Source organism: Balaenoptera ricei, chromosome 10 (assembly GCF_028023285.1).
Source record: "Balaenoptera ricei isolate mBalRic1 chromosome 10, mBalRic1.hap2, whole genome shotgun sequence".
NCBI classification, from domain to species: Eukaryota; Metazoa; Chordata; class Mammalia; order Artiodactyla; family Balaenopteridae; genus Balaenoptera; species Balaenoptera ricei.
Window position 1 is genome coordinate 18,290,149 of NC_082648.1, and position 248,633 is coordinate 18,538,781.

The 248,633-nt window shown below is 38.5% G+C and overlaps 1 protein-coding gene across 2 annotated transcripts; it reads right to left on the minus strand.

The window, feature by feature from the left end:
* Positions 1-8,885: 8,885 nt before the first annotated feature.
* Positions 8,886-157,405, minus strand: ST8SIA1 (ST8 alpha-N-acetyl-neuraminide alpha-2,8-sialyltransferase 1). 2 transcript variants are annotated; one of them, XM_059934531.1, is made up of 5 exons: positions 157,095-157,405; positions 104,623-104,767; positions 69,380-69,489; positions 63,283-63,375; positions 8,886-9,761 (listed from the first exon to the last, which is right to left on the minus strand). In XM_059934531.1, the coding sequence occupies exons 1-5, from the start codon at positions 157,328-157,330 to the stop codon at positions 9,275-9,277; spliced, it is 1,071 nt and encodes a 356-aa protein (XP_059790514.1). In that variant the 5' UTR covers positions 157,331-157,405; the 3' UTR covers positions 8,886-9,274. The 2 variants fall into 2 exon arrangements, with proteins under 2 accessions (XP_059790514.1, XP_059790515.1); XM_059934532.1 differs by lacking the exon at positions 8,886-9,761 and adding an exon at positions 31,198-31,381.
* Positions 157,406-248,633: the final 91,228 nt, after the last annotated feature.

The following is a 248,633-nucleotide window of genomic DNA, read 5'->3' on the forward strand; positions in this document are numbered from 1 at the left end:
TGACTCTTGTGGAGGAAAGAAATAATTTTCTATCCATATAAAAGAAGTAAAGGATTTGTTTTCCTGTACTTTCAAAATCCTAGAAACTAGTTAGTATGTCTCAGAATTACACATGTCAAGCATAAACAGATATGGCCCCAGTTTCATCCCATGGTTTCCTGATCACTCACAATAAACTTCACAAGATTCAATTCAATCATCCTACATCTTTAGTCCTTCATACCATCAAGAATCTAACTATGTCCAAATAATAAGTTTTCAAGCAAAAATATAGACTGTGACTCGTAATTACACTTTTTAGGTTTAGGAATTCTTGAGTAATTAATGCCTTTGGATTCTTAATATCTGTTTTTGAATGCTTAAACCAAAATAAAGTAGAACAGCAGGACTCAGTAATATCTAGATTTTTTTACTTAATGATAGTTGGTGAAAACAAGTGAGATCTGTTTTCCTCATGTGATCTGAGAATAGACTAGAGCAACCCACATTTATGCTGGAGCTCTGCCCTTTTCCCCCAAATGATTCAGCTAAACCTCATGAAGATTTAACATTAGGTAATAGAATGTCCTTTCCTAAAATAGCTTTAGTCCAAAAAAGCTGTTATATGAGAATGAAGTCAGAGAATTAATAAGGAGATCTGCACAAAGCACCTTGACCAATTTCTGAGGAGAAATGTATGGTAAAGGATGGACCAAGGTGACTTTTTCTGGTATCTCTCCCTCTTGAGAAAGTGGCAGAATGGGGCCACGAGAGTTCAAGGTAAATGGGAGTTTGAAGCAATTATCTAAATAATTCAGACAAGAAGGCACACTTAGGCTTGTCAAAGTCACTGAACCTAAATATTTTGAATCCTGTTAGAAATTTATTAAAGTATCTCTAGGGCACGCATACCGATAATGACTCATTGTGTGAAGGAAAAATGTTATCCCTAGAAAAAGTAGGCTCATGTACATATACCGTGTTAAATAAATGTTCAATATTCTTTCTACTTTACTTTGCCCAGTAGATAGTGCCTTTCACCTGCATAAAAAGTACAAATAATGTCCTTATATCCTATTCATAGCATTTATAATTCTGTATTTCTAAAATAATTTTCTAAGTAGCATGAGTTTTCACCCAGAAGAAAAAATCAGTGTAGCTGATATGAATACAAAATAAAGGAAGAAAAGAAAAGGAAATAGAATTACCCACATGCTTCTGGGAAATAAAAAGACTTCACAAGCTATAAAAAAAATCATTTTATTCACAGGGTACATTTCCAAAATTTCTCCAAGTAAGGGAGGTAGAGAAATTGAGACTTACTGAACCTTCCCAGTACCAGCCATAATTACAATGAACACAGCAAAGAAAAAGACATGTTTTTACAGCAAACCTCCTCCTATGACATTGCATTTAAATTCTGTGGAAAGAACAACTCAGTAGAACCAACAGAGATACTGTTTTTCTCAAGTCATACTATAAAAAGTACCAATTAAAGTTTTTTCTTACCTGCTACATATTCTATGAAACTAAAAAGAGAAGAAATGAAGAGCACAGATTTTCCCCACACCTACTGCCAGTGGAGTTTGGTTTTATTAGGAAGAAGTAATTCCAGGTACACTTCAAAAGTGATTTCAATTTTATGGTCTAATCTAACATCTTTTCCAGAATTACTGCATCTATGGACTTTTAGACTACTGTACATGGAAGAACATTTGAATTTTTCTATTTTTTTCTTAGCCCCAGTCTCTGCAAATTTGCTCTTGAAAAACAGCTTGCATACATGTGGAATACTATATAATGTGCAACCATTGAGTTAAAGAGAAACTTTCTTTTTCAAAGCTTTTCAGACTAACTATGTTGTATGGTTAACTGGAGTTCTAATCATGTTCCAGACTTTTAAAAATTTAGGCAAGTTTTCAATGGAGCTCTCCTTGTCTGTTCTCGCCCCCTTCCTTCTAGTGTCTCTGACTTTGATGTACCCCAGTGGCCATCAATCATCACAAATTGTGAATCCTATATATTATGAAAGAGTTGTCTCTAGCAACCTACCAACAAGAAAGCCCAAAGGATTGGTGCTAAAGAATGAATGAGAAACAGAAAAAAAAATTGTTTCCTTGATTCCACGAATGCTACAATTTGCTGGAAAAACAAACATTTTTAGTCTATGTGTCCTCCTGTGGCTATCACCTAAGGCGTTCCCTATGAGAAGGTTCTACTACTTCAACAAAGGATATTTACATACTATTATCAGACGTCTCCAAGGCCTATATACTATTGTGCATTTATATAAAATAGTCACATTCACTACACTTATAAGAGTTCTTGCTGATGATAAAGATACAACTTGGAACAAACATGGTTACACCTCTAGAGTGATGGGGTACATGAAGGAAATACACAAGGAAGTGGGAGCCAAGCCAGAAAAAGTTAAGGCACCCTCTGCCACCCCCCACAAGGTCAGCCATCTTTTTCTTTTCAATGGGCATAACTAATGCAAGGGGTGTGTGTGTGTGTGTTTACACTAGAACACAGGGGAGAAATTACATCTATGTCTGCCTAAATAATCATGAATATAAAAGCCTTTTACTGAGGTAAAATTTTGGGAGCAGTGGACTAAAGCTAACTCTGCAGAGCATAGGGTGATCATGTTTCAAAGGGTCAAGTTCAAGGTAACACTTCCTACTATCACTGCTGCATCATGATAAAAGATCTAAATAATCTTATTTTGGGAGTACGCATCAAAGTGGAGATGGAAGAGGGGTGTGAGAATGGGAGTGTTTACATATTCAGGCTCAGACACCAAGGAAAGCCCAACTTGGAGAGGGCAGAAAGGGGGGTAGCATTTAGACCGTGAGGGTCCAAGTAGGTAAATAAGTGCCACTTCTGCTTTTCTCCCTAAGCATCTCACAGTCTCACGCTGCTTTCTCTACTGTCTTTCCATCATTAGCCATAACAACTGCATGACAATGTATTTCCTTTAAAATGTTTTGAAAAGGTTCTTGAGGCTGACACAAGGACAGCAGCCTCTGTGCTCTCTCTTTGCTGCACACTAAGATCCTTCCCAGTGGTCCCTCTCCATTAAAGCCCTGATTTTTATCTGTATCTTTTTCATTTTGGTTAAACCTCTTTTTTAAGATTACAATTCTCCATTTCTCTTACTAGGTAGAGAAAAACAGACATACCTATCTCCTGACTTTCTCTGCCCTGGATAAAAATCACATCTCTTAGATGTTTATTGGTATCATGTGAAACATAAGCTTTTAAAATGACAAATAACTGGAGAAAATCTAATTACATAGAAGCAGAAAGAGACATGATCAATATATTTAGATACTATTCTATAAAACTCCCAGAAAGCTTCGCATCATTGATTCTATCCCACAGCTTCAATAGGAAAGCAAGTCAGAAAGAATTTTAGCACAATGTAGAGATCAATACAAACACAGGAGGTAGGTAAATTAGTGACCATAACCAAAATATAATTCCTCTTTTGTGCTTTAAAAAGTTATAGTTATGGGCTTTGGCTATCATACAAATGCTCACAGGTATTGTAAGTCAATTTATAGTAAGTTATTTACTCCTTATTAGTTAGAGATGGAAGAAATCAGAAATGCTGGCACCAGAAAATCAGAAGAAGGAGACAGAAGCGTATATTTTTTTTTATTGCAATGACAAGCAGAATTTTTGTGTTATGTTTGAATGAATTTTCCATTTATGTATTTATTTCAATCTCTCACCCCTAGGATGTAGGTAAAAACTTCAGAGAAGCCTAGGCTGGGGGTAAAGCCAGTAGTATCCATTTTCTTATGCTAGGAAGAAAAAAGGTTATAGCAATTGCAGACTCACACAAATCTCCTTTCACTTACAAAATAGGAATTTTATGGTGCTCAACCTAAACACTGCGGCTTCATATTTAGGATTTTATAAACAGACAGTCTAGGCTTCAGGATGCCTTTGGATGAGTCTCCAGGGTTTTCAAAGAGGCTATAGAACTTTCTCTAGGCTACTAGAGAACTAGTAGAATATGTGCTATCTTCCCAGCTTCAAGAACTCAGAAAATGCATCAGAGTAGAGAAAAAAAGCTCTGTTTTTAATAAACACTGGCAAGGCCATAATCAGGTCAAGATGACCAGAAATCTGTCACAAGACACCCAAATTTAGAGAGCACAAGTTTAAGCATCTCAGCAAATTTCCACACCAACTCTCTAGTCACAAGGCTACTAGCTTGACCCCGGAGCCAGGCCAGCTTCCTTGATAGTGGACAGAGATAGAGAGTGCTGGAAAGCCAAGGCCAAGGGCAGAGACTTCTCTGACCCTTTGTATCCGGAGAGCACAGGGATTGCATTTTTCCTCCTTTCGACTTGCCTCTTCCTTGTCCCAGCACTCAATTCACGGAAGTTGCCAAAATTGCTACTTGTATTTAGTTGTTGTTACTGCTCACTTTGTAAGAGGCTTGACCTGTGTTGCAGGTGCCTCGGAGTTGTCTGCACGCTTCCATCCCTGCTGTGTGCCCACTAAAATCAGATCATCTCAGAGGAGACCTCTACACTGGGAAGATGAAGAAATAAAAAGCACAGTATTGTTCTCAAGACATTCCTCCACATGCTCATCCTCAAGTTCCCACAACCGTCCTTATAGCTCTTGATCTTTGAAACTCTACAGGCAGAGAGCAGTTATTACCTGGTTCTGGTGGGAAAGTTTTTATACAACACAGTAAGCATTTCCTGAAGTTTTCAGGGGACTGTGACATTTTTTTCCTCTTAGGCCCCTCCTAACAAGGATTTATCAGTTAAAAATTTCACAAAGTCAGTATTTTTAAACATAGAAATGAAAACTCTAGGTGGCTGATTTTCAAAACAGAGAAATAGGAGGTGGTATATAATAAAATCACAACCTACCGTAGTTGCCGACAAGAAGAAATGTTATTGATATCATTTCTATTTGAAATTATCTGTAACATTCCTGTAAATCTTTTGACTAATCTCAGAATATTTTTGGAAAATTCAGAGTCCTAGGATTTTCCCAGTTATTTTCCAGGTAGATTTTTAAGCCATGTTGCCCATTGCTTCAGGTACAAGTTATATTTAACCTAAACAAGGTTTTTACCCCAGAAAAGGGCATAAAACATCACAAAGCTAAACACAGAGTACTGTTTGAACATGTCACTTTGGATCATTGGATCATTTTGGATCATTTGCCCTTGTTAAAATAGCTAAAAGTGAATTATACAGAAACAAAATCCAGGAAACACTCCTTAACTTCCTGTGTTACTTACAGTTTAGATGCACAATGTTGTATAAACTTGGTCAAATACTCTATATAAAGCATATGTGTCCAGTGTCCTCTTCCATATAGAAATCTTTCATATAAAAAATTACTTTTCTTTGTTATGGAGTGACTTAATCCTTTAGGCATCTTCATTTGACCAAAGTCTAATTAAAATCAAACAGAGGTTATCCTTACTCATGATCCTTAACATCAGTGCAATTCTCCAGTTGGAGCTAATAAAAATAAAAATTCACATCAGGTACTCATTTTCAGTCTCTTCAACCCCTCTTTTATCCCCATGGACATTTAGTGACATTTTTGTCACTAAAAAGCAATTTAAAAATTACACTGATGTCAGAGGGTGACATCTTCTCTTGGCAGATACATCAAAAATGATGAAATACTTTTGTATTAAATGTGTCTGCCATAACTTGAATCTCTTCTGAGCTGCATCTTAAGGGTCAGTAATATTAAAATGTAATCAACCAAATTTGACAAAGAGGTCCAATTCTGAAGGTCTCAATTTCAAATAAACAAAATAAAATAATGGGAGTTTAGAATTCAACTTCTTGATGTGGCACATATATACAATGGAATATTACTCAGCCATCAAAAGGGACGAAATTGAGTTATTTGTAGTGAGGTGGATGGAGTTAGAGTCTGTCATACAGAGTGAAGTAAGTCAGAGAGAGAAAAACAAATACAGTATGCTAATGCATATATATGGAATCTAAAAAAATGGTACTAATGAACCTAGTGGCAGGGCAGGAATAAAGACGCAGACATAGAGAACAGACCTGAGGACACGAAGGTGGGGGGTGGGAGGGGAAGCTGGGACGAAGTGAGAGAGTAGCATTGACATATATACACTACCAAATGTAAAATGGATAGCTAGTGGGAAGCAGCTGCATAGCACAGGGAGATCAGCTCGGTGCTTTGTGATGACCCAGAGGGGTGGGATAGGGAGGATGGGAGGGAGACGCAAGAGGGAGGAGATATGGGGATATATGTATACGTATAGCTGATTCATTTTGTACAGCAGAAACTAACACAACATTGTAAAGCAATTATACTCCAATAAAGATGAAAAAAATAAAAAAGAATTCAACTTCTTAAGAGTAATAGAGTATGCCAGAGTACTCTGAAAGATAATTCTAGAAAGATCCTCACTTAGGAAAACACATATTTCAATAAGGATGGATATATATAACTTTATGCTACACACACGTACACACACACAGACACTCAAAACTCCTAGGTTTAGACACATCTATCTAACCACAGAAAAGGGAATATGTATGGCATACTTAAGAATTACCACTATAAAATAATGCCAAACTGTAACCTACTCTAAGAAAACATTCTCATTAAATTGCAGTCCTACTTTGAATGATGAGAGCATGTATGTGTATCCTTAACTGAAGACAATATGGAACAATCAAAATATCACTTTGGTCTAATCCAGGGTTTCTCAACCTTGGCACTACTGGCATTTTCAAGTGGGGAATTCTTTGTTGGGGGGGCAGGGGACGCTGCTTTGTGCATTGTAGGATGTTTAGCAGGATCCTGGGCCTCTATCCACTAGATGCTGGCAGCACCCTCCAAATCATGACAATCAAAAATGTCTCCAGACATTGCCAAGTGTCACCAGATGGGGGAGGGGAATCACCCCGTTAAGAAGCCCTGATCTAATTACACTTTATCGATTTGGGCCATTTCTGTTTTGCCTTTCAGAAACCCCAAATGTATAGACTAACCACTGTACAAATCTATTGCATAAACCTAGCCCAGGAATCATAAGATGTAAAATTTCCAGAAGGCATCTCCAGTGGAACTGTGACACATGGGTGCTATGGAGCTCATTAGTTACATCTGAATAATTTTAATAATTAAAGCACTAATCTGAGTGATACATATTTTATTAACTTTTATGTATGTTTTTTGTTAGGCCTTTTATATTTTGATGAAACATATAGCTAAAAATATATTCCTTTTTAAGGTAGTTATTAAGTAATAACAATAGCTCAAAAGAGGAAATATATTCAGGGTTGTACACACAGCGAATATTTAATGCAACTCCCTCATAGTACATTCTCATTACATTTTTGCTGCCAAATAGGATCAAAAGAGCAAATGAGATCTGCAGAGAATCAATACTCTCAAATTCTTAACTTTCTAAATATCAACAGAATCTGTGTTATGTCAACCAGCCGTATTTTAACTGTTGATCTCTATAATAACCTCAATATTCAATCATATTTAGAAATTGGCTATTCCAATGATGTAGAATTTTTCCAAGGGCTTTTTTATCTTGGTATCTCTTAAATTAACCCACCAAAAACTGGCACCTGTTTAACTGTTTTAGTCTATATTGTATACTAAGTCTCTACCATTAAAAATGAAGCAGAACTTTTGGGTACAGTTTACCTACATTTTGGTGACACTTAAAAATAAAGTTAGAGATTTCTACTGTCTCCTTTTAGATTAAGGCATCCCAAAGCACAAAGACCATGTGAGGTTTCTTTTACCTTTCTCTTATATGTAAACACATCTGACTGCTTGTAATCTGTCAACAGAGTTTGTGTGCAGTTGTGTCGAAGCTGAGGTAACAAGCCTTCTAAGCAGTCCTACCTGTTACTAAGGGAATAAACAGCTACTAATTCACATCCCTTTACTGGTGTGAACCATGCCTTGATGACCATGCTTAACACAGGACTTACTCATGAGATGTTGGGAAGAGTCACATTGACTAAACCAATTCTGCTCATTTGGAGTGATTTGGGGGTAAGGCTTGCATCTCATACTGGTTTGAGCATTACAGCAGCATGCAGTAAGCTGGCTTTTCTCATATCAAGGTGTAGTAGGTAGTACATAATGCATTTGTAGCTCTCCAACACCAGTTACAGATTTTTGCCATCCCAGGTCATGTGGGTTCAGCTTTCATAATCACACAGGAATGAGCTTTGTTTAACAGTGTGTGTGTGAGAGACTATGTAAGAGGGTACACAAATATATGCATTCTTTTATGTGTGCATGCATATTCTTTATCTTGGAGGGAACATACCATGGTAGATAGAAAAGGATATGCCTTCCAATCTATCTTCCAGAGACTAAGCTTTACGTCATTGTGCTTTATTTCATCTCCAAACATTAAATTATGAAGACAATTCTGCCAATTTGCAAATAAATAATGCACTCACATTTGCAGTTTTTTGCACTAAAATAATAATAATGCAAACAGGTTACATAATGCACACCTAAAATTGAGTTTATGCCCTAAATTCTGAGGAAGGAAAGTGGCTCTTCATCCTGACAATGAATCAACCCAGACTAAATTCAACAATGCTTCACATTGTCTAAGTAGACCTGACAAAAGGGGAGGAGGTCATTCTTATTTAACATTTTTTAAATGGAAGGGAAGGGAACTCTAGTTAACATAGACTTGGTTCAACAAATCACAATAATCAGCTGTAGCATTTTGGATCCATATTATTCAGTAAGGGATTTTTAAAATCTACCCCATCACCTACTCACTGCCTTTAAATAAGGCAAAAATAAATAATAATTTTTTAAAAACCTATAGAGTTCTAATGTTAGTCCTAATAAGATAGTTTTTTTTTTTTAAATTAAGCCAGTTCATGTTGATAATCACTAACACTTTTACCCTGGCATTTCATTTACTATACCTTGATTAATTCCTCAGCTTCAACAACTAGAGTTTTGTCTTGTTTGTGAACTGTACCATCGCTATTTGAACCATGAAAATGTGGTTTACCAACATCATTTCATCAGCATGTTACTAGTTGCACATCCACCATGTGCTATAAAAGATTTCATAGGACATTTCACTTCTTTTTTTGTCCTTCCAGCCAGCAGTAAAAGTAGAGTTCTCCTTGAGTTTTTGTTGTCGTTTTTTCCAAGTGGCCCACGCAAATCCATGAAACGACCTGACCATTCCCTTTTGGAATCACGTAGAAAACCTAACAAAAATACCCTGGCTCAGTCCTTTCTTTTTCCACAGTCCCTAGGAAGTGGGTGGGAGTGAGGTGTCCTCACATGGGTCTAACTGCATTCTCAGTGCACCAATTTTATGAAGATACCAGAGTTGGAGAAATTCCTCCGGCATGGCATGGAAGCCAGAAAAGGGCAGGACATTGTCATAGTAGTGGTGGCTGATGGGTTGTTCATGCATATTCACAGAGAAGGGCCAGAAGCCGTAGATGGCCACCTCTTCACAGAGGCCCAGGGCCGCGCTCACCAGAAACAGTCCTGTGGACAGGCGCTTGGCATGAATTCCCCTACTTTTCCAGAACTTCCCAATGCTACGCAGAAAGTTGGGGTTGGCAAAGAGCACTGTTTGATTGGCACCAACATCTGACAGTGTGTAATAAACCCGGAGGGATGGCTCTGTTCCCGTCTTCATAGAAAAGGCAGGCATGTAGATGTAACTGTGGTTATACACTTTCATGTGGTCCACAAACGTCTTTCTGGACCACAGCAGGTTCTGAAACCTATCAAAAAGAAGAAGCTCAATTAAACCTGGAGAAAAGAAACTCATCAATACCCACTCTACCATTCTTCTGATGGCCCTGATAGCTCATATCATCTCAGCAAAAAACAAGAAAAACACTTCTCTTGTATTTAAAATCCACCTTTGAACTTACCAGTTATCTCTCATCAAGTAGCCTGACTTTTCCCCACCGCAACATCTTAAACTCCAGTTAAGATTCTTTAATGAGATGCCCTCTGAACTAAAATGCATTGTACATTTTGTTCTCTTTTAGAATTTACTTGCCTGGAATGTAAAAATGATTTAATACTCATGAATTCACAAAGATTGTTGGTTGTTGGATAGGCTTTTGATAAAAGCTACTTGTGTGGTAGACATAAGCACAGGACTGGTTTTCTCATCTGCAAATCAAAGGAATCACTTCTAAGATACTTCTTACCATTGAAATTCTATAAGTATGCAGCTTAATCAGTGAATGCTATATTATAATATTACATGGAAAAAGAAAGACTTGTCTCTATTATAAAATGCCACTAAGAGTTGCCCATATTGCTTGCTCCAAAGAACTCCACTTTCCTATGTTCTTTCAGTTTGGATTACATAGAAAGAGGATCTCTGATTCAAATGTATTCAGCTAAAATTAATGGTACACATCCTATGCATCAGGCATTGGGGAAGTAAAATTTTAATGACCCGATTTTTAATCTCAGGAAATTCCAGTGCAATTGTGAAACAAAAATATAAGTGAGCACAATATAATGTTCTAAGTGCGACCGTTGATATTTGTCTAAATTACTATGGAATACAGATGAAAAAATAATTCTGCCTTGGGAGAGAGAGAGTGGGTTCCAAGAAAGCTACAGAGAGGGGATGACATTTAAATACATCTCCTTAGGGGAACAACAGGAAGAACAACCACTAAACTATAAAGGACACTTTGGTCATAGGCAAGGGTGCAGTGTCCTGAAGCAATGATGAGGATTCTGTGTCCCTGGAACGAGCGAGACAGGGATTGTGGAGGCAGTGATGGGAGATGAGGTGTGTTGCCAAAACCCTTGCATCTCTAATTTGTTTGGGCTGCACTCTGTGATGACTGAGAACCTTCACAGCAGTGAGTACTTAGAGCACTTACTATCTGGATTACAAATATTTCATCATTTGTTTAGTTGTCAATCATCTGTGTCAAAAAAAGTGACTCTGGTGATCTGGGGAAGGAAGAGGCTGGTGGCCTGGAGACCAGTTAAGAGGTTGCTGATGTAGGTCAAGTGAAAAAAGACAAAAAGACAGTGAGTGCCTTGTAACTTCTTGTTCTTTCACAAACGGAAGTCACCTATCTTGGGTTACGTGCAGGTGAAGAAGCAGCATTTGAGAATGGAATTGAGCCACTACCAGCAGAGGGAAGTCTGGCCTGACAGGTTGGCAGGGCTCATCAGAAATATGTGAAACTGAAATTCTGAATACACAAATCCACAGGATTTTATGTCGCAATCAATGTTATGAACTCTGCCTGCCAAGAAAGATGTGCTTCTAAAGCCCAAAGGAAGGGAAATTGCTCAAGTTTTCTTCATGTCCTTGATTCAGCAGCCTGTCTTAGCAATTTTCCCTGGGCTCTGACAGAGAAGTGACAACAGGGTTTTTAGGTGCAATAACTTTACCCTAAAAGAAGGCATGGAAGACACTGATCCATACTCTGGAGCTGGGCCAGCCTCTCCAACACAAACTCCTGCTTCCCAACTTCAATAGGCTCTGCTTAATAATTCTTTTATTCTCTCCATTGCCCGCCCATATTTGCTGCTCGCTAACACTTTCCTAATCGTGTAGATACACCCTGCAGATAACTTCCTACTTCATTTGAACTATGGTTCTCAAACTTTAGTTAGAATAACCTGTATCACAGATTCCTAGATTCTGATGAGAGTGATACAGGGAGTTGAATTTTTACCCAGCATTCCCTGCTGATTCTGATGCAGGTGTCCGGGGGCTATACTTATTTAGAAGATAGACACCATCAATGTAAGCTATCTAACTCTCTGCATCTTTCCCTCACCATCTCTTTCTTTACATCTTCTAATTTTTCAATTGTGATTAATAAAATGTTAAAATGTTCAGCTTCAGGTTGCCAGTCAAGATGCAAACTGAATAGAATCAGGGAAGGTAAGGGCCCAGCTCTCCCTCCTAGAGCAAATCTCTAGAAATAAGAGAAAAGATGTTTTTTTAAAAAAAAAATCTACATTTATCCTAAAAAAAGAAAAGAAGGAAAACCTTCAGTCAATCCCCACATCTGGAATACTTCTGAAAACAGAAAGCTTATAGAAGGAAAGCAAAACATAAACTAATTTACCAAGCATTGCTCTAAAAGGTAGTTGTGCCCTATTCCTTAAGGCAGGAGATACTGGAGAAGGTGGGTGTCTTGGAACAATCAACAAGGTTATTGTTCAGATTATAGGGCAGCAGGAACATGCAGGTGGGTTGAACTCTAAAATCCTGCACTGGCCAATTATCGCTGTGTATAGTGGAGAGGGAGTGTCAGCCTCTAGGGAGGAACAGTGGCTGTGTGCCCAGATGATACCTGGCCCAACCCACAGGAAACTGGGGATTCTTTTCAACTCATACAGTATTGGCAGCCAGGCCAATGGAGGGCCAAGAGAGAGACCTGTAGATTATGACACTTGGGAGTCACCCAAGAGAAAGCCAGCTTGCTACCTTCTCTTCAACTGAGAGTGAAGCTCACCTGTCAACAGGTCCAGTCTCTGCACAGAGCTTCCAGTCTCCAAACAAGAACAGATAGTCAAGATCAGAAGACATTGAAGGAAAGCCTCCAACACAAAAGTCAGAGAACAGAATGGAAGAACGAAAGAACTCGGAAAAAACCAAGATCATTAAAGAGGCAGAAGAAAACTCTTAAAAGTCTATAATTAGTTTGTTTAGAAATATTAATTATTAATTAATATTTGCACCCATGAACTAAGACTTAGATGCTATAAAATGAAAAAAAATAATTTAGGTAATAAGAAAGAGCTGTTAGTAATTAGAACATATAACAACAGATGGATTCAGGTAAAGGAAATCTCCAGGAAGACAGTTTACACAGCAGGCTGAGAAAGCCATCAATCAGATTCTATGAGAGAAAAAGATAGTTTCTAAAAGGATGTCTATACATAGAGAATCCTAAAGATGCTACCAGAAAACTACTAGAGCTAATCAATGAATTTGGTAAAGTAGCAGGATATAAAATTAATGCACAGAAATCTCTTGCATTCCTACACACTAATGATGAAAATCTGAAACAGAAATTAAGGAAACACTCCCATTTACCACTGCAACAAAAAGAATAAAATACCTAGGAATAAACCTACCCAAGGAGACAAAAGACCTGTATGCAGAAAACTATAAGACACTGATGAAAGAAATTAAAGATGATACCAACAGATGGAGAGATATACCATGTTCTTGGATTGGAAGAATCAACATTGTGAAAATGACTCTAATACCCAAAGCAATCTACAGATTCAATGCAATCCCTATCAAACTACCACTGGCATTTTTCACAGAACTAGAACAAAAAATTTCACAATTTGTATGGAAACACAAAAGACCCTGAACAGCCAAAGCAATCTTGAGAAAGAAAAATGGAGCTGTAGGAATCAGGCTTCTGGACTTCAGACTATACTACAAAGCTACAGTAATCAAGACAGTATGGTACTGGCACAAAAACAGAAATGTAGATCAATGGAACAGGATAGAAAGCCCAGAGATAAACCCAGGCACATATGGTCACCTTATTTTGATAAAGGAGGCAAGAACATACAATGGAGAAAAGACAGCCTCTTCAATAAGTGGTGCTGGGAAAACTGGACAGCTACATGTAAAAGAATGAAATTAGAACACTCCCTGACACCATACAAAAAAAGAAACTCAAAATGGATTAAAGACCTAAATGTAAGGCTAGACACTATAAAACTCTTAGAGGAAAACATAGGCAGAGCACTCTATGACATAAATCACAGCAAGATCCTTTTTGACCCACCTCCTAGAGAAATGGAAATAAAAACAAAAATAAACAAATGGGACCTAATGAAACTTAAAAGCTTTTGCACAGCAAAGGAAACCATGAACAATATGAAAAGACAACCCTCAGAATGGGAGAAAATATTTGCAATTGAAGCAACTGACAAAGGATTAATCTCCAAAATTTACAAACAGCTCATGCAGCTCAATATTAAAAATACAAACAACCCAATCCCCAAATGGGCAGAAGACCTAAATAGACATTTCTCCAAAGAAGATATACAGATTGCGAGCAAACACATGAAAGGATGCTCAACATCACTAATCATTAGAGAAATGCAAATAAAAACTACAATGAGGTATCACCTCACACCAGTCAGAACGGCCATCATCAAAAAATCTACAAACAATAAATGCTGGAGAGGGTGTGGAGAAAAGGGAACCCTCTTGCACTGTTGGTGGGAATGTAAATTGATACAGCCACTATGGAGAACAGTATGGGGGTTCCTTTAAAAACTAAAAATAGAACTACCAAATGACCCAGCAATCCCACTACTGGTCGTATACCCTGAGAAAACCATAACTGAAAAAGAGTCATGTACCACAATGTTCAGTGCAGCTCTATTTACAATAGCCAGGACATGGAAGCAACCTAAGTGTCCATCGACAGATGAATGGATAAAGAAGATGTGGCACATGTATACAATGGAATATTACTCAGCCATAAAAAGAAATTGAGTTATTTGTAGTGAGGTGGATGGATCTAGAGTCTGTCATACATAGTGAAGTAAGTCAGAAAGAGAAAAACAAATACCACATGCTAACAAAAAAATAAATGAATAAATAAAAGGATGTCTCAATAACAAAAAAGTGACCCTGACAGACTAGCATGTTGGCAGTAATGAAAGAAGATTTGCAGCTCTAAACTCTAATGGGAGTCTGGAGATGAATTAGTGACTGTTGCATGGAAAGTCTTTATTTACTCTGGGGAAAAATTAAAAGTTGAACTGAATATTAAATACTTGTAATAGACTTTTTGTCTCAGATGTGAACAGTACTTAGATAGACACTAAGGTAAGCACTGACTATTGATTTGATTGTGATATATCTGTATTGAGAGATCAAGAAAGTGTAAGTGTGTATGGGGGAGTGGTGCTGTGAGGAGCACTTTAAGAGAGAAAAATCTTAATTTTTCCATAAGAAATCTATAGATAAATGGAAAAAAAATTTTAATTGCAATTAAGCATGCTGCTTTAAAATGTAACTAGAGAAAAATCAGCTAGAGAAGTTGAAGGCCTTGGAACATTTCTTGGGGGAGTGTATGACAGGAGATTGCTGCTTTCTATTTGAAAGCAGTTGTATTATTTGATCTTGAAAACTATGTATTATACACATAATATTCTGGTAAAATAGATATTAAATTTTTTAAATCATAAAAATAGAAAATAAAGAATATATATGTATAACTGAATCACTTTGCTGTACAGCAAAAATTAACAAAACATTGTAAATCAACTATACTTCAATAAAATAAATTAAAAATATAAACTAATGTATATTGATCCAATGAACAATACCACCCAAAAGTGTAACAGTCAAGAAACTTTATGCACCTAACAAGATAGTTTCAAAATATATTTAGCAAAACGGATTAAAATTCAGATGGATAGGTATTCACAAACCCACAATCATAATTAAGTCTTTAATTTTAAAATGTCTATTGTTTTAAAACATGATTGAAAGTTTCTAAAATGACCACATGTTATGTCACAAAAGAAAATATATAGTATGATATATATACATAAATATATTAAAACAATTATTATCATAAAGTCCAGATCATCAACCACATAAAAATATACATACTGCACTGGAAAACATATTTCAAGTATGTTTACAAGGGGAAATCAATATTTACAGATGATATAATTACCTATCTGAATATATAAGAGAACCAACTGAAAAATTATTTATTAAAACCAATAAAGTCTAGATCAACTTCTAAAAATCCATAGTTAAACTAGGAGAGAACTTCCTCAGCTTGATAAAAATATCTATAAAAAACCTACACCTAACATAATACTTTATGGTGAGAAACTTGAAGCTCTCCCACTAACACTGGGAACAAGTCAAGGATGTCTCCAAGTCAAGGATCTCACCACTACTTTCAACATTATACTGGAAGTCATTGTTAATACAATTAGATATGAAAAGGAAGTGAAAGGTATACAGATTGAGAAGGAATAAATAAAACTGTCTTTTCAGATGACACGTAGAAAATCTGAAAGAATTGAAAATGCTCCTGGAACTAATAAGGTTGCAGGATACAGGGTTAATATACAAAAGTCAGTTGCTTTCGTATATATCAGTAATAACAAGTGGAATTTGAAATTAAAAACACAATACAATTTATACTAGCAACCCCCAAAATGAAATACTTAGGCATAAATCTAACAAAATATGTACAAGATCTATGTGAGGAAAACTACAAAACTCTAATGAACTAAATAAAAATCGAGGAACTAAATAAATGGAGAGACATCACATGTTTACAAATAAGAAGACTCAATATTCTCAAGATGTCAGTTCTTCCCAACTTGATTTATAGATTCAGTACAACCCCAAAATCCCAGCAAGTTCTTTTGTGGATATCAACAAATTGATTCTAAAATTTATATGGAGAGGCAAAAGACTGAGTAGCCAATACAATATTGAAGGAGAAGAATGAAGTTGGAGGACTGACACTACCCAACTTCAACACTTACTATAAAGGTACAGAAATCAAGACAGTATGGAATTGGTAAAAGAATAAATAGATCAATGTAACAGAATGGGGAGCCCAGAAATAGACCCACATAAATACAGTGGGTCTTTGACGAAGGAGCAAAGTGATCTTTGGCAAAGGAGCAAAGGCAATACAGTGGAACAAAGACAGTCATTTTAACAAATGGTGCTGGAGCAAGTGGACATCCACATGCCAAAAAATGAATCTAGACACAGACTTTACACCCTTCACAAAAATTAACTCAAAATGGAACATAAACCTAAATGTAAAATGCAAAACTATAAAACTCCTAGAAGACAATGCAAGAGAAAATCTAGACGACCTTGAGTATGGCGATAACTTTTTAGATAAAACACCAAAGGCACAATCCATGAAAGAAATAATTGATAAGCTGGACTTCATTAAAATTAAGAACTTCTGCTCTGTGAAAAACAATGTCAGGAGAATGAGAAGACAAGCCACAGCCTGGGAGAAAATATATGCAAAAGATGCAGCTGATAAAGAGCTGTTATCTAAAATATACAAAGAACTGCTAAAACTCAACAATAAGAAAACAAACAACTCAATTAAAAAATGGGCCAAAGACTCTGACATCTCACCAGATGGCAAATAAGCATATGAAAAGATGTTCCACATCATACATTATCAGCGATATTCAAATGAAAGCAACGATGAGATACCACTACCCATCTATGAGGATGGCCAAAATCCAGAACACTGACAACACCAAATACTTGTGAGGATGTGAAGTAACAGGGATTCTCATTCACTGCTGTTGGGAATACAAAATGGTACAGACACTTTGGAAGACAGTTTGGTGGTTTCTTACAAAATTAAGCATACTCTTACCACACCATCCAGCAATCATGCTCCTTCAACTCAAAGATGTTGAAAACTTATGTCCACATAAAAACTTGTACACGTGTACGTATAGCAGCTTTATTCATAATTGTCAAAACTTGGAAGCAACCAAGATGTCCTTCAGTAGGTGAATGGATAAAGAAACTGTATTATTTCAATCCAACAGAATATGATCAACACTAAAATGAAATGAGCTATGAAGCCAGTAAAAGACAGGGAGAACACTTAAAGGCAGATTATTAAGTGAAATAAGCCAATCTGAAAAGGCTACACACTGTATGATTGCAACTATATGACATTTTGGAAAAGGCAAAGCTACAGATATAGTATAACTTAAAAATCAGTGGTTGCCAAGGGTTGGAGGGGGAGAGAGGGATGAATAGGTAGAGCACAGAGAATTTTTAGGGCACTGAAAATATTCTGTATGAAACTGTAATGATGGATACATGTCACTATACATTTGTCCAAACCCATAGAATGTACAATATCAAGACTGAACCGCAATGCAAACTATGGACTTTGGGTGATTATAATGTGTTAATGTAGGTTCATCAATGGTAACAAAAGTACCTCTAGTGGGAGATGTTGATAATGGGGGAGGCTAGGCATGTGTGGGGTTGGGGACATATGGGAAATCTTTGTACTTTCCTCTCAATTTTGCTGCAAACCTAAAACTGCTCTGAAAAAATAAAGTCTTTTAAAAATCCATGGTTTCCCTACACAAGAGCAAGCACATATTAAAAAAAAATAGTATCAAAGGTTTTATTTGTAATAAAATAGCAACATGTCCTCAAACACCTTGAAAGAAACCTAAAAATAAATATATAACATTTTTATGGAGACAATAATGAATACTGAAAGATGTCTCCCCAAATAAATTTATAGGTTCAATGCAATCTCAACCAAAATTCCAATATTATTTTAAAATAAAATTTTATATGATGAATCTAAAATTCACATGAAAGGTAAATCAAGTATACATACTCAAGGCAATTTTAGATAAAAGAAGAATACAGGAAGGACTTAACTTACCAAATATCAAAATGATTATAAAACTATAGTAATAAAAACACAACAGAATCCATGAAAAAGCAGACAATCTATAGAGTCTAAAAATGGAACTAGGCATATTTAGGGATTTCCTACATGATGAAAGTGACATTTCAAACCAATTCATAAAAACTGACTTCCATAAGTTGTACTGGGACAACTGGCAAGCCAAATAATAGAAAGTAAGATAAATTCCTCCCTCATAGTGTTCAGAAAATTAAGTTCCAGATGGAATAAAAATATATTCTAAAATTAGAAGAAAATATAAGAAAATGCTTTTAAGACCTTGGGATACAAACGGCCTTGTTAAATAAGGCACTAAAAGCAAAATCCATAAAGGAAAAGATGGATAAACATGACTGCTTCAAAATTAAATATTTCTATAAGATAAAGGTTATGTAATTAATAAGACAAGCAACAGATTGAGAGAAAATGTTTACAACATGCATAACAAAGGATTAACCACATGCTAACACATATTTATGGAATCTAAAAAAAAAAAATTGTTCTGAAGAACATAGAGGCAGGACAAGAATAAAGACGCAGACGTAGAGAATGGACTTGAGAACACGGGGAGGGGGAAGCGTAAGCTGGGACGAAGTGAGAGAGTGGCATGGACATATATACACTACCAAATGCAAAATAGATAGCTAGTGGGAAGCAGCCACATAGCACAAGGAGATCAGCTCGGTGCTTTGTGACCACCTAGAGGGGTGGGATAGGGAGGGTGGGAGGGAGACGCAAGAGGGAGGAGATATGGGGATATATGTATATGTATAGCTGATTCATTTTGTTATACAGCAGAAACTAACACACCATTGTAAAGCAATTATACTCCAATAAAGATGTTAAAAAAAAAGCAAAAAAAAAAAAAACCCAAAGGATTAGTATCCAGGATACAAAAAATAAAAATCAATAATATACAAATAACACAATAGACAAATGGACAATGAGCTGTCGAGTCTGAGATGAGGAAAGTCAAAGGGTCAACATACATATTAACATATGCACAACCTCACTAGCATTCAAATTATACATTTATATCAATTTTTAAAAATTGTAACAATTAAAACTACAGTGAAATAACAGTTTTCTATATATCCAATCGGTAAAAGGAACATGATAATAACAAGTATTAGAAAGAGTATGAAAAAGGGGTACTTTATGCTTCAAATGGAAGTATGAATTGTTACAGTTTGAAAGGTGATTTGGCATCTTCAACATGTACACCTACTGACCCAGCACTTCCGTTTCTCTGATGGTGCTTCTGATATTTATAGAACCTCCCTCATTTCTCTTTTAAGTCTTGGCTCAAATGAAAGCACATCAAATAAATCTTTCCTGACCACCCCCATCTCTCTCACATTTGTTGCATTTGTTCATTATACCTATCACTACATGACATTTTACTACATATATATAGTAAACAAAGTTATATATATCTTTGTTTATTGTTTGTATCCTCTTGAATGTATATAAAGAGGACTTTATTTTGTTTACCCCTAAATCTAGAGCACTAAGAAGGGTGCCTGGAACATGGAACCAAGTTAATATTCATGAATGTTTGCTGAAGTATGCAGAAAATCAGAAACAACCTAAGTGTCCATCACTCAGGGAATGGCAAAACAGTGGTATGTCCATTCTATGAATACAAGGCAATTCTTTAATAACACAACTCTATTTGTAAGGAAGCAGAAATATTTCCAAGACAAAATGTTACATGAAAAAGATGAAGCTGCAGAATTACTACAGCAATTTGTATAGTGGATTATCATACAGGATAAAGATATATATTTTCACATATGTATATAAATGCATGGGAAAACATTGGAAGGATATACAATAAACTCAAAACAATGGTTACCTCTGGGGAGAGCAGTGGGTATAGGGCAGTAAAAGAGGGTCCAGCCTTATCTGGAATGCTTCTGTTCTTTAGAAGCTGAATATATTTATGTGTTACTTGTGTTATTAGATATTTCCTTTTGAAAGGTCAGGAAGCTTAATATTCATATAAATGTAAAGTAAGACAATTGTGAGTTTTTAGACTACTCTTTTCAACACACCAATAAATTAGGCCTAGTGTGTTATTTTATTCTTTTTAAGTTTTTAATATTATTATAATGTTATCTGTACCATATAAACCACATTTACAAAAAGAGTCACAAGTTTTCAAGTTAATTTATCTTTTAAGCATATTTCATTTTAAAAGTTCACTTCTTTTACACAGAATATTTGTTCTAATTTTCTTCTCTATAACTTTTATTTGAACACTTTTCTTATTAGTTACTTCCTGTTCAAATGTTTCAGCAATTTTCCAGTAGGTTAACTCATTTCCTCCTGTTATTTACTTGCTTTTTTAATATTTTGGACTATCTGCCATGTTCATGGTTGCTGTCATTTTTCTGTCTCTTTGTGCAGCTGTTTGTTTACCCAGCTGTTGCTTCCTTTTCCTCTGTCAATGAACATTGATTTTTGCGTTGATTTACAATACTTTCCTCCTCTGGACCTTCTCATCCTACGGGGGTGCCTCTTCCACAAGAAAATATTTTACCAGATTGCAAACAACACTTCATACCAAGCTATTGTCTTCATACATAGTACATATTAAAACATGCCTTAAGAATGCAAACTTTAAAACATATTTGCAAGGTGAAGCTTCCAAACCTAAACTGGGGATGTGGCTAAGAGGAGAGAGATTTAGGACAGGCCTTTCAGAGATGGATATATCTGAACTGAATTTTGAAGACTGAGCAGAAGTTGGCTGTGTACATGGAACTGAGGAGAATGAGCATTCCTGCCTGAGAGAGAGGCGTGGGCAAAAGCACAGAGGGGAGAGAGGGGGACTTCTGGAAAATGCAAATAATTTAATATGGTAGAGCTTTAGCACCTTGGGAGTAGCTAGCGATGAGGTTAGCTTGGTGCACAGGGCAGTATAAAAGATTGACCTACTGCCAATCAAGGTTGAGATTTTACTCATAAGGAAAAATGGAGAGCATTTTTCCTCGGTGAGGGAGATGACGAGGGTGTCCCCCCAGAGGCTGTAGGAGAGGAGAGAGAAGCTGACTTTGGTGACTGGGAGGGGCAGGGCTTAACGTCACTAGAAAGCAGTGGTGAGGTCTAGGCACAGCGTCCGTGCTGATTTAGTATGAATGCTGCACCAGTTGTTAGATCTGTGTCCCTCCTAGGTGTGAGGGTGTTTTCAGTTCCGGTGGTTCCTCTCACCATGATACACAACACAAGAGAAGGTGGTTTGAGGGGAAAGATTATTACTCAATTTTGGACCTTCTGAGCTCTGGACGTAAGATCACCCAGAAGAGCAATGGGCCAACATATAAAACGCTGACAAATTACAGCACTTAAATGGTGGGCAAAGGGGATAGAATTCTAGCAAAAGGTAGAAGGGCAGCGAGGTGAGGGGACACCAGGAGAGTGCTCAATAACAGAAGAGAAAAGAGTTTCAGAAGTTTGTCAACAGTGCTAGATGCTGAGAAGAGATCTAGTGAAACAAAGATAGAAAATGCTACCTGGAGATTCAGTAACACACCTGTTTTCAGTGGCATCAGCTATTTTAGTAGAAATCAATCTAGATCATGGGTTGAAAACTCAAGTGTGTCCAGGAGCTAAGCTGATTAGGAAAATATATGCAGGGGCCAAGGACAGAACAAGTGGGAGTGGATCTAGAAATGGAATGTACGTGTCCCATCTAAAGGATTTCAAATTGAAAAGAAAAAGAAAAAGAATGGCTAAGTAAAACACTCAGGCAGACGAGGTCTGGCCCAATGGCAACAAGTCAACCCTCAAAACTTAATCAAAATTCCAAATGACAATGAGACCATGAAACCACAAAATCCCTTTGAAGCAGATGAAAAAACAAATGTAGTAGATTTGGTCTCTTGTTTATGAAATTAGTGATAGTCTCAGATGAGAAATTGGGAGACCTATAATCAAATTACAGAAATAATCAACAAATTCTATTATAATGTTCTTGCTTAACACATGTTATCTTACTTAAGCCTTGTAGTAACTCTATGAAGAGGGCATTATCTCTTTTCTGCTGTGGAGGAAATTGAGGAACAGAGCAGTTAAGTATTCTAGAGAAGCTTCATAGCTGGAATGCATATAGTAGACTCCAGATTCCAACTCAGCTCAATCTGACTGGTGATTCAATGCTCTTTATATCACACTGTGTAGCTTTTCCTTAAGGGGAAGATGTATGCCTCCTGCCCTGTATGAATTCATTCACCTGTGATCTGGGATACACTCCTTCTCACCTTCTCAAAGATCCGGTCCATGTTACCCTCTTTATTGCCTTTATCTTCATCCATTCCCTTCCACTGGCCCATTTCCCCCATGTGAGCTCTTGGCCAAGTCTCCCTCACTGAAAACAAACTAACAACAAACAAAAATTTTCTCAAAAGTACATCTTTCTCTAGCTGCTTCCTGATCTCTTCCTTTCCATCCATAGCTGATTTCTTCTTATCTCAAGTCACCCATACTCTCTGGGAGATTTCATTCACTTTCATTTCCCAAACTAGGACCCAAACTGGTAATGGGTAGAAAACACTATTTTAACAACTGATGCCAGAGTCCTTTTTGGAAACAGAATTCCCTTTGTTTAAGTGTAGAGGGTGCTTTGGGTGTTGAAGGTGAAATTCTAAGAGTATGTCCTGGTAGTAGAAAGGGAAATAAGTGATAACTAACCTCTCCTGCATACGTAATTAATGGGAATTTGGGGGCGGGGAGAGCCAAAGGGTGAGATGAAGGGAGAAAGAAAAGAAATGAGGAGTAACAACATCCCAGGAGACTAGAGAGTAGCTGTAACACACCAAGTGAGACCTTCCCAGTGACAGGGTGGTCAAATACTTTTAAGCACAGAAATGTCAGATGTTCCATCTTTATATTCTTTGCTTGATAGTTTTTCAGTGTCTCCGCTCTCTTACCTCAAACCTTCTATAAATTTTGCTACATAATGCATAATGCCTTTGGGAACAGTATTCTGGAAAAGTTAAGGAAAGAAAGCTTTAATCCATGTCTACATTGATGTGGAGCAGGAAGAGACCAGTCACAGGAGATGAGATGAGGAGACAAGTAAACTGAAGGTAATTGAAGGAAACAGGTAATTGGAATAAACAATGATCATGTAAATTTAAGCTTATGGAAATTCCCAAAATATTGGGGAGAGCACTGAACTCTCTGGCTGATACAGGATAGGAGTTGCAGGTCAGTCTGAAACAAATCTCAAGGGATAGGTTGACCTCTACTCACATCTAAATTCATGTTGATGATTTCCTGATCTCTGGCTCCAGCCCAGTTCTCAAATATTCCAAAATTATGTGGCAGAATAGCAAATGGTTAAGAGCGTAAACTCTGAAGCCCTAACACCTACATTTGAATCTCCTCTCTAACTAACATTGTGAGCATGGTTAAGTTTCTTCAGCTGTATGCACTTCAGTTTCTTCATCTGTAAAACAGAAATATTAGTTGTATCTAGCTTATAGGGATGCTTTATTACATGAATTAATACTTGCAAAGTATTTAGAACCGTATCTGTCCCATTGTCAACACTCAATAAATATTAGCATTTATTATTACAACCAATAGACTGCTGGTCATTTCCACTTTGATTCATTTACACACTCAACAATTATTTATTGAGTACCTGTTATGTGCCAGGCATTGTTCTATGCAATATAGGATAGAGCAGTGAACAACATAAAGTCTCTGCTCCCTAGGAGCCTTCATTAGAGTGATGAGAAGAGATACCCAATAAACAAAAATGAACACGATGTGGGGAGTTCCATGAAGAAAATAAAGTAGGATGATAGGAAAGAGAGGGTGGGGTGTTGCTATTTTATTTAGAGTGACATTTTAGCAGAGGTCTAAAGAAAATGAGGCAGCAAGTCCTGTGGAGATCTGCAGGAAGCATCTCAAACTCAGCATCTTCCCTCCATTATCTTTTGCAACAACCATATTCCTTAACTGAACAAATGGTACAACCATCCACCAGTGACTGAACCCAGCCTTAAAACATGTATTCTTCCCCTTCTCACAGCTTCTGTACCCAACTGGTCACTAAGTTTCCTTTTTATAACATCTTTTGAGTGTACTTTCTTGTCTCTCTCTATTACTTACAGGTTGAGCCACATGAAACGGACATTCTACAGATCAAAAACAGTTGAACAGAGGGGCATGTGCTCACCAAACCCATCTTGTTTTCCTCCAGAGCATGCAAAAGGACTACTTACCAGAATTCCTTGTGGCTGGGCAAAGCCATGTGATGCGTTCTGGACAGAACTGCTGTATGACACTTCAGCCTGGACCCTAAAATCTCTCTCCCCAATATCCGCCTGCCCTAGTCCTTCCTCTGTCAGTAACACAGAATAAAGCAGACACAGTCAAGGATTCTATGGCCCCAGGGGAATGGTGGAACCACTGGATAGAAGTTTAGGTTCATAAATGACAGCATGGAGCAGAACCTTTCCTCTTCCTCAGGTGCCCTCAAATTATATGTGAGTGAGAAAGGATACGTTATTGTATTAAGCCATGAAGATTTGCAGTAGGTTTTTATAGCAATTAGCCCACCCTAACTAATGCATATCCTCAATGCCACAGTTTTATTTCAGATCACCATCAATCTTCCTCCGTATCATAGCAACAACATCCAAATTCATCTCTCAGTCTCCAACACATCCTTCTCAAGGCTCCCCAAGTCATTGTCCCAAACCCCAACTTGACCAAGTCAATCCCCCGTCAAGGAGGAGCTCTTCAATGGTTTGCCCTCAACTTGTCCAGGCAATTCTGGATAATCCCTGCCTACCTCTGCAGCCTCTCTTTTTTGCTATCGCTCATCAGCACTCTCTGCCTTTGCCCGGCCTGGCCCAATTACCTGCTGTTCCTCAAATGGGCCATGCCCAGTCACGCCTCCAAGCCATTGTACATGTTATACCTTCTGTCTGAAGTGAACACCCCCATTGCCCTGTTAATTCTTAGTAATCTTTCAGGAATCAACTCATGGCATCTGCTAGAGAGTTTTCCATGACCCCAAGCCTGGATTAGGTAGCTAACTTTGTGCCTTTTAGTACTTTAGTTTTATCAAGGTACTTACTACCTTGTCATGTAATTTTCTCTTTATGGCTCCTTTACTGATTTCTTCAAAAAAGGCTAATTCCTTTATCTTTGTATTCCCTAAGCCAAATACTGTGCCTGACACAGTGTAGGCACTCATTGTGTATAAATGCATACAGGAATGAGTGAATTTTTAAGCATTTTTGCATCTTTGTCACAAAATGCATTTAATTCATTCCAAAATATGCTACAGGACAAAACACAAAATTTTTCCCAGGAAAATTTTTTTTTCCCAGGAATACTAAGAAAATACAAGAGATACTTTTGATTGCCTTCACATTTGTCAAGCAACATTGTCTTTCACTGGTTTTTACGCAAACCATTCCTTCCCCCTCCCCCACCCCGCCCCCGTCTTAAACCGGAAAATGGGTAATTAGAGACTGAATAGCACTCTTAAATACAAATCTCTCATTAGAAGCTAGTTCATTTTCTTGTAAACAGAATATGATCATTTTTGACAAACATCAAACCCTCTAAGAATCATATAATCATTTTTCAATCTCACGAAGCATTTAGAAAAATTTCATTGTTTTCCGAGACAAATAAAACTGTGCTTGTTTTTCTGACCATAGGTGTTCTTCTTTTGTGGTTTATCCCTTTTGTAGTTCTCAGAATAGCAATTATATTTATTTCTTTAAAATTCCATATGAAATTAAAGCCACAGTAAACTTTAAAAACAGATATAGAGGGCTTCCCTGGTGGCGCAGTGGTTGAGAATCTGCCTGCCAATGCAGGGGACACGGGTTCGAGCCCTGGTCTGGGAAGATCCCACATGCCACGGAGCAACTGGGCCCGTGAGCCACAATTACTGAGCCTGCGCATCTGGAGCCTGTGCTCTGCAACAAGAGAGGCCGCGATGGTGAGAGGCCCGCGCACCGTGATGAAGAGTGGTCCCCACTTGCCGCAACTAGAGAAAGCCCTCGCACAGAAACGAAGACTCAACACAGTCATAAATAAATAAATAAATAAATAAAAAGAAAATGAATTTCTAAAAAAAAAAAAAAAAATAAGTATGTCCCATGCAGTATTTGAGACATACTTATAAAAAAAAAAATATATATATATATAGATAGATTTATTTTAAGACGTATAAAATTAGGTGAGGTATATTCTAATCTGTGGAATGTCACCTTTTAGGTAAAAAAAATATGGCAATGTTGGCACAAAGCAATAATCTTATATTTTAAAAAACAGATCCCATTTTAGAAGTCAATAGATATTGCCATATTTGTATCTCACAAAAAATTTTAATATAGATGGTTGTCTCAAATGTGGCTTCCAATGGTAGAGAGGGTACTTGGAGAAGACTGAACATTCAGCCTCTTCCACAGGCAAACTACGCAACCTTAAGCAAGTTACTTCATCTCTTTATGCCTCAATTTTTCTCCTCTGGAAAAAATGGAGATAACAAGAGCACCTAGTTATATGGTTGCTGTGAGATCTAGGTGAGTTCATACGTGTGATGCACTTTGAATAGTGCCCGGCACATAAGAATTCTTATAATTTTTGCTTTATCATCATCATCACCACCATCATCGCCATGATCGCCATCACCATCATCATCATAATCACCATTATCATCATCATCACTATCAACACCATCATCATCATCACCATCATCATCGTTCTTCCTCTCCTCTCTGCAAGAACAAGCAATGAGAACCCGATTCTTACAGAACTCTAGAGAAGTAAACATTACTGCCAGGAAACAAGTTATAAATGAACAGAAAAGCCATTTCCTAGGCAGGATATGGCTAGCACGTGTTTATCCAGGCATTGCTAGAATACTGAAATGAGTATAACTGTACATTTGTCATTTTTCTTTATTTTGTGAAAAAAAAATTAAATATGTGACTGATATTCCAAACTATCAGTGAACACTTAGAAATAACAAGGAAAGAATAAGTATAAGGGGCAGTGAAAATGGTCAATTTCATGTAGTTTGCCAGAGATTTATTGAGAGCAGAAAGGGAATATCAATGAATCGTTTCTATAATCAAAAAGAAAAAAGCTAAATATAATCAAAGTTTTATAAGAGAATGACATCTCTCCAAAATACTGTAAAATTATTTTATCACAAAGAATTTATCTGTGCCCTCCATAATGTAATTTAAAACAATTAATGGAATCATTTGCATTTGCATGACCATTTTTAATGTACTGCACATTTATTCTAGGTATCACATTTATTTAATGATATATTCCATTATTCAATTATTATTCAGTTTAAAATTTTGCCAATAAAATCATTATCATACATCTAAATTATATGTTTTAATGTTATTAGAGTCTCTATTTCTTTGATTACTTCATAATTGAAAAGCTAGAAAATAACTTGCATTTCTCTTCTGTGGCATAAACTCAACTCAAACTGAAAATCTGGGAAGGGTGTGAAGGAAGGGATCCTTTTCCCGTAGGTTCTGGGAAGGGGGTGGTGAGAGGGATGATCAGTTGCACTTAAGAGCCAGGAAAGAGCTGAGGGCAAGGGCACTTGCTATCACTGTGCAGCCCACTGACTGATCTGAGGAAATGGAAGAATAAATGTTCCACCTGCCTTTGGCTGGATGACTAGGCAGGTTGAATGCTTGATATTGCCTCAAAAATATGACTAATTTGGGGAGACTTCTTGATGAGAATTTTTAAAAATGAAATCATTATTAACTAATCATTTACAAATCCCAAAAGCCACTAGAGAGTGTATTTGATAATCATGGGAAAGCAAATGGAAATATCTCACTAGATGTGCCACCTGTAACTTGCAAAGGCTACTTTTGCAGGCTGCCACAAGACATGTCAGGGTGTCCATGACTCATCTGCAAAGAACACCCATTGCATTTGGTGTGGTCATTACATAGAGAGGTCATTATCTCAAAAATGTAATCAACTATCAGATTTGACTTTCACTGAACCTTTCTAATCCATTTTTGGGTACGATCATTTCAGCATGCTACTTGGCAAACTTGCTCTGCTTCTGAAGATCAAGACAGAATGCTAGATTGTATATAATTGCAACATGGTAGGTCTTAAATTGTAAATGAAAAGGTCTGCTTGAGAATTAAGCTCTATATAAACTCTACAAAATGATTCCTGAGAAGCTTGGAATTTACAACTAACCAACCTCAAAAGCATATACTTAAGGAACAGAAGAATCAACTCCAAGGCCTTATTTACAACTCACATGGTGGGACATGGATCATTCAAATACCGCAATGAGTAAACCGGACAGACTTATTTTTAAATAGCATTGAATTATGGTTTCCTCTTTACAAAACCAATACATAGTCATTGTATAATTGTAGAGAAATTAAGAAATGAAGATAAGCACAAAGAAGTGTGTTTGGCATATAGTAAATGTTCAGTAAATATACGCTGAATGATAGAGAGAAGGAAAAATAAAATAATAATCACACAATTCCACCAGAGTTGACCTCTATTAACATACTGATTTCCACCTTTCAACACACACATACACACACATCCCTAAGAGCAGGATTGAAATTTACACACAGCTCAGAAGTCTCCCTTTTTTTTCCCTCTACACTTGCCTTCATCTTGTTCTGGTGTTCCCATTCTTACTAATGGCCGGAGAAAACCTTCCATTTGTCAGTTTAAAGTCATTCAGTGTCTTTTGAAGTAAAACAGTCTTTGGACTAAATGTTTCATCCATTTAAAATGCAAAACTCCTTCAGAGCTGTTTTTCCTCTTTCAGGAGGTCTCTCCTCCTACTCTCCCCTCTGGATCCTCATAAAATTGGTGGATCCTTTGGCCATCTCTTTGGTTTATCTTGTCTGGTCCTTGGGGTCTAGCTCTGGTGTCTCTGAGATGTGGTCAGTATCTCTGGTTTTTTTGGACACCAAGCTGGCCACTAGTACTCAAGTCTGTGGTCCCCTCTGCTGTCCCGGTAATCCATGGTTGTTGCCCTTCCCCAACCTTGGGCCTCTTCTTCTCTATTGGTACTCTTTTCTTTTTTTTTTTTTGGCTGGGTCACACGGCATGCGGGATCTTAGTTCCCCAACCAGGGATCGAACCCATGCCCCCCTGCAGTGGAAGCGTGGAGTCCTAACCACTGGACTGCCAGGGAATTCCCCCTCCATCGGTGCTTTTAATGTTTTTGTATCTTCCTACTGGAAATATGGAAATGTCGTGATTCTGAAAATATCACATGCAGGCTATGGAGAACTGGAGACATCATCTCAAGCCCACCCCTGGGCACTCTCTTTTAGCCATTTTTTATTTACCTCCCAGCAACAAGATGGACTCCACTTGGGCTCCCAGTCTCCTTGGAGAGACACATAGTCCTTTGAGACACACACCCTGCTCATCCACACTATTAATACCCTAACTCTCTAATTTATACCATCACCTGGAATAAAGAAGAGGAGGTGTGAGGACAGACGGGGAAGAAAGGAAAAAGAGAGAGAAAACAGAAGAATAGGAAACAAAGGGCCACGAGGAAGAGGAGGTAAATAAAAAATACTGCCAAAAACAAATGGAAAGATAAAATCAGGGGATCAAAAACTTGTGTGGTACAGAGTTAGAGAAACAAATAGAGAAAAGGAACAAAAATCACTTCACTTCTTTCCCTGTCACTGACTCCATTCTCCATCTGCCACAGTGAACCAAGTTGCAGAGGGAAATAGCAAAGTGAAGAAAGTAACTAAGAAGAGGAGGTGAGGTGTGTCTCACTTGCTCTGTTCAACTTCAAGGACTAATTATACACCCATTTCCTCTCACCTCCAATTCTTTCAAATCATGAACTGCAAACAGCCCCAGACAAACCTTGGTAGGCTGCAAAACAGTTGATTCTGTGGCTAGATAAAAACAGAGGCTAAGAGTTAATTATATTACAGTTGTTGAAAACAGAACATCTATTTTCATTTCATGTTGTGATTCAAGTGTTAGTGGATTACATCAGTTTTTAAAGTAAACCGTCTTCCCCACTTACACTTATATTAGATGTGCGGGCAAATAGCGACTCCTTCCACTTCTATCTGTCCTCAGTCACTGCCTGTCTGCACTAGAAAGTATTTGGATAACAAATTTTATATGTTATATATACCCAGCAGCCATTCTCCTATCTCTCTAGAACATGGTTAATACCAACCTTCTTCTCCCACTGTTCAAAAATGGAAAAGAAAGTTTAAAAAAACCAGAACAGCACATATATTGGAATCTTTTTTTTTAATAATAATTCTTTTTTATAAATTTATTTATTTATTTTTGGCTGTGTTGGGTCCTCGTTTCTGTGCAAGGGCTTTCTCTAGTTGCGGCGAGCGGGGGCCACTCTTCATCGCGGTGCGCGGGCCTCTCACTATCGCGGCCTCTTCCGTTGCGGAGCACAGGCTCCAGACGCGCAGGCTCAGTAGCTGTGGCTCACGGGCCCAGTTGCTCCACGGCATGTGGGATCTTCCCAGACCAGGGCTCGAACCCGTGTTCCCTAGCATTGGCAGGCAGATTCTCAACCACTGCACCACCAGGGAAGCCCTGGAATCTTCTTAGTACCATGCTCTATAATCACAGTGTGTTAGGATAACAGACCAAATAAATTTATAGGAAGGCTGAATTTGGGAAAAAAGTTCATTGATTTATTATATCTTTTATTGGATTAATTTATTTTTAACATGAGAGTCTGTCTTCCAGCATCATCCTGTAGGGGTTTCCTGTAACTAGGTGGGGCAGTTAAGTTGCTCCTTAGAATCTCTGAGAAAAGCCTTCTGCTAGGTCATATGCTAAGTTGGAAAAGCATGGTCCAGACAGATGTTCAGCAAAAGAAGGTGCCTCTCAAGAAGGAACTGTAGGAAAAAAGAAAACAAAACTTTTTGCTCTTCTTGAGTAGTTTTATTTCAGGAATTGATTTACATGAGAAAATCCTTAATTTTCCAAAAAGAAAATCTCTAATACTTAAGGAAGAGAGAAATGATACCGAAGAGTTTATGTTTTTGTCACAGTAGGTAAAAATTATTCATTCAAAATACCAAAGGAATTTTAATTAAAAGTAGAGCACTGTGTGTGAAAGAAAAGTAAGTAATATTATTGCTAGTTAACTAGGAAAAGACTATATACATACTGTCTTTCTGGGTTTTATTTTTCTTTGCAAGCAATTATTACAGCTCATTGATTTATTTAAGACTGAGAAATAAAATTAGCTTCTTTATATATTAATAGTAAATAAGTCTATATAGTAGTGATGGTTCATTTTATGTGTCAACCTGATTGGGTCACGGGGTGCCCAGATGTCTGGTTAAATATTATTTCTGGGTGTGTCCGAGAGGGTGCTTCCAAAGGAGATAAGGATTTGAATCCATCTGAATAAAGCAGGTAGCTTTCACCATCATCCAAGCCATTGAGGGCACGAATAGAACAAAAAGTCAGAGGATGGGAGAATTCATTCTCTCTGCCTGATTACTTTAGCTGGACATTGGTCTTCTGCTTTTGGATTGGGACTTAACACCATTGGTTTTGAGGCCTTTGGACAGGACTAGAACCTAACTATGTATTCTTGGTTCTCAGTCCTTCAAACTTGCACTGGAACTAAACCACCAGTTTTCCAGTCTCCAAGCTTGCAGACAGCAGAGGATGGGACTTCTCAGCCTCCACAGTTGCATGAATCAATTCCCTTTAATAAGTCTCTTCATCTATCTATCTATCATCTATCTATCTATCTATCTATCTATCTATCTATCTATCTATCTATCTATCATCTATCTATCTATCTATCCTATTGGTTCTGTTTCTCTGTAGAATCTTAACTAATACAATAGTCATATACTTTAACATAAATAACGCTAAGACAAAGACATGCACACGTACCTAAATTTATATCTAAATGGCTAAACTGTGCTACCCACACTATTGTATCAGCAGCCAGAACTCACGGCTGCTCTGAAAAAGCCAAGTTTTGAGGGAAATTAACAAGCCCTTTCTTATTTCTTTAAATCCTAGAAGAGCAAAACAAATAGTCTGTTCATTCATGTCACTCATTCCAGCATTTATTTAACAAATGTTTGTTGACTTGTTGTGATGGGGAATGAGGATTATAAAATTAATTTATGGTCATTATAGAAAAGGTAAAAGGTATACTTAAGAAAAAGAAATCCCTCATAGACTCATGCAAGTGCTGAATGCATTGGCATATTTCTCCAGAGTGCTTTGTCCCCTATATATTTTTCACAAGTTGAGATCTTACATATATCTTCTATGCCATGTTTTTTAAAAAAATGTTAAAGCAAAAGTATTTCCAAAATCACTTAAAGCCACTGAATGGGGACTTCCCTGGTGGCTCAGTGGTTAAGAATCCGCCTGCCAACGCAGGGGACACGGGTTCGAGCCCTGGTCCAGGAAGATCTCACATGCCGCAGAGCAACTAAGCCCGCGCTCTAGAGCCTGCGAGCCACAACTACTGAGCCTGAGTGCCACAACTACTGAAGCCCGTGCGCCTAGAACCCGTGCTCCGCAACAAGAGAAGCCACCGCAATGAGAAACCCGTGCACTGCAACGAAGAGTAGCCCCTGCTCACCACAACTAGAGAAAGCCCGCACGCAGCAACGAAGACCCAACGCAGCCAAAAATAAATAAATAAAATAAATAAATTTATTTTTAAAAAGCTACTGAATGCATTTCTTACATTTTGGATGTTTAGGGCGTGGCAATTATATCAATGTCCTCACATAGTATCCATTCCAACCTCTTTCTGTGCCTTCTGATCAGAAGCTAGGATACTAAAAACTGCATTTCCCAGACTTCTTTACAGCTAGGGTTCCAGCTGCGATGTAGGTTCAGCCAGTGAAATTCACCTGTGTGTCTTGAATTCTGAACTGGGTTGAATGAATTTTTTTTGAAATTTTTGTTATAAAACATTTAATATTAACCTACAATACAATGTAAACTTTTATGAAAAAAATTTAAAGTACACTAGATTTCTTCAGTAAATGATCACATAACTATCCAGGTGCGGTACAAGTTGGGGCATTGCATCCTTTGTGGATGGATTTCCTGTGTCTGCATCCCTCACAGGTCTTAAAAAATAAACTGCTGTTAAGTGGAGCTCCTTGTTCGAGCACCAGATAACACTCCTCTGATTTTGCATTCTGGGGGTGATCACTCCTTCCCACACTCATTTTCTGTGACTTTTTCCTTGGCCTTGGCACCATTAGCAATTTTCATAATGACTGTTCAGTTGAAGATTCTAGGTTCTTTTTAGCTTGTTTAGTTTTTGTTTTTGTTTTTGTTTTTCTTTTAAGAGACAAATATTCTCCACTGGTCATCTCTTATGCAAACATCATAGTGGAGGCAAGCAAGGAGGAAGAAGTATTTGCTGCAGGAAATTCTGCAGAAGTGGAAGAAAAGACTGGAAGGGCCCCCACTGAGGCTGCAGAAACTCAACTGACTCCAATTGGGTGTCTTTGCTTGATCATTTCCTGTGGAAATGCAGCCAAATCTATAACTTCAGTCTTCAGAGTGTAGAATGAAACCGGAAACAAGTGTTTTTGTTTTAAAGTCAGATTCTGACTCAAGTAGCATGAGTCTGGAGCTAGCAGCTGATGTGTAGTTTCTCATTGTGGCTCCCTGCTCTGCCCTCTACTGATCACAGTAAGTTCTGCAGTGCGGCCTTTGGAGTCGTTCTCCGTTTCTTCAATGTTTCATCAGCCTCCCAACGATTTTAAAATCCATTTAAATCAATCCCTTTATGCTTAAACTACCTAGTATGGATTACATTCTCTACAATAAATCTTCAACAATAGTGTTTGTAATTGTTCAAGATAATACTTAATTCTTTGATACCCCCCCTTTTTTTTTTCTTTCTACTTTATGCTATACAGATTTCAAGATTACCACTGTAAGATTGACTTCCAGAAGTGTTATTCCTAATTCAAAAGGTAGGAACATTTTTAAGGTTCTTGATACATGTCAATTCTTTGGTTTTTCTAGAAGAAAAGATTGCACTAATTTAGTCCCCCATTATTCTCCCATGAGAATGTACATAGTCATTGTTATCTTTTCTCTTTATTTTTGCTACTTCGATGGCTAAAAATAGCTTGCTATTTTAATGTAATTGTATTTAATTATTAATATTGTTGAATACTTACTCATTTCATGAGCCATCTGCATTTACTTCTTTGTGACTTTTCCACCTTTATATCCAATTATCTCCTGGGCTGTAATATTTTTCACATCTATTTACATACTATCTTTATATATGAAAGAGATTTATCATTTTTCTTTTCATAGCTGATGTAATTTTCCCCTAAATTATTGTCGGATTTTCAACTTTATTCATGTTTTGGGCAAGAAGAAATTAAAAATTTTTGGAGTCAAATAATCATCCTCCTGTGATTTCTACCAGCACAAAGTATTCTATCCTCAGAACAAATAGGTATTCACATCAATGTTATTTTTTGTGTGGTTTGTTTCTTATGTTTTGTGTTCATTCTTATACTGGGTTGAATAGTGTTCCTCCCAAAATCCTTGTCCACCCAGAAACTCAGAATGCAACCTTATTTGGAAATAGGGTCTTTGTGATGCAATTAGTTACTCTGAAATTAGGTCATAGCAGATTAGGATGGGCCCTAATCCAATGACTGATATCCTTGTAAGAAGAGAAAACAGACATGACCACACAGAAACACACAGGGAGAATGCCATGTGATGATGAAGGAAGAGATTGGAATGACGAGTCTACCAGCCAAAGATTGCTGGCGCCACCAGAGGCTAGGAAGAGGCATGGAAGGATCCTCCCCTAGAGACATAAAGAGAGCATGACCTTGCCAATACCTGGATTTCAGATTGCCAGCCTCCAGAGCTGTGAGACGGTAAACCTCTGTTGGTTTAGGCCACCCAGTTTATGGTCATTTGTTACTGCAGCCCAAAGAAACTAATACGAGGAGTATACAGTTGGTTTTGGTATATGGTCTCAGATAAAATGTTTATTTTTTTCTCAAATTGCGAATAATTGGTCCAGCTGAAGCCAGCTCCTAAAGGCATGTGAGAGTCAATTGCACTTCTCAATTCCACACTGACATCACACTGGTAGCTTGAAATTGGACACAGTAGCCATTCTTACACCATGAAAGTTGGCAAACTCTACAAATCAGGCTGTTCTTCCACACCCCTACAGGTGGCTTTAAAACACTGACCAGCATACCACTGTTCAGTCCCTACATTTTTAACAGCTTTTGGATTTTACTATTAGTATCTTATACTGCAAATTTCCTTGAGTATTTGGCACTTAGCTCTGGTATGTGTGTGTGTATATATATATATATATATATATATATATATATATATATACACACACACACACACACAGAACATATTATATAATCACGTAATTCAAGAAAGATATTTGAGAAATATATTTTCTGAGCCCTTGTATTTTATATGAATAGACAACTTGGTTGGAGAAGGAATTCTGCTGTTCAAATCTCTGTACCTACTGTGACACTGCTTCTGAAATTCAGTGATATGGAGAAGTCTGAAGCCACACTGATTCTTACTCCTTTGTAAGTAAACCATGTTTCTCTGACTCGGTGCTTGTATAATTTTTCTCTTTATTCTTGAAATGTAAAAATGTTGTCAGAATATGTCAGTGGGGGTCTTTTCCCATTAATGTGACCTTGGAATGTGACAAGTGCCTTTAATCCATGGACCAGGTCCTGTTTCAGAAAAGATTTTTTAACATTTTTTTTCTGATTGGGTCTAATGATTACTTATTTTTTGTTCTCTCTTGATTCTTCTTCAGAAAACCTGTAACTTACATGGCTCTCCTGTCTTTTTCCTCCATCTTGTTTCTTTTTTAAAATTTCTTTTAATTTTTAAATTTTTTTATTGAAGTATATATATATTATTTTCAGATCCCTTTCCATTAAGTTTATTACAAGATATTGAATATAGTTCCCTGTACTATACAGTAGGACCTTGTTGTTTATCTATTTTATACATAGTAGTTTGTATCTGCTAATCCCAAACTCCTGATTTTTCCCTTCCCCCCTCCATTTCCCCTTTGGTAACCATAAGTTTGTTTTCTATGTCTGTGAGTCTGTTTCTGTTTTATAAATAAGTTCATTTGTATCATTTTTTAGATTCCACATATGTGTTATCATATAATTGTCTTTGTCTGACTTACTTCACTTAGTATGATAATCTCTAGGTCCAACCATGTTGCTGCAAATGACATTATTTCACTCTTTTTTATGGCTGAGTAGTATTCCACTGTATATTTGTACCACATCTTCTTTATCCATTCACCTGTCAATGGACATTTAGGTTGTGTCCATGTCTTGGCTATTGTAAATAGTGCTGCTATAAACATTGGGTTGTCCTCAGTCTTATTACTTGTCACATACATCTCTTTTTTTCCCCTCTACATTCAAGTTTAAATATTACAGACTTTACTGTCTGCACTCTAACTCTGCTCTTTGCTGCATCCAATGTGAAATGTATTGCTTTCTTTGCAATTCCACCTGCTCTTAGCCATCTCCATTTTCATCTGTACTTTCAGCTCATTCTCTGTTCTCCTAAATACCCCCTTGTACCCAGTGGGTCAATTCCTATTAAGTACATCAAGCTAAGCCTTTGAAAGTTTTTTTCTTATTTCCTCTGGAAAAATTTTTTTCTGTTTTTTTTCTTCTGAGCCTTTAAGTCACTTTTCTTTGTGCTGCAGAATATTTGGGGGGATCTACACCAAATATTTTAAAATTATTTTCCATAAACAGTAAACACACATGCACGTACGCATGCACACAACCACTAACCTGATCCAGAACAATATTTGGCTGCAGAATGGGTGCATGATGTCCTCTTACCCTCTTACTGGTCATTTAGGTGTTTGTACATTGTCTTTTTTGGATCTATTCCTAGAGAGAACGCTGGAGTGCTGAACCCTGGGCCTGGTTTCCACTGTCTTGTAAACATTCATCTCTTGTTTCTACTGGACTGAGGGAGGATGTTCTACTCCAACTGGCCAGTTGACTGACTGCTAGGAAGTCATATGCAAGCTTTAGTTCTCCTTCAGTCAATGACAGAAGTAAAAATTGTACTTCTAGCTGCACTATTCTTAAGGCTCTTCCTCTCTTCTTCATCTTCCCTCTGTAAACATTTTCCTGAAGCGTTTACACATCTCAGCCTGCAAAGTGCTACTGTCTCTACCCATGGCAGCAAATGTATTGTGAAGTATGGTTTCCAAGTGGACGAAAAAGAGAACTGACAGGGAGAAGGAAGGGCATGACAATATCAGTCTAAAAAGAGTTCACATGGTTTTGGAATTTTTCTGTTTCTTGGCTAGTGGATAGAATGGAGTTGAGTCATAGTGTTTTCCCATCTTCTTCCCAGATTTCTGTGCTCTTCTGGTTCAGTAGGCTTAGTTTAGGATTATGACTCTCAACTCAACGTTCTCCTCGCTACAGTTAGTGGAAATTCCATAAAGATGTTAGCATTTGATTTCCTCTTATCCTTATTTTTCAGTTATCTTGTAGATTTTTCGGTTCATTTATTTATTTATGGTGATTTAATTTAAAATTTGGAATAAAGTATTTCACCAGAATGGCACATATTAACCCAGTTACTTGCTGAAGATTCACTCTCTGTGTGTCAAACACTCTGTTTATAAAAAGATGAAAGAGACAGTGCCCAACCTTTGGAGAGCTAAGCCTTGTAAGGGACAATGAGGAGAAGGACCATCTAGGCAGAGGGCGCTCCATGAGTGCAGTGGTACTGGTGAGCGCAGCCTTTGGAGAGTGATGAATGATGCTGGAGTTTGAGGCAAATGGGAGAGGTGGTGAGGGATGGATGATGAGCTGAGACTTCCTTGAGAAAGTGATGGGGAGCCAGTCAAGAATTTTCGTTTTGGATTTCAGAAGATGTATCTGTACTGTAGGGGAAAACAGATTGAAGGAAGATCTTAGGACACTATTTGAGCTCTGACAAGGGATGTTATCCTTTGAACAAGGGCAATGGCATGAGAAATAATGAGACGGTACAAAGTTAATGAATAATGTGAAAGTAATATTGTCAGGGCTTTGCAGGTAGATGATGAAGCCAGGAGGTGCAAGGAAGACTTAAAGGTTAGTCACCTCAGTGACTGGCTGGATGGGGCTAATAACTGTAATAGGGATACAGGGACAAGGAAGATGTGACGGAAAGATCATTACTTCACCTTGGGGATATACTAAATGTGAGATACCTATAGGACTTCTCAATGGAGGCAAGGTTTTGAACTGAACAACTGGAAAAATAGAGTTTCCATTTTTTTCAGATGGAGAAGATGGCAGCCAGTAGACACATAGCTGTCTGAAGCCAAGAAGAGAATCACGGTCTGGGACGGATCTACACTAGTGGTGGTTATGGCTGACGGTGAAGGCTGTGGATGTTTTCCCCAAGAGAAGGCAAATCCAGTGAGGAAAAAAAAAGAGAGAGAGCTAAGAGGTAACACTGGGAAGCACCAACATCAAGGGGGGAGGGTAGATGAAAGAAAAGCCAGCAAAGGAAGCTAACAAGAAACAGGAAGAAGAGATGTGTTGGGACTCAAGGGAGCAAAGAATTTCAAGGGTGGGGAGAGGGATAAATTAGGAGTTTGGGATTAACATATACACACTACTATATATAAAATAGATAACCAACAAGGACCTACTGTGTAGCACAAGGAGCTATACCCAACATTTTGTAATAACCTATAAGGGAAAAGAATCTGAAATATATATATATATATATATACACATATATTTATATATTCATATATAACTGAGTCACTGTGCTGTACACCTGAAAGTAACACATTGCAACACTGTAAATCAATTATACTTCAATTCTTTAAAAAAAAGAAAAAAATTTCAAGGAAGCAGAAAAACAAATGTTCAAACAAATAATAACTGAAAGCGCTTGTACAATAACACAAGTGCTTCTAATCAGAAAACTTTTCCATCTAATGAGAATTTGTATTAGGAAGCCTCTGCCTTCTGGGTTTCTTAGCTATATCAGACACAGGTTATTATCTAGCAAAGATTTGAGAAATGTAGCCTTTTTGTTTCACAGAATTTGTGGCAGTGATGAGCTGAGAGGTAACCCAAGAAGGATACAACTTTCCAAGAGCCTCTGGTCTTAGAAGACAGCAGTAGAGTTTGAATCCTGCCCTCTATGGGGCTTTGTGATACAGAAAAGTACAGTCTGTTTCCCATTAGTTCTCCGAACGCCATCATTAATCTTGTGGGCAGCAGGGTCAGCTCTAAGAATAACTAGCCATATACATGGTGTGACATAAACAATACTAAAGATTCCTTTCCAATCAATCACTGAAAATACCTCTCCAGTCCCTACCCCTAAGACAGCCAAGGTGTCTGCAATTTCTCTAGTTAGAGAATTATTCTAATTTGCTAAAACACTTAGATTCCTCTGGTGGTTCCATAAAAACACTGAGAGGAGTAAAACATTAACTCATTATCAGCCATTAATATGTCAACAGAGAAACCTGTTCATCAAATGACTTGTTACTGTCTTAGGAAAAAAAGAGTTGTGACAGGGCATTGAGAAGATTTGAGTCATAGGGCCCTGCCTCTAGGACAGGGCTCTTGTAAAGAAGGAATACCATGTCACTGGGAATGGGAGACAGGATGTTGAAATGAGGGAAAGGGACAATGTAAAGCAGAGTTTCTCAGACTTCTTTTAACGCAAATTTCTCTTTAATAAATATTAAGATCTCTTATGTCACTGTCCCTCCCGAACCCAAATTTCTCTTTAATAAATGTTAAGATCTCTTATCTTGTCGCTGTTCCTCCAGATTCTGATGTACTTCCCACGGTGGCTGTGACCTCCCCTAAGAATCACAAATCTGTAAATCCCAAACAACCAAAAGAAAATGTTGCTGAACATGATTTCCTGTAATTTGTGAAAACTATAAGAAAATTTCTTAGAATTTTCAAATATAAATATTTCAATATATAATTATATTATAATATTGCATATGTTTTTCCAAAGACCCATGTCCTGCCGGAGATCCTAATTTAACGTACCATCTGCGCTACCACCACTACCCCTGTCACTAACACGTGCACTCCAAGACAGGCAAGAGGCAAGCAATTGGTCAAATTAACTAATATTGGCCATATTTCCTCCCTGAGCTGAAAAGCATCATAGAAAATAATTGTTATAGGCTGAAGCAAAAATTTAAACCAGAAAAGCCAGCCCATGTGGTAAGAAAATGCCTGAAAAGAGAATAAGGAAACAAGAATTTGGGATGGCCAAATACAGACTAATTCTTCTATTTTATGCTAATATTTACAACAGGCTTTATTGCTTAGATTGGGTTGTTGTGGTTTTACAAATGCCAAATTACTAGAAGACAAGAATAAGAATTTCTCATCTGTGTGTTGACTGTTTTAAATGTGTTGGAAAAAACTGCCAGTTGGATTGAGCTACTGCTATGGAAAGGGACTGCTGCTAGGGTGATGCCGTACCATAAAGAGACAGGAAACCCACAGGATGTAGACAGGAAATCCACAGGATGCCAATAGGAAGCAGAAAGGCTCCCTTCCTCTTCCACCAGTCTCTGTCTAATGCCCCCTATTGGAAAGCCTCACAGGGAACCAGGTGGCAAAGGAAAAATGTGATTTGTAGAGTCCTGGTTCCAACATCACAAAACACTGTAAAGGAAAGTATGTTTGTAGCTGAGAGACAACAACCTACTAAATGGCACAAGTGGTAAGAGCGGAAGCATAAAAATTTGTTGGAAGACTATTGCAGTAATTCAGGAGAGAGATGATGATAGCTTGGACCAGGGTAGTGGCTGTGGAGAAGGTGAGAAATGGTTATAATGTATAATGTTTGAGCGAAGGTTCATCAGAATTGGCAGTGGATTTAATCAAATATGAGGTATGAAAGAAAAAGATAAGCCAAGGTGGACTCCAAGGTTTTTGAACTGAACAACTGGAAAAACAGAGTTTCCATTTTTTCACATGAAGATGGCAGAACCCATGGGTTTTAAAGGGGAAAAAAATAGGAGTTCTGTACAGATTATTTTAAGTTTGAAATTCATATTTGATATCCTAATAGATTAGCCAAGCTGAGAGTTGGGTATATGAGCATGGACATAAAGAATTATGTCCTGGCTGCAGTACAAATTTAGGAGTCATCAGAGTATACATAGTATTTAAAGCCATGAGACTGCAAGAAATCCTGTAGGGAATGAACAAATAGAGAAAAAGAAAAGATAGAGGGTAGATTCCTGGACCACTCCAACGCTCATGGGTTTAGGAGTTGAGACGCCAGGAAAAGCTACTAAGAAGTAGTGGCTTCTGAAACAGCAAGAGAATCAAGAGTGTGAATTTGGAAGCTAATGGAGAAATGCATTAAGAGGGAGAAGGATCAAATGTGTCACATGGTACTAATAGGTCAACTAAGATAAGAACTGACAATTAACAATGTGGAGTTAAAGAAATAACCCAAGAAAATTTCCCAAAGTGGGAGGACATGCGCTTGCAGATTAAAAAGGTCCACTGAGTTCTAACATGATAAATGAAAGTAGGCCAATAATAAGGAACATCATTGTGAAATTTCAAAATACTGGGGGTGCAGGAAGAGAAGGAGGTAAAGATAAGACCAGTTTGGAATGCTGGGAGAAACAGAAATCCAGGTCACATACAAAGATCAGGAATCAGAATGACATCACTTTTCTCAAAAGCAACTTTGGAATCTAGAAAACACTGGAGAAATGTCTTCAAAATGCTAAAAGAAAAGGATTTCCAAACAAGAAGTAAACTCCTACCAAAAATATCAATCAAGTTTGAGGGTAGAATAAAGATAATTTCAGACACACAAGATCTCAAAACTTTTAATTCCCTTGTATCTTTTCTTGGGAAGCTATTGGAGGATGTGCACCAGTAAAATGAAAAAAAAAAAAATCCAAGAAAGAAGATGATACAGGTTATGTGAATTCAGAGATCAATACAGGTGAAAGGGGAAGGGAATCTCTAGGATGATGGTGAGGGAAGATTCCAGGACACCAGTCTTGCACCTAGTAGGTATTAGAACGCGTGAGAAGATTCCGAGACTCATTCTTTAAAAAGCTGAAATTGACTGTTTATACAGCTGAGTGTCGTTTAAACAACTGGTTAAGATTTGGGAAGTTGTATTACAAACAGGTACATTAAAAAAAAAAAGAAGGAATAAGACATGAATTAACTCCAGGCAGGAGGGATTGGGGTTGTGGAGTGAGAGCAGGGATGTTTCCTTGTCCTCACTTCTATTTTCTCTGGAAAGTGGAAAGCAAGGTTATCACCTCAGAGAAGAGGGATGAGAAGGCGATGCTGGAAGTTTGAGAGAGGAGAAGAGAATAAATGGACTTGAAAAATGCTGTGCAACTGTCTACCAGTTCTTAGTGGCACATGAGAGAGCTGGTTTCTTTGGACTGATAAACTCAGCTAATGGAAGGTGAGAGCAGCCAGAAAGAACAGAAACTACTCCAATAGGAGAAAAAAAGACACCAAGCAGAGAGGGTGGCTCACAAGCCTGAGTGGTCATGAAGAAGAGCAGAGGTCAACTCCAGCGGAGAATTGGCAGGAGTGGTCTAGAGCAGGCGGCGCCCAGTGTAAGGGTATTCCCAAAACGCACACTGCAGAAGTGGCTTGAAATAGAAGGTGACGATGCCGCCTCATTTGAAGGAAAGCAATTTGAAGAACTGAAAGAAGGTGTCACAGTTAAAATATCACATGGTAATTTGGCTGTGAGAATTGATCGTAAAAAGGTGGAAGATAATAGAAGCAGAGAACGCGGTAAAGGGTAATCACAATTTATCCTGAAAATGAGTAATCAATTACCTTTTACCCAGATGGGAAATATTATACTAAGGGGTGAGTTTAAAGCTACTACCACAAGCAAGTATTTAGTGATGGGATGCTTCTCTTTTAAACAGCTCCAAAAAAACAACTGGAAATAGGAGCGATGGTAAATTCAACTTTAATAAAAAGCTTTTCTGTATTAACTTGCAGTGGCCTGGGTCTTTTTCCTGCTGACTCTTCGTGTTTCAGTAGAATATTGTGGCTTCCTCTGTTTTTTGGTTTTGTTTTGTTTTTGTTTCTCTCTTCCATTTCCTCCTGCTGTCAGAATCTTGGTAATATAGTATTACAAAGTCATAAATCACTTTTTTTGTCTCCGCAGGAGTTTCACCCAATTGTCTCTTCATCAAAAATTCTCCCTTTCCCTTTTAAATGGTAAACTCATTATTGGCCTCTTGGAGTTTTCTCTTCTCTTCTCTCCCAGAGATAACAACTAAATATAAGCTGTGATAGCAACTATAAACCCCTAGTTGATAGTTCTCCAACTACTTCCCAGGAAAAGAAAAGAGAGTCTAAAGTCCTAGGTTCAAGCCAATTCTGACACAATATCTGATTGAAGCAAATGACTTAACTTGTCACAAAGACTGTCACAGAAAAATCAGGATAATACTAATACCTGCATTACTAGCCTCTCCATGTGTCGTTCCTGTGTACATAATGGTTACACAATGCTTAGTGTTTCTTTCTTTTATGTGTCACACTGCCTCCAAACATTCACTCATTTTTTCTACCTAATTATTTTTATTTCTGGGTAATTGGCAGGTATTATTTATTTAAAAGAAATTATATTCCATCAGATCTAAGATGCTATCATACAATTTATCAATAATACAGAAAAAAAGAATACTGCCAATGAAACTATGACTCAATGATTTTACAGTAGTGCTATGGACAGTCCTGCACTAGCCTCTTCTTGCTTTGACATTTCTTTCATCCATTCCAAGGAACTGATCAATTTTTCCTACTTTCACATGCACTGTTTGACTTTTGATATGGAGACGATCATTCTGCACACATTTCAGAAACTATTTATAATACTGCTTCATCTACTTGTGGGTATTTTCTTCCTTCATATTCATTTTGCTGCCTTACAAGAAAATATAGAGTTGCTTCCATCATTTCTCTGATATAATTTGTTTATAAATCAAATTGGCACCCCATTGCTGTTTCCGTGCCTTTCTTTATACACAATAGATATTCCATCATTATGGTTATATTTTAAATGTCAATCAAATTTAACATGTGCAGTACCCACAATGCACAAACCCTGCTCAGGCAGTGTCAACTATGCCTCAGCTTCTAACTGGTCACCAGAGGCTGTAAAAGGCAGCTCAGTCTCATAAATGCTATAATATGAAACTATTCCCTTGATCAAAAGAATATGTTATTTTTATCTTGTAAGCATCTCTTCCTTCTGCCTTTCCCATCATTAGTACTTGCAATTGTATTTATCAAATATGTTATCTGACCCACCAATTTATATTCTTCCCATGCCAATAATTTACATCCTGATCCTGATCATTAAGATGCCTGTCCTCCTGGGTTGTTGTTGTGTGGGCAGGTGTGTGTCATATAGAGATCTAGATATGAGAGCATATCCAGATATGCATTTAAGTTAAAATGCATATCACGATTTATACATCCAATCAAACAGTAGAGCTCTTATTTTTTTAAAAAAAGTTCTAGTAAACAAATTAAAGCAATTTAGTAATAGAAACTTAATAGAGACATGTTCTTATTGTTTTTTTTACATCTTTATTGGAGTATAATTGCTTTACAATGGTGTGTTAGTTTCTGCTTTATAACAAAGTGAATCAGTTATACATATACATATGTTCCCATATCTCTTCCCTCTTGCGTCTCTCTCCCTCCCACCCTCCCTATCCCACCCCTCTAGATGGTCACAAAGCCCCAAGCTGATCTCCTTGTGCTATGTGGCTGCTTCCCACTAGCTATCTATTTTACGTTTGGTAGTGTATATGTGTCCATGCCACTCTCTCACTTTGTCACAGTTTACCCTTCCCCCTCCCCCTATCCTCAAGTCCATTCTCTAGTAGGTCCGTGTCTTTATTACTGTCTTGTCCCTAGGTTCTTCAGGACCTTTTTTTTTTTTTTCCTAGGTTCCACATATATGTGTTAGCATACGGTATTTGTTTTTCTCTTTCTGACTTACTTCACTCTGTATGACAGACTCTAGGTCCATCCACCTCACTACAAATAACTCAATTTCGCTTCTTTTTATGGCTGAGTAATATTCCATTGTATATATGTACCACATCTTCTTTATCCATTCATCTGTTGATGGACACATGGGTTGCTTTCATGTCCTGGCTATTATAAATACAGCTGCAATGAACAATTTACTACATGACTCATTTTGAATTATGGTTTTCTCAGGGTATATGCCCAATAGTGGGATTGCTGGGTCGTATGGTAGTTCTATTTTTAGTTTTTTAAGGAACTGCCATACTGTTCTCCATAGTGGCTGTATCAATTTACATTCCCACCAACAGAGCAAGAGGGTTCCCTTTTCTCCACACCCTCTCCAGCATTTATTGTTTGTAGATTTTTTGATGATGGCCGTTCTGACCGGTGTGAGGTGATATCTCATTGTAGTTTTGATCTGCATTTCTCTAATGATTAATGACGTTGAGCATTCTTTCATGTGTTTGTTGGCAATCTGTATATCTTCTTTGGAGAAATGTCTATTTAGGTCTTCTGCCCATTTTGGGATTGGGTTGTTTGTTTTTTTGATATTGAGCTGCATGAGCTGCTTGTAAATTTTGGAGATTAATCCTTTGTCAGTTGCTTCATTTGTAAACATTTTCTCCCATTCTGAGGGTTGTCTATTTCTCTAGGAGGTGGGTCAAAAGGATCTTGCTGTGATTTATGTCATAGAGTGTTCTGCCTATGTTTTCCTCTAAGAGTTTGACAGTGTCTGGCCTTACATTTAGGTCTTTAAACCACTTTGAGTTTATTTTTGTGTATGGTGTTAGGGAGTGTTCTAATTTCATACTTTTACATGTACCTGTCCAGTTTTCCCAGCACCACATATTGAAGAGGCTGTCTTTTCTTCACTGTATATTCTTGCCTCCTTTATCAAAGATAAGGTGACCATATGTGCGTGGGTTTATCTCTGGGCTTTCTATCCTGTTCCATTGATCTATATTTCTGTTTTTGTGCCAGTACCATACTGTCTTGATGATTGTAGCTTTGTAGTATAATCTGAAGTCAGGGAGCCTGATTCCTCCAGCTCCATTTTTCTTTCTCAAGATTGCTTTGGCTGCTCAGGGTCTTTTGTGTTTCCATACAAATTGTGAAATTTTTTGTTCTAGTTCTGTGAAAAATGCCAGTGGTAGTTTGATAGGGATTGCATTGAATCTGTAGATTGCTTTGGATAGTATAGTCATTTTCACAATGTTGATTCTTCCAATCCAAGAACATGGTATATCTCTCCATCTATTTGTATCATCTTTAAGTTCTTTCATCAGTGTCTTATAGTTTTCTGCATACAGGTCTTTTGTCTCCTTCGGTAGGTTTATTCCTAGATATTTTATTCTTTTTGTTGCAGTGGTAAATGGGAGTGTTTTCTTAATTTCACTTTCAGATTTTTCATCATTAGTGTATAGGAATGCTAGAGATTTCTGTGCATTAATTTTGTATCCTGCTACTTTACCAAATTCATTGATTAGCTCTAGTAGTTTTATGGTAGCATCTTCAGGATTCTCTATGTATAGTATCATGTCATCTGCAAACAGTGACAGCTTTACTTCTTCCTTTCCGATTTGGATTCCTTTTATTTCTTTTTCTTCTCTGATTGCTGTGGCTAAAACTTCCAAAACTATGTTGAATTATAGTGGTGAGAGTGGGCAACCTTGTCTTGTTCCTGATCTTAGTGGAAAGGGTTTCAGTTCTTCACCATTGAGGACGATGTTAGCTGTGGGTTTGTCATATATGGCCTTTATTATGTTGACATAGGTTCCCTCTATGCCTACTTCCTGCAGGGTTTTTATCATAAATGGGTGTTGAATTTTGTTGAAAGCTTTCTCTGCATCTATTGAGATGATCATATGGTTTTTCTCCTTCAGTTTGTTAATATGGTGTATCATATTGATTGATTTGCGTATATTGAAGAATCCTTGCATTCCGGGGATAAACCCCACTTGATCATGGTGTATGATCCTTTTAATGTGCTGTTGGATTCTGTTTGCTAGTATTCTGTTGAGAATTTTTGCATCTATGTTCATCAGTGATATTGGCCTGTAGTTTTCTTTCTTTGTGACATCTGTGTCTGGTTTTGGTATCAGGGTGATGGTGGCCTCGTAGAATGAGTTTAGGAGTGTTCCTCCCTCTGCTATATTTTGGAAGAGTTTGAGAAGGATAGGTGTTAGCTCTTCTCTAAATGTTTGATAGAATTCGCCTGTGAAGCCTTCTGGTCCTGGGCTTTTGTTTGTTGGAAGATTTTTAATCACAGTTTTAATTTCAGTGCTTGTGATTGGTCTGTTCATATTTTCTATTTCTTCCTGGTTCAGTCTCGGAAGGTTGTGCATTTCTAAGAATTTGTCCATTTCTTCCAGGTTGTCCATTTTATTGGCATAGAGTTGCTTGCAGTAATCTCTCATGATCCTTTGTATTTGTGCAGTGCCAGTTTTTACTTCTCGTTTTTCATTTCTAATTCTATTGATTTGAGTCTTCCCCCTGTTTTTCTTGATGAGTCTGGCTAATGGTTTATCAACTTTGTTTATTTTCTCAAAGAACCAGCTTTTAGTTTTATTGATCTTTGCTATAATTTCCTTCATTTCTCTTTGATTTATTTCTGATCTGATCTTTATGATTTCTTTCCTTCTGCTAACTTTGGGGTTATTTTGTTCTTCTTTTTCTAATTGCTTTAGGTGTAAGGTGTACAGATTTTTTCCTGTAATTGATATCTAGTCTCATAGCATTGTGGTTGGAAAAGATACTTGATATGATTTCAATTTTCTTAAATTTACCAAGGCTTGATTTGTGACCCGAGATGTGATCTATCCTGGAGAATGTTCCATGAGCACGTGAGAAGAATGTGTATTCTGTTGTTTTTGGATGGAATGTCCTATAAATATCAATTAAGTCCATCTTGTTTAATGTATCATTTAAAGATTGTGTTTCCTTATTTATTTTCATTTTGGATGATCTGTCCATTGGTGAAAGTGGGGTGTTAAAGTCCCCTACTATGATTGTGTTACTGTTGATCTCTCCTTTTATGGCTGTTAGTATTTGCCTTATGTATTGAGGTGCTCCTATGTTGGATGCATTAATATTTTCAATTGTTATATCTTCTTCTTGGATCAATCCCTTGATCATTATGTAGTGTCCTTCTTTGTCTCTTGTAATAGTCTTTATTTTGAAGTCTATTTTGTCTTTTATGAGAATTGCTACTCCAGTTTTCTTTTGATTTCCATTTGCATGGGATAAAAAGAACTGAGGACAGTCTCAGAGACCTCTGGGATAACATGAAATGCACCAACATTCAAATTATATGGGTCCCAGAAGAAGAGAAAAAGAAAGGGACTGAGAAAATATTTGAAGAGATTATGGTTGAAAACTTACCCAATATGGGAAAGGAAATAGTTAATCAAGTCCAGGAAGCACAGAGAGTCCCATACAGGATAAATCCAAGGAGAAACACACCAAGACACATATTAATCAAACTATCAAAAATTAGATACAAAGAAAAAATATTAAAAGCAGCAAGGGAAAAACAACAAATAACACAGAAGCGAATCCCCATAAGGTTAACAGCTGATCTTTCAGCAGAAACTCTGCAAGCTAGAAGGGAGTGGCAAGACATATTTAAAGTGATGAAGGAGAAAAACCTAAAACCGAGACTACTCTACCCAGCACGGATCTCATTCAGATTTGATGGAGAAATTAAAACCTTTACAGACAAGCAAAAGCTAAGAGAATTCAGCACCACAAAACCAGCTTTACAGCAAATGCTAAAGGAATTTCTCTAGGCAGGAAACACAAGAGAAGGAAAAGACCTACAATAACAAACCCAAAACAATTAAGAGAATGGGAATAGGAACATACATATTGATAATTACCTTAAACATAAATGGATTAAATGCTCCAACCAAAAGACATAGACTAGCTGAATGGATACAAAAACAGGACCCATATATAAGCTGTCTACAAGAGACCCACTTCAGACCTAGGGACACATACAGACTAAAAGTGAGGGAATGGAAAAAGAGACATGTTCTTATAATTCAACGTGTTGAAAGTCAATATAAATCCTGTGTAAAAATTCTTAACCTGGTACTCCTTCTGGGTCAACCGCTTAATGTTTTATCCCTGGAGTGCAACCTATTCTCAATGGAGCTGCATGAAAGTATCATGAGAAATTAGGCTATTCCAATATTTATTTACTAATTATGTACTAATTATTCTTTTAAAGTAACATTTGATCTGACCTGCTACTTCATGCTGAGGATTAGAACTTCAGAGAGGGAAAGAGAAAGGGAAGAAACAAATGGACATTGATGTGATAACTACTCCATGTCAGGAGGTGGGTCCTTGTTGCCAGGCTCACTTCCACTGCTCCCAGGACAATGTTCCTGAAAAGATGCACAGAATGTTCTGACTTTCTGAATTCAGTACATAAAATGTGGGTTCCAAGCCAATCTTACTTAGATCTGGAAAGGCAGGAACACACACACACAAAATCAGGGCTTCATTCTATTGTCTGCTCTTCTAATTCATAGGGCTACTGTATCATCAAAAGGAGTTAATATTAGGAGAAAATGTAAAATAACAAGGCTTGCTTTTAATGATTTTTTTCCTATTATAAAACTTTGCAGCCAATTTGGAAAATGTTGATTTATTTCCTTAGGGATTTTCTATGCATATAGTTTTACATAGTTGAGGCATATGCATTTATATACTTATTTTTTCACTTACTATGTGGGCATTTTACCATTTGTTAAAATTATTCATGAATACTATTCCATAATATCATTGCATAATATTCCATCAATATGGACACTAGTTACAAAACCACTGATATATTTTTGTATGTCTAAAGAGTGCAAATGTTTTCAAATTATTTACAACGTGATATGTGTGCTTGTACACACTAGGGTTTTTTTCCCTTTATTTTTAGGATAGATTTGTAGGAAAATTATAAAAGGTCTATTTTAAGTAATTTTTATTTATCAACTTTTCAAAGAATCAACTTTAGCTTTTTAGATCCCCTCTGCTGTACTTTTGTTTTCAGGTTATTCTTTTCTGGGTTTCTGTTGTTGTTGCTGTTCCTTCTTTCAATTCTTTGGAGATCCTGGGACTTGAAGTTGATGCTGTGATGGAGTAAGTCTTGAGGGTCTTCAGGGAAAGACTAATGTTATTTTGAATGGGCAAGGGATATGAATTGTTGTGACCCAAGGCAGATTATATTTTCCAAAGATGACCACAATAACATCTATCATACATATTCTTTTAACAATGTGACTTTGACACTTCTCCTAACAACAGGCAGATCTGTGCTAGGACTCTTTCCTCTCGAAGCTGGGTGGGTCTTTGTGATTGCCTCAACCTATAGAATGTGATGGAACTGACCTATATGTCATTTCCATTGTGAGGTTATACAAATGTCACGACTTCTGCCATGTTCTCTTTGGACACTAGCTTTGGTGGAAGCCAGCTACCATACAAACAATCCAACTGTACTGAGGCTGGCATGCTGTGAGGGAGCCCAAACAAGCTCACAAGGAGAGACCACATGGAGATCCCTGAGACTAGATGGAGAAAGAGAGATGCCCAGCCAACCCCAGCTGCTCCAATCCTTCACCATTTCAACTCCAGTCACTGGATGAGAGATCATAAGCCAGATCTTCTGAGCCTGGTCCTTCCTGAATTCCTGACCCACAGAAACTGTGAAAGACACTAAAATGACTGTTGTTGCTTAAGGCATGGCGAATGATTTGCTATTGAGCAATAAATAACTGAAACAAGAGCTTTAAAACACTTCAATCTCTCCCTCCCAATTTAAGTGATGTTATTTTCCAGTACAGTCATCCCTTGGTATCTGCAGGGAATTGGTTCCAGGACCCAGTCCCTGGATACTCACATCCCTTAAAGCAGGCTCTCCGTATCTGTGGCTTCTACAAATCATACGTAAAGATAATGTATAATTATTATTTCATATGGGTGACATTCGTTTAGATTTGTTTATATGTTTACCAATTTCTTTGTTCCTGAAATACATTCTTTAGAATTTCTTTCTGTGAAGGTCTGCTGATGGTAAATAACCTGTCTGTTTATACAGAAAATGTTTTTCTTACTTGAAAGACAATTTGTACACACTCCTATGTGAATAGTTTCTTCTCTCAGCATTTTGAAGATATTTTCCCACTGATTTCTTTTTTTTTTTTCTAATTTTTATTGGAGTATAGTTGATTTACAATGTTGTGTTAGCTTCAGGCATACAGCAAAGTCAATCAGTTATACATATACATATATCCACTCTTTTTTTTTTTTTTTTAGATTATTTTCCCATATAGGCCATTACAGAGTATTGAGTAGAGTTCCCTGTGCTATACAGCAGGTTCTTACTAGTTACATGTTTTATATATAGTAGTATGTATATGTCAATCCCAATCTCCCAATTTATCCTCCCCCCCAATCCCCTGCTAACCATAAGTTTTAACATCTGTGACTCTACTTCTGTTTTGTAAATAAATTCATTTGTACCCTTTTTTCTTAGATTACACATATAAGTGATATCATATGATATTTGTCTTTCTGTGTCTGACTTACTTCACTATGACAATCTCTAGGTCCATCCATGTTACTGCAAATGGCATTATTTTGTTCTTTTTTATGGCTGAGTAATATTCCATTGTATATATGTACCACATCTTCTTTATCCATTCCTCTGTTGATGGACATTTAGGTTGCTTCCACGTCCTGGCTATTGTAAATAGTGCTGCAATGAACACTGGGGTGCATGTATCTTTTTGAATTATGGTTTTCTCCAGGTATATGCCCAGGTGTGGGATTGCTGGGTCATATGGTGGTTCTATTTTTAGTTTTTTAAGGACCTTCCATACTGTTCTCTATGGTGGCTGCACCAATTGACATTCCCACCAAAAGTGTAGGAGGGTACTCTTTTCTCCACACCCTCTCCAACATTTATTGTTTGTAGATTTTTTGATGATCGCCATTCTGACTGGTGTGAGGCGATACCTAGTTGTAGTTTTGATTTGCATTTCTCTAATAATTAGTGAAGTTGAGCATCTTTTCATGTGCTATTTGGCAATCTGTATATCTTCTTTGGAGAAATGTCTGTTTAGGTCTTCTGCCCATTTTGGGATTGGGTTGTTTGTTTTTTTGATATTGAGCTGAATGAGCTGTTTGTATATTTTGGAGATTAATCCCTTGTCAGTTGCTTCATTTGCAAATATTTTCTCCCATTCTGAGGGCTGTCTTTTCGTTTTGTTTATGGTTTCCTTTGCTGTGCAAAAGCTTTTAAGTTTAATTAGATTCCATTTGTTTTTTCCCATGATTTCTGACTTCCATTTTTACTGTTGGAAGAAGTCTGCTTTTAGTGTAATGATCATTCTTTTGCAGGTAATGTCTTTTTTCTCCAGCTGCTTTTAAAAGCTTCTTATTATCTTTAGTTCAATTTTACTAAAATGGTCTAGGTTTGCATTTTTTAAAAATTTAATTCATGTTTGATACTTTGTTTTTTGTATTTATGGATTACATTAGTCTTTAACTCTGAAGAAGTCTCAACTTTTACCTCTATTTTATAATTCCACAATTCCATTTAAAGAAAGACTGGACTGGTAGTCATTCTTATTCCAGTCTCCAAGTTTCTTTGTCTTGTCTTCATATTTTCTACATCTTTGTATCTAAAAAATTATTTGCTCTATTTTCCAGTTCACTGATTCTCTCTTCAGTTATGTCTAATCTGATGTCTGTCCATTTCAACAATTATATTTTCATTTCTAAATTTCTTATTTGGGGGACTTCCCTGGTGGTCCAGTGGTTAAGAATCTGCCTTCCAATACAGGGGAGGCAGGTTCAATCCCTGGTCGGGGAACTAAGATCCCACATGCCATGGGGCAACTAAGCCCACATGCTCTAGAGCCCTCACGCCACAACTAGAGAGTCCCCATGCCACAAAGAAAGATTCCGCATGCTGCAACTAAGACCCAATGCAGCCAAATAAATAAATAAATAAATATTTTTTAAAAAATAAAATAAAATTCCTATTTGGTTCTTTTTTTAAAGCTATCTAGGTAATTTTGATATTTTCTTGCTGACTTTTGATTCATATTTATTTTTTCTATAAGAATTTCATACTTAGTAATATATTGATTCTGACAATTTCAGTAAATTCTCAGGCATGTCTATCCACAATTTTTGTTTACTTTTTATCTCTGAGGACTTTCAATATTGTGAATTTCAGTGTTTCCTTATGAGCTTATATCTGTTTGAAAGTGGTATTCTGAGAGCTTTCCTCTAGAAGAAATTTGTGTTTGCTTCTATTAGAAGCCATAGACTGCTAATATGACTTGGGACCACATTGTCCTTTATCAAGGCTTAATATGGGGCATACATTAACATGGTAAATACAGGGCTTGGTCTCCTGTTCTCAGCTTTGGTATCAGAATTTTATAGTTCACAACGCTTGGTCTGGTTTTAGGTTCATGATTTCCTGTTTTGTGTTTTGGGGTTTTTTGTTTGTTTGGGGGAGAAGTATGCAGATACTCTTGGAGATTCCCTAAATTTGATGAGCCCAATAATGCGTTAAAAATATGTTTTAACCAAGAACAAAATGTATTCCAACAGGACAGTCCTCCTGAGTAGCTATTCTGGGTATTAATCAGAATAGCTTCTACTGGCCACAGCTACATTATTTCATTTCCATCTCTCAACAGTCATCAAGGTAAATAATTTTATTCTCAACTCACGGGGGAGGCGGGGGTAGGTTAAGTAACTAACTTTACATAGCTAGCAAGTATGAAGCACTTACTAGTAGTGGCACTAGAATTTGAACACAAAGTCTGTTTAAAGCCAAAACTTGGATAACTATTTCATCCAGACACAAACTCCATACAGATCTACACCCTTTTAGAGGCATCTCTTCTCTGTCTTCTCCTTGCTCTCTCTAGTTCCAGTTTTAGCATCTGCCTTTTAATTCCCTTATATCACAGCAGATGTTAGACAGAATGGCTATCAGTGACTGCCAAACCTTGGTGCAAACACCACTGATAAACTGCTCTAAGTTTGGAGAGAAAAGAAAAAAGAAGTCAGCGGGCAGAAGAGATGGAGATGTTTAGGAACACAGTCTGAGGCATGAGTCATGTAGAATGTTAAAAAGAAGTTGTTATAAACCCTCTTTGGATCCAAGTCATTCTCCTCAAAGCTCAAATTATTTTTTAAAAAGTACATCAATAAAATAAGCAATTGTTCTCCCAGATAATACCTCTACACTCCCAAGTGCCTTTAGTAAAATTAGAGGTGATAAACATTGGATAGTCTCTTTCACTTGTACGAAAAGAGATTACCCAGTTTCTACCTGATATTAGAAACCTCAAAATAAATATTTGGGTCTTATATCAAGTCCTTCCAGTCAACTAAAAGCTACACACTTACAAATTTTAAAAGGTTAACTCCACCATGATTTGTACTCTATTTGTTCTGATAGCTTTTTTGTTCCTTAATTTATGTCAACTTTTTTAAAAAAGAGGAACCAAGTTTTCCCTGCTAAGCATTTCATTAATACTGCTTTGAAATATCCGTTACTAAAAAATTTATCTCCTTAGTTTAAGAGCATAGAAACATTTTAACTGACACCAAAAAATTCATTAAATTTCCTTTTTAAAGACAGTTTAAACCAGAAATTCAGGTTGAAGGATATTTAAAATATATTTATTCACTTATTCACTCACTCCCTAAACATTTACTGTGCATGTCTTGTATGCCAAAAAACATGCTGGGGTCTCAAGAGCACAGATAAAAGATTCTTGACCCCAAGCTGTTCACACTGATACTACTGCCTCTAATATGCCCACATGGAAGCACACACTCAGAACACTGATGCTTTTTTTTGTGGCTGCAAATAATAATCACTGCCCAAGCTGGAGCCTCAAAGCTCAAAAGTAATATCATAACAGGACAATCAATTAAGTTCCAGTTTTTATTTTTTAACCGTCATTTGCCCAAATATGTACTGAACTCCTGATATGGGCAAAATGGCTAATTGAGTTTTCAATTCTATTGAAAAATTAAGAAACAAGCTTTGAGAACTGTAATCTCTAATTTTACTTGATAGAATGACTCAGTTTGGGCCAGTGAATTTTAAACCTATTGTGAGTAATGGAAGCCTTGGAAAATCGGATTTAAAAAATACATAATACACATACATAAAATTTTAAAAATAAATTTCAGAAGGGATTCAGGGGTCCCCCGGACCCCCTTTATGGATTCCAAGACCACAGAATGTCTGTTGACTAGGAGCAACTTCAGGGTACGAGCTGTATTTTCTTCAACTTTGTATTCTCTGTCTCAGAGTAGATTTCAAAATATATTTGTTGAATGAGCACCTCTGCAACTTTGTTCTTGTGAAGCTCCCATTTTAATCTCCCTCTTCCCCCATTAATTTCCAAATCCTCAAATTCCACATATGCACTTTTCTAAAATATTTACTCAAGACTAATCTGATAGCCTAAACAACTATTTTCCAACCTCTACTTTCATAATTTTCCCTTTTCCACTTCACAAAAGGCATACCTCCTATTATCCCAAATATTATAATGATGCAGTGCCCCAGAGTGTAATAGCCACCAGGCAACCAAACAAACAAACATTTGTAAGGTATATAGTTTCTGAAGACGTGTCCCCTGAGAAAAGGCAAAAAGATCTTTATAAGAAATAGATGGAGGCTGTGCCTTATTTTATCCAGGGGACAAACTCTTGGCAACTCCTATACCTTACTTATATGTTGAATAATTAGAACTCAGAAGTGAGATGATTATATGGGGTTACATTTTAGCACTTAAGTGAATAAAATGTAGTCTGCCTTTTTCTGACAGAAAGTCAACTCAACTTAATGAACTAATTTGACAAAGCGCACTGGCTTTGCTATGAGGACATGGAACATCCAAAAGGCTAAATCTGCACTTCTGAGACTTTGACAATATGTATTTAAATATGCACAATGTAGAAAGCTCTGAAAGTGCATGCTTGGCAACAATTTAACTTCATGCCAAAAAAAATTAGGTAACTTTTAAAAGATCAAGGAAATAATGACGGATTTTAAAAATTCTTTTAAAGGGTATTTGAACAAAAATGTTTTTGGACCAATGGGTTAGAGCTGGTGTATGTTAATGAAGGGAAACCCTGTGAAGGGATCCTTGTTGCCATCCACCTACAAAACCCAGCAAAGGAAGGAAGAGGACAACAGCAGTGGGTCTGAAGATCCAACAGACTCTGCTGTCACATTAGAATAACTTCTCTTCTCTAACCCATAAAAATGCAATCAGAAGTTGAATGCGATTGCAAAGCCCTTTCTCATCTGTGTCCCGGGCACCCTAACTAATCCTTTTGTTCTAGGTGCTGTCAAAAAGAGTTCACTGTATACCCATTGAACAACAATCTGTTAAGAGAATAGAACTCATCTTAAGTGTTCTTATTATCACACACTCAAAAAAACAGGGGCACAAGGAAACTTTTGGTGGCGATGGTTATGTTTATTACCTTGATGATGGTGATAGTATCATGGGTGTATGCGTATGCCCAGACTCATCAAACTGTACACATTAAACATGTGCAGTTTTTTTTGTATATCAATTATACCTCAATAAAGCTGTTTTTAAAAACTGAGAATGTACTCTAGACAAGATATCCTAACAAAAGCTATAGCAGAGCCCCTTCTTACTGAGAATTTCTACTAACTACATCAACGGATATTACCTTCTCTAACCTTATTTTTGCTACAGGCAGAATAATGTGTACATTATAAATATATATACATTAATTATACATATATAATGTGTGAATCATCATCATGGGTGCCTCTCGTATATACTGAATTTTCTCACGCCTGTTTTATCTTGATACCGATATCTTTTCTACAAGAATTTTGTAGTGAAAACTCATAGTGCTTGTAACTCTCAGTGGAATATTTTTATAAGAATCAAGGATCTGGAGGACAGCCATGAAAATTAGTGGTACTTAGGCATTTCCACTGCACATCTTTGCCCAATGAATTTGATTTTTAGTCACATGAAAGTGCAAGACACCGCCAGCATCTTGGGTGTGCAAAGCTTTGGAAGGAGACTACAAGATCTGAATTAAAAACTTCCTGAATCCAACACTCTCCTCCCCTGAGAAGGAACCACTTGTCGGTCCTCAGAATTGTTATGGACGTGTCCCTAAACCATCCTGTTAATTAGTTTTATTTTTACCTTTATATGGACATCCTACTGTATTTTTTATGACTCCCTTCTTTTTGTCAATATCAGGTTTTTGAAGTTCACCCACTTTATTGTGGGTAGTCATAGTTCGTGGCGGTAAAGCATTCCACTATGTGAACATACCTGAATTCATTGATTCATTCCACCATGAATTCACAATCAATTATTTTAATTTTTAGCTACTATAAACATTATTATACATTTCTCTCTTATAAATACTGTTTTTCTCTATGGTATATACCTAGGAGTGGAACTGCTAGGGCATGGAGCATGTGTATCTTCAACCCTACTACATAACGTCAAAACACACTCCAGAGTGGTTGGAACCATATTCCCTCCAAATAGCATATATGGTACTTTCGGGTCCACATCCTCACTAACAGTTGGAATAAGTTCTGCCAACCTGATGGACGTGTAATGATATCTCCTAGGGATTTTTATTTGCATTTTTTCTGATTACTAATGCAGTAGAGCATCTATTCATTCATTTATTGGCTATTTGGAGTTGTTCTATGAAGTCTGGTTCAACTCTTTGACTTATTTTCCTACTGGTTTTCTGTTTTTCATATTCAATTAATTTATTTCTAAATTACATGTAAAAGTTATTTGTATACTCTGGATCCAAGTCCTTTGTTAGTTGTCTTCCTCTAAAATGTGGTTGTATTTGCCCTACTTCTACCATGTCTTTTTATGAATAAAAGTTCCCAATTTTAATAAATCAAACTTATCAGTCTTTTCCCTTCTATTTAGTGCTATGTGATTCTTATATAAGAAATCACAAGACCTATGTTATTTTCTACAAGCTTTCTTGTTTTGCTTTTCAAAGTTAGGTCTTAACCATCTGGAAATGATATTTGGTATAAGGTATGAGGTAGAGGTATAATTTCATAGACACCTAACTGTCTTCACATCATTTTGAAAAATTTGTCCTTTTCTCTCTGATCTACAATATTACCTCTGTCATATATTAAGGGTCTATATATATGTGAATCTGATAACTACAGAAGGAGAAAGGAAAGGGTCAAAAATTAAATGTTTACGAGGCAAAGTAAACCTGTTGGTTAAGATTAAGTTCAATATAAAGAATTAACACAAGGTTAAGCAAGAATCATTAGGATTAATATTATTTGACATTTAGGTTGTCCAAAATGTCCCTCAATAAAATTCCGTAATTTTTCTATAGAGGGTTTGCTTTTTTGTCTAATTTTTGTTTGCTTCTTTGGCCGAGCCACGTGGCTTGCGGGATCTTAGTTCCCTGACCATGGATTGAACCCAGGCCAGAACAGTGAAAGCGCTGAGTCCTAACCACTGGACCACCAGGGAATTCCCATTGTCTAACTGTTAAGTATATAAAAGTATCTGATGTTACTGGGATATACTTTTCCATATTTCACAAAATGGAACTGCTATATGCATTTTGATTTTGTATTAAAAAACCTTGCATCATTGAATATACTTTGTTAAGTGAAAAAACTTTCACTCCCTTTTCCAAAATGACTTATCACTTGTGGAAACTCAATTGTCTCCTTGTGCAACATATGGATCACCTGGAAAGATGGGGTGTGCGATGGTCACTGGTTAAGAGTATGGGTTTTGGATTGAGACAAGTCTGGGTGAAGTCCCAGACTGATGACCAGCAGCTGTGAATATGAGCAGATGACAAAACTTATGTCACGTTTGTTTTTCTGTAAAAACACACATTAAAATACTTCCTTATTAGGATTATTTTGAGATTAAATGAGGCAATGCATATAAAGAGCACAGAAGCTGGCACATAGAAACACTGACTAAATGTTGACCCAGCATTAATCATAATGACTCTTGCTTGCCTTGCATTAATTCTTTATATTGAACTTTTTTTCCCTTCAAACAATTATTGATCCTTTCCTTTCTCCTTCTGTAGTTATAATTTTTCTCAAAATCACAATCTCACTTTCTCTTTCATCTTGCTCTGTCTTGTTCTAAATAAATACTCATTTTCACGAGCTTTTTAAAATCTTACCACCAATTCCACATATTCAGGTAGAAAAATAGACTCTTTTGTCCTTCAGTGTAATGTACTGAATGTTTCATTCCCCTCCAGGCACGGAAAAGTATTATACTATGGTTATGCAAGACATTACCATTGGGGTAAACTGGATGAAGAGTACAAAGGACCTTCCTGTACTTTTTTTTGTTTTGCAACTTCTTGTGAATCTGAAATTATCTAAAAAAATTTAAATAATCAAAGAAAAATATTTCTGTAAGTGTTCTCTTGACCTTTTGCTCATTCTCTTGAATCTGATATGAACCCTTCCCAATTTTAAAAATTGCACATATTTATGATTTCCAGAACACTAATCCACTTAATTGAATTAAAGAGAAATCATAATCATTGTTGATTTTCTGACATCTTCCTGATCAGACCCCCAAGCCCTCTCACAAAAACCCACAAAAAACCCAAGACTGAGTGTGAGTCAATAACTAAACTGTAAAAGAGAAAGGTCTTGTTTTCTTATTCTTCCCAACTCCTTGACATTAGTTTATGTCAGCAAACAAATCACACTAAAAATTAAATATAGAGCACTGAGTTTTGGTCATTCATTTAAGTTATTCAACACTAACTCACAAATTTGACTGGCATTTTTGGTTTTCAGTGACATTTTTTAAACTAACTGTTTATTATGAAAGTATATACCTATAAAGCTATATTCACTGACAGCAAAAAGGCTTACCATACAAAATTGAACAGAAAACTATAGTACAAATTTTGGAAAATGTCAAATCATATATGTAGCATTAAGTCCAAAAAATAGGAAGAATAATCTGAATATAGAAAGAACAAAAACACAAAACTTCTAAGTCCATTTATACAGTCTTGATGAAACCTAAGAGGACATTATATCCATAAAAAATATGCTGCTTTGAGAAAAATAATTTAGCTCACAAAAAATAAAAATACAATTAAAAAGTGGAAATGGTAGACTACATAGCCGAATGAACACAACTAAAATACGATTTACTGAGCTGAAAGGGGTTATTCTTGGGACACAACACACACATATACACACACAAAGCTACATGGTACAAGGAAAGAGTTAGAAATCATGGTTAATATATCTAGAAGTTCTAATATCCACTTAATAGGAGGACTAGAAAGAGAGAGCAAATATAATGAAGAAGAGAAAATAATCATGCATATAAGAGAGAGAATGTTCACAAAGATGAAAAGCAATACTAATGATAGCTAACATTTATATAGTGCTTACAATATACCAGGCACTGTTCTAAGCATATATATAATTACAATATACATATATACACACACATATTTACACATATATACATCTACATATATATGTAGTTTAATTCATTGTAAGTATGAATTAAACTAAGTATTATTATTCCTTTTTTATAGATGAGGAAACTGAAGGAGGAAGTGTTAAGTAACTCAGTCAAGCTCACACAGCTGTGAGTGGGCGAGCAGGAAGCGAAACCCAAGTCATCTTGCTTTAGAGGACAGACTCATAACCACTACACCTCCACATCTTCCAACTCAAAAGACCTCTCATTAATGTGCCAAGCAACATTAATGAAAAAATAGACCCACTCTGAGATATATCTTGGTAAACTTTCTGAATTTAAATGGTAAAAAGAAATGTATATGTTTTAGTGGAGGAAGGAAAGAAAGATTTCCCTCAAACAAAAAAATGAATAAATTTCCATTAGATTTTTGGTTGGCAACTCTGGGTGCCAGAAGATAATGAAACAATATCTTCAAAGTTCTGAAGAATATATGAAATATCTGAAAAAAGTGTACCTCGTGTTAGTTATAGTTATTTACAAATGGTGAGGTTTGGGGTGATTCTTTTTGTTACCATCTTCTTTGTATTTTTCTCTCTTAATTTCTTATAACGAACATATATTTTTGTGGAAAAACATTAAGATCAGTGTTATAAAAATAAAGATAGTCACATGGATTAAATTTCTTAAGTATAAAAAATGAAACTATAAATGCACTAAAAAAATACAGGATAATATTTTCTCATTGGAGGGAATGTGGGTAAGGAAGACTGTCTAAAGACTGTCTAGTTTTTTTAAAAAAAAGGAAAAGACTAACAAGTTTCATTGTATAAAAAATGTTGAATTCTGATAGGACAGAAGTTAAACAGATTAGAAGAAAATATTTGCTCCATATATAGCAAACAAAGACTTAATATCTATACAGTTCTTATAAATCAACAGGAAAATAGTTTGTAAAAAGAAAAAAAGTACGAAACGGGCAAAAAATGCAAACAGGCAATTCACAGAAGAAAAAATACTAATAGTCAATACCCACTCAGCCCTTCTCATATTCAAAAAAAAAACACATATTAAGTAAAAAATAATGTATCATTTTTAACTCAGCAAACTGACAAAAATTTAAAAGATGAACAGCACATAATGTTTTCAGTACTGGAAAACAGGCAGTCTGATCCATGACCAAAGAGGAAGTAAATGGTACATTTTGGAAGTGTAATTTCACAGTATCTGTCAAATTAAAAATCGGTTGTGTTTCCCAACATCTATTTTATGGGAATACTTACTTATGAACCAAAACAAGTAGCATAGCATTGTTTATCAAGTGACACACAAGTGCTATTCACTTGGATAAGACTTCCTTAGGTGGCAAATGCCTGAGCTTAGACTATCTGGGTATTTCACTATTAACTGCTAGTGTACATGGGAGAGCATAAAGGCGATGTTCGACTCTTCTTTTCACAGAGATTGAGTCATTCTCTACGATGAACAGTCCTTGGATAAACAGCTCACAGCTTACCGCTGGGCTTCATCAACTAGAGACCGACGACCCCCAGAAGCTCCCACAGCAGCTGCCAAGATTTCTGGAATCGATACTAGAGTAAGAATTTTCCATCTGCTTTCCCAAATCTGACTGAATATCATGTGATGTACTATATTGTAACATCATATAATCACACATTCCTGTACATTCCCACAATATTGCTACTTTCATGCATTCATATGCAGTAAAGTGGCCACTACTCTGTTTTTACTCTTTAATAAAGTTGATATGACTTCAGTTCACCAATCAGTGCCAATCAATGAGTTGGGACTGAAGGCAACAAATTGGAAAGTAGTAGTAATGAGTAAGCACGATATTATATTACTTCTTTGAGCAAAACGATGGATTGACATGTTATTTTTACCATCTCTAAAGGCAAGAAACGGAACCCCAGAGGAAGCATGAAATAGTGTTTGGATTCCCACAATCCTGTCTAGTTTATTTACAATTCCCTCCTTCATCCTTCCTGCCTATCCAGATGGTTTTCTTCTTTGTTTCCCAAACTGAATTATGTTCACTGCCTTTAAGATGTTAAATACTTTGAAAGCCTTCCTTTTAATTCCTCACAAACAGAAGTCATAAACTCTTACCTTTGCCGAATTATGCTGGGGTTAGCCGTCACTAAATGACTTTTGGATCCAACATCCTTAGTGTATTCACTTGACAAAGGAGGAAGATTGCATCTAGAGAAACAAGAACAAGCACTTCAGAATGATTTACATACTTTTAAATCAGGTCAATTATCATGGCAAATAGGAATTTTACTAAGTCTAGCTCAATTCACAAATAACTGTTTTTATCACCTCTCCCTTTTAATAGACATTAGATGACTAACTCTTAGCATCTTCAAAACGCTGTCATAAAAACTATTTCTGTTTCAGAAGAAAGAAAATGTCAGCTAGAGAGGTAAAGGATTTACTAAAGGAAAGAGATATAACTAAAATGAATTTATTCCATTCAAAATATTTTTGAGGTGATAAGTCAGGGTATATTAGACTTGAAATTAGTGTTCAGGAGGGTGTAGTCCCCTAGAAGACACAGGACCTACAGTGTTCTCTGTGGATACCAACAAACTTCAAGAGAAAAGGAAGAATTGTATTTGCTTGTGTTTTTCATTCTTTTCCCAAATTCTAAATTATAATAGTACATTCAAGGCAAACTCTGCCACCTAAATCGATGCATGTGCGACTTTGGGATACATGACCAATGTATGGTTGCCTACTGGTGAAGACAAAATAATCTGTCATTTAAAGAAATGCAATGATTCTCCACCATCCTAGTCTAGGCAAGGGAAGAGCACAGGTGACAGAAATAGCTCCTCCTCCCTCATACACACACACACACACACACACACACACACACACACACACAACACAGCCCTGGGTGCTCTCCTCGACCGCAACGTCTTATGAATGCTTACAACGGAAAATATTGCAACTGCAAATCCAAATCCCATGGCTTTCTGCCAGTGAGACATTAACCAAGTTGTCAACTGCCTCAGTTTCCCCATTACACAAAATGAGGATAACAACTTTTCCTCTCCAATAAGGTGGCTGCAAGGATTAAAGTAAGAAATGTATAAAAAGTCCCTACCTTGATGCCTCATAGTAAAAGCTCAAATATATCACATATCAGAAATATCATATAAATATAACTAAATATATATCTATTACTTCTGACCATCCCAAATGAGTCTATAGCTTCCATTAGATTTTCTTTTATTACTGAGTCCTAAGTGCTCCTCTCCACCCATGTCTCTAAGTTGACTCCACAGCAGGGCACCTCTTAACTTTTTCTTACTTCAGCAAACCAAAGCATCGTTTATTTGCCGGTAGACATCTTACAAATATTAAGGTCTTGGCCATTCCCCAACTATTAAAATTTCCCTACAAATTTCCCCCAGGACATGGACTTGTCTGAGCACCGACTCAGCTGATCAGCACAAGTTCCTTGATGTTGTCTCGTATTTACCCTGTATTTGACTCCTACCACAGGGTATCCCAGGCAGAAACTTGTCTCAGTTGATTTGGAATCTTCCTTTCACCTGCTCTTTGGTAACAAGATCCTGGTTCTTCTGGCAGCTCCCCACAGATTAATGTCAGCCAGTTGAGTGCCCACTGAGAACAAACACAACAGGCATGGTGGGAAGCCTGGGGGAAGCCAAGTCACAGAGCCTACTTAAGGCATCTCTAGTCTAGTGGTTGCATCATATCCCAAGAGGTTTCTGAAGACCATGTCGGGGAGTGAGTTTATTCACCGCCAGGCTCATCCGGCCATGGTGCTGACTGTGGTCTTGTGATTTAACTGATCTTTGCAAAGATGAAAAGGACTCCCAGGATAAAACACAGCCTAGAATTTGGGCATTTGTCTCTCTTTTCTTTTGATGAATGTAATTTTTTTTTTTTTTTTTAGTTTTTATCGGAGTCTAGTTGATTTACAATGTTGTGTTAGTTTCAGGTGTACAGCAAAGTGAATCAGTTATACACACACACACACACATATATATATCCATATATATATCCATTCTTTTTCAGATTCTTTTCCCATATAGGTTATTACAGAATATTGAGTAGAGTTCCCTGTGCTATACAGTAGGTCCTTGTTAGTTATCTATTTTATATATAGCAGTGTGTATATGTTAATCCCAATCTCCTAATTTATCACTTCCCCTTTGATCTTGATGGCCCTTCATAACATTTGAGAATCAACCACATTATATTAAACCTGTAAACTCTGAATATTGCTGGAAAGTGCGGTTAACCTGTTTTGTCATCATTAAATGAAACTAGTTGGTATTCCTGAAAAAATACTTTGTTTTTCTGTGCGTTCCTCATAGATTGATCCATGGCTCATATGTCTGGGTCCACTTCACGCCTCCTGTCACAAAGCAAAAGCTCAGAAAAACACTTCCAGACACTAACTGCCAAATCCTGCAATAGAGGGAAATGCTGAACACAATAAAGATAATATCTTATACATTCACTTCTGGAAAATAATGACATTGTGTTCTGGTGTAAATATCTGTTCTTCTGGGTAAACTTTCTCTTCAAGTACAAATTTCTATGATACTTCCCTGTAGCTCTTCTCTTAGAAAAAAAGCACACTATAATTTTAGCTCCTCAACTCCTAAATTGATAATTACATAGACTTACATAAAAGGCACATTTAATACAGTCAAATTGTTTCTAATAAGGCATAATTGTGTAAAAGTGTTTCAAACTCTGCATTATTGCTTGTTGGCTCAATGAACGGATATTAATGGCTGAAGTGTCTTAGTAACTGTACTCGTGGTCCTAGAAGATATGATCACAGAATTGATGAGGAATGAATATTCTTTGAAGTGGAGAGTGGAGACGGGTGGGTGATGGGTCTGGAGAGGAATCTTTAAATAGAATAAATTCTAAAACTCCTTTTTAAGTTGCATGTACACTTAAATATGTCAAACACATATAATTGAGCATAATTCAAAGGCACCAAAATTATGTTGTCCTCACTCATATTCCTGAGCCACCCAATTCCTCTCCAGGACACAATCACTGTTATCTCTGTCTTGCACAACTTCCAGATACATTTTATTCAACAATTTTACTTTTTAAAGTATTGCTTTTGGTTACAGAGCAAATGTTTACTTTGAAAAATGGGGAGTTGACTTCTAGCATTAGAAGACGTATTTGAAAATGTCCAAGCAAAGGAAATTATGGCATTGTTATATCGTAATTCTGGAAAACATCTTGAACTGTCACTGGGTATACCACTGTGTACAGGTAAGGCTGTTTTTGGATCTCATCTTTCAATGTAACTGTCCATGTACCCTATAGTCCAGGAACGTACTATGTGCTTTCTAATCACACATTTACTCACTAAATGCTTAATTTTGAACATATGATATTACCTCAATTTCCTCAGGGTGCCACCAAAATGTGTATTAAGCAACCGTGCATAAATAGATACATAAATGGTCAAATAAGAATACTTTATAAACAATTTATCAACATTTAATTACTCCCACATTGTAAACTATTAATAAGGCTTTTTAAAAATTCAAAGGTGTTATGATAATGGCGCCATTCTTGAAACTGAATCAAAGGCACGTGCACATCTAGTTTTGATGCTACCTTCTTTGAATTTTTTTCAATCCTCACCTCCCTCATCATTCCATGAACATCTGTTTAATCCTGTGCTGTGCACCCTAATCACAAGCACTCATTAATTCTGAACTTGAATATATCAATATTGATGTATACAACGCAAATGTAGTCTTGCTTATTTGTAATAAATAATATAGGTAATCCCCTAAGATGCTTAGGCCTGATCTTGTGCACGTTAAGTTTAAAAATCCATCTTCCTAAATGTAGTGACAAACACATGCCCACTCAGGAATACTAAAAAAATACATTTATTGTACTAATGCCTCCTTCCACATTGCACTCAGACCTCTCGAAATCACTTAACTTTCCTGAATCTGTGAGTATAATATTTCCACTCTTTCTTCCTTACACAGTTTCTGGAAAAAGCAAATCAACTTATACTCGAGAGCAATATGAAAATGGAAACTAGACTACGTGAATGTGATACAGTGGTGTGATAGCCACATCATCACAGAATCAGAGTTTCCACAATGGAAAGGCTTGGGCTATCGTCTGCAGCCACCTCCTCACGTAGATTAGAAAGCTGAGCTGCAGCAAAGGTACAGTGGTGCACTGCGGGTCACAGAGTGAGTTTGCAGCACGGGCTGGTCCTCCAACCCCTCTGTTTTCTTTGCTGGCCCTTCAGCCTCCACCTAACACCAATGTATTAGCGGGGGTACCTCTGCTCTTCAGGTAACTGTCCCCACTTCTACAGCTTAAATCCCATCTCACCACGCTCTCCCCATGGTTCACAACCCTGTGGCAGCACTTGGCGTCCTTCCTACCTTAGAGCTTGGACACGGTGGCCTGTGTCCAGAGTGGAATGGAGAGAGGGCTCTGCCCAGATGCCACTTCCCCTCAGAGGGTCCCCACTCACTCATCATCTGCTTCTGAATCACCCCAGTCACAGCACTGGCACATCTCCAGGTTTTAAGTCTATGAGGGAATTGTTCAACATACCATTCCCAACCCCAGTGAAGACCCAATACAAAGTAGGTGCTCAGCAAACTGACGTCGACTTGAATTTAGAGAACTACATTTTTATTGTCTCCATGTTTCCATGGTTTGTATGTATCACAAAAAATAAGAATGGCAATGGAAAGGAAAACAGAGTCTTACACTGGAAAAACTAGGGCAGGGCACCTCCATAAAGGAGAGAGAGATAGAAGAGGACCCCACTCCCACTCTACAGCAGGCTTCACCAGCAAGATAAAGTCTTTCAAGGAGCCCAATCCTTGCTGTCTGAGAGGGAACTTTACCCTCCCCTGAGTACACAGCTTCCTTGAAACACTCTCAGACAGGCTTTACTCTCCCCTACTCCACTTAGCTCAGAGCCCAGGGGTGGTTCAGTGTTCTCTCAGCTAACTTTTGTTACTTCTAGACCATTATCTATTTATCCTTAAAAATGAACACAAAACACAACCGCCACCCCCCTTCAGCTTTCTGCCCTCCGTGTTGCTGGAGACCTCAGCCTTCCTGGCCCCGGAGCTTTTTGGCCCCTGGTTCACAGTCATTTCCACTTCACTGAGACTTCGGGGTCCACCTGAAAGACCCTCCCCAGAATAGCCTCCAGGTACCTACACTTCTTCAGTAACAAATGTCCTTTTTTTCTACAACACGTCTGCACATCCCCCAGAGAAGGTGAAGTCACATTCTCCAGTGGGCCATTCTTTGACATTAGCTCTCTTTTTTCCACCTTCTCTCATCTTTCCCACCACCGCCCCCTCCAGCTCTGAAGAACCCCATCATTTGGTCCCATTGGCCCCCTTCCTTTCTCCTTCATGCCTCTCAGGGCCCACTTCCCATCCAGCCGAGACTTCAAAGTGTGTCACTTCATGCTGTCTCTAGCCAAGACCCTCCATGCTGTCCCTTCCCACCTTTCTCTCCTCTCCACCAGACAATCCCAAGCCTGTGTCCATCCAATCACTCGCTACCTTCCCTTCTGGTCAAAATTACCCAACGGCGCAGGTTGGTGCCATTTCAGTGTCATGGTCTCTACTCTTGGCTGGATGTGTCCTAGCATTTCCTTTACACACCCCTGCAGGATCGTGTCACCACTCTGCTCAGTCCCCTTACCAAGCTTCCTCTTTGCTCGAAATGTAATCCCCCTCCTTCCTTCCAGTTTTCCTTAGTCCTGCCCAGATCCAACCCCTCTTCGAATCCTACTCACTACTTCCAAATGCTTTTGTGAAAAACAAAGCAGCAGAGTGTGTAGAATGAAATGAATTAATGAAAATGTTTATTCATAGAGAGTTTGTCTTAAGAACAAGTCTTAAAGTTGGAGTCACCCAACTGTATCGTCTAAAATTAAATGAGTGTTTCCACTCTGGGGGTCTCCCCACGACCTCTGAAGCTCTCTCAGCTTTGCACTTTCTTGGGGCCCGTTCCCTGGCTCCCCTGGCCTGTCTCCTCAACTCACTTATATGGGAACTTGAAGGGACGCTGAAGAGCAGCTACCGCTGATTAATCACCAGCGACTGGTTTCCAAAGGCCCCGGGGCTGGCAGGAGGGGTGGGGGAGAAGAGAGGAGGCAGAAGCCGCGCTGTGGGAGCTCTCTTACCGCATGACAAAATTTGCTTCATCTATTTGACGGCCACAGTCACTCTTCTTCAGAATCCCACCATTTCCCACCACCGCGCATTTCTTCAAGGGCAGCTGGAATGGGGTTGCCTAGCAACAGAAAACAAGGCGGGTTTTCACTGCAGAGAACACACAACCACTCACAAAATCATTGTTTACAGCAGACCCGGCCAGAGAATTTGGCTGAAGACTGGGCAGAGGGAAAAGAGCATGTAGAAAGAAAGATGCCAGGAAGTTTGCAAGGAACAAACGAGCCTATTCCTTTGAAATAAAAGGGTTTTTTTTTAACTCCCTGAAGTGTATTTCAATATAACATTTTTTGGTATCAAACTGGCCATGCACATAGTAGGGAGTGACTGCTAAAGAAAATGGAAAAATCCCCACTAAACATTCTTAGGATTCTTTTTAAAGGCATTAAGCTGGGAACAAACTCAAATGAATTCTATTCCCCTATTTGGAGACAATTCCATTCATTCATACAATCAGTCATTCAATCAACGTTGCTGGTGTTTCCTATGCTAACTGTTGGGGATAAACACGAAGACAGGGAAATCACAGGTCTCAGAATTCACAGTTTGGGATGTGAGGAGAGTGTGAACACAGAAACTTATGTAACAGACCCTATTGTAATGCTGAACTTGCTGTAGAAGAGGTATGTTTCACATGCTGTGGAGAATCCAGAGAGGGGCAAGAAGGCACGTCTGTCAAGCTGATTCAGGGAATGCTTTCTCACTCGAGATGAATCTTTAAGGATGAGTAAGATTTTGCCAGGCAGAGACAGCAGCATAAACAGAGGCACAGAAGTATGCTGAGAGCAAACGCTGTGTTTATGAGCACATGAACACTCTGGGTGGGTCTGTCTAGAACTTAGGAGGCACTAAGGCACAAGTGACTTGTGTCCATCCAGACAGCATATAACTTTCTGCAGACATTGAACTGGACTGCAAAGAAAATGTTCCGTGTACCTGAATGTTCCCTGGGGTGCTATTTATAGTACCAGGGAATATCAAAACCCAGCACTAGCCCCTGGAAGTGAAATGTGACATTCGGTCTCTTTTAGCTGGGTCAGCAAGAACCACGAGGCACAGCATTTCCTGCTTGCTGAAACCAGGCACAGTAGTTGGTGTTCTCTGGGGGAACACCTTACATCTGCATAATTGGGACATAAAATAACCATGCCGATATTAAGTCAGCCATCCTTGATGAATCTGAAGGGCATAATATGGATTACACCAAAAGAATAAATGAATACCCGAATATATGCACATAAAGTAATTAAAGCAGAAAAATGAAATTCCAGGGGTGTGAGTGATCACTGGTAGGTGAGGGGCACTGACTGTAGCACAAGAAGGGGATTTCACTTCCTTGATTTCTATTTTGTAAAAGGAATAGCCAGAGCTATGACAATATAGCTGATGAAGATACAGTACTGAAACTGTAGCGTCTAAGCATTTGCAGATGGTAAAGACTTCCCTTCATAACACTACAGCAGAGACTGTCCAGTGACCTCCAGATCAGGATACAGAGAGGAGTGTCAAGCAAAGGCCAGCACTCCAACATGCCCAGGATAAGCCAGGATGACACGTGGTATTTTTCTCAGTCACTCCTGGGAAGAAGGTTTGAAATCAACAAACACATGGGCTAGATCTGTAATTTTTTAGACGTAGATTTAAGTCTTTATGCTCAAATTAACTGTTTTTTTATTCCACGAGTATTTATTAAACACCTACTATGTCCCAGGCACTGTCCTGGGTGACAGGGACATAATAATCCCTGTTCACAAGGAGCTTACATCCTAGTGGGGAAATGGATGATAAATAAGACAAATGAGTAAATAAACAGAATATCAGATGGTGACATGGGCTGTGGAGAGAAAGAAAATCATTGGCATGAGAAGATGAGGAAATACTTTTGAAGAGGACTTGCCATTGAAATAGGGTGGTCAGGAGACATGGAAGCAAATCCCTGAAGGACAGGGGGTAGTGAACCTTACAGGTACCTGTGGGAACCACTGGGAGGGGACACTCCTGGGGTGTGAAATGAAGAGGAAAGAGCCCACTGTGTCTGGAGATGAGTAAGCAAGGGACAGAGAAGGAGGAGAGATTAGAGACTTATCTGGTAGGAAGGTTGGGGAACAAATTCTGTAGAGCTTTGGAGGGTACTGTAAAGACTTTGGGCTTTATTATGAGATGAGAATCAAGTCAAAGTAAGGGTGAGCAAAGGAGTGACGCTATAACATATTTTGGAACAATCACTCTGCTGCTGTGTGAATAGGCTGTAAGATGTCATGCACAGAAAGAAAGAGACCAGTCTCCTGAAACAGCAGACTAGAGATTTTGGTGGCCTGGGCTAGAGTGAGAGCAGTGGGGGTAGTCAGAAGTAACCAGATTCTGGAGATGTTTTGGAGGAAGAGCTGACCGGATTTGCTGATGCAATGGAAATAGGATAAGAGAAAAAGAGAGGAATCAAGAACGATGCCACAGTCTGGGGCTTGGACAACTGTGAAGACAGACTTGCCATTTACTGAGACATGGAAGATGATAGAGAAGCAGGTTTTGGAGGGGGGATAATTTGGAGTTCAATTTTAAATATGTCAAGTGTGAGATCCCCATTAGACATTTAAGTGGCAATGTCAAGTAGGCAGTTGAATATATGCGAATACAGTCGGGGAACTGGTCTCTCCTGGAGATAGAAAGATGGAGGTGATCAGCATATAGGGGATATTTAAAATCAGGGGACAAGCTGGTGAATGAGTGTAGACAGGAAAGAGAGGAGGTCTAAGAACTGAATCCTGGGAGGCTCCAACAAGAAGTCAGGAGACTGAGGAGAAATCGGTAAAGGAGACAGAAGGAGTGGCCAATGGAATGGGAGAGAAAAACAGGAAAGTAGGGTGTCTTGCAAGCTAAGTTTAAAAAAAAATATCTCAAGATACTCAAGAAGGATGGGGAAAAATTGCAGCAAATGCTGCTGATAGATTGCGTAAGATAAGTGCGGAAAATTGCCACGGGATTTTGCAACATGGAGGTCACTGGTAACCTTCCTCAGGACAGACCTGTTTCAGGAGTGAGGATGGAAGCCTGATCTGAGTTCAGTGAGTTATACAACTATCTGTATATAGTTTATGTCAAAAGTGTGGGCTCACTCATGCTCTACTAATATTTAGTTTGCTTTGTGAAAGCCAACTTAACCCCCGCTCATTGTTGTTAAAGGAAAGTCCCTGGACCAGATCGACCGACAATCCCAGTTTTCCAAGCAAGAATCGGGGCACAGAACAAGCAGAGCTGGGAAGCGGCAGCAGGAGTAGCAGCGTAAACCTGGGTACAAATACTACCTCCTAACTTCCAGATTGTGGGACCCGTGAGCGTTCCACTTCCGGTCTCTAAAGAGGGATAATGCTGCACAGGACTGACTATATGAGCTTATATGAGATGATGTACATAAAGCATCTCACTGAGCCACTAGCATGGTGGTCCTCCCATTATCCTTCCCCTCTTCTTTCATCTCTTTCCTCCTTCTAGCAGAGTTCACTGACTTGTTCAAGCCACAAAATACTTAGATTCCATGGGTTTGGAAGAAACATGGTAAAATAGTGATTTATCACACTCTATATTAACAACTGGAATAATTTTATTAGCAGAAAATTTACCTACTTTATATGGTGTTTACCTGTTCTTACATTATATATACGTATATGTCATATACAGCATATATGTATATATATGTTTTATACACACACACACACACACACACACACACACACACCATTACACTTTTTTAAGCCTTTGAACAAAAGCCCAGTTGAGGAGGAAGCCAATTCTGACTTTGTGCTGGTAATATTTGCTTACTTCCTCTTCATTTGGTCAATGCTAGCCCTCACACAAGCAATTTCATTTCAATAACTGTTTCTCTGGTATCTGGGTGCATTCTTCTGGGCATTGGTAATATGCCAGTGAACAAAGGAGCTCACCAAAATTTTACAGAGAAAAAACTTAATTGAGAAAATACTGCGGAATTTTGTTTTTAACTAATTGAGATAATACTATCATTATTCTATTTTACACACAAAATATTTTAACTTGGCAATGGTCGATGTTTACCAGAATGATCCGTGAACAAGGTGTCCTCCTTTTGGTGTATATTACATAGAAAGAATTTTGGTCATCCATTTCCACAAAAATATTATGATTCTGTCAAGGACTATTTTTATTAAGGCGCTAACTGCATCCTTTCTTTTCAAAGGTATCTCCTTGCACCTATGTAAGAAAATATCTACTGGGTCTGAGAACATAGTACTATACTATAACACTCTTCCTGCTAACCTTAAAAAATACTACTCTAAATGAAAGGATGGATTAGGCAGACTGACTACAGCAATGGTCTCAAAATATTGCTTGACCACCGATTCACCTTATAAATCTTTGGCCAAGTTTTTTCACCTATCACTGTTCCATCTATTAATGGCCATCTTCTTAATGACTCTATTATATTAACCATCTGGATTCAGATTATGGTTTACCAGGCCCTGCAAACTCTCAGTGCCTCACTGGAAGTCAGGCATGATAATAACTATCCCATCTGTCTCCCAGTATGATTATGAGAATTAAAATCAGCTGAGGTGTTGAACATCATCAGAAAACTCTGAAGTCCCATATAAAATATATGAGACTAGTACATTATTAAATACTAAAATAATTAAATTATCTGGGGAAAAATTATCATTACATTGCTAAAGCACTACTATTACATATAGTTTACCTTTGTGTGAGATACTTGCAATTTCAAAGGTTTACATAGATTTTGAACAAAATATTTTCTAATTATTGGCCCTTGGAGGGTATATCTACTACTCTGATCAATCAATGAGTTTTTAAATGCACATTTTTGTATGAATCAATCCAAGTATCATATCTTTTTTGCTCACTGTTCTATATGCAAACTAAGAACAGATCAGATGATCAACAATTTGTTCAAGAATTATTTAATTTGCAGATTTCTACTGAGCATACAATCTATTTTAAGCAGTGTCTGACCTAAAGGCATTTTCTTAATGTCATAATGGATATATTATTCGTTTATTTATTTTTAAAATTTATTGACATATAGTTGATTTACAATGTGTTAATTTCTGCTGTACAGCAAAGTGATTCAGTTATACACATATATACATTCTTTTTTTATATTCATTTCCATTATGGTTTACCATGGGATACTGAATATAGTTCCCTATGCTATACAGTAGGGCTTTGTTCTTTATCCATTCTGTATATAATAGTTTGCATCTGCTACTCTCAAACTCCCAATCCATCTTTTCCCCACCCCTCTCCCCCTTGGCAACCACAAGTCTGTTCTCTATGTCTGTGAGTCTGTTTCTGCTTTTGTTTTGAATTTTATTTTTTTATAAGCAGGCTCCTATTAGTTATCCATTTTATACATATTAGTGTATGTATGTCAATCCCAATCTCCCAATTCATCACACCACCATCCCCCGCCCCGCTTTCCCCCCTTGGTGTCCATACGTTTGTTCTCTACATCTGTGTCTCTATTTCTGCCCTGCAAACTGGTTCATCTGTACCAATTTTCTAGATTCCACATATATGTGTTAATATGTTATTTGCTTTTCTCTTTGACTTACTTCACTCTGTATGACAGTCTCTAGATCCATCCACGTCTCTACAAATGACCCATTCATTCCTTCTTATGGCTGAGCAATATTCCATTGTATATATGTACCACATCTTCTTTATCCATTTATCTGTCGATGGGCATTTAGGTTGCTTCCATCACCTGGCTGTTGTCAACAGTGCTGCAATGAACATTCGGGTGCATGTGTCTTTTTGAATTATGGTTTTCTCTGGGTATATGCCCAGTAGTGGGACTGCTGGGTCATATGGTAATTCTATTTTTAGTTTTTTAAGGAACCTCCATACTGTTCTCCATAGTGGCTGTATCAATTTACATTCCCACCAGTAGTGCCAGAAGGTTTTCTTTTCTCCACACCCTCTCCAGCATTTGTTGTTTGTAGATTTTCTGATGATGCCCATGAGTCTGTTTCTGTTTTGTAGATAAGTTCATTTGTGTCATATTTTAGATTCCACATAAAGTGATATCATATATTTGTCTTTGTCTGACTTACTTCACTCAGTATGATAATCTCTAGGTCCATCCATGTTGCTGCAAATGGCATTATTTCCTTCTTTTTTTATGGCTGAGTGGTATTCCATTGTATATATACACCACATCTTCTTTACCCATTCATCTGTTAATGGACATTTAGGTTGTTTCCATATCTTGGCTATTGTGAATAGTGCTGCTGTGAATATAGGGCTGCATGTATCTTTTTTAAGTTTTGTCCAGATATATGCCCAAGAGTGGGATTGCTGGATCATATGGCAACTCTATTTTTAGTTTTTTGAGGAACGTCCATACTGTTTTCCATAGTGGCTGCACCAATTTACATTCCCACCAACAGTGTAGGAGGGTTCCCTTTTCTCCACACCCTCTCCAGCATTTGTTGTTTGTAGACTTTTTTATGATGGCCATTCTGACTGGTGTGAGGTGATACCTCACTGTAGTTTTGATTTGCCTTTCTCTAATACAGTAAGTCCCCTACATACGAACCTTCAAGTTGCGAACTTTCAAAGATGTGAACATGCATTCGCACGTCCAATCACATAAGTTAGTTCACGTGTCTGGTGTACATTGTCACATATGTGCATCCTTTACAAGTGGTTGTGCTTTTGTGTACTTTACTGTACTGTACTGTATAGAGTACAATAGTACAGTATCTTTATTTCAAGCCCAGGATGCTGGCAGCAAGCGTAAAAGCAGCGGTGATGTAGTTGGTGCTGCTAAGAAGCACCAAAAGATAACGATGGAAACAAAAGTGAAAATAATTGAGAGAGTGGAGTGACAAGAGGAAGAAGAAGTAACTGAAGAACTGAAGAGATTCACAACGCAGGAGATGGCAAGGGGATTTTCTTTATTTGAGGAGGCACTGTTAGTATTTGAAGCACAGGACTGGAAGGTAGAATGGTACACGAAGGTTGCAGCAGCCATTCAGAATGCAATCCAGTGCTACTGTGTCATCCATGATGAGAAAAAAACAGCTACTACCCAGACATCACTAGATCGTTTTTTCAAGAGGGTAGATAGAATTGAATAAAGCAAGGAACCAGAACCTCTGTCATCAACGTCAGGCGTGAGTGAAATTGCAGCTTGCCCTATGTCTCTTGTTGCTGACGATCCTTCAGCTCTACCATCTCCCACCTCCTCCCCCTCCTCCAGTCAGTAACTCTTCTTGCCTGTTCACTCGATGCCAGCCCCTGTATGCCAGCTGTTGTACTGAACTACTGTACTTTTCAAGGTATGGTACTGTAAGATTAAAAATGTTTTCTTTACTTTTCGTGTTTGTTTATGTATTATTTGTGTGAAAAGTATTATAAACCTATTATAGTACAGTACTACATAGCCGATTGTGTTAGTTGGGTACCTAGGCTAACTTTATTGGACTTACGAACAAGCTCTCAGAATGGAACTCGTTCGTAGGGGACTTACTGTAATTAGCGAAACATCTTTCATGTGCCTCTTGGCCATCTGTATGTCTTCTCTGGAGAAATGTCTATTTAGGTCTTCTGCCATAATGGATATATAATCTCCAAACTTCAAGAACAAACATGAGACCCACCACTCTCTAAACATAAGCTGATTAATGAAGCCATTCAGAATCTTGCTTCTGAGACACCCTTACCCTTATTACGGTCCACAGCCTGCACTGCCTGTGCCTCTTCTTAAATAGCCCTGATGCCTGACTTCCCTTTTCATTCAACAATTATTTGTTGAGCCCTAAGATGCGCCAGGAGCTGTTATGGATGCTGGAAACGTACTGGTGAACAAAATAGACACATACCCTGCTCCTGGAAACAGGAAAAACAGAATTTAACAAATAGGAAAGTACAGAATGCTATAAGGTTAGGGAAAATCTCTCTGAGGAACTGACACTGGGACCTGAGATCTGAAGTTTTCAGGCATAAGAAAGGTAGTTGAGATTTCGGCCTATTAGATCATCTTAGGAAGATTGGGGAAAAAAAGACAAAAATTAGAGTCTTTGATGTTTTATGGCATGAATGAAAGTGAAAAGACTTGTTACAGGTTGGAAGACTTTTTCAGAAACAAACTACAAACGCCAACTGTGAAAATATTCCTGGCTGAGAATATGCCTTGAAGAAAGCTATTAAAAACTGAAGAACTTAAACCCTGTTCTTTGTGCCTTATGTAAATAGCTCCAAAGTGTCCCAGAAATACTTTTATAATTAAGTGAATAAAGCCTTATTTACCAAGTCATTTCCAAAGCCAAACACGTCACTTCCTCTTCCTCTTCATGGGCAATCCACACAAGACAACAAAGTAGTAAGACCCAGTGACCTTGATCACCTACTCATCTTCCATCACATAGACATAACTAGATGTCCTCAATGATAATTACACTACCTCTATGAGCGACTGAGTTAACCACCATCAATCTCTAATTCTTAGAGTTTGGGCTGGATTTGCAGGGAGGGGAGGAAGGACAGGTGTGGGAAAAAAGAAACGTGCAAACCATTTAGTAAATAAAGAACTGGATTAAACAAAGTTGTGGTAACTATATTCACAGGAATACACAACATTTTAGTAACAGCGCCTCTGATCACAAATTAGAAGTGCAGAAGTCAGCAAGGGACTGCTACACCTCTGGCCAGGGTCTGCGGCCCCTGTCCAGCAGGAGGAAGTTTCAGAAGAAGAGACCTTCGGCCCTTTACCCCTTAAGAATAAGGGTGTAGAGTCTCTCAGGGGGGAATGAGACAGGCTGGGACCTGGGACCCTTTGCTGCAGTGCTGCAGAGCTTGTACCTGGACACACCTCTCCTCCAGCAACAAAATACAAAGAAACTGTATGGGACTAAAAATAACTGTGTACATGCCCAGCTGGGGCAAAATTATGGACAAAAAAGAGACCAAAAAACCCAACTGCCACTCCTGAAGAACCTGGAGCAAAAGCAGGGTAGTGTGCATGCGCCCTGAACAAAACACCACAAAGGGGTGGGCAAACCACTGAAGCCACTCCTCCGGCCCTAGCCCTGGACACACCCCTACCCTCACCCCCATATAAGGAACAAGCTCGCCCCCCCTTGGGGAAGCAAGCAAGCAAGGGAACCTGTTGTTTGTTCTCACTCCCCACCCCTGCTGCAGCAGGGGCCCCAATAAAGCCTTGCCTGAAAAAAAAAAGTTACAATATTCTTGGAGAGAGAGGGTATCTTTTAGGCATGTCTAACAATGTAAAAAATTAGCATCAGAATCAAAGAATACAAAATGTTCTGCAGAATCACTGTAGGACAAAACTGGAGATTAGGGAGAAGGCTGTAATGTCCCTACATCCAGGTCATAAAAATAACTAACCTTAAATCTAGGCTTCTTGGGAGCACCAGGAAGCCAAAAAGTTTGAAATCCTGGAAGCGACCCACTTGGATTCTATCCACGGTGAAGCTCGACCAGATACAACCTAAGCCCTAAACAGATGAGAGGAGGCTCTAAGGTGTCCAGAATTAGGAGAACTGAGTAACAGACTGAATCAGATTAAGCAGACTAGTGGCCAGTGAAATAACTTTAATACCAAGAATTTCTGTAAGCAATGAATTTGTATTTTAAAATGCTCTCTTGCTTTTGAAGATGGTAACAAAAGACTCCATTGTTTTAAATTTAATACAGGATATATCAGATTATTATAACTCTCACCATACTTCACTAATTCAATATAAGTTTCTCAGATGCACTGGGTGATTTTTGGACCTAACTTGTTCTAGATTCTTCTTCCTCTAGCTTCTTTCTATCATTCTGTTTCTATTGTACCCGTAACCTACATTCCTCGCCTTCCTAATTTTATACTTGGGAGGAAGGGGATAAATGCCATAAATATTGCTGAATAAACATGGTTTCATAAACTAAAAAACAAATGAGGCTGTCAAGCTAAATTTTGCTGGTTTTGTTACACATGTAACTTTATGCTGATACTTTAAGCTGGAAGAGTTGGCACTTCTATTTTCACGCTTCACAATCCAAAGGAAAAATCTTTGTTTTGCTCTGCTACTCCCTCCAGATTTCTCTTTTATAGGAAGGAGGAGTAAGTCTTCCTTGTCATGCAGTTTTCAAGCTAGAAAAATTACCAAGCCTTTCAGTACTTAGAACACCACCAAGTACCATGATTAAGAAGAGGAATCAATGTCAATGTTAGATGTGGGTCTCAAGTCCTAATAGAAAAGCAGGGATTTTGATTTGCAACCCTTTAGATAGGCCTGAAAGGCTGTCACTATATGCCAGCTGCTATTAGTGATTAAGTCAAAACATATGCTTGCCCCTATTGATGAAAATATCAAGTTTTTGTCCATAAGAACATGAGCTCACACATCTAATTGCATCTAACCCATTCATTTCTATGTACCCTCACCCATGTATCCACATGGACTCCCACACATAATTATGCTTCACCCACACACATAATTTAATTTCTCGCCCATATGTTAATTATATCCTCAACCTAGGCATCTAAATACACCCCCCCCGCCTCACATCTAATTACAGCCCCCCTCTTCTGAATGTAATTACACCATTCAGCCACCCATCTAATTATGCCCTCCTAGACTATTTAATTGCACTGCCCTGCTCAAGGACCTAATTACATTCTAACCAGTGCATCAATGAAGCCCCCAGCCCTCCAACCATATTCTTCAGATGCACATCTCTTTATCTCTGTATCCCACTTTATTATTTCAACTAAAGACTGGCAAGTTCCCACAAGCAAATTCCTAGTAAGTATGGCGCCCAACAAAACAGGCAAAATAATGACAAGATGCAGCTGAATCAAAAGCAGCTTTGGTCCTTTCCAGTAAATAAGCTTTTTCCAATATTTGCTTTTTTGGTTATTTAACCAGCCCCCTTGGAAGTCCAAATTAAAATTTCAGATGTTTTCTTATTTCACATGTTTAAGCATTTTTATGATGAAAATATCTAGCAATTAATTTATTTCAGAGACAAATGCTTCTCATTACAGATATTTAATTATTGAACCCTTTAAAAAGATATTACCCAAAACTTCACCTGGGGATATATATTTATAAATACTAATTACAGAATATTTGTACATCCCTACCACTCAAAAAAGGTTAATAACTGTTCTTCAGTTATACAAAATGAATTTCCAGAAAGTTGTTGTTAAGATCTGTATTCCCCATTCCACTAATAAAATTATGATTTTTAAAAAGATTAGCTCAGTATTAATAGTCTTTCTACATAGGCGGCATCTCTGGAAATTGAATGATGTGAATATTTATATATTGGGTACTGTTTCCCTATTAAACTTTCTGACTCAATCCATTATAAAAAAAAATAACACTTAAGCATTCCAAGGAATATTATGTATTTTTCACATATTATTCTGGACATAACTTTTGGAAGCCAAAAATAAAACATCAGTTCAGATTGTAAGAACAAATCTGACTCCTTATTAGATCTGTTCCTTTTACTTTGCTTAGTCATGCTGACTCTGCACCTTTTGTAAAAGAATGTTGCCTATAGCCTGAAATATATAGGATGGCCTATTCTCAGGGCTCTGACCTTTAAGAGTCCATTCATATAGAGATAAAAAGATGCAGAACAGAAAATAATTTTTGTCTTGTTGGAAGTTGGCAAGAACATCATGACCTACGTGGACAGCTGCAAGAACAAAGGATTCCGACCCCAAGAAGTCTGCAACAACTAACCAAGCCTCTCACTCACCTCAGCCATAAAAAGAAACGAAATGGAGTTATCTGTAGTGAGGTGGATGGACCTAGAGTCTGTCATACAGAGTGAAGTAAGTCAGAAAGAGGAAAACAAATACGGTATGCTAACACATATATATGGAATCTAAAAAAAAAAAAAAAAAAAGGTCATGAAGAACCTAGGACGAGAATAAAGACGCAGACCTACTAGAGAATGGAGTTGAGGACACGGGGAGGGGGAAGGGTAAGCTGGGACAAAGTGAGAAAGTGGCATGGACATATATACACTATCAAATGTAAAATAGATAGCTAGTGGGAAGCAGCTGCATAGCACAGGGAGATCAGCTCGGTGCTTTGTGACACCTAGAGGGGTGGGATAGGGAGGGTGGGAGGGAGGGAGACACAAGAGGGAAGAGATATGGGGATATATGTATATGTATAGCTGATTCACTTTGTTATACAGCAGAAACTAACACATCATTGTAAAGCAATTATACTCCAATAGAGATGTTAAACAAAAAAAAAGTGCTCTGTTGAAACCCTTTGAGGAGTTCACGTTTTTTGGGCACGAGCCACCCGACCCCTTGCATGGCCCTGCAATAAACATTTTTCTGCTCCAAACGCCAGTTTCAGTTTGTTTGGCCTCACTGTGTGTCAGGCACACAAACTTGCTGTCAGTAACAAGATGACCATTCATCAGATTTATTGAACATTTCATATTCAATTCCTGGTTAACTGAAGTTTGTTACTGATCTTGTTTCTGACCCATGGACGCTAAAGCCGTAAGGGGGACTGACTGACTTCCCTGGTGGTCCAGTGGGTAAGACTCCGAGCTCCCAATGCAGGGGGCCTGGGGTCGATCCCTGGTCGGGGAGCTAGATCCTGCATGCTGCAACTAAGACCTGGCACAGCCTAAATAAATAAATAATAAATAAAATATTTTTATAAAATAAATAAATAAAGCCGTAGGAAGGCTGCGCCTGTGCTTTAAGCCAGAGGTTGGCCACATTTCAAAAATTCTCAAAACTGGGAGGCTTTTTATGGTGGAAAAGAAAGGAAATATGAAGGGCATGCACATTGCAAAGGTAGTGACCAGTGATTCTTAGTAGTGAAGCAGAAAGTGGCAGCCGCAGCAGCAGAAACTATACCTCATGTCATGGCGAGACTTTGTCTTCTCAGCTCCCAAGGTGGAAACACCACTGAAGGATTCTTTTTCTGCAAATATGCTCAGTTCCTCTTCCTGCTGATGAGCCTTACCCTAGAGCCTGCCTGCCTGCACCCAAGTCCTGCCTTAACGTTTCTTCTGTAACCGCTGGCAAGTTACTTAACCTCAGTGCCTTACTCTTCTCATTCGTAATAATGGTATCCACCTTGTACAGTTGTTGTGAGGATTAAATGAGTTCTGTCTGGCACAAGGTAAGTGATCAATAACTGTTATTTTTATTTTTAATGGACCCAGATTTTCTCAGCAACAAGCCTAGAAACCTTGGAGTCATGTTCGCTCATCCCTCAATATCACCCTCACACCTACCTCTTCAAAAGCTCTTCTATGCTTTTTCTCTTTCCACTTTCATTGGAAATATTTTTACAACAGCTGGTTACTATTAGTTGGCTTCTAGTTCTTATCCCCCATCCCCCCTTCACTCTCATATACTAGTTATTCTTCTAAGACAAAGGTGATGGTATCACAGGTGTTTGCAGTATGTCCAAATGCGTCAAATAATGCTCATTAAATACATGTATCAATTATCCCTCAATAAATCATTAAATAAACAAACAAAGGCTAATGCAAATCACTCCCCTACCAAAAAAGTACAAAATGTACTATGTTGTCTGCCGACAAAAACGTTTGAGATCTTCACAGAGGCACTCAGGACGCACCAACACCCCAAACTCCCTGCTCATCCTTTTCTCAAACCACATCATCTATGCTCACAGCCAATATTCTCTCCACACCATTTTATTTACGACGGTTGGCCTCCAATACAGCCCAAATTTCTTGTCTCCCTATATTTTTGTTGAGGCTGCTACAGTGACTCTTCCCCTCCCCCCTTCCCTACTCTATTATCCACCAACCAAATTATTTTTCACCCTTAAGATTTATGAAGTGTCTGCAGGTATTGTGTCCAATAAGATCCTGTACAAATTCAAGGAAATGTTCAAAAACTGAAGCAGATCAGAGGAACGTTAGGATTCATTTATGCTCAATGAGTCATGAGAATTAGGTATTAAAGCTGTGCACGGTGGCTTGTAAGTATATGTGGAATTGAATCAAATCATTTCTTCAGTACGTCAGAGACTTTTAAACTTATTACTGTTGATGTCATTATTCTGTTTGCTTGGAAATGGAAGTCTCTTGTTTTTTGAACAAGGCTGTAGGCAGAAAAACCCCGTCAACAGAAACAAAAATAGAAAAACAAAAGAGAAGATGTTGTTTGAGGTCAAGGTGGGCGCCCTCCCCTCCCCGACCTCTAGGTCTCTCTCATTTCTGAAAGTGACACTGAGACACCCCAAGGAATTTGATGGTGCAGAAAACTGCTAACCTAATCAAATTCCTTTTTTTTTTTCCCCAGAAATGAAGAACCACAAACATCAAACACATTTCAGCTAAGGACATTTGGCAAGTATTTACTGAGTGACAACCAATCATATACCAGTCACTACACAACATATTGGGGCAAAAAACCTGACCCCCCGGCTCTATGTTTATTCCACTAAAATGTGGTGGGAATTAAGGCATCTGTTTTGTTTTCAATTATAAATAGTGTGCAATTACTCAGTAATGGAGCAGATTGTTAAACTGTTAATCCAATTTAACTGACTAAGTATCTGAACTAGCAGAACCGGATCAATTGCCTGCTAATTAACTATTAAATTAATTATTAGGTTTAAAAAAAGCAAACCCAGTACTGTCCCATATATAACTATTCCATTAAAAAGTGAAGAAATCATGCGGGAGGGATAAATTGGGAGATTGGGATTGACATATACACACTACTATATATAAAATAGATAACTAAAAAGAACCTACTGTATAGCACAGGGAACTCTACTCAGTACTGTGTAATGACCTATATGGGGACAGAATCTAAAAAAGAGTGGATGTATGTATATGTATAACAGATTCACTCTGCTGTACAGCAGAAACTAACACAACATTGTAAATCAACTATACTCCAATTTAAAAAATTAATAAAATTTTTTTTTAAATGCAGAAATCAGACAGAGAATATTCTCTTCAAGAATAACTGGCTCCTGAGGCTTCCCACCTCCCCCCAACTTTATAAAAAATTATCTGTCATCCTTTCTTGTGAGAAAAAAAAGGAAAAGAAGTTGTTTCCAGAGCATCCCTTTCTTCCCAGCATTGCTCCCTTAATCATCTCCCAGGGCACCGCCATACAAACCTCCAATCAGCTAAATTTTATAGGCTCTAAAGTCCCCACTCACACTCCTACCTCTACTTATTTCACCCTACCATCTTCTCCCCTTTTTTCAGTGTGACCCACGTATATCAGAATCACCCTGATATGCATATTAAAGATGAGTATTCTTGGTCCCACTTCTGCCCTCTTGAATCACAATCTCTGAGTAGAGCATGAAAAGCTAAAGTTCTCCTATACAATTCATGTGCACAATAAAGTTTGTGACCCACCAGATCCTACCAACCCTCAAACACAACCTAAGGTCTTCCTTCCTTAGAACTTTCCCTGACCAATCTCATCTTCTGGGATCGTCATCCACAATCCTGCCCACTGCCACCAAAGAGCTACAGTGCCGACTGTCACTCCTTCTAACCAAACACTCTAGACACTTAGCGTTTGGCACCAATTGCTAGTCCATTTTGTGTATATACCCATCCTCCACAAATAGAAAATACGCTGCCCAAGAGTATAAAGCATGTCTTGTAACTTCTAATGTCCTCAGACATTATATACTGACCACAATAAGTATGTAAAAGTTCTCATTCATTCATTGATTGACTTACCCAGAGATGCTAGGAATATAAGCAAATAAAGCAAATCTGTTAACTTTTCCAGACTACTGGTATAGAGGTTAAGGATACACAGCTGAGCTAAAAGAGTCTAGCACACAAGAGTTACAAAATCAAATGTCTACAGAATCCAGGCAGGAAGCACAAGCAGAGTGGAGGGAAGACAATAGGGAGTGCTAAGAACTATGGTAAACAAAAGACACCTGACCAAACCAAAAAGAGCAGGAAGCGATCCCTACCCTGTTATGGTACCCAGTGCTGCCAGATATACTGATTTTTTTTCTAAGCAATACTAAAAATCCAGATTTTTATATGAGATCTAGTTTTTAATGTTGGCAATATAGTACAGATGACTTTTTAAATTTAAACAGTAAAAGCCAAACAAAAGACATTTGAGGGCCAGGTTTGGCTTGCTGATAGCATTTTCTCCTCTAGAACCCAGGCAGGGCCCTAGCAGACTTATATTAATTCAAAGGGTAGGAGGTTAGGGACTTCCTTGGTGGTGCAGTGGTTGGGAATCCGCCTGCCAATGCAGGGGACACGGGTTCGAGCCCTGGTCTGGGAGGATCCCACATGCCGCGGAGCAAGTAAGCCCGTGTGCCACAACTACTGAGCCCGCGTGCCGCAACTACTGAGTCTGCGGGCTGCAACTACTGAAGCCCATGCACCTAGAGCCCGTGCTCTGCAACAAGAGAAGCCACTACAATGAGAAGCCCACGCACTGCAATGAAGAGTAGACCCCGTTTGCCGCAACTAGAGAAAGCCCGTGCGCAGTAACAAAGACCCATCGCAGCCAAAATTAATAAATACATAAATTTTAAAAATATATTTATATAATCTTAAAAAAAACCCAAAGAGTAGGAGTTAAGAGATGAGTGTGAATCTTCAATTATTCAGAAAGATATAGGAAAATGCATGTTTTAGGGAAGTTTTAGCCAAAGACTGGGGAAGACTCTCTTCCCCTTTCCAGGACCCAAAGAAGGAGGTCCTTTTAGAAGGCAGTCTGTGAAAAATTCAGGATTCAAAGAGACAAAGAACAGATCAAAGGTTTTTTGAAAAGTCTCCCTAATATCAGTTTAAAATAATATTAAGTCATATTCAGATAGTCTCATCCTAAACAGTCGTTTGTTTTCTAACCAAAATGGGATCATCTTATCCTTGCTGTTGCAACATGCATGTTTATTTAACAAGATATGATGCACATCTTTCCACCATTGTTTTAATACCCTCATTCTATTTGACGGGATAGGTGGCTCATAATTTAACCGATTCCTTACTGTGAATATTTTAGGTGGTTCGCAATTCTTCACTATGATAAACAACACTGCTATAAACATCTTTGGATTGTGGCAAATCCAGGAAGGTGGATGGGGAGGGAGGGATGAGCTCACTCTATTTTCTCCTTTGGTATAAACAATCAGGTTGGCTTAATTTTATGTAAAGTTCCATGCAAGAGCCTCTTCAAGACCGCTTTTCAGCAAGATTGCCATCCCTAATCCATTCCACGCAGATTTCCTCATGCTGTTACTGACCTGATACATACAACCTTGAGAACTTGATCAGTTATTTTAAGGTAAATCCTTAGATGTGGAATCGCTGGGTCAGATAAGAAGCACATATTTAAGGCTTTTGATATGCACTGCGAAATTTCTCACCAGAAAAACTGTACCAGGTTCACTGACCCCAGTGCGCCCTAACAACTTGGGTCATATCAATAAAAGTTCGCAACTGAGTAAGTATTCATCCATTTCCATAAGAAAAACAGAGTGGAAATCTCCTTATGTACTCTCACAGCTATTTCAGACATACCAAGGGAGAGACTTTATTGTGTTGTAATCATTCTGTGGCGGATTACTTAATCTGAGAGGAAAGGCAGTTCAGTTTAACTGGTTATATTCACACAGTTTGGCATCAGTGGGCCTGAGTTCGAATCTGGGCTCAGCTTGGACTCACATCTTGGAACCAGTTTCTAGCTGGGAGATCCGGGCAAGTCACGTAACATCTCTCAGCCTCAATTTCTACAAGTAAAATGGAGACAGTAAACCAGCTGTATATGCTGGAATTATCAGACGATATGTGCAAAACATTTAGCAAAAAGTCTAGCACATACTAAGTTCTCAGCCAACTACAGCTCTAGAGTATATCCACAAAACCTAATCAAATTACAAAAATATAATTAACCCACTCTTTAGTAGATTTTATTTAATATATTTGATTTTCATGAATATCTCTTAGACGTTTTACTTAAAGTGTAACAGTTTTAGAAATTGAGTTTATTTAAATAAATGTATCTATTATTTCTGCTTTAAAATAAGAACACTGAATTAAAACAAAAATATGTTCAATATAATTTTTCTTCTAAATAGAAATATTTCAATTAAGGAACTTATAGAGGAGTTATAAGCAGTTTATACTCATTGCTTTATTTGCATAGGTGCTTGTTGTAGAGTCATAATTAATAACTTGAAACATATTTGAAACTCCATTAAAATATGTCTTTTTCCTATTTATTTGGCCATCTTCACTTGCATCCACTCTTCACTGCTACCGTGTCTCTCCTGAAATATGACAGCCTTTCATGTGCTGTACGGTAGTTCCATGATGTCTTTCATTTCCCATAGATACATAGATTTCCTTTTTCTTCTTTCAATTCCCAATAAGATTCTCAAGTAAATGAAGCTTTCGTTGTTTTGTCAGCAGCGGCCTTGATGGACCATTTGGCTCACATAACACTTAGCTGACTCAGTGAGAAAAAATGTGCATTGACAGGGTGATTTTCAAGGCTAGAATGATTTCCTTTCAAGTGTACTAAACCTAATGCCAACCCTAAAGCAGCACTGGCAACAGAAAGTTCGGGGTTGGCCAATTTAACCCTCAGCACTTCTCAAACACATCTTAACTGAAGAAAACTTTGCAGACAGATAGAACGATAACATATACAGACTCTATATTTATACACGTAATATAATATACCTAAATTATTTGTCAGTCATCGTCTAAGTGTCCAGGTCATGGAAAGGACTCAAAAGTCATGGAGACTATAACAGTTAAACACACAAATGACAGAGTCAGGGATTCTTGCCACTTACTAACCATGTTACCTTGAGATGACTACTGAACCCCTCTAAGCCTCAGCTTTCTCTTCTATAAAATGGGGGAACATAAAAGAAACTACCTTCCTAGAGATATTGCGAATTAAATAAGGTGATTATTATAAAAAGTGCCAAGCCTGGCACTTAGAAATCACTCAGGAAATATTAGCAATTACTAACCTTAATTAACCAGTAACTTAAGAAACCAATAACCACATTGCTTTGATCTCCTCCCTGTTTTCGATCATTTTTCCAATGCCCACTTTCCCACACCTTCCCTGCCTGTCCCCATATGCCACATTCCACACATCCCTCCACTGTTCTGCTTAAAACTTCTCTCAACTATCTGGAAAACGTGATTCACCAAGATCCCAGTGGTTTTTACAAACTAAAACATAAAATCTGTGTTGCCTCCAGGCACTCTCTTTTAAAAGCCATGACATTATCTATAACATTTTATTGCCAGTATTTTTATTAATATGATAACAGTTTGCCTTTTCCCCCCAAGTTTTCCTAGCCCTCACCTCATCCACCCCACATCTTATAAATCCTCACCACGATTTATTTCCCTGAACCTAAATCTTCATGTTCGAAATCCTTCCTTGCCACTATCTGTTCATTATGGAAACGAACAAATGAATGATAAATGATAAAATGCAATGAAATGATAATATGCACTGAGAACTTAATGCCGATCATTGACTTTTAAATTTCGACCTGTTCTATATTCTTCCTTCTGAATATTACAGAGCACTCCGCTACTTCTGTTATAAGGCCTTTTCCATGAAAGGTGATCATAATCTGAAAAAGAAGTCTTAGAGGATTACTTAATTTATGGCCTTTACTAATTTCCAGAAAAGTCACCAAGTTTTCAAGTCAAAGATGATTGTTCTAACTGCCCAGACTACACATTGGTGTAGTGTCTATAATTTGGCTGAAATCTTTTTCCTTGTTAGAGTTCCAAGGGGTTAAAAAATTATTACTGTCTCTGGCCAGTGGCTGTTTGGGAGCTATATTGATTGGTTTGTTTCCTAAACATATTGGCTCCGCAGTACTACAAAGACTAAAAAAGGTTTCCCTCCAGCAGCTGAGCCAAGATAACTTAAAAACAAGCAGGGAAGCAGTATGTTAATTGAAAAGATGGTGGTATTATAAGAGCAGTCCTTTCAAAATGCAAATCCCACACATTCATTTTGCAGGAAAATTGGTTCAGGGATATCTGACGGCTGGAAGATTGAAGAAAAGAGGGAGCACGATGGCCTCAACACAAGAGCCCAGAGCCTGGGGATGCCAGCTCATGGCAAGGAGGAGACCCAGGAGTCACCCTTCTTCTGGCTGCATCACTGCTTCTGCCCTTTAGTTCTGCTTGGACAGAGGGCAGAGACTGGCTAAGCTGACATCTCTGACAATGATTTTAAATCTTCAGAAATAGCAGCAATTTCTCCATTGTGGTGACTCATAAGATTGATTTCACTGCAACACCTGAGACCCTGTATTGATAAATAACCACAAAAGGGCAAAAATACAGTAACAGAAAGGGTTCACTGTCACCCTATTTGACCATCACCACAGGTTTCTCTTACAGGCTTCAATCTGAGGCAGTCATTCTGGGGTTTCCCAAGTGACTGCTTCTGATGTGGGGCTTTTCCACTCTGGTTTGTGATAATGAACTCCAAGTTTCTTTATATATATATATATATGTGTGTATATATATATATATATACACACATATATATATACATACACACACATATACATACACATATACACACACCAAACCTAGGCTGTGCAGTCTACTGGTATTACAGCTGGTGATTTTATACAGCAAAACCAAGCAGCTTCATTCATTCATTCATTCATTCTTTCATTCCACTAAAATTTACTGAACCTCTACCATGTCCCAGGCATTAAGCTAATATCTGAGACACTATAACACAGAAGAACAAACCTGAAATATACATGATAGCCCTTTCTCAAGGCCCTGCCTCCCAGGCTTGACTTTTAAAGCTATAACACTCTTCATTCATATAGAGGATAAAAAGTTGCAGAACAGAGAATAACATCTGTCTTCTTGGAGGTTTACAGGAAGTCATGACCTGACCTACAGAGACAGCTGCAGGAACAAAGGATTCCGGCACCAAGAAGCCTGCAACAGCCAGCCACACCTCTTCCCCTTTTAGTATAAAAGAAGCCTGAATTCTAACTCGGGTAAGATGGTTCTTTGGCACACTAGTCTGCCATCGCCTCGGTCTGCAGGCTTTCCAAATAAAGTCGCTATTCCTTGTCCCAACAACTCGTCTCTCCATTGACTGGCCTGTCGTGTGGCGAGCAGTACAAGCTTGGACTCAGTAACAGTACTATGGCTCCCTGTCCCCCCAAATTAAATACTGTCTCTGGGAGCTTCCAGGAACAGTGGAAGCTGTCTCTAGTGAGAAAGAGAACCTTGAATCAAATACTTAAACAACTGAATTTAAAGTGACAAATGAGAGGTACCTGGAGGAAGGTCCCTCTGAGGAAATGACACTCAAACAGGATCCAAGGAATTAACATAAGTGAACTAGAAAAGAGGAGACAAGAGTCTCCCGGGGAAAGGGAGAGAGGGTCAAGAAGCTCTATAGAAAGACAGAACTTAGTGTTTATGAGGAGCTGAAAGCAGGCCAAGAAGGTGAAGTGTAAAGGGTGAGAGGGAACACTATGGAAACTGATGCTGGAGCCCCAGGCAGGGACCAGACCAGGCAGAGCCTTGTGGGCCTAAGAAGGCTGTCTTATCCTGAAATCAATGGGAAGCTAATCAAGGATTTTAAGCAATGCGATGGCATAATCTGATCTGCATTCTAAAACAATAACTCAGGCTGCAATGTGGAAACAGACCAGTGAGGAGGCCAGATTAGATACAAGAAGGCCAATAAGAGACTGCTACCGTAAAATTCTAGGCAAGAGGCCACTGTCATCTGGAATAGGATGGTAGAGGCAATGGTGGAAAATAAGGAATAGAGATAAAGAGAGAGAAACGATCTTCACAAACATCAAAATGTCCTTCAGCACTACCCGGTAACGATTTCTCAAGAATAATGTGTTTGAAAAGTGATTAACAATAATAGCAAAACAAACAAAACCAAAATAACAACTACATACATGTCCGGCACCAATACTGTGGCTCACTTTAAAAACTGTATGATCATTTCATCTCAAGACTAGGATGAAATTCTGAACACTAAGAAGGTGATCTCAGACACACCATCCCACACCCTTTCCTTCTCCCAGGGCTGTTGCCTTCGTGGGAATGATCTTGGGTCCTTCTACCACAGGCAGCATCTCCTTCCAAAAGAGTGAGGCTGCTGTCATGTGGCTGCAAAGGCTTTGGAAGAATAGCTATCCATTCTATTGTTCATTCAGCTCGTTTTCATTTACCACCTGCTATGCTACGTGCCAGGCCCTGTCTAGGTGCTGCCTTCAAGGAGCTCACAGTCTGGCGCGCAGAAAGCACGTGAACAAATCACTGCTATTCGATAGTATAGTAACAGATATATACACAAATTTGGGTGGGGTTGGGGGGGCGGAGGACAGATTTTTAATTGATATGGCAGGCAATGGAGATTTGGGAGAGGGAACTGGGAAGGTTATACAGACATGAAGATGCTTTAGCTGGATCTTGAAAAATAAGAATTCATCAGACAAGGAAAGGAAGAATATTCTGGGCAGACGGAATAAAAAAGCACAACTTTTTGGGGGAAATGCAAGTCATGTGGTAATTACAGAGTACCGCTGACCCTTGAACAGTGGGGGGATGAGGGACCCCGACTCTCCGCACAGTCAAAAATTCTCATGTTAACTTATAATCAGCCCTTCTTATACTCGTTCCTCTGTATTCATGGTTCTGAACCCGTGATTCAACCCACGGCAGACGGGACAGTACATTAGTATTTACCTTTGGAAAAAATCTGCGTATAAGTGGACCCAGCCTTAAACCCGTGTTGTTTAAGGATCAACTGTTTAAAGTAATGAGAAGCAGGGGAAAGAAGGTGGACGGCTATTACTAAGCTTATATTACTTTATATCCTCCGAGAGTTCAGATATTGAAGGCCTGTGTGCCCCCGTATGAAGTTTGAACTTTATCCTGTAGGTGGTAATCAGGCAGGGTTAACTTGACCAAGACTCATCCCCCGCGGTCCAGAAAAGGAAGTGGCCTCTGATAAAGTTCCATGGAGACCAGCCGTGGTCAGGCGCTGAAGGCTCTCAATCCTGACCAATAGCAAGACAGGGATCCCAGCCCTCCCATCATGCCAGGGAAGAGGCTGGCTCTTGCCGAACCATGAGCTGATTGATAAATCCTTTTCTGGCAAGCTATGTCATTCACCTGTGTCTGCAAGGCTTGTCCTCTAGCTGCCAATCATGACTGCAGAGGGCTTTCCATCACCCACAAGCACTGAGCTGATAAACCAGACCAAAGCCAAGGCTCTGCCGTATCTTAATACTTCAATATCACAGTCTTTGAATCACACACACCTAATTAGACGACTAATACGTCAGCCTAGTTTAAGGGTCCCTCTCCTGGAGTCCAGAAAGTCTAGGATCTCATCATCTGTAATTATGAAAAGGCAGCAGAGTATCTGCCAGCTGCTACTTGGCCTTCTCTGTGAGATTCCTTCACTGACACTGCTCCAGCAGACTTGGTGAGGGTGCCGTTTGGCCACTTGCTCTTGCGTGCACGGCGGGCAGAGAGGAGCGACCTAAGAGAAGTTACACACACAGATTTACGTTTTATAATGACAGCCGTTGGCAGCAGGGTGGAGGGCGTTGCAGGGAGGCAAGTTCATAAGAGTGAAACCTGTCAGAAAGTTCTTGAATGAGCCCATATAACAGACGATAAACCCTGAACTACCACAGCGGCAGAGAGGTCAGGGAAGAGGGGATGGAGTCAAGAGATATTTACAAAATAAAACTGCGTTGGGAAAGTGGTTAGTACAGAGGACAGATTCAAACATAAGACCCAGGTGTCAGCTCTAGTGATTCGTGGGCTATAGTATCATTACCTGAGGCAGGGAACAGAGAAGAGAAGGCGGATGCGGAGGGAGGGCATTTAATTCTGAACATGTGGAAGGTAAGGAACGTCTGGGACACTGAAGACAGTACCCGGTGGGGGGAGAGAATGGGTCTGTCTTTACTCACCACTACCTCCCCAGAACTAGCACTGTCCCTAGTACACAGCACAAAGTGCTTAACAAATGCTTGATGAACGAATGGGTGAACTCATTTTATACAGAGTCACCAAAATTTTAGGAAAGCATAGTTTTGCAGGCTGCAGGGCATATTCATTTTGGCGGCAAGTCCAACACATGTGAAAGGGAATTTCTGGTGCATCAGAGCCTTGTTTTAAATTTTAACTCAACTCTGACTATATTTTGTTGATTCTTGATTTGTACTAAATTTTATGGATCATATAGAAGTACTATATTTTTTAGATAACCAACAAGGACCTACTGTATAGCAAAAGGAACTATACTCAATGTTTTGTAATAAGGGAAAAGAATCTGAAAAAGAATATGTGTATGTATATATATGTATGTATAACTGAATCTCTGTGCTATATACCTGTAACTAACATGATATTGTAAGTCAACTATACCTCAATTTAAAAAATCACATTTGAACAGGACCAATAGATACTTGTAAATAAACAAGTAAATACAAATAAAATTAAGATTACAGCTTATTTTATAAAAATAAAAAGAAGTACTATATTTTTTCCTGAGTCCATACATATCACTGGCCTTCGGGTTTGAAGAAGTCCTCCAATAATCCCCATCTCATCTGGAAGCGCCTGCCAACCGTAGTTACTTCAGTTCTTAATGACCTTGTGCATTACAGTCAAAGTCTATGTCAGGCTTTAACAAGAAAAAGCAATTAGGAAATGTATACGTTTTATGGCTCCAAAATTAACAATACTTTGTGAATGTGCTATCATCTGAATAATAGATAAGACCCAAAATGTATATAAAAGCAGAGTAGACCAAACCCTAGGGAGAGAAAAATTTAAGCAAAATAATCATATACTTATAAGGAGCTGCTAGCCAGTGCTTTATTAACAGCAGACCACCTCAAGTAAAGACACTACTGAATGAATTTAGTTTGCTATTGTCTTTTTCTCAGCACCTTTTTTTTTTCTCAGTAAAGAGTTAAAACTCTTGAGTCTCGGTAGACAGGAAAAATAAAATTCGGCAAGAAAAATTTTATGAAAAATAGTTTTCAGAGTATAAAACGTTGGTTATCCTCAAAAAGCACTTCTGTTTCCATTACAGACAGCACACCCACACCCTATCCTGAATTTATCCACCACACTTATCCCCTCACCTATTTTTCTGACAAGCTGCTAACATATTGCCTTAATTAACAATTTTCCCAGATTCCCTCCTTCACTTAGCTTCTGCGTCCTCTGTCCTGTCAGCCTCCATAGAGGTGACACAGGAAAGGATAAGAACCTAACATTTTTGTCTTAAAAATTCTTCTTTATCAGGCCTAATTCTCAGCCTGAACCCACATCGGGGCCACTGCCGATTCGGCCTGAGCCCTGGGAAATGTGGATCAGCTCTGGCTTCGGGGGATGATTTGAGGGAGCGGCCACCCAAAGCTGTGGGAATCACCATCAAGTTACACCAGCAGTCTTCTGACCCTGGCCTTCGGGTATGGCTCTGGTAACTTGGCTTCTGTCTTATTTTCAAAACACAGCCCCAGGTTGCCCTTCCAGGTTCCTGGTGCCCAGCTCAGACTCAGTTCCAGAAAGGTGCTTCCACCTTGTTCTCAAAAATGGTGCCTAATTTTGACCCCCAGGATGGAAACTTCCACCTTGTTCCCTTGAGTCCCTGCCTGGATTAAATGATCAGCTTTCCAAGCCTCTAGAAGGATGGAACCCTGCCTTCCTCTGGCCAGTACCTCCCCAAAGCTGCCAGTTGCCAAAACCTCCAGCCTAGTGGCTGGGAACTTGAAATCAATGACTGTTTAATCTGGCTCTCTGGGTATAGCTCCACCCTCCCCCAATCTCCATGTCTGAGTTTTGCACACTATTGGCACATCGGTTTTTTTTTTCTTTTTTTTAATTGAAGGAGTTGATTTACAGTGTTTTGTTACTTTCAGGTGTACAGCAAATTGATGCAGTTATATACATACATATATATCTATTCTTTCTCAGATTCTTTTCATTATAGGTTATCATAAGATATTAAATATACTTCCCTATGCTATACAATAGGTCCTTGTTGTTTATCTATTTTATATATAGTAGTGTGTATACGTTAATCCGAAACTCCTAACTTATCCCTCCCTCCCCCCTTTCCCCTTTGGTAACCATAAGTTTGTTTTCTTTTCTTTTTAATTTATTTTATTGAAGTATAGTTGATTTACAACGTTGTGTTAATCTCTACTGTAGAGCAAAGTGATTCAGTTATACGTATATATACATTCTTTTTCATATTATTTTCCATTATGGTTTATCACAGGATATTGTATATAGTTCCCTGTGCTATCCATTAGCATCTTGTTGTTTATCTATCCTATATATAATAATAGTTTGCATCTTCTAATCCCAAACTCCCACTCCATCCCTCCCCCACTCCCCCCGCCTTTGACAACCACAAGTCTGTTCTCTATGTCTGTGAGTCTGTTTCTGTTTCGTAGATACGTTCATTTGTGTCATATTTTAGATTCCACACGTAAGTGATACCATATGGTAGTTATCTATCTTTTACTCCCTATTATCTTCTGGTTACTGGAAAGTTACCTAGGGTGAGAATCTTAATAACCCTTTCTGGCTACTAGCTGGACCGCCTTTTACTCTCCACAGCCAAATTAACTTCCCTATTCTATCCCCACCCCAACCCTTCCTCACCCAGAAGTTCTGACCCTGCAGATAAGAGGATATGTCAGGCCATGAGGGATGACAAGAATATTGTGCCAGCTCCCATGGGATCTAAAGATTACAGGCCAATTAGCAGAAGAAGGAGAGTAAATTGATTTGAACAAATACAAACATTAAGAAAATGTTCTCTGTACTCATTTTGTATCTTTTTATTCCCTGACCAAATTAATTAAGCCAGAGAAAATTCAGTGTTGATATGATCTAAGTTAATCAAATGTATCTCTTTTTTTTGTAATTTATTTTTATAATGGGGTTTAGCTGATTTTCACTGCTGTGTTTATGCCACTTTACACCCACTTGATTCACTTAGATAGAGATACCAATACATAGGTTTTAAGATTCTTACTAGTCAGATATATTCTTCTGCGGTGAACAGGGGGTGTTGAGTCCAGTTCATTGAGCAAGGAGTAGCTCTTGTCTATTACACATTTGGTTTATGGAACGGTATCTGTGCTAATTTCAAACCCTTGTTTTATGCATCACCCCACCTCACCTTTTCCCCTTAAGCAGCCATAGTGTGTTTTCTAAATGTGTGACTCTGTTCTGTTTTGTAATTCAGTTCATGTGTAGCGATTTTTTTTCCAATTTTAGAACATTTTCATCAACACAAGAGATAATCCCACCCCCCCACAAGCAGTCATTCCTCATTCCTGTCGCCCCAGTTCCTGGTCACCACTGCTAATCAAATGTATCTTTATGCAGTTAAGCGATCTCTAATAGACCTGAGGAGTGCAAATGAGCATATCAAGAGCAGAGGCCTCCTGGTATGAAAACAAAAGCTCAAAACGAAGTCAAAATCAGAGAGAAATGCCTGTCTACACTTGGACATTTGCCAGTAAGAAAGACCAAGATGAAGAAACCAGCTGAGGAAAAACAAAGATATACCAGCTTTTTCTGCAGGAAAACACCCCGTCATGTCAACCGAATCTAAGAAGAAAACGTTCTGTGGGACATTAACACCTCCTGAAAAGAGTTATCACTCCCATCAGACCTATGGGATGAGATTTGACTCAGTGGTAATTGGTGTCATGCAACCTTTTCAGTTGTTCCCAGGAAGCTTTAAGCCTGAGCCACAATCAGTCTTTGTACTAAATTTTACACACTGTCACCTACTTTAGAAAGGTCCACACCGTGGCGAGGCACACCATTCCTTACAACTCATTTTCATTTTGTTCTCAACCATAGACAACCTGTGATAATTTTCATTAGAGAAAGGTCTTAATTTGTAATTATTTCTAAGTTTGAAAGACAAAGGCGTCTTATAGTTTACTTTCAACTACTCCGTGGGGCAACTAACTTCTAATCGTGTGCTTTCCTTTCCTCTGAGGATAACAGGTATTTGGAAGTCCTGTGATGACCCACTCTCCTCATCTGCTCAGTTACAGGACAATGAGAGGAACAGAGGCTACTAATCCATTGTTAAGATACACAATCTTAATTCACTAGAAATTAATAATGTATCTTACATTGCACTTTCAGTGTATCATAATTATTATCCAACTATAATGATACAAATGTCCAATTGGCACAGCCTGAGGCATCCTCCATAATTAATTTATATTTCCCTAAATCCCAGACTCAACAGATTTATCTCTTCTCGCCACTCATCAGAATGGAAAATTGATTTGACCACTTTTCTAGAGTTTTCCCCCCCATTGGTTCCCAAAATGCCTAAGAAATGCTTACATGCCATAAATGCTTAAGCAGATAATAAAAGTAACATTATTATATGTTTGCACAGTGCATTCATTACAAAGCACTTTTACACCCCTAATCTCACTTTAACTTGGTGTCTCATAATAACACTGAAATACAAACACCAGGTATTATTAGTCCCGAACTGAAAATTATAAATTCAGGCTGAGAATAGTTACATGACTTGCCTGGGATCACAAATGTCATCATAGAAAGCCAGGTCTAAAACCCAGATCTGTAGACTCCATTCCCTACATATTTCTCTAACGTTGCCATTTAACCAAGGATGATAGGAGTAAATGCTCTGAATTATTTAATGGTAGTGGGATCATGTTCTGGATTTCTATAATATAGAAGCAGTGTGCAAAGAACAATTTGCTTTCCTTTGAGAACCTGGATTTCTCTATCACAGATGCGATGCTGTGATTTACAAGGAACATTCAGATGACAAAAATATGTTTCCCAAATATATTTGGTCTTCATGCCCAGTTCCTGACTTACAGCTCCCAAAACCCTTGGAATTTCCTGAACAATTAGAGCAAAGGGAACATCTTTTATAATATTTGGTCTCTTGTCCTCAGTTCCTGAAAATCCTTCAGAGCCATAAAGGTGAAAATGGTGTCTTGTTATGGATAACAAGCCCCTTCACACCACATCTGGGTTGATGTTAATGAAAGTGACTTTTGGAAACCATCTAAGGATGGGGGCTGGTTGTCAGGGGAACCAATCATGAACAGAGGGTTGGACCTTTCAGTCCCACCCCCCTGATCTCCGGGGAGGGGAGAGGGGTTACAGGTTGAATCAAGCACCAATGGTCAAGGAGTTAATCAATCATGCTGACATAATGAAGCCTCCATAAAACACCCAAAGGATGGGGTTCAGAGAGCTTCCAGGTTGGGGAAACAGGGCGCTTCCACTTGCCATGAAGCAAGGCCCCAAGGTCCAGGAGAACAGAAGCTCCTTTGTTGGTGGCCTCGCCCTATGTGTCTCTTCATCAGGCTGTTGATCTGTATCCTTTAATATCCTTTGTAATAAATCAGTCATCTAGTGAGTAAACGAGTTTCCTGAGTTCTATAAGCCATTCTAGCAAATTAATAGAACCCAAGAAGGACGTCGTGGGAACCTCTGATTTATAGCCAGTCGGTCAGAAGTACAGGTAACAACTTGGATTTGCAATTGGCGTCCTGAGTTGGGGGGAGTCACTGGAACTTCCCATTTGTAGCCGGTCGGTCAGAAGTACAAGTAATAACCTGGGCTCATGACGGATGTCTGAAGTGGAGCGTGGTCTTGTGGGACTGAGTCCTTTACCTGTGGCATCTGATGCTAACTCCGGGTAGGTAGTGTCAGAATTGAGTTGAATGGTAAGACTCCCAGCTAGTGTCTGAGAATTGCTTGGTGGTATGGGAGAGTCTCTACATAGTCTCCACACACACACATTGGATTTGGGTCCAGGAACCCATTTAATAGAAGCCAAAATAGAAACCAGTTGGAACTGGTCTTATTTCTCCATCCAAAGTGGGCCACTAGGGCACTCAAAGTCAAAGGGCAACTACAGTGCTGTACAGGATCCTAGAGCCTGCATATCTGTACTCTACTTTTTTTCCTCTCAGATAGCTACGAAAGAATTTCTCCATTTCCTCTAAGAGTATTTATATAAGTGAAGCAAAAACCTTAAAATGGTTTCAAGGTGATTGAGTGATAAAAATTAACAATGAATCCACCAGAACCCATGACTTTTTAAGAAAAATATAGAAACAAGATAATAAACAATAACACTTTGGGGGACTTCCCTTGTGGCGCAGTGGTTAAGAATCCACCTGCCATTGCAGGGGACACAGGTTCGAGCCCTGGCCCAGGAAGATCCCACATGTCGCGGAGCAACTAAGCCCGTGCACCACAACTACTGAGCCCACGTGCCACAACTACTGAAGCCCACATGCTTAGAGCCCGTGCTCCGCAACAAAAGAAGCTACCACAATGAGAAGCCCGCACACTGCAACGAAGAGTAGCTCTCGCTCGCCACAACTAGAGAAAGCCCGCACGCAGCAACAAAGACCCAACGCAGCCAAAAATAAATTAATTAATTAATTTAAAATAATAATAATACTTTGGAAATCAGACAGGCCAGGTTTTACATGCCAGCCCTCCACTTGCGAGCTCTAGAACCTTGAATAAGATATTTAACCCTCCTCAGTCTCAGTTTTACCCATGAAATGAAGACCAGAGTAACAACCACACAGAGTTGCTATAAGGACAGAGTGAGCTAACCTGTGAAGAAACTAAGGCAGGCAGTTGTCCAGTGGAGTGCATTTGCCTTACAGCTGAAATACTGAAATTTCCCAGCCTCTCTTGCAGCTAGACACACCCATGAGATTCAGTCCTGGCCACTGACACATCAGCAGGAGTCTGTCCAGATTTCCTCTTCTGTTTCCCCTCTGTCTTAATGGGATCCTGGATCAAAACTAGAAGGTTCCTTGGCCATCAGCTAAAGATGTTCAGGCAGGAGCCTGGGAACTTGATGGCGCTGTGTAGTCACCATCTAGCTCTAACCTACTCACCTCCTAATCCCTAACTATTGCTTGAGATAAATAAATACCTATTTGGTTAAGCTCCTGTGTCAGGTCTCAGCCAAACACAAGTCTGACAACATGAACCAACACAGGCTTGGCAAAGATCTATGCCCACCAAACAGTCCCCTCAGTTTCCTTCTAGTTGAAAAGGTATATGTTTGGAAAATGATTACAATCATATTGGTAAGTAAAAAAGCAAGCTACCAAATGATGTAGATTATATAGTAGAATCTAAATTTCGTTAGAGAAAAAAATTGCTCTGAGACTCGGGAATACCCAGGAGCTCAGAGGATTCTATTAAGCACATTGCTGTGAAAAAAAAAAATGTGTATTTTCATTCTAACAAAGTCATTTTGACAAAAGTACTTCAAAATATCCTGCTGGGTTTCCCCTGGGCCAATGGCATTGTGGGTCCAGGCCAAGTGGAAGATGTCAGGGAGTTTATGGTGATCAGAAGAGCTGGAAATGTCTGTCTGAGGTGCATTAATGATGTTTTGTGATTCTGTACATATGGCCTTGGGTGGATATTTTGAGGAAAATTGACTCGTCTAGTTTGTGATATATTTCATGTGACTATCCAGCACAATGTAAGAGAATGGTGGGCCGACCACATATTTATTACACCAAAGAAAATATTTATCAAATTATATCAACACAGTTGTGGTTTCTAACATTCCTGCTACTCCCTCACTCATTGCCAAGGAAATTTATGCTCTTTCTGGGTAAAAATATGTCTTAGGCCAAAATAGCATTTATTCGGTATTATCTACAAATGTGGGACCATGTAGGCTTCAAAGGGAGAGGCAGAGCAGGAAAGAGCTGATCCCAGCCTAGGGAATGGAGGTATCCTCAAGTAGTCTCAAAGTGGGAACACTACCATCACACTGTCCCCTCCAAACACACACACACACGCACTGCATATTCTAGAAAACCTACATGAGGATTAAAATTCGGCTCTTCGTGCCTAGTAATATTCAACAAATATTTCACCAAAATACATTTATAGAGCCATTTGAAAACAGCTGCATCAAACTGTCCTGCTTGGTTTTCTATAGTTCAAGCCAGGGCACAGCAGTGGTACAGCCCAGGCGGGACACACATAGGCAGGGAGAGCAGCTGGAAATGAGCATCTATATTAAGTGCAAAGCTTCACTGCACGAGGCACAAAAATGAGTTTCCTCAAAAGCTCACAAGATGGTATTGAGATCAGCAGATAAAGACTTTTAGAAAACTGTGATAAGTGATTAGGCAAATAACCGCACTGGAGGCAGAATTGAATAAATTTGATAATAAAGCCATGAGAAGTCATAGGAGGTCCAAATAAGAAGCAACTAACTGTAATTACAAAGTATACAGCATCTCACTAGGGCCCTTGTGGACCCTCCAGCCTTGATTCAGGACCTGTTAACTTTCCACATCACACAGAGAATCTTGGATTGCAGCTTGGCAACAACAACAAAAGCAGTGATTAAAATAGGCAAAGGAGTAATACCAATAATAATGACAGCTGACATATATGGAGCATTTAGGGGAGAAGTGTAATATATAATTAAACTAAATACATTAAAATATATAATTAAAAGTGTGATATAAATTAAATAAAAAATAAATTTTTTTAAAAAGCTGAAATTAAAAAAAAAGTGTGATATAAAGTTATACATCTGAGTTAGCTAAGGAGTGATTTAGCATTATCTTGCTGAAACAGGGAGAGGAGGGATGCTTTGTTCAACTGACCACACGGAGCCCAGCTCACTCACCTGCATTTCTGCCTAATCAGCACACACCACTTTCTTCCCACAGGGAGCATGAATGAAGCCTAACAATTAACTGACAACTTAGCTTCCTGATAACAAACTAGAAATCTTTCACTGAGAAATAAGAGGGCCCGGCGATAGACACCCTTTGTGTTGATGCAAACTGATTCTCCAGGATTTCTATAAATTAATTTAGTCATTTCAGAATCTCTGCAGAAGAATACACACGTGACCTTTTTTCAAGTCTACCCATTGAACTGGTTCAGCCCTTTGTAATGCCTGTGCACACACACAGTGATGTGATGACTTTCACTTTCTAAGAAAAAAGCATTTTTCCTTTATTATTCAGGGATGGTTCCTTGGTCTTGCAGCTGGCATACAGAGACACAAAATTCATGTGCACACACTTGAAAAAGAAAATGTTTCCTGCTATCTTACTGCTGCAACTTAACAGATAAGATGGGAAGTTAGTTTGTATTTCTTTAATCATTTCCTCTCTTCAAATCTATTTTCTAGCACAAAGTCAGTTAGTATGACTGAAGGCCCTCATCTATAAAATCCTATTTTGGGTTTCTTTAAAATCTTTTCTATTTGATGAGCTATTAAAGGAGATTGCTTCCTTATCTCTTCTTCATTTCATAGCGAGTTGATATCAGTGTTTGTACAAAGAAGATGCTGTGAATTGGCTTACTCAACCTCAATTCCACCCTTTTTCTAGCTTCCTGCTAAAGCTTGATTGCTTTAAAAACTGCCCCTCCTGGACTTCTTTGCAACTAGTGTTCTGTATGCAAATTAATCTTACCCACTAGATGCACTTGAAGGAGATTTGGAGGGAGGAGGTGAGTTGAAACCCAAATTCCTGGCCCTGTTTCTGCTAATGGCAGTGGCCACTGCGGTTTTCTAATCCCTAAACCACAGTTATGGCAGTAAAGTTCTTGGACTAAGTAATTCCAGGAGCCACCTCTTGACTCCCACTCCTCTATTCGCCTAACGATTTTTTTAGTGCCTAATGCCCAACATGAAATATCTTTCTGCTAAAAACACCTAGGAAGATTTCTGACTAATGCAATTATATTCTTCGTTCCTCAGTCTAAAGATGCGGTATATGAACCAGGACATTAATAAACCTCACATTTACATAATGCTTTGTAGTTTACAGAGCACCTGGACATGCATTGTATGACATGTCCATGTCAACTCAACTCTGTGAGGTGGCTGGACAGGTACTGCTCTCGCCACTGTACAAGTGAGAAAGCTGAACCTCAGAAGAGTTAGGTGACTTAGCAAGGCATTTAGTTAGGAAGAGGTGGAGACAAAATTCAATCCTACATTTTATGACTGTTAATCATTTCCTTTGACATAAGGAAGGCTCCCAAGGGCAAATGAAGAAGAGAGAAAAAGCACAAGGATGCTGGCCATGAATTAAACCTTCTATTTCCTATTTTAAAATAAAATATTTTAACTGTATCATTATACATACTCTAAAACCGTTAAATTGGATGAAAACACCTAAGAATGAACTAGCAAATGGGAGCTATTTCATAGAGCATGTGACTTTGGATCTGGTACTGCATGTGCCTCAAACTTTATAAGATGCCTCCTCTGAAGAATCTTTGCTATTAATACAGATATATGTTTTCCACCTCTGACCATGAATTCTCTTTCTGCACAATCATCTGGCCAAACCAAGAGTAGTGTGAAGACTGGGGGAAGGCGAGATTCATTTCTTAATTTCTCCCTAATGGCAATTTCACCTAAGATCCACTTCCCATCTCCAACTAGGGCTCCCTAGAAACAAAGACTTCCTTTCCCCCCCCACTAGCTACATAGATATATTTTAGTAAAACATTTGATTTCAATGCTTAGGAAACCACAAAGAAAAACATTAAGGAAGCAAAGCTTGATTTAGACCACTTCAAAAGTGGTCAAATACTTTCTCTCCATCTCCACCACTCCTCCACTTCATAGCAGTAATCTAACCACAGGGTTAAGATTCACAAGCTCTAAGAAGCAACTTCTGACCATATGGTCCCCACTCCCTGAGAGCAGTCTCAGCCCTAAGAAAACATTCCAGAATTGCAAATCTTCAAGATCATGCCACAGCCAACCTCAAAACACTGGAACTCCACAATTCCCTGACCTTGCTTCCTTCTCTGCTTGCTTTCTTCAGTCTCATATGACTCAAATCAGAAGGGCTAGGAAATCTGTTACTCTATAATATCCTACTGCTGCCCCTGCATCACAACATTATTTGATTTCTTCACGAAAAAACGACAGTATAAAGAGAAGCATTTATAATTCAGAAAAGTAAGAAGATGAAAAGAAGTAGATCTGATTAGTTAGGCAAAATCAATTATCCCTTTCCTATGATATCAAGACATATAAGAGACGACATTGAAAGGCAACAAACTCTGTACTAACCTGGGGGAAGAGAGAATAAGTTGAATTGTCAATAGTGAATGAGTATAAAAACTCCCCATCGTACCACATGCTCTTCCCCATGGGGGAATTCATTTTAGTCATAGCAAAGAGATGGGCGGGGTCACAGCAGTCTTCCATCTGTTTCCTAGGAGAGAAAACAAGAGAGAGAAAAGAACAGCAGGTTAAGTGAGCAGCAGACTCATTCACTTGTCATTCCCACAGAGATGTGCAGCCTTACCTCAGCGCCAGCTCACAAAAGCATCTGTGTCTCCAGGGTGATTAGACTACTATTAATTCATTCTTCCAGCCATCAGAATGCATGACTGGAACATTTCATAATTTTAAAAAAGTTAAAAAAAAATACATCAGCTGGTAGGACTGTAAATTGGTGCAGCCACTATGGAAAACAGTATGGAGACCCCCCAAAAAATTAAGACTAGAACTACCACGTGACCCAGCTATTCCACTTCTGGGTATTTATCACAAGAACGCAAAAACACTAATTTGAAAAGGTATATGCACCTCTATGTTCACTGCAGCATTACAGTTGTCCCTGGGTATCTGCAGGGAATTGGTTCCAGGACCTGCCTCAGATACCAAAATCCACAGATGCTCAAGTCCCATAGTCGACCCTCTGTATCTGAAGTTCTGCCTCCATGGATTCAACCAACCTCAGATTGTGCAGTACTGTATGTATTTATTGAAAAAGTCCATGTATAAGTGAACCTGTGCAGTTCAAGCCCATGTTGTTCAAAGGTCAACTGTATTTACACTAGCCAAGATATAAAATCAACCTAAGTGTCCATTTATGAATGAATGGTAAAGAAGATGTGGTATATATACACCACGGAATACTACTCAGGCATAAAAAAAGAATGAAATCCTGCCATTTTCGACAACATGGATGACCCTTGAAGGTATTATGCTAAGTGACATAAATCAGATAGAGAAAGACTGTCTGATTTCACTCATATGTGGAATCTAAGAAAAAAAACAAAAAAACAAAATAAAAATAACAAAACAAAAACAAACTCATAGTTGCAGAGACCAGATTAGTGGTTACCAGAAGGGAAGGAGGTTGGGGTGTGGGAGAAATTGGGTGAAGGGGTCATCTGTCTGGTGATGGATGGTAAGTAGACACATGGTGGTGATCAATCTGTAGTGTATGCAGATGTTAAATTATAATGCTGTACTCCTGAAATTGATATAACTAAACAAAAAGAAAGAAAAACATCAGCTCTCACATGCAGTTGAAATACGTCCAAAGGCGAAAATAATCATTATAATTACAGATTGATGGATTTAAACATCCAGGTGCAGAAAAGGCTTGGATGGCTAATGCATCTTCATGGTGATTTAACAATCAGATGGTTACATTTGGGGACCAGGGACTTTACGTGACCTGTACAGAGTAGGGAATACACAGAGCAGCCCCAAAGAGGGTGCACATCCCCCCAAACTGAGGGCATGATCAAAGAACCACCCCTGGGAAATCCTTTTAAATAGAAACAGAATGAGATGAAGGATGTGATTTCAGGCACCGGTGAAGCAACCTGCCTTTCAACTGGTAAATTGTGGGCCTTTCCTGTTCTCGTTTTGTCTGACTCTCAGTGGTGTGAGACACAGCTGAGCGCCGGGACTTGGTGAAGGTCTCCTCACTCTCTTTGTGTCTGAAACACCAGGGTCTCCTCCCCTTGTCCTGGGCTGGCTCGCTGGCGCTCCTCTGCTTGCCCCTCACATGGTGGCCATATTACTATTCTACAGGCTAAGCTTCACATTCTCCTCGAATTCAAAGCCTGTCGGAAACCAATTCCATTTCCTCACTGAGCCTTCAGGAGTAAAAGAACTCATTCCCCAGTCCCACTTCTAGAAGGACCAATAAAACAAATCGCTGACATAAACCACTTCTGAATGGTGCCCCTAAAGAGACCTGCTTGCTCAGATATCTTTGGCCACGAGTGGTACCCAAGCTTAGGGCTGATGGGGATGGGGAACTAGGGTACAGTCATCCTTGGTCTCCTCGAAGTTGGTTTCAGGACCCACCCCCCCCATACCAAACCCCATGGATGCTCAAGTGCCTTATATAAAATGGCACAGTGTTTGCAGATAACCTACACAATTTCTCCCGTGTACCTTAAATCACCTCTAGATTACTTATTAGTGCACTACCTAATGCAGTGTGTTATGTAAATAGCTATAAATACAATGTAAATGCCATGTAAATAGTGGCCACTGTGAGGCAAATTCAAGTTTTGCTTTTTAGAAATTTCCGGAAGTTTTAATTTTTCCAAGTACTTTCCATCTACTCATTGGTTGAATCCTCAGAGGCAGAATCTGAGGATGAGGATTTGGGGGCAACTGTACCTGGGTTCAAATATTGGCTCTGACACTTACTGACTCCATAACCCAGGAATGTTACTGGGCTTCAGAAACGGCCTCAGAGACTGTTCTTGAGAATTCCCTGAGAATGCACAGGTGAAGCATGTAGTACAAGTTTGACCTCATTGCAGAGATGAATAAATCGAGTTAGTGCCTGGAACTCTTCCCAACACCTGGTGCTTTCTCTGGGGCTTTCTGGTTGGCTTCCCCTTCACAAAGGTTTCAACAGAAAGGACAGGGGAGAGGGGCTCGGGAAAATGGCCTTCATCTTTCAAAGTTGCTAGAATGTGCGTCACTCTTGCTTCTACATCATCATTCCATCAGCTGCTCTTTCCTTGCCTCCTCCATCTTTGGTAATTTTTATTGTGTTTCATTACCCAAAAGGCAGCCTGAACAGAGGCAGGAAAGTTTTATAGTGAATTGCCTACATTTTCTCAAAAAAGCATTCTAGGTACTATAGTCAGTCAACATAGAACTAGACATGGCTTAAGACTGTCTTTAAAAATGAGGAGAATTATCTTAAGCATGACTCTCAACTTTTTGGGGTAAATTTTTGAGCCCCTATTCCATTTCTGGTGATATCTTACCACTTTTAGTCCTTTACAGTAACCCTAAGAGATAATTAAGGGAATTCTTATTATTCCTAATTCACATCTGAGGAAATGTATCAGGGCCATCACGGGACATGCTTTTTCCTCTCTGCATGTTGCCTGTTCAGGACCATTGTGACTCACTCTTACCTTTCTCTTTCCTGAAGGAATGCTTTCCAAACACCAGCCAAACACCTGCAACACACCAGGTGCCTTCCTAGATTTTTTCCCACTTAATTCTCACAGTGAGTGACCCTGGAGCTACATAGCTTTAGGATTCTTTTTTTCAGTAATTTAACTTGGGGCACATCACTAGTGAAGTGGTGGGGCATGATTTTGCTCCCAGGTCTTTTTACATCATATCTGGTGCTTACTTCCAGCCAGACCACAGCTCTCGCCTCTAAACCAAACTAAACTTGCTATTGAGCACAAAGTGCTACAGGAAATTCAGAAGAAAAATTTGTCCCAGCCATATAATAACACCCCATTTAATCTTATTAAGCTAGCAGCTTACATATCACTCTACACTGGCTTCCTCTATTCATCCCCCAAAAAACTAAGATAGAGCTGATTACATTACCTTAAACTTACAGACAATCAAACTGAAGCTCAGAGCAAGAGACTTGTTCAAGTCAAGTTCATGAGGTTCCTGCACTGTTGGTGGGAATGTAAACTGATACAGCCTCTATGTAGAACAATACGGAGGTCCCTTAAAAAACTAAAAATAGAATTACCATATGATCCAGCAATCCCACTACTGGGCATATACCCTGAGAAAACAATAATTAAAAAAGAGATATGTACCACAATGTTCATTGCAGCACTATTTACAATAGCCAGGACATGGAAGCAACCTAAATATCCATCGACAGATGAATGGATAAAGAAGATGTGGCACATATATACAATGGAATATTACTCAGCCATAAAAAGGAACGAAATTGAGTTACTTGTAGTGAGGTGGATGGACCTAGAGTCTGTCACACAGAGTGAAGTAAGTCAGAAAGAGAAAAACAAATATCGTATGCTAATGCATATATATGGAATCTAAAAAAAACAGTACTGATGAACCTAGTGGCGGGGCAGGAATAAAGACGCAGACGTAGAGAACAGACTTGAGGACACAGCGGGGGAAGGGGAAGCTGGGACGAAGTGAGAGAGTAGCACTGACATATATATACTACCAAATGTGAAATGGATGGCTAGTGGGAAGCAGCCCCATAGCACAGGAAGATCAACTCGATGCTTTGTGATGACGTATAGGGATGGGATGGGGGAGTGGGAGGGAGGCTCAAGAGGAAGGGGATATGGGGATATACGTATACATATAGCTGACTCACTTTGTTGTACAGCAGAAACTAATACAACATTGTAAAGCAATTATACTGCAATAAAGATGTGGAGAAAAAAGTTCATGAGGTTAATAAATGTTTGCTTAATTATTGATTAAATGTGTGTTAGATGGACTCAAATTCACATGTTTTCCTACAGCATCATCATGCTCAGGGCAATCATACCCTGAGTGGGAAAACCAAATACTCGACAGAAAATAGAAAGTGTCACATGTGTACAAATACTTTTAAAAATCTAAGAGTTATAGCAAATTCAAAATAATCATAGCACCATTTGCAATATGGGAGTGCTTTTCTTATAAACGTTTGAACTTTTCCCTCCATCCAGAGTGCCTTCCCATCTTCCTTCTGCCATGCGCATGTCTGGAGTGTGGCCTAAAAGGGACCACAACGTAGAAGTATGTTCACCCTCCATGCCTGAGAAGGGCCCACACGAGCTCACCAGCTATACGGGCTACAACCACAGAAGCAAAAGCAGTAGTGGAAATAGCACTCACAGCAGTAGGAGTGGTAATCATGGTAGTAGTAGTAGTAATGGTTTTTATAGAGTGCTTGCCTAACACTGTGCTAGGTTTGGGGGATATAAAATTGAATTTCACCTCCATCCAACTTGCAGGTGACCCTGGAGAGAAGACACATACCAGCTTTTAGAATGTTTAGAAAATTTGGTTCCCACCCCCTTTCTCATGCTTTGCATTAATACTGCCTATTATTTGTGGCAGGCAATAAAATCACAGAGTTAAAAAAGCAAAAGTAAACCCATTTTTATATTCAAGTTTAAATCTGCAGATTATTACATTTCAGTTAAGTGTGAGTTGAGTATTGGAGTTAAAATGTAAATGCTTTTTATTATTTGAATTTAAGCTGCAGCAGAGCTCCTGCTAAATGATGCTATAATTGCATCATGAAGGTAAGTATTTAGGAAGCCTGGGAGCCACTTGCTAAAAACTCACTCAGGTTCCCATCCTCTCCCAGTGAAAGCCATGCATATCAACTAAGCCAAGAAGACCTCACTGGCTTATTGTGCCAGGAAGACTGAGGTTCTGGTGAAACTAAACAGACAAATAAGGGTGAAAACCCAACGACTCAGTTAATAATGCCCAGTATCAGCGCGAACCTTGCTTAAACTCTCTTGGATGTCATGTTCATCACTTTGGTCACCAGACATGAAGGAGGTTGGGAGGCTGTCACTCCAATGACTGACACTATCGTGCCCCTTCTGAGGAAGAACTGAATTTGAGAAAGCAGAGGTGAAGGAGAGGTTCACTTTGGTCTCAGTATTTGCCAAACTCTGCTGTTACACTCCAGCTTCAGACTCAGCTAAACATCCAATTCAATGCCATTTCTGGCCTCCTTGTACACGTATGCGACAAACGCTTGTGTGATCATTTCCTTCACCATCGTATCTAAATAGGGTGTTGATGTTAGTAACATAAACAGGGAATGTGAATAAAGTTTGCTGTTTACAACTGAATGTGCAATTTAAAATTCTGATAAGCAGCCTAGAAGTAGATGGAGTGAAAAATCTCCTTATATGCTTTCTATGTTGAATTTCTATCCATCAGGTGAAGTATAAATGTATCTTGAATACTTCAAAAGGAAAATGCTGCAATAATAAATTTATTGTGAAAGCTATTAATTTTACGTATAAAAATTATGAAGGATCATCAACTACAGAGGAGAATAAATTGTCAGTTAAAGGAAATATTAAGTGTGCTTAGCATAAAACCTTAGGAAAAATACTGCATCATTTTTTTACCAACAAATATTTATAAAATTTTAAGCAATAATACAAGGAAGAATAACAGAGTTGAGATTACATGAAAATTCTAATCTTTGTAGAATTAGTTGATATACTAGCATTCAAAATATTAAACAAATATTAAACACATAACCCTTAAGAACTTTATTTAATTTTCAGTTATTTAATTCCATTTAGACAATGAGTTGTTCAGGGGGAAAAAAAGTCCTAGTTGGGAACCCTTCATATGTGGGATTAATAGTTAAATACCAAATCTGCTCCTAAAAATTTCATGAGAATAAAAAACCCTATAAACACCACCATGAAAAATCATCATGACCTGCCCAGTCATAATAGAAATTTCCTCATATCTGTAACTGCTTTGTTCTTCTTAACAGCACTTATGCTATTTATATGCTATATGTTTTATCTATACTTTTGTTTATTGTCTGCCTCCCCAAGTCCCAGAATTTAAACTCCATGAGGGCAAAGACTTTTGTCTTCTGTTCACTGCTCTGTCCCCATCCCCTTAAATGGTGGCTAAGACACTGAATTGGTGCTTAATAAATGTTGATCAACTGGATGAACAAATTACAAGTTGGAAGAAAGGAAGAAAATGTTACAGAACCTCAATGCACATTTTGTCCTCACTCATCAAAATTCAAATTGAAGAAGTTAATTCCTTACACTTGCAGTCTATGGAGACCAAAAGACAAAAGCTTGTCAAAATAACTGCTATAGGTGGGTAAACATTTTCAGTAGTAGCAGATCCAGGATTTTTAAGATTTGCTGAGTGTTGAATCCCAAGTTCCTTACACTGTGCGCTAAACATTAGTCTGATTAAAGCGAGCATCCCTTTTGGATTGCAGGCCTGCAGCACAGGCACCACAGGAGTGGCCCATCAGCAGATGGCACTGATAAATTCTGTTTCCTTCACCAGTGTCAAACTTTCAAAATTTGACTTCTAAAATTTTAGACAAGTTTTCAGATTTAATCTTGCCTCCAAAAAATTCTTTCTACTCTAGCGATGTCTGACTTCAGTCAACTACTGATTTTAATATTTGGCTTTTGGCCAAAATGTGTATCTAATGCATTTCCTCCAGACAGTTCAATCGATAGCTCTTGTTGTAAACTGTCCTGAGTTGAGTTCCTAAAATTCCTGTTAGACTAGTATATGTTAACTCCTTGGTTAATGTAACTCCAGATTCACTGTTAAAAATGTGCCCACATACCACATCAGAGGATAATATATATAAAGTCCTTAGCACATTATATGGTTTCAATAAGTATTCATTTCATTCTCCTTCATATTCAGGCACCATTCGATTCTGCTTGCTTCCCACAATCCTAGGTTATGACTGCTTCCCAGATACAACTATTAGTAGTTACCTCCCCACTTCCATTCCCAAACATGTCCCTATTTGGATGATAAATTATATGTTCACTCCATTAAGAGTAGAATATAAACAGCAGCATCCAATAAAAGAGGGCTCTTTAAGTGAAGAATCTGGTGGCCTACAGAGAAATTTCTTATTCTAAATATGGAAACGGGGCTTCCCTGGTGGCGCAGTGGTTGAGAGTCCGCCTGCCGATGCAGGGGACACGGGTTCGAGCCCTGCTCTGGGAAGATCCCACATGCCGCGGAGCAACTAGGCCCGTGAGCCACAACTACTGAGCCTGCGAGTCTGGAGCTTGTGCTCCGCAGCAGGAGAGGCCGCGGCAGTGAAAGGCCTGCGCACCGCGATGAAGAGTGGCCCCCGCTTGCCGCAACTAGGGGGAGCCCTCGCACAGAAACGAAGACCCAATACAGCAAAAATAAACAAATAAACTTGAAAAAAAAAAGGCCACAAGCTAAATATGGAAACGGCAGATTTCACAGAGATTATGGCAGGTAGGGTTTGGACCATCCTGAAGTTGGTTTTCACCCTCACTTAAAGGAATCTTTGTCTTAAATTACCCATTTTGAAGCAAGTATAAAAGTCAAGAGTCACAGTTGACTGAGTGCCCAGGATCTAGAACAAGCATCAGCAGAAGCTGCTCCGAAGTGAATGAACAGCAGGGCCCTGCCTGTAGGAGACTTGGGAGCAGGTGGTGACAATACCATCTCTGTGGCAAAGGCCACACCTTCTGTCCACAGTATTGTCCCCTCAATGGCTTACATCCCTGACCTAAGAGATTCAAAATACACACTCGATACAGGGTAGAGATTTGTATTCATCTTATTTCTCTGTAAAACTCTCTTGAATGGTATGGAGGAAAATTAGTTTCATGAGATTATCACTTAAAATAATGTTTTCTACAGATATAATAAAAAAGGCTTTTCAAAGATTAATCTCTGGATAATTTGCCAGGACTACAAAAACAGAGAAAAACAACTCTTGCATACTACTTAAGACAGCAAGTAATCTTTTATTTAGCGGCATTTTATTCTTCACATTTGAAATGACTGTATTATAAGGAAAATGTATCCCAAAGAGAGGTCGATCTGTGCCCTGTGTAATCTGCATTTCTCTACCACAGGCAGAGCAGACTTAAAGGAGAAACTTTTGGAAAACAAGTATTTCAAAGATGATCTGGTTTTCCCTAACACATATTTGTTTTGTAGTGTACTTAACAAGTACACACGATTATTTGAATTGAAGAACGTAAATTTTTCCAGGAAGGATCTCAATAAGCACTTACCTGCAGTCTTCCTACTTATGCTTATCTGTCTATACAACTAGAAAAGCTCTAGTGTTATCCTTTGAGAATCACCGGTTTGCTTTTTTGGTAACTGAAACTGACTAGGCTCCTTTGAACAGGGCTCATTATTTGATTCACTCAATAAACATTTATTGAGAACTTTCTATGTGCCCAGTGCTGTTCCAGGCACTAGGGACAGAATGGGGGCCAGGAGAAGGAGAGCTTGGAATACTTTGCCCTCTTAAATTCTAATGGAGAAGACAGACAAAAGATGAAGTATGTGAGTAAGGGGTGGGAGTATAATTTTCAACAGGAGGCTGGGTAAGTCCTCACAGGGTAGGTGATGTTTGAGCTTACTCAGAAGGAGGTAAGGAAGTAAGCAATATAGATATCCAGGATATCCCAGAGAAAAGCATTCAGGGAGAACAAACAAGTACAAAAGCCTTAAGGCAGGAGTGACCCTGGTATGTTCAAAGAACGTGGAGGAAACCAGCGAAGCTAGAGTAAGGAGAGTGTGGCATGGTGGGGGGCAGGCAGGTCGCAGGGAGAGGATCATGCAGGGCTGTGCACATGTGGTTTTTACTCCAGTGAAAAGAGTAGAATCTGCCCTCACCATCAAACTTCTTGTGGCATCATCCATAGACCCTCAAGGATAAATCCAACTCCAAAATCACACAAAGACATTTGGATTTTCCTGAAATTGTAATGGAGGGGGTTGGGTCACCACACCACAAAAACTTCTTAAAGTCTCCGAGTGAATATCTGTCTTTTCCCTGGATACAATTCTATCATTTCCTCTAACCACCCCCAAAGCCAGCCTTTTCTCCATCATCTCTCTCTCTTATCCAGAGACACTTCACTTGATTAAGCCCTCTAATTTTGACTCCCTTTCTAATCATTTAACAACAAACTTAGGTATGAAAAGACCTATTATACATACTCTTTTTGGATTTTTTTCCCCTCTTTTGGAGAATGGAAGGATTTGAAAGACAAAGAAAATTCTCCTGTTGTATATGTTTAATTTTATGAATAAAGATATTTCTCTCTTGGTCTCTTACCAGGATCATGACAAAGCAGCTAAATGGATATACACCAAATTTGGATAATATATTTTTAGTGGTATGAAACTTAAAAACATGGGTTTGGAGGAATGCAACAAATTCACTTTTGGAGGCTTGGGTAGGAGCATAGGGAAGAGGCAAGTGCATCCCCTCAGAGAAATAAGTGGGCAGTCATCCATGAGAACATGAGGTTTTGAAAATGAGGTCTAGATCAGAAGCACCAGTATCCACATAAACCACCATACTCTACTGAGTTTTAAACTTGTGCCCAAGTGGCAGATGCTTCAAATCATGAGTTACACTGATTTACAATTGAGCTGTTTCTCCAATGCACAAGTTTACACAGTAAAGGGGGATGCAGCAGGAATTTCTTTATGTAATCATGGTTAATGGTGTTCCTGAATAGCACTAGGAGAAATTATGTTTTAAATATGGGAACTCTATTCAGCTGAACCACACATTAGGCCAGATGACCTTAACAGATATACATAGAACATTCCACCCAAAAGCAGCAGAATAAACATCGTTTTCAAGTGCAAATGGAACAATCTCCAGGATAGATCACATGCTATGCCACAAAACAAGTCTTAGTAAATTTAAGAAGATTGGGATTATATCATGTATCTTTCCCAACAACTATGAAACTAGAAATCAACTACAAGAAAAGCACTGCAAAAAACACAAACACTTGGAGGCTAAACAATATACTATTAAACAAGCAAGTGGTCACTGAAAAAATCAAAGAGGAAATAACAAAGTGCCTGGAGACAAATGAAAACAAAAAAACAATGATTTTCAAAATCTATGGGACACAGAAAAAGCAGTTTTAAGAGGAAGTTTATAGCAATAAAGCCTACGTGAGAAAATGAGATAAACCTCAAATAAACAACTTACTCTTACACCTAAGGGAACAAGAAAAAGAAGAATAAACAAAATGCAAAGTTAGGAGAAGGAAATAAGTCATAAAGATCACAGCAGAAATAAATGAACTAGGGACTAAAAAATAAAAACAACAGAAAAGGTCAATGAAACTAAGAGCTGACTCTTGGAAAGATAAACAAAATTGATAAATATTTAGCCAGACTCATCAAGAAAAAAAGAAGGACCAAACAAATAAAATTAGAAATGAAAAAGGAGAAGTTACAACTGACACCACAGAAACGCAAAGGATCATAAGAGATTACTATGAACAATTATAGGCCAGTAAAATGGACAACCTAGAAGAAATAGAAAAATGCCTAGAAATGTACAATCTCCCAAGACTAAACCTGGAAGAAATAGAAAATATGAACAGACCAATTAACAGTACTGAAACTGAGTCAGTAATTTTAAAACCCCCAACAAACAAAAGTCCAGGACCAGATGGTTTGTTGAATTCTACCAAACATTTAGAGAAGAGTTAACACCTATTCTTCTTAAACTATTCCCAAAAAATTACAGAAGAACACTTTCAAACTCATCCTATGAGGCGAGCATCACCCTGATACTGAAACCAAAGATATCACAAATAAAGAAATTGCAGATTTTTAATATCACTGATGAATGTAGGTGCAAAAATCTTCAACAAAATATTAGCAAACTGAATCCAACAATACATTAAAAGGATCATACCCCTTTTAATGTATCAATTGGGATTTATCCCAGGGATGCAAGGATGGTTCAATATCTACAAATCAATCAATGTGATACACCACACTAACAAACTGAAGAATAAAAATCATATGATCATCTCAATAGATGCTTTTGACAAAATTCAACAATTATTTATAATAAAAACTCTCCACAAAGTGGGTATGGAGGGAACATATCTCAAAATAATAAAGGCCATATATGACAAAACCACTGTTAACATCACACTCAATGGTGAACAGCTGAAAGCATTTCCTCTAAGATCAGGAACAAGACAAGAATGTCCACTCTTGCCACCTTTATTCAACACAGTATTGGAAGTCCTAGCCACAGCAATCAGACAAGAAAAAAAGAAAATCAAAGGAATCCAAGTTGAAAAGGAAGAAGTAAAACTGTCACTGTTTGCAGATGACATGATACTATACATAGAAAATCCTAAAGACATCACCAAAAAACTAATAGAACTCATCAAAGAATTCGGCAAAGCTGCAGGATACAAAAGTAATATACAAAAATCTGTTGGGTTTCTAAAAACTAACAATAAATTATCAGAAAGAGAACTTAAGAAAAAAATCCCATTTATAATCATATCAAAAAAGAATAAAATACCTGAGAATAAATCTAGCTAAGGAGATAAAAGACCTGTACTTGGAAAACTATAAGACACTGATGAAAGAAGTTGAAGATGACACAAATTAAGAGATATACCATGTTCATGGATTGGAAGAATTAATAATGTTAAAATGACCATACTCCCCAAGGCAATCTACAGACTCAATGTAACCCCTATCAAAACACCAATGGCATTTTTCACAGAACTAGAACAAATACCTCTAAAATTTGTATGGAAATACAAAAAATCCTGAACAGCCAATGCAATCTTGAGAAAAGAGAACAAAGCTGGAGGCATCACATGCCCTCATTTCAAACTATACTACAAAGCTGCAGTAATCAAAACTGTATTGCACTGACACAAAAACAGGCACATAGATCTATGGAACAGAACAGACAGCTCAAACATTAACCCACACTTATATCATCAATTAGTCATGACAAAGGAGGCAAGAATATACAATGGGGAAAAGACAGCCTCTTCATTAAATGGCGTTGGGAAAACTGGACAGTTACATGCAAAAGAATCAAACTGGACTATTTTCTCACACCATATATAAAAATAAAGTACAAATGGATTAAAGACTTAAATGTAAGACCCAAAATCGAAAAACAACTAGAAGAAAACAGGCAGTAAACACTTTGATACCAGTCTTAAGCAGTATTTCCTCACACAAGGGAAACAAAAGCCAAAATAAGCAAATGGAACTACAGCACACTAAAAAAAAAAAGCTTTGCACAGCAAAGGAACCTATCAGTTAAACAAAAAGTCAGCCTATTGAATGGTAGAATATATTTGCAAACAATATATTTAATAAGGGGTTGATATCCAAAGTACACAAAGAACACATACAACTCAACATCAAAAAAAAAAAAAAAACAATTAAAAAATGGGCAAAGGACCCAAATAGACATTTTTCCAAAGAAGACAAAGAAGACATACAGATGGCCAACAGGCACATGTAAAGATGCTCAACATCACTAATTGTCAGGGAAATGCAAATCAAAACCACAATGAGATATCACCTCACACCCGTCAGGATGGCTATCATCAAAGAGACAACAAATAACAAGTGTTGGCAAGGATATGAAGAAAATGGAACCCTCGTGCACTGTTGATGGGGATATAAATTGGTGCAGCCACTATGGAAAACAGTATGGAGATTCCTCAAAAAATTAAAAATAGAACTACCATATGATCCAGCAATTCCACTCTTGGGCATTTATCTGAAAAAAATGAAAACACTAATTCTAAAAGATATATGCACCCCTATGTTCACTGCAGCCTTATTTACAGTAGCCAAGATATGGAAGCAACTAAGTGCCCATTGATGGATAAATGGATGAAGAAGATATGCTGTATTTATACAATGGAATATTACTCGGCCATAAAAAAGAATGATATCTTGCCATTAGTGAGAACATGGATGAACCTAGAGGGTATTATGCTAAGTGAAACCAGTCAGACAGAGAAAGACAAATACTGTATTATTTCAATTATATATGGAATATAAAAAACAAAACAAATGAACAAACATAACTAAATAGAAACAGACTCATAGATATGGAGAACAAACCGGTGGTTGCCAGAGGGGAAAGGGGGTCAGCAGAAGAGAGAAATAGGTGAGGGAGATTAAGATATACACACTTTCAGTTACAAAATAAATGTCACAGGCATGAAATGTACAGTGTGGGGCTACTATACATAAAATAGATAACCAACAAGGACCTACTGTACAGCACAGGGAACTATACTCAATATTTTGTAATAACCTATGAGGGAAAAGAATTTGAAAAAGAATATAAATATATATCTGAATCAGTTTGCTGTACACCTGAAACTAAAACATTGTGAATCAACTATACTTCAATTTTAAAAATTTAAAAAATAATGCACAGTGTGGAGAATATAGTCAATAATTATGTAATATCTTTGTATAGTGACAGATGGTAGCAAGACTTACCATGGTGATCATTTTTAAATGTATAGAAATATCACATCACTATGCTGTGTAACAGGAACTAACATAGCATTGTAGGTCAATTATACTTCAAAAACAAGCAAACAAACAAATTCATAGAAGAAGAGATAAGATTTGTAGTTTCCACAGGTGACAGAGTAAGGGGAAGGGGAACTGGATGAAGGTTGTCAAAATTTACAAAGCTCCAGTTATAAGATAAATAAGTACTAGGGATGTAATGTACAACATGATAAAGATAATTAACACTGATGTATGTTATATATAAAAGCTATTAAGAGAGTAAATCCTGAGTTCTCATCACAAGGAAAAATATTTTTTCTGTTTCTTTCATGTTGTGTCTCTATGAGATGATGGATGCTCACTAAACTTCTTGTGATAATCATTTCATGATGTATGTAAGTCACTATGCTGAAAAAAATTAAGAAAAAAGAACTCTATTTAGAAGGATTTTTTCTTTTCTTGTTCTAATAACACCTAGGTCTGAGATTATTTCTGTGAAAGATGAGAAGTTAGTGGAAAGCAAAACAAACAAAAAGGAGACAAATGTGATAGAAACCACATGGGTTTTCCAAACTATACAGATTTCTCTAAACTAGGAAACTGAACCAACAAACATAAGATGACCTAAGTGGTAAATTTTAGAGGTTCAAACCCAGGAGTCAAGTTTGCTGGATTCAACTCAGCTCTACTGCCCACTCAATGCAGGACTGGAGCATTAGTCCTGAAATTTTTTGTCTCTTCCATGATGTATGGCACACACTTCTGGTATTTATGTGAGTAACCATTGCAGTATTTGAACATACTCAAAATTATTTTCTGAGAAAAATTTTGGCTTTTCGTTATGACCCATTTTCACAGGATAGAATTCTGTGCAACAAAACAAACCAGGGATTCTCAATTTTCTTACCAGAATATTAACTGTGCCACCTGCTTGTCTAAAACATATGGGTCTCTCTTTACTCAGCACAGAGTATCAGCCATTCAGGTTGTCAACAACCTTTAATTTACTGTCATCTAGTTCCCATTAAATGTGTGGTTAAAGGAACGGGTATTTGGGAGAGAAAAAGGGATGTCTTAGCAGATTTTCTCCTAGGAGTTCGACTCTTTATTTTCTTTCTCTACATCAAATCAAACAACGAACAAGTCAGCTATTTGCATAACTAGTAGCTATTTTTAAATGTCCATCCTATAAACTTCCATAGATGAGGACACAGCTTATTCTCCAGGTCAAATGTGTCAACTCAGTGTACCCCCAACATGTTGTGAAAACAATCAGGCAGGTATTTTCAGTTCATCCATCTATCATCCCTCATCTTGTTTGCTATGTTCGCTACATTTGTACTTAATTTTGAATTGTTTTGTGAATATCATTGACCCCATCGAGATAGAAAAGTGTTGAGACAGTTGACAGCAACAGTTAAGGAGAAGAGTAGGCTTAAAAAGGAAACAAAAGTGGAGATGAATTTTCAAAACTGAAAGCATTGAGAAAATAAAGGATATTACAAGTGTAGATGGAATAAGTCATTTGACAAAGAGTGAATAAAGAAACAACAATTGAAAAAAGAGAAGAAAATAATAGATGAAAGGGATTTTTTTTGTTTTTAGTTTGTCAATAAAGGATAAACAAAAGCTGAAAACTAGAGACCGGATAAGCCTACTATGATGTCTTCAGTGCTTAGACATAAACAAGACTGCATTCAACTGAGGGAAATACAAAAATGTACATTTCCTTATGTTCAAGGCCACTCTGAATCTGGCCATTAAAGGGGACAAAGGCAAGTGTTTATGGGTTACCTGCTAAGGAATCCCTCACAACATCAGAAGAGATCAAGGAAAATGCTTAGTTACCTCCAAACCCTTCAATGCAGACAAAACTTAACCATTTGGGGAAACTGTAACTTAATTGGCTATAAAACCAAAAAGCAGAATAACATACTTTCAAAGGACAGAGTCACACTCTACTTGGTAGAAATGTATTGGGGAATGCAAGGTCAAAAATTCTCTTGGTCATTTTGGACTTGAAAACAACTTTTGGAACAGTAACCTGTGAAAAGTAGAGAGGTCTCTGAATAAACTAACCATCCTGTAGAAACACCTTCAACCAAGTTACATTACAAAGCTATGCTTTTATTGAGGGTCAGTATAAGAATTTTAAAATATAGTACATTTTAAAAAACAACCATTAATATTTCAAAAACAACCACCAATAAAGAGAGCAGTTCATAGGCTTTTAGTCTTTGAATGTTGAAAACACTCTCACTTAGTTTGGCTGGGTATAAAATTCTAATTTAAAAATAATTTTTCTCAAAAAAAGATAAATTTTCTCAGATTTTGAAGGCATTATCCATTGTTTTCTAGCTGTCAGTATTTTGTTGAGAAATCTGGCATCACTCTTATTTCTAATCATTTGGTTTTAATCATTTTTCATCTTCAAAGGTTTTTAAGATCTTAAATTAAGGATTCTGAAATTTCATAATGATATGGTTTGAATAGGTCTTTTGCATTCACTGTGCTAGACACTTGGTGGTCCCTTGCAACCAGGAAACAGGTCCTTCGGTTCTGGAAACCACCTTCTATTTTTTCTTTAATAACTTCCTTTTCTTCTATATTTCTCTTTCTGAAATTCTTATTATCCAAACTTCTCACCTTTTTTTCCATTTTTTCACTGTTTTATTTTTCTTTTCTACTTTGGGGGGAATGATTTCCTAAACATTATTTTACAAATCCACCTATTGAACTTTTAATTTCCACTACCATATTTTTAATATCAAAAAGTTCTTTCTGATCTTCAAAAAAAAATTTTTTTTAATTAATTTTTATTGGAGTATAGTTGCTTTACAATTTTGTGTTAGTTTTTACTGCACAGCAGAGTGAGTCAGCTATACGTATACATATATCCCCTCTTTTTTTGGATTTCCTTCCCATTTGCCTGATTGTTTTCACAACATGTTGGGGGTAAACTGAGTTGACACATTTGACCTGGAGAATAAGCTGCATTCTCGTCTATGGAAGTTTATAGGATGGGCATTTAAAAATAGCTACTAGTTATGTGAATATCTGACTTGTTCGTGGTTTGATTTGATATAGAGAAAGAAAATAAAGAGTCCCATTTAGGTCACCACAGAGCACTGAGTAGAGTTCCCTGAGCTATACAGTAGGTTCTCATTAGTTATCTATTTTATACATAGTATCAATAGTGTATATATGTCGATCCCAATCTCCCAATTCATCCCACTCCCCCCTTCCCCCTTTGGTGTCCATACGTTTGTTCTCTACGTCTGTGTCTCTATTTCTGATGATCTTATTTTCAAAAAGTTTTATGTTCATAGCTTCCTAACCTTTGTGAATGCAATATAATTTTTTGTGAGAATCGTAGCCATATAATTTGTTATATATTTTTCTGCTTCCTTATTGTCCATTTCATGTGTGTTTTTTCTATTGGTTTACTTTGGTCTCTGTCTTTCATGTTTGAGGCTTTCTAAAAATAGTTTAGAAATATTTTTATTTCTAAATAAAGATCTATAGCTCTCTGTTTACGTTTAAGAATGAGGTACTAAACAGATGAATAAAAGCTCTATGCTTGGGTAGTAATTACCAACTGCTGGGCCTCATCAGAGTGTAATCCAACAGCCATTTCATGAGAGGATCCCCAAATGTCAGTATCCACATCTTTTTCTCTTGTACTAGTCAGTTTTCCCATTGAGGAATCTTCCAATTTCTTGATAAGGTATAAGCCTGGTTGATAATGCTCTGGGAGCTAAGTGAAAAGAGAAGGCTGAGGTCTCACTCTTCAGAATATAACCTTTCTCTTAATTTCCCTGTTTTCAGCTGATGTCCCAAGTCCAGAGTCACTCCATGTCGTCTCCAGTCTTTTAACACATGGACAAAGGCAACTCCTTGTGTCTGTGGGTAAGGGGAGATGGGGAACACTTCCAACCAATCTTCCTGCTTTTAGTGTCATCAGCACTCACCTCTAATTGCTGAGTCTTTCAGGAATTCTGCAACATAAACTGGCTTCCTTCTTGCTGGCTTACCCTGTTGCAAACACTCAAGTTTCCAACTTCTGTACTCTACATGTTGTCAGATGTGACTGAGCCATCTGCTTTTCATCTCCTAAAATTTTGTTGATGTCTTTTGTCTGCTATTGTCGCCTCTTCCATTTTCTTCATTCTTACAAGTTCATTCTTATTTATATTCCTCTATTATTATTAGTCTTTCAAGAGGGGTCAGAAAACCAGAAGCTGGGTGGTATTATCCTTTTCCAGTTTAACTTCTTTAGTGGTGATTTTCAATAATGTATTCTGATTTGAAAACATATGTGTGTAAAACTAAAAGGCTGCCAGGAAAAACCATTCTGATGATGGCTGCTTTAAAGAAATGGAAATGGGGTATTAGGATATGTAGGGATTTTAATATTCATCTTATATGTTTCTAAACCTTTTTAGTGCTGTGAAAGTTATCATTTTTATTATTTTATCAGTTTATCACTTATTTGTCATATATATTTTTATTCATTCATTCATATTATGTATTTATATTTACCATTACTTTATCATATTAAATTTGATTAATTTTTTAGAACTATTAAAAATTTAAAGTAATAAATGCTTGTTATAGAAAATCTGGTAAATATTTAAAAGGACAGAGAAGAAATTAAAAGTTAAAAAGCAATACAAAACTTTAGCCAGACTCCTCTGAACCCTCTTCTCAACTAGACTTTGACCTTGGACTTCTGTGCCTATCTTTGCAGAGTGCAGTTTTAGCAAGAATCCTAAGTCATGGACTTGAGGACATGGGGAGGGGGAAGGGTAAGATGGGACGAAGTGAGAGAGTGGCATGGACATATATACACTGCCAAATGTAAAATAGATAGCTAGTGGGAAGCAGCCGCATAGCACAGGGAGATCAGCTCCATGCTTTGTGACCACCTGGTGGTGGTGGGGATAGGGAGGGTGGGAGGGAGACACAAGAGGGAGGGGGATATGGGGATATGTGTATACATACAACTGATTCACTTTGTTATACAGCAGAAACTAACACAACAATATAAAGCAATTATACTCCAATAAAGATGTTTAAAAAGAGAGAAAAAAAAAAAAAGCAATACAACCACACTGAGAAAAGTGCAATTAATATTTTTTTCTCCCTGTAATCTTAATGCCATATTCTCGGGCTTTCTTTAAAATTAATTTACACTTACTAAACGCCCCTTCTCTCCAGCATCCTGAAAGTCTCCTTTTTATCTAAATCCTTAATTTCTGACCATAAAAATATTTATATTTATCCTAAGCTAAAGAAAAATTTCTTCAAAAATGCCACCTTCTTTAAGATATGCTAAAATCTCTCTGAGGACTTTTACAAACAAAACATCTCAAAGCACTTATTGCTTCTATTTCCTCATTAACTCTTTCACTTGCCTCCAGTCCATCACCTTCACTGAAACAGCCCTCTCCAAGCGCTTCAAATACATCCAAATGACCAAATCAAATCAAATGGCCTTTCCTCATTTCTTACTCATCCAAATGACCACTCTGGCCTTTGGCATTGTTGACCAACTGTTTGCTTCTTATAAGCTTCTCTGCCCTGGATATCCATGGCAGTGTATCAACCCACCTAACCACCTCCTCTCTATTTGCTTTTTCTCTCTATCCTGACAAAATAGCAGTTCTTCCTCCCATTACCTAAATGTGGTTATGTCCCGAGGCTCAACTTTGGTTCCCAGTACTTTTTTCTTATGTTAATAATAATGAAAGATTGAGTCACAGTCACATTCCTTACGCTCAACCAAAAAAACTAATAATATCTCGTATAGAAATACAAAAGAGAAAAAACCTAGAACAGACCATCAGGAGATATCTAAAACTGAGTGGGCAGGGTTGGGTTAATGGAAAAAGGAGGGTACAGAGAAAAAAGAAGGAATTAAGAAAAGCACTCAATTCTTACAATGCACAAGACACTATGCCAGGTCCTTTCAAATATATGCTACCCCATTTAGTTCTTGACACAATCCCGTGAGTCAGGTACTTTATTTCTCTTTACAAGAATTAAGCAGGGGCACAAAAACCACATAGCTATGATCCAGGTCATCTGATGAGGAAAGAAGCACAGTGTAATGTAAAGAACAGAGACTCTGGGGTCACACGGCTTTAACTCCACCGCTTACTGCCATGTGGTTCTACCCAAACCACTTAACACTCTTGGCTTTCAGGTTTCTCATTTACAAAATGGGGACAAACTTAGTTGATGACTAATGAAAGGATTGTGAATAAGATGTATAAAGTACTTAGTACATAGGAAGTGCTCATAAGTAGCTGTGGTTACTATTATTCTGACTCTATTATAAAGACGGGATTTTTTATAACAAAAGAGAATGCGATGGGAAGCAAAGGAAGAAAGTTTCAAGAAGAGGAGGTAATGTTTTTTCTAAAGCATAGACCCAAGCCCCGACGGAACTCTAGGTTTCTCGTGGCTGCACAGCTTTAGAGAAGAGATCTCAGCAATTCACCATCAACAGAGAGCGTCTCTGTGAGCAGCGCCAAGAAGTGGGTCCCACTGTGACTGAGCAAGAGTCAGTGAAATAACACGAGTCAAAGTCATTTTGTGAGCTGGAAAAATGCTCGACCCAGGAGCTCCTACTGACTAGAGATCATATGTCCCCAAAAGAGAGTGCTTGCATCACTAATGAATCTTACGACAAGCTGTGGCTATCCTTTCTGGATAAATCATTTTGACAAAATTTTTAAAAGGCAAAAAAAGGTATGTATTTTTTAAAGGAACAATAACAAAAAGGAAAAGCGTCATAAGCCCCTGCGGATTTAGAAAGATCAGACTACAATAAATGCTGAATATTCTCCACACCTCCTTTATAGCATGCCTTAACATTCCTTTGCCATAAAAATACATAAAAATGTGATGATCAACCTGGTAAACCAAAAGTGAACAGACTACAAGAAAAAGACAAACTGACCAGAAAAGCTGAGAGAAGCATTATAACCCATGGAAGTATTTCAGACAGCAGCTGCAGACTGTTCCCAGACACTCTGATAATGGAGAACATAATTAGTTTTCCTTGACAAAGAAAAATAGAAGAACCAATGAGGTCAAAAATCCATAAATTAATTCAATTCAATGAGCGCTTGTGTTTGTTTGAATAAATCCTCTGTGCTTGAAACTGCAGGTCACAGAAGATGAACAAGACACAAGCCAAGGTCATGAGGGGTACCCAGATATTTATTCATTCATACATTCATTCATCGATTAAATGCTTATTACACACCGTGCAAAAGACTATATGCTAAACCTTAGGAATGCGGGTGAATAAGATGGGTCTCTGTCTTCTAAAATCTCATGGTCTTGTGGTAAGAGAGAGCAGCAAATAAACAACCTCGGCACCATTTATCAGTGTCTGGAGGAAGACGCACAGAACGCCACCGAGGGGAGATAATTGGAGGGCTGGCTCGGGTGGGAGAGAACAGGTGGAGGGAGATGGGAAAAGATTTTCTAAAGTCAACATGTAAACTGAGAATGGAAGGACTAAGAGGGTTTAGCCAGACAGGCCAAAAGCTAGAGGCATGAGAAAAATAAAGAATTCCTGACCAAGAAAACAGCGTGTACAAAGGCACCAAGTTCCCAAATCCCACAGGCCAGGGCCAGTCCAGAACAATTTTTTTCAACCATCTCTGGTAAAATGAGGAGAATGCAGGCAATGAGTGAGGCTTTCAAATTTTATTTTAATTAGCAGCCTTTTTTCCTGAGATTATGTCCTTTCCACATTTTGATGGTAACGTGTAAAGTCTTTAATGAAATGGTGGTATCTTATAATTTCCTTTCTTGCCACAACACAAAATTATCCATTTATTAATGTCCATTTCTTAATTTCTTTGGTAATTTTCTAGCCCGTTAAATCCTAACTTTGGGAAAGCCGGAACACGATGAACAGAGCCACAAGTACTTGGCATGATGAGGAGGCAAAACATACATGGCAAATAAGCATGCATTTGTTTACAGAGGAGATTTGAATTCAAAAAGTAGGCGAGGACCAGATTATGAAGGGCTTTATACAGCTGGTTAATAAGTTCAGACTTTATCCCATAGGCAAAAAGGAGGGGAGTGACATTCAAAAGGGAAAGGAATTAGCAAGTGTGATGCTGCACAAGTCGCTTACTCTCTTTCTCTGTTGCTTATTTGGAAAATGCTGATGCTGGTAACCACACCACACCTACCAGATTCATGGGTGCTTAAATCAAAATAAGACAAGTTGATGAAATACTCCATAAATTCTAGGGTATATTCCAAAGGTAAAGGGTTAATATTAATAAGATCCTCCCTCTTCTCTAAATAAATATTTAAACTAACCAGTTTTAAACTCCCACCCCTACCCCCATCACTTTTGGCCAAGATTTTGGACCAACAGGTCTTACTGATAGGACATGAAGTGCCAAAAACAGTAAGACACTTCTTGAGTTCTAATTGATGAATGACACGTCTCTGCACAGACTCTGATTTTTATGGACCACCTCCTAACAATCTACCAAGTTAATTTTTAAGAGTTATGAAAAATTTAGTATTCAAATACTAGAATTACAACATTTTTAGAGTTTACCAAGAATTCCCACTCAACATTCTACAAAGAAGCCTGACTGCTGTGTCATACTTGGCTACAGGACAATGCTTCCTTTGTGCCTGACACATGCAGTTTTGAAATTCCCACAATTGTTAGAAAAGACGTGTTGTATCAGCGCATCATCAGTGTTACGGGGAACTGGTTGTGACTTTAAACTGCTACTGCTCTTGTTTGTAAATATAAATTACTTTAGTCATTGCTGGATTCACCAAAAGGCAGATATGTTTGTATACGGTGTGCCAACCAAGTAAGGGCATCACAGAAATGGAAAAAGAAATTTTTTAAATAACTTGATACTTGAATTCCTATAAAGCATTGAAATACTCATCATGGGCAAATTCACAAAACTTTGCTAAACCAAGCATCTCATATTCTTTTCAATGGTTACAGCCTCTAAAAGTTTTAAGCAGAACATTTGACTAATTTCACAAACAATCTTAGTTTCTTATGCATTATTAGACTAACTCTTTGGCAGGTAAGAGAAGAGTATTTACACTGAGAGTGTTGTATGTTATAATTTTCGAGTAACTTTAATTTGAGACATATCTGTATTATTTACAGTTCAAATATGAATCATCCATAAATGTGCTGGTATAGGCATAGCTCGTGGTTAGTAAGCTTTGGAAGCAAGCTAACCTGAATTTGAATTCTGGTCCTACCTCTTAATACATATGAGACCTTGGCTATAGTCCGTAAACTCTCTCAGCTTCATTTTTCTCAACTGGAAATAGGAGTAAAACAGTATCTACCTCATAGGTTAGTAGAGAAAATGAAATAAGATCAATCATGGAAATTCCTTTGCATGGAACCTATCACATTGCTCAAAGTTAGCCATTATTATTATTACTTTTTTAATTCATTTTTCAACATAAAGTAAAACTAAGTTACAAAGAGGGACAAGAAGACTTCATGCATTAAAGCCACCAAATAAACACACTTGAGTTTTGCCAACAAAGAAAACAGGAAAAATGCAGAACAAATGATGGAGGAGTTATTTCCACACAGAAACCATCAGGAACAGAAAATGGGATAATATCCAAGGGAGGAGAAAATGAGAAGCAAGAGAATTCCAGCCTGTGCCAAAGGGCTTGGGTAAACACTTGTCCACAAATGTCACCCTATTCCAGTGAATATAGACAACTAAGCCAGATACCCCTGATGATCAAAAACAAAATAGAATTATTGAAATGTACACTAAATTGTACCAAAATTGATGAATGTATATCTAAGTTCAATTTCCCAATTTTTATGGAAAATACTTTAAACTTCTCACACAGGTGCTTTTATATCCCGAATATGCTAGGAATGTCCATGAAGCCAAGGGCATGTGTTGCCAGCAGGAAGGTCCTAGGCCATATGGGCTGACCAATTAGTGGTCAGATACCTGGCACCAGCAGACATGCTCTATTTATGCCTTGGTATTTGCTCACAATGCAAATCTAGAGATTTTCATTTTTATCAAATGTTTGTCTAGTGAAAAGATATTTTTGCTGTATTTGCTTCAGTGTGTACACAACCGCCTATGTTTGGGTATGCTGCAAGGCAAGGGGTGCATTTGGAATTAAGTGCTTTGTGATCCTTCAAGCACTGAGTTGGTTTATCTGAAGATAGATAAAAGAAGGGAATAAGTATGTCAGGATGTCTGCCTCTGCCATCCATCCAGACCCCTGCTAGCTCGGTCCCACCTGGTGCACAAACATCCACTGCACACGGACCAGAAGCAAGCAACTGACCAAGTGACTAATGTGGAACTGGTCTAGCCTTACACTCTTCCCTTCCCTCCTCCGTGATCACTGAGGTATCAGCATTCATTGTAGATTTTCAGTCACCAAAGAGCTCTCAAATGCAGTTACCCCATAGTATCAAAGAAGAAAAGGGAAAAAAAAAAAAAAAAAGAAGAAAAGGAAACCAGCCCGTGTGTCTCCTAATAGAAGTTCCTAACTCCCCCTCTGTTATGCCATCATGGTGAGAGCTTTGACTTTTCACTCCCTGGGGCATCTTCTGGAGGATCACTTGAGGACAAGTCAACACATAACCCATGAAAGAGCTATGGGAATGCATTGAGAATACCATCGAACAATGAATGGGGCAAAGATTTAAAGAAGAAAAATGAAATGATAACTGGCTCAACAGGCAGAAGAAAACTCGATTCCAGCACAGACTCCATGACTCAGGACGAGAGTGTGTAGCTAATGTCAAATTGGCCTATTGGTCCAGTTTTAAACAGCAGCACCTGAGGCTCCAACTTGATTTATCGTGTATCTTCCCCCTCTTCCATTAGCTCTACTAAATCATTTTTTCACTGGGGGATTTTCTGCTAGGTCTCTTAGATCTGCCTCTTCTATGCCGGCCCCATCATCTGCACTCGACGTTGAGCTCTTGGCACGGCTGTCTCTTAACTCACATTCCCACCTCTGACAATCCGCCCCCACCCCTCCACCAGACGTCGGCTCCTAGTCACACTTACCGAGTTACTTCCACACCCAGGAGCTTACAGTGGCCCTCAAACTCCTACTGAACCTCCTCCGAACTGCTTGAGATTTTCTTTCATTCTCACACTCACATAATTCTGCTGAAACCAACCATTCAGCACTAGCTCACAACCAGAAACCATTTCTCAGACTCAGAATGTGCCATTACTATTTCTCTGCCACTTCAAATCCCACTCATCCTTCAGGCATAAGTTCAGCACTCTTCTCTTCTCCTAAATATCATTACTTAGTTGTCTGACCCATTGCCTACAAGCACCTGGAGGTCTGGGACTATGCCATTCCCTTTCTCTGTATCTCACCTCAAAGCCATCATTATAGTAAGAGCTCAACAATGATTTGATGGATAAAAGAAGATGTACTAAGCAGAGTTGAAATTCTCTCACTTGCAAGCAAGAAGTATCTATTTTTGCCATTTTTCTTACTCCAGCCCCATCCTAACCACCCATGATAGACCTGTGCTCCATTAACAAAAAACTTGGTTTAGAGCAGCCAATCTGTCTCTGAAGTAAGATACAGGCAGAGAAAATATAGCAAAATTAACACACACCAATTTTTAAAGCCTATCATCAATTTCCTCTCTCCTGAACAGAACTTCTGTTTTGGCTCTTGCTTTCCATTTCCCCACAAAAATCTAAACTATTTTCCTGCCCTCCCTCCTATGTGCCCTCCTAAAATAATGACATTTCCAGAAACCAGATTCATTTAAGCCTCTCACAGTGAGCTGTGTTTCCCTCTCAAACTGAGGACCTTACTGTAGTGAAGGCTAAGAGGAGAATATGCAGCAAGAGTCCTTGAAGGAGTGAAGAAATAAGGACTTCGAATAATCTGGAAAAGATGAAAGTGGTTATGGCAAACAAACAAACCAACTCAGAACCCCCCTCCAAAAAGACCTTCACAGAGAGGCAATGTTATATGATGAAATCTTCTGTTTCTTCAAGTCAGAGGTCCATCTTACCTTGTTTCCAGTCACCATAATGGTTTACCAAATGCAGATTTATTATATCAAATGCAGATTTCCACCACAATTATTCCAACAGAATGCAATCTGGGATGAGGTTTGGTGACTATACTTAGAGGATCTATAAGCAAAGAAGCAGGGGGGAGGGAGGGACAGTGGAAGAGAGAGAGGGAGAAAGGGAGAGAGAGAGAGGAAGAGAGAGGGAGGAATGAGAGGAGGAGAAGGATGAGGAGGAAGGAAGGAAGGAGGAGGAGGACAGGAAAAAAGAAGGAAGAAGGAGGATGACAAGGAGGAGGGGGAGGGGTGCGGTGGGGGAGGGGAGAGGGAAGGGGAAAGGAGGGAGGGAGGGAGGGAAGAGGGAAGGAAAGGGAAGAGAAGAGACAGACAGGCAGCAAACAAGCTTCCAAAATCATTTTTGAGGCCATGTATAGGGATAGTCTTAGAGAGTAGTCCTGAAGTCAGAGATTCCTAAGTCTGCATCCTGGCTCAGGCACTCACTACCCCTCTGAGCCCCACTGTCTTCACACATCAGAAACTTGCCCAAGGTCACAGAGCTCGAAACTGATGAGGCGTAAGATTGAAATGAAGAGAGAGAGAGAGACAGAGAGAGAGAGAGGAACGATAAAGAAGTCCAGCCCTGAACTCATTAAATAAACACCGAAAGCAGGCCCATTAAAGAACACCAATCACAAGAAGTAAATATTAAAAATGAGAGCAAAATTATCATTATTTATAAAACATATAAAAATGCAAGAGCATATGTGGAAAACCCAAGAGGATAAACCAAAAAAAAAAAAAAAACACACTAAGAAACTTAAACTTGGATTGTTATAAATAAAAATTAATAACTTTCCTATATATGAACAATAATCACAGAAATAATTTTGAAAAGAAAATACTACTGGGTATAAAATAGAAGCATCAAAAACATAAAATAACTAGGAGCAATCTCAGTAAGAAATGTATAGAATCTAAGAGAAAACAACTAAATACTCTGTTTTGGGAAATAAAATAAAGATTGAATATATAAGTAAATATATCTTATTCTTGGATAGAAAATGTCAGTTTTGTAACAATATATCAATTAATGAAATTCAAATGAAAATATCAACAGGAATCACTTGAATGTGAAAAGCAATCTCAATTGCACCTAAGAGAAAAATATGAAAGAACCGCAAAGAAAATTCTGACAAAGAAATGGTGACTAGCTTTTCGAGATACTAAAATTTACTAAAAAGCTACAGTATTTGAGACAGTATGGCTGTAGAACAGAGCTACTGAGACAAAGCTATGCAAGGAAAGTAGAACTTCCAAAATAGACCTGACCATACAGAATTACCTAGCACGGATAAACTTGACATTTCAAATCAGTGCAGTGAGGTAAGTTTTTTGTTTTGTTTTTAAGAAATGATGCTAGAACATATGGGGAAAATACAGGCTCTCTACCTCATTATACTAAAATAAGTCACAGACAGATCTAAAATTTAAATGCAAAAAGTTAAATCACAAAATACCAGATGAGGAGGAGGAACCAAGATGGTGGAGTAGAAGGATGTGCTCTCACTCCCTCTTGCGAGAACACCAGAATCACAACTAGCTGCTGGACAAACATCAACAGGAAGACACTGGAACTCACCAAAAAATACCCCACATCCAAAGACAAAGGAGAAGCCACAGTGAGACGGTAGGAGGGGCGCAATCACAGTAAAATCAAATCTCATCACCGGTGGGTGGGTGACTCACAGACTGGCGAACACTTATACCACAGAAGTCCACCCACTAGAGTGAAGGTTCTGAGCCCCACGTCAGGCTTCCCAACCTGGGGGTCCGGCAACGGGAGGAGTCTCTCTTCCTAGAGAATCAGACTTTGAAGCCTAGTGGGATTTGACTGCAGGACTTTGACAGGACTGGGGGAAACGGAGACTCCACTCTTGGAAGGCACACACAAAGTAGTGTGCGCATCGGGACCCAGGGGAAGGAGGGGTGACCCCAAAGGAGACTGAACCAGACCTATCTGCTAGTGTTGGAGGGTCTCCTGCAGAGGTGGGGGTGTGGCTGTGTCTCACCATGAAGACAAGGACACTGGCAGCAGAAGTTCTGGGACGTACGCCTTGGCGTGAGCCCTCCCAGAGTCCGCCATTAAAGAGTCCCCACCAAAGAGCCTGGGTAGGCTCCAGTGTTGGGTCGCCTCAGGCCAAACAACCAACAGGGATGGAACTCAGTCCCACCCATCAGCAGACAAGCGGATTAAAGTTTTACTGAGCTCTGCCCACCAGAGCAACACCCAGCATTACCCACCACCAGTCCCTCCCATCAGGAAACTTGCACAAGCCTCTTAGATAGCCTCATCCACCAGAGGGCAGACAGCAGAAGCAAGAAGAACTACAATCCTGCAGCCTGTGGAACAGAAACTACATTCACAGAAAGATAGAAAATAGGAAATGGCAGAGGGCTATGTACCAGATGAAGGAACAAGATAAAACTGCAGAAAAACAACTAAATGAAGTGGAGATAAGCAACCTTCCAGAAAAAGAATTCAGAATAATGATAGTGAAGATGATCCAGGACCTCAGAAAAAGAATGGAGGCAAAAATCGAGAAGATGCAAGAAATGTTTAACAAAGACCTAGAAGAATTAAAGGACAAACAAACAGAGATGAACAATACAATAATTGAAATGAAAACTACACTAGAAGGAATCAATAGCAGAATAACTGAGGCAGAAGAAAGGATAAGTGACCTGGAAGACAGAATGGTGGAATTCACTGCTGTGGAACAGACTAAAGAAAAAAGAATGAAAAGAAATGAAGACAGCCTAAGAGACCTCTGGGACAACATTAAACGCAACAACATTCGCATTATAGGGGTCCCAGAAGGAGAAGAGAGTGAGAACGGACCAGAGAAAATATTTGAAGAGATTATAGTCGAAAACTTCCCTAACATGGGAAAGGAAATAGCCACCCAAGTCCAGGAAGCACAGCGAGTCCCATACAGGATAAACCCAAGGAGAAACATGCCAAGACACAGAGTAATCAAATTGGTAAAAATTAAACACAAAGAAAAATTATTGAAAGCAGCAAGGGAAAGACGACAAATAACATACAAGGGAACTCCCATAAGGTTAACAGCTGATTTCTCAGCAGAAACTCTACAAGCCAGAAGGGAGTGGCATGATATACTTAAAGTGATGAAAGGGAAGAACCTACAACCAAGATTACTCCACGCGGCAAGGATCTCATTTAGATTTGATGGAGAAATCAAAAGCTTTACAGACAAGCAAAAGCTAAGAGAATTCAGAACCACCAAACCAGCTCTACAAAAAATGCTAAAGGAACTTCTCTAAGTGGGAAACACAAGAGAAGAAAAGCACCTACAAAAACCAACCCAAAACAATTAAGAAAATGGTAATAGGAACATACATATCGATTATTACCTTAAAGGTGAATGGATTAAATGCTCCAACCAAAAGACACAGGCTTGCAAAATGGATACAAAAACAAGACCCATATATATGCTGTCTACAAGAGATCCACTTCAGACCTAGGGACACATACAGACTGAGAGTGAGGGGATGGAAAAAGATATTCCATGCAAATGGAAATCAAAAGAAAGCTGGAGTAGCTATACTCATATCAGATAAAATAGACTTTAAAATAAAGAATGTAACAAGAGACAAGGAAGGATACTACATAATGATCAAGGGATCAATCCAAGAAGAAGACATACCAATTATAAATATATATGCACCCAACATAGGAGCACCTCAATACATAAGGCAACTGCTAACAGCTCTAAAAGAGGAAATCGACAGTAACACAATAATAGTGGGGGACTTTAACACCTCACTTACGCCAATGGACAGATCATCCAAAATGAAAATAAATAAGGAAACAGAAGCTTTAAATGACACAAGAGACCAGATAGATTTAATTGATATTTATAGGACATTCCATCCAAAACCAGCAGATTACACTTTCTTCTCAAGTGCGCACGGAACATTCTCCAGGATGGATGACAGCTTCGATCATAAATCAAGCCTCAGTAAATTTAAGAAAATTGAAATCATCTCAAGCATCTTTTCTGACCACAACGCTATGAGATTAGAAATGAATAACAGGGAAAAAAACGTAAAAAACACAAACACATGGAGGCTAAACAATACGTTATTAAATAACCAAGAGATCACTGAAGAAATCAAAGAGGAAATCAAAAAATACCTAGAGACAAATGACAATGAAAACACGACGATCCAAAACCTATGGGATGCAGCAAAAGCAGTTCTAAGAGGGAAGTTTATAGCTATACAATCCTACCTCAAGAAACAAGAAAAACCTCAAGTAAACAATCTAACCTTACACCTAAAGGAACTAGAGAAAGAAGAACAAAATAACCCCAAAGTTAGCAGAAGGAAAGAAAACATAAAGATCAGAGGAGAAATAAATGAAATAGAAACAAAGAAAACAATAGCAAAGATCAATAAAACTAAAAGCTGGTTCTTTGAGAAGATAAACAAAATTGATAAACCATTAGCCAGACTCATCAAGAGACAGAGGGACAGGACTCGAATCAATAAAATTAGAAATGAAGAAGGAGAAGTTATAACAGACACGCAGAAATACAGAGCATCCTAAGAGACTACTACAAGCAACTCTATGCCAATAAAATGGACAACCTGGAAGAAATGGACAAATTCTTACAAAGGTATAACCTTCCAAGACTGAACCAGGAAGAAAAGAAAATATGAGCAGACCAATCACAAGTAATGAAATTGAAACTGTGATTAAAAATTATCCAGCAAACAAAACTCCAGGACCAGATGGTTTCACAGGTGAATGCTATCAAACATTTAGAGAAGAGCTAACACCCATCCTTCTCAAACTCTTCCAAAACATTGTAGACGAAGGAACACTCCCAAACTCATTCTATGAGGCCACCATCACCCTGATACCAAAACCAGACAAAGATACTACAAAAAAAGAAAATTATAGACCAATATCACTGATGAATATACATGCAAAAATCCTCAACAAAATACTAGCAAACAGAATCCAACAACACATTAAAAGGATCATACACCATGATCAAGTGGGATTTATCCCAGGGATGCAAGGATTCTTCAATATATGCAAATCAATCAATGTGATACACCATATTAACAAATTGAAGAATAAAAACCATATGATCATCTCAATAGATGCAGAAAAAACTTGTGAAAAATTCAACACCCATTTATGATAAAAACTCTCCATAAAGTGGGCATAGAGGGAACCTACCTCAACATAATAAAGGCCATGTATGACAAAACCACAGCAAACATCATTCTCAATGGTGAAAAACTGAAAGCATTTCCTCTAAGATCAGGAGCGAGACAAGGATGTCCACTCTCACTGCTATTATTCAACATAGTTTTGGAAGTCCTAGCCACGGCAATCAGAGAAGAAAAAGAAATAAAAGGAATCCAAATCGGAAAAGAAGAAGTAAAACTGTCACTGTTTGCAGATGACATGATACTATACATAGAGAATCCTAAAAATGCCACCAGAAAACTACTAGAGCTAATGAATGAATTTGGTAAAGTTGCAGGGTACAAAATTAATGCACAGAAATCTCTTGCATTCCTATACACCAATGATGAAAAATCTGAAAGAGAAATTATGGAAACACTCCCATGTTCCATTGCAACAAAAAGAATAAAATACCTAGGAATAAACCTACCTAGGGAGACAAAAGACCTGTATGCAGAAAACTGTAAGACACTGATGAAAGAAATTAAAGATGATACCAACAGGTGGAGAGATACACCATGTTCTTGGATTGGAAGAATCAATATTGTGAAAATGACTATACTATCCAAAGCAATCTACAGATTCAATGCAATCCCTATCAAACTACCAATGGCATTTTTTTACGGAACTAGAACAAATCATCTTAAAATTTGTATGGAGACACAAAAGACCCCGAATAGCCAAAGCAGTCTTGAGGGAAAAAAACGGAGCTGGAGGAATCAGACTCCCTGACTTCAGACTATACTACAAAGCTACAGTAATCAAGACAATATGGTACTGGCACAAAAACAGACACATAGATCAATGGAAAAAGATAGAAAGCCCAGAGATAAACCCACGCACCTATGGTCAACTAATCTATGACAAAGGAGGCAAAGATATACAATGGAGAAAAGACATTCTCTTCAATAAGTGGTGCTGGGAAAACTGGACAGCTACATGTAAAAGAATGAAATTAGAACACTCCCTAACACCATACAAAAAAAGAAACTCAAAATGTATTCGAGACCTAAATGTAAGACTGGACACTATAAAACTCTTAGAGGAAAACATAGGAAGAACACTCTTTGACATAAATCACAGCAAGATCTTTTTTGATCCACCTCCTAGAGTAATGGAAATAAAAACAAAAGTGAACAAATGGGACCTAATGAAACTTCAAAGCTTTTGCACAGCAAAGGAAACCATAAACAAGACGAAAAGACAACCCTCAGAATGGGAGAAAATATTTGCAAACGAATCAATGGACAAAGGATTAATCTCCAAAATATATAAACAGCTCATGCAGCTCAATATTAAAGAAACAAACAACCCAATCCAAAAATGGGCAGAAGACCTAAATAGACATTTCTCCAGAGAAGACATACAGATGGCCAAGAAGCACATGAAAAGCTGCTCAACATCACTAATTATTAGAGAAATGCAAATCAAAACTACAATGAGGTATCACCTCACACCAGTTAGAATGGGCATCATCAGAAAATCTACAAACAACAAATGCTGGAGAGGGTGTGGAGAAAAGGGAACCCTCTTGCACTGTTGGTGGGAATGTAAATTGATACAGCCACTATGGAGAACAGTATGGAGGTTCCTTAAAAAACTAAAAATAGAATTACCATATGATCCAGCAATCCCACTACTGGGCATATACCCTGAGAAAACCATAATTCAAAAACATACATGTACCACAATGTTCATTGCAGCACTGTTTACAATAGCCAGGTCATGGAAGCAACCTAAATGCCCATCGACAGACAAATGGATAAAGAAGTAGTGGTACATATATACAATGGAATATTACTCAGCCATAAAAAGGAATGAAACTGAGTCATTTGTTGAGATGTGGATGGATCTAGAGACTGTCATACAGAGTGTAGTAAGTCAGAAAGAGAAAAACAAATATCGTTTATTAACGCATGTATGTGGAACCTAGAAAAATGGTACAGATGAACTGGTTTGCAGGGCAGAAGTTGAGACACAGATGTAGAGAACAAACGTAGGGACACCAAGGGGGGAAAACCGCGGTGGGGTGGGTATGGTGGTGTGCTGAATTAGGCAATTGGCATTGACATGTATACACTGATGTGTATAAAATTGATGACTAATAAGAACTTGCAGTATAAAAAAACAAACAAACAAACAAAAAAAACAACTAATACTAAACTTTCCTTGGGTTATTTATATGGAAATATGTTAATATAAATGTTTCAGACATTACATGAAATTTCTAAAAATCTTATATGTTCTGGTATAATGTTATAAATCATAATTCTAGTTATTACTTTAAAATATATATCTCAGAAATAACTAAAGAAAAAAAAAAGAAAATACCAAATGAAAATATCTTGGGCTGCAGGAATCATGACACAAAGGTTCAAAAGCCATAAAAGAAAAAACTGATGAAGTTGATTGCCTGATTATTCTTTAAGTCTTTACATAAAAAAAAAAACTTTTTCCTATTTCCTTTTTTGCAAAAAATAGACTTTTATTACAGCAGACTTTAAAAACTTTTTAAAACATTAACATAAGCAAAGTCAAAAGACAAATTGGGAAAAATATTTGCCATAGATATGACAAAGTCAAAAAAGAAAAAAATGGCCACCTCAAGAATAAAGTAGGCAAAATACATGAAGTACCCTTCCCTGGAAAAGAAATCCTCAGGAATCAATTTAAAAAATTTTTTAAAAAACAGTAAAATGAAGCTCAGTCTCACTAGTCATTAAAATTATAATTTTTCACCTACATATTGCAAAATGTTTTAAAGTTAATACTATTCAGTTTTGCACAGACCAATAGTCTCCTTTTAGTCACAAAACAGATGACTTCCATTGGAAGATAATTTGTAAATATCAATCTATCTCAAATCAAATGTGTTGCTTCATGACCCTGAAATTTTCAGTTTAAGAAGCTATCCTGTGGAGATAATTGCAGAAGCAGAAACATCTATTTCCAGGATGTTTGTTAAGCCAGTTTTGGTTTAAAAAACAAAGGAAAAAACTCACCATGGTCAATTCTAAAATGCAATTTTATATTCTCTCCGTCTTTTTTTATTTAATGAGATAGTATTGCTTTGTGCTACACACACTAAATGAGGTATCTACTGACAGATATGTTGTGAGTGGGAAAAGACATGTTGTTAAGAATACTTTTTATGTGATTTGATAATTACTTGATAAATGTTAGCTATTTATTACTACATTAACAAATTACTCCAAAACTCAGCAGCTTCAAACGACAAAGACATACTTCTCACACAGTTTCTGAGGGTCAGGAGTGTCTGAACTGGATGGGTCTGGCTCAGGGTCTCGGATGAACTTGCAGTCAAGCTGTCGGCTACTGTCACCTAAAGCTGGAGGATCCACTTCCCAGCTCACTTCCATGGTTGTCAGGGGCCTTAGTTCCTCACTGGCTGTTGACAAGTCACCTCGGTTCCTTGCCATGTGTCCTTTACCACTTTCTTACCTCAGTTCCATGAACTGCCCAAGTTCCTTACAACATGGCATGTGGTTTCTCCCAGAGCAAGTGACCCAGTGGAGAGAGAAAAAGAACACCCAAAATGGAAGCCATGGTCTTTATAACTTAATCTCTGAAATGATATACCATCACTCCTGCAGTAATCGCTTCTATTCTAGAAGTGAGTCACTAAACCCAGCCTACACTCAAATGGAGGGGATGGCACATGAATACCAGGAGGTGGGGATCACTGGGAGCCATCTTAGAAGCCATCGTTATACTATATATATATATATATATATATATATGGAGTATATCTAGATGTTTATATAGATATGGATAAAAACACTTATATAAAGTAGGGGGATTGTATCAGTACATCCCAGTTTGTTTGAAATAGTCCTATTTTATTGCTGCTGCCTTGGAGTAATGATAGTATTTTACCTCAAGTAACCCAGTTTGAATACTAAATTATACTCTGAATAGAAGAAACATCTGAAAGGATACATATCAAAACATTAACACTGTTTACCTCTTAGAGGGAATGAAATTGAGAAGACTTCTATGTTTGCTTAATACACACTTGTAAGTTTTAACTTTTACACTAAAAATGCATTACCTTGATGAAGAATTTTCAAGAAACAGAAATTACACATTAGATCTCTATATTATCGTTTGGAATAACTCAAAATATTATCACATGGCTTCCATTTCAGGCACAGAGACTGACGCCAAAAGAAAAGCCTCTGGGGATTTCAGCTATGGAGAGAAGAGAGAGAATAACTTCCCTTTTCAGGTGACACAGGAAAGGTCACCACGCAGTTAGCTGTTCCACTCTGGTTTCTCGCAGTTTTACAGACTTCAGTCCCCTGATACCCCATAGTTGGTATCATTTCTTAGCATCCATCTCACAGGTATAAATGAGAATTAAGAAAGTGTGCTAAGACAGCTAGATAGGAGAGGAAAAAAAAAACAAACAACCCTAAAGCTAAGCCCCTGGGATGAATAAGAGATGTAAGGCAGAGACAGGAAGGATGGAGACACCTTCCCGCTGACCTGAACCTAAGACCTTTGCTTGATTTGCAGGATCCTTGAGGAGTGGGTGGTAAAAACAGCCTTGGATACTTGGATAACTAAAAATACAACAAGTGTTAATTCACCTTCACAGACTGAAATTTTACCATTTGAGATTCTTTCCTTTGTGTTAAAAAAGGTAGCAGGCTTTAACTTGAAGCCCTGAAAGTCAATGTTGGTCCTACAGCAAAGGGAGCAGTCCACCATAATAAGGAGGCTTAGAGTCCTAGATCGCATGAACCCTAGAGCCAGACAGATTTTTTACTAACTGCATAAGCCTGAGCGAGGTCCTTAAGCTCTCTTTGTTTCAGTTTCTCCATCAGTAAAACTGGACTATCTTAGTCTTTTCAACAAATGGTGCTGAAACAACTGGACAATACACCTGCAAAAAAATTAATCTAGACACAAACCTTATACCTTACACAAAATATAACTCAAAATGGATCACAAACCTAAATGTAAAACGCGAAACTATAAAACTCCTAGAAGATAGCACAGGAGAAAACATAGATGACCCTGGATATGGCAATGATGTTTTACATACACCACCAAAGGCACAATCCATGAAAGAAATAACTGATAAATATTATCAACTAATTGACTGGACTCCATTAAAATTAAAAATTTCTGCTCTGTGAAAGACAATGTCAAGAGAATGAGAAGATAAGCCACAGACTGGGAGAAAATATCTGCAAAGACACAGTTGATAAAGGACTATTATCCAAAATATACCAAGAACTCTTAAAACTCAACAATAAGAAAATAATAACCCAATTTTTAAATGAAAAAAATAAAAAATAAAAATCAACTCATAGATACAGAGAACTGATTGGTGTTTGCCAAAGGCTGGGGGGTGGAGGTGGGTAAAATGGGTGAATGTGGTCAAAAGGTACAAACGCCCAGTTTTAAAATAAATAAGGCCTGGGGATGTAAGGTACAGCATGGTGACTACAGTTATTAGTACTGTATTGTACATCTGAAAGTTGCTAAGAGAGTAGAGCTTAAAAGTTCTCATCACAAGAAAAAAACGTTGTAACTATGTATGGTGATGGGTGTTAACTAGACTTACTGTGGTGATCATTTCACAATAAACACAAATATTGAATCATTATTTTATATACCTAAAACTAATATAATGTTATATGTCAATTAGATTACACATTAAAAAAAATGGGCCAAAGACCTTAACAGACACCTCAGCAGATGGCAAGTAAGCATATGAAAAGATGCTCTACGTCATGTGTCATAGGGGAAATGCAAATCAAAACGACAATGAGATATCATTACACACCTATTAGAATGGCCAAAATCTGGAACACTGACAACACCAAATGCTGACGAGGATGTGGAGCAACAGGAACTCTCATTCATTGCTGATGGGAATGCAAAACGGTACAGCCTCCTTGTAAGGTAATGTGGCAGTTTCTTACAAAACTAAACATACTCTTACCATACAATCCAGCAATCAAACTCCTTAGTATTTAATCCCTGAAAGTTTAAAAACTATGTCCACATAAAAAACCTGCATGCAGGGCTTCCCTGGTGGCGCAGTGGTTGAGAATCTGCCTGCCAATGCAGGGCACACCGGTTCGAGCCCTGGTCTGGGAAGATCCCACATGCCGCGGAGCAACTGGGCCCGTGAGGCACAATTACTGAGCCTGCGCGTCTGGAGCCTGTGCTCCGCAACAAGAGAGGCCGCGATAGTGAGAGGCCCGCGCACCGCGATGAAGAGTGGCCCCCGCTTGCCGCAACTGGAGAAAGCCCTCGCACAGAAACGAAGACCCAACACAGCCATAAATAAATAAATAAATAAAATTAAAAAAAAAAAATCAACGCAACTGAGCTAAGTACCAAGATAAGACTATCCCAATAATCAAGGTGGATGTAAATCGATAAAAATCTGACCAAGTTGGTCACAGACCCATTAGTGTCAATAAAGGGGAGTAAGGGGTGAGGGTCAGGAGGTAGATTTGACAAGGTGTAGCTGGAGCAGTTACCAGGAAAAAATAAAATGACTGTATTTTTACCCCAAAATTGAGGCTCCCCAATCCCCGGTGGATGCGTCCTATTTCCCGCCTCCCTGTTTCCTGTTGAGCTCCCTCTCACTATGGCAGCCTGGCTGGGGGAGGGCAGAGCAGTAGCTCACCAAGTGAGAGATCCCCCTCCAAACCGGGCTGGCTTCTCCGTCTCTTTTATTCCACTGGTAATTGAGTTTTGCTTTCGCCCAAGGACTCATGTATCTTTTAGCAATGCTTCAAAGGGCTTTTTCTCTCTGATATCTCACATATTGCACAGGTTACCCGGAGTCGAGAGATAATATACCACTGAGGTGCGTGGAGTCCCCGGGCAGGCCAAAACCTCAATGGACCAAAGGAGGGACTTGGGCCCTCTCTGGACTCCGCCAAATACAGACACACACAGCTCAGTTCTGAAAGTGAAGGTCAACCTGTGCTTGGTTTTCCTCCATAAAAAGGAGCTGAGAGGCTTTTTGGAGAACATAACTGTTCCTATAAATACTGTGTGCTTCTAAGTTCTCTGCAGGAAGGTCCGTGTCCTCCTGGCTACCCGCTTTATTCCCAGGGCCTAGCAACAGTGTCTGGCATATAGAAGGCACTGAAGAGATATTTGCTGAATGAAGGAATGAGTGGAGAAGTGAATGAATGAATTGGGAGTGAATATTTATGGCATGGAGTCCTAATATTAGGCAACAAAAGAAACTACCCCTCAAAGGTATTCCAACAGCTGTGGACAGGCCTTTCAGATAATCCAGTGTCTATTCAGACAACAAATACTTCTTAGACACTTAGTAATAAGACTGTGATGAGGGATCTAAAACAGACAAAAACAAGACTGAATCTTTGACCCTAAAGCACCAAAGCAACAGTATGTATAAGCTGCTTCAAACAGGTGCAAGGAGAGAAGGACATGAGCAGAAATGACATAGGCCAATGTCAACACAATCACCAACACTCAACCTCCAAAAACTCAACCCAACAAAATATCATCATGGGATTTTTGTGCCTTGTTACTGCACCTTCACCCTCCACTCAGTGGGTACGATCTGTTCCAGAGTCAAGCTCAAGAGTTTTAATTTCAGTAAACAGGAAAAAGACTCTTAACAGAGTCAGAAAACACAATTTTTAAATTTAAGACAGTTGTATTTTTCCTTGAAATCTCTACCTTATAGTGAAGCAAAGTTCATTTTCCCTTTTAAATTACAGTTTTATTTAATTGCTTAAGTCTTGGGAAAATGATGCAAATGGTTCCATAAAGGCACTGATTTTTTTTAAAACTGAAGTATAGTTGATTTATGATCTTGTGTTAGTTTCAGGTGTACAGCAAAGTGATTCAGATATATAGAGATATATAGATATATTCTTTTTCAGATTCTTTTCCATTATAGGTTATTACAAGATATTGAATATAGTTCCCTGTGCTGTACAGTAAGTTCTTGTTGGTTATCTATTTTACACACAGTAGCATGTATCTGTTAATCCCATACTCCTAATTTATCCCTCCTCCCACCTTCCCACTTTGGTAACCATAAGTTTGTTTTCTATGTCTGTGAGTCCATTTGCTTGAAAATACGAAAACTCTAATTGAAAAAGATACATGAACCCCAATGTTCACAGTAGCACTATTTACACTACCCAAGATGTGGAAGCAAAGTAAGGGCCCATCGACAGATGAACGGATAAAGAAGATGTGGCATATATATACAGGAATATTACTTAGCCATAAAAAGGATGAAATATTGCCATTTTCAGCAACATGGATGGACCCAGAGATTATCATACTAAGTGAAGTCACACAGAGAAAGACAAATATTATATCACTTATCTAGGGAATCTGAAAAAAAAACACAAATGAACTTATTTACAAAATAAGGCACTGCCTTTTAAATGTAGATGACAGACCAAGCTAATGGAGAGGATAACCGTGACAGATAAAGGTACATGTTACATAGCACTAAGTAAATCCCTCATAGCTAGGTCTCTGCAATTGAGGGGAGACTGCCACTGTACATATCCAGTTTTATGGGAATCTTAGTTGTTTTGGCTTCTTGACCAATTTCATCATTTAATGCTAACAATCATTGTATGTCTGACTATTTATGCAATCGCTATCCACACTGAAATGGAGGAAACCTCAAATCTGCCCTCAGCCAAAGTCAAAGATTTTCTATGAACAGCCAAAGAAACCAGTTATAAAGAACTGATGGTGCAGGGGGAAAAAAAACCATCAAGAAACTACTTTTGGAAATTTATACTAAGAAAATAAACGGACAAATGCTTAAGATGTATACACAAGTATGTTCATAAAAGCATTATTTCTAAAGGTAAGAAACTGCAACGTGAATATCCAATTACAGTGGATTACTTAAATAAATTATTAACTATCCTGTAAAAGGCAAATCTTATAGCCGTTAAAAAGCGATGATGTACAGCAAGATCCTTTTTGACCCACCTCCTAGAGAAATGGAAATAAAAACAAAAATAAACAAATGGGACCTAATGAAACTTAAAAGCTTTTGCACAGCAAAGGAAACCATAAACAAGATGAAAGGACAAGCCTCAGAATGGGAGAAAATATTTGCAAATGAAGCCACTGACAAAGGATTAATCTCCAAAATGTACAAACAGCTCATGCAGCTCAATATCAAAAAACAAACAACCCAATCCCAAAATGGGCAGAAGACCTAAATAGACATTTCTCCAAAGAAGATATACAGATTGCCAACAAACACATGAAAGGATGCTCAACATCACTAATCATTAGAGAAATGCAAATCAAAACTACAATGAGGTATCACCTCACACCAGTCAGAATGGCCATCATCAAAAAACCTGCAAACAATAAATGCTGGAGAGGGTGTGGAGAAAAGGGAACCCTCTTGCACTGTTGGTGGGAATGTAACTTGATATAGCCACTATGGAAAACAGTATGGAGGTTCCTTAAAAAACTAAAAATAGAACTACCATACGACCCAGCAATCCCACTACTGGGCATATACCCTGAGAAAACCATAATTCAAAAAGAGACATGTACCACAATGTTCATTGCAGCTCTATTTACAATAGCCAGGACATGGAAGCAACCTAAATGTCCATCGACAGATGAATGGATAAAGAAGATGTGGCACATATGTACAATGGAATATTACTCAGCCATAAAAAGAAAGGAAATTGAGTTATTTGTAGTGAGGTGGATGGACCTAGAGTCTGTCATACAGAGTGAAGTAAGAGAAGAGAAAAACATATACCGTATGCTAACACATATATATGGAATCTAAAAAAAAAAAAAAAGTTATGAAGAACCTAGGGGCAGGACAGGAATAAAGACGCAGACGCAGAGAATGGACATGAGGACACAGGGAGGGGGAAGGGTAAGCTGGGACGAAGTGAGAGAGTGGCATGGACTTATATTTGGACTTATATATACTACCAAATGTAAAATAGCTAGTGGGAAGCAGCCGCATGGCACAGGGAGATCATCTCGGTGCTTTGTGACCACCTAGAGGGGTGGGATAGGGAGGGTGGGAGGGAGATGCAAGAGGGAAGAGACATGGGGCTATATGTATAGGTATAGCTGATTCACTTTGTTTTAAAGCAGAAACTAACACACCATTGTAAAGCAATTATATTCCAATAAAGATGTTAAAAAACAAAAGCGATGATGCAGATCTACATATATTGTTACTACAAAAATATTCACGACATACTGTCAAATTCATTATATATACACATGGAGGCATTGAATGGTCTGGAAGAATATATACCAAAATATTAGCAATGTTTCTCTCTGGGTGAATAAATGTCAGTCACTTTTACAAATGAAAACAGTATTGGTCTTATATTAAATGCCAACTTTGAGAAAGAAGAACTTTTTAAAGAAGCTCTTTGATTTCTCATATTCAGTATTTGCCAAATATTGGGTTGGCCAAAAAGTGCCTTCGGTTTTTAAGTAAAACTAAAAGACACATTTTTCATTTTCACCAAGAACTTTATTGAACAACGTATTCACCCTTTTGTTCCACTACCTTCTGCCATTTTTTAGGCAACTTCATAATTCCATCTTCCCAAAACTTTTTATCTTTTTGAGCAAAGAACTGTCCCAGGTGCCTTTTACAATCTTCCAGGGAATTGAAATTTGTTCCATTAAGGGAATTTTGTAAAGACTGAAATAAATGGAAATCCGAAGGTGCAATGTCTGGTGAATACAGTGGGTAAATCAGCACTTCCCAGCCAAGCTGTAACATTTTTTGCCTGGTCATCAAAGAAACATGCAGTCTTGCATTATCCTGATGGAAGATTATGCGTTTTCTGTTGACTAATTCTGGACGCTTTTCATTGAGTGCTGCTTTCAGTTGGTCTAATTGGAAGCAGTACTTGTTGGAATGAATCGTTTGGTTTTCCAGAAGGAGCTCATAATAGAGGACTCCCTTCCAATCCTACCATATACACATCACCACCTTCTTTGGATGAAGACCGGCCTTCGGTGTGGTTGGTGGTGGTTCATATCGCTTGCCCCACGATCTCTTCCCTTTCAGATTATTGTACGGTATCCATTTTTCATTGCCCGTCACAATATGTTTTAAAAACGGAATGTATTCATTGCATTTAAGTAGAGAATCGCAGGCAGAAATACGGTCAAGAAGGTTTCTTTTGCTTAACTTATGTGGAACCCAAACATCAAAGCAATGAACATAACCAAGCTGGTGCAAATGATTTTCAACGCTTGATCTGGATATTTTGAGTATGCCAGCTATCTCCCATGTGGTATAACGTTGACTGTTCTCAATTAATGTCTCGATTTGATCACTATCAACTTCAACTGGTCTACCCGATCGTGGAGCACTGTCCAGTGAGAAATCTCCAGCACGAAACCTCGCAAACCACTTTCGACACATTCATTCAGTCACAGCACCTTGTCCATACACTGCACAAATCTGTTTTTGCGTTTCAGTTGGATTTTTACCTTTCTTGAAATAATAAAGCATAATATGCTGAAAATGTTGCTTTTTTCTTCCATCTTCAATATTAAAATGGCTACACAAAAATTCACCAAATTTTATGTCTTTTTTTAAATGCACGCTGATATGACAGCTGTCATATACAATCTAACAAAATTGTTTTGAATGAAGTTAAAGACAACTAAGTGCTACTAGAGCCATCTTATGGAAAAAAACGAATGAACCTTTTGGCCAACATATCTTTTCAATATCCTTTTTAAGGATCCTTTTGAAGAAAGTAATTTGTTCCAATGTGGTAACATATTTTTTAAAAAGAAACTCATGGTAAATAATTTTTTTCCAAAATGAAAATCATAAATCTATTTTATCACAAGCTTGTAAGTTAAAAATTATATGAGAAAATGTTAGCTATAATGTTGAATGATTAAAAAGGATATAGGGCTTCCCTGGTGGCGCAGTGGTTGAGAGTCTGCCTGCCAATGCAGGGGACACGGGTTCGAGCCCTGGTCTGGGAAGATCCCATATGCCGCGGAGCAACTAGGCCCATGAGCCACAATTACTGAGCCTGCGCGTCTGGAGCCTGTGCTCCGCAACAAGAGAGGCCACTAAAAAATAAATAAATAAATAAATAAATAAATAAATAAATAAATAAATAGGATATAAAACTAAAAATACATAAAATTTAGTAATAATACACATGCAAACAAATATACAAAAAAGAAACAGTTATGGGCTTCTCTGGTGGCGCAGTGGTTGAGAGTCTGCCTGCCAATGCAGGGGACACGGGTTCGAGCCCTGGTCTGGGAAGATCCCACATGCCGCGGAGCAACTAGGCCCGTGAGCCACAACTACTGAGCCTGCGTGTCTGGAGCCTGTGCTCCGCAACAAGAGAGGCCCTGATAGTGAGAGGCCCGCACACCGCGATGAAGAGTGGCCCCTGCTTGCCACAACTAGAGAAAGCCCTCGCACAGAAACGAAGACCCAACACAGCCCAAAATAAATAAATAAATAAATTTATTTTAAAAAAAAAAAAAAAACTCAGCATGATTATCTAAAACAAACTCTCACCCTTGGAACACAGCACTCAGTTTCTTACTGACTTAACTAATGACACTAGACTCGACAATAAATTCTATAAAATCATGAACCATGTCTAACTTTCATCACTGTATCCCAGTACCTAACTGGCACACAAGAGGCATTTACTAAATGTAGATAAATGAATGATTGAATGAATGAATGAATGGGTGATTTATGACTGGGGTCTGCTCTCTTCCTTAAAATTCTGCTGGCCATTTTACAGCAACCTTAGTACTAACACTATGGAGGAAGAAGTGTGTCATAAGGTCACATTTCATCGTCATACATTCCATTACTAAAAGTGCAATAATAGGCATAGGATGTGTCCCAGGAAGCAGCCTTTCTCATCATTATGGCTTAATAATTAGCAATTATTCAGCACCTAATCCTCCCAAGGTAAGAAGTGCCACCCACAGCTAAGGCTCAGAAAAGCCAGGTAAATTTTTCAAGGTCGCAAAGTTAATAAATGACAGAACCAGTATTAAAACCTGATTCTGTGGGACCCTGAAGTCCAGGCCCTTCCTAGATGGGAACAATCATCTTATCATCTCACCAAACCGGCTTGAGAATGACTATGGCTTGCACACAATTGCACACGATTATCTCCCTTAATTATCCTCATAAACCTAGGAAGTGAGTTGGCGTATTACACCATGTTTCAGATGACAGAACAAAGGAACAGAGAGGTCAAGCAGCTTGCCCAAGGTCACAGAGATCCCAAAAGAGCCAAAATACAGTGAAAAGCTAGAAAGTATTTGACTAGAAATCTATCAACTTCATCATAAGGGACTGCAATAATGACACACAGCCAGCATCACTTCCGAAACGATTCACAACTATGATGAGAAAAACAAGCTTTGAGAAAAAAGCTTGTTTTACTGAGTTGCTGCCTAGGCATTTTACAGTATGACCCTGCTCACACGCAGAGTCTGGACATTTTGAAGAGGACTCGCGTTTAGGATGCCCGCCATACGTTCCCTCTTTGCTTTTCCCCAGGCACCTTTTAAAATAACCACTGAAGAGTTAAGCCGACAAAAAGTTCCAGACCTCTGCCCCAACCACCTTATAAGTAATAGGTGCTTGTTACCTTGCTTTCTGTCTCCCACTCTTGAGCTCCTGGCCTGGGATGGGGGGCTGTCCCTCCCCAAGCTCACTGTGCCCCCTTGCTTCTGGGATCTGTAAGTAACAAATCCTGGACTCCACTTCCTTTGTATGAGTGTATTAAAACCGCGTCTTCAGTCAATACGACCACGGGTTTCACCTCCCCAAGGTGGACGCTGGACGCTGAGGGAGGAACCTATCCCCACAGTGGGGAGCTTGTGTCTCCTGATTCAGCATGTTTTTAGTTTGATATAACAGCTCTGGCTTCCTTACAGAACTTTGTCAAAAGACAAACTGGCCATACTCTACAGTAACATCTATAATTATTCAGTTGATCCAACTAGCTGCCTAAACACTCCTCTACAAAATGAAGACAAATAGGCTCCCACATTGCAAAAAAAAAAAAAAAATACCCCTACTTGCAAGGCAGAAGACAAAAGTGAAAATTAACAAACAGATAAAATATATGTTCTCTCCTCCTATCCTTTTCCCTGGACAAATATACCTGTATAACAATCTGGAATGCCAGATTCAAACTGAGGCTTCTCAAACGCCAGCAAGTTTGGTACTGGAACATGGCAACACAGAAAGAGCCACCCCCTTCCCATGTGTACACGTGAAATCCCCCCAACCCCATATCCAATTTCCTCTCACAGCCTCCCATTCTCGCAAAGAGCTGTTCCTTGGCCAACCCTTGGGCCTAGGAGTGCACACAGCAGTGGGACAAGCCACCCCCAGGATGAGGAATAGGGGAAACACTACATAAAGGCAGGCACGCTACGGAGTCGGCTTGAGTCATCTGGGCTGGGAATTCCAGGGTCTACAAAGGCCCCATTGAGCCTTGCCTGATTGAGAAGGGGTGAGACCAGAGGAGAAGCGAAGTGAGCTCCCCCCTAAAACACAGGACACGAAGCATGGGTTCCTCTTGCCAAGGTCTAAGGCGGGGCACTGATCAGCTCACACACAAGCTTTCAATAGAAACTTATCATAAATCTCCCCAAATGCATCCCCTCTCCCTACCCTTCCCTAACCAAGACCTGGCCATCTATCAAAGTAAATTCATTCACTCCTCCTCCAGTCATCAAAGCATTTACAGCTTGTCGTTTCCAAATGCAGCTGTTAATTGCATGATATTTTCTAGGTGTTTTAAATCCTGTCAATTGGATTGATTTTGTTTCTCTAAAGCAGTGATTCTCAACCAGCAGCCACTTTGCCCCCCGGGAGACATATCTGGGGACATATATGGTTGTTTCATTCCGTGGATGGTCAGTGGACAGAGGCCATGGGTATTGCTGAATATTCTACAATGTACAGGACAACCCTCCTCAACAAAGAATTATCCAGCCCAGGATGTCAGTGGTGCTGAGGTGAGGAAACTCTGTTCTAGAGTAGGAACTCTTTCACAGGATACCATGTACTCCTTCGGTCCCCAAACAGCCAAGCAGAGTGCTGGGCCTCGATAAATCCTTGTTGGCTAACTGGCTAACTGGTCCCACTCCATTCTAAAACGTTCAGTCACGCAGTAACTCAACAAAAATGAGCGTGCCAGGAACCACCTCTCAGCTCCGGGGATGCAAATATGGATGAGTCGGCATAAAAGGCAGACAAGTAAACCGGTACTTTTAACACAGCTTGAGAAATGCACCTGTCATTACCAGCTATTTCTATATTTACCTGTTTATTATGTCTCCCCTCGTTAGCCTATAAATTTCAAGAAAGTAAGGGTTTTGTTAAGTTCACCGTTATGGTTCCAGCCCCTTTTATGATAATAGTGGTAGATACAGTAGTAGATATTTTGGATCAATGAAAAAATGCAAATATGCACAAGGCTTTTTTTTTTTTTTTTTTTTTTCTCTCTCTGAAGGAGGAGATTCTAACACATCCTGGGGAGGAAGGAAGGAAAGCTGCCTTGAGGAAAGCTAATGCGGATTAAGCACTAATTACACTGGGCCCTCGGTATCCGTGAGGGAACGGTTGCAGGACTCCGCCCCATCTCCCCACCCTCCCACCCCGCACAGATACCAAAATGCCCGGATGCTCAAGTCCCTTATATAAAATGGCTAGTGCAGGATGCCCTCCATATCCGTGGGTTCTGCCTCCGAGGAGTCAACCAACTGCGGGTCTCGAATTTCCATCCTAAGCTAGTTGAATCCGCGGATGTGGAAACCACGGATTCGGAGGGCCGACTCTATGGGCCAGAAACAGTTCTCAGCACTTTCAACGTATTACCTATTCTAACGCTCACAACACTCCTGTAAGAAGCCACATTTTATTATATGAGGAAATGAAGTCTGATTTGCTCCAGAGCACAACAAATAGTGGCAGCAGGGTTTGAGGACAGCTAACTTTGGAACCTTTGTTCTTAACCACTGCAACCCACTGTGGAGAGATGAGTAAGAACTGACCCCGTGAAGGGCGGGCCCTGTGGCCTTGAAGGAAAAGCATTCCAGGCAGAGGGAATGGCACAAGCAAAGCCAACACAGCCTGGCTTATTTCAGGGGCTATAACTTTTACCAGTATTACTAAAGCATAAGGAGAAACACTGATGAAAGATGATGGTGGAAAAGTAATCATGGCCAGATCATAGGAGACATCGGCAGTGCCTCATTTCCCCGAGATTATCAGAGAATGAGCATAAGGCTTAGAGTCTAATAGCTGTGGGTGGAAACTCAACCCAATCACGTTGCTAGTGGTTCTCTCTGAACCTCCATTTCCTCAACTGTAAGACAAAGAACATACAAATATCTACTTTATAAAATAGCAATGGGAACAAACATAACTAATACAAGCACTAAGAACTGGACCTGGTACATGTCATTGAGTCCAAGCAATGTTAATGACTTACTTTTGTCATTGCATTATTGCTGATGGAGTTTTTTCACATGTGTAAATCTGCAGCATAATGGCAGCTTATTTTCATAAGCACCACATTAAACCAGCTTTCTCCTAAACTACTTTTACAGTGAATTCCACAAATTCCCCACTTAACATAAAACTTACATCCCATATACACAGATGGCTGCACCCCCCTCCCATCCTGTCACTCCCCCCCCCCCCCAAGTGCCCTTCTGCAGCCACCAGGGCAGCTGTGGAAACACCCGAAGCTTCTGGTAACCGTAGATTTAAAATAGGGACAGAAAGGAAGCTACATAAAGCTAGAACTGCTTACAGGAGTGTTTTTCATTCAGAATTTAGAAAGGGAAAGAGGAACAGGACTACTTAGACTGATGGCCCCCAGCCAGTGAACAGACAGGATGCCCGCAGCACTCTGGTGTCATCCCCTTTCCCCAGATCCACCAGGGACAGTGACGTGCCTCCTCTGCTGATGTCGGCACACGGCCAGTGCCCTTGGATACCTGATGTCTGTTCACTCCTCACGAGCCGCGCCTTAAGCCCATTCAGAGCTTGGGACCTGGCTCCCACCTGCCTCCCAGTCTGCTTACTACTGTGCTCGCTGTGGGCGACTTAAGAACTTTCCACACAGGAAGCACATCAGACACTTGCCCACCTCCCCGTCTTGGCGGTTGCTGTCCTGTCTGCTCAGAACATCCTTTGCCCTCCCCTCTCACTACTCCCCCATCTCACCATCCTTCAAGGCTGAGTACAAATCCCACCTCCTCTCCAACTCCCCTCCTTCCCTGGAATCAAGTGCCACGTTCTGTGAATCTCCCCAGCCCTTTGCTTGTGGTTCAATTGTTTAAGGGCCACGTATTAAACAGAGGTACGAAGCAAGCATCCTTTTAAATGCTATCTGTATGCTACCGTATGATTTTCACTATAAACCTGTAAAAAATGATTACAAACCCCATTTTACAAATGGGGAAGGTGAAGCTCTGAGAGTCGAACTTGCCAATGATCATACAACCAGAAAGGGAGCTCCAACCATGCACTGACAGTTCCCCAATTCCTAACTTTTTCACTCTGTTATGCTGCCTCTCTTTAATGGCCCTATTGCCAGGTGGTTAGTTGATTACATACATATACACCTGTCACAGGGACCAGGGCATAGTCATCTTTGTAAACGCGGATAACAAGGTACCCATACAATGTTCTTAGAAGAATTAAATCAGACAGTACATTTAAAACACTTAGCATAGTGCCACACACATAACAAGAGCCTAATAATTTGTTGGTTTTGTTGTTGTTGCTACCATGTCAGGTGCCTTGCACATAAACCATGAACAGGAGTTTATTTCTGAGAAACAACCAAAATGGGGAAGGACCTGATGAATGAGACAAATGCTACTTTGGTTTGGCATTTCCTTGCACTACTTGATTACTCAGTCAGAAGCAGCAAGAGTTGTATAATAACTTTAAGTTTCTATGATAGGGTGAATTGACTTCTTTATCTTCCTTAGACTACGTGGGTGATAGGGAAACTTCCTATTTAGCAAAACTCTTGCAGCTTTGTTACTTTCGTGCTGCCCACCACCACCCCCCCAAACAATCTGTCAAAACTCCCCTCTGAGAAGTCAGCACTTAAGTTCTAAGCTTGGAGAAGAAGAAAATCACAAAAGTAAATGGAAGCACAGAGGGCAAAATGGAATCTGAAACTCTGATGCTTATAAACCTAGTGAAACACTTTCTTTTGTCCTCACAGGATTTTACAAGACTTTAAACCATCACATTTCCTTACTCATAGGTTTTTGTCAGTCGCGCCCTAGGAGGAGGTAAGCTGTCTCAGAGGAAGCAATTCATGCATCCTGTTTACTGCTATCCCCCAGGGCCTAACTCGTACCTGGTGCATTGTAGTCACTCATTAAATATGGGTTGACTGACTGGCTGAAATTATTTGTATGTATGTATATATGAATATACATATATTTATACATATACATACATCATTCCGTGGTTTATGGATAAATGTGTATACATCCCCACACGTAAGTGCATATTGTACATTTATGTATGTGTGTTTGTATTTGTGCAGAAGATATTTCAGACTGGCAAACACAGATAACTGTTTGCCAAAGTTGTGTCTCCTTAACACAATAAAGGCCTCTGGCTGACCTAATAGTTAACAATCATACTCTGTTACCCACATACTAACAATCCAGATGTTAAAAAACAATTAAACATGCAGAGTAAAAAAAAATTTTTGACTTAACAAACCATGATACTTTGACTATCTTTTAAAATCCTCGTCCCTGTTCATTAGCTTCAGTGGGGAGGCGTGCGGACGGGCGAATTTGAACCACTAATGATTCTCTGCAAATTTGGTAAGTGAAACATTCCAAATTCCTATGGCCTGGCCAAATGTCCTTATTAAAGTTGTAACGTATATAACTTACCATTTACGCTTTCTAACAATTAGAATGACATCACTGACTAGTTATATGTGCCAGACACTTGGCATCAGTTTTTTTATTTAAACTTTACACCAACCCTGCAAGGTAGATGCTATTATCTCCATCTATACATAAGGAAACTCGGACTCAAAGAGATAGAGTAACTTGCCAAAGGTCCTCTGCTGTTTCCCTAGTCATGGCACGATCAGTCTAAAAATTCAGGATTCTCCTCCAAAGCCCAAACTCTTTTCCATGTGCAATGGTGCCGCTTACACAGTCTTACAGACACTAACTTTGAGGGGTATGTGTTTAGGCAGTTTTGGGATTTTCATAAGTATTTCTCTGCACAGAGAGACTAGACCAAATGCCAGCCAAGCACACTGAAGACTACCCCGAGGCTATAGACAGCAAGAGGCAAGTGTGTCTGAGAAACAACGAGCCTGGGCTTCTCAGAATGTGAAGCATTTTCCACTCAATTATGTCCTCCAAAAGAAATCTATTCTCTAAAAGAGCTTCATTATTGCTCCCCCTATAAAAAAAAAAAAAAAAATGGACTCTTTCATTGCAAACCAATGGGAAGCTCTTAACTCATTTCCTTACATTACTTGAAATGAAAGTGCCTTCTGTCTCTAGAGAAAAGAATGGCTGCATGCTATGCCTTTTGAGTAGAACAATCAATACCATGAAGGCAAGAGAAAATCAGCTCTTATATACTTTTAAGGGGAGTGGGGTTATTTTTAAACTTAATGATAGCAGAATTCTAAACAGAGAGACAGAAGGAACGTCTTCCCTCGCAGTTTAAAGGCAAATTCAGCTGCCTTTCCCTGCAAGGTTTGGCTATTATCTCTTTGACCTTTCCAGGAGCAGGCCTGAGAAAGGGAAGGAAACCATAAGTTTTAAAAGTTTGTTTTTTTAATTTACAGATATTTCTGAACATTTGTAACTAACAGTAGTGAAGTTGGCTCTCACCTGGCCATATACGGCTTGGAAAGATCCTATGCAGAGCAAAGGAAAGCACTCTGTACCCCCTCTGCACCTCCAGACCACAACCATCACAGGAAGAGCCAACTGCAGCACCTTCAGCTGAAGGGACTGAAGGTGAGAGGGGCTCCTGACAGTGGGAGAAGCACCAGGGTGCCCCTTCAGCACGATCAGGAAAGCAGAGAAGAAGCGGAAGCAGCTTCGCCTCACCTCCAATCTTACCGCACAACCCCTGCTGCCAAGAACTCATCTTTAGACCCTTAAACTGAAATTCCCAGGAAAGAAGGGAAACTACAACCTCTGAGTGATGCTCTGAGGTTGATTTCCAACCTGGTTTTGGTTTTTTTTGTTTGTTTTCTGATTTCAAGTCCCCACCTAAAGTACATCTCCCAGCCTCCAGAAGGCATCCACAGTAAGCCAAGCAAAAGAGCTGGGAGCTTTAGAGCTTTATGTGACCAAAATCCCAGCTCCGACCCTGCAAAGGTACATGACCTTGGGGAAGTAACTTCTCCTCTGAAGATTCAGTTTGTGGTTGGTAAGATGGGGATATAATATCTGTTATTAGAAAGTCGGTGAAACTCCAATAAAAATCACTCAGTCCCCGGCTCTTTAGTAGGGCATCAGTAAGTGCCTTGTGTTCGTTATGGGCATACTGCACAAAGCAGCGGGAGCCAGGCTGGATGCCCATGTTTTCACTGCCCATGACTCCCTCATTAGTGACTTACGTTACCAACCATGCACCAAACCCCAGGAAGACGCCTGGTACCTGCATCTAGTTCTCTACAGCTTCGAATGTCTGCAGAGCCTTAGATAAATTCTCATTAAGTTCAAGGGACAAAGTTAGCCTAGATTCTTCTTCCCACCGGTTATCGGCAAATCGCTGAATACAACTCAGGCTTGGGAAAAAACGCGTACAGACTTTCCAGGGCCAAAGCAGGTGTCTGCACATCTCCCGGGGTAAGGGCTGGGGAAGGGCCCCTGACTAATGTCTCCAGGTTGGGAACGACAAAGAAAGGGAATAGGACAAGAAGGACGGGATGAAAGGGCCTCTGCAAGGCGGTCCTCGCCGGTGACCCTGTCCTCAGCGTCCCGGGAGGAAAGGACACGAGCAGGGTGGAGCCGCGAAAGCAGGAGTACCTGAAGACTCTGGCCGCCGTCTGGTTCCTCCTCCACGCCGTGCCCTGTTGCAGCACCCCCTGCACAATCTCCTTCTCGTTGGGCAGTCGGTAGACGGGGAAGATGTAGAGCCAACAGAGGACCACGACGCAGAGGGCACTGGCTCCCACGGGCAGCCGGGTCCGCGGGAACTTCCACGCCAGGACGGCCATGGCCCCTCTGGACGTGTGTCGCCGGGCCTGCCCGCAGGGGCTCATCGCAGCCCCCGGGTCCCAGGGTGGCGGTCGAGGGCCGGAGCCTCAGCACTAGGCTAGGCGCAGTGGCAGCGGAGGATCCCCCCACCGCCGGCCCCCCATGCACACACACCTTTCGCTTTCGTGCTCGCACTCGCACGCACGGTCGTTCGGCGCCCACAGCCCCAAAGGTCAGCGCAAGGATTTTTTCCAATGCAACTTTTTCGAGGATTTCTTCCTAGGGGAAGTGCCCCGGGAGCAAGTCACGAGCTACGGCCATGGTCGCTCCCCCTGCAGAAGGCGGGCGCCGGGGTCTCCGAGAGCGCGGGGAGCGGCGGCGGCGAGTCGCTCCCGCCGGTTCTGCAGCGTTACCGTCGCCCTCGGCGTGGGGCCGGGGAGAGTCTCGGCTCCCTCGCAGACATCTGGTCCGCGGCGTCCGCTTCTGAGCGATGCTCCTGCGCCCTTCGCCGCCTCTCCCCGCCTCCCGCGCTACTGCGCTGCCAGGCACCCCCCAGACGCGCTCCCCGCGCCGCGCCAAGTCCTTGGAAATTTCCACCGCGGCCCGGGACCGCTAGCCCGCCCCGGGCTTCTCCGCCTGCCCCGCCAGGACCCCTGCTTCCCACCCCTCCCGGAGAAGAAAAGAACTCGCTTTCATCAGTTAATTCAGCGGCGCGCCGCAGCCTTCCGCGGCGCCCGGGACTTCGCAGACAAACGCCCGGGGATTGGTGGAAATCAAGGTCTCCCCTCCCTCCCCCACCCGCGAAATTGCCTCCTTCGACCCGTTCAGATGCGCGACGCTCGGCTGGAGAGCGCGCCCCTCTCTCCCGCCCTGGTCCCCCGGAGACAGAGGCAAACAATACAATAATGATAATAACCCTGCCCCAAAATGTGTATACACAAATCCCTGAGTGTGGCCGAGACTGGCTGAAAGCCTGACCCTCCGATACGCAGCCGGCGCGCCGGGGCTGTCACCCTGCCGCCGTCACCCTCGGCTCTCTCTAACTGGTTGGTTATTAACCCGCAGTGAGGCGCGAGGAGGCCGGCGGAGATTGATTCCTTCCTGGGCCCCCACCCCCATTCCCCGGTCCCGGAGCCGCAGCTCCAGCGACACCCGTGCGCGCGCGCGCTCGCGGGCACACACGCTCGCGGGCCCGCACGCGCGCGCACGAGGAGGTGCGTGCACACCGGGGTCCTCCGCCTCGCCTCCGCCCTGCAGGGAAAGGCGCTGCTGCATCCAGATGTGCAGGCAGCTGGTGGCCCAGCAAACAGACCTCGGGACGTGACAATGCCTTGGAGGCGCTGTCGCCTCCTCTGCCTTTTAGATGCAAGGGCCGTTTGTTCTTCGACGTCCTTCTCTCTCCACCGACCAGCTTATCGCAACCCCGACCTTGGAAAAGCGCCACCCGCCTGGACCGGCAGAGCCCAGGGACACACAGCCATTTCTGCTACCCCGGCGGCCGGCGAATAGCTCGGCTACCTCCTAGCGGTTGCCTACTCTATTTGCTTAAGCGTCTCGTCAAGCATGATGTGTGCAGGGACAAAGAAATCCAGCAGCTTACTAACCAGGTCGCCTTCGTCGTCACGAAACCAAAATTTAGGGCCATAACTTCAGTTGCTCAGCCGACCAAGCTGCAGCGTCCCTCGGACCTACACTGAGTTTTACGTGGCCTGGTGCATCTTTCTCCACTGAGAGATGGGACTTGAGAAGTTGATGGAAAGTTATTTACCAAAAAAGACCACCAAAGTCTCATTCCTCCCTCTTAGGAGAACGGCCCACTGCCCTCCGGCCTGCAAGCATGCCCCAGGAATCCCTCCTACTTAGGTGGATCAGGAGAGATGAGAAAGCGTAAAATCCCAAAGTTACATCCTACACAGTGGAGCTTAATCGAGATTCTTTGAAATCATGATTACCTGCAAAGTAGTCCTGCAAAGTACTCAGCCCACCTTCTTCTGTTCTGGGAAGAGGATTGTTGGGGGCGGGGAGGGGAGGGGTGCAAGGGGCCAGGGAAATAGTTTCCCATAGTTGCCAGGCTGTGGATAAATCATCTGCCTTCTTTGTTCCAGTCATTTAAATAGAACACAAACGATCCAATTTCTCTTTTCTTCCCCTAGTCCAAGGGGTACTCCTGTCCCAGTCCAAGGGATACAAATAAATAAGACAACAACCAAAAATATTGCAGTTAGGAAGGGGTTATATAAATGTTTCCCCATTTAACTTCATAAAAAAATGCAGCAAAGTTGTGCCTTAAACCGAGGGATTTCTGTGATGCAATGTGCTGTTTTTCCTTCTTCTGAAAACTAAGATTCTCTTACCCTTGTTGACTCCTGCCCTACCCTACAATCCGACTTCATTCCCTGCTTCTCTGGAGCATGAACACCGAATCCAGTCAGACCATTGCCCTTCCCCTTCCAAGTCACACAGGCATCACTTTTGTCACTGTGTTTTGTGGTCCATGTTCTTCTTTCATGAGATACCTTTTTTCTCCCTCCATACAAATCCAGCACATGATTCAAGGCCAAACCAAGTGGCTAGGAATTTCTCCCTCCATGTGTTCCCAGACCACCTAAAACATAGACTTCGTAGGTAGGAACTCAGTAAATGTTTCTGGTTTCTGCTTCTATTCCCTTTGACCTCCTGATCTGAATGTCTATAGTATTTGCTGGCTCTGACAGATGGTTAAACGTTTAGATGTGTAGTGTTATGTTGCTAGCATTTTTCATATGTAGCTTTGCCTCAGCAACGGGACAGTAAGAGTATTTGGTCTCATATGTCAAATGACAAGCCTGTGCTTTTGATCCAAAGGAGGATTCCACATGACATGCCTCCATGTCTGGGGAAAGAGCAGGAACAATATTTTATGTTTTTTTCATATTCCTCCAGGTACAATCTCAGGCTTGAGTACATATGTACTCAACAAACAATTGTTGCTTGGTTGTTTGCTTGAGAATTTGAGCTTCTCAAATTTATTTGGGCTGTTGCTCAGGCAGCACTGCTAAGGAAATGTATAAACCCCCATGTTTAATGTTTTAAATAAAATATTTTACCTGATATTTAGCTCTCTGGTTTATACGACTTTTAGTAGGTAGTTTAGGTATTGTTTTATAGTTCTGCATCTGAGTACACAAGCAGGGTTTGCTCTATAAATGTCTTTTACTGGACCAGTCAACATGATGTGCAAAACTACTGGATACCATAAGTAAATTCGATGGGCAGCGCTTTTGTGACATCAGAGTTGTAGTGAAAGCTCATCTAAGAGATGAAGCCACCACAGACCTGAAGCTTTGGAGAAGAAAGGAAAAGGAGCCCCTCACACTGAAAAGTTGAGAGAGACCAAGATGCAGGAAGATGATCAGAGTGAATGGGTCACACACAATTTACAAGCTAGCTTGGATGCTAACAGCGTGTAGACAAATATTAACAGTCACGTAGAAGTTTCTCATTAGAAGACTAAAGAGAATTGTCAATGAGTTGAGATTACAAAATTCAAAAATGTCATCCTTTCTTCAGTCTCCTCTCAAGTTCTTGTTGTCAGAATGATTTGGAATTGAGAGACGAAAGCAAAAACCATGCCCTTTTCACAAACAGTTACAATACTAAAGCAAAAAACATGCCCTTTTCACAAGCAGTTACAATACTAAAGCACATAGGGGTGTAAAATGAGAAAGTCTCTGAATATAGATTATCTGAATAAATGCATTTGCTTATCTCCACTCCCTCTTATGACCCCACTTAAAGGACAGTAAAGGAAAAAAAGAGGCATAAACTCAAAAGAACAAGAGAAAAGGAAAGCATGCATAAGAAGGCAAATTATGTCAAAAATTTCACAAGCAGGTAAGTAATTGAAGAGTGATAACTGATTTATCAGAATGGAGAAACCCCTGGGCCTTCAAGTGATATTGTGTGTTTGTACGTGTGTGTGTGTGTGCGCGCATTCGAACAGGATGGGGGAGTATAAATTGAAGCCAACAAGAATCAAGCTAATTTGCATTATGGAGCTCTCGAAAGGCTCAGAATTTAGAAGCATCTGGTACCTCTGAAGATGGAGGTGATGGATGAAAGAAAATAAGAGGTTTGTTTGAAAGTCTTTAGAAGGAACAGTGATATCTCTAGGAACAGTGTTATCCTCTAGCCTGGCTTAGCATATGAGATTACCTCTCTAGAGAGACTGACCAGCACAAAGGAGAAAACCTACAGATTGTGATATATACAAGAGGTATCCATCCAAACAGCCATATCCCTGCTTCACACACTATGATGAAGCACATCAGTGATAAGTTCTACTCACACAGACCCACTGGCCTCTTTTTTAGGCCTCAATCTTAAATGAGAGTGGGGAGTCAAGGATCACAGACATTTGAAGAGTCTTCAACACGAAAGCAAAGAAAAAAACAAGCCAACAAAAAACTGCAAAAAAAATAAACCCAGACAGGGAAAGAATAATGCAGAAAACATAAGGTATCTTCAATAAAAATTATAATGAGGAGATTGGTTCAACATGGCAGAGTAGAAGGACGGGCTCTCACTCCCTCTTGCAAGAGCACCACAATCACAACTAACTGCTGAACAATCATTGACAGGAAGACACTGCAACTCACCATAGAAAATATCCCACATCCAAAGACAAAGGAGAAGCCACAGTGAGATGGTAGGAGGGGCACAATCACAATAAAATCAAATCCCATAACTGCTGGGTGGGTGACTCACAAACTGGAGAACACTTATACCACAGAAGTCCACCCACTGCAGTGAAGGTTCTGAGCCCCACGTCAGGCTTCCCAACCTGGGAGTCCGGCAATGGGAGGAGGAAATCCTAGAGAATCAGACTTTGAAGGCTAGTGGGATTTGACTGCAGGACTTCGACAGGACTGGGGGAAACAGAGACTCCACTCTTGGAGGGCACACACAAAGTAGTGTGTGCATCGGAACCCAGGGGAAGGAATGGTGACCCCAAAGGAGACTGAACCAGACCGACCAGCTAGTGTTGGAGGGTCTCCTGCAGAGATGGGGGGGGCTGTGTCTCATCATGAGGACAAGGACACTGGCAGCAGAAGTTCTGGGAAGTACTCCTTGGCGTCAGCCCTCCCAGAGTCCGCCATTAAAGAGTCCCCACCAAAGAGCCCGGGTAGGCTCCAGTGTTGGGTTGCCTCAGGCCAAACAACCAACAGGGATGGAACTCAGCCCCACCCATCAGCAGACAAGCGGATTAAAGTTTTACTGAGCTCTGCCCACCAGAGCAACACCCAGCATTACCCACCACCAGTCCCTCCCATCAGGAAACTTGCACAAACCTCTTAGATAGCCTCATCCACCAGAAGGCAGACAGCAGAAGCAAGAAGAACTACAATCCTGCAGCCTGTGGAACAAAAACTACATTCACAGAAAGATAGAGAAGATGAAATGGCAGAGGGCTATGTACCAGATAAAGGAACAAGATAAAACTGCACAAAAACAACTAAATGAAGTGGAGATAGGCAACCTTCCAGAAAAAGAATTCAGAACAATGATAGTGAAGATGATCCAGGACCTCGGAAAAAGAATGGAGGCAAATATCGAGAAGATGCAAAAAATGTTTAACAAAGACCTAGAAGAATTAAAGAACAGACAAACAGAGATGAACAATACAATAACTGAAATGAAAAATACACTAGAAGCAATCAATAGCAGAATAACTGAGACAGAAGAACGGATAAGTGACCTTGAAGACAGAACGGTAGAATTCACTGTTGCAGAACAGAAAAAAGAAAAAAGAATGAAAAGAAATGAAGACAGCCTAAGAGACCTCTGGGACAACATTAAATGCAACAACGTTTGCATTATAGGGGTCCCAGAAGGAGAAGAGAGAGAGAAAGGACCCGAGAAAATATATGAAGAGATTATAGCTGAAAACTTCCCTAGCATAGGAAAGGAAATAGCCACCCAAATCCAGGAAGGGCAGAGAGTCCCACACAGGATAAACCCAAGGAGGAACACACTGAGACACATAGTAATCAAACTGGCAAAAATTAAAGACAAAGAAAAATTATTGAAAGCAGCAAGGGAAAAACGACAAATAACATACAAGGGAACTCCCATAAGGTTAACAGCTGATTTCTCAGTAGAAACTCTACAAGCCAGAAGGGAGTGGCATGACATATTTAAAGTGATGAAAGGGAAGAACCTACAACCAAGATTACTCTACCCGGCAAGGATCTCATTTAGATTTGATGGAGAAATCAAAAGCTTTACAGACAAGCAAAAGCTAAGAGAATTCAGCACCACCAAACCAGCTCTACAACAAATGCTAAAGGAACTTCTCTAAGTGGGAAACACAAGAGAAGAAAAGCACCTACAAAACAATTAAGAAAATGGTCATAGGAACATACATATCGATAATTACCTTAAACGTGAATGTATTAAATGCTCCAACCAAAAGACACAGGTTCGCTGAATAGATACAAAAACAAGACCCACATATATGCTGTCTACGAGAGATCCACTTGAGACCTAGGGAAAAATAAAGACTGAATATGAGGGGATGGAAAAAGATATTCCATGCAAATGGAACTCAAAAGACAGCTGGAGTAACAATACCCATATCAGATAAAATAAACTTTAAAATAAAGAATGCTACAAGAGACGAGGAAGGACACTACATAATGATCAAGGGATCAATCCAAGAAGAAGATATAATAATTGTAAATATATATGCACCCAACATAGGAGCACCTCAGTACATGAGGCAACGGCTAACAGCTCTAAAAGAGGAAATCGACAGTAACACAATAATAGTGGGGGACTTTAACACCTCACTTACACCAGTGGACAGATCATCCAAACAGAAAATTAATAAGGAAACACAAGCTTTAAATGACACAATAGACCAGATAGATTTAATTGATATTTACAGGATATTCCATCCAAACACAGCAGACTACAATTTCTTCTCAAGTGTGCACGGAACATTCTACAGGATAGATCATATCTTGGGTCACAAATCACGCCTCAGTAAATTTAAGAAAATTGAAATCATATCAAGCACTTTTTCTGACCACAACGCTAAGAGATTAGAAATCAATTACAGGGGAAAAAATGTAAAAAATACAAACACATGGAGGTTAAACATTACATTACTAAATAACCAAGAAATCACTGAAGGAATCAAAGAGGAAATCAAAAAAACCTAAAGAAAAATGACAACGAAAACACAATGATCCAAAACCTATGGAATGCAGCAAAAGCAGTTCCAAGAGGGAAGTTTATAGCAATACAAGCCTACCTCAAGAAACAAGAAAAATCTCAAATAAACAATCTAACCTTACACCTAAAGGAACTAGAGAAAGAAGAACAAACAAAACCCAAAGTTAGCAGAAGGAAAGAAATCATAAAGATCAGAGCAGAAATAAATGAAATAGAAACCAAGAAAACAAGAGCAAAGATCAATAAAACTAAAAGCCGGTTCTTTGAGAAGATAAACAAAATTGATAAACAATTAGCCAGACTCATCAAGAAAAAGAGGGAGAGGACTCAAATCAATAAAATTAGAAATGAAAACAGGAGAAGTTACAAGAGACATCGCAGATACAAAGCATCCTAAGAGACTACTACAAGCCAATACTACTATGCCAATAAAATGGACAACCTGGAAGTTATGGACAAATTCTTAGAAAGGTATAACCTTCCAAGACTGAACCAGGAAGAAATAGAAAATATGAGCAGACAAACCACAAGTAATGAAATTGAAACTATGATTAAAAATCTTCCAACAAACAAAAGTCCAGGACCAGATGACTTCACAGGTGAATTATATCAAGCATTTAGAGAAGAGCTAACACCCATCCTTCTCAAACTCTTCCAAAAAAGTACAGAGGAAGGAACACTCCTAAACTCATTCTATGAGGCCACCATCACCCTGATACCAAAACCAGACAAAGATACTACAAAAAAAAGAAAATTAAAGACCAATGTCACTGATGAATATAGATGCAAAAATCCTCAACAAAATACTAGCAAACAGAATCCAACAACACATTAAAAGGATCATACACCATGATCAAGTGGCATTTATCCCAGGGATGCAAGGATTCTTCAATATACACAAATCAATCAATGTGATACACCATATTAACAAATTGAAGAAGAAAAACCATATGATCATCTCAATAAATGCAGAAAAACTTTTGACAAACTTCAACACCCATTTATGATAAAAATTCTCCAGAAAGTGGGCATAGAGGGAACCTACCTCAACAAAATAAAGTCCATATACAACAAACCCACAGCAAACATCATTTTCAAATAGTGAAAAACTGAAAGCAATTTCTCTAAGATCAGGAACAAGAGAAGGTTACCCACTCTCACCACTATTATTCAACCTAGGTTTGGAAGTCCTAGCCTCGGCAATCAGAGAAGAAAAAGAAAGAAAAGGAATACAAATTGGAAAAGAAGAAGTAAAGCTGTCACTGTTTGCAGATGACATGATACTATATAGAGAGAATCCTAAAGATGCCACCAGAAAACTACTAGAGCTAATCAATGAATTTGGTTAAGTTGCAGGATACAAAATTAATGCACAGAAATCTCTTGCATTCCTATACACTAATGATGAAAAATCTGAAAGAGAAATTAAGGAAACACTCCCATTTACCATTGCAACAAAAAGAATAAAATACCTAGGAATAAACCTACCTAAGGAGACAAAAGACCTGTATGCAGAAAACTATAAGACACTGATGAAAGAAATTAAAGATGATACCAACAGATGGAGAAATATACCATGTTCTTGGATTGGAAGAATCAATATTGTGAAAATGACTATACTACCCAAAGCAATCTACAGATTCAATGCAATCCCTATCAAATTACCAATGGCATTTTTTATGGAACTAGAACAAAAAATCTTAAAATTTGTATGGAGACACAAAAGACCCCGAATAGCCAAAGTAATCTTGAGGGAAAAAAACGAAGCTGGAGGAATCAGACTCCCTGACTTCAGACTATACTACAAAGCTACAGTAATCAAGACAGTATGGTACTGGCACAAAAATGGAAATATAGATCAATGGAACAGGATAGAAAGCCCAGAGATAAACCCATGCACCTGTGGTCAACTAATCTATGACAAAAGAGGCAAGGATATACAATGGAGAAAAGACAGTCTCTTCACTAAGTGGTGCTGGGAAATCTGGACAGCTATATGTTAAAGAATGAAATTAGAACACTCCCTGACTCCATACACAAAAATAAACTCAAAATGGATTAGAGACCTAAATGTAAGACTGGACACTATAAAACTCTTAGAGGAAAACATAGGAAGAACACTCTTTGACATAAATCACAGCAAGATCTTTATTGATCCACCTCCTACACTAATGGAAATAAAAACAAAAATGAACAAATGAGACCTAATGAAACTTCAAAGCTTTTGCACAGCAAAGGAAACCATAAACAAGACGAAAAGACAACCCTCAGAATGGGAGAAAATATTTGCAAACGAATCAATGGACAAAAGATTAATCTCCAAAATATATAAACAGCTCATGCAGCTCAATATTAAAAAAACAAACAACCCAATCCAAAAATGGGCAGAAGACCTAAATAGACATTTCTCCAAAGAAGTTATACAGATTGCCAACAAACACATGAAAGGATGCTCAACATCACTAATCATTAGAGAAACGCAAATCAGAACTACAATGAGGTATCACCTCACACCTGTCAGAACAGCCATCATCAAAAAATCTACAAACAATAAATGCTGGAGAGGATGTGGAGAAGAGGGAACCCTCTTGCACTGTTGGTGGGAATGTAACTTGATACAGCCACTATGGAGAACAGTATGGAGGTTCCTTAAAAAACTAAAAATAGAACTACCATACGACCCAGCAATCCCACTACTGGGCATATACCCTGAGAAAACCATAATTCAAAAAGAGTCATGTACCACAATGATCATTGCAACTCTATTTACAATAGCCAGGACATGGAAGCAACCTAAGTTTCCATCAACAGATGAATGGATAAAGAAGATGTGGCACATATATACAATGGAATATTACTCAGCCATAAAAAGAAATGAAATTGAGTTATTTGTAGTGAGGTGGATGGACCTAGAGGCTGTCATACAGAGTGAAGTAAGTCAGAAAGAGAAAAACAAATACCATATGCTAACACATGTATATGGAATCTTAAAAAGAAAAGAAAAAAGATTATGAAGAACCTAGGGGCAGGACAGGAATAAAGACACAGACGTAGAAATGGACTTGAGGACACAAGGAGGGGGAAGGGTAAGCTGGGATGAAGTGAGAGAGTGGCATGGACTTATATATACTACCAAATGTAAAATAGATAGCTAGTGGGAAGGAGCTGCATAGCACAGGGAGATCAGCTATGTGCTTTGTGACCACCTAGAGGGGTGGGATAAGAACGGTGGGAGGGAGATACAAGAGGGAGAAGATATGGGGATATATGTATATGTATAGCTAATTCACTTTGTTATAAAGCAGAAACTAACATACCATTGTAAAGCAATTATACTCCAATAAAGACGTTAAAAAAAAAAATTCTATGTCCAGTCAAAACATGACTGAAAACTTAAAGTAGAATAGGTATTTCAAAAGCAAAGTCTTAAAAACTTTACTCCCATGCACTTTTTCCTGGGAAAATACTGGAAAGACCTCACTAAAATAAGAAGTTTACCAAGAAAAAATGAATTAAGGATGCAGAAATCCAAGGCTCTCATGCAGGAGAGGGGCAAAGGGAATTCCTAGAGAAACAGCTTAGACTCAGATCAAAAGAATAATCAGTAACTTCTGGTTTTAGCTCAAAAATAATTGGAAATCGTAACTCCCATCCTTCCAAGAAAACTGAGCAAGCTGTAAATCAACAACTTTTTTTGCACCATCAGAGAACTGAGGTCACAAGGTAAACCACCAATCTTGAAACATAGGCCAATCCAGAGCCAGAGCTGAGATCTGTTTATTTGGAGCAGAAGATGTGGAGCCATAAACTGGTAGGAACAGTTCAGAGTAATTTGGAATCCCACCAGGTACTCAGGGTGAAAAACTGAGAAAGATCCTCTTAGGGCTCTGGTTAGGGTAGAGAAGAGTAGTCATTGTAAAATACGCTCAGAAGATTCTCCATAGCAAAGTCCTACTTTCTAAGGAAAAAGACCTTATAATAGCCTTATTCCATCTGGAGGAAGGGCATTTCTCCTATTTTAACCCACAGGTGTCTTCCTGCCTCAATTAATTTGAGAAAATAAAACTATGAAACACTTATGAAGTTCACAGCCCAGGGACACAGGCCTTCTAAAAGACTGAAATTTAATCATAGTATCATGGAACAATTCCCTTCTTACGCACATTACCTCCAGGCTAATAAGTTTCCAATGTAATAACAGAGGATTACAGCTGAAAAGTTACAAGATGCATATTCTCTCTGAGGAAAGCTTTTAGGAAGCCCAAAGTCAATAGATGAGTCAAAATAAGTGATATTAGAGAAATTTGAAGCCTATGGAACTTTGGAGCTACTACGAGCACTAAACACAGGTAAACACCCAGCCAAATTAACATAAAACTTTACACTGAAGGCCTAATTACCTTTATTTCTATTACTCAATACATCATGTCTGGCTTTCAACAAAAAATTGTAAGGCATCCTACAAGACAAGAAAAATAAAAATCTGTGTGAATTGACAAAGCAAGGATCAGAACCAGACACAGCAAAGAACATATGACCCAAGTGTAGGAATTATCAGACAGAATTTAAAATCACTGTGATTAATATGTTAAAGGCTTTAATGAAAAAGGTGGACAGCACGCAAGAACAGATCGCTAATGTAAGAAGAGCAATAGAAACTCTAATAAAGAATCAAATGGAAATGTTGGAAAACAGAAACCATAATGAAAATAAAGAATGTATTTGATGAGCTCATTAGTACTGCATATGGCTGAGGAGAGAATCAGCAAGCTGGAAGACAGGTCAATAGAAAATTCCCAAACTAAAATGTGGGGCAGTAAATAGTTAATTCAAAAGGTGTTAAAGGAGCTTCCTGGAGGATGGCCAAGACAGGAGTAGGAAGACTGAGCTCGCCTCCTCCCATAGGCATAATAAATTTACAACTATATACAATATTATATACATATATATATACATATATTAAAACTATACACAATATTCTATTGATAATAAAGACTAGAAGACAAGCAGAAAAGATCTTCTATAACTAAAGGTATAATGAGGGAATCACAACAAGATGGGTAGAAGGAGTAGAGACACGATATAGTCAAGACACATACTGCAGATGGGTGACCCACAAACAGGAGGATGATTACAATTGCAGAGGTTCTTCCCAAGGAAAGAGGAGCCCAAGCCCCACATCAGGCTCCCTAGCCTGTGGGTCGTGCACTGGGAAGATGAGCCACCAGCACATTTGGCTTTGAAAGTTAGTAGTTCTTACTCCTGGGAGGGGAGACCCAGAGGGCTGTGGGAAATACAGACTCCACTCTTAAAAAGCACACACAAAATCTCACATGGTCCAGGACCCAAGTCAGAAGTAGTCATTTGAAAGAAGCCTGGGTCAGACCCACATGCTGATTTTGGAGAGCCTCCCAGAGAGGCAAGAAGATACTGAAGCTCACCCTGGGGACAAGGACACTGGTGACAGCAATTTTGGGAAGTTTGTTCTGCCATGAGAAAAATGTTGCTGGAAACCACCATTTTGGAATCTTCCCTCTAGCTTTTTTCTGCCAAGACATGGTCCCACCCACTGGACCTCCTATGGCCGAGCAACTAGGTAGGTGGGGACATAGCCCCACCACCAACAGGCAGACATCAGCCCCAGGACTATAGCAGCCCTGCAGCCTGCCATGTTAGGATCCAGCCCACCTACTAATAGGCCAACACCAGCTCTGGGATACCTTGGGCCCCTCAACCACCCACCTTGGGATCTGACCCCAACCACCAGGAGAGGAACACAAGCTTTGGGACACCCCAGACGCCACATATATATATTTTTATATATCATGAGCTTGACCCATCCACCAGCAGGACAAAATTAAATCCAGAACCCCTAACCCCACAGCTACCTACCACAGAACCTGGCTCCAACCACCAGTGGGCCAGCACTAGCCCTGAGATGCTATAGGGCTCTGCAGCAAGCCACCTTGTGACCCAGCACCACCCACCAGAGTCCAGCAGCCTCTGCACAAGATGGGGCCTGGCAATCAACTGAACCAGAGCCAGCCACACCTATCAGACAGCCCATGGTAGTCAGCCCACCACAAAAGAGGGACACACACACAGACCACACAGAGAGCACCTCTAGAGCATATATTTTTGATGACCAGAGGGGAGTACACTGCTGGGATGCATAGGATGTCTCCCACAAAAAGCCACTTCTCCAAGGTCGGGAAACATAGCCAACCTACCAGATACATAAAAATAAAAACAGCAAATTAGGCAAAATGAGGCAACAGAAGAATATATTCCAAAATAAGGAACAAGATAAAATCCCAGAAGAACTAAGTGAAGTGGAGATAAGCAATCTACCCGATAAAGAGTTCAAGGTAATTATCATAAAGATGTTCAAAGAACTCAGAAGAAGATTAGATGAACAGAGTGAGAAGTTAAAAGTTTTTAACAAAGAGTTAGAAAATATAAAGAGGAAACAAAAAGAGATAAAGTATATAATAACTGAAATAAAAAGTACACTAGAAGGAATCAACAGTAGATTAGATGATACAGAGGAATGGATCAACAAAATGGAAGAGAGAATAGTGGAAATTACTGAAGCTGAACAGAAAAAAGAAAAAAGAAATGAGGATAGTTTAATAGATCTCAAAGACAACATCAAGCAGGATAACATTCATATTATAGGAGTACCAGAAGGAAAAGATGGGAGAAAGGGGCTGAGAATATATTTGAAGAAGTAGTAACTGAAAATTTCCTTAACCTGGGAAAGAAATATCCAGGTCCAATAAGCACAGAGAGTCCCAAACAGGATCAACCCAAAGAGGACTGCACCAAGACACAATGTAATTAAAATGGCAAATGTTAAAGATAAGAGAGAATATTAAAAGCAACCAGGTAAAAACAATAAGTTATATACAAAGGAACTCCCATAAGGCTATCAGCGGACTTCTCAGCAGAACCCTGCAGGCAAGAAGGGAGTGGCAGGATATATCTTAAATGATGAAAGGGGAAAGCCTACAACTAAGAATACTTGGCAAGGCTTTCATTCAGATTTGATGGAGAAATCACAAGTTTTACAGACAGGCAAAAGTTAAAAGAGGTCAGCACCACCAAACCAGCTTTACAAGAAATGTTAAAAGGGACTTCTCTAAGCAAAAAAAAAAAGAAAAGGCCAAAATTAGAAATATGAATATTACAAGAAGAAAAATTCACTGGTAAAGGCAAATATACAGAAAAGGTAGTAAGTCAACCACCTATATAGCTGGTAGGAAGGTCAAAAGACAAAAGTAGTAAAAGCATCTATATCCACAACAAGTAGGTAAGGAATACACAAAACAACAGGATGTAAAATATGATGTCAAAAACAGTAAACGTGGGGGAGGAAGTAAAAATACAGAATTTTAAAAATGCATTTGAACTTAAAAGATCAAGAACTTAAAATAATCACGCATATGTAGAGATTGCTATATATAAACCTCATGGTAACCACAAACCAAAAATCTATATTAGATAACACACAAAAAAAGAGAACAGAAATTGAACATAACTCTAAGGATAGTCATCAAGTCACAAAGGAAGAGAGCAAAAGAACAATAAAGGAATAAAAAAGAGCTACAAAAACAAGCCAAAAACAATTAACAAAAATGGCAATAAGTACATACCTTTCAATAATTACTCTAAGTTTAAATAGATTAGATGTTCCAATCAAAAGACATAGAATGGCTGAATGGATACCAAGACAAGACCCATAAAAGAGACTCTCTTCAGATCTAAAGACACAGCACAGACTGAAAGTGAGGGGATGGGAAAAGTTTCCATGCAAGTGGAAATCAAAAGAAACTTAGGGTAGCTATACTTACATAAGACAAAATAGACTATAAAACAAAGACTGTAATAAAAGACAAAGAAGGACATTGTGTAATGATCAAAGGATCAATCCAAGAAGATATAAGAATTATAAATATATAGGCAACCAACATAGGAGTACCTAAATATATAAAGCAAATATTAACAAGTATAAAAGGAGAAATTAACAGTAACACAACAATAATAGGGGACTTTAACATCCCATTAATGGACAGATCATTCAAACAGAAAATCAACAAGGAAACATTGGCCTTAAATGACACATTAGACCAGAAGAACTTTATATATATATAATTTATATGATATATATCATTTTATATATATATATGATATATATATCACATATATATATGATTCCATCCCAAAGTAGCAGAATACACAACATTTTCAAGGGCACATGGAACATTCTCCAGGATAGATCACATGCTAGGACACTGAACAAGTCTCAGTAAATTTAAGGAAATTTAAATCATATCAAGAATCTTGGGACTTCCCTAGTGGTCCAGTGGTTAAGATTCCATGCTTCCAATGCAGGGGGCACAGGTTCGATCCCTGGTCAGGGAACTAAGATCCCACGTGCCACATGGCCAAAAAAAAAAAGAAGAATCTTTTCTGACAACGTTATGGCACAAGAAATCACCTACAAGAAAAAAACTGTAAAAACCACAAGCATGTGGAGGCTAAACAGTACACAACTAAACAACAAATGGATCACTGAAGAAATCAAAGAAGAAATTTAAAAATTCCTGGAAGCAAATGAAAACAAAAACATAATGATACAAAATCTAAGGGATGCAGCAAAAGCAGTTCTAACAGGGAAGTTTATAGCAATACAAGCTTACCTCAGGAAACAAGAAAAATCTCAAATAAAAACCTAATCATATACCTAGAGGAACTAGAAAAGGAGGAACAAACAAAACACAAAGTTAGTAAAGGGAAAGAAAGCATAAAGATCAGAGAAGAAATAAGTGAAACAGAGACAAAAAAATAGAAAAGATCAATGAAACTAAGAGCTCTTCTTTGAAAAGGTAAACAAAATTGATAAACTTTTAGCCAGACTCATCAAGAAAAAGAGAGAGAAGGCCTGAATCAATAAAATCAGAAATGAAAGAAGTTACAACCAACACCACAGAAATACAAAGGATCATAAGAGATTACTACAAACAATTATATGCCAATAAGATGGACAACCTAGAAGAAATGGACAAACAGATGGAAAGATATACTGTGTTTTTGGATTGGAAGAATTAATTTTGTTAAAATGATTATACTCCCTAAGGCAATCTACAGATTCAATGCAATCCCTATCAAAATACCAATGACATTTTTCACAGAACTAGAAGAAATAATTCTAAAATTTGTATGGAAGCACAAAGACCCCAAACAGTCAAAACAATCTTCAGAAAGCTGGAGGTATCGTGCTCCCTGATTTCAAACAGTCCTACAAAGCTACAGTACTCAAAACAGTATAATACTGGCACAAAACACACACACATAGACCAATGGAACAGAATAGAAAGCCCAGAAATGAACCTACACTTATATGGGCAACTAATCTGCGGCTAAGGAGGCAAAGACTATAAAATGAGGAAAAGACAGTATCTTCAATAAGTGGGACTAGGAAAACTGGACCACTACATGCAAAAGAATCAGACTGCACTACCTTCTCACACCATATACAAAAGTAAACTCAAAATGTATTAAAGACTTAAAATGTAAGACACAAACATAAAACTTCTAGAATAAAACATAAGCAGTACAGTCTTTGACATCAGTCTTAAGCAATATATTTTGGATATGTTTCCTCATGCAAGGGAAACAAAAGCAAAAATAAGCAAATGGACTAAATCAAACTAAAAAGCTTTACAGAGCAAAGGAAACTATCAACAAAATGAAAAGGCAGTCTACTGAATGGGAGAAGATGTTTGCAAACAATGTATCTGACAATGGGTTAATATCCAAAATATACAAAGGACTCATACAACCCAACACCAAAAAAATAAACAACTCAGTTAAAAAATGGGCAGAGGATCTGAATAGACTTTCTTCCAAAGAAGACATAGAGATGGCCCACAAGTATATGAAAAGATGCTCAGCATCACTAATCATCAGGGAAATGCAAACCAAAACCACAATGAGATATCAACTCACACCTGTCAAAATGGCTATTATCAAAAAGTCTACAAATAACAAGTGTTGGCAAGGATGTGGAGAAAAGAGAACCCTCGTGCACCATTGGTGGAACTGTAAATTGATGCAGTCACAATGGAAAACACTATGGAGAGTCCTCAAAATATTAAAAATGTAACTACCATGTGATCCAGCAAATCCACATCTGGGTATATATCCAAAGAAAACCAAAACAGTAATTAGATAAGTTATATGCTTACCTATGTTCATTGCAACATTATTTACAAGAGCTAAGATATGGAAGCAACCGAAGTGTCTACTGATAGATGAATGGATAAAGAAGATGTCATATATATATATATATATATATATATATATATATATATATATATATATATATGCATATACACAATGGAATACCACTTAGCCATAAAAAAGAAGGAAATCTTGCCATTTACAACAACATGGATGGACCTAGAGAGTATTATGCTAAGTGAAAACAATCAGAAAAGAAATACAAATACTGTATTATTTCACTTACATGTGGAATCTAAAAAACGAAACAAATGAACAAATGTAACAAAACAGAAACAGACTTATAGATAAGGAGAGCAAACAGGTCGTTGCCAGAGGGGAGGTGGGTGGGGGAGGAAAGAAATAGGTGAGGGAGATTAAGAGGTATAAACTTCCAGTTGCAAAATATATGAGTCACCAGTATGAAATGTACAGTGTGGCAATTATAGTCAATAATTATGTTATCTTCGTTTGGAGACATATTGTAACTAGATTTATCAAGGTGATCATTTTGTATAGAAATGTATAGAAATATCAAACCACTATGTTGTATAACAGGAACTAACATAGTGTTGTAGGTCAACTATACCTCAAAAACAAACAAACTCATAGAAAAAGAGATCAGATTTGTGGTTACCAGATGCGGGGGTAGGGGGGAGAAAAATTAGATGAAGGTGGTCAAAACTGTACAAACTTCTAGTTATAAGATGAGTAAGTATACTAGGGATATAATGTACAACATGATAAATATAGTTAACACTTCTGTAAGTTATATATGAAAGTTGTTTAAAGAGTAAATCCTGAGTTCTTATCACAAGGAAAAATTTTTTTTCTATATCTTTAATTTTGTTTCTGTACAAGATGATGGATGTTCGCTAAGCTTACTGTGATAATCATTTCATGATGCATGTAAGTCAAATCATTATGCTGTACACCTTAAACTTATACAGTGCTGTATGTCAATTATATCTCAATAAAAACAGAAGAAAAAACAAACAACCAAAAACAACTTTTAAAAAGATGTTAAATATGTTTAATTGGAATACCAAAAAAAAAATTAAGAGAGAAAGGAACAGGAGAAATATTTGCAGTAATAATAGCTTAGAATTTTCCAAAGTAATAATAGACACCAAACCACAGATCCAGAAAGCTCAGCGAACACCAAGCAAGATAAATACAAAAAAAAACTACACATAAGCTTATCATAATCAAACTACAGAAATCAAAGACATTTTCTTGTAAAATCTTGAAAGAAGCCAGTGAGGGGAAAAATCACCTTATCCAAAGAGGAAAAAGGATAAGAATTACAACCAATTCCTCATCAGAAACTATGCAAGCAAGAAGATAATGTAGTGAAATATTTAAAGTGTTGAGAGGGAAAAAAAATCACTCACCTAGGATTGCATATCCAGTGAAAGTATTCTTGAAAAGTAAAAAAAAAAAAAAAAAAAAGAGAGATTTTCCCAGACAAAATCTGAGGAAATTCATAATATTTTTTGCAGATCTACCCTGCAAAAATTATTAAAAGGAGTTCTTTGAGAGAAGGACATGGTATAGGTCAGAAACTCAGAGCTACATAAAGAAAGGAAGAGCATCAGAGAAGGAATAAATGAAGGTACAGTAAAAATCTTTTATTTTTCTTATTCTTAATTTATCTAAAAGATAATGGTAAAAGTAAGACCAGTAACAATACATAAGGTAATTATAGCCAATAGATATGCAAAATGAATGACAGCAATGTCATAAGAAGGATCAGGAGGGAGGAATTGGAAATACTCTGGTATAGGGTACCTGCACTACACATGAAGCATCATAGCATTATTTAAAGGTGGACTGAGACTAACCAAAAACGTATATTGTGTCTCTGGGGTAACAACTAAAGAAATTTTAGAAAGAAATATAACTGACATGCTAAGAGAGGAGAGAAAATGCTCAATTATAACCACAGAGGGCTGGAAAACAGAAGGAAAGAGAGCAGTCAATCTGTACTGGAGTAGGAAGACAGAGGGCCTGAGAAAGGAGTTCTCAAAAAAAAAAAAAAAAAGAAAGAAAGAAAAAAAGAAACTGAGAGACCTCCTGTTATGTTTGAATGTGTTGAGATTAGACACTTGTGTTAACTAGTTTGGGGCTGAAATACTAATAGGTATGTAAAAAACTAAATCAATGTGAAAACAAGGCAATAACTAACTCCTGATCAAAACAAAAAGTTACACAGGAAAAGAAACATTTTGATACATTCAATCCATAATCTTAATAAAATAAATACTAATTTAACCCAAAAAGTGGTACAATGATATTAAGGTTGAGGTAAAATGGGGGATGTAAGATAACAAAATCCTCATCTTTCTTAGAGAGAATACAATATATACCATTTTTTTTCAGATCAAGAAAAGGCAACATAAGTATGTTATTTAGAATTATGGAGTAACTATCTAAAGAAACAACCAAAAAAAGTTGAAAGTGATTTACTCTGTGGAGTAAGGAATAACAGATGGAGCACGGAGCACTATTTATTTATTTGCTTGTTTATTTGTTTTTTTAATTTATTTACTGTTTTAAGCTACTACCTGATGTTTTAAAGTACGTTTTTCTTCACTTTGTAAAGTGGAAAATAAATTTTTAAAAGAATGAAGATAAATAGCAGGGGAGCCAAAGGATGTTCAAGGAGATCATTGAGTCTGAGATGCATGCAGCAGAGATTAAGAAAAGAGAGCTGATTAGAGAAACATGTAGGAGATAAAATTGATGGCAGTTGGCGATGAATTTGAAAACAGACATGAAAGCGATGTAAGTGTTGAGGGCAGCTCATAGGTTTCTGGCTAAATAATAAAAGGTGCTATTTTTAAAGACAGCAGATACTAGAAGAGGAGCAAGTTGAGTCTGAGGACATGTTTTGTTTTGGACATGTGGATTTGTGGTGCCTTTGAGAAATCCAAGGAGAAATATCATCTAGGCAGGGACCCATTTGTATCTGGAACTCAGAGGAGAGGTTTGGGCATGATATATACTTGGGAATCATGGACCTGTAGACATTGACATAGATGAAACTGTTTAGTGAAGGAAAACACATGAAGGAGAGAACTGTGTCCAGGATTGAGTGATGAATACTCTGCATTCAGGCGGCCAGATAGAAGAGAGTGAGTGTGTAAAAGAGTTAGAAAAGGGTTGGCCAGAGAGGTGGAATGAAACCCCAGAGAGTCTGATATAGGAGAATAAAGTACGCGAATAGAGGAAGACCTGATCAGTAGTGTATAAAAAAAAGAATACATTTTCCTTCACGTGGTAAATCCTTTCGAGGTGGTCCAAGGAATCTGGTCATGGAATATCAATATTTTGTGTATTGATAGTTAATCCTTTTGAAACTATACAATTTTAGCAAATTATATTTGGGAGGAAATGGTCACTTTGGTGTACAGCAACAGTTGTGTGGTTTCAAAAATGGCTGTTTCAGATGCATTAAACATAAGAAGGAGGAAGAGCATGGGAGGGGAGCTAAGACTTCCTGAGACACTTTGTGTGACACTTCGCATGTTTTAACTCATTTAATACTCGACAGCCCCTGTGTGTTGTTATCCCCATTTTTCAAAGGAGCAATCTGACGCATGTAGAGGGTCAACGATTTACAACATTTTATTCTTTTTCAAGGTCTGCCTAGAAATATCTTTAGAAAAACTTTTAAAGAATGGGTCGTTCCCATGGTCAACTAATCTATGACAAAGGAGGCAAAGATATACAATAGAGAAAAGACAGTCTCTTCAATTAGTGGTGCTGGGAAAACTGGACAGCTATATGTAAAAGAATGAAATTAGATTACTCCCTAACACCATACACAAAAATAAACTCAAAATGGATTAGAGACCTAAACATAAGACTGGACACTATAAAACTCTTAGAGGAAAACATAGGAAGAACACTCTTTGACATAAATCACAGCAAGATCTTTTTTGATCCACCTCCTAGAGTAATGGAAATAAAAACAAAAATAAACAAATGGGACCTAATGAAACTTCAAAGCTTTTGCACAGCAAAGGAAACCATAAACAAGACGAAAAGACAACCCTCAGAATGGGAGAAAATATTTGCAAACGAATCAATGGACAAAGGATTAATCTCCAAAATATATAAACAGCTCATTCAGCTCAATATTAAAGAAACAAACACCCCAATCCAAAAATGGGCAGAAGACCTAAATAGACATTTCTCCAAAGAAGACATACAGACGGCCACGAAGCACATGAAAAGCTGCTCAACATCACTAATTATTAGAGAAATGCAAATCAAAACTACAATGAGGTATCACCTCACTCCTGTTAGAATGGGCATCATCAGAAAATCTACAATCAACAAATGCTGGAGAGGGTGCGGAGAAAAGGGAACCCTCTTGCACTGTTGGTGGGAATGTAAATTGATACAGCCACTATGGAGAACAATATGGAGGTTCCTTAAAAAACTAAAAATAGAATTACCATATGACCCAGCAATCCCACTACTGGGCATATACCCAGAGAAAACCGTAATTCAAAAAGACACATGCACCCAAATGTTCATTGCAGCACTATTTACAATAGCCAGGTCATGGAAGCAACCTAAATGCCCATCAACAGACGAATGGATAAAGAAGTTGTGGTACATATATACAATGGAATATTACTCAGCCATAAAAAGGAACGAAATTGAGTCATTTGTTGAGAAGTGGATGGATCTAGAGACTGTCATACAGAGTGAAGTAAGTCAGAAAGAGAAAAACAAATATCATATATTAACGCATGTATGTGGAACCTAGAAAAATGGTACAGATGAACTGGTTTGCAGGGCAGAAGTTGAGACACAGATGTAGAGAATGGACATATGGACACCAAAGGGGGAAAACCGCGGTGGGGTGGGGATGGTGGTGTGCTGAATTGGGCGATTGGGATTGACATGTATACACTGATGTGTATAAAATTTATGCCTAATAAGAACCTGCAGTATAAAACAAACAAACAAACAAAACAACTAATACTAAACTTTCATTGGGTTATTTGTATGGAAATATGTTAATATAAATGTTTCAGACATTACATGAAATTTCTAAAAATCTTATATTTGTATTTGTATGGAAATATGTATGGAAATATGTTAATATAAATGTTTCAGACATTAAAAAAAAAAAAAAAAAAAAGAATGGGTCGTTCCCTCATGGAGTAACCCTAAGCAGCAGAACTGAAGGGTCTTGGGGTATTATTCTTCCTACATATATTCAGAGATTGCTTAATAAAACGTGTTAATCTGTTCACAGTGAAAAGACTATATTATTGTTTGACTTTATGTATGGTAAATATCCATCTTTACTTTAAATTAAGAAAATCCTAAGTCCATAGGTTATGGGTAGAAAGCATGAAGCATTAGTGAATGTATCCCATCTAATGAGTGCTAAGTTCAGCCAATTCTTTGTGTGCCTTTAGAATGCAATCTTCCTGTGTTGTTACCATCTCAAGTCTGCTCCTGATTTTCTTTTATCTCCGAACATACTCCTTGCCTGCAATCCTTTTGCTCATCCATTTTGTGTACCACTAACATATTTACCTTTCTAAGAAACTCTTTTAATTGCATCATCTTGCTGTTAAACAAGGACTCCCAGTTTCCCACATATGTGTGACTAAATCCATAGTCTATCAGGCAGGATGTACCACAGTCTCACCAATCCTTCTCAAGCTTATATCCCCATACAAGCCATGCTTCCAACCAAGTCATTCTAGTTCATGGCCCTACCTTTCTTGTGCTTGCTTCATTTATATAAGCCTTCGCTTGACATTCTGCCTGTACTGATCTCACCCATCTTCAAATCCCATCCTTTTCATGAATGCTTATTTTTCCCCACAACATTCCAAGCCATGGTCATATCTCCCCTGGTTGATTTTATGCCAGTATCTATAGACCTCTTTTAGCAGAGCTTATAGAATGATTGCAACAGGGTTTGAACTTTTACTTTGTTTTCCTCTCTGTATATTGAATTTACATGATTTGTCTTCTAAGTTAGATTTTAAACTACTTAGAGCAGGCACCAACAAATACAACTAAAAGGCCATCTTTTAAAGCCAAACTTCTATGTAGTTATAAAAACACAACTATGAGCAAGACAGACACAGTCCCAGCTCACACATTGCTTAAAGCCCATCCTTTTTTGCACTAATCGTCTTTTGTGTATTAATGGAGATAAAACTGTATTTAATAACTATGCCTACCCATAATGCCTCTAGCGTGTCACAAAACAGACTTTTATGTTGTACAAAGTGCCCATGGAACATGAAAAAAAAAGCTTATCAAGACAAGTCTGTATTCCCAAGTTCACAGCCTAGAGCAAAGAAATTTCCTGTCTTTCACAGTCAAATACCTTACAGCGTTGGTGGTATAGTAGTGAGCATAGCTGCCTTCCACAGTCAAACATCTTTGCTCCTGTCAGTAAAAATATCCAGAAGCAAGCAAACTTGTATTGAATCCTGTTTCCGTGGCCCAGGGTGATTTTTATCATAGAGCCATGTTCAAATAAATTCTTTGTGTACTTTGTAAGATAATCTATTTTATGAGACCCAGTGGAGACTAAATGCCCACTCCATCTAGCATAATATATTTATTTTTCCCAAATGTCAATATGTATACTGTACAAAATTCCACCCACAGTAGACTACAAAGTCACTTAATTTTTCTAGGCCACATATTTCTCTCTCCTAAAATTAGAGAGTTATGCTTGATAATCTTGAAGTTCCCTCCAATTATAAAATTCTACAATTATTCTTACATACACACCACCTAGAGTTAGAATCAGAGTGATGAACATAAAAAAGGATGGGAAACAAAAAAATTTCTTTAGTTGTGTGATGGTTAATTTTCCTTGTCAACCTGACTGTTGCCAACAAGGTGCCCAGGTTAAACTTTATCTCTGAGTGTGTCTGTGAGGGGTTTTCTCCATGAGATTAGCATTTGAATCAGTGGGCTCAGTAAAGTGTATATATTGCCCTCCCCAGTATGGGTAAGCATAGTGCAATCCACTGAGGGCCTGAATAGAACAAGAAGCAGAAAAAAGAGGAATTTGTCCCTTTTTTCTTCCTGCCTACTTGCTCGAACTGAAACATTTGTCTTCTCCTGCCCTTGCAGTGGTATTTATACCATCAACTCCCCTGGTTCTCAAGCCTTCAGACTTGAACTGGAATTACACCACCAACTTTCCTGGATCCCCACCTTGCAGATGGCAGATCGCGGGACGTCTCGGCTTCCATAATCATGTGAGCCAATTCCTCATTTTATATATGTTTATATATGTATGCATGTATTTCCTACTGGTTCCGTGTCTCTGGAGAACTCTGACTAATACAAGTTGTAAAATGAAAATGAGATGCGGGAAGATGAGGTCAAAGGGACCAAGAGGGGGATTTAGATGTAGCTCCTATTATCCTTACTAGAGCTGCCCCTGGCCACCTACTGATAGAAATGTTTGGGTGCAAATGAAGCAACAAAAACTTAACCTGGGGGTTGTGGGTAAACATTTGGCATTTGACAAATGTCTTTTATGCAAGATAATATATTTGTAAATATCAAAACCAGGCGAAGTCCCTAGTTATTCTTTCAGATCTACTGACAGAAATAGAGGCAATCCTGCATCATGAGAAGGATAAAGAAATCCTATTCCAGTGTTTCCCAAACTTTAATGTACATACGACTCACTTGGCAATCTTGTTAAAATGAAGATTCTGATTCAGAAGATTTGAAGTCGGGGCCTGCTGTTCTGTATGGCAAGCAATGATCCTTAACTTGTCAAAACCTAACCAATTTGTGCCATAGGGAATATAAATACCTTTTTAATTTATGGCACTGTGGGTGTTATGGAACCAAAACAAAGAACCCACTTACCAGTGACATTTTGCCATAGTCTGGCTTCAGCCACATTTTAGGCTGGCTTCAGTTTTTCCACAAATGCACCCTCTAGCCTGAGCCTCCATTGTACCTGGGTACTGCCTTTAAGTATATCAGATTCTGTTGCAAGCAATATGTCAAGGCTCATGCCTTTCCCCAGAGATGTTAGCAAGCCCAATCCTCTATCAGTTTAGTAATAGGTGAAGTCCATTCTCCTATTGCTCCATCATCTTTCCAGACACACCAACAAATCTGCAGCTATCTCACTAGTTGTCCTTTTCTGGCTTAACAGGTCTTTTCCACCATGATGGTGAGACTCCAAAAAGCTATCTATCTCCGCTTGTCTTCATATACCAAGTCCAACTCCCCAAACGTGCAAGTCCCTCTTAGTATATTGTGGCCAATATTGATCAAGGCACAACAGATGTTCTCACTGTGTATTTGTGGTTTGAGTGAAATTCAGAAGTTGTGCTAGTTGAGCCTATGAAACTCCTAGATGCAGTTCATTTTGAGTAAGCCATAAAACTTCCCATAATTTTTCTTTTTGAAGTTCCAGACATGAATTACCAATCATATATGATAATCATATCAAACCAGTATTCAACCTCTGGAGCACCATCCTGATTCCATCAAGATGGGCTTGTAAAGCACTTTATCTGCATTCACATCTGGCATTGTCAAAAGAGCAAAGTAGATCCTGACATCCAACGCAGGCAGCATTGCAGCAAATCATCTCCCATCATACCCAGTTGCCTTAGCAGGCTGTCATCTTGGTTCCCAGCAAGGCACGGTATCAGCTACAGATGCCAAATCTGCAATCTCTCCTCCAGTTCAAAGATAATATTCTTCTAGAAACTGCAAAAGAATCAATACGATAAACACAACCAACAAAACATTACCCAAATGGCAATTGCAACCTGCTCTTATTCAAGTGAGCCATCATGAAATGCTGTTGATTAATATCTTTTCTCTAAGTTTCCCAAGTACATTCTTCAGATGAATCTTATAGTAGGGCTTCAATCCAGTTCTCCTTCTCAGGGGAAAACAAATCTGGGGGCTTTGCCTAGCATTGGCCATAACTCAACATCACATCTGAAACAGCTAAAAGTATTGATTCTCTTGTTCTGAGATGTTCTCTCAGGAAAATGTGATGGTGCCCTTTCCTAGCGTCATCACCCAGTTATATACTCCCTTCCCATCTCCTACAGTTTCCACTTGCTTCCATTTATTACCTTGTTTCAGACTTCCAGGCTGAGAGTCTCTGCCTAACCACAGAGCAATCTTCAGGCCCAGCTTTGCCAGAGTTTCCTCTTCTGTCCCTGCCTAGGAGACAAGACTCGCATTTTCAAAGGTTAAGGGCAATGAGACTGTTTCCACCACGAGGCAGTGAGACAGCCCTGACCGTCAAACCTAGTTTAGGCACATGACATGCCATCCAACTCACTGTTCCCTTAAGAATACACTGAGTCAAGTTCAGAAGAATTAAAATAGTGTTCTGAACACTATTTTCCTCTTCCGGACACACAAGGGCAGCCCCAGAACCAGCACATCTGAACGTGGGAAAACAAAAGAAAAATTTAGGGAGACAGGAAGAATACAGAATTGCTGTGATTGCATCGAACCCCACTCCTTTCTTCGCAATCCCCATTCCAGAAACCTGTTCAAAGGTGTGTCCCCTTTACTACCTATATAATCAGATGAAACATACATTCACCCAAGTGAGTCAGCCATCATCTCCTGCCTTATCATCCCCCAGGTTTATTGCTAGGTGCTTTAATTGCTCATTGTAGCTAGCAACCAAACTTCTACTCTGCATGTGGTCAGGGATATTTGTCCGTATGTTATTACTCTCTTTAGTCCAGTTTTATACATAACCAGCAGCTAAATGCATACCTTGGTCCAGTGAAATCTGGGGGACCAATTAATGCACAACTGGTGCCCCATACCTTAAATGATCTTCTCAGCCATTTTTGAGGTCACTGGGGAAACACGGACCAAAGTAAATTACATGTCTACTCCAGGCAGGACTCACTGGAAGCCAGCTAGGGCTACTCAGGAGTCCTATTATCCACTTGCCAGCTAAATACTGGCCCTTAAACTTGAAGACTCTTATCCAAAGCCATCTTTAGGTGATTCTTTTCTTCTTGACATTTTCTACAGTCTTTTACCCCATTAGCAGCTTCAGCAGGAGGCAAAGGAATCTGTCATTTTTTCACCAGCGTTTCATAACTTGAGCATCTTCGTGCAGCTCAGTTCACGTACCTGGGTAGCTATTTCCAGTGGCTGGACAAGGACAGTCTCTACATTCCCAGTCCCCTTCTGAGCCACCCACTGGGCTTTTCTGGTTGGCATTACATAGCTCACTTCAATTCATCCTTGGGATTCCTGCAGGTTTTTCCATAATTGCATTCTCTGTGAAGCGTTGCCTGACTATGCATTAAGATCTTAGTAAGGTCAAGTTCTTGCTGTACTATAGATACACTGCCCTCAATATTGACCATTGTTCAAACTCACCCTTGCTTCTTCAGCCAAGGTTTTATGACCCACTGATCAAATGGGGTAAACTTCTAGACTGCAAAGCATTCTCAGTTTGGGAACTTCTATCAGTAAACCAGGAAACTCACTTTGCTTTAATAAGGAGCGAAATCTATGATTCAAACCATTTAGCACTAAGAGCTGCCAGTTTGGGGGGTTCCTGTGGTTGGCCCTAAGGGCAGGGTGGTGCTATAACTATGGATACAATATACATCTCCAGGGCCACAGCCTGTGGTATATTCATATATATATATAATTTCCACTTTTACACTGAGGTCTTCTGAGCTACTCCTTCCTTATGGGAATGAATCTGACATTGCCCAAGACATAAAGGTATTATGGATCTCAGAATTATTTTAAATCCCTGAGCAGTGGGAGCAGTATGTACTAAAGCCCAGTAAAAGGCCAGTAATTGTCTTTCAAAGGGGTCATATCTCTTCTCAACATCAGGGAATTTTGAATCCAATATTCCAACAGCTGCTGCTTGGGGAGGGAAGAATAGTGTTAAACACTTCTGCAAGAGACTCCAGTCTGTGTGTCCAGATAGTAAAAGCCTTCACAATAATTTGTGCATTAGGCCAACCCAAATGGTACAATTTGAAGCTACAGCCCTCTGCAAGTCTCTCAAAGCCCGTTTTTGTTTTGGATCTCATTCAAATTCAGATTTTCTTCTTGTCATTCAATATATTAGTGCTTGCAAGATGCCCAGGAACAGTGTATGGTGTCCCCTAAACCCAAAATGCCCCACAAGTTGTATCTCTCTTATTAACAGGGCATGGCAAATACATCAGTTTATTCCCTGCCTTGGGTGGCCTGTCTCTCATGGTCTCCAACCCAAGTAATTCCCAAGCATTTAGCTGACTGAACTCAGCTCTTTATCTTAGCCATACATATAAACCATCTTCAACTAGTCATATGGACCAGTGCTGTTTTCAAATCTTGGGGGCTTCCTCCTCTGAGAGGGAAACTTTCATACTATCATTAATGCATATGTGAACTTTGCATTTGACTGTGATCCAGTCTAAACCTCACCAGGTTGTCAAAAGACACTGGAAAATTCAACTACCCTTAGGAGAGGATGGTGAATGTTTATCAGTCATTCCTACGAAAAAGGAAAACTTTGCCTGACTTGCTTCTAAGATTGGGACAGTAAACAAAGTATTAGCCAAGACTATCACAGAATCCCAGTCATCTTAGCTTACTGGATTTTCTGCACAGCTTTCCCCATGTGTGACATGGTAGGAGTGATCAGTGGAACTACTTGATTTAAGCACAAGAAATAGCATTTCATTTCCACGAATCACCTACTTTTCCCCCACAGGCCAGAGAGGACGGTTGCAGAGCAAGCAGCTGGGAATTAGTATCCTTCTAAATATTTAAATTAAATTTTAAAACATGAAAAATTAAAACTAAAATTTCTTGTTATTTTCTTGGGACTTGGTACTGTTTAGTATTCGGTAGGGAGGAGGGTGCAGGCAATTCTAAAAATTCCTAATTAATATGACCAATTAAAATCAAGCAAAAGGTATTGCCCACAATGGCAAAGCGCTCCATTCACAATCACATTTATTCCAACTACTCACTCAGGTATATAGGTAATGCCACTACAAGTTTTTTTGCATTTGGGAGGCTTTATTGGGGTTTTTTGGATATTGTTATTTACTTTCTCACTTTCCAAATAATGGTTTTGCCATAACGCTAGTACTTCACATCATAACATCACCATACCCCTAAAGATTTGCTTTTGGTCTCCTGATTTTTCCTACCACTATATAGCAGGTGTTGCAGTACATTGTTCAACAGTATGCTATAACTCCATCACCCCAAGGCTATTCAGTTTAGACATAGCATATAGCCTTCAATCCCCCCACCCGTGGGATTCAAGTCAATCATCTTTTCTTTCACCACCTTAACAGATGGAGTAAACTCAGCACCCTCCTCACACACCCTTCTTCTACTCCCCATCAGGACTACTGGATTTAAATTCATCCAAGCTGGAATAAATAAAGTAAAATTTGACAAGACCGTTTAGGCAAGGTGGTCACCTGTACTGAAGGAGTTTTTCTTCCTCCCAGCTAGCAATAATGTGCAATCTGGTAATGTGCAAAGTCGACACATTTTTCTTTTGTTTCCAAATACCTACTTTAACTTTATGTAGTCTGATATTATTTTTCCTTAGCCTCATCAGTGATTTAATTTTTACGAAAGCAGTTTGCTGTAACCAGAGGATTGCATTTCTGGCCACATCTTCCTCATTTTACCTCCCTTCTCAATGCATTTTGCCAATCCCTCAAAAGTCAAAGTTTTAGCATCCAAATTCCATTGATAACATTTGTCCCTGGTAATTTGTCACAGATCTTTCACAACTTCAAACCTAGGGTGGGTTGACTAACACCCTAGCTTCAAAATGTTGTTAGATTTCCATTCTGGCCAGGATGGTATAAGTCTACTTTAGCCTAATCACAACTCTGGACAAGATACAAAAGCACCTGAGAGCTTTGAAAATTAAAAAGTAGCAGGGAGATTGGGAAGAGAAATCAAATAATCAGTATGGCAGTGAATTTTCTGATTTTTTCCTCTCCTTTATCACCATACTTTGACCCAAGGCTGGCCCACAGCACAGCAGGGAAGATAACAGAAACTCAAAGAGAAATCCTCTTTTTCTTGCCAGAAGAGCAGAAAAATAGACCTTTACTTATACCACCTATTTCTTTCTCAGACTTTCTGTTTTTTCATTTATTTCAAACATGTTTGTAATTGTTTGTTGAAGACTTTGTATGATGGCTGCTTCAAGTTCCTTGTCAGATAATCCCAATATCTGTATCAGATCGGTATTGGCATTGGTTAATTGTCTTTTCTCATTCAAGTTAAGATTTTCCTAATTCTCAGGATGATGGGTGATTCTGATAGTATCCTGGACATTTTGAGTATTGTCATGAGACTCTTATTTAAATCTGATTTAGCAGACGTTACCTGACACCATGTCAGTTGGAGAGAGGAGGAACTTTCCCATTACTCCCAGGTGGGCATTGAAGTCCACGTTCCCCATGTTCTTTACTGATACCACTGGGAGTGGAGGGAAGAGGGGGTGTCATTACATCTGGGTAAGGGTGAAGACTAGCCTCCTCAGCCTTTGAGGAAGGGGATACGGCCACTATTTATTATGAGTTCTAGTGGTTGCATTAGGGTGGTTAGTGTCTAAAAGACTTCTTTCTTGCTAGTCTTCCACTTTCCTGGTCCTTTAGCTAGAGAAAGTCAGTTTTTCTTGGAATGTTTTTGGCTATGCCAATTGATGCTTCCAGGTTGCCTCTTTCAGCACCCAGTCCAGGGTGTATAAATCAACAATGACAATAACAATAACAAAAGGGGACTCTGCCAACTCCCTAGTTTTTCTTCTTTCTCTCTATCTTTCAAAGTCTTCTACGTTTGATTTAGATATACTGTCTAGGATTTTTAGCTGTACTTATTAGAAAGACTAGGGTAAAGTTTGTCTACTCCATATTATCTTACAACCAGAGGAAACCTAGTTGTCTTTTAAAACAAAACAATCAAGTTTTTCTGGAGAATTTTAACAGGACTCAGGATTCCATAACATAATTTTCAAAATGTCCAGGGTACAATCTATAATTACTCAAAGTACCAAAATCCAGGAAAATGTGCCTAATTACTGGGGGGAGAGACAATCAACATATGACAACCCTGAGATAACTTAGATATTGGAATTATCAGAAAAATACATTAATGTAACCATTATAACTATGCTCTATGAGGTAAAGGTAAAAATTCTTGAAATAAATGGAAAGACAGAAGTTTTCAGCAGAGAAATAGAAATTATAAGAACAAACCAAATAAAAATTGTGTAACCAAAAACCACAATATTGGGAATAAAAATATCAGTGGATGTGCTCAATAGCAGAATGGAGATGAAAGAATGAAGACTGAATTAGAAGATAAATTTAGGGAAATTATCTAATTTGAAGAAAACAGAGGGAAAAAGAGATGGAAAGTACATTAACAGAGTCTTAGGGACTTGTGAAACAGTATTAAATGGTCTAATATTCATATCATTGGTGTCACAGAGGAAGACAAGAAACAATTATTAAAGGAAAAAATATCTAAATAAATTACACTGAAAACTCCCCAAATTTGAAGGCCTGAATCTGTATATTTAAGTACCTCAGCAAACAACACACAAGTAAACTCAAAGAAAAACCAAGCCCACCCAAATGCATCGTAATAAAACTGCTGAAAACCAAAAATTAAGAAAAGCTTTAAAAGGAGCCATTAAAAAAATGACACATTGCATATAAGGAAACAACAATTTGAATGACTATGGATTTCTCATCAGAAACTACAGAGGCCAGAAGACAGTGGAACAATATCTTTAAAGTTCTGAAAGAAAAGAACTGTCAATCCACAATTCGATGTCCAGTGAAAATATCCTCCAGAAATGATGGCAAAATAAATCTATTCTCAAATGAAGGAAAACTAAGAGAATCTGTTGTTAGCAGACTTGCTTAAAATAAATAGTAAAAGATGTTCTTCTGGATGAAGGAAAATAATACCAGAGAAATATTTGGAACTACTGGAATAAAGGAAGAGAAACATAAATGGGTGTATATCTAGATAATTATTTTAAAAATATTTTCTCATCCTAAGTTTTAAAAATATATATAACCATTGAAAGCAAAAAAAAAAAAAATTGTTACATTTTCTAGTGGTGGGCTTTCACTTAATTAAATGTAAAACATATGACAACTATAACATAAAAGGAAGAGAGAGTTTCTTTGTTTGAAGTGTTAAAATATTAACTCTAAGTAGACTGTGAAAGGGTAGGTAGGTATACTGTAATCCCTAGAGTGCACGCACACACACACACACACACACACACACGATAAATATCCAATAACAATATGGTATCCAAGATATATATCAAATAATAATATAAAATTAATGGAATGTTAAAAAAATGAAACAATCCAAAAGAAGGCAGAAAATGGGAAACAGAGGAACAACAAATAAAACCCCAAGCATATTAATATTTACATCAAATGTAAATAATATAAGCATATCAGTTAAAATACAAAAAATTTCATATTGGATTAAGAAAATGAGGCCCAACTATAATGTTGTTTACAAGAAATTCACTTTAACCATAATGATATAGATATGTTAAAAGTGAAAGGATGAAAAATTATATACCATGCAAATATTAATCAACAGAAAACTGGAATTATTATATTAATATGAGACACAGTATATTTCATATAAAGAAGGAAATTGTGGATAAAGAGGGCCATTACATAAAGATAAAAGGTCAGTTCTTCAAAAATATATAACAATCCTAAATTGTTTTGCACCTATTAATAGAGCTTCAAAATATATGAACACTTATAAAGCTTAGAAGTAAACAAATCCACAATTATACTTGGAGACTTTAAAAGTCCTCTTTTAGTAATTGACATAACAAGAAGACAGACAAACAGCAAGAATATAGAAGACTTAAACAAACTACCAACCAACTTGACCTAATTTACATTTATAGACATTTATTGACTATAGAATACTCTGCCCAACAAAAGAATATAGAATATTCTACACAACACATTCATTTCAAGTTTACGTGAGCAATCACCAAGAAAGACCATATATCTGGTCATAAAACAAACCTTAACATACTTGAAAGAAGTTACATTATACAAAATATGTTCTCTGACATAATGGAATTAAATTGTGAGTCAATAATAGAAAGATATATGGAAAATTCCCTCATATATTTGAAAATTAAATAACTTGCTTCTAAATGCCATATGGGTCAAACAAGAAGTTGTGGGAAAGTTTAAAAGTCATTTAAACCGAATAAAAATGAAAATGCAACATATGAAAATCTGTAGCGGGCTGCTAAATCAGGGATAAGGGGGAAATATATACATACACAATTTGCTTAGATTATTTACATTTGATGTATATATAATTAATTAATGAATTTAAAGTTTGTATTAGAAAAGAAGAAAGGACTCAAATCAGTCATTTAAGATTCCACTTTAGGAAACTAAAAAAAGAAGAGCAAACTAAATTCAAAACAAAGAAAATAACAGCAACAACAACAAAAAGCAGAAATCGATGACATAGTTGTTTTGTTTTGTTTTGTTTTAAGAGAAAATAAATGAAACCAAAGCCAGTTACTTGAAGAGAATAATAAAATTGATAGGCTTCTCACTAGTCTGGTCAGGAAAAAAAGAGAGAAGATACACATTGCTAACATAAGGAAAGAAAAAGGGATAGCACTACAGACCATGTAGACACTAAAAAGGTAATAAGAAAACACTACCAAGGAGACCTTCAAGATGGCAGAGGAGGAAGACATGGAGATCACCTTCCTCCCCACAAATATGTCAGAAATACATCTACATGTGGAACAACTCTCAGAACATCTACTGAACGCTGGCAGAAGACCTCAGATTTCCCAAAAGGCAAGAAACTCCCCACGTACCTGGGTAGGGCAAAAGAACAAGGAAAAAACAGAGGCAAAAGAACAGGGGCAGGACCTGCACCTCTGGGAGGGAGCTGTGAAGGAGGAAAAGTTTCCACACACTAAGAAACCACTTCACTGGTGGAGACAGGGGGCGGGCGGAGGGGAAGCTTTGGAGCCACGGAGGAGAACACAGCCACAGGGGTGCAGAAGGCAAAGTGAAGAGATTCCCGCACAGAGGATTGGTGCCGACCAGCACTCACCAGCCTGAGAGGCTTGTCTGCTCACCTGCTGGGGCGAGTGGGGGCTGGGAGCTGAGGCTCGGGCTTCTGGAGGTCAGATCCCAGGGAGAGGACTGGGGTTGGCTGCGTGAACACAGCCTGAAGGGGCTAGTGCGCCACAGTTAGCCGGGAAGGAGTCCGGGAAAAACTCTGGAACTGCCTAAGAGGCAGGAGACCACTGTTTTGGGGTGCACAGGAGAGGGGATTTAGAGCACTGCCTAAACGAGCTGAAGAGACGGGCGTGAGCCACAGCTATCAGCGCAGACACCAGAGATGGGCATGAGATGCTAAGGCCACTGCTACAGCCACCAAGAAGCCTGTGTGCAAGCACAGGTCACTATCCACACCGCCCCTCCCGGGAGCCTATGCAGCCCGCCACTGCCAGGGTCCCGTGATCCAGCGCCAACTTCCCCAGGAGAACACACAGTGCGCCTCAGGCTGTTGCAACGTCATGCCAACCTCTGCCGCCACAGACTCGCCCCACATTCCGTACCCCTCCCTCCCCCCAGCCTGAGTAAGCCAGAGCCCCCAATCAGCTGCTACTTTAACCCCGTCCTGTCTGGGTGGGGAACAGATGCCTACAGGCGACCTACACACAGAGGCAGGGCCAAATCCAAAGCTGAACCCCAGGAGATTTGCGAACAAAGAAGAGAAAGGGAAATTTCTCCCAGCAGCCTCAGGAGCAGCGGATTAAATCTCCACAGTCAGCTTGATGTACCCTGCATCTCTTGAATACCTGAACAGACAACGAATCATCCCAAAATTGAGGCGGTGGACTTTGGGAGCAACTGTAGACTTGGGGTTTGCTTTCTACATCTGATTTTTTTCTGGTTTTATGTTTATCTTAGTTTAGTATTTAGAGTTTATTATCATTGGTAGATTTGTTCATTGATTTGGTTGCTCTCTTCTTTTTTATATATATATATTTTTTTTTTTTTCTTTTTCTCTTTTTGTGAGCGTGTATGTGTATGCTTCTTTGTGTGATTTTGTCTGTATAGCTTTGCTTTTACCATTTGTCCCAGGGTCCTGTCTTTTTTTTTTTTTTTTTAGTAGAGATTTAGCACTTGTTCTCATTGGTGGATTTGTTTTTTGGTTTGGTTGCTCTCTTCTTTTTTTCTTTCTTTCTTTCTTTCTTTTATTACTTTTTAATTTTTTAATTTTTAATCATTTTTTCAATTTTTAATTTTAATAATGTTATTTTATTCTTTCTTTCAGTCTTTTTCTCTCCCTTTTCTTCTGAGCCATGTGGCTGACAGGGTCTTGGTGCTCCAGCTGGGTGTCAGCCCTGTACCTCTGAGGTGGGAGAGCCGAGTTCAGGACATTGGTTCACCAGAGACCTCCCGACTCCACGTAATATCAAATGGCGAAAGCTCTCCAGGAGATAGATCTCCATCTCAACGCTAAGACCCAGCTCCACTCAATGACCAGCAAGCTACAGTCCTGGACACCCTATGCCAAACAACTAGCAAGACAGGAACATAGCCCCACCCATTAGCAGAGAGGCTGCCTAAAATCATAATGAGGTCACAGACACCCCAAAACTAACCCCCAGACACGGTCCTACCCACCAGAAAGACAAGATACAGCCTCAGCCACCATAACACAGGCACTAGTCCACTCCACCAGGAAGCCTTACACAACCCACTGAACCAACCTTAGCCACTGGGGGCAGACACCAAAAACAATGGGAACAATGAACCTGCAGCCTGCAAAAAGGAGACCCCAAACACAGTAAGTTAAGAAAAATGAGAAGACAGAGAAACACACAGCACATGAAGGAGCAAGGCAAAAACCCACCAGACCAAACAAATGAAGAGGAAATAGGCAGTCTACCTGAAAAAGAATTCATAATAATGATAGTAAAGATGATCCAAAATCTTGAAAATAGAATGGAGAAAATACAAGAAACGTTTAATAAGGACCTAGAAGAACTAAAGAGCAAACAAACAATGATGAACAACACCACAAATGAAATGAAAAATTCTCTAGGAGGAATCAATAGCAGAATAACTGAGGCAGAAGAACGGATAAGTGATCTGGAAGACAAAATACTGGAAATAACTGCCACAGAGCAGAATAAAGAAAAAAAGAATGAAAGAATTGAGGACATTCTCAGAGACCTCTGGGACAACATTAAATGCACCAACATTCGAATTATAGGGGTGCCAGAAGAAGTAGAGAAAAAGAAAGTGACTGAGAAAATATTTGAAGAGATTATACTTGAAAACTTCCCTAACATGGGAAAGGAAATAGTCAATCAAGTCAAGGAAGTGAAGAGAGTCCCATACAGGATAACTCCAAGGGGAAGCACGTCAAGACACATATTAATCAAACTATCAAAAATTAAATACAAAGAAAAAATATTAAAAGCAGCAAGGGAAAAACAACAAATAACATACAAGTGAATCCCCATAAGGTTAACAGCTTATCCTTCAGCAGAAACTCTGCAAGCCAGAAGGCAGTGGCAGGACATATTTAAAGTGATGAAAGGGAAAAAACTTTAACCAAGATTAATCTACCCAGCAAGGATCTCATTCATATTCAACGGAGAAATTAAAAACTTTACAGACAAGCAAAAGCTAAGAGAATTCAGCACCACCAAACCACCTTTACAACAAATGCTAAAGGAAATTCTCTAGGCAGGAAACATAAAAGAAGGAAAAGACCTACAATAACAAACCCAAAACAATTAAGAAAAAGGTAATAGGAACATACATATGGATAAATACCTCAAACATAAATGGATTAAATGCTCCAACCAAAAGATAGACTGGTTGAATGGATACAAAAACAAGACCTGTATATATGCTGTCTACAAGAGACCCACTTCAGACCTAGGGACACATACAGACTGAAAGTGAGGAGACGAAAAAATGTATTCCATGCAAATGGAAATCAAAAGAAAGCTGAAGTAGCAATTCTCATATCAGACAAAATAGACTTTAAAATAAAGACTATTACAAGAGACAAAGAAGGACACTACATAATGATCCAGGGATCAATCCAAGAAGAAGATATAATAATTCTAAATAATTATGTACCCAGCATAGGAACACCTCAATACATAAGGCAAATGCTAACAGTCATAAAAGGGGAAATTGACAGTAACACAATAATAGTAGGGGACTTTAACACCCTGCTTTCACCAATGGACAGATCATCCAAAATGAAAATAAATAAGGAAACACAAGCTTTAAATGACACGTTAAACAAGATGGATTTAATTGATATTTATAGGACATTCCAACCAAAAACAACAGAATACACTTTCTTCTCAAGTGCTCATGGAACATTCTCCAGTATGGAGCATAGCTTGGGTTACAAGTCAAGCCTTGGTAAATTTAAGAAAATTGAAGTCATATCAAGTATCTTCTCCAACCACAACACTATGAGACTAGATATCAATTACAGGAAAAAAAACTGTAAAAAATACAATCACATGGAGGTTAAACAATACAATACTTAATAACCAAGACATCACTGAATAAATCAAAGGGGAAATAAAAATATACCTAGAAACAAATGACAATGAAAACATGATGACCCAAAATCTATGGGATGCAACAAAAGCAGTTCTAAGAGGGAAGTTTATAGCAATACAATCCTACCTCAGGAAACAAGAAAAATCTCAAATTAACAACCTAACCTTACACCTAAAGCAATTAGAGAAAGAAGAACAAAAAAGGCCCAAAGTTAGCAGAAGGAAAGAAATCATAAAGATCAGGTCAGAAATAAATGAAAGAGAAATGAAGGAAACGATAGCAAAGATCAATAAAACTAAAAGCTGGTTCTTTGAGAAGATGAACAAAATTGATAAACCATTAGCCAGACTCATCAAGAAAAAAAGGGAGAAGACTCAAATCAATAGAGTTAGAAATGAAAAAGGAGAAGTAACAACAGACACTGCAGAAATACAAAGGATCATGAGAGATTACTACAAGCAATTATATGCCAATAAAATGTACAACCTGGAAGAAATGGACAAATTCTTAGAAAAGCACAACTTTCCTAGACTGAAGCAGGAAGAAATATAAAATATGAACAGACCAATCACAAGCACTAAAATTGACACTGTGATTTAAAATCCTCCAACAAACAAAAGCTCAGGACCAGATGGCTTCACAGGCGAATTCTATCAAACATTTAGAGAAAAGCTAACACCTATCCTTCTCAAACTCTTCCAAAATATAGCAGAGGAAGGAACACCCCCAAACTCATTCTATGAGGCCACCATCACCCTGATACCAAAACCAGACAAAGACGTCACAAAGAAAGAAAACTACAGGCCAATATCTCTGATGAACATAGATGCAAAAATCCTCAACAAAATACTAGCAAACAGAATCCAACAGCAGATTAAAAGGATCATACACCATGATCAAGTGGGGTTTATCCCAGGAATGCAAGGATTCTTCAATATACGCAAATCAATCAATGTGATAAACCATATCAACAAGTTGAAGGAGAAAAACCATATGATCATCTCAATAGATGCAGAAAAAGCTTTTGACAAGATTCAACACCTATTTATGACCAAAAAAAAAAAACTCTCCAGAAAGTAAGCATAGAGGAAACCTACCTCAACATAATAAAGGCCACATATGAGAAACCCACAGCCAACTTCGTTCTCAATGGTGAAAAACTGAAACCATTTCCCGTAAGATCAGGAACAAGACAAGGTTATCCACTCTCACCACTATTATTCAAAACAGTTCTGGAAGTTTTAGCCATGGCAATCAGGGAAGAAAAAGAAATAAATGGAATCCAAATCAGAAAAGAAGAAGTAAAGCTGTCACTGTTTGCAGATGACATGATACTATACATAGAGAACCCTAAAGATGCTACCAGAAAACTACTAGAGCTAATCAATGAATCTGATAAAGTAGCAGGATACAAAATTAATGCACAGAAATCTCTTGCCTTCCTATACGCTAATGATGAAAAATCTGAAAGAGAAATTAAGGCAACAGTCTCATTTACCATTGCAACAAAAAAGAATAAAACACCTAGGAATACACCTACCTAAGGAGACAAAAGACCTGTATGCAGAAAACTTTAAGACACTGATGAAACAAATTAAAGATGATACAAACAGATGGAGAGATATACCATGTTCTTGGATTGGAAGAAGCAACATTGTGAAAATGACTATACTACCCAAAGCAATCTACAGATTCAACACAATCCTTATCAAACTACCACTGGCATTTTTCACAGAACTAGAACAAAAAATTTCACAATTTGTATGGAAACACAAAGGACCCCGAATAGCCAAAGCAATCTTGAGAAAGAAAAACGGAGCTGGAGGAATCAGGTTCCTGTATTTCAGGCTATACTACGAAGCTACAGTAATCAAGACAGTATGGCACTGGCACAAAAACAGAAATATAGATCAATGGAACAGGATAGAAAGCCCAAAGATAAACCCATGCATCTATGGTCACCTTATCTTTGGTAAAGGAGGCAAGAATATACAATGGAGAAAAGACAGCCTCTTCAATAAGGGGTACTGGGAAAACTGGACAGCTACATGTAAAAGAATGAAATTAGAACACTTCCTAACACCATACACAAAAATAAATTCAAAATGGATTAAAGACCTAAATGTAAGGCCAGACAATATCAAACTCTTAGAGGAAAACATAGGCAGAACACTCTATGACATAAGTCACAGCAAGATCCTTTTTGACCCACGACCTAGAGAAATGGAAATAAAAACAAAAATAAACAAATGGGACCTAATGAAACTTAAAAGTTTTTGCGCAGAAAAGGAAACCATAAACAAGACGAAAAGACAATCCTCAGAATGGGAGAAAATACTTGCAAGCGAAGCAACGGAGAAAGGATTAATCTCCAAAATATACACGCAGCTCATACAGCACAATATGAAAAAAACAAACAACCCAATCCATAAATGAGCAGAAGACCTAAACAGACATTTCTCCAAAGAAGATATACAGATTGCCAACAAACACATGAAAAGATGCTCAACATCACTAATCATTAGAGAAGTGCAAATCAAAACCACAATGAGGTATCACCTCACACCAGTCAGAATGGCCATCATCAAAAAACCTGCAAACAATAAATGCTGGAGAGGGTTTGGAGAAAAAGGAACCCTCCTGCACTGTTGGTGGGATGTAAATTAATACAGCCACTATGGAGGACATTATGGAGGTTCCTTAAAAAACTAAAAATAGAACTACCATATGACCCAGCAATCCCACTACTGGGCATATAGCCTAAGAAAACCATAATTCTAAAAGAGACATGTACCACCACAATGTTCATTGCAGCACTATTTACAATAGCCGGGACATGGAAGCAACCTAAGTGTCCATCGACAGATGAATGGATAAAGAAGATGTGGCACATATATACAATGGAATACTACTCAGCCATGAAAAGAAATGAAATTGAGTTATTTGTAGTGAGGCCAATGGACCTAGAGTCTGTCATACAGAGTGAAGTAAGTCAGAAAGAGAAAAACAAATACTGTATGCTAACACATATATATGGAATCTAAAAAAAAAAAAAAAAAAAGCTTCTAACAAACCTAGGTTCAGGACAGGAATAAAGACGCAGACGTAGAGAATGGACTTGAGGACATGGGGAGGGTGAAGGGTAAGCTGGGACGAAGTGAGAGAGTGGCATGGACATATATACACTTCCAAATGTAAAATAGCTAGTGGGAAGCAGCTGCATGGCATAGGGAGATCAGCTCGGTGCTTTGTGACCACCTAGTGGGGTGGGATAGGGAGGGTGGGAAGGAGACGCAAGAGAGAGGGGATATGGTGATATATGTATACATATAGCTGATTCATTTTGTTATACAGCAGAAGTTAACACAATATTGTAAAGCAATTATACTCCAGTAAAATGTTAAGAAGAAAAATAAATATACAAATGGACAATAAACACGTCAATAGATATGTCTGTCATCTATTATGAATAATGAGTAATTATTTAAAACTATTGTAAATGTCACTACACATCTATTAAAATATGTTAATTGATTAATTAACTAATAAAATTTAATTAAAAGCCATTAACAATTCTAAATACTTTTGAGGATGCACAGCAATGAAAAGTTTCATACATGACTGATGGGAATGCAAAATGATACTGTTACTTGGGAAAACAGCTTGCAGTTTCTTATAATGCTAAATATATACTTACCATATGATTCAGCAATCCCATTCCTAGATATTTATCCAAGAAATATAAAAACTTATGTTCACTCAAAATCTGTACAGTATGTTTATAGCAGTTTAATTTATAACTGCCAAAAGCTGGAAAGAATCCAGAAGTCCTTTAACTGGTGAGTGATAAACTCTGTTACATCTATAAAAAGGAATATTACTCAGCAATTTTTTTAAAAGGGCTATTGATACACAAAAACAGGAGTGAATCTCAAATGCATCATGCTAGGTTTAAAAAAACATACTCAAGAGGCTGCACAGAGGCTTCCCTGGTGGCGCAGTGGTTGAGAATCTGCCTGCCAATGCGGGGGACACGGGTTCGAGCCCTGGTCTGGGAAGATCCCACGTGCCGCGGAGCGGCTGGGCCCGTGAGCCACAGCTACTGAGCCTGCGCGTCTGGAGCTTGTGCTCCGCAACAGGAGAGGCCGTGACAGTGAGAGGCCCGCGCACCGTGATGAAGAGCGGCCCCCACTCGCCGCAACTAGAGAAAGCCCTCGCACAGAAACCCAACTCGCACAGAAGACCCAACACAGCCAAAAATAAATAAATAAATATTAAAAAAAAAAAAAAGGCTGCACACTGTACAATGCCAAATATATGATATTGTAGGAAAGACAGAGCCATAGGGGTAGAGAACAAATCAGTGGTTGCAGGTTTGGGGACTGAAGAGTGCTTGATTACAAAGGGGTAGCATGAGAAACCTTTTTTTAGGTGATGAAACTGTTATGTTTCTTGATTGTGATGGTGGTGATTATACAACTTTATGCATGTTTCACAACACATAGAACTGTACACCAAGAAGTGTAAATTTTGCTGTATGTAAAATCAAAAAATTACAATAAAAATAAATTTTAAAATAAAACCTTGTTAGATCCCATCTCCAAGTATTTTTTATTATGCCTGGGTGCTTGTTTCTAGCAATAATTGTTATAAGGGGAGAACAGACTTCTGTGGACAATCAGTAGTGTCCACCATAGAAAGTTTAATTCTGCATGGAATTATTCGCTAGTGAAAAATCTTTTTGTACAGACCCCTAAAAAGAAATGATGAGAGGATTAAAAATTTGCAGACAGTAGAACTGAACAATTGCTGCAATTCTCTCATCCATATAGAAACTCAGTAAAGCCATTGCAGGCTGTTCAATAAACTGTTATGAGGTGAAGAAACTAAGCCAAAGGAAGTAGGCAGAAAGGAGATGAAAAGTACAAAGCAGGGTAAAAGGAGAATACAGTGTAAAAAGGGAGAAGAGGTAGAGTTGGAAAGGGAAGACAGATAAGTGGGGAAAATAAAATGGAATAGGGAGTGTATGAGATCTTTTTATCTTTCTTATGCAGAATACATTTCCCATAATGTAGATACAAAAGCAAAAACATCAATTGGGTGCAAAATGTTACCGATTTTTGGCTTTGAATTAAGCTTCTCACACACTAAAAGAAATTGCTAAAAGTCTTCTTCTTTATAAAAATATTGTCAATTATTCTGCCTTAGCGTTGGTGTATAAAATATCACTGTGTTTCTGAGAATATGAAATTGTCTTACTGTTCTCTTGTGAGTATCTCTGTTGCCGGTTCTCATATTCTTTAAGCATAGGGAAACTGCTTTCTCCATAGATGTTAAGTTGAAAACAACATTAAAATCAACTTATAAGACTGCCAAAGTTATCGATAAACTATGTGGTGTTTTGACATTTACAGTAGTGCAATGTGGCATGGATATCTTCGTGGCATAAGGAAATAACCTCTTTCCTTAAAATAAAACACCAAGCCCTTACAAAACAATCAAATTGTATTCATTCATTAACATGCCAATGAAAATATATACAGAGAGACTGCCAAGAGCGCTATAAATTAAAGCTAAGAGAAGAAATATATCAAATTCTGAGAAATTCTACTAAATACATTGTCTATCGGGATGAATTATTAAACGTCTTGAACCTTGGACCCAAACACGTCAGAACCTTCTTCCTGGCATTTCCAATGAGCACACTTAGAATGGACATCTTAGGTTTTTGGCCTTGCCAGCCTCTAATTCCCCTTCTTCTGGTCCTAGCACAGTGAGAGCCGAACGTTCTTTAATATCTGTCCATGTAACTGCAGTGAAGCTGACTCACCCAGTTTCAGGATTAGGCTTGTGAAGTAAGCATGGGCAATAGGAAGTCTGAGGCTCCCCTTACTATGGGGATTGGTTCAAGAATGGGCACCTGACACAACCCGGGCCAACCGGAGCCAACAAGACTGTATTTTAGGACTTTTAAAAAAATTGTTGGGAAAGTGAAGCTCTTTTTCTACTGAAGTGGAACTAGTAGAGTACACATCTTAGGATATTGGTATCCATCTTACTACCAAGTGGAGAGGGTTGAGAGAGAAGCCAACACAGAGAAAGCAGAGATTCCAGATGTATAGTATGTGGAAACTGAGGCCCTGACGGTATCACGTATGGCTCTGGATCTATTTCTGTGCCTCTACCTTTGAACCTTTCAGTTGTTGAGAGAATAAATGTACTATGTTTATTAGACCAGGTGAGTTAAGGATCTGCCAAGTGTCATGGAAAGCACCTAGGCTAATAAAGTTTATAAACTAGTTTTTCTCTCCATTTATCATTCAAATTCCTGAAAAAACAAACAAACAAAAACCAAACGGTAAAACCAGCAGGAAGAGTGAAGGGCCAGTAGATAGGGTAGCTAGTTGCAAAAGTGAGTAGAGAAAGAGACAAGAAGAGTACGGAGAGCCTCTGCCCCGCACCAATCAGCAATATCAAGTTGAGAGAAGATTTTTAAAAAGCGTCTACTTGGATCTGATTCTCCCTTCAGCAGCCTACATTGGATTATGACATATGTATATCAGTAGTCTTCAACCAAGGAGATTCTATTCTCCAGGTGACACTGGGCGATGTCTGGATGGAGACATTTTTGGCTGTGATAATTGAGAGAAGGGGGCTACTAACATCTAGTGGTGGAGGCAAGGAACAGAGATGCTGATAAATATTCTACAATTCACAAGACCACCTTCCACAATAAAAAATTATCCAGTCCAAAGTATCACGAGTTCCAAGTTTGGAAAACTCTCATCTACATCTACCAACATCTACATCCTTATCTGTATCTATTTTTAGATCGAGTACTTGTTTGGATTTCTGGTGGCTTTTGTAGCTTTGGATGTTTGGGGTTTTCTGATAAGCATCGCTTGTTCTGGATAAGAGACCACAGGATCCGTTAGCAGACTTTTCAGAGGCCTTAAGAAGAGATGTTTTCAGTAATATTGACCATTGGCAGTCAGTTTCTGACTCGAGCGGCAGAGCCCTGATTTATATAGCCACATAAATTCTGAAGAGGAACAGATCCTGTGGCTGGGAATGGAAACTCCCACAGTTCTGAAGACTGCACAGCTGGCCTCCACTAGGGAAGTAATAATATTCCTGTGGCACTTCTTAAAAATAATAGCAAAAGGGAGAAAAAATAGAAACTAGCTTTAGGGGTGAAATACCAGCATATTTTCAAATACTTGGAAAATGGGTACTTCTTTACCAGGAATGATAGTAAGTTAGCAAATTCAATTTACTCTTACATGGGTCTTCAGACTCAGGTAATACTGTTCATCTCTGAGAGGCACTGAAAGTACAAAACTTAGGTTCACCCTGATAAGTGGACAGATGATTTATATATGAAATAAATCAGAGAAAAATCGTCATTTTTTAAAACTGAGAAAGTCTAAACAAATAAAACTTATACTCTAACAAAAGAGTTAGAGTACGGGGGAGGGAGTTAAAGCTGAAAAATTCTCTAGTTTGCATGTAGCAAATCCTCTCTGTAAGAGTAAAAAGATAAAGCTACATTTTGAGCCACGATACTGATATTTAAAAACTGGTTTGGGTATGAAAACAAAGAAAAAAATTTGTAATCATTGTGTGGTTTTAAGTGCATTTTTAAAAGACTTTAAAAGATTTAAGAAAATTTGCTGTGTTAGACTTATGAAAACATTACAATTACAATCTATGTTTAAGTATTTGGAAAATTTACTTGACTACATAAATAAGTTTCCATTTTTGGTTGTAAAAAGAGTTTGTGAATATTTGGAAAATTTTGTGTTAAAGATTAAACAAACATTAAATGACATACAAATAAAAGTGGAGTTTCCTCTACATACACGAAAAGCCCTCCCGAAAACTGCTCACTTCCCAAATTATCACTTGGTATCTGCCTGCCCTTACTTTAGGTCTCTCTGATTATAATGTCATAAGAAGAGAAAACCCACTGAGAGAAAGCACCTGTCAGGAAAGATTAAATTACCCCATTATAAAATCCCTCTTCCAAATCATAACAGTATGTTTAAGAGTCCATGTTTGAGAACCAGACTTCATGGATTCAACTCCTGTGGCTCAGCCATTTAACAGCGGTGTCACCTTGGACAAATTATTTAACTTATTCAACCATTCTCTGACTCAGTTTATTTATTTGTAAATGGGAATAACAATAGAAGCTACCCTATAGGGTTGCTATGAGGATAGAATGAGATAACATTTTTAAGGACTGGGCATAATACATGAAAGATGGATAGCATTATTATATTACTCCAAACACGGTAACCTTTCTCCTAGTCTCCTAGAATTGGCAGGGGTTTGTTGTTGCTGTTGTTGTTTGATTATTTTTACATTTGAGACCCAATCCCAAAAATCAGAAGGGAAACTGGCCAAAATATTTTCAAAATATTTATTTAACTTCACCAAACTGTAAAAGAAACATACTGTTACTTTTAGTAAAATGTTCTAATAGTGCATTTCACAAACACAAAAAAATGTACAGGGTTGAAAATAGAACATAAGATATATCAATGAGTTCTGTTTAATAATTGACTGGATCAGAATGGAATAGAATTTAGAATGAAAGGAGACATGCGGACGTTCACAGTGATGGAGACAAAGATATGGGGATGGTTCTCATTTGTTGGATGCTTACTGTACACCACACCGTCTTCTGGATATTTGTTCACTCATGTTCACTCAACTGGTCCTCAGAACATCCTTGTAAGTGGGCACTAGTGTGATTTCCATTTTTGTGAATGAAGAAGCTACACACTGAGAAGTTGAGAAGCTTTCCCAGGACAGTGACAGAGACGTCACCAAAAAGGCTGAGACCTGTGGCTCTGAGTGTATAACATATGTTTTTTATTAAAGTACAGTTAATTTACAATGTTGTGATAGTTTCAAGTATACAGCAAAATGATTCAGTTATACATATATATATATTCTTTTTTCAGATTCATTTCCATTATAGTTTATTACAAGTTATTGAATATAGTTCCCTGTGCTATACAGGAGGTCCTTGTTGGTTATCTGTTTTATGTATAGTAGTATGTATATGTTAATCCCAAACTCCTAATTTATCTCCTTGCCCCACCTCACTATCCCCTTTGGTAGCCATAGAATATAACATTTTTAAAATTACTTTTATTACAGTAATAATAACTTGCTTATAGGAAACAATAAGGTTAATAAAATGCTTTTTATGTTAATAATTGTAGCAGGTGACACAATGCTTACTATACCAAGAGCTGTTCCAAATGTTTTACATATGTTAGCTCTCTTAGCGTTCACAACACTAGGAAATGGATTACTGTTATTTAACCCAATTTGTAGATGAGGAAACCCAGGCACAAAGAAAGCTAAGTGACTTCCCAAGGTGTATACATGTCGGGGAGAGGAAAAGGGTCAGGTCACACCAGAAATCTGCATCCAAGAGGAATACTGCCTCTTACTATGAAAAAAGTAGTCTTTCTACTTTAAAATGTTAAATGATAAATACATAGTATATATCTGAAAATAATGAAAAAAGGCTAATTATGGGGAAAATAGCTTAGTTCAAATGCTGGTTCATAAATTCATATTTTCAACTAACTCCTTTCAAATGTGTACTAATATTGTTCTCCTTACTGACAATCCTGGCCTGAGTCACTAAGATTTATACAACCAAATTAGGTTCAAAGAAAAATCTGTTGCTTAAAGGCAGAGCCTTAGAAATATTTCTCTATTTGAACTAGATATTAAATAGATCCCTGAAACTTTCATTGCCAACATGTATAGAACATCATTTCCTTTTAATACTTTGTTTTTACATTATCTGGGCCAAGCAAAATAGTATATTATCTGGATTAAATGTCTTTGAGACATTTATAAGCTTCATCATTTGCAGGGAGATCCATCTTACTAAATTAAAAAATGATACCGAGACACTAAAGTGTTATAATTTTCTACTATTTTACTCTTTTATTATTTCAAATATTTCTATTTTATTGCTTTTCTATTTCAGGTATAAATCTGGTTATGTAAGGATGGTCTTCATAAACTATAACAGAAACCATCTGAATGAACTTATTTACAGAACAACAACAGACTCAGACTTTGAAAACAAATTTATGGTTACCAAAGGGGAAAGGTGAGGGGGGGGGGGGCACTAATTAGGAGTTTGGGATTAACATATACACACTACTATATATAAAATAGGTAATCCACAAGGATGTACCATATAGCACAGGGAACTCTACTCAATATTCTGTAATAACCTATATAGGAAAAGAATCTGAAAAAGAATGGATATATGTATATGTGTAACTGAATCCATTTGCTGTATACCTGAAACTAACACAACATTGTAAATCAACTATACTCCAATATAAAATAAAAATTAAATTAAAAATTAAAAAACAGAAATAATCTGGCATCATACCCAGACCTCACTGACATTTCAAGCAATGAGGAAAAATAATATGGCTTAGGTAGTTTGGCTTGAGGCCACAGCTTCTGTAGCTTCTGAATTGTTTAGCAAAAAAATTGAAGTTTGAATTCTCCTCTCCTACATTCTTTCATAAAAGAAGAGAGGGATATTAAATGAGTGATACTAATCAAAGACAAATATATATTTTCAGAGTTAGTCAACATGCGTCAGAAGTTCAGATACCAGGAGTCTGGAAGAAGTGAGAGGTGAGAGAGTGATCTTCAAACTGAAAGGTGATGCATGATACCCAAACTCCAGCAAGACTGTGAGGTTCCCACATCCCTGCACATACAGAGCCTGTACACAGCCAAGCTGGCAGAACCAATTTAAAAAGAGAGCGTCAGAGAAAAACTGAAGAAACGAAGCAGTGCCCAAGAGTGAGAGAGGCAGATGCAGGCTAGAATGAGTAATTGTGATTAGCCTCATGGAAAAGCAGATCATCTCTCCTGCAGGTAGATGGACAGTAAGACCAGGGGTCTTCCCCATTCACCTAGAAAGACAAAGTGGCCCTTCCTGAAATTGATAGTATGAGGCTTAGAGATGAGATCACTTAAACCTTATGTAATGTTACCCTATCTGCAGACATGTGCTATTTAGACTTGCAAAACAAGAAACTAATAATTACTATCTCCAAACAAATAATTTAGGATAGTTAAGCTCCTGGAAATCACACCCTTAGGGGTAGCCCTAAAAAGCCCAGGCAGTGGAAAATGCCCACATTCAAAGGGTCAATGGAAATGAAGAGGTTTTGGATATTCTTGTTGAGGCAAAAATAGAGATCCACAAAAGACCTGGTAACTGGGATTGCAACCATTGAAATGCCTGCATTCTTGAGATAGAACATAGTATACACAGGTGGATTTTTTCCCCTCAGGTGCAAACACACAGCAGCATAATAAGCTCTGGTGACTTGACATTGACAAACCATGGAATGCACACAACTTACTTGCATGGACCGGCATCCTGAGGAGCCCGAAATCAAGGTTTTCTCTTTTCCATTGATGTCTTTCATTCAGTTACCACAGAGTTCCCATCTTTGGAGTTTACCAAGTACTAGGTTTAGGGGAACACCATTTTGCTTGGGATAGCTCTTCTCTATGAACTTGGGATTTTTTAAAAATGTTACGGTGGGGTAAGTGTGGGGGCTGAAACTGTGATTATCTCGTGTAGCCTGTTATCTAAACATGAGGCATATGTAACTTTCTGAGATCCTGAAAGAACCACACCCATATCCGCTAAAGACAGTACCTGCTGAAGATTTTTCAGTGGTTCTCAGCCTTGGCTGGCATTAAAATCAACTCAGAGCTTTTAAAAACTGCCAGTTCCACAGCCCAGTGATTATCAGAGTGTGGTTCCCAGACCACTACCAGAATCATCAACATCACCTGGGAACTTGCTACAAAAGCAAACCAGGGTGTAGGGTCCAGCAATCTCTGTTTTACTAAGCCTTCCAGGGGATTCTAAGGCACACAAAGGTTTGAGAACCACTGCCCTAGCTTATCTCAAGCAAATGAAATTAGAAATTCTGGAGGAGAAGCCTGAACATCACGTTAAGGACCACTGTATTAAAAAAAACAAAAAACACTAAATCTACTTAAGCAATTGGAGTGAGATTCACCTGGTTGAGACTAAGCAGAAAAACGACTGGGAAATTTGGGGGTTTAATTTAAGAAATTTGGATTATAATTTCTTTGGACTTTCAAAGATCAAGAAAATTTGATTAGTACTTAATTTTTTTTTATTATTTAAAACTCACAAAAGCAAAATAATTTGGTTTCAGATTTTAAATCCCTTGGACTTAAGTAATTTGCAACAATTAAAAGAAAAACCTGTTAAGATGAAAGTTCTCAAGCATACACAAAAGTACAGATAATAGTATAACTGACCTGCATATTCCTCAGATTAAACAATTACCAACATTTTAAAAAATATTCTTTTCAACTGATCTTTCTTTTCTTCTTTCTTTCCTTCCCCTTTGTTTTGTTTTGTTTTGGTCTGGTTTGGTTTGGTTTGGTTTGGCCAAACCAAACATTTTGTTTTGTTTTGGTTTGTCCAGGGGGCGGGGGGAATGGAGTTGGTGCTATAGTATTTTTGAGAAAATCCCTGGTATTATTTTATTTAAGATCACAGGTACTTCCATAGGTGTCACTTAAAAATAGGAGCATTGTCTTACATAACCACAATCCTATTTTCTTTTGTAACAGAATTAATAATAATTCTTTGGTATTATCTAATACCTTGTTTGTAATAATATTTCCTCAATTTTCTTAAAAATATCTTTTGCAGATTCATTTGAAACAGGAACAAAACAAGGTCCACACATGGCATTTGATGGTTACTTTACATTTCTTAGGTCTCTGTTAGTTTAGAACAGTCACCCCTCCCTTTTATATTCATGTCATTGACATATGGATGAAATAAGATGGTTCTTCTGTAGAATGCCCCCCTTCTGAATGTTCCTAATTGCTTCCCCCTGGTGCCATTTAACTTTTCCCCTATTCCTCTCCTCCCATTAAACCGGAAGTTAGATTGATAACCTCAGTTACAGTCAGGTTCAAGCTTTTTTGCAAGAATACTTCATATTTTGGGCTGTGTACAATACTTCATAAAGTCTGCTTGTTTAGCTGTGTTGTTGTTAAGACTAACAAGTAAATTCAAGAGTGGCTGTCTGATCCTTCTATTATAATCATCAACATTCCTCTTGATGTTTTGACATCTATTAATGATTACTGTTTGAATCAGTTATTACTTTAGAAGTCATAAAATGGTGCATCTATTATGCTATCACCCTTCCTATGTTTTCATCTGGAATTCTTCTATAAAACCAACTACTTTTGTTACCGAGTCCAAACTCGTACTGCTCACTGCACAACAGGCCAATAAATCGAGAGACGAGTTGTTGGCGCAAGGAATAGCGACTTTATTTGGAAAGCCAGCAGACTGAGAAGATAATGGACTAGTGTCCCAAATAGCCATCTTACCCAAGTTAGAATTCAGATGTCTTTTATACTAAAGAGGGAGCGGGTGTGGCTGGTTGCTGCGAACATTTTGGTGCTGTTCTTGCAGCTGTCCATGTAGGTCTGGTCACAATGTTCCTGTAAACCTCCAACAAGATAATTGTTATTTTCTGTTCTGCAACTTTTTATCACTATATGAATGGAAAAGTGTTTACATTTAAATGTCAGAGTCTTGAGAATGGGCTATCATGTATATTTCAGGCTATAGGCAACATTCTTTTGCAGAGCCAGCATGACTAAGCGCAGGCAGCAGAGCTCAAAGAGATAAAGGAATAGAGACAATATGAGTCAGGTTTGTTTTTCTCTGTTACACTCTCATCAACTAAGGCTCTTTAGTTAGCTTGAAATGGTGCACAGAACAAGATGAATAAATGCTTAACTCTTTCTCTCTTTGATAACATTTATCAAAAAGTTTAAGGAACATATCCTTCTACTCAGCAATTATGCCTCTAGAAATTTTTTCTACACATATACAAATCTGGAAAGAAATATGTACAAATATTTTTGATGTGGCATTTTTTTGTAATAGAAAAAATAAAATTCTGAAAATAACCCAAACGTTTCTCAATAAGAGATTGCTTAAATGGATTATGATGTATTTTTGCAAAAGAATAGTATGCAGCCATTAATAAGTGTGCTTCTCTTAGAAAACTAAGGAAAGGAACTTCCTTAAGTTAACAGAATCTGCCTACTGCAAGGCCACAGCAATCATATAATTTCATGAAGAAACTTTAGATACGTTCTGTTTAAAATTGTGACTAAGACACCGTCTACTATCCCATCTATTTGTTAAAATGGTATTAGAAGTCCTGGCCAACATAATGAGACAAGAAAAAGAAATAGTAGGTATAAGAATTGGAAGGAAAGAGACAAAATAACCAATATTGATACAGAGAATCTTATTAGAATAAGGAAGCCAGTTTGCTCAATACAATGTCAACAAATAAGAATCAACAACATTCCTCTACAGCAGCAATAAACAACTAGAAAATGTACAAGGAAATATGATACCCTAAACAATAACAATAAAACTATAAGATGTCTAGCAAAGAATAAATCTAACAAAGAATATATAGAATTATATGAAGAACAACTTTAAACTCTATTAAGGACTTAGAAAAGGAACAAAATAAATGAAGATATAACCAAGTTCGTCTTGAAAAACATGAGATTGAAAAGATATTTTTCCTTACACACAAGCACATAAAGAAAAATAATCCATAAATTCCTCATGGTCCCAAACAAAATCCAGGTGGACTTTGAGAAAATATGACAAACGAATTCTCAAATTTAAGTGAAGGAATAAACGTTTAAGGATAACTGACACAATTTTGAAAAAAGGAGGGTAAAATTATAACTGACATATTTAGTTGCCTACACAGCAACCATTTCCCCATTCTTTCGTATTAGCAGAGCTCCAACTGTGTTCACCTCCTTCTGTGTGACTGAAGGAATGCCCCATTCTCATGTCATTCCTAGGGTACATTGTAAATGGTCTTAGGCAATCACTGTGGTCCCACTCTCTTTGCTTAGATGTGGGCATTTGGTGTGATCTGGCCAATGATGTATGAGGGGGAACCTACTACAGGCCTTGGGTGAAAAGTTTCTTCACTCTTTTTTTTTTAACTGAAGTACAGGTAATTTCTTCACTCTTAAAGAGACAAGAAAAGACAGTCCCTCTTCTAATTCTCTGCTTTCCTATATCAGAATACGTTTCCAGCTACTACTACTGCCATTGTGTAACCTGGAGGGGAAAGCCAACTTGCCAATGATAGCTGAGTAAAGCCTTAGAGATTTCTTATCTCAGGATTTCTGGTTTGCATAACATAATAAATATCCCTCATTGTATAAAAATGGGGTAATATTTTACGTATTAATTCAGAAAGATCATGAAACATATTTTAAGTAGGGAAATAATCCAAAATAGTACATAGAATATGATTCTGTTTGTAGAAAACAAAACACATATGTATTATTTACACTGTAATATGCATAGAAAATTTATCCAAGGAAACAAAAGAACCTATTATCGATATTTACCTCTTTTGCATAATATCAGGCTTTTGCTTTATAATACTTTTCTAATGTTGAATGTTTTTTATCATGAGCATGTATTATTTCTGAAAAAAAAAATGAGATGGAAAGAAGAAAATGGTGATTTGTCAGGTCAGGGAAGAGATAAAAGGAATAGAGCACAGAGCAATGGAAAGAGCTATGAATAAAGAACGAGAAAACAAAGGTACTACCAAATAACAATAAAGTCTGACGTCAACATCTGGATGATGACATAGGTTGGGCTGGGCTCATACTGCTGCTAAGTTTCAGTTTCAGTTTCAGTTATAGTCAAATTCTAGCTGTTGCCCCATGTTCCAAGACAATGAATGGAGAAGAATAAATTCCAGGTGGCAAGGGCTCTTCATATATCTGCTCTCAGCTGGCTGAGGAAGACTTTATGTTCAAAACCTTGGCTCATCTCATGGAATACCCACCTGCCTTGTCTGCCAAGCAATGGATTTTGTGCTAAAAGAGGCAAGTTTCACAAGTCATTAATTATACCAGATGGTGGTGGAAGACTTAATAGACAACATAAATCTTCTGGGGAAACAAACATCAACCAATCACTTCAGGAAAGAGCATCCATCCATACATCAGTACAGACAGTCACTAGTTTTGCCACAGCAGGTATCTATCATGGAAGTTGGTTAGATCATCATAAATTACGTCATCCAGAAATACAGGTAGGAAATTCCTATCTTCATAAAACATCAAATCCCAGAATGATCAATTCTAGGAGAAAAAATTATATATATTATGCCTCTATATTTGAACAGAAATATAACTCAGTGTGATAGAGTCATAGTGCAGCCTGCATGGAACCCTGTGGAAACAGAAAATTGATAAAGAACATACTTGTTACAGTGGCAGGGACTTTGAATCTGTGACAAGGGTTGCTCTTTTGAGTAGAAAATGGTGGTAATGTACCAGCATTGAGGCCAAAGTTCTGTGTTCAATCCCTGGTGGGCCAATTTTCTTTGTTTTCAGTCTACATTGTGCAATTTGCCCTTAAATAGGACCAAAAATGGGGGGCACTGGGAATGTAAGAATCTATCTCTATTACTGGAAAGCTATTCAAATGGCTTACTCTGTAGGTGGCAGGTCAGCAGACTCACCTTTACAACAAGAGAGAACCAATCATTATGAACACAGCAGATACTTGTAACTCATATCAGTGTTGGAAAATGTTAAATATTATTTCAAGAAATATAACTTTTACTTTTGATATGAGATAAGGTACTTTTATTGGGTTGGCCCAAAAGTTCCTTCAGTTTTTTGTTTTTTGTTTTTTTAATTTATTTATTTTTGGCTGTGTTGGGTCTTCGTTTCTGTGCAAGGGCTTTCTCTAGTTGCAGCGAGCGGGGGCCACTCTTCATCGCGGTGCGTGGGCCTCTCACTATCGCGGCCTCTCTTGTTGCGGAGCACAGGCTCCAGACGCGCAGGCTCAGTAGTTGTGGCTCACGGGCCCAGTTGCTCCGTGGCATGTGGGATCTTCCCAGACCAGGGCTCAAACCCGTGTCCCCTGCATTGGCAGGCAGATTCTCAACCACTGCACCACCAGGGAAGCCCTCTTCAGTTTTTAAGTAAAAATAGAAGACACATTTTTCATTTTCACCAAGATCTTTATTGAACAACGTATTTACCGTTTTGTTCCACTACCTTCTGCCATCTTTCAGGCAACTTCATAATTCCATCTTCCCAAAACCTTTTATCTTTTTGAGCAAGAACTGTTCCAGGTGCATTTTACAGTCTTCCAGGGAATTGAAAATTTTTCCATTAAGATAATTTTGTCAAGACCGAAATCAATGGAAATCCGAAGGTACAATGTCTGGTGCATACAGTGGATGAATCAGAACTTCCCGGCCAAGCTGTAACATTTTTTGCCTGGTCATCAAAAAAACATGCAGTCTTGCATTTTCCCAATGGAAGATTATGCATTTTCAGTTGACTAATTCCAGATGCTTTTTGTCTAGTGCTGTTTCAGCTTTTTGTCTAGTGCTGTTTCTAATTGGGAGCAGTACTTGTTGGAATGAATCATTTGGTTTTCCAGAAGGAGCTCATAATAGAGGACTCCCTTCCAGTCCCACCATTTACACAACATCACGTTCTTTGTATAAAGACTGGCTTTTTGTGTAGTTGGTGGTGGTTCATTTCACTTGTCCCATGATCTCTTTCATTCCACATTATTGTACAGTATCCACTTTTCATCGCCCGTCACAATTTGTTTTAAAAATGGAACGTTTTTGTTATGTTTAAGTAGAGAATCTCATGTGGAAACATGGTCAAGAAGGTTTTTTTTGCTTAACTTATGTGGAACCTAAACATCAGAGTGATTAACATAATCAAGCAGGTGCAAATGATTTTCAACACTTGATTTGGATATTTTGAGTATGTCGGCTATCTCTTGTGTGGTATAACATTGACTGTTCTCAGTTAATGTCTCAATTTGATCACTATCAACCTGAACTGGTCTACCCAATTGTGGAGCATCGTCCAGAGAGAAATCTCCACCACAAAACTTCGCAATCCACTTTTGCCACGTTTGATCAGTCACAGCACCTTCTCCATACACTGAACAAATCTTTTGCATTTCAGTTGGGTTTTTACCTTTCTTGAAATAATAAAGCATAATATGCTGAAAATGTTGCTTTTTTCTTCCATCTTCAATATTAAAATGGCTACACAAAAATTCACCAATTTTGATGTTTTTTTAAAATTCACACTGATATGACAACTGTCACAATACAATCTAACAAAATTGTTTCAAATGAGGTTAAAGACAACTAAGTGCTACTAGAGCCATGTTATGGCAAAAAAAAACGAATGAAGGCTTTGGCCAACCCAATATGTCATGTGGAAACTAGTAAGAACTTAACTCACGCAGAAAACTGTGTATTCTTTGGACTTTCCCTAGCTCAACATTAAACATTAAAAGAACTCACCATAGTAGCTCATGGAGAAGAAATATATTCTAATGACTTTGCCCTTGATATTACAAAATGTCATTCTGTCAGTACTCTTCCATAACACTTGTCATTACAATATTTTTAGCACTTGACTTTTCCTTTGTGAGTTAAAGAAATAACTATTAAAAATTTAATAACAGGGCTTCCCTGGTGGTGCAGTGGTTGAGAATCTGCCTGCCAATGCAGGGGACACGGGTTTGAGCCCTGGTCTGGGAAGATCCCACATGCCGCGGAGCAACTGGGCCCGTGAGCCACAACTACTGAGCCTGCACGTCTGGAGCCTGTGCTCCGCAACAAGACAGGCCGCGATAGTGAGAGGCCCGCGCACCGCGATGAAGAGTGGCCCCCGCTCGCTGCAACTAGAGAAAGCCCTTGCACAGAAACGAGGACCCAATGCAGCCAAAAATAAATAAATTAATTTTTAAAAAAAAGTTAATAACAAAAAAATTAATAATAATAGTAATAGTGTAAATACTATTACCACTAGTATATAAATATCAGTATAATAAAAGTAATAGAATTTATTTATTATCTTTTGTGATGGCTCATTAACTGGGATACCTTGAAAACCTTTGCCAATTTGTCCAAATTGCTACTAATCAAATTTTTCAAATGTAGATGTTTAAATTAAAAAATGAACACTGAATCTAATTAAACTGAAACCTTGATACTTGTATTCTAGTCATAATTTTTGAGGAAAAAAAATTACCTTAGAAAAAATGGATACTTTCTTTAGTCTAAAAAATCTAGCCCCTGGCTGCTTATCAGATGTAGATAGAGAAAATGAAGCATATGGAAAGAGGCAGAAAAAGAGGAATTACTGCTAAATTTCTGGGATGAGCAAGGAAGGTTCTTTCCAGGTGAATCCATGTGCCAAGTAGAATAGGCTAACTGCAACAGCAACCCCAGGCCTCAGTGGCTTAATCTTGCAGAAGTTTGTTTACTACCCAGTCCTGCCTGGATTGTGAGCATCATTGCAAGTTTCAGCTAGTCACGTCAAGACCCTGACATTCTTTACCAGGGCCGTTCCCAGGGTTATAGTTACTGTGATCAGCCTTGAAGGGTGAAGTAACGTCTTCCCCATGGGCAAGGACAGGCTTGCTTCTGCTTACAATAAAAGTGGTGAATTCCCCAAGCTCAGTGGTCCTCTCCTGTAGTATAGCCCACTGCATGTGGAGACATCTCTCCTGTGTCCTGAGTTGACTGAATGGAATTTGGGAGACAACACGAATAGATGCAAACCAACATGAAGCTCTGGCTACCACTTTTGTCAGGAATAATAAAGTCTTCTGTTTCTGACTCAGGAATTTTGTGTCTTCTTCCAAGATCCATGAAACAGTAACAGTAACAGATAACACTTGTTATCTTATGAGTAGAGTAAAATCCCAGATCCTTCATAATTCTTGACAGGTGGAAGTTGGGGCTCTGTTCCACACAATCATTCAGGGATCCAGGCATATACTAGCTATTAGCTCTTCCAGCCAGAGTCCTCACCCACCTATTCGGCATCTAACTGACAGGTGAGGGAAGGACCAAGAGGGACTGTATAGGAGGTTCTAGGGCCCAGGCCTGGAAGCAACATAAATCACTTCCATCCACATTCCATTGACTCAAGTGTAGTTGTATGACCCCACCTTACTAACAGGAAATTGAGAATTATTTAACTGTGTGCTCAGGAGAAAAAGGAAACAGGTCTTGAAAAGGATATAGGGGTCTGCTTGTCAGGGTCCACCACCCTGGTGTGATAATGAAAAATACGAAATCATTTTTGGAATTTTAGAATTTACTCAATTGGAGTTAGTGCCTGGACCAAATAAGGTTAACAAGTACATCTAGAGCTTTGTTTTTGTGTGTGTGGAGGAATCAGCATTTCTACACTACTGTCAAATGAGGGGAAAAAACAAGAAAGGTGTCGCATTCACTATTTTTCTAGAGAATGAAGAAGGCTTTCCCATCTTGATCTGCAAAGCCTTGAAACAAAAGGATAATTAAACTTGCCAATTAAAGATAACTTGGGCTCCCCTAATTTTTAAAAGTCTACTTGGGTTTAACTTCTTTTATTTCAGGTAATTGCTCAGGCATTCAGAGTGTCTCCGCTATCAGAGGATGCATGGGTGTGGAGGTGAGGAGAAAAGGATCCTGGGGTCTGAGAATGGGTCCTGCACTGTGCCCCTGGCCCTCCTTGACATCTCTGAGGCTGTTTCTCATCCTGCCTGGACACTGGGCATTTTTCTGGTATCTCCTGTTAAAAGTCACAGGGAGGAAATCTTGCAGTCTTTTCTCTTTCCTGACCAGATCCTTGTGCTGGTGCCTCCACGATGACTGAACTTGGCCTTGGTTGGACAGAAGAGAAGTCAACAGAGCTCCCCTGAACTGTTCTAACCTGCCACCTGGATGCACCTTTCTAGTTGCTCTCCTTCTGTAAGGGGACTTGAAATTCCAGCCTGTGCCCAGGAATATGGAGAGAAAGCCTCCCTCCTCCCATATGCCCAAACCTTGTCTGGTTGTTTTTAACCCCTCACTCTCAGGCCTTGACGTGAAGCAGGGAGGAAGAAGTTATAGATCTGACCATGTCCTCTTTGTTTCCTCTTCTCCGTTCACCCCTGGAGATCTCCCATTCTTCCCTACGCGATCAACATCCTTCCTATATCACAGTCTGTCTGCTCCCTCTTCCTGCAATCCCTAGTAAAAGTTGAAGTTCAGACGACCAAGCTTTAAGGAGTTTGCAAATGTAGAAAGGCTCTCTCTCTCTCTCTCTCTCTCTCTCTCTCTACAAAACTTGCTTCTAAGGAGCCTGCTTTTACAAGAGTCCTAAATGCATCTGAGCAATAAATAGTGTGTTCTGTCCTTTCTCCGAAGCACTGAAACCCACTGGTTCATTAGGTGGAAAGTCCCAGGACACCACAATTTAAAGGGAAGAAAAATACATCACTTTACTGTTTCAAGTGTGTATCTGTTACACTCTCACTCTTGAAGGAAAACAGCTAAAAATATTGATAATGTTTCCTTCCAATACATATTCTTTCAGGACCACTTGTAACAAATATTACCTTGTGGTATTTGGGGCTATCATAACTTTCCATTCCAGGACAACACTCACATCTTGGATGATTTTCAAATCCAATATTACACAATCAACTTCTAGTAATTACTTCTCCAGCTCTTTTTCCCAGACGAGTGTTGAGTAGTATCCATTGTCATGGAGCCACACTGGGAACTTCAATGTGGCTATTTTATTTTTAAAAAGATAACTCTTGTTTCATTCGAGTTTTAACTTGTTCGTGTCAGTATATAATTAAAAGGGGAAGTTTTCTTGTTTACCAGTACAGTTTTTCAATGCAGTTTTGAAACAACGTTGCCCTTTGTGCTAGAGGTCTGGCTCTTCAAGTCAGAAAAATTAAAAGCTGTCTCAAGTAGAAAATTAGGAAATAGAATCGCAGAGGTTTGCTATTCTAAACATTCTACTGGAAGAATTGCTCTATGCCAGAACTCAGCCGGGTGGTGTCGCCGAGTACGGAACTGCAGTAAAACATGTCCCTAGATTCAGGTCCCAGTTTGGGGTGAGCATGGAGAATGAGCACTAGCATTCGGGGGCAACCACGGGGCCAGACACGGATTGGGGAGATAAGGAAGAGCTGAGGAGTCCTTTAAACTGGTAAAGACCCCAAACAACATTCTGACTACACCTCTGTCAGATGGACGTTTTCTCAGCCACAGACCATGAGGAATATTTTGTACTTACACATCATGAAAACATTTTCTGACAATTACCGATTGTCAATATCAATGTTCTCATACTTTGAGTTGTATTTCTTAAAATAGAATAAGCTGTCTTGTGAATAGTACCACTCTTGTCACAGGAAGTATTTAAACAGAGGCTGTTGAGGCTTATTATTGAAATGTGAAAATAGATTCCCCTTTTCCAAGACCTACAGTCCAAAGAGCAAAAAGACAAAATAAGTCTTTTGGATCTGCGGAAGAAAAATCATGTCATTCAGAAAACAGTTTTGTCCATAAGAATGGGAATATGTTCCATATTAGGAAGTGGTCTTGTTGATTCACTTCTACAATTCTTCCACTTCTTTATTTTTATAACCTCAACAACATAAATATCAAAGCATCTCAGTCTCCACAAGGAGTATCAGCAAGACACGACTTTATATGTAGCCAGTAAAAGGCCATTGGAAGATTCTTTCCACATTTGCTGAGCATTTGCAGTTATTTCTATTTTAGCAGCTTCCAATAATCTAGAGTGGAATAGAAGAAGATGTGCATCTTTCTTTTTCTAAGGATTATAAATACCTAAAATACCGCTGACTTGGGAGAAGCCCTCAAAACACTCCGACCCTCTCACATGCCCCTCCCCTGGCTCCCAGGCCAGCCACCCCCCTGCCCTCCAGCACCTCCTTGATGCCCCTGGGGTAGCAGCAGTAGTTTCTTGTTTTTTGTCTTTGGGAATCATAAGAAGTACCCAGGGGAGAAGCACTTCCTTGTTCTAGAGTATCACTTGCCCTTTTTGTTCTTCTCTTGTGGCAAAAGAGGAAGTGATATAAAAAAGGTATTAAAAGAAAAACAGAAACAGCTGTCGTCGCTCATATTGGGGAAATGGATTCAGAGAGTTTTGTCCAGGTTTATTGCAATGTTGTGCTCAGAGAGTTTAAATTGAAATGACAGTTTTGCCACTGTTAGCTGTGTGACTTTGGGGAAAAGAGTTCATTATTCTGTGTTTCATGGAGCCCACAAAATAAAAAATGAGGAGAGTACAATTTGTCCTTCACAGGATTGTTGCATGAAGATTAAAAAGTTAATAGATGTAAAGCTTTCGAAGTAGTATCTGTATATAAGAAGCATGATATAAATGTCAGCTGTTTATACTGTGGTTTGTTCAAGTGGAAATGAAGAACAACACAGATGGAGCTGGTGTCCTACCTTCTCTTATGATTTCGGTGTATTTCTTCCTGTTTGGTCTTCAGGAAAACTACTGGCTCATCCTATTTACCTCGAGGCATTCACACCCCCTTTTGTTGACTGCATTTTCTTTACAGCTACCCATTAGCCAGTTGAGGCAGTGGTTATATTACCCCTTAGCTTCCTCTATACTTGATAGTTTGACATCCCTAAACTATCATATATTTTCATAGCAGATGGTGGATTACAAAATGTATCCCCTAAGCTTACAGCCCACAAATTTAACACCAATAACACTGTATAAGCCAGGAACTGTTGAAATCACAGTCAATAAATAATAACCAGAGGAGTTAATGCTAATAGAATTAGTTTGCCCCCCAAAATATATAAAATAACATAGATTTTATATGTCCAACCTACATGAAATGACTAAATTCTGAGAAATGTTTATATTTTCCTGTAATTGAAAAATAACTTCTACATGAAATGTGATGATGCCCACTTAGGCAAGATTTTTTTTTTTAATTGGCCATATATAAGTTCCCAACTTCTTTTATGTCTAGGTAAACCCACTTTTTCAACTAGGTCAGCATTTTCTTTGTTCACGGAAGAGAACTGAAGGCTCCACGTCTCATGGGTTTTCCACACTAACGCTGAGAGGCAGTGACAGACATAATAGCAGCTGAAAAACTGGTTTCCCAATGGGTTGATCAGAGTCTTTAGCTCTTTTTTCACCTGACACTTCATGGGACTGGCCCCTTTGGACTAAGTGCAGGTTCTTCCACATTTGATTGGAGAATATGAGAAAAATACACAAAATCTTATTGATATGAGCAAATGGATGACTGAGCAATTATAAATATTAACGGGATATGTGTTATAAGAAGAGTGCCATGGACGCCAAGAGAAGAGAGGCGTTCAAGCAGAGTAGAGTGGTGAGCACTGTCTAGAGCTACAGAGATTTGAACAAGATTGCTGAAGATGCTTTCTAGTCATCTCTTGGATCCATGCTTTAGGTCATCAACCTTGTGAGTGCAGTTTCAGTGGAAAGGTTGAGGTAGAAGTCAGATTTTAGTGCATGGAAGAGTGAATGACAAGTGAGGATGTAAAAAGAGCAAATCATATGCCTTTCTCAAGAACTTTGAATTATAAGATGAATAATTTCTGGGGATCAAAGTACAGCATAGTGATTATAGTCAATGCTGTATTAGATACTTGAAAGCTGCTAAGAGAGGAAATCTTAAATGTTCTCACTGAAAGAAAGAATAGTAATTAGGTAACATGATGAAAGTGTATGCTAACCCCTGGTAGTAATCATTTTGCAATGTATCAAATCAACATGTGTATACCTTAAACTTACCTAATGTTAATGTTATATGTCAGTTGTAGCTCAATAAAGCTGGGAGAAAAAGAACTTTGTTTGACAAAGGAAGGCCCAGTAGCTAAAGCCCGACGTAGGGAAGAGTAGGAACACGTTTATATTTTAAGATCAAGAACAAGCAGAGTGAAAAGCTTGAAAATAAGAGATGGACTAGAATTTGGAGAAGTTTTAGGGGGAAACTGCACAGATGTGACTTAAAACTGAGGTACAGAAACGAGCCTGAATAAAAGAGACGGGATTTCCCTTCCTCTGACAAAGTAGAGAGGAGGAGACAAGGTTGGAAATAGCTACTGGGAGGAAGGGGAGAGAGAGCAGACCCGAGACTGGATGAGGCCTCCTACACATGGTTTACTGTCAAACAGAGATTGTTCCAGCACCAATTTGCAAGAAAAGGGTAAATGGCTACAGTGTCCTAGGATTGGGATCTGGTCAGCTGGTGTGGCAAGAAAACAGACTTTGGGCTTGCCCAGCCAAAACCACACAGTCGTGTAATTCCTTGAAAGAAATCTGTGTGTGGGGGTGGTGTGGGTGTGTATCTCCCAGTGATTCTGTTTCTCTAGTAGAACCCTGACTGATACAGACAGTAAGTAGTTTATTCTAGGCACACTGCTGGTAAGTGGTAGAGCCACTATCCTGACCTGGGTGGTTTGGGTCTGGAACCAATGCTCTTAACCTACCACACCACACAGCCCCTCCAGTAAATTCCAGTCATTAGCAGTCTAATTGAATATTCACAATATTCAGGACTTGACTCTGTGGGAGAAAGCAAAGAGAAAGAAAAACAAAACAAACGTGAATGAAAATACAGTCTAAAGGAGATCATTGTGCATAGGGATATGCAGAATAAAGAGAATAGCAATAGTCCCTATAGTCTCAAAAGAGATTTTGAGTTATGTTAGGGAACAAAAATGAAGAATGCATATTTCCTCAGAAGAAGAGCACTCCAAGTGAAGTGTATGACATGTGCAGAAGCCAAAGAAAACCACGTAGAATTTGAACATGATGAGCCTCCAAAATGAAACTCAGTGAGCAAATAACTTGAAATCTGTATTACTTATCAATTGCTGCATAACAAAGTGAGGGCTGGAATCAGCTTAAAGCTCACTCATATGTCTGGCAGTAATGCTGGCTGTTGGGGTTGATGGCTTCTTTATGTGGTCTCCTCACATTTAATCTTCAAACTATGGTGGCTAGGTTGACAGATGAATGGATAAAGAAGACGTGGTTCATGTATACAATGGAATACTACTCAGCCATAAAAAAAGCACGAAATAGTGTCATTTGCAGCAACATGTATGCAACTAGAGATTATCATACTAAGTGAAGTAAGTCAGAAAGAGAAACACAAATACCATGATATCACTTATATGTGGAATCTCAAATATGACAAAAATGAACCTATCTACAAAATAGAAACAGACTCACAGACATAGAGAACAGACTTGTGGTTGCCAAGGGGGGGGGGGAGGCATAGATGTGAGTTTGGGGTTAGCAGATGCAAACTATTATATACAGAACGAATAAACAATAAGGTCCTACTGTATAGCACAGGGAACTATATTCAATATCCTGAGATAAACCATGTGTGTATGTATTTATAACTGAGTCACTTTTCTGTACAGCAGAAATTAACACAACATTGTAAATCAACTATACTTCAAATAAAAAAAAAACATAGTGGCTAGATTCCAAGACCTAGTATTGAGAGAGAGATGGGGCGGGGCGGGGGGGGGGTACTGACTGTATCACCTTTTTATAATGTAGCCTCAGAAGTTGGCCAACATCTCTTCTACTTTCTTTATTCCTTGGATTCTATTTCCAATTTCAAGTGGAAAAGAATTACCCCATTTCTTGGTGGGGAAAGGCAAAGTTCTGAAAAGCATGTGGAACTGGAGATACAGTCTACCATACCATAGCTCATGGCAGGAGGCTCCCATTGTGAGCCAGGCCAGTGTCTCTTTGAAAAGCTTACTCGGGGAGGGAGAAGGGTGTATCACCCTCCCTTTTGCTTACAGCGCCTTTATTCAACATTCTTCAGTGGTCTGGCTTTTAAACCAAACCATTTAGCTTCACACCTCAAAACCTCAGAGATTTGTCAAATACACATGAGTACTTTCTGTCGATGTTTTGTCATATCCTGAATAAAGGAGGGGAAAGCTCAGAGCTGAGCAAGTGAGCACAGCCCATTCGGTCAATACCCAGTTCTCAGTGGCTGGAATTGGAGCTAGGATGAGGCAGGTAAGAGTGTTTTCATTCAAATGGAAAAAACAAAAACACTAATTCAAAAAGATACAGGCACCACAATGTTCTTAGCAACATCATTTACAGTTGCCAAGATATGGAACCAACCTAAGTGTCCATCAACAGATGAATGGATAAAGATGTGGTATATATACACAATGGAATAGTACTCAGTCATAAAAAAAGAATGAAATTTTGCTATTTGCAGCAACATGGATGGACTTGGAGGGCATTATGCTACGTGAAGTAAGTCAGACAGAGAAAGACAAATACCATATGATATCACCCACACGCAGAATCTAAAAAATACAACAAACTAATGACTATAAGGAAAAAGAAGCAGACTCACAGATATAGAGAACAAACTAGTAGTTACCAGTGGGGAGAGGGAAGGGCAATATAGGGTTAGGGGAGGAAGAGGTACAAACTGTTAGGTATAAAAATAAGTTACAAGGATATATTGTACAACACAGGGAATGTAGTCAATATTTTATAATAACTATAAATGGAATATAACCTTTGAAAATAGTGAATCACTATATTGTACACCTGTAACTTGGATAATATTGCAGAGCAACTATACTCCAATTTTTTTAAAATATTGTTTTCATTCAACCTAGAAGATGACTTCCATTCACGGCAGAAGCATAAACAGAATCTGAACAAACGTATTAATTATTCTTGCTGTTGAGGGCACGTGAGCCCAGGTTTTCTACTCTCATTAAGTGGCACCATGATGGAAAGAGCTATTATCACCTTCATACAAGAGAGGGATAAAAACAGGACAGATTTTCCAATCTAAGGATGCGTGACTTTTCACTCTGGTTTGAGGCTGTTGTCTATGATTCACAAGTTTTCCCCTAAACGCAGCTTCTTTACCTTCCACTAATTGAATCCTAGCTCACTGAGTCACTCTGTTCTGCATCTGTACACCTTATGCTACCTTGCTTCCAGAAGGACTGGGCTATAATTCTTTCTTCCAGTCTGCCTTCTCTAACTGGAGCCACTGACTTTTAAAAAAATTTTCATTGGAGTATAGTTGCTTTACAATATTGTGTTACTTTATACTGTACAGCAAAGTGCATCAGCTATACGTATACATATATCCCCTTCTCATTTAGGTCACCACAGAGCACTGAGTAGAGTTCCCTGTGCTATAGTGTAGGTTCTCATTAGTTATCTTTTTTTTTAATTTAATTTTATTTTTTAATATTTATTTATTTATTTGGTTGCATTGGGTCTTAGTTGCAGCACGTGGGATCTTTCGTTGTGGCACACAGGCTCTTTGTTGCAGCACATGGCCTTCTCTCTGATTGTGGCACATGGGCTCCAGAGCACGTGGGCTCAGTAGTTGTGGCATATGGGCTGTCTATTTGTGGTGTGCAGGCTCAGTAGTTGCAGTGCTCAGGCTTAGTTGCCCCACGGCATGTGGGATCTTAGTTGCCCCACCAGGGATCGAACCCACGTCCCTTGCATTGGAAGACGGATTCTTAACCACTAGACCACTAGGGAAGTCCCAGTCATCTACTTTATACATAGTATCAATAGTGTATATATGTCAATCTCAATCTCCCAATTCATCTCACCCACCCCTTTCCCCCTTGGCATCCATACGTTTGTTCTCTACTTCTGTGTCTCTATTTCTGCTTTGTAAATAAGATTGCCTATACCAATTTTTTTCAAATTCCACATATATGCATTAATATACGATATTTGTTTTTCTCTTTCTGACTTACTTCACTCTGTATGACAGTCTCTAGGTCCATCCATATCTCTACAAATGACCAAATTTCATTCCTTTTTATGGCTGAGTAATATTCCATTGTATATATGTACCACATCTTCTTTATCCATTCCTCTTGATGGATATTTAGGTTGCTTCCATGTCCTGGTTATTGTAAACAGTGCTGCAATGAGCACTGGGGTTCATGTGCCTTTTTGCTTCTTTGATTTCTTCAGTGATCTCTTGGTTATTTAGTAGTATATTGTTTAGCCTCCATGTGTTTGTGTTTTTTACAGTCTTTTTCCTGTAATTGATTTCTAATCTCACAGCATTGTGGTTGGAAAAGATGCTTGATACTATTTCAATATTCTTAAATTTACTGAGGCTTGATTTGTGACCCAAGATGTGATCTATCCTGGAGAATGTTCCATGTGCACTTGAAAAGAAAATGTATTCTGCTGCTTTCAGATCTAATGTCCTATAAATATCATTTAAGTCTATCTGCTCTAATGTATCACTTAAGGGCTTGTGTTTCCTAATTAATTTTCTGCCCAGATGACCTGTCCATTGGTGTAAGTGGAGTGCTAAGGTCCCCCACTATTATTGAGTTACTGTCAATTTCCCCTTTTATGGCTGTTAGCAGCTGCCTTATGTATTGAGGTGCTCCTATGTTGGGTGCATATATATTTATAATTGTTATATCTTCTTCTTGGATTGATCCCTTGATCACTATGTAGTGTCCTTCCTTGTCGCTTATGACAGTCTTTATTTTAAAGTCTATTTTGTCTGATATGAGTATTGCTACTACTCCAGCTTTCTTTTGATTTCCATTTGCATGGAATATCATTTTCCATCCCCTCACTTTCATTCTGTATGTGTCCCTGGGTCTGAAGTGCCACTGACTTTTTCATGTATTTCCTGACAGCAAATAAACATGCTTTTCCCATCTTTTGCTGTACTTTTTCAGTGGCACCAACATGCCACACTGATTCACTCGTTTACATTATCAATTACTTCTACTGAAAGTAATTGATATACTTTATATATCAATATCTTAATAATCTAATATCAAGTATAGGAGAGTTTTTAGAAAACTGGTAGAAACTGATAGAAAGTTTCTGGAAACAAAATAGAAATCAAAGAAAAAAGGTAAAGGTACTTTGAAAACTATAAAGCACTGCTATTTAAATAATTACATATATATATGTACACCTATATATATATTTTTTGTAGACCTGTATAAATACTTATGAAACACTGAACAAGAGACATTGTAGCTCCCTTAAAGCTGAGGAAGCTGGGATGTCTGGTAGACAGCAGTAAGAGCTGCCATCGGAGAGGGTGGCAGGGGACAATTCATAAAGAATCTTGCAGGAATTTAATTGCATTCTAAATGAATGAGACTTCAATGCAGAGTGATGGGGTTAATGGAGAGAGCTTGACTTGAAAATCTCTGTGTTCTAGGTGTCACTAATACAGTCGTGCCTGGTTTGTTGTTATTGTTGAAGTTTTCTCTATGGTTGTTCTGTATGTGATAATATGCCAGGCCTTCCCAGGGTTTTTGAACACTTATACATGAGACGAGTTTTGAATGTCCTTCCCTAAAAACTGTAGCAAAGAATAAACTTAATGGGCAGCAGACTGGTCTGGTTACAGTAAGTCCCCTACATAGGAACAAGTTCCGTTCTGAGAGCAGGTTCAAAAGTCCAATTTGTTTGTTAAGTCCAACAAAGTTAGCCTAGGTACCCAACTAACACAATCAGCTATATAGTACTGTACCGTAGTAGGTTTATAATACTTTTCACACAAATAATACATAAAAAACAAACACAAAAAATAAGAAAACATTTTTAATCTTACAGTACAGTACCTTGAAAAGTACAGCAGTACAGTCCAACAGCTGGCATACAGGGGCTGGCATCGCGTGAACAGGCAAGAAGAGTTACTGACTGGAGGAGGGAGAGGAGGTGGGAGATGGTAGAGCTGAAGGATCGTCAGCAATAGGAGATGGAGGGCAAGCTGCAATTTCACTCACGCCTGACGTTGATGGCACAGGGTCTGGTTCATTGCTGAATTCAATTTTATCTACCCTCTTGAAAAAATGATCCAGTGATGTCTGGGTAGTAGCTCTTTTTTTTTTTTTTCTCATCATAGATGACACAGTAGCACTAGATTGCATTCTGAACGGCTGCTGCAACCTTCGTGTACCGTTCTACATTTGGGTCCTGTGCCTCAAAACCTAACAGTGCCTCCTCAAATGAAGAAAATCCACTTGCCATTTCCTGCATCATGAATCTCTTCTGTTCTTCAGTTACTTCTTCCTCTTGTCTCTCTTCTTCCTTTCTCTGGGCCTCCAATTCTATCAGGTCTTCATTAGTAAGTTCCTTGTGTTGCACACAAGGAGTTCAGTGAAGTTGTCCTCTTGCAGATCTAGCTCCAGCTCCTCACTGAGGGTCACTAAGTTGCTGAAGACCTCTTTGGACTCCTCATCCACCTTCTCAAATCCACAAAAATCGTGAACAAACAGCAAGCAAAGGTTCTTCCAAACCCCATTCACGGTGATGGCCGTAACCTCATGCCAAGCAAAGTCAATGTTTTTTATGGCATTGTAGATGTTATGGTCCTTCCAAAACTGTCAAAAGGTTGTTCCTCATTCGTCACTCGCCTTTACTGCCTGATGAAAAGTGTGACATAAATATTTCTTGAAAGTCGCTATAACTCCCTGGTCCATAGGTTGGATGAGGGACATAGTGTTCGGTGGCAGATGCACTACTTTGATATTGGGATGAAAGTCGTCCTTGAATGGGGAGTGGTCCAGAGAACTGTCGAGCAGCAAAAGAATGTTGAATGGGATGTCCTTTTCCAAGCAATATTCCTCTACCTCTGGGATAAAGTGTTGGAAAAACCAGTACTGGAAAATGGTCTGTGTAACCCAGGTTTTGGGGCTACTCTTCCACTCAACAGGAAGAGAACCCTTGGCTATGATTTTAAGGGTTCTTGTGAACTCTGAAAAACTAAGAGAGGCTTCAGCTTCATATCGCCGGAAGCATTGCCACCAAGCAAGAGTTAGCCTATCCTTTGCTGCTTTATAGCCTGGCAACAACTTTTCCTCCTTACTGATGTAACTTCGGTATGGCATCCTCTTCCAGTACAGTCCTGTCTCAACCACATTGAAAACCTCCTCAGGTAAATACGCGCCTTCATCAATAATTTCTCAAAGCATTTCAGGAAATTCCCAGGCAGCTACCATATCTGCACTCTCTACCTCACCACTTACTTTTATGTTGTGAAGGTTGGCTCTAGTCTTGAACCAATGAAACCAGCCACATTAAAAAGATGCGCCCTCTGATTCTTTGCCCTGTTTCTTATTCAACTCTTCATAAAGGCTTTAACTTTCTCTTGAATCAGCGTTAAGCTGAGCGGGACTCGATGCTGATGCTGATCCTGCATCCACACACTGAGAAGTTTCTCCATCTCCTCCATCACTTTTCCACGCTTCTTCAATATTACTGTCGACATCACTGGCACAGGAGACTTCACATGTTCCATGATTTTGTCTTTAGAATCATGCTGATAGTTGAACAATTCTTGCTATAAGCAACGTCTACCTCGTTTCGCCTCGCCCCACTCTCTCAATTATTTTCACTTTTGTTTCCATCGTTATAGCTTGGCGCTTCTTAGCAGTACCAGCTACATCACGGCTGCTTTTATGCTTGCTTCCAGACATCCTGGCCTTGAAATAAAGATACTGTACTACTGTGCTCTATACAGTACTGTACAGTAAAGTACACAAAAGCACAACCATTTGTAGAGGATGCATGCACGTGACAATGCACGCCAGACACGTGAGCTAACTTACGTGACTGGACATGTGAACGCATGTTCGCATCTTTGAAAGTTCGAAACTTGAAGGTTCGTATGTAGAGGACTTACTGTAAACCCAAATTTACCAGGCATATAATTCCATATACTATCCTTTGGGAAGCTTCCATGTATGGGAAGCAGGGCACCTAGAAAAAGCATCCTACCTCATCCTCTCCGAGGTGTGGCCTGCAAACGGATAAGTGGTGTCTTTCACATCCTCAATAGGTAGACACATCTCTTATCACCTCCATTTCAGGCCTTAGCATCTGTACAGAATCATAAAGCAATAAAGACTTATATTTAAACAGTTGTCCCAGAACATAAATCTCTTACCCATCTTCCAATATACTTGTTTATCATGCATCTAATAATGAATTCTGTCAAATTCTTCGCTAGTCAAATTTCCCTAATTTGTTTTTTTTTTATTTGTTTAAGCTTTACCAAAAATTGTTCAGTGCCTTTATTATTTAAAAAAAAAAGAAAAAAAAAAGTTGACCTGGAGTGAGAGATTGTTCAAAATGCTCATAATGTAAATTAGCATACGGTGGTTTAAAATGTAGCTGGTAATTAGTTTTCTATAATGTAGGACTCTTGAGAGCTAGTCTATAATGAATAATGTATCTGGAAGAGTGTGGCCATTATAGTCTGAACCTCTGGAGCTTTGCAGTTTCAAAGGAGAAAATATATTCTGTATATAGTTACTTGGCATTTTCAGTGGCTACAGAAATACCAATAACTAAATACTTTTGATTATAATATTAAGAAAAAATTTGGCAGGGTACTTAGCAAATTTTAGTAAATGTAATATATTCATAACTGTCAGGATATTATAAGTATTCTTGAAGTGGTCTTTAAATGTTGAAATGGACTTCTTTCTAATCCTTCTTTGATTCTGACCTGGAAGGAGAATTTCAAATTACGCTGAGAAGGAACAAATCCCGCGGCAGTAGGAGGCGTTAGCACCATGCCAAGTATATGAAGGGGTCTTTGAGGCAAGTTTAAGACAGCCTCTTTCTGTGTCTTGTAACCAAAATGGAATGTTTCCTGAGGCATCAAACTACGATAAATTATCTATTCCAGGATGGTAAAAAAAAAAAAAAGGAATGTGCTGATTTTAGTTAATAATGTACTCCTTTGTTCTTCCTCTGTTCTCTGGGGAGTACCTCATAACCTAGGGAAAGAAACAGGCAGGAAGCAATTAATTACAATAGTCGGATACTTTCAGTAAGAGAAGAAACAAAGGAGAAACCAATCCCAGTTTTCCTTATTCTAGTTTCAATCCTCTCACTGACGTGCAGGAGGTCACTGTGTCTAAGATAGGGCCTCCTGAAACATAGCGAGGTATATAGCAAGTTCAAGGCCATAGAGATTAATTGGTGTAGGTAGTCATGTCGGGCAGCGCCTATAGACATTTTTAGCTGGATGTTGTGCATACATACACGGGTTATCTGGTGGTTCATGGAGTTGCTCCCCAAATTTGTAGGCATTGACTTCAGGCTTATGAAGGAACAATTCTGTATTCACAAAGTGTCCATTCAGCCACATCTGGAGATACAAGACTCTGAGGGCTGTGTATGGAGAGAACCAAGACAAAACTTGACAACCAAGATTTTTAAAATTCTGCCCAGTTGGGTCACCTGCAGTTGGGCCAGACAGTCTGCTTACCACAGCTGCAACCTGAGTCCTACTCTCTGCTTGGCCCCTCCAAGTACTTTCTAACCTTGGCAAAGGGTCCAGAGGTCATCCCTTCCTTACATCCTGAGCCATATAGAGGTTAAGCATACATTTCTTCCTGTCTGTAAATCCTCTCAATGATTAGTTTTTCTCTCTCTGATGGCAGTGCTCTGTGTGCTTCGTACTCACTCACCAGCCACAACCAGGCACATAAAGAAAGGGGCCAGCAAAGTGTGGTGAGAATGCCCACACTCCACAGACCTTATACCTTCTGAGCTGAGCTCTTGCATCTCCCATCAATTATCTAAAAGGACAGATGGGTGGGATTCTTATTGTTTGAACTGGAACCTTGAACCTTTGAAGACCCTGTTGGACAGAGTATTTTTTAATGGTTCACCAACACTATATTGTCTTATACAACTACAGCTACTTACAAAGCACTTACAATTTTTCTTTTAGCAAAAATGATCTTAGAGGGCTTCTAGTCTAACACCTTAATTTTCTAAATGAGAAAAGTAAGGCTCAAGGAATAAACTGGCTTGCCCAAGGACAGAGAGAGTTGACAACAGTCATTTCTTTAAGTATTCAAAAATTATTTATTTATTATCTACAACCCTATTCCTGCAATTCGTGGATGTACAGTTTCTCACATTTTGACATCTCTGAAATCTGGGTGAGTCTTAGAGTTGCTGTCTGCCAGGCATTGACTTCCCACAAGCATCAAAACTTGCAGAGCGAGTATCACCATCTGGGAAGAAAATCACAAAGACAATAATGGAGCAATCTTTTAAGAAATACTGCTTCACTGATGCACTTGATGACACAGACCATGATATTGTATGGAAAATTGTGTGTACTGGCAACTTTCATTGAAAATAAATTTATACTGGAGATTTGGATTCTGAGTGAGAAGTTGTTTCAGGAATAGCTTAACCAAGTTATTTTTGCTACGTATGATAAATGTATGTTCTTTCTAAATAAATCTAAAAGAGCTCTTCAATATATTAAAATTAAAAGCCTAAAGTGACAAGAAGGCATTGTCCCATAGCATAAATGGTGGCATTTTTTTTTCAGATGTAAAATGTAAAATGATGGTATATCTTACAGTTGATGTCATGCTAGTCAGTGAGATATGGTATATTCCTGGCTCTCTTCTAGACACCGGATATTCAACAAAGAAAAAAAGACATAAAGCTTCTGAAGCTTAAATTCCAGGAGGATAATCAAAAGAAACAAACAAGGAAAATATCAAGTAGTGAGTAGTAAGGACTATGTGGAGAATTAGCATTAGGTGATGTTCAAGAGAGAGATTGGGTGGCTTCTTTAAATGATCAAGTTTCTCACCCCATGGAGGTGACTTTAAGCAGAAGAAGTAATGATACTAGGTGGGTGGAAGATCCAGGACTAGAAGAGTCTCCTGAACACCAGCACCTTTGCCAACATACCTCTGCAGGCTGATAGTATAATTACTGTGCCAAAGCCTATTCACAGTTCTTTTTCACTCTGGAGGCACAATTCTTATTTCAAAGTGAATGTGGACTTTAGAGCAAACTACTCCTCATCTCGTCATTTTAAATGGAACTGTCCTAGATGGCTGGTGTTTTATGCATTAAAATACATTGGGAATTTCCCTGGTGGTCCAGTGGTTAAGACTCCGTACTCCCAATGCAGGGGACCCGGGTTCAATCCCTGGTCGGGGAACTAGATCCCACATGCTTGCCGCAACTAAAGGAGCTGCATGCCGCAACTAAGACCTGGCACAGCCAAATAAATAAATAAATATTTTTAAAATAATAATAATAAAAAAATAAACACATTGAACTTTTTATGTAATAAGTGACCTTATGAGAATGAATCTTGAAAATCCCTGTGAAATGCAGGAAGAAAGGAGGGAAGGAAAGAAGGAAGGAAGAATGGTGGGAGATGGAGAGAGAAAGAGAAAGAAAGAAAAAGAGGGAAGGAAGGAGAAAGGGAGAATAACACACTTAACATCAAATTTCCTGTCAAAACGTTTGCCAAAGCTTTAAATAATTAGACAAAACCGATATCAGAATTGAAGACTATCAATTTGGAGTCTGGACAGAAGAATAATTGACCTCATTGGCTTTTTATTCTTTTCTTGATTGACTGCTGTTTAGATGGTAGGTATTTAAAACCAGAATGTTTATAAAAGAATGTCTGAAAGGTTCTTGGCCAGTAATTTAGTTTTAAAATATCAGAGATTCCGAAAACTGAAATCCCAAAAACAAGCCTACAAAAAACTTGATAAAATAAAAGCTCCTGAAACACTGGGATTAAAAAATAATAAAATGTTAATAAAAAAGACAAACAAGGTAACTCCTAGGATAGATTAAAACTCAGAGAGCATGACACTAAAATGGTAAAAGCTATTAGAGATTTATAAGCACTAAGAGAATTAACTGGTTTTTATCTTAAACAGCTTTATGCTTAAAAGTTTATCTTGAACCCTAAACAATGGCATTTCAATTTTTTTAAAGAAAAAACAAAAGCTTTCATTCATGTTACCTGTAATAAATATTTACTCTGCCCTTATTATGTGCTAAGAACTCTTCGTAATATACCAAGAACTCTTGGTTGGTTGTGGAACTCTTTGTAATATGCCAAGTTCAGCTGACGCAAAATAAAAGCAATTGCAAACAGGTTATTAATAATTTAAGACCTAAAATCTGAGGGATAAAGTGGTACCTATGTCCATCCCATTGAGCATCCAAGAAAATTGGTCTCGAGTTTCCCAACTACAGACATTAAGTGGCAGTCCCTTAGGGTCATGCCTCTGAAACATGATAAGAATAAATATGAAAGAGCTTTCTGGAAAATGCCCAAGGGTACAAATAGCAATCAATCCACTGAACACAGCTGGTCCCCACCTCCTTCCACCCATTACAAATTGATGCTTCAGCTTTTATTTCCATCATTATAACCACTTTGGGGAATGAGATGTTTGTGCCAATGTGTGGAGGACAACCTTACGGGCCAATAAATATTTCTGGGAGCATATAATGGCTGAGTACTTTATATCAAAGTGGAGGATTAGGAGACTGATCAATTTATATTCTGATGAAGGCCCATCAAACACAACTGAGTGTGTCCAAGCAAATATAGAAAGGATTTTTCCTCAATTTCCTCGATTTCAGAGAGTGAGAAAGAGATGGGAGTGTCTGTAAATAGATCCGTTTCTCTAAATACGCCTAGAAAATACCACCCAAGGCAGACAAGAATAATTCAACTAGATGACTCTGTTGTTAAAACATATATGTGTGCCTTTGTCTTATAAGGTACGAAATAGTTACCTTCATCCATATGCCAAAAAGAATACTTCTTGTTCCCTCAATCTGAAGTCTAGCAGTTTCCTTGAAAATCTTATCTGTGAGAATAAAATGCTATGTGTGACTGACTGCAATGTAAATGGAGAAAAAGTTTTCTAACCACTCTCTGGGTCATCATTCATTCTAAGCTTCATCTGTCATCTTGTCTACAGATGTACTCAATTCCCTTAATCTCAGATAAATAATTTCCTGTCAAGAAAACATTACTGCTAGGAGTATCAGGTTTTCCAATTAACCTTGTAAATGTAAAGTTACTTCAAAAATCATCACAATGAAAGCGTACATTGATATACTGAAGGAGAATCTTCAACTATATAATATTTTTTGCTGTGGCAGTATACTTTTTGCTAATTGATGTAATTAAATCTCACAGGTAAAAGTTACATCTGTGAAACATTATAAAATGATTCTCTTGTTTAGCAATGAAAAATAAACCAATCTTATCAAAAATTCTGAATCATTTGCAAGAGACATTATCAAGCTCAATAAGTGGATATAGATTTAAATCAGCATTTTGGAAATGTTTCTCAATTGATATTAATTCTTTTACAATAATTAATTGATTGCTCAGAAACTGTAAAATTTTGCATTAACAAAGAATTTTTCAAATCCATTTTTTTCTTTTTATTTTGAAACTCACGAGACTATTGTGATTTAGGGCACAGATTACTATTCCCATTTTCAAGTGAGATTGTTATGTTAAGTGGCTTTGCCAAAGCCAAACGGTGATAAGTAGAAGATCTGGTATTACTTCTGACCCCTAGTCCAGGATGATTTTCACTATTCTGTTCTCCTAATATCTGTAAAGTTCATTCATTCATTCATCCCTAGGTGTCTGGTGCTCTGCTAGGAACTATGGCACTCTTCTGAGGAAAAAATATTGTGAACCTAGAATTATATAGTCAACTAAACTACATAGTGAAGGTGGAATAAAAACAATTCTGGATACAAATTTTTAGACATACTCAGAACCTGAGTAAACTAAATTCTAATAAATATACTTGCGATGCAAGAAGGAAAAGGAACCCAAAAGAAAGGGATGGTACACAAAAAGTAATGCTATGCAGAAATCAGAAAAGTACATTGTTAATCTAAATAAGTACCTACAATACAAAAACAACCACAACGCATGGAGGGGGAGTGGCAGCACGTCCAAAGGAGGGCCTCTGGGGTGTGGAGTTCTGGAGTTTGGAGACAAAACTGAGGACTTAAGCCCGGAACACAGCATCTCCTCTGAGAGACTGCTCCAAAGACATATTAATAATTTGAGACCTCTATTTCTGGAAAAAGACTGCCATGTGGCTGACAGGGTCTTGGTGCTCTGGCTAGGTGTCAGGCTTGTACCTCTGAGGTGGGAGAGCCGAGTTCAGGACATTGGTCCACCAGAGACCTCCCAGCTCCACATAACATCAAATGACAAAAGCTCTCCCAGAGACCTCCATCTCAACACTAAGACCCAGCTCCACTCAATGATGAGCAAGCTACAGGGCTGGACACCCTATGCCAAACAGCTTCCAAGACAGGAACACAGCCCACCCATTAGCAGAGAGGCTGCCTAAAATCATAATGAGGTCACAGACACCCCAAAACACATCACCAGGCGTGGTCCTGCCACCAGAAAGACAAGATCCAGCCTCAACCACCATAACACAGGCACCAGTCCCCTCCACCAGGAAGCCTACACAACACTCTGAACCAACCTTAGCCAGTGGGGGCAGACTCCAAAAACAATGGGAACTACGAACTTGTAGCCTGCAAAAAGGACACCCCAAACACAGTAAGTTAAGCAAAATGAGAAGACAGAGAAATACACAGCAGTTGAAGGAGCAAGGCAAAAACCTACCAGACCAAACAAATAAAGAGGAAATAGGCAGTCTACCTGAAAAAGAATTCAGAGTAATGATAGTAAAGCTGATCCAAAATCTTGGAAATAGAATAGAGAAAATACAAGAAAGGTTTAACAAGGACCTAAAGGAACTAAAGAGCAAACAAATAATGCTGAACAACACAATAAATGAAATTTAAAATTCTCTAGAAGGAATCAATAGCAGAATAACTGAGGAAGAAGAATGGATAAGTGACCTGGAAGATAAAATAGTGGAAATAACTACCACAAAGCAGAATAAAGAAAAAGAATGAAAACAACTGAGGACAGTCTCAGAGACCTCTGGGACAACATTAAACACACTAACATTCGAATTATAGGGGTCCAAGAAGAAGAAGAGAAAAAGAAAGGGACTAAGAAAATATTTGAAGAGATTATAGGGGAAAACTTCCCTAATATGGGAAAGGAGATAGTCAATCAATTCCAGGAAGCACAGAGAGTCCATTCCAGGAAAAATACAAGGAGAAACATGCCAAGACACATATTAATCAAACTATCAAAAATTAAATATAAGGAAAAAATATTAAAAGCAGCAAGGGAAAAACAACAAATAACATACAAGGGAATCCCCATAAGGTTAACAGCTGATCTTTCAGCAGAAACTCTGCAAGCCAGAAGGGAGTGGCAGGACATATTTAAAATGATGAAAGGGAAAAAACTACAACCAAGATTACTCTACCCAGCAAGGATCTCACTCAGATTTGACAGAGAAATTAAAACATTTACAGACAAGCAAAAGTTAAGAGAATTCAGCACAACAAAACCAGCTTTATAACAAATGCTAAAGGAACTTCTCTAAGCAGGAAACATAAAAGAAGGAAAAGATCTACAATAACAAATCCAAAACACTTAAGAAAATGGTAATAGGAACATACATATCAATAACTACCTTAAATGTAAATGGATTAAATGTTCTAACAAAAAGACATAGACTGGCTGAATGGATACAAAAACAAGACCCATATATATATGCTGTCTACAACAGACCCACTTCGGACCTAGGGACACAACACACTGAAAGTGAGGGGATGAAAAAGATATTCCATGCAAATGGAAATCAAAAGAAAGCTGGAGTAGCAATTCTCATATCAGACAAAATAGACTTTAAAACAAAGACTATTACAAGAGACAAAGAAGGACACTACATAATGATCAAGGGATCAATCCAAGAAGAAGCTATAACAATTGTAAATATTTATGCACCCAACATAGGAGCACCTCAATACATAAGGCAAATGCTAACAGCCATAAAAGGGGAAATCAACAGTAACACAATAATAGTAGGGGACTTTAACACCCTGCTTTCACCAATGGACAGATCATCCAAAACGAAAATAAATAACGAAACACAAGCTTTAAATGATACATTAAACAAGATGGACTTAATTGATATTTACAGGGCATTCCATCCAAAAACAACAGAATTCACTTTCATCTCAAGTGCTCATGGAACATTCTCCAGGATAGATCATATCTTGGGTCACAAATCAAGCCTTGGTAAATTTAAGAAAATTGAAACCATATCAGGTATCTTTTCTGACCACACGGCTATGAGACTAGATATCAATTACAGGAAAAAATCTGTAAAAAATACAAACACATGGAGGCTAAACAATACACTACTTAATAACCAAGAGATCACTGAATAAATCAAAGAGGAAATCAGAAAATACCTAGAAACAAATGACAATGAAAACACGACAACCCAAAACCTATGGGATGCAGCAAAAGCAGTTCTAAGAGGGAAGTTTATAGCAATACAATCCTACCTCAAGAAACAAGAAGCATCTCAAATAAACAACCTAACCTTACACCTAAAGCAATTAGAGAAAGAAGAACAAAAATCCCCAAAGTTAGCAGAAGGAAAGAAATCATAAAGATCAGATCAGAAATAAATGAAAAAGAAATGAAGGAAACAATAGCAAAGATCAATAAAACTAAAAGCTGGTTCTTTAAGAAGATGAACAAAACTGATAAACCATTAGCCAGACTCATCAAGAAAAAAAGGGGGAAGACTCAAATCAAGAGAATTAGAAATGAAAAAGGAGAAGTAACAACTGACCCTGCAGAAATACAAAGGATCATGAGAGATTACTACAAGCAACTCTCTGCCAATAAAATGGACAACTTGGAAGAAATGGACACATTCTTAGAAAAGCACATCCTTCCCATACTGAACCAGGAAGAAATAGAAACTATAAACAGACCAATCACAACCACTGAAATTGAGACTATGTTTAAAATTCTTCCAACAAACAAAATCCCAGGACCAGATGGCTTCTCAGGCAAATTCTACCAAACATTTAGAGAAAGCTAACACCTATCCTTATCAAACTCTTCCAAAATATAGCAGAGGGAGGAACACTCCCAAACTCATTTTACAAGGCCACCATCACCCTGATACCAAAACCAGAGTAAGATGTCACAAAGAAAGAAAACTAAGGGCCAATATATCTGATGAACATAGATGCAAAAATCCTCAACAAAATACTAGCAAACAGAATCCAACAGCACATTAAAAGGATCATACACCATGATCAAGTGGGGTTTATTCCAGGAATGCAAGGATTCTTCACTATATGCAAATCAATCAATGTGATAAACCATATTAACAAATTGAAGGAGACAAGCCATATGATCATCTCAATAGATGCAGAAAATGCTTTTGACAAAATTCAACACTGATTTATGATAAAAACCCTCCAGAAAGTAGGCATAAAGGGAACTTACCTCAACATAATAAAGGCCATATATGACAAATCCACAGCCAACGTCATTCTCAATGGTGAAAAACTGAAATCATTTCCTCTAAGATCAGGAACAAGACAAGGTTGCCCACTCTCGCCACTATAATTCAAAACAGTTTTGGAAGTTTTAGCCATGGCAATCAGAGAAGAAAAAAAAAATAAATGGAATCCAAATCAGAAAAGAAGAAGTAAAACTGTCACTGTTTGCAGATGACATGATACTATACATAGAGAATCCTAAAGATGCTACCAGAAAACTACTAGATTTAATCAATGAATTTGGTAAAGTAGCAGGATACAAAATTAATGCACAGAAATCTCTTGCATTCCTATATACTAATGACGAAAAATCTGAAAGAGAAATTAAGGAAACACTCCCATTTACCATTGCAACAAAAAGAATAATATACTTAAGAATAAACCTACCTAAGGAGACAAAAGACCTGTATGCAGAAAACTATAAGACACTGACGTAAGAAATTAAAGATGCTACAAACAGATGGAGAGATATACCATGTTCTTGGATTGGAAGAATCAACATTGTGAAAATGACTCTACTACCCAAAGCAATCTACAGATTCAATGCAATCCCTATCAAACTACCACTGGCCTTTTTCACAGAACTAGAACAAAACATTTCACAATTTGTATGGAAACACAAAACACCCCGAATAGCCAAAGCAATCTTGAGAACGAAAAACGGAGCTGGAGGAATCAGGCTCCCTGACTTCAGACTATACTACAAAGCTACAGTAATCAAGACAGTATGGTACTGGCACAAAAACAGAAACATAGATCAATGGAACAGGATAGAAAGCCCAGAGATAAACCCATGCACATATGGTCACCTTATCTTTGATAAAGGAGGCAAGCATATACAGTGGCGAAAAGACAGCCTCTTCAATAAGTGGTGCTGGGAAAACTGGACAGGTACATGTAAAAGTATGAAATTAGAACACTCCTTAATACCATACACAAAAATAAACTCAAATGGATTAAAGACCTAAATGTGACCTACTAGGGAATGGACTTGAGGATATGGGGAGGGGGAAGGGTAAGATGTGACAAAGTGAGACAGTGGCATGGACATATATACACTACCAAACGTAAAATAGATAGCTAGTGGGAAGCAACCGCATAGCGCAGGGAGATCAGCTCTGTGTTTTGTGACCGCCTGGGGGGTGGGATGTGGAGGGTGGGAGGGAGGGAGATGCAGGAGGGAGGAGATGTGGGAACACATGTATATGTATGACTGATTCACTTTGTTATAGAGCAGAAACTAACACACCATTGTAAAGCAATTATACTCCAATAAAGATGTTTAAAAAAAAAAAAAAGACCTAAATGTAAGGCCAGACACTCTTAGAGGAAAACGTAGGCAGAACGCTCTATGACATAAATCACAGCAAGATCCTTTTTGACCCACCTCCTAGAGAAATGGAAATAAAAACAAAAATAAACAAATGGGACCTAATGAAACTTAAAAGCTTTTGCACAGCAAAGGAAACCATAAACAAGACGAAAAGACAATCCTCAGAATGGGAGAAAATATTTGCCAATGAAGCAACTGACAAAGGATTAATCTCCAAAATTTACAAGCAGCTCATGCAGCTCAATATCAAGAAAACAAACAACCCAATCCAAAACTGGGCAGAAGACCTAAATAGACATTTTTCCAAAGAAGATATACTGATTGCCAACAAACACATGAAAGGATGCTCAACATCACTAATCATTAGAGAAGTGCAAATCAAAAGTACAATGAGGTATCACCTCACACCAGTCAGAATGGCCATCATCAAAAATCTACAAACAGTAAATGCTGGAGAGAGTGTGGAGAAAAGGGAACCCTCTTGCACTGTTGGTGGGAATGTAAATTGATACAGCCACTATGGAGAACAGTATGGTGGTTCCTTAAAAAACTAAAAATAGAAATATCATATGACCCAGCAATTCCACTACTGGGCATATACCCTGAGAAAACCATAATTCAAAAAGAGTCATGTACCAAAATGTTCATTGCAGCTCTATTTACAATAGCCAGGACATGGAAGCAACCTAGGTGTCCATCAACAGATGAATGGATAAAGAAGATGTGACACATATACACAATGGAATATTACTCAGCCATAAAAAGAAACGAAATTGAGTTATTTGTAGTGAGGTAGATCGACCTAGAGACTGTCATACAGAGTGAAGTAAGTCAGAAAGAGAAAAGCAAATACCGTATGCTAACACATATATATGGAATCTAAAAAAAAAAAAAAACTGGTTATGAAGAACCTAGGGGCAGGACAGGAATAAAGACGCAGATGTAGAGAATGGACTTGAGGACACGGGGAGGGGAAAGAGTAAGCTGGGACAAAGTGAGAGAGTGGCATGGACATATATACACTACCAAATGTAAAATAGATAGCTAGTGGGAAGCAGCCACATAGCACAGGGAGATCAGCTCAGTGCTTTGTGACCACTTAGAGGGGTGGGATGGAGACGCAAGAGGGAGGAGATATGGGGCTATATGTATATATATAGCTGATTCACTTTGTTATAAAGCAGAAACTAACACACCATTGTAAAGCAATTATACTCCAATAAAGATGTCAAAAAAAAGAAAAACCACAAGTTGTATATATTTTAAAATGTGAGAATTAAAAATCATAGACAACAACATTAACTCTTTGCTTATTTGGGAGAAGGATAGAGACACTTTAAGCTTAGACTTGTTAGAGAAATCACATATTAAGAACATATATGTGGTAGGTTGAATAATGGCCCCCAGAGATAGCCACGTCCTAATCTCCAGACCTGTGAATATTATTTTATATCGCAAAGGGACTTTGCAGATGGGATTAAGGATCTTGAGACTGGAAGATTATCCTGGGTTATCCAGGTGGGTCCTAAATGTAACCACAAGTGTCCACATAAAAGATTTGATGGTAGCACAGCCAGAGGATAATGTGATGACTGAAGCAAGATGCTAAATTTCTGGCTTTGAAGATGGAGGAAGGGGCCACAGCCAAGAACTGTAACGAATGCAGCTCTAGATGCTGAAAAAAAAAGGAAGCAGATTTACGCCCTAGAGCGCCTGGAAGGAGCTCAGCCCTGCCGTCACCTCGACCTCAGCCCAGTGATCCTCTCAGACTTCTGGCCTCCAGAACTGAAAAAGAATAAATGTGTGTTGTTTTAAACCACCTAATCTGTGCTAATTGTTACAGCAGCTGTAGGAAATGGATATATGAAGAATGTGAGGGTAATCACTAAAATAATAAATATGGAATATATGACTTATTTGGGGAGAATACTTATGCCTCTCCTTCTTCTTCTTCTAGGGGTGATTTTTATTAAAATAATACTCCCGGGCACTTAGGCCACGCCTTCTCACTCTTGTCCAGTAGAAACAAAATTACCTCTCTGAATGATGGTTGGGAGAGGCAACTTGTTGGTTCTCAAACTGACCCTGCACACAGAGGGCAAGGAGAGACCAAAGAAAGAGGCAGACCACTCCAGACTGTTAGGTGGCAGGTGTAATCAGCATGGAACTTATTTACTTAGGAGGCTCATCTTGGGACCACAAGTTGAGTAGATCTCCGCACCCGCCCAACAGAATCTTAAAAGTCTATGCAGAGACCTTAATTGGGTTCAGTCACAGATAGACTCCAGATGGTCTCAACAACACCTCACTCTCTCAAGGCTGCATCCTTGAAAATGGCTTTGGCTGTGGGAAAGGTGGGCAGAACATACATTCCAAGGGGAGGGGAGGGGGAGAGGAGCTTCTGATTGCCCTGGTCCAGCTTGGGGGTCAAACGGTGGTCACATCCTCTTGATGATCTCTTCCAATAACTGAACACTCAGCTCAGTCCTTTCTAATCTCCTACCTGTCTTGGGATCAGCTTATCAGCAGAGACCATGCATTCTGCTCTGCTCTGCTTTGCTCCTCCATAAGGAAGGGGTCCTGTGGTCCTTCAACACTGTTAGGGACCAGGTAAGTCTGTCTAACGCAGAGATGGTAGACTTAAAGTCACACTCTCCAAAACCGTCATTAGTAATAAAGGTGGCATTTGATCGCCATCTGCCTTCCTCCTGTCCATCTCTCAATTGCTTCTGAACACACATAGAGGAAAGCAGGATATTAAACATTTGCTTTTGAAATCTCAATTATCTAGCTCATAAGGACAAAAAAAGTGAGAGGACTTGATCCATTCAACAGAAAACAGAAAAAGAGAAAAGAAAAAACAAGCAAAGGAATGGTGGACCACACAGAAAAGACACAATCAGAACAAAAATTCACAGAGAATTAAAAATATAATGGGTTGGGGAAAAAGTATATCAGGCAAAATTACCCAAAGAAAATTGGTATATCAGTGTTCATATTGTTCAAAATATAAATGTGATTTTTAAAAAATGCATTAGTGGGAATACATTTCACATTAATAACAGATATTTATATTGGTAAACGATATAAACAACAAAAATGATATGAAAATTGTAAAATATCATGCACCTAAAGTCGTAGCCTCAAAATATAAAAGGTAAAAGTGCCAAAGTTATAAAGACAAATTGGCAACTGCATAATTACAGTGGAAATGTTTAATGCTATGTATCAGTTAGTTATTCCTTCATAAAAATTACCCCAAAACTCTCTGGCTTAAAATAATTGTCCTTTGCTATTATTCATGAATCTACACTTCAGTTAATTAATTCAAGTGCAGGATGGACCCAGTTAGGATGACTTATCTTTGCTTCACAGAGTTTCTCAGACTAGCCAGGGCCTGTTTGCATGGCAAGGCAGAGGTTCCAGAGAGAAAGCAGAAGCACATAATACATCTGTGATCTAGGCTCAGTGTAGGCAAATCATTACTTCTGCTTTATCCTATTGGCCAGTGCAAGGCAGGAGGCCAGCCCAAACTCAAGATATGGAGAAACAGATTCCACCTCTTGATGGTAGGAGTCACAAAGTCATATACTAAATGCATGGTTACCCAGAGGCCATTATTTAAGGTCATCAATGTAATCAATATGTCACATTCACCTCTCTCAGAAATTGATAGGTCAAGTGGATAAAAATAGTGGTAAGGATGTAGAAGATTTAATAACATAATTAACAAGCTTGATTTTATAGATCCATGATAGATGTTAGATAGATGATACAGAGATACATAACTTGCATGTAACAAATAAATTTTCTTTTCAAGTGCATACGAAACAGTTACACAAACTGAACAGAAAAACAACCAGGGAATTTTCAACAATTTTCAAAGAACTTTTCCTTGAGATCACAGTATTTTATCATAGTGCAACTTAATTAGAAAACAACAAAGTAAAAAACAAAAAAAACATGTATTTGGAAACTAGAAATACACTTCTAAATAATTTATAGACTGATGAAGACATCATAACGGTAATTATAAATATTCAGATTTAAAAATAAGAATACTGCATTAAACTTGTGGGATGATAAAAGAGCAATTGCAGGGGAATTTATAACTTTAGATACACTTATGAGAAGCTAAGAATGACAATAAACAAGCTAAGTATTCACCCCAGGAAGCTGATAAAGCCTAAAGGAAGAAAAATGAAATAAAAAAGTAAAATTGATTGCAATCATTCAGAGAATATTCTCAAACCGCAAAGTAATTATGCTAGTTTATTTGAAGGAAGAAATACTATACTATTATTTGATGGTTGACTGTGATAAATTAAAAGTATATATTGAAAAGGTTAAACAACCATCAAAACTTTTTTAAGAAGAGGCATGGTTTATATGTCAATATTGAAGATAAAATGAAATAAAAAAATCAGACCTTGAGGACATTATGCTAAGTGAGATAAGTCAGACAAAAAAAGACAAATATAAATACTGTAAAGTATGTGGAATCTTAAAAAAATCAAACTTGTATAGTATAGTGATTATAGACAACAATACTGTAGTACTGCAAATGTAACACTTGCTAAGAGACTAGATCTTAATTATTCCCACCACAAAAAAGAAATGGTAATTACATGTTGAAATAGAGGTGTTAGTTAACAGTATGGTGCTAATCCTATTGCAATATATAAATGTATCAAATCAACATGTTGTACACCTTAAAGTTACACAAGGTTACATGTCAATTATATCAATAAATCAAATAAATAAATAAATAATACATATTTAAAAATAAAAAAGCCAAACTCGTAAAAAACAGAGAGCAGAATGGTGGTTACCAGGGCCTGGGATGAAGATGGGGTGGGCATTGGGGGGATGTTGTTTAAGGGTACAAACTTGCAAATAGTAGATAAGTAAGTCTTGGAGCTCTAATGCACAGCATGGTCAACAGTACTGTATTACAAGCTTCAAAGTTGCTAAGAGACTAGATCTTGTTATCACCACAAATAATATAACTGGAAAAATCCCTAAACAACACTCTTTTAAATAACCCATTAGTCCAAGAGGAAGTAAAATGGAAAATTGTAAAATATTTTGAATTTAATGAAAACAACATATCAAAATTTGGGGAGCCTCTTAAAGTAGTGTATATAGAGAAATGTGTCACATTCACTTTTATATATTAGAAAAGAAGAAAGGCCTCAAATCAATGATCTAAGCTTCCACCTTAGAAGAAACTAGAAAAATAAGAGCAAATTAAACCAAAACAAGTGTCAGGAAGGAAATATAAATATAAGAGCAGAGTCAAATAGCATTGACAACAGAGGAAAAAACAATAGAGTAAAATCAGTAAAACAAAAAGCGGGTTCTTTGAAAAAGTCAATTAATGAGATAAACTTCCAGCCAAGTTTATCAAGAAAAGAAGTGAGGAGACGCAAATTACCGATATCAGGAATTAAAGAGGATACATCACTACAGTTCCCACAGATATTACAAAGATAAATAAGGAGCTAGTATTAATAACTTTATAGCAATAAACCACAAATCAGAAAAAACAAATTACTTAGACACAAACTACCAATGCTTACACAAGAAGAAAAAGATAACCTGAACAGCCCCATATCTATTAATAAATTCAATAAAATCAATTTATAGTTAAAGATATTCAAACAAAGAAAACTCAAGACTTAGATGGCTCCATAGGCAAATTCTATCACACATTTATGGAAAAAAATAGCATCAATTTTAGACAAACTTCTGGAAAATAAAAAAGGAGGGAACATTTTGTTTAACATTTGAAAATTTGGTTTTAACATTTGAAAATCAATAAGTGTAATTCACCATATCCGCAAACTGAAGAAGAAAATTCATCTGATCATCTCAGTAGATGGAGAGTAAGCACTTGATAAAATTCAGAGCATGTTGGAAAAACCCACAGATAACATCATACTTAATAGTGAATGCCTTTCCCCTGAGGTCTGGAACAGGCTAGAATATCCACTCATCACTCTACATTATATTTACTTAATAATTTAATAAGGTAATAATTAATAAGGACAATTTAGTAAGGAACAAGAAAAATAAATATAAGTTATTTAGATTCAAAGGAATAAATAAAACTGTCCCCATGTACAATCATAAAATGATTGTCTACATAAAAACTCCAAAGAAACACGGAAAAATCTACTAGAATCAATACATGGCTGTAGGATGCCAGATCAATGTAAAAAATCAATTATACTTGTATATACTAAAAATGAATTTTCAACAAAGATGCCATGTCAATCCAATGTAGAAAAGCTAGTCAACATTGTCCATTGCTGGAGCAATTGGACATCCATATGCAAGCAAATGAATGAATGAATAAATCCTTGACCCCTACCTTACACCATATAAAAACGTAACTTGAAATGATCATGTACCTAAATGTAAAGCCAAAAACTGTGAAATTTCTAGAAAATGTTTGTGAGGTTCATCAGGCAAAAATTTCTTAGATAGAACACAGCACAAACCAAAAAAGAAAAAAAAAGAATTAGACTTCATCAAAATTAAACATTTCTTTTCCTCAAAAGATAATGTTTGAAGAACACAAAATAAGCCACAGACTGAGGGGAGATGTTTGCAAAATACATATTTTTAAAAAAAACCTGACATCTAGAATTTATAGCTCTCACAACTCAATTGACGGCTGCTGAGCACTAGGAACTGAAACTTGGCAGCCTTCCTCGAATGGAGTAGGCATGGAGGAAATTACCTGCTAAAGAATCCTGGAAACCTGTATGGAAGTCTTGGCCGGTTTGGCACCCTTGCTGCAGAAGACCAACATCTTCTACTATGTGGAACCCATTCCAACAGCGACACCATGTGGCAGTGAGAAGCAAATGCAAACCAAAGATGTTCTGGAAGCTGATTGAATATCTGGGCGACTGTGTCAAGCTCCTAGAATTGACGATGACTTCAAAGACTGGAGATTATGGATTTCTGCTAATTATTCAGATGTGTATTAAAAAATTAACTGGAAAGTAAAAGTTACAATTGTACTTTGAGTCTGCGAAGCATTTCATATTAGATGTTACCATAAATGGCATAACTATGGTAACTTGATACTTGAACTATATCTCTACAGTTTAAACTTATGAGAACTTGTATTAGTTTTCCACTGTTACCATAACAAATGGTCACAAACTGAGTGACTGAAGTTTATCTTACAGTTCCACAGGTCATAAGTCTGACGTGGGTCTCACCAGGCTAAAACCAAGCTGTTGGCTTCGGCCCTGTTCCTTTCTAGAGGCTCGAGGGGAGAATCCGTTTCCTCACCCATTTAAGTTGCTGGCAAAATTCAGCTCCTTGCAGTTGTAGAACTGAGAACCCCGTTTCCTTGCTGGCTGTCAGCATCCAGATGCCACCCACATTCCTTGGTTTGTAGCTCCCTTCTTCCTTCTTGAAAGCCAGCAGGTTGAGTTCACCTCTCATCGAATCTCTCTGACCTACTCTTCTACCCTTCCTTTCCACTTTTAAGGATTCAACTGATTAGATTCGAGGACCCTCGAAGATAACCTTGGATAATTTCCCCATCTCAAGGTCTTTAGCTTTGATCCTAACTTCAAAGTCCCTTTTGTCATGTAAGGTAATAGATTCACAGGCCCTGGAGATTCAGCTTTGAGGGGGGTGGCAGGAGGGCCATTATTCTGCCTACTATAAATATGTATTTTTTAATGTTTAAAAGTCTAATCCTAAAAATGTCTTGACTTTTCTACTGGAGAAAAGTCAAACTTTGTAGGATAGGATTTACCCAATCGTTCCTAATATTTCCTTCAGCCTGGTTCCTTATTCCCCTCCATTCAGCCTATACTAGATTTAACTTGAGGTCAACGAAGGGGTTTTGATAAACCTCCTGAAGTAGTGCACAAAATTTTACATGTATGCTTATTTTTCTGGAGACAAGGTACAGAGCTTAGATCAGATTCTCAAAGTACTCGTTGAAAGACCCTCCCCCTGAAAAAAGAAAAAGCTACAAAAGTGTTTGTCAATAAATACGTTGCTTTCGCATAACGTACATTTTCATGCTTCTACATTTTTCTGCATCTCGTTCATGAGGCTGGGGGATATCGTGGGAAGATTGTGGGCTTTGAATCTCTCAGGTGTCTGACTCAAGCTAAAACTGGTCAAGTGGTGATGGCATTTATCTAATAACAAATAATGAAGGTAGCAAGTCTGATGGGCAGCCAGCAAGATGAAAGCAATTCAGGACAAGTTGGAAGAACCTGCAAGACAGCCAAAAACTCGAGGGGAGCTCATCGTAACTCAAGGAATCTAAGGAAGGAAAGTCGTACTATCTATAATAAAATTACAAGTTTGGATATGATCAAAGTTGCCATAAGTTACATGGATGGACAGCAAAATCAGGGGAAGTTTTGTCACACATATGGCAGATTATCAATAAGAAAAAGTCAATCCCATAGAACAGAAATCCTATTTTCACAGGAAAGTGTGAACTTAAATAAAAAAGTTTTATTCATAATAGCCAAAAATGTTGTCCAAATGGGGATGCAGATATCTAGAAAGTATTATACTACGTGAAATTTACCAAGCACAAGATCCTATTTACATGGAAGGGGAAGTGAACTGACTGCAAAAGGGAACAGGGTGTGCTCTTCGGGGGATGAAATGTACTTTATCTTGGTTACACAACTGAATCTATTTGTCAAAACTGGTACACTTAAATTTTATTGAATGTAAATTATACCTCATTAGCATACTTTAATATGTAAGAAGGATACGTACTAGGTTATTAACATGGATTGGGAGGGATGAGATGGGGGAAGAGAAATCTAGGTGAAAAGGTAAAAAATAAAACCACTCTACTTAAAAATTATGTACATGATCTGATTTATGCATTTATGAAAAATTATATGTGTATGCATGAAGAAGCCTGTCAGCTATCCGATGCTGCAATATTGAAATCCAACACTTGCATCCTTGGCATGTTCAAATTTAGGGGTGGATCAGGTGATGGAAGCCAGATGGTGATGGATTACAGCAGAGTAGGAGGTGGAGGAAGTGGGACAGTGAGTTTAGCAAATCTAACAAAGTATTGGTTAAATTGTGTAGTTAAGCTTTGGAGCAGCAATAAAGAATGAAAGAGATACTATGAGGTGTGCCGTTAAATCCCATAACTGGCCTCAATATTTCCAAAAGATTAAGTCCCAGCACGTCTAAAATGATGTTTCTGAGGGAACGCACACACAGGGAACAGCAGCAACTCTTGGGGCATCAGGTAACATCAGCTTTTCTGGAAGGAGCCGATCTTGGCATAGGCTGACTGTACTTCACAGGTAACCAACACTGAGCAAACGGCCTGGGTCTGCAGACAGCAAGCCTCAGTTCTGTAACTCTAGCTTTTCTAGAAATCAGCCTGTGCCTCTGTTGAGTATCCAAATATTCAGACCAAAATGGAGATAACGCCACCCAGCTAGTTTTAAGAATTAGTAATAATGCATATGCACAGGATATGGCACGAAACAGGTACTCAATTAGTGATAATTA

Excerpts from the sequence above, each read along its gene's own strand:
- ST8SIA1 (XM_059934531.1), bottom strand. The coding sequence starts at position 157,330 with ATGAGCCCCTGCGGGCAGGCCCGGCGACACACGTCCAGAGGGGCCATG. Across the intron at positions 63,376-69,379 it reads GAAGCAAATTTTGTCATGCG|ATGCAATCTTCCTCCTTTGT; the intron begins GTAAGAGAGCTC and ends TTGTTTCTCTAG. Across the intron at positions 9,762-63,282 it reads CCCAGCATAATTCGGCAAAG|GTTTCAGAACCTGCTGTGGT; the intron begins GTAAGAGTTTAT and ends TCTTTTTGATAG.